At 44.4% G+C, this 288,358-nt stretch overlaps 3 protein-coding genes, 2 non-coding genes and 4 pseudogenes across 12 annotated transcripts; 5 read left to right on the forward strand and 4 right to left on the reverse strand.

The window, feature by feature from the left end:
* Positions 1-22,222: 22,222 nt before the first annotated feature.
* RNF14 (ring finger protein 14) lies at positions 22,223-51,169 on the forward strand. 5 transcript variants are annotated; one of them, XM_066272810.1, is made up of 10 exons: positions 22,384-22,626; positions 27,419-27,594; positions 28,770-28,939; positions 30,268-30,419; positions 33,343-33,870; positions 35,352-35,580; positions 36,950-37,122; positions 39,849-39,979; positions 42,439-42,531; positions 49,219-51,169. In XM_066272810.1, exons 3-9 carry the CDS (start codon positions 28,786-28,788, stop codon positions 42,494-42,496), a joined length of 1,425 nt encoding a protein of 474 aa, XP_066128907.1. In that variant the 5' UTR covers positions 22,384-22,626; positions 27,419-27,594; positions 28,770-28,785; the 3' UTR covers positions 42,497-42,531; positions 49,219-51,169. The 5 variants fall into 5 exon arrangements, with proteins under 5 accessions (XP_066128908.1, XP_066128907.1, XP_066128909.1 ...); XM_066272812.1 differs by lacking the exon at positions 49,219-51,169 and adding an exon at positions 26,130-26,289 and having other exon boundaries at positions 42,439-43,819; XM_066272811.1 differs by lacking the exons at positions 22,384-22,626; positions 49,219-51,169 and adding an exon at positions 22,223-22,375 and having other exon boundaries at positions 42,439-43,819.
* Positions 24,979-27,604, forward strand: LOC136335598 (small ribosomal subunit protein uS2 pseudogene; annotated as a pseudogene).
* Positions 50,911-65,695, reverse strand: GNPDA1 (glucosamine-6-phosphate deaminase 1). 3 transcript variants are annotated; one of them, XM_066272817.1, is made up of 7 exons: positions 65,576-65,695; positions 64,037-64,166; positions 59,880-59,981; positions 56,945-57,127; positions 55,763-55,947; positions 53,358-53,532; positions 50,911-52,390 (listed from the first exon to the last, which is right to left on the reverse strand). In XM_066272817.1, exons 2-7 carry the CDS (start codon positions 64,158-64,160, stop codon positions 52,290-52,292), a joined length of 870 nt encoding a protein of 289 aa, XP_066128914.1. In that variant the 5' UTR covers positions 64,161-64,166; positions 65,576-65,695; the 3' UTR covers positions 50,911-52,289. The 3 variants fall into 3 exon arrangements, with proteins under 3 accessions (XP_066128914.1, XP_066128912.1, XP_066128911.1); XM_066272815.1 differs by lacking the exon at positions 65,576-65,695 and adding an exon at positions 64,931-65,171; XM_066272814.1 differs by lacking the exon at positions 65,576-65,695 and adding an exon at positions 64,980-65,170.
* A 12,662-nt stretch (positions 65,696-78,357) lies between these two features.
* LOC136335979 (large ribosomal subunit protein uL30-like) lies at positions 78,358-84,177 on the reverse strand (annotated as a pseudogene).
* A 178-nt stretch (positions 84,178-84,355) lies between these two features.
* NDFIP1 (Nedd4 family interacting protein 1) lies at positions 84,356-210,857 on the forward strand. Of its 2 annotated transcripts, XM_066272818.1 has the most exons (9): positions 84,356-84,422; positions 134,307-134,482; positions 179,354-179,441; positions 188,450-188,580; positions 193,693-193,780; positions 197,039-197,163; positions 200,132-200,198; positions 205,123-205,228; positions 209,816-210,857. In XM_066272818.1, the coding sequence occupies exons 2-8, from the start codon at positions 134,447-134,449 to the stop codon at positions 205,224-205,226; spliced, it is 639 nt and encodes a 212-aa protein (XP_066128915.1). In that variant the 5' UTR covers positions 84,356-84,422; positions 134,307-134,446; the 3' UTR covers positions 205,227-205,228; positions 209,816-210,857. The 2 variants fall into 2 exon arrangements, with proteins under 2 accessions (XP_066128915.1, XP_066128916.1); XM_066272819.1 differs by lacking the exons at positions 84,356-84,422; positions 134,307-134,482 and adding an exon at positions 157,448-157,730.
* On the forward strand, positions 87,697-87,772 carry TRNAA-UGC (transfer RNA alanine (anticodon UGC)). Its single transcript has one exon. It is a non-coding gene; the product is annotated as a tRNA-Ala (tRNA).
* On the reverse strand, positions 99,728-101,513 carry LOC136334017 (eukaryotic initiation factor 4A-I-like; annotated as a pseudogene).
* Positions 155,885-155,960, forward strand: TRNAV-AAC (transfer RNA valine (anticodon AAC)). The gene has a single exon. It is a non-coding gene; the product is annotated as a tRNA-Val (tRNA).
* A 39,788-nt stretch (positions 210,858-250,645) lies between the features above and the next one.
* Positions 250,646-251,355, reverse strand: LOC136335599 (calponin-2-like; annotated as a pseudogene).
* Positions 251,356-288,358: the final 37,003 nt, after the last annotated feature.

Raw genomic sequence — 288,358 nt, forward strand, 5'->3', positions numbered from 1 at the left:
CAGTTTGGACCCCAGGTCGCTGGCTCAAACAAGGGGTTACTCGGTCTGCTGTAGGCCCGTGGTCAAGGCACTTATGAGAAAGCAATCAATGAACAACTAAGGTATTGCAACAAAAAACTGATGATTAATGCTTCTCATCTCTCCATTCCTGTCTGTCTGTCCCTATCTATCCCTCTCTCTGACTCTCTCTCTGTCCCTGTAAAAAAACAAAACAACAAAAAAGGACAGGAGACTGTTTTTACACCTTGTATTATTTTCCAGGTTTATGTCTCATATGCAAATGATGACAATGGTCTTGCATTTGTCCCTTCACTTGGAAAGCTCATTTCCAGGGCTCCTACTGTTTCAGTGACCTATATGCCACCCTCCCACCCACGCCACTGGGGTGAAGAGCCTGAGCTCAGAGGGTTAGAAAAATTGCCCAGGCCCTGGCCGGTTGGCTCAGCGGTAGAGCATCGGCCTGGCGTGCGGGGCACCCGGGCTCGATTCCCGGCCAGGACACATAGGAGAAGCGCCCATTTGCTTCTCCACCCCCCCACTTCCTCTCTGTCTCTCTCTTCCCCTCCCGCAGCCAAGGCTCCATTGGAGCAAAGATGGCCCGGGCGCTGGGGATGGCTCCTTGGTCTCTGCCCCAGGCGCTAGAGTGGCTCTGGTCCTGGCAGAGTTACACCCCGGAGGGGCAGAGCATCGCCCCCTGGTGGACAGAGCATCGCCCCTGGTGGGTGTGCCGGGTGGATCCCGGTCCGGCGCATGCGGGAGTCTGTCTGACTGTCTCTCCCCTTTTCCAGCTTCAGAAAAATACAACAACAAAAAAATTGCCCAAGATCACATGAATCTGCCCGCCAGAAAGGCCCTTTGGCTGCAGTCTGAAAAATGGAGTGGACAAGAACAGAGAAGAGGGAGGGAGGAGGGCCAGGGGGGAATAAAGCAGGGAAACCTTGGTGCAGAAAGCTCTGGTGCTGAGAATGTTTTCAGAATGCCATCTGGTGGCTAAAAGCAGAGAAAAAGGCACAGAGGCAGAGAGGTGGTTGGCCAGAGGTCACAAATATCCACAACTCCAGATCTGTGCTGCATAAAACACACACACAAGCCAACAATCATTTGTTTCAACAGGAAACCTAATGGGACCCAATTCTTGCAAGAGGATTCACAATTGGAATTCACAATTTCATAGGTGTTAACATTTATATTCTTTTTTTTTTTTTTTTTTTTTTTTTTGTATTTTTCTGAAGCTGGAAACGGGGAGAGACAGTCAGACAGACTCCCGCATGCACCCGACGGGATCCACCCAGCATGCCCACCAGGGGGCGACTCTCTGCCCACCAGGGGGCGATGCTCTGCCCCTCCAGGGCATCGCTCTGTTGCGACCAGAGCCACTCTAGCACCTGGGGCAGTGGCCAAGGAGCCATCCCCAGCGCCCGGGCCATCTTTGCTCCAATGGAGCCTCGGCTGCGGGAGAGGAAGAGAGAGACAGAGAAGAAGGAGAGGGGGAGGGGTGGAGAAGCAGATGGGGGCTTCTCCTGTGTGCCCTGGCCGGGAATCGAACCCGGGACCTCTGCACGCCAGGCCGACGCTCTACCACTGAGCAAACCGGCCAGGGCAACATTTATATTCTTGAAGGGACATTGTGTGTGTGTGTGTGTGTGTGTGTGTGTGTGTGTGTGTGTGTGTGTGTTTTGCCCTCACTGAGACCATGGATGCAAAAAATGGGCTCATGGGTCACAAGAAAGTTTGAATTTGGATTTCACAGGTAGTTTCATTGTTTTGGTTTGTTTTGTTAACATTGGGGGCATGAAACTGAGACAACCCTTTAAGAATCCAAAGCCAGCAAACAGGGGCCCAGACCTTTTTTTGTTTTTTTACAGAGACAGAGAGAGTCAGAGGGCTAGGGAGAGAGATGAGAAACATCAATCACTAGTTTTTCGTTGCGACACCCCAGCCGTTCATTGATTGCTTTCTCATATGTGCCTTGACCGCCGGCCTTCAGCAGACTGAGTGACCCCTTGCTAGTGCCAGCAACCTTGGATCCAAGCTGGTGAGGCTTGCTCAAGCCAGAAGAGCCCACGCTCAAGCTGGAGACCTCAGGGGTCTCAAACCCGGGTCCTCCACATCCCAGTCCAACGTTCTATCTACTGCGCCACTGCCTGGTCAGGTGGGCCCAGACTTTTTAAAGGTGATTTCCTCTGGGAATGGGGTCCCCTTTAGTAATTTTCTCTCTTTGTTTCTGCTACTGGGATCCGTTGATCACTGGCAGCCACGTGCCGGGGTGAATGGAGCTGTCACTGGAGTTTGTCTAGAAAGTTTTCGTCACCCTGAGTTTTGAAAATGGGTTTGAAACAACTGAGCACAGCCTCTCTCAAATCTAATTTTTTGTTAAAAGGGGTAAAATTAGGGCTGGTGCTTGGAGGCTTTGCTCCCCACCAGACTTAGGATTGTTCACACAAGTCCCTTGCCATGGAGGACTGTTGGGGGTGAAATGGGAACGGCAAGGGTCAGAGACTCTTTTCAAAACACCTGGAATCCTAAGGAACCTTGAAGAGTCAGACCAACAGAGTAGGACTCTGACCCTTGGGGGATTCACAGGCCAGCTGGAAGGCTAAGATTATGTTCCACACAGAAATGTCCTGCTGCCTGGCTAACCACCCCAGGGCTCCTCATGAATCTGCCCAGCAGCTGCCACAGTCACCACCACCAGGGCAGCTTTGATGATGATGGGGAGCTTCATCCTCAGGGTCATTCCAACTGGGAAGATGACTGCACCTCCTAAGCTCTGCCTCTTTTTTGGGGGGGGGGGGGGTAAGATCTTGTTGAGGTTAGAGCAGTCTAGCCAGGAATCTTGACTGTGAGATTCAGGTAGATATTCAGGGCCACCTACTGGTGGCATGGCACTTTGTGGTCTTTGTAGGAACAGATGACAGATGTCCACTCCCACACGGTGGCATCTCTTTCTGGGTCCAGTGCAGAAAGAAGAATGCAATGTGCAGAGACATATTTGCCAAGAAATTGGACTTTTTATGAATAAAAAGGCTTTCTGTCTGGCTCAACACAAAAGGAGCCAGATATCAGAATCACTTGGAAAGTGTTGCAAAATACCAGGGACATGGCCAGAAAATGCATACCTTTCCCTTTCCCAACCTGCCAAAGGGAATTTTTTAATTGTCAGCTTCATTTGCTCCCCTTGGAAAAGACTTTATCTTTCAGATGATTTGGGACAGGGTTGGGGAAGGTGGACCTTTTTTCTGGGAATAAAGGTCTAATTGATCTCCCTAACAAAAGGAAAACTAGATGGGGAAGGGGAATGGCTGAAGGTTGAGGAAATCATGGAGGGGGTACACTAGAGAAAAGCAAGGCAGCGAACTGAAGATGAGGACTTTCAAATGAATTGTTGTAAACTAGACATCTCCTTCATGGTTTTCAAGAAAAATGCAAAAAAAAAAAAGTTTTATGACTTATTTTGTTCTTTAGTAACCACAATACAGGCCCCAACCTGGACCACATAAATTCTGAGTTGATAAGAGTTGCACATATATTATATAATACTTCTCTCCCCAACCTGCAGAGGGAAAGTGGGTGATTTCCAGCATGTAGATTTCAATTCTGATATGCTATATAGGTCATTACAACATGCATCTCATCTCCACCCCAACCTCATTGAGAACTACTGATATAGGACTTCTTAGAAGCAACTCTGTAAGAGCCAAACTTTACAGCCATTGGGTTTTTCTTCCTGAGCATCCTCCTGGTCCCCACCACTCCCCTGGGTCTGTGTCACCGCTCAGCGGAAGCTCGTGTGCGCACCTGGGTCTCTAAAGGTTTTTGCAGGCTCTTCCATCTGTTTCTCTGATTCCTCCTTTGGTTTACCTTACTTCTAACTTCCAGGTGTGGGAATGGTCCCGATACTGTCCTCAGCCCTCTCTTCTAAATGGGGTTATTAGCCCAGAAATAGGTTGCCAGATTTAACAAATGAAAATATAGTTGAACTTGAATCAGATAAATAGCCTGACCAGGCAGTGGTGCAATGGATAGAGCGTTGATCCAGATGCTGAGAACCCAGGTTCAAAACCCCGAAGTTGCCGGCTTGAGCATGAGGTTGCTGGCTTGAGCGTGGGATCATAAACATGACCCTATGGTCGCTAGATTGAGTTCAAGGTTTCTGGCTTAAGCAAGGGGTCACTGGTTCAACTGGAGCCCCTTGTCAAGGCCCATATGAGAAGCAATTAATAAACAACTATGGCCCTGGCTGGTTGGCTCAGTGGTAGAGCGTCGGCCTGGCGTGCGGAGGACCCGGGTTCGATTCCCGGCCAGGGCACACAGGAGAAGTGCCCATTTGCTTCTCCACGCCCCCCCCCTCCTTCCTCTCTGTCTCTCTCTTCCCCTCCCGCAGCCAAGGCTCCATTGGAGCAAAGATGGCCCGGGCGCTGGGGATGGCTCCTTGGCCTCTTTCCCAGGCGCTAGAGTGGCTCTGGTCGCGGCAGAGCGACGCCCCTGAGGGGCAGAGCATTGCCCCCTGGTGGGCAGAGCATCGCCCCTGGTGGGCGTGCTGGGTGGATCCCGGTCGGGCGGATCCTGGTCCGGCGCATGCGGGAGTCTGTCTGACTGTCTCTCCCCGTTTCCAGCTTCAGAAAAAAAAATACCAAAAAAAATAAATAAATAAATAAACAACTAAAGTACTGCAACTACAAATTGATGCTTCTTATCTCTCTCCCTTCTGTCTGTCTGGCTCTCCCCCCCCAAAATAAAATTGAATCAGATAAACAATGAATTGGTTTTTTTAAGTATAAGTGATTTTATCTGGCAGGCCTATCTAGAAATAATGTACGCTCTCAACACAAGTTTCTTTTCTGTTTTCTGCATGTGGTTATTCGTTTATTTATTTATTTATTTAGAATTTTGGTTTGCTCAGTGAATTTGAACATCTATCAGTAAACACAAAAATCAAACATATTGACTTGGAGAAGCATCTGTGCATGAATATTCAGAAGCTGACTGTGTCGCTTGGCCTTGTTATATATTCAGCATTTCTGGGTGATCTAGGATCAAACTGTTCTCACAGTGTAAGAACCATTCGGGAGGAAGCCTGGATCACACTCATTCACTAATTTATTCGGCCATCCAGTCACTCATTTATTGGGTGGAATTCAGATGTTCTTCTCTATTTATAAGGTCAATTTTTTTTTTTTTTTGGCAAGGAAAGTAACTGAAGTTGACCCACATTTTTCCTTCCTCTCAACCATTGGTTTGGTTTTCTTTTTTTTACATAGAATCTAATCAGTCTAATTCTCACCTTGCTTCAGAAAGGCTCTTGCAGGAAGGAAATGAGTCTTCCCGTTGTTACGTGAATTCTCATGAGGCTTCCCTTTATAGGTTGATGACAGCCCAGAGTTGAGCCTGGAGCTCCACGAGAAGCCACCTCACACTGATTGATGATGGCAGCTGCTGCTAAATCTCACCCCTCTTTCCTTCTTATGGAGCCATGTTACCTTGGGGTTACAAAGCTCTTTTCACTGTTATTCAGGGGAATAATAATAAAATACCAGGTTGCAAGTATAAACAAGATCATTCTGTGCCTATTATCGTAAATCAAATTCTACTTGCTTCAGAAGCACAGAGAATACATTATGCTGTCTGCCATCACAAGCCTCTTTTGGAGTCTGTTTTAATATAACCCTAGGATGACCCTAAGGGACTGTTTGAGCCGCACTGACCAGGAAAGCTGGTCACTCAGGTGGTCTGATTATTTCTCCTTATGGACCCCACTGTCCACTTTCCTTGAGCAAAGTATTAATTTAAGTGTAGCCTTGGGTTAATAATGTGGGCTCAAGACTCCAATTGCCCGGGTTCAAGGCTTGGCTCCATAGTTTACCATCTGTGTGCCAGTGGCAAGTCACTTAATTTTTCTCTGATCAATCCCCTGTGCTTTAAAATAAGGATGTTGATGATGATAAGTATATATATTATGGGGCTGTCGTGAGATTTAACTTTGTCAATATACAGCATTTTAGAGCAGGGCCTGGGACATGTCTGTTACGGGACTCGCAAGGAATAAGACATATCAGATGAAAGTAGTATAGCAGAGGGCTGAAACTCTTAGGCAGAATCAGCCCCAAGAAATTGCGTCATTGCATATTTATTGAGTTCCATAACTCAATAAATAAAACTAGAAAGCTACAAAAGCCTTTTTTCCCATCCGTTTCATCCCCAGCCCTGCATGTCTACTGTTTCCTTCATGAACAAGGACATGAGAAGAGTCAGAGTCTCAGAGCTTATTAATCATATAGGGCATCTGATCATAAAGGACATCTGGTTCTTGGAGGCATTCCTCCAAGAATCCTGCGCACTTGCATTCAAGTAACCCCAGGCCAGTCTCCTGTTATGGTTAACACACTCCAAGATCTCTTGTCTCCAAGTAACCTCTGCTCTGAAGTTAACTGCCATTAATATTTGTGCAGGGTCTTTTCCAACATATCCCCCTTTTTTGTTTAGTTTGTACTTTATGTAGTATAAGAGATAATATGGCAGATTGCTGTTCTATTTTGCTTTGATGCTGATTTTCTTTTTTTTCTGACTATATATAAGAAAAGAAATATAAAGTAAATGATTAGTATAATGCTTTTTACAGTTCTTTCAAAAATTTTAAATTGTTTTAGAGGATTTAAATTATTGATTCTATTAGAAATAGTAGTTAGTAAATTTTTTCTATTAATTAATTTTAATTGATTTTTAAAAGTTGTGTTAATATGCTTTTGTAAATTTAAAACTTTTATAGTTAAGTTTTTATGATTTAATAAGTGTTTTTTTAATATTTTTAAAGGGAAATGAGTATGATTTCAAGAAATAGGGGTAATAAAAAAGTAGTTATAGTCCAATTATATTTTAGTTTAATTTGTCTTTGCAGACTAACAATCTGATTTTCTAACATAATTATAGTGTTTTAAATTATTAACTTTAGCATTAATGTCATTATTTATATGTTGTTTAGAAGTTTATAGTTGTTCAGAATTTTCATGTCATTTTTGTATAAAGTTTACAGTCTGTATATTTTGATGTAATGCAACTTCAGATACAGCAGCCGCGGTGGTTACAGTTATTAATTCCATAATCATAGCGATGATTAGTCTAACCAGTCTTTTGGTTTGCTTCAAAGACTTAATGTGATGTTGTAACAGTATTATAGAAGGGGACTTTTGTTATATTCGATGCATTTGTATTGGAATTTATACTTTTGTTTTGGCTTTTAAAATATATAGACTTTGTTTTTATTAAAAAGAGTGGAAGAGTTAATACATGTATAAAAAGCACAGTTATTGTAAGTTATAGAATAATTTTTAGTTGTCCATTTGGTTTCATTGATAATAAACATATAAGGCAATTTAATATAAGTAGATATAAAATGTGTCTTATTTTTATTAAAGGTTAACATAGTATGATTAGAAGGATAATTTTTCCAGATTTCTCTTTTCCACACTGACATATGTTTAAGTGCCATAGCTATTTTTCATAAATGATATTGTATAGGACTAAATTTTATATGAAGAGCTTGAAGTGACATCCCTCTTTCATGCCATATGATAGTATCATTATTTTGACTATTAGTTGTAATTGAATTATTGTTCTTATGCCACCTTAAATTAGCACTCTGCCTTTTAACTCAGGCGGAACTATGAAGGCTTTAATTTATGATGTTTCATGTACAGATGTATTATTTTAAAATTTATATTTTTGTAACAAAAACAAACGGTTTTTTTTCCTTTTTTTTACTGTTATTTTTTACAATAGAAAGCCAAGCTTAAGCTTTTATTTTTAAACAATGTGGCTCATATTCTATACATATAGGTAGCCTGACCTGCAGTGGCGCAGTGGGTAAAAGCGTCGACCTGGAACACTGAGGTCGCCGGTTCAAAACCCCAGGCTTTCTTGGTCAAGGCACATATGGGAGTTGATGCTTTCTGCTCCTCCTTCCCTTCTCTCTCTGTCTCCTCTCTCTAAAATGAATAAACAAAATCTAAAAAAAAACTAAAAAAAAAAAACTATACATATAGGTAATTCCTTAACTCTTGTTGTATAATTTTCTAATTGTATTCCCTCTTCCGAAGTTACTAAGGGACCTCTATTATTAAAAGGTCCTAGAAGCCAATTAAAGTCATTAACAAAAATAGGAATGGCACTATTCTTTTAATGAATAGCTTTATTTAATGGAGGATTAGGGATATATGTCTAGTAACTAAAATTTTTAGCCCTACTTACTATAATTGTTATTAAAGCAATTATTGCTAAGAACAGATTAGTAGCATTTTGTTCTTTTTTTTTTAAACATTCTTTTTTAAATTTTTTAATTTTTATTTTTTGTATTTTTCTGAAGCTGGAAACGGGGAGAGACAGTCAGACAGACTCCCGCATGTGCCCGACCGGGATCCACCTGGCACGCCCACCAGGGGCGACGCTCTGCCCACCAGGGGGCGATGCTCTGCCCCTCTGGGGCGTTGCTCTGCCGCCTGGGGCAGAGACCAAGGAGCCATCCCCAGTGCCCGGGCCATCTTTGCTCCAATGGAGCCTAGGCTGCGGGAGGGGAAGAGAGAGACAGAGAGGAAGGAGGGGGTGGGGGTGGAGAAGCAAATGGGCGCTTCTCCTATGTGCCCTGGCCGAGAATTGAACCCGGGTTCCCCGCACGCCAGGCCGACGCTCTACCGCTGAGCCAACCGGCCAGGGCCTTTTTATTTTAAATTTATTTATTCATTTTATTTATTTTTTTTTTTATTTTTTATTTATTTATTTTTAAGATTTTATTTATTCATTATAGAGAGGGGAGAGAGAGAGAGAAAGGGGGAGGAGCTGGAAGCATCAACTCCCATATGTGCCTTGACCAGGCAAGCCCAGGGTTTTGAACCAGTGACCTCAGCGTTTCCAGGTTGACGCCTTATCCACTGCGCCACCACAGGTCAGGCTATTTATTCATTTTAGAGGAGAGAGAGAGAGAGAGAGGAGAGAGAGAGAGAGAGAGAGAGGAGGGAAGGAGGAGCAGGAAGCATCAACTCCTATATGCCTTGACCGGGCAAGCCCAGGGTTTTGAACCGGCGACCTCAGCGTTCCAGGTCGAAGCTTGATCCACTGCGCCACCACAGGTCAGGCGCATTTTGTTCTTTTTTAGTAGCTTGTAGCATTTTTTTACGCTTAAATGTCAGCTTTTTAAATTGACCCCAACTTGGTATTTTAGCTTTTTTAATATCAAGCAGTGGCACCTTTAAGGTTCTTCTTCCGAAGTTCAGTGTTTTCATCTCAGCAATGGAAAGAATCTATTTCTCTTACTCATATTGTTAGTTTAATCCTGCAGGCAGGGATTCAAAGGACTTCACCGGATTCTGAAATGACACAAGCAAACCTTTTTCCCCAATGTTGCACTACACCAGGTATTCATTGATTCAATTCATTTTTATAATGCACAGGTTGATTATTCTTAGAATTATTATTTTTGTGTAATGTCTGTCTGCAGCAGTCAAATTATCCTCTCCTGTATTTAAGAAATTTAAGTAAATAAAGCTTTATATAACATAATTCTAGGGAATAATCTCCTTCCTTCTCTCTCCTTTTGTTTAAGTAACATATTTTTCAGAGTGCGATTACTGCGCTTAATAATTGTCTGTTTTTGTGGATTATATGGAATTCCAGTAGTATGTTTAATATTCCAAAATGCTAAGATTGTTGAACCTTAGCAGAGGTATATGCATGACCATTGTCAGTTTTAATTGTTTTAGGAATGTTCATAATATTAAAAGTTTTAATAAGATGTTGAATGACATAATTAGCCTTTTTTCATGCAAAGGTGTGGTCCATTGAAAGGAAAAATAAGTATTAATAGAACAGTGTATATAGGATAGTTTTTCAAAAGAAGAAATCTGAGTTATATTTATTTGCCACGGGTCATTACTGTGTTGTCTTTTAGGATTTGTTCCTCTTGGTAATGGAGGAGCATTTATAATACTGTATTGAGGACATTTTTTAACAATATTTTGAGCCTCTTGCTTGGTTATTTTAAAATTTTGTATTACATTTTTTTTATTTGTATGAGTCTCTGCATGAAATTTAGTGGCTATTTTTATTGATTTAATGAGTAATTGATTAATTTTATTATTTGTAGTAGACATAGGGCCTGGTAAAGTTGTATGAGAACAAATGTGAGTTAAATAGACAGGTGAATTTTGTTCCTACAATAAAAGTTGTAACTTTTGAAATAATTTGTGTAGTTTAGAACCATTATTTGAAATGTAAATAGTTTCTATAAGTTTAACTGTATGTTTTATATATTGTGAATTAGTAATAATGTTAATAGGGCAAGGAAGATTATTAAGAAGTAATAATATAGCAAATAACTTTGCCTTTTTAATTGATGTATATGCAGTTTTATTATTTTTGTTCCTGGTCCAGTATATTTAGTGATATTTAATTTATTTGCATTAGTATAAAAAGTAGAAGCCTTTTAAATTGGCTGAGTCGATACTTTAGTCAGCAAAATCTATTGTGTTTTTTTTAGAAATTGAATTCTTTTATTTGTAGGATATTGATGGTTTGCAGTACTAAAATAATCAGCTAATGCAATTTGCTAATTAATATTTAACTTCTAGTTGTCTGAAATTTGATTACATGTTAAAGGTATAATAATTTTTTTTTAATGTTCAGAAATTTATGATTATTTATTTATTTATTTATTTTTATTCATTTCAGAGAGACAGAGGAGAGACAGAAGGGGGGGAGGAGCTGGAAGCATCAACTCCCATATGTGCCTTGACCAGGCAAGCCCAGGGTTTCGAACCAGTGATATCAGCATTTCCAGGTCAATGCTTTATCCACTGCGCCACCACAGGTCAGGCCAAAGGTATAATAATTTTATTCAGATTATTTTTAGTTAGTTGTCTTATTCTAAGTCTATTTTTAGTAATTAAAGTATAGAATTTTTTTGTGTGTGACAGTGACAGAGAGAGTCAGAGAGAGGGACCGATAGGGATAGACAGGAAGGGAGAAAGATGAGAAGCATCAATTCTTCATTGCAGCACCTTAATTGTTCATTGATTGCTTTCTCACATATGCCTTGACTGGGGGGCTCTATCAGACCAAGTGATCCCCTGCTCAAGCCAGCGACCTTGAGCTCAAGCTGGTGAGCCTTGCTCAAAGCAGATGAGCCCATGCTCAAGCTGGCAACCTTGGGGTCTCCGCCCTGGGTCCTCCACGTTCCAATTTGATGCTCCATCCACTGCGCCACCACCTGGTCAGGGAAAGTACAGATTTTTTCTAAGTTTGTACATAATTTTTTTTGAGTCTTATGTGGTAGAAATTGTCATTCTAATATCTTGTTTTCTTGTTATATGATGCCAGAAGGAGAATATTCTGAGAGAAAAAATAATTAATTGAATAGGTTGATGTGTATTAATTCTATTTAAATAAGCAGTATGCATAATTTTTTCAATAAGTGATAGTTTTTGTTTTGCCATTTCTTTTTTTGTTTTTTGTTTTGTTTTGTTTTTGTTTTTTGTTTTTTTACAGAGACAGAGAGAGTCAAAGAGAGGGATAGATAGGGACAGACAGACAGGAATGAAGAGAGATGAGAAGCATCAATCATCAGTTTTTTGTTGTGACACCTTAGTTGTTCATTGATTGCTTTCTCATATGTGCCCTGACCGGGGGGCTACAGCAGACCGAGTAACCTCTTGCTCAAGCCAGCGACCTTGGGTCCAAGCTGGTGAGCTTTTGCTCAAACTAGATGAGCCCACACTCAAGCTGGCAACCTCGGGGCCTCGAACCTGGGTTCTCTGCATCCCAGTCCGATGCTCTATCCACTGCGCTACTGCCTGGTCAGGCTGTTTTGCCATTTCTGTTAATTGTCTAGGACTGTTTAAATCAGGATTTCCTTGAAGAATATTAAACAAATTCATTAGTGCATAAGTAGGGATTCTTAGGGAGGGTCTCACCCAATTAATATTACTCAATAATTTTTGAAAGTCATTTAAGGTTTTTAAGGAGTCAGTTTGTAAATTGACCTTTTGAGGAATAATTCCTTGATTTTTAATTATATGCCCTAAATACTTAAAAGGACAAGATGTTTGAATTTTGTCTTTAGCTATGATTAAACCATACTGATTCAAGGTTTTAGAAGCATTTTTAGGGATAACTGAAAGTTCAGTATTATTTTTACAAGCTATCAGTATGTCATTCATGTAATGGATTATTAAAGATTGAGAATATTTTTGACAATTTTTTTAAAAGTTGATTTACATAATTTTGACACAATGTCGGGCTATTCAATATTCTTTGTAGAAGTAATATAAACTTAGTAAGAATAGTTTTGTTTACTGTTATAGACACAACAGCTAATATTGCTAGAAACAGAGTCAAGGATGTTTTTGAAGTCTTAGTCCTAATTAAAACATGTTTTGCCTCCTGAGTAAGTTTTTTTAGTTGCTCCCAAGTAGGCAGTTTAGATTTTGTAGTTGCCTTCATCTTTATTTTTTTAATAACCTTTGGCTCTAGGCTTAGTTTCTCTCTCTCTCTCTCTCTCTCTCTCTCTCTCTTTTTACAGAGACAGAGAGATAGAGAGAGGGATAGACAGACAGGAACAGAGAGAGATGAGAAGCATCAACCATCAGTTTTTCGTTGCATCACCTTAGTTGTTCATTGATTGCTTTCTCATATGTGCCTTGACTGTGGACCTTCAACAGACTGAGTAACCCTGTGCTCAAGCTGGCAACCTCAAGGTCTCTAACGTGGGTCCTCCGCATCCCAGTCCAACGCTCTATCCACTGCGCCCCGCCTGGTCAGGCTAGGCTTAGTTTCTTTATTTCTTCTTCTGAAGACTCAAAGATGTCAAATCTCCCTTTCTTCTATTTCTGACTCATGCCGAGGCTTCAATTTTCTGGAAGGTATTTACTGGTCTCCCGTATTTGTGGAGATAAGAGCAAATCCTTACCCCTGTATTTTGCCTACATTGCTGTTGTAAATTAGCAAACTGTCCCTGTCTAAAAAGTTCATTTTGTGTAATAGTAACAGGAGGGTTAGCCTTAGCATTTTGATTACCTTGAATACGAGTCTGATTTTCCTACTAAGTTATAAATTGTAACTATTCTGCTTTTGAAAGAATAGTCCGAGCTAACATCTCTAAATTTTTTTAGATTAATCGTTCAGAGTCTGTGAAGGAGGATAACAGTCCTGCGTATATGGAGAGTTAGTTCTATACTGGGAGCAAGCCGTTTTTAACTCTAAGAGTTTTGACAGGGATTTGGTCATATTGAGTATAAAAAACCTCCTTGGGGAATTGTGGATTAGGTCCAAGTGGAGTGAGTGTGACAGAAAAAGCTTCTAATGCTGGACTTAGGAATTTTAAATCCCCTTCTTGTCTAGCCTGCATTATTCTTTTCAGAAGAGGTGTAAGAGCCTGACCAGGCGGTGGCGCAGTGGATAGAGCGTCGGACTGGGATGCGGAAGTACCCAGGTTCGAGTCTCCGAGGTCACGCGCGGGCTCATCTGGCTTGAGCCAAGAGCTCGCCAGCTTGGACCCAAGGTCGCTGGCTCCAGCAAGGGGTTACTCGGTCTGCTGAAGGCCCACGGTCAAGGCACATGTGAGAAAGCAATCAATGAACAACTAAGAAGTCGCAATGCGCAACGAGAAACTGATGATTGATGCTTCTCATCTCTCTCTGTTCCTGTCTGTCTGTCCCTGTCTATCTCTGCCTCTGTAAAAAAAAAAAAAAAAAAAAAAAAAAAAAAAAGAAGAGGTGTAAGAATAGGCCCCTTAGCTTGTTTTTCAGGTACAACAATAGATACTGAATTTACAAATGGATTAGCAGAGGGGGCGGAGGCTAATTATCTTGGTCAGTTTTGAAAGGGTTAATAGGGTTAATACTATATCGAACCTCCTTGTTAGAAGGTTTAGACTGTATTTTTAAAAGTTGCTCCTTTAATTGTTTAGAAGATAAATGGTTTTCTTTTCAGAGGCCAAATGACCCTCCTCATTTTTCTACTGTAGAAAAATTTAGAGCTTTGTTAGGGACTTTCCCTTAAGCTGTGCAGCTTAGTGACTACTGCCTAAGTGGGCCAGAAAGAAAACTATTGTTGCTTGGCAATAATAACAGATGTATTAGCTTCTATATTTAAAAGTCTTTTGTACTGTTAAGTCTATTGTAGGTCATTAGAGGAGCCAAATTTCCGCTTTTCTTGGGGCCTCTTTTGCAGAGTATGGCCTGACAAGCAGCTAACTGAAGCAGCTTGAGAAAAATTCTTGAAATGACTTACCAGGGCCCTGCTTAATTTTGCTTAATTCCTTTGTTTTACAGATTTGAGCATATCTTTACACACAAACAAGATAATTTTTAGTACAGAAACACAAGTATAATATATAACTTTGATTAATTCTAATATTTGAATTATTATCTCATTTCAAATTTTGAATACATTTTACAATGCATTAACTAAATTAGCAAGTCTTAAGGATTCATAGGTTAATTTAATTTAAATTTAAATGAGTATTTCTTACAATTTCTAATTTTTAAAACAAAAAATGGATGAAACTATTTTTTTAATATAAGAGTTGACATTTCCCATTGTTGCATGCAAGAACTTAATTCAGGCCTTAAAATTACATATTAGACAACATTAAACAAAAACTAAACAGAGACTAGATTCAGACAAACCAGAGAGAAATCCAGGATTTCAGAGCATAATCAGTCTAGAAAGATGTCTGCCTGGTTTTAGTCAGGGCATTTTATGACAGAGACTAAGGATGGATGAGACTAATCAAAATCTTCCAAGAAGAAAATAAAATGTGGTAGCCACTAAGAGATTTTGTAATCAGATCCATCAGGAGTTCCCCATCCAAGTTTCCAGTCAAAGAATAAGAAACAAAATGATGGTTCAGAGGATTGTAGCCAAAACACCAAAGAAAATCAGTAAGCATTCTCCATTTTTCAGATTTTTTCTTTATTACTAAGACTGGAGAATTTTAAGGACTTTGTGATTCTTCTATATGTCCTAATTCTAATTGAGTTTGTACCAAGTGATGTAATGCTTCAAGGTTCTCTCCTTTTTTTTTTTCTGTATTTCTCTGAAGCCGGAAACGGGGAGAGACAGTCAGACAGACTCCCGCATGTGCCCAACCGGGATCCACCCGGCACATCCACCAGGGGGCAACACTCTGCCCACCAGGGGGCGATGCTCTGCCCCTCCGGGGCGTCGCTCTGTTGAGACCAGAGCCACTCTAGCGCCTGGGGCAGAGGCCAAGGAGCCATCCCCAGCGCCCGGGACATCTTTGCTCCAGTGGAGCCTTGGCTGTGGGAGGGGAAGAGAGAGACAGAGAAGAAGGAGAGGGGGAGGAGTGGAGAAGCAGATGGGCACTTCTCTTGTGTGCCCTGGCCGGGAATCGAACCCGGGACCCCTGCACGCCAGGCCGACGCTCTACCACTGAGCCAACCAGCCAGTGCCAAGGTTCTCTCCTTTCAACAGTTACTACTCAACCTATATTGGTTTTTTACTTAACCATAATTAATATCAGACATTACCTGATGAGCTGGAAGCCATGAGGATTCAGAATCAGACTGTAATGGTTGCAAAGGAAAAGAGATTAAATTATAAGGAGACCAAACAGAAAGAGGAATAGTAATTCCTTGTTGATGAGCACGCCATTTCCATGTTTTCAAAGTTAAAGCAGCCTTTCTTGTGGCTGAAACCAATAACAATGCTTCTTAACATTTTTAAAAAGTAACTTAAAATTCTTATCTTTAACAAATTATACCAGATCCTATTAATAATACTTGTAGTAGTTTCATGTACTGGGTCTTCTCTGATGGGGAATTGGTGTGGGAATTCTCCATTGTTCTGCCTCCCGAAGGTTTCACTTACCTATGGAGCGGTCTTATATCCCCTTCGGTCTGATGATCCCCAGACTGCAACCTCTATCCTTTTCGAGCCCCATGTTGGGTGCCAGATGTTATGGAACTCGCAAAGAAAAAGACATGTCAAATAAAAGTAGTATAGCAGAGGGCTGAAACTCTTAGGCAGAATTAGCCCAGAGAAATTGCACCATTGCATATTTATTGAGTTCCAAAAGCCATAGCTCAGCAGATAAAACTAGAAAGCCTTTTTTCCCATCCGTTTCATCCCCAACCATGCACGTCTACTGTTTCCTTCATGAACAAGGACATGAGAAGAGTCAGTCTCAGAGCTTATCAATCATAAAGGACATCTGATCTCTGGTTCTTGGAGGCATTCCTCCAAGAATCCTGCGCACTTGCATTCAAGTAGCCCCAGGCCAGTCTCCTGTTATGGTTAACACACTCCAAGATCTCTTGTCTCCAAGTAACCTCTGCTCTGAAGTTAACTGCCGTTAATATTTGTGCAGGGTCTTTTCCTACACATGTCTGATTATTAGTCATTTATAATTGTGCTGTTAGTGTAGTTGCTTCCTTTTTTTTCAGATTCTCTTGTAATAACGTTTAAGATCTATAGGGTGAGCAAATACACAATGACAGGAGAGCAGCAGGAAGTCGGGGATATTTCTGTACCAGAGTGGGGCTCACTACTGTCAAGTCCTCTCCCAGAATGGGGGCAGGCTTTCCCTTCCTCCACTGCTGCCCCTCTATGTGTCAAGGCTTGTTCCAGGGTCACCTGTGAGTGATGACCATTGAAAAAGAGGCTGTCCCCTTACTGGGCAGGTGGGATGAACTCAGCAAAGTGTCTGGACATCTATTGGACACCAGCAATGGATGAGAACAAGTGCAGACATTGATGGAGGCCTGCTGACCCCAACAGTCCCTGACACAGTCTGTAGCTCACTCCTTCTCTACCCAATGCCTTGGGTCTTGACCTCTGGACTGGGTCACACACCCCATCCTCTCCTATCCTTCAACTCCATCATCTAGCGTCCCTGAGAACAGAGCACGAGCATGGAGTTGGGTCTTTTCTCCCTGTATTGTCATTCTCATCTATATCATAACCTCTAATTCTAACTTCTCTAGAACCTTGCCCCCCTTTTATTTAAAGATTTTTTATTTTTTGTATTTTTCTGAAGCTGGAAACGGGGAGAGACAGTCAGACAGACTCCCGCATGCGCCCGACCGGGATCCACCCGGCACGCCCACCAGGGGCGATGTTCTGCCGCGACCAGAGCCACTCCAGCGCCTGGGGCAGAGGCCAAGGAGCCATCCCCAGCGCGCGGGCCATCTTTGCTCCAATGGAGACCAGGCTGCAGGAGGGGAAGAGAGAGACAGAGAGGAAGGAGGGGGGGTGGAGAAGCAAATGGGTGCCTCCCCTATGTGCCCTGGCCGGGAATCGAACCCAGGTGCCCCGCACGCCAGGCTGACGCTCCACCGCTGAGCCAACTGGCCAGGGCCTATTTAAAGATTTTATTTATTCATTTTAGAGAAGAAAGAGAGAAAGAGAGGAGAGGGGAGGAGCAGGAAGCATCAACTCCCACATGTGCCTTGACCAGATAAGCCCAGAGTTTCGAACTGGCAAGCTCAGCATTCCAGGTCCAAGCTTTATCCACTGCGCCACCACAGGTCAGGCAGACCTTCCAATCACATCACCCCTTAAATGTCTCAATTTCCTTATCTATAAAATGGGAGGGATGAAATTACCTCAGTCATGGGGTCCTGGGTATGTAAATGAGATAATGCATGTAAATTGCTTAGCACAGTGGAGGGCTGGGCACACAGGGGCAGTTCAATTTAAAAGACTAACCAGGCAGTGGCACAGTGGATAGAGCATTGGACTGGGATATGGAGGACCCAGGTTCAAAATCCCAAGGTCTCCGGCTTGAGTGCGGGCTCACCAGCTTGAGTGAGGGTTGCTGGCTTGAGCGTAGGATCATAGACATGACCCCATGGTCACTGGCTTGAGCCCAAAGGTCACTGGCTTGAGCAAGGGGTCACTCACTCTGCTGCAGCCCCTCGATCAAGGCACATATGAGAAAGCAATCAGTGAACAACTAAAGAGACTAAGGAGCCACAACGAAGAATTGATGTTTCTCATCTCTCTCCCTTTCTGTCTGTCTGTCCCTCTCTCTCTGTCTCTATCATAAAAAATAAAAAAAGAAAAAAAACTAAACTGGCATATGAAACCAAGAAATGAAAGTCTGTTATTTTTATGGAGTCTAAACACAAAATTTATTAGAAAATTCTCTTTATCCGATCCTGACCTCAAAACTGAACTCTAAATGTTTAGTCCACTTTAAACATTCATCCAAATTATTAATACTGCTTTGGAATTCTTTTCTATTTCCTCCATCCAGCAACCTCTGACATGAGGTCATAGTATGATGTCACAATTCACCTCCTGCTTAGATTTTGTGAGAATTTCCTGAGCTGGTTCTTAGGCCCTCTCACTCTTGCATCTGGGAGGTCTCTGACAGGATTCATGGTCTCACCTCTGAGGTAGGATTGCATGTGAATTGTTCTTGGTTTTATTTCCTTTGGTTAAACATGAACAATGACATTAGTGAGTGACTTCAGAGATTCTTACTTTCTTTGCATATTTATTTATTTATTTATTTATTCATTTTAGAAAGGAGGGGGGGAGAGAGAGAGAGGAGAGAGAGAAGGGGGGGAGGAGCAGGAAGCATCAACTCCCATATGTGCCTTGACCAGGCAAACCCAGGGTTTCTAACCGGTGACCTCAGCATTTCCAGGTCGACGCTTTATCCACTGCGCCACCACAGGTCAGACTTTCTTTGCATTTTTAAAGAGTATGTTTCTGCCTGACCAGACAGTGGTGCAGTGGGTAGAGCGTTGGACTGGGATGCAGAGGACCCAGGTTTGAAGCCCTGAGCTCACTGGCTTGAGCGTGGGCTCATCCGACTTGAGGGACTGCTCACCAGCTTGATCGCAGGGTCACTGGCTTAAGCATACAATCATAGACATGACCCCATGGTCACTGGCTTGAGCCCAAGGTCGTTGGTTTGAGGAAGGAGTCACTCTGTTGTAGCCCTCCAGTCAAGGCACATATGAGAAAGCAATCAATGAACAACGAAGGAGCTGCTACAAAGAATTGATGTTTCTCATCTCTCTCCCTTCCTTCCTGTCTGTCCCTCTCTCTATCTCTGTTACACACACACACAGACAGACACACACACAAAAAGAGTGTGTTTCTGCTTTTGGTATTTGTTACAGAGATAGTTAGGTTTCAGTTCTGTGACAGCCAAGACTGACAGTATAGAAAATTAAGAGAGATTATTTGCATTTCAAAACTTTTTTCTTTCTAGCAGCCAGGTTAGCACCTCCAGTGCCCCAATTTACCCACTTGCTTTCTCTTTCCTCCTGGGTACAGGGTGAAGCAACATAATTCGTGGAGCCCAGTGCAAAATGAAAATGCAGAGTTTGTAGAATGTAAGAATTTGAAGATGGTCATAGCAGATCATTCGACCAAAAGCAGGGCCCCCGTAAGCCTGAGGCCCTCTTGAATGCAGGGCCATGTGTATGACTGCACAGGTGGCTCTCCCACGGACTCAGTCCTGCGTGGGAGGCAGTGGTGATTAGTATATTTAGAATTTTGTAGCCTTGGGTCAGAGGCCTAGCTCAGCAGATTGCTTTTCTAGGGGGAGACATATATGATGAGGACACAAGAGCATATTAGATCACTGGCACATTAGTTTTATGATAATCTGGAGCAGGAACCAACATTTCAGCATTTCACTGAAGTGCTGAGAACAGTGCTTTGCTCCTAAATTAGTGAGATATAATTCACATAAAATTCACCCTTTTAAAGTATATAATCCAGTGGTTTCTAGTATACTGCTCACAAAAATTAGGGGATATTTCAAAATGAATATGAAGGGCTAAAATATCCTCAAATTTTTGTGAGCAGTATATATTCCCAAAGTTGTGCAACCATCACCACTATCAAATTCCACAATATTTTCGTCTTCCAAAAGAACCCTCATACAGTCACATCCTCTGTCCTCCTTCCTCAGCCCCTGACAACCACTAACCTACTTCCTGTCTGTAAGGATTTGTCCATTCCAAACTTTTCATATAAATGGAATCATACAATTAGTGACCTTTTGTGTCTGACTTCTTTTAGTTTCTTCCACTTCAAGTTTCATTCATGTTGTATATTTGAGTTGTTTCTACCTTTTGGCCTGTGTGAATACTGCTGCTATAGCATACATATGTGTATACTATGTACAAATATAATTATACATTTGTGTGCAGTTTTTGTGGGAACATATGTTTTAATTCTCTTGGGCATGTACCTAGGAGTAGTCTTATTGTAACTCTATGTTTAACTTTTTGAGGAACTGTCAGACTGTTTTCCAAAGTTGTTACACCATTGTTACATTCCCATCAGCCTGTGTATCAGGGTTCCCATTGTTTCACATACTCATCAACACTTGTTATTACCTGTCTTTGTATTATAGCCATCCTAATGAACATAAAGTGGTTTCTCATTGTGGTTTTGATTTGCATTTTCCTGATGACTAATGATGTTGAGCATCTTTCCTTGTGTTTACTGACCATTTATATATCTTCTCTGGAGAATTTCTAGTCAGATCTTTGCCCATTTTTAAACTGAGTTGTCTTTTTATTGTCTTTGTATTGTGGGAGTTTTAAAAAATATATTCTGGGCCTGACCTGTGGTGGTGCAGTGGATAAAGCGTCGACCTGGAAATGCTGAGGTCACCGGTTCGAAACCCTGGGCTTGCCTGGTCAAGGTACATATGGGAGTTGATGCTTCCAGCTCCTCCTCTCTCCTCTCTCTCCCCCTCTCTCTTCTCTCTAAAAATGAATAAATAAAAAAATAAACTTTAAAAAAACAAACAAAAAAAATAAGAGCATCAAGAAACTAGATAATTATATATAAAAAAATGAGTGTTAGAATATATTTAAAAATATATTCTGGATATTAGACTTCTATCAGATATATGATTTGCAAATATATTCTATTCTGTGTGTTCCCTTTTCACTTTTTTTTTTTTTTTTTTGTATTTTTCTGAAGCTGAAAACGGGGAGAGACAGTCAGACAGACTCCGGCGTGCTCTGACCGGGATCCACCCGGCACGCCCACCAGGGGCTACGCTCTGCCCCCCAGGGGGTGATGCTCTGCCCCTCCGGGGCATCGCTCTGCCGCGACCAGAGCCACTCTAGCGCCTGGGGCAGAGGCCAAGGAGCCATTCCCAGCGCCCGGGCCATCTTTGCACCAGTGGAGCCTTGGCTGCGGGAGGGGAAGAGAAAGACAGAGAGGAAGGGGGGGGGGGGAGTGGAGAAGCAAATGGGCGCTTCTCCTATGTGCCCTGGCCAGGAATCGAACCCGGGTGCCCTGCACGCCAGGCCGACGCTCTACTGCTGAGCCAACCGGCCAGGGCCCCTTTTCACTTTCTTGATAGTTTTTTTAAAGCATAGAAGTTTTTAATTTTGATGAATCTAATTTATCTGTTTTCTTTTGTTGCTTGTGCTTTGGTGTCATATCTAAGAAACTATTGCCTAATCCAACTTCATGAAGATTTACTGTTACATTTTCTTCTAGGAGTTTTATAGTTAGCTTTAATTCTCACGTATATAGGCCTTTTAGTCGTTTTGAGTTAATTTTTTAATATGGCATGAGGTAGGGGAGGAGTAAATTTAATTCCCACTCAGTTTCGTGTGCCTTTTGGTAAGTTCTTGAACCCCCTAAGTTTGTTTCCTCGTTTATAAAGTGGAAATAACAAATAGTACCTAAATCATAAGGTTATAGTGAAGATTCGTAATGTACATAAAGCACTCAGCACAGTGCTTGAAGCAGCCTAATTGCTCAGTGAATGTGGTGGTTATTATTGTTATTAAATGAACAATGAGTGAATTCTTTCATCGTGGAGGTGCCAGAAAGATGGGTGACATTTTTAGGAAGGTGGAATCAGAAGAGGGGAGGGAAGCTTGCTTAAGTCTACCTGGAGGAGCAGGTCTGGGATTGTTACCAGAGTGTCCGTCCCAGATAGACCGCTGCCTCGCGATCACCTCTGGGGTTGGAAAAAATTCTAATTTCCAGGCCCTATCCCAGAACTACTGAAAGGGGCCCGCTGGGCACGGGGTCCCAGATCTGCATTTGTATCAACTTCTTCCCCCCGCTTAGCACAGTACTTTTGTGGGGCGGTGTTGTGACGGCGGTGCCGCCTACAGTGCCGCCTTCTGCCTGCGGGGGGCGGCCGAGAGGCCGGGGCGGACGCGGCGGCTGCGCAGAGCTCTGCACACTCCTCCGGAGCTGCCCCGGCGGAATCCACCTGGCTCAGCTGACAGCTCCGAAGACGGAAGAGGCGGTGCGCTGGTTGAGCCCGGCGTCTCCAGACCCGTCAGGAGAGAAGCGGTGTGCGGACTCAGGATTAGGGCGGAGAGCGGAACTTTCGGGCCCAGTACGGTGGGACGGCCGGAAGGTACGCAGGGGACCGCGCTCCGTGCGCGCAAGACAGAGAAGGGCGGCCGGGCTGGGACTTAGTGGGCTTCGGCACCCCCAAACACCGGACGGGGCGCCCCCAGCCCGGCCCGGCTAAGACCTACCCGGGGCGCTCGGAAAAAGAAGGGCGAGCCCACGCCCTGCTTCTTCGGGACCTCAACTGGTCGCACGGCGTCTCTGTGTCCAGGCGCTGGGGCAGGTAGCGAGGCTTGGGCCTGCCCCCGGTTGTAGGTGAGTCGCACAACTACGACTCTACACGCCGGTTGGTGAGCGGTGGAGGCAGCGGCGGCCGGCGGCGTGCTGACTCCAGCTCTAGAGCCCCCGCGGCGTGGAGGGGACAAGTAGGATTTTCCCAGGCCGCAGGGTAGTGGGTTCGGCTTGCCAAAACTAATAGCTGGAATTCTCTCTTGTCTGATGGCGCCGGCGTTTATTCTGGTTCCTGTGTTACAGGTGAAGAAACAGGGTGGTCTGAATCCAGCTTTAGTTATATATTAGCCGTGTGACCTTGGGCCAGAAAAGGACTTAAAATGTCATTTTTTTCATCTGTGTAATGGAAATGGTGACAGGACTTGCTTCGTGGGTTGTGGGAACCTAACAGGAATTAATGCATTTAAAGGGCTCACACGAAGTAAGAGCTCACCAAGTGTTACTGTTCTTGCTGTTACTCTGACGACCACCTTATCCTGCTTCTAGTGGGATGTGGCAGCACTGTTACTGAACCTTGTGATTCTGCTCCCCGCCTTATTTCAGCACACTACATCTCATTCCAATTTAATTCTCATTTTTTTCCAATGTCCAATTCAAGGCGCTAAGAACAATACACAAGCAAAGACTTGATTCTCGCCCTTAAATAACTTATGCAGCCAGGTAGGAGAGGAAATGTAAATTTCTGTAATGCAAGGTGGGGTATGGCAGTGTCATAGGAAAGTTTCAGTAAAAACGTTTGCTGGACTTTTAAAGACAGGCGTGATGTCTAATTAGAAATTTCTAGGCCCTGGCCGGTTTGCTCAGTGGTAAAGCGTCCACCAGGTGTATGGATGTCCGGGGTTGGATTCCTTCGCAGGTCACACAGGAGAAGCGACCATCTGCTTTTTCGCCCCTCCTCCTCTCCCTTCTCTCTCTTCCGCTCCTTCAGAGGTGTCTGGAAATCGGGTGCATTGGCCCCAGGCGCTAAAAATGGCTGGGTTGCAAGTATGGCCCCAGACGGGGTTGTCGGTTGGATCCTGGTGAGGGGTATGCGGGAATCTGTCTCTATCTCCCTTCCTCTCACTTGGAAGAGAAGAAGAAAAAAATAAGTTAAAAAAAATAAAAATAAATTTCTACATGGAGTAGGGGCTTTGGAGGTGGGTCTGTGTGGGGCAGTTGTATTAGGTGTGCTCACGGGGTTACTAGCTGCCAGCACTTTGCTTGATTAGTGTGTGAGCACATGGCAGAGGCATGTGTGCATAGCCTATATACAGAGGTGGATTAAGGTCCGTTGAGGCCCCAGGCACAGAAGAAAAAAAAAGCAAAAATAAAAATACACGTTAACCATATTTTTAAGTAAATAAAAAATATTATGTACTATTAATGTTAAAATTGCACATATGAAACCAAGCGGTGTCATTAGACAAAAGTGTAAAGTTGGGGTTTTAAGGAGCTCTTCAGAAGTTGGGGCCTAGAGCGTGCACCCCGGTGGGTCCGCAGTTAAATCCAGCTCTGCCTATATAAAGCTGTGGGTGCTTGCGCTCCAGAGAGGAGAGATGGCGGATTGCTTGCTCGCCACTATGAGAGGCCATTTTGCTGTTTGTTTGCCTGAAGGGCGGTTTCCCCTTCCTGTATGCTTGTCTGCCATTGTGAGACTTTATTAAACAGACTGGGCCAACCTTTTCCGGCTCCGCAGTTTTTCTACCATCTGCCCGAACCAATGTGAAACCGCCTGGCCTCGGCCACCGACATTATACGGTGGTTGGCAAACTCATTAGTCAACAGAGCCAAATATCAACAGTACAACGATTGAAATTTCTTTTGAGAGTCAAATTTTTAAAATTTAAACTATATAGGTAGGTACATTCCTTATCGAAGTAGCACCCGCACGTGGTCTTTTGTGGAAGAGCCACACTCAAGGGGCCAAAGAGCCGCACGTGGCTCGTGAGCCGCAATTTGCCTATTAGAATACTGAAGGGATAGAATAAGGGAAAAATGTATTTCAGCAACTTGAATTAAGGGACTGGGACCCTTATGGCAGCTTCAGAAGCTGGCGTCTGGTGTCGGTCATGAGGAACTGTTGTTGAAAGTAGGTCTTATCAGTCCTGGCTACATGTAATAATCATTCGGAGAGCTTGGATAGCTGCTGATACCTGATTTAATTGCTCAGGTGATTCTAATGCGCCGACAATATGGAAACACTAACCTAAAAGCAGAAACTCTCACCCCATTTATAAATGTTTAAAGAAGAAGAAACAAAGCTAAATTATTTTATCATCATGTACTATATCTGGTAAAATTTTTTACAATTAAATAAGGTAATTTGATAGGATCTAGTACAGTACATAATAGGTGCTCAGTAAATGTAAATTGATTCTAAATTTCATTTATAATGTATTTGGGAGTCATACATCTGAAAATCTGGTCTTAAAATTATGGTTCATATATTTTTTTATATAATTTTGGGGTGTTCATAGGAGTGTTCATAACTCATCTGTGGGCCACCCTCCCCTTCCTCCTCACTCCCTGCTCAGAAGCCTGGCTCTAAAGCATTTAAACTGAACTTAGCCTTTCTGCACCGCCCTGAGAGGGGCCCATACAGCCTTGGGAAACTTTCACAATGTCTGGAGCCCTTGATGACCTGAAACAAAGGAGGATGTTCTCAAATTCCTTGCAGCAGGAACTCACTTAGGTGGCACCAACCTTGACTTCCAAGTGGAACTGTCCATCTACAAAAGGAAAAGTGACATCATAAATGGAAGTGGACATTATAAATCTGAAGAGAACCTTCTGCTGGCAGCTCATGCCAATGTTGCCTTTGAAAACCCCGCTGGTGCTGGTGTCATATGGTCCAGGAATACTGGCCAGTGAGCTGTGCTGAAGTTTGCTGCTGCCCCTGGAGCCACTCCTATTGCTGGCTGCTTCACTCCTGCAAGCTTCAGTAACCGCATCTAGGCAGCCTTCTGGAGCCAAGACTTCTTGTGCTTACTGATCCCAGAGCTGACCACCAGCTCTCGCAGAGGCGTCTTGGTAACCGGCTGACCATTACTCTGTGTAATACAGGTTCTCTCCTGCACTCTGTGCACATTGCCATCCCTTGAAACAAAGGAGCTCACTCAGTGGGTGTTGTGATTGTTGCTAACCTGGGAAGTTCTGCGCATGCGTGGCACTATCTCCTGTGAACACCCATGGGAGGTCATGCCTGGTCTACTTCTACAGAGATCCTGAAGAGATTGAAAAGGAAGAGCTGGCTGCTGCTGAAAAGGCTGTGACCAAGAAGGATTTCAGGGTGAAAGGACTGCTCCAGCTCCTGAGGTCACTGCTGCTGCTCAACCTGAGGTCGCAGGTCTGCAGGCGTGCAGGTGGCCTCTGTGCCTGTGCAGCAGTTTCCTGCTGAAGACTGGAGCGCTAGCTTGCTGCTGAAGACTGGTCTGCAGCCCACTGCTCAGGCTACTGAATGGGTGGGAACAACTACTGAGTGGTCTTTTGCTGGTCTTCCCCAAACTCTTTTTTTTTTTTTAAATTTTTTTAAATTTATTCATTTTTAGAGAGGAGAGAGAGAGGCAGAGAGAGAGAGACAGAGAGAGAGAAGGGGGAAGGAGCTGGAAGCATCAACTCCCATATGTGCCTTGACCAGGCAAGCCCAGGGTTTCGAACCGGCGACCTCAGCATTTCCAGGTTGACGCTTTATCCACTGTGCCACCACAGGTCAGGCACTCCCCAAACTCTTAAACAGAATGGAAATAAGTTTGATGGAAAATAAACTTTCTTAAAAATGTTTTCCTGTGTGTGCACATGTGTGAATGCTTTTCTTGTTTTCACTTTGTTTTTAAACATCTTGCTGTTGTGCTTAAATTAACCTAATGTGCAGTGTCCCTGGTAGTATTAATTAGTGAGCAGGTGAGAGGAAAACCTGGAGGGGGATAGGAAATGAAGGAATAGAAGCAGCAGAAGAGGAAAGGAAAAACACAGATCCTAGACGGGTTGGGAACCTTTTTGGCCGAGAGAGCCATGAATGCCACATATTTTAAAATGTAATTCCTATAGGACTCAGAGACATGAACAAGAATGTGATGGCAATGGGGGTGGGGAGGGGAGGGGCACAAAGAAAACCAGATAGAAGGTGACAGAAGACAATTTGACTTTGGGGGAGAGGTATACAGCACAATCAAATGTCAAAATAATCTGGAGATGTTTTCTCTCAACATAGGTACCCTGATTTATCAATGTCACTGCATTAAATTTAATAAAAATATATATATTTAAAAAAATGTAATTCCATGAGAGCCATACAACGACCGGTACATTACGCATTATCCAATAAAAATTTGGTGTTGTCCCAGAGGACAGCTGTGATTGGCTCTAGCCACCCGCAGCCGTGAACATGAGTGCTAAGAAATGAATGGATTGTAATACATGAGAATGTTTTATATTTTTAACATTATTTTTTTTATTAAAGATTTGTCTGCGAGCCAGATGCAGCCATCAAAAGAGCCACATCTGACTCGTGAGCCATATGTTCCCGACCCCTGCCCTAGAACATGTTTGTCAAGGGATGTGGTATGCTATCCTCTCATGACCTTGATGGGCCTCAGCTCCTCCCAGGGCTGAATACGGCAGATAAGACCTCTCTCTTTGCTGGGTACACTTGCTGAGTACATGCAAGTGCGCCTTTGATCAAGTGGCTTGGTTAGGCTGTTCTAGGGAGAGTCATATGCAGCTACAGTTTAGGTTTGACTTTGTGTTAGGATGTGTTTGAGGTAAGAGGGAATAATGGGAATTCAGAATTTAAATTTGAAGTGGGTTCTAACACCATCTTTTGTGTTTTTTTCTGCAGATGGCAGGATTTCTATAGTATATCTAGTATGAGTTCCACATCTTGGCCTCTTATCCGACTTCAGCAGCCTCATCTCCACCGTCTGGAGAATAAATGGGATGTTTGCATGAATTACAGACTCTGAACTGAAATAGACTGCAGTGTTAATATTCTTTTCTTCTGGTTGTTATTAACAGGTATAACTGATCTCAAATGGAGCATGTCACTGTGTCTTTGATAGGGACACAGCTTAAGCAAAACCATTATCTGCTGGAACAAAATTATTTTTTGAAAATGGAATTATTTTAAATAATTCATGTCTAAATTTTGTAGTGTCACCTTTTATAATGTGAAAAACCATGTCTTAACTTTTTAGTTTTGTACATTTCAATTAAAACATTTTTTGGTTGAGAAGGAGCATATTTGCAAATGCATTTATAGTCTCAATATTTTAATTGACAGAATGGTCATTTTTTGTTGTCATTTTACTAGATAATTTTTGTAGTTTCTCATTACATTTTTTTTCACATTTAAATTGTCTGAAATTGTGGTACATCTTTTAGTCGTGATGAAAAAATACTAATTCACACTTTAATTTTGACATATTTGTGTTACCTAAAGTAATGGTAAGTCTTAAAATTGATTTGAAAAAATCTGGTATTATTCCCAAAATTTAATGTTATTTTGCTGCTTCCTCAGTTATCTAACTCTCTTATGTAGTATCTGTGTCTGTAACATTCTCTAGAATGGGGTGTTCTGAACTGGGACTAATTTTGCCCCCTCCTGGGGACATTTGGGTATGTCAGGATAGTTCTGACTGTCACAACTCTCGAGGGAGGGGGATGCTGTTGGCATTTGGTAAGTTGAAGCCACGGACGCTGTTACATATCTTACGACGTACAGGACAGCCCTATACAACAAAGTATTATTTGTTCTAAAATGTCAACAGTCCTGAGTTTGATAAAACCTGCCCTGCAGATTGCTGTGGACTTAAAATATTCATTTACTTTTAAAAATACATCAAGTGTACATTGACACCTTTAGTGGGCAAGGCACATGGTGAGGTTTAGTGGTCAAGTCTAAGTAATTTGTGATTTGTCCTTCCAAAAAATTTTTAATTATACTTTCCCCCCCTAAATCAGTCATTCCTACCTGATAAAGTCAGCAATTAGCACTACAGTCATTGGGGGGGGGGGGGAAGCTGTTACTATTGCAAAGCTACTAGAATATTAGACATATGAGACATGCAGAAAAGTGAAAATATTGATTAATCCTTTGCACTTATTTGTGAAAAACCTTTTTTTTTTAAGTGCTACTAGACTTTTCCAAAGCTGAGTCTTTTCTGTTAACTGATTTAAACGATTATCTTCAGCTCTTCAGAAAATTAAATGTCGTCAGAAGACCGAGAAGCTCAGGAGGATGAATTGCTGGCCCTGGCGAGTATTTATGATGGCGATGAATTTAGAAAAGCAGAGTCTGTCCAAGGTGGAGAAACCAGGATCTATTTGGATTTACCACAAAATTTCAAGATATTTGTGAGCGGTTAGTTAATAATATTCTCATAAGCTGATTTTTCTAAGTAAAGGTTATTCTCCATTTCTTAGTGAAACCTAAGTAATTTTTCAATTACAGTTTATGTTCAGTATTATTCTGTATTAATTTCAGATGTATAGCAGAGTGGTTAGAAAATCGTACTTTTTACAGAGTGGCCCTCCTGCTGCTTCACCTACCCCCCTGGCCCCATACATAGATATGATATTATTGACTGCATTTCCTATGCTATAATCTATATCTCTGTGGCAATTTTGTAACTACCAATTTATACTGTTTAATCCTGTCACCTTTTCACCCAGACCCCCTCTGTAATCTGTCTATATTCTCTGTATCTGTGAATCTGAAACCTAAATTATTTATCATCTTATGTTTATAGGCATTAGTGATAGATGGTATTATTACAGATTTAATGCATCTTTCTGTTTTAAGTGAAAATTGGACTGGGAGGTAAACAGTTTTCAGTTTCAGTCCACCTTTTGATTATTGAATTTGGGTTATTCTGTATATTTCATGCATCCTAATCTTTTAACTAAAAATTTATCAGCCATGAGTCATTGGCTATTAAATACGGATAATAAAAGAGGAAATGAAATAATGTGTGTGAAAACACTTGGAAGCTTTGAAGTACCATGGTAGTGGTTATTATTTAGTTTCCAGAATCATTTAAACTACCATAAACATGTGACATGTGCTATTACTCTGTGACCCTTTGCTTAGGGGGAAAAAGCCTTTATTTGATTCAGACTTTTACAGAAGACTTTGATGCACACTTTCTCAAATGTTTCTACTATAAAGGTGTTGAGAAAAGAAAGTGTGATGATTTAAAATGAAACTTTGTGAAAGTGTTGTGTGCTGTATCTTGCCCTCAAATCTGAGATCATTGTATTGGCACAAATCATCCCAACTATGATTTATGAGTAGTTGAGACATGCTGGTTTAAGATGGTCATGGCTCTTTGATAGAAATAAACATCCTTTTCTCTAGATTGTATCTCTAATCATTACTGTAAAACAACAACAAAAGGAAACATTGTATATTACTTGCTCATTAGTGTTAGGAATTGTACTCAAAAGTATATACAAGATAAATTGTTTATCTTCATTATAAATCTCATGGTGTTTAGCAGATTTTCCAAGGGTTTACAAGATTTATTTTTAAAGGTGGCGGCTACGAAGTTAAATTCAGGAAATAGTGCTTTGGGGGAGGGTTTTTATCCCCTCAACAAAAGCATTGAATCTTTCTTGAGCACTGCTCAGCAGTAATGGACACTCAAGTGTTGACCCACTGATCCTTTCTAATCTTTGTTTTTGGTTCAGGCAATTCAAATGAGTGTCTCCAGAATAGTGGCTTTGAACACACCATTTGCTTTCTGCCTCCACTTGTGCTGAACTTTGAACTGCCACCAGATTATCCATCCTCCTCCCCACCTTCATTCACACTTAGTGGCAAATGGCTGTCACCAACTCAGGTTAGACCCGAAACTTAATTTCTGCTATCCATTTTTAGAAACTTAAAAAAATCATCTTTAATTGAAGACTACCTTGATCTTGACTTCAGTGCATGAAGAACAAATGGCTTTGATGTTGTAATTTTTCCCTTGCCTTCATCAATCCTAATGTTAATGAATTGAAAATGTTTGGTGTTTTAGAAAGGAATGGCAGTAATTAAAATGATTAATCACTTATGAATTGTGGTGGGAGTACTTTCTAATCAAGTATATTGTTTCTTTTCTTGTCTTACTATTTTTCCATTTAATCTGTATTGTGATGAAACTATAAGGTCCTCATTTTCCTTAGATGTTGGAATTACTCTTTTTTTCTTAGTTTCTTATGCATTCCTTAAGAGAAAGATTTAATTATAATTAGGAAGACAAAATTGAGCTAATATAGATAGAATAAACAAACTTCCCAAGTGACTATATAACTGCTTTTCTTTTTTAAAATCTGTATAATAAGAAAAAATACTTGTTGACTTGTCTCTCACATAGATGTAATTACATTCAAATAGAAATGTACACTGCTCACAAAAATGAGGGGATCAGGGAACGTGCAGACACTCCAGTACTTTCAGCCTTTCGTATAGTGCATTTTCACCAATGAAATAAAAGTTGGTTTTGCATCTCATTTGATATTCAAACAACTTTCTTTGACTTGTTTGCTTTTTTGAGGTTCTTGTTTAATTAAAAAATAAACACTTCTTTTTTTTCCTTATTGCTTCATATTCATTTTGAAATATCCCCTAACTTTTCTGAGCAGTATGTATGATTCCTGTAGATAGCTTGTGAAGGTTTGAGACCTTATGAGCCATCATTTCCTTCCAGTTATATTTCTTTCCAAGTAACAAACAACTCTTGACTGAGATGTAAGTATGACTTAAAGCTAATATAAAGTGTTCTGGGATAGATAATGCATTAATAGCAGTTACTTTTCTAGAAGTCATGATAAAGATTGCTCGGTTGATGAATATTAAGACAAAAGTTGTCAGTTACTGACCATAAGGAACAGCTTGTCAGTTTTTCCTTTCTGACCAGGTAGTTTTGAATCCCCCTTTTGTCCCTGCCCCAACAGTCTAATCTTTTAGATGAGAGTGCTTTTATAAAATTGAGGTTTAAGGACAAAATTAAATTTTAATAAAAATATAATACATATAAAATAACTGTGCCAGAGAGAATCCATGCTAGACACTGAGTTATCTGGCCACTTTCCAATAGTAAGTCTGTTTGACATTTAGATCACTGACAGTTGACTGAATTATTTAGATATTTATAGTGCCATTTCTCAAGAGAGCTCTTGATACTTTACATCCATGCATATGTATGCATGCATATACAGTCATGCATGAACAACACAGGACAGATTAATTGGCTGTGTGGTTGTAGTTTCGGATTCCAGCCATATATTGCAATAGAATCTACTTAATGCTGGCTTGGAGTCCATAGGGAGAGTAGAGTTGTTCATTATTTTGGGTTATATAGGTAAAATTACAGTATATAAACTTACATATGTAAAATTACAGTTTCTAAAATTGCAGTAGGGTTTTCTATCAAATAAACATTTTGTGTATATAATTGACTTTTAATTGGCCTCCTATGCTCCTTCTTGGATTGGTTCTTGTTTGTTGCTGGGCCTTGATTCCTTGGCATTATGAATTTCACCTGTTGACAGGGAAGTTGACACAGGGACCTTTCATTGCATTAGGGTTGGTAAATAGCAGAAAAGTAGGTTTAGTTTTCTTGTGTTTTCCATTATTCCTCCACCAATATATATACATAGACAGTCTCTTTCCTCTTCCTCTTTATGTTTCCCCCTTGCATTTATGTGTATCCTAGAGGCCTCTTGAGAAGGGGCTAGAGAAGAAGATGAAGAAAAATAGTTTCTTTATTGGACTTGGTGGCTCAAACAAAGCTCAGAGCTTCTTTTTAATGTTTATTCCATCTTACAGCTTTCAGCAGGTTTCTAAAAAGTGGTTGATCTCATAAGCATATTCATGTAAATATAGGAAAGCATGAGTTGTCTAATCTTTTTTTGCTTTTTCAATTAAGTGAGAAGCAGGGAGGCAGAGACAGACTCCCGCATGCACCCCAACCAGGATCCACCTGGCAACCCACTTGCCAGGTGATGCTCTGCCCATCTGGGGCTGCTGCTTTGTTGCTCAACAACCGAACTATTTTAGCACCTGAGGTGAGGCCATGGAGCCATCCTCAACACCCAGGGCCAGCTTACTGAAACTGTGGGCCATGGCTGTGGGAGGGGGAGAGAAAGAGGGAGGAGTGGAGAAGCAGATGGGCGCTGCTCCTGTGCACTCTGATCAGGATTGAACCAGGAAAGTGAACTTAATTCATGGCAGCCAAACCATGTTGAGGGTTTGTAATCATGTCCAGCTTCAGTATCAGTCTGCCTGCCTCCATTCACCAGGATCTGGTATAAGCCCTAGTTACTCAGTTAAAACCAGCTTGGAAATCTGAGTAACAAGGACTCTGAGGTTGGAGCCTGTTACTGAGTCTTTTCCCATGAGTTGGCTTTTTGATAGAACTGCAATTTAGAATTAATTTTAAAACTTTTAAACTGTTCTCTTTCTAACCACTATTGCAGGTACGTACAGGGCTAGGACTCCACAGAAATAGAAATAGTTCATTTTAGAACTGGATCTTTTTCTCCTACATGAGGTATATAGCAATACTAACATAACAATGAAAGAACAGAAAAAGTCCTCCGTTCGGTGGCACATATGTATACCTAGTTCTACATCTTGTGAAGTTGTACTGTCTCTCTTGTTTTCATGGTACTTCCTTTAGCTTCCTGTAGGAGCCTACCTTAAAGATTTCAAGGGAAATCAGTTGAAGGCATTGTGGTCTTTCAAACTCACCAGCATCCTCATGTGTTTTCTCCTAGCTCTCTGCTCTCTGCAAGCACTTAGACAACCTGTGGGAAGAACACCGTGGCAGTGTGGTCCTGTTTGCTTGGATGCAGTTTCTTAAGGAAGAGACCCTAGGGTACCTGAATATTGTCTCTCCTTTTGAGCTCAAGATTGAGTCTCAGAAAAAAGTTCAGAGAAGGAAGGCTCAAGCCTCTGCCAACACAGAGCTAGATTTTGGAGGAGCTGCTGGATCTGATGTAGACCAAGAGGAAGCTGCGGACGAGAGAGCTGTGCAGGATGTGGAATCATTGTCAAGTCTGATCCAGGAAATCTTGGACTTTGATCAAGCTCAGCAGATAAAATGCTTTAATAGTAAATTGTTCCTGTGCAATATCTGTTTCTGTGAGAAGCTGGGTAGTGAATGCATGTACTTCTTGGAGTGCAGGCATGTGTACTGCAAAGCCTGTCTGAAAGACTACTTTGAAATCCAGATTAGAGATGGCCAAGTTCAATGCCTCAACTGCCCAGAACCCAAGTGCCCTTCTGTGGCCACTCCTGGTCAGGTAACTCTTTATTGACAGCTGCTTTCTAATATTTTTTACAAAGAGAGACCTTCTTTTTTTTTAAATTTTATTTATTCATTTTTAGAGAGGAGAGAGAGAGGGAGAGAGAGAAACAGAGAGAGAGAAGGGGGGGAGGAGCTGGAAGCATCAACTCCCATATATGCCTTGACCAGGCAAGCCCAGGGTTTCGAACCGGCAACCTCAGCATTTCCAGGTCGATGCTCTATCCACTGCGCCACCACAAGTCAGGCAAGAGAGACCTTCTTAGGAACTTCCTTGATAAGGGCTCATCAGTGCATTGTGAGGCCTTGGAGCCAGCCCACAAGTTGTTTCACTGTATTCATCAAGAATGCTGTGGTTTTGCTTTCTCATTTAAGCATACATGAATGCTTCCTTTGGGCCCTGGTCTGTTAGCTCAGTTGGTTAGAATGTTGTCCTGAAACGTCAAGGTTGTGGGTTGGGTCCCCTGTTAGTGCACATACAGGAAGCAACCAGTGAATGCACGACTAAGTGGAACAACAAATGAATGCTTTTCTCTCTCCCCCTCTGTATCCCTCTTTCCCTCTTTTCTTCTTCCCCCTTCTTACCTTGCCCCCTATCTCTGTCTTCTAAAATCAGTCTATCTATAAAATAAGTAAGTAAATAAATAAATGTTTCCTTTGCTCGGAATGGGCAATCTTCCATAGGGACGAACAAACATTGGAAAATATAAAGTAATTCTGGTGACTTAATTTATGTATTTACTAGGATGCCATCAACTTTAGGGAATCATTAGCCTGTTTTTGTGTGAGGTTGGGATTTGAAAGGGATATCCCTCGGATTGTTTAACCAAATCATTTACAGGCTTCAACCCTGCTTGGTGTGATTTTTAAAAAATCAAACTAAATGTACCTATTTAAAGTGTACAGTTTGCTTAGTTTTGATGAATGTATAGATCAAGACAGAGACTTGCCATACTTGGTTTCATTTTTATTTTTCACAAAGAGAAAGATAGGGACAGATAGAAGGGAGAGAGATGAGAAGCATCAATTCTTCATTGCAGCTCCTTAGTTGTTCAGATTGCTTTCTCATATGTGCCTTAACTGGGGGGGGGGGGTGCTAGAGCAAGGGGTCACAGCAGAACGAGTAACCCCTTGCTCAAGCCAGCGATCTTGGGCTCAAGCCATCAACCTTGGGCTTCAAGCCAGCGACCATGGGGTCATGTCTATGATTCCACACTCAAGCCAGTGACCCTGTGCTCAAGCTGGTGAGCCCGTGCTCAAGCCGGCGACCTCAGGGTTTTGAACCTGGGTCCTCTGCATCCTAGTCTGATGCTCTATCCACTGTGCCACCACCTGGTCAGGCTGGTTTAATCTTAAAGTGAGGTGTAGGAAGTTCAATTTATAGGCATCTTAATTTGTACCAGTAGCCCAAGGATATCTCAGGATCAGAAATGGTTGGGAAATTGTCAGACTTATGTGTTTTAAAATATTTTCCTTTAGGTCAAAGAGCTAGTGGAAGCAGAGTTATTTGCTCGTTATGATCGGCTTCTTCTCCAGTCCACTCTGGACCTGATGGCAGACGTGGTGTACTGCCCCCGCCCATGCTGCCAGTTGCCTGTGATGCAGGAGCCTGGCGGCACCATGGGCATCTGCTCCAGCTGCAATTTTGCCTTCTGTACCTTGTGCAGATTGACCTACCATGGCGTCTCTCCATGTAAGCTCACTGCTGGTAAGTGGTAACTGTGAACTCGGTTCCCCTTGCCCCTTTCCCTCCAAAACAAAAAATGAAACAACCCTAAAACTTAATCACTCCAGTTTTCCATTTAGAAGTGTTCATTCAACAGATAGTTTTGTGTTAGTACTGTCCTAGTTTCTGTGGCTATATTAGTGACCAGATGCCCTCATGGGACTTAATGGAGGAGACTGACAACATAAATAAGAATATCAGATGTGAGGAAGTGCTAAGGAGGAAAAAGAAATTAAACAGAGACAGGATATGCAATGTTCTGAAGGGAAAGGGCTTGGGATTTTACTTTGGGAAGTCAGGGAAGGCTCACTGGCAAGGGGATTTGAGTAAAGACTTGAAGGAAAGCAGGAAAGAAGCCACACGGGTATCAGGAGAACAACAGTTCAGGGAAGGAATGCAAGGTACTTTGCATCTATGAACATGTAATAATGGAGATCCTGGTTGGCAGATGTGTAGCTGTCACATCTGTCTGATCCATCATTGAGTGCTTCCTCATTGAGCTCAGGGAGGCCTCTGAATGTTCCTCAACACAGCACTTCAAAAAGCCACCCACTATTGAAATAGGCACAAGAGGTGAAACCTGTTTGCCATTTCTAATCTACATAAGGACTGAGAAATCAAGCCCTTGGTATCAATTTAAGTGGACTTTGGTGACTTAGCCTTTCTCAGACTAACAGCGATGATGATAATAGGGTTATTGCAAGGAAGAAATGTTGTATTGTAGCGCCTTTCAAAGTTGTTCCAGTTGGTATACTGGTCTGTGAGAAGATAAATATAGAATTGAAAGTCAGGATTTGAAACTTTTATAGCACGAATGATGCTGACATAGTGGAAAATCAGTATCTGTTTCAACCTTTGCGTTTTTTAGATAAGTCAAACCTAACTGTTTACTACTAGTTGCACAAATAAGTCAACATGAATAAGTCAGAATTAAAGGAAAAAGATAACCTACCACTTTTAGCAAGTCCAGCTTTTCTAGTTGGAGAATTCCTTTTCATTTTTTGTCATTTGCGCATGTCAAATTTTGACCTAGTTATAACCTAAATATATGTTTCTTTTCTAAATTTTATAATGTATATCTTAATTGAGCTGTAGCCAGCCTAACTGTAAGTTTTTAATAACTGAGTATTATGTCATCAATGGTTCTTTCACACATAATTATTCCCTTGGACATTTAATTGTTTACCATTATTATATGCATTTTCATGTACATAACTACTTCAGATTATTTCCTTATGATAAAGTCCCAGGCATAGCATTATTGAGTAGTCAAAGGTTATGGCCATTTGTAATGGTTTTTAATCAGTATTGCAAAGTTGTATAAAAGTTAATTTTCCATTTCACTTTCTAGAGAAATTAATAGACTTACAAAATGAATACCTGCAAGCAGATGAAGCCAGTAAAAGATTTTTGGAACAGAGGTATGGTAAGAGGGTGATTCAGAAGGCGCTGGAAGAAATGGAAAGTAGGGAGTGGCTAGAAAAGAACTCGAAGAGCTGCCCATGCTGTGGGACTCCCATAGAGGTAAACACACTAGCAGGCATGTTATGATCGTCTCAAGAAGCCTATTAACGGTAATTTTATGAGTAATTAAGAAAACACTCTTGGTATTTGTTAAACTTTCTTACTTGGAAGATGCAAAGCTACTGTTATCAACCTTAAACATATGTAGATGTCCCCCCCCCTTTTTTTTTTTTTTTTTTTGTATATTTCTGAAGCTGGAAACAGAAGAGACAGTCAGACAGACTCCCGCATGCGCCCAACCGGGATCCACCCGGCACACCCACCAGGGGGCGAAGCTCTGCCCACCAGGGGGGATGCTCTGCCCCTCCAAGGCGTCGCTTGTTGCGACCAGAGCCACTCTAGCGCCTGGGGCAGAGGCCAAGGAGCCATCCCCAGCGCCCAGGCCATCTTTGCTCCAATGGAGCCTCAGCTGCGGGAGAGGAAGAGAGAGACAGAGGAAGGAGAGGGGGAGGGGTGGAGAAGCAGATGGGCGCTTCTCCTGTGTGCCCTGGCCGGGAATCGAACCCGGGACTTCCGCACGCCAGGCCGATGCTCTACCACTGAGCCAACCGGCCAGGGCCATAGATGTCCCTTTTTAAAGTGCTTTCATACAGTGACAATTTGTTCTCACATCATATCCGCCTCAAAATTGAATGGGTTATGAGGAGGTCCTAATAGAGCTACAGTCAACTCTTAACTCATCTATGTGATTAAAAGAATAATAATAATAATCACTTGACCAGGCAGTTGCGCAGTGGATAGAGCGTCGAACTGGGATGCGGAGGACCCAGGTTCAAGACCCTGAGGTCGCCAGTTTGAGCGCGGGCTCATCTGGTTTAAGCAAAGCTTACCAACTTGGATCCAAGGTCGCTGCTAGTTTGAGCAAGGGGTTACTTGGTCTGCTGAAGGCCCACAGTCAAGGCACATATGAGAAAGCAATCAATGAACAACTAAGGTGTCACAACGAAAAACTGATGATTGATGCTTCTCATCTCTCTTTGTTTCTGCCTGTCCCTATCTGTCCCTCTCTCTGACTCTCTCTCTGTCTCTGTAAAAAAAACCCAAACAACCCCCCCCCCAAATCAAGCCTACCTGACCAGGTGGTGGCACAGTGGATAGAGCATCAGACTGGGATGCAGAGGACCCAGGTTTGAAGCCCTGAGTGTGCTGGCTTGAGCGTGAGATCATAGACATGACCCCATGGTTGCTGGCTTGAGCAAGGAGTCACTCGCTCTACTGTAGCCCCCCAATCAAGGCACCTATGAGAAAGCAATCAGTGAACAACTAAGGTGCTGCAATGAAGAATTGAAGCTTCTCATCTCTCTGCTTGCCTGTCTGTCCCTATCTGCCCCTCTCTCTCTTTCTGTCTCTGCCACTGTCTCTCACACACACACACTAAGCTTGACTTCTCCTCAGAACTAGTTATCCTGGAATGTAACATGCCTATTAAACAAGTATATGCTTAGGAAATGGAGACATTTTCTCATTAATCTGAGCTAAAATAGATAACATTGCTTCTTGACAAAATCTTAATGTTTTAAAATCGAAACCGGCCCTGGCCGGTTGGCTCAGTGGTAGAGCGTCAGCCTGGCGTGTGGGAGGGGTTCGATTCCCAGCCAAGGCACACAGGAGAGGCGCCCATCTGCTTCTCCACCCTTCCCCCTTCTCCTTCCTCTCTGTCTCTCTCTTCCCCTCCCACAGCCAAGGCTCCATTGGAGCAAGGTTTGCCCGGGCGCTGAGGATGGCTCTGTGGCCTCTGCCTCGGGCGCTGGAGTGGCTCTGGTTGTGGCAGAGCGACGCCCCAAGATGGGCAGAGCATCGCCCCCTGGTGGGCATGCCGGGTGGATCCTGGTCTGACTTCCTCCCCGTTTCCAACTTTGGAAAAATAAAAATAAAAAATTTAAAATCGAAATATATCTTTGTATCTCATTCTACTGTTTCAGTCCATTACAGGAGTCATCCCTTATGTGTACTGTGTTTTTTTCTTCCAATAAAGGGTGGGCAAAAGGAGGTTCACGGTTCATATGGAAAATAATAGTACAATAGCTGATAAATAAATAATAATACAAGAATAAACTGTTCTGTGTACTGTACTCACAACTCTAAACCTCCTTTTGCTCCACTCTGCATGTTTGATTTGTATCTAGAGTTTATCAGAAGAGAACTTGCTAAGTATCTACTTAACACACTTTCTATTTTACTTGTACTGCAAAAAAGTAAGCATTAAGCCTGACCAGGTGGTGGCGCAGTGGATAGAGCGTCGGACTTGGATGCAGAGAACCCAGGTTCGAGACCCCAAGGTCGCCAGCTTGAGCACGGGCCCATCTGGTTTGAGCAAAAAGCCCACCAGCTTGAGCCCAAGGTCACTGGCTCCAGCAAGGGGTTACTTGGTCTGCTGAAGGCCCGTGGTCAAGGCACATATGAGAAAGCAATCAATGAACAACTAAGGTGTTGCAACGTGCAATGAAAAACTAATGATTGATGCTTCTCCTCTCTCTCCATTCCTGTCTGTCTGTCCCTGTCTATCCCTCTCTCTGACTCACTCTCTGTCTCTGTAAAAAATAAAAAAAATTAAAATTAAAAAAAAAAAGTAAGCATTAAATAGTCATCCATGTGTTACCGTGTAACTGAGCCCAGTCTGAGAAGAGGGCTAGGAGAGACTGCCTTACTGAATGAATCCTTTTGGCATGTGCGCTTCTCTTGCTTTCACAGCCTTGATATTTTTCCCTTTCTGTCTTTCCCACCAGAAATTAGATGGATGTAACAAGATGACATGTACTGGCTGTATGCAGTATTTCTGCTGGATCTGCATGGGTTCTCTCTCTAGAGCAAACCCGTATAAACATTTCACTGATCCTGCTTCCCCGTGTTTTAACCGGTACGTACACACAGAATTCCCCAGGTGCCACAGCAGTGTTTGGCCCTGAATGTGCAGACTACAGATCCAATGTTTGACTTGGTGCTTTGCTTATTAGAGAATTCTCTTACACATTTTCTTATATATATGCAGTTTTATACTATTTTCTTGAAAATGAGTTTTATGATGTAAATTTTCTTTTTTTTAATTCTCCTTACCTTTTTATTGTAAAAGTTTTCAAATAGAAATGTTGAAAGGATAGGCCTATGAATAGTAGGGTAATGAAATGTCCACCAAAATTAAAATTGATAGTGTTTTGCCATATTTGTCCTCTAACTTTTTTGCTGAACTCTTCCCTAAGTTGGAGATATGATGCTTCGTCTCTAAATACTTCCACGTTTATGGCCTTAGATAAGAAAATTCTACATAACAATAATACTTTTAAAAATTAATGACAATCAGCCTGACCTGTGGGGGCTCAGTGGATAAAGTATTGACTTGGCATGCTGAGGTCGCCAGTTCGAAACCTTGGGCTTGCCTGGTCAAGGCACATGTGGGAGTTGATGCTTCCTGCCCCTCCCCCTATTCTCTCTCTCTCTCTCTCCTCTAAAATGAATAAATAAAATCTTTTAAAAATTTTAAAAATTAACGACAATCATGTTATCATCTAAAGTTTCCCAATTATCCCTTAAAATATCTTTTAAAGTTGTTTTATGAACCAGGATCTGATTGAGTTCAGTCGTTTTATTTGGTTCTGTCTCCTTAGTTCCTTCATGTAACATTTTGCCTACCTTTTTTAATATATGTTGAGGAGAATTTTGACTTTTTGAAAAGTCTAGACCAGTTCCCTATATAACATCTTACAACATTGTAGAGTTTTGTTTCTCCATGGTATCTTTTAATTTGTTTCTCTGTCCTGTGTTCTATAAACTAAAAGTTAGGTCTAGACAGAAGTTGGATTAGATTTAGAGTCTTTTTTTTTTTCTTAAAGATTTTATTGCCCTGGCCAGATGGCTCAGTTGGTTAAAGCATCATTCCGAAGTGCAAAGGTTGCTGGTTTGATCCTTGGTCAGGGCCCATACAGGAATAGATGTTCCTGTCTCTTTCCTGCTCTCTCCTTTCTCTTCTCTAAAGTCAGTTAAAAAGAGAAATTTAATTATTGGCTTTAGAGGGAGGAGAGAGAGAAAGGTAGGGGGAGGAGGATGAGGAGAAGGAAGCACCAACTCGTCTCTCGTATGTGCCTTGACCAGGCAAGCCCAGGGTTTCAAACTGGTGACCTCAGGTCGACACTTTATCCACTGTGCCACCACAGGTCAGGCCAAAGTAACATTTTTGAAAATAATACTTCTAAGTGATCCATGGGGATTCCTTGGCCCAGTGTGAATATCCTGATCTCCACTCACTCCAAATTCAGCATCAGTTGATTAGATGATCTTTGTTAATAGGCATCTACATAGTACATACTGTCATTGGTGTTATGAGACTGTCAGAGAAATTAAACAACCTTTATACATGAACCATTGGAAGTTTAGTGTTGAAATCTGCTTAAATTTTAGGTGACATAAGGGAAGGAAGGCAAGTTGGCAGCTATAAAAAGTTCTACAAATGGAGAGTACAAGGACCATGAAGAAAGAATGGAGTGATTAGTATGCAATAGTTACTGTCTCTTAAAAGAAATCAACTTCTAGATTGTCTGACTTCCCTAGTTTTGGCTTATTCCACACATTGTATACATTGATTACCGGTTTTGTGTTACTCATCTTCCATTATTGTTTCTCATTGGCCCTAGAGAATTTGTCTGGATCCTAAGAGGACTATTCTTATAAACTTCAAGGTAGCTTGTTCAGAGGGACCCATATTTTAGTCCTCCTCAGTGGAAGATTAAAAGAAAGAAAAAAGATAATGATGTTAATAGAAGAGAACAGAAAGTTGTGTTTTTTTAATGTTTATTTTATTGAATTTAGAGGGAGGGCCTGACCAAGGTGGTGGCACAGTGGATAGAGCGTTGGACTGGGATGCAGAGGACCCAGGTTCAAGACCCCAAGGTTGCCAGCTTGAGTGCAGGCTCATCTGGTATGAGCAAAGCTCACCAGCTTGGACCCAAGGTCGCTGGCTTGAGCAAGGGGTCACTCGGTCTGCTGTAGCCCTCCGGGTCAAGGCATATAAGAGAAAGCAATCAATGAACAACTAAGGTGTCGCAACGAAAAACTAATGATTGAAGCTTCTCATCTCTCTCTGTTCCTGTCTGTCCCTATCTATCCCTCTCTCTGACTCTCTCTCTCTGTGAAAAAAAAAAAAAAAAGAATTTAGAGGGAGGAAAGGAGTGAGCAGGAGAGAGACAGGAGCAACTTCTGTACTTCAGGAAGATGCTCTAATCAAGGGAGGTATCCAGGCAGGGCTACAAAGTATTTTTGAGAAAGGGAAAGAAATCATTTATAGTTTCTTCCAAATTTATAACATTGTACCTTACATTTTTCCAGGTTGTTCCATGCCGTGGATGTTAATGGAGATATTTTGGAAGATGAGATTGAAGACTAGTTAATTCCTACTGCTCAAGATATGGAAGTGAAATGGTTTGCCCTAATCTTTGTTGAGTATATAGAGTAACTTTGCAGGATATTTAGGGTTACTATTCATTCACTATTCCAGTGTAGCAGATAAGAATGAGGTTTATATTTTCATGTGGTACTACTGATTAAGGCATGTTCGTACATTTTTCAGTGTAACATAATTGAGAAAATTATAAGCCAAAGGTTCAGAAAATGAAAACTAGAGAATATTAAATATTACTATGTTCCCAAAGCTCTGAATAATTAAGTTTTAATATTTATTTTCTTCCACAAGCTTGAGGTAAGGAAAGGGGTCGAGAGTTAACTTATGGGCCTTTTTATCTCTGAGAAGCATCCCTGTAAGACATTCTGTGGGAGTCCCCTCAGTACCACTCCTTACAGCTGGGGTGGGGAGGAACCTTATTAAAATTATACCGAGATCCTGATCTCACTCCATGTTACATTCCTTCTAACCTAAATTTCTGCTAAGTTCTCTGTGGAGGGAGCCCTTTATAACTGATTGGATGGCCCAGTGTCATTTTGGTCTATTGCTTTTCGGAATAGAAATTTCTAATTTTAAAAATATTTTTAATACCACAAACACTGTGGGTCGCCTGATATTTGTCAGTGGTATATAGTCCACTGGTTTTGAGCCACATCTATTAGTTGATGACACTGGCTCAGAAGAATTCCAGTCCTGTTTGGCTTTCCTGGGCAGTAGAGCAAAGATTCAAAACAACTTGTCTTTGCTGCCTTTCACCCTACATTCTCCCTTTTTACCCTCTCCCAGCCTTCTGTGGGTAAGGACAATTTTAATATCAACCCCAGAAGCTCTTATTTTTATTTCCTCTGTTGGAATAGGAGAAAGCCTAATAAATTCCCAACCTGAACAGGCTGAGCTTTCTTTAATTATCTGCTCTTTCAACTCCACCCCAAGTTCTTTTTACAGGTCTTCTCTAGTAGCTTCAGGAATTGGGTTCCCCACTCTTCTTGCAACAGCGCTGTTTTGGGGGATAATTTTGGCTTGCCTAGATCCCTATTTCTGGGTTTTGTTGGCTTTTTGAAAAATTGTCTTTCCTTTTGGTTTGGTGAGTGGTTTGGTAGCAAATTAAGATTTATTTTTTTTAAAGGACAGAAGTCATCTGCAGCTGTAAAAATGTTCTTTTTACCAACTTGTCATTGAAAATTGGGAATCACTTTTAACTATTTTATGTGTATATCCAAAGAGTCAGCAGTGACTGTTTCTGGATTGTTAATGAGGATGCTTAATCTTAAAAATAAAAATAATTAAGAAATTGTCTTAAAACTAGAACAGAGTTGCTGATATGTGTTCTGTGGTCAAGGGCTTGTAAAGTCTTTATTTTGAGGCATGAGTTAGCTCATTTTAAGTTTTGGGTAGAGTACTTTTGTCTCTTAGTAAAATGAAAGATTGAGGTAACCCACTGAGTGCCCTAGAAACAAAGGAGTTTGAAGGTCGGTATATCAAGAAAGTAAATAAAGAGTTTTGAATCTAGCTTAATTTCATGAAGGCCATTTTTACAAGTGGGCTGAGACTTGCCATAAATTGACAAGAACCTCTTGAGTCCTTTTGGTGAGTGAGAGCAGAGTCCCAATGCAGACTGCCAGTTCACCGTGCCCAGAGCTAGTTTGAAGAGGCCTTGTCTCTTGGTTTATGTAAAAGGTTTGGATCTAGAACTGATAAATGAAAATAAGTTACTATATAACTTTTTTAAGTAAAAATAGAGGTCTTGTGATGTTTTAAGCTTATGATTAAACTAACTTAAGGGCCTGCCTTGGTCGATCAATTGAGATACATCTTGTGTTATTTAATTTTTAAGTAATTTTTTTTACTTAAAATAAATATACTTAAAATACACATCCCTTCCTCTTGAGAATAATAATGGAGAAAAGAGTTGGCAGACATAGTCCCCGACATGTAACACTAACAGCAAGGTCATATTTTTATGTTAAGGGAGTTAGAGTTAATCAGATAGGATAATCATAAAGCCATTCATGTGGCTGCCTGCTTTGGAAGGGAATTTTTAAATTTTGGCAGGAATTTCTGAGGTTCCACCAAGTAGTAACTTTGTCACCAGCAGGTGGCAGCAGTTTCCATGTTATAAAAACACAGTAAATTGTTAAGACTATTACAGAAGCAGTTTTATTTCTGGGATTTTAATTTTCCTCATTGTGTTTCATTATTGTCTGTTATACACATTGGTAGGTAGAATGGCATCTAATGAGACTGGCAAGGCAGGAACAGAAAAACTGTAAGACCACTTAAAACTGTAATTGAACCATAGTTGACATCTAGCGGTTACATGTAGAAAGGTGTCACTCCTGATAGTAGTACTTGTCTGCTGCCACTGAAGTAAAGAAAATAAGTTTAGCTGAAGTTCCTAAATAGGATAGAGAAATTGTGTCACGGTAGTACCTTTTGGCAGGAGTACCCATGTTGTCTGCTCAGTAAAAATGTCAGCCAGTGTACCAGGCTGAGGGGTTGTAGTCAGACAGCTGGCTTTGAAGATGTTCTTTTTTTTTTTTTGTATTTTTTTTTTTTTTTTTTGTATTTTTCTGAAGCTGGAAACGGGGAGAGACAGTCAGACAGACTCCCGCATGCACCCGACTGGGATCCACCCGGCATGCCCACCAGGGGGCGACACTCTGCCCCTCCGGGGCGTCGCTCTGTTGCGACCAGAGCCACTCTAGCGCCTGGGGCAGAGGCCAAGGAGCCATCCCCAGCACCCAGGCCATCTTTGCTCCAATGGAGCCTCGCTGCGGGAGGGAAAGAGAGAGACAGAGAGGAAGAAGAGGAGGAGGGGTGGAGAAGCAGATGGGCGCTTCTCCTGTGTGCCCTGGCCGGAAATCGAACCCGGGACTTCTGCATGCCAGGGCGACACTCTACCACTGAGCCAACTGGCCAGGGCCTGAAGATGTTCTTAACAAATGTTTGTGATAATTATTAACTTTAAGCACCCACAGCCTAGACTTTGCAGTTACTCAGGCTGCCTGAAGATTTTCCATTACAAGGATCCCCATATTTCTCTGAGCCAGAGGCTGCTTTGGAGCAGACTGTGCACATTGAAGACTTAGTGAAATTCTGCCAAAGTTGCTAAAAGTACAAAGTCAGCACCATTACTTTTTTTCATCTCTTGGCACTCTTTTTTTCCCCTTCATTGAATCAACAAACAAAATTAATATTAATACAACAAATGAATATAAATTTAAAAGGTGATTATGTCTTACTTTCAACCCCATTCCATCTTTTGCAACCTAATACGTTTCCTAGCATTTACTTAATAATTTAACAAGTATTTACTGGAGTACCTCACAATGAGCTTTACTTAGTTTATCTGGGTGCTGAGATTGTTGCAGTGAGTAGAAAAGACAAATCTCCCTGCCCTGTGGAACCGGAATTCTGGAATTCTGGTGGGAGGAGACAGACACTAACCAGATTACATGGCTCATCAGAAGGTGAGCACTATGACGCGAAGTTGGGAGAGGATATAGGAGCTGGGGGAGGCAGTGTGTTGGAATTTTAGAGTGGAGAAGACTTGATCAGCCCTTGAACAAAGGCATGGTGATAGAGGAGTGAATCCTGTGGCCACTGGCGGGAAGAGTCCAGCCAGAGGGAACTGCAAGGCCAAAGGCCCTTGGGATAGGAGCATGTTAGAGGGCTCAGGAACATGATCGCCAGTAAGGGCTGAAGCAGACCAAGGAAGAGAAGAGTAAGAGGTGGGATGGGAATGGTGCTACTGCAGACTACCTAGGTCTTTGAGTGAAATCTGGCTTCTACTTTGAAATAGGAGCCTTTGGAGGGCTTTGAGCAGAAGTGTGATAGGGTCTGATTTATATTTTAGGGTACGGGGGCGAGCAAGGGTTAAAACAGCCAGTTGGGGGATTACTGTAATAACTCAGCTGAGACGTGCAGGTGGCTTTAACAGTGTGCTAGCACTTGGAATCCTGAGAAATGGTCAGATTTTGTACTTACTTTGAAAGTAAAATAAGTAGGACTTGCTGATGGATTGGATGTATAATAATGTGAGAAAGGCATCAGAGTTGATTTCCAGGCCTTTTGTCTGAGTAGTTGAGGTGGAGAAACCTGTTAGCAGCACAGGTCTGCAGGTGAAGATCAGGGACTGGGCTGTGGGAAGATGAGTTTGAGGTGCCTCGTAGTTATCGCAGTGGAGATGTTAGGTAGGTAGCTGGATATTCTAGCCTGGAGTTCAAGGGAGAGACTCAGATGCGGTTGTAAACGTGGAAGTCAATACATACGTGGTATTAAGGCCACGAGACTAGATGGAATTACCAAGGGAGTGAGTTGTACAAAGAAGGTGACTGGAGACTGAGTTTTGGGTCAGTCCACATGCTGAGAGATCAGGGAAATGAGGAGGAACCAGCAAAGGAGGCAGAGAGTGGACAATAAGGTAGGAAAATCAGTAGTGTGACAGCTAGAGGCCATGTCAAGTTTGAAGCGAGGAGTAATCTGTGTCAGATACTGCAAAAAGGATCTCTAAGTATTGACTTAGCGATTAATATAGAGGTCATTGGTGACTTTGATAAGTGCTCTTTCTGTGGAGGGGAGGTGAAAATCTGGAGAGTGTTTGAGAAACAATGTGGCATTCTACAATAAGAAAAAAGCAGAACAAACTGAAAATCAACTTTTTGTAGATCCCCCAGAGAACTGGGGACACAGGGCAGACCCTCACAAAAACTAGAGACAGGAAAATGCAGAAAATACAGATCAGCTCACCTACAGCAAAAGCTGCCAGTGCCATTAATCAGGATTTAAACAAATTGCTGGAGGTTGAGTGTGGACTAGCTGGAGAGTTAGAAACCCTGAGAATTAGTCTTTGGGGCCTCCACACTTTAGTGGGGTTTAACTCCAGAAGTTCCTGCAGGATCTCACTGGAAAAAGGGCAGAAAAATCCCCCTGTAGCCATTTTGAAATACTCGTCACGTGTGAAGTTTCTATGGCAGAAGCTGCTCTCAGGGTAAAGTACTATGCTGGAGCCCTCTCTGACCTAGGGGAAGGGCAATTGGATGGCTTGAGCCCCCACTAGCCTTCCTGTCTCACAAAACAGGGGCAAAAAATGGCTATGAGACTGACAGCCTCACCCCAGGGTCTCTAGCTCACTAAAAACCAAAAACAAGCCCTGGCCGGTTGGCTCAGTGGTAGAGCGTCGGCCTGGCGTGCAGAAGTTCCGGGTTTGATTCCTGGCCAGGGCACACAGGTGAAGCGCCCATCTGCTTCTCCACCCCTCCTCCTCTCCTTCCTCTCTGTCTCTCTCTTCCCCTCCTGCAGCCAAAGCTCCATTGGAGCAAAGATGGCCTGGGCACTGGGGATGGCTCCTTGGCCTCTGCCCCAGGCGCTAGAGTGGCTCTGGTCGCAACAGAGCAACGCCCTGGAGGGCAGAGCATCGCCCCCTGGTGGGCAGAGTGTTGCCCCTGGTGGGCGTGCCGGGTGGATCCCAGTCGGGCGCATGCGGGAGTCTGTCTGTCTCTCCCCGTTTCCAGCTTCAGAAAAATACAAAAAAACCCCAAAACCCACCAAAAACAAAATCCAAAAACAGATTTAATCATAAGATGATTCAGTACTTCTCCCTAATACCATACCATCAATAGGGCTCCAGGATTACTGCAGTGGGTTAGAGCTGTTAAGAGCACTGTAAAACACAGTTTTAACCCATTTATGCCTCATGTTCCATAATTGGAACAGTAGTGACGAGGGAGTTATTTATATCCTACCGCTCAAGGTCATTGCCGAGGTCTGATTTTTCACAAATGTCTGCCTCCTGAGGGTACATGATGTCAGCGTGGTGCACAGAGTCAGTCACTGCTGCAGATACTGGGGTGCTGCGAGCTTGTCAAAAAGTGTTCTGAGTTTTTGGAAAATTTCTGAAGAATTTCAAATTTTTCAACCTCCGGCATAAATGGGTTAAGAAGGAGTTTCTAGGGAAATTCAAAGATAACAGTGGAGACAAAAACAAGGACACTGAAGAAATTAAAGCCTGACACCTGTAGCAGACATTAAACAGTCTAGCTGTTAGCCAGATAAACTAAACGTAAACCCTCACACTAAAGGCCGTTTACCTCAGTTCTTATTACCTAATGTTTCATGTCCAGCTTTCAATAAAGTATTACAAGGATGCTAAGAGGCAGGGAAAAAAGTCTGAAGAGACAAAGCAAGCATCAGAACCAGACTAAGATATGGCAGCGATTTTCAGTTATCAGAGAGGGCATTTAAAATAACTATGATTAATGTGCTAAGGTCTGATGGGAAAAGGACAACATGCAAAATCAGATAAGTAATGTAAGCAAAGGAATCAAAAAGAAATCCTGGGGGTGGGGGGACATTTGTAATATAAAACAGTGACTGCCCTTAATGGGCTCATTATTAGACTGAAAACTAAGGAAAGAATCAGTGTATTTGAAGAAATGTCCATAGAAATGTCCTAAACTGAAACTTCAAGAGAAAAGGGAATGGGGGAAAAGAAGGTACAAAATATCCAAAACTGTTAACAGTTATAAAAGATGTAGCATGTGCATATTGGGACTATCCAGGTAGAGAGAATGGGAGGAAAAGATTACAGTCAGAATATCAGTAATTTCAGAAATTTTGCAATTAAGGAGATCAGAGAATAAGGCTATTACAGGAAGAGGCAGACAGGGTCAAGTTTTATTTTTAAAGCTTGTTTTATATGCTCGTAGGAGTGATCCAGGAAAGGACAATATGATGCTGCAGGTGAGAAAGGAGTCTTGCTGGAGCAGTGCCTTCAAGTAGGTGAGAAGATGGGATCTGGTGCACCAGTGGAGGGACTGGCCAAGGAGCGAGTAACAGGAAGAAGGCAGAGAATGAGGGCAGGGCTGGCAGGTGGGTGTATGTGGTGGTGGGAGCTTGTTCTTTCCTGATTGCTTCTACTTTCAAGGTCATCAGATGCAAAAAAAAAAGCAGGAGGAAGAGGGCTATATGAATTAGTCTTCAAGGAGACTGAATGGACTGGGGGAAATGTGGTGTAATTGCTAGTTTGTGTTCACGGCACCCTTGGGGTCCAAATTTCTGTGTTCTGTTTTACCCACCATTATTACAGAACTGAGCATTCTGTCACAATATATCTTGGAGACTTATGCATGCTTCACTAGCATCTTGTCACAGAAAAGGTTTTGGTTCCTAGGAAAGGCACCAAATTTGCAAATTTAGGTCCTCAGTAGGCCAACTGGCTAATCCATTATCATATAATATGCTCTAACCAACTGAGATACCTGTCCAGGGCTTTGCCTCATTTTCTTAAAGCACCTTTGTTTTCTGGCAATAAGATATTCCGGGCCTACTGTGATCCCTACCTAAAACATGTAATTAGCTTCTGTCCAAGAAGCCCTGTGTAGTATCAGAGGCCCAGGCTGGCCCAGATCCATGTAAGAACTGGTTGTAGCAAGGTGACACCATTGTTGAAGCACCGGGGAAACACAGGCCTGGAAAAGACAGATCTTTTCAAGGTCCCGAGTTCCTATAGACATCTCCAGTTTGGCTGTCGACCTAAATCCTTTCTCATTTCATTCTAATGTGATTTTTTTCTACGACATACCTGCTTTAAAATTTATCATTTTACTGGATAAACAAGATGGCACAGTCATATAATAAAATACTCTCCAGGAATAGAAAGGAGTGGACTACAGCCACACGTTTTGTATGAACTTCAAAAACAAGCTTAGTGGCAGAAGCCAGACCCAAGAGATGCTGTGCTGTCGATTCCATTCATATGGTGTGTCCAGGAAAGATGAGTCGGAGACAGCAGCCCAGTCTTCCCCGGCTGGCGTAGGAGTAGGGAGCATTTGTGGATGGCAACAGACTGTGGTGAGGACTTGCACAACTCCATACTTATAAAAACCACTGAATTTATATTTAAGGTAGATGAATTTATGGGCACATAAATATGTCACTATAACTGGTAAAAATTAAACCCTTCTTCCCACTGCAAGTTGTACTTCAATTGGTTATATTGACCCAAGATACTCCATTATGCTGATTTTTAACTAAAAAGAAAGCCAAACCTATTTTCTATACCATGTATTTTTTTATATCCCTCTTGGTCACAGATCCACCTTATTTTATTTTTTAACAGCCGTATCCTTATTTGGATCCCAAGTATGGTTAGAACATGACAATTTATTGCTCAATTATTTCTTCCTACCATTTTTCACACAGGTGCTTCATTTTTATGAAATATTTTCTTTCTCCCCCAGTAAATGAAAAAGATCAATGTCTATAACTGTGACTTCCTACAGAGCTGCTGTAAGGAATGAATGTAAAGCTTCTTTCACCAGTATTCTCAAAATACTATGAACCCAGACCATCTTCTGACCTTTTGGGTGGGGATGGGGGGAAAGTCCACAAATGACAAATTTGAAAATACTGGATTTAATAGAAAATACCACATTTTAAACAAGCAAGCTCGTTGATCCATTAGATTAAAACAGGATGACAGCACAATCACGTGTAAAAGCTCAAGACCGAATGCTGGTACCGAACAGCACTTCCAGGCCGGAGCCAGGCTCTGAGAGCTTCATAGAGACAGAGGCGGCGGCAGCTTGGAACAGGCACAAAGACAGGGAGGAGGATGAGAGTCAAAGGAAGGCAAAGCAGCAGACTCATCTTGCAACAGATAAAGGGACAAAGGGTTGTGGTTCCTGATGTTCTGGAGACATCAGCATGCCACATGAACCTGACAGGGTTTAGAGGGGCTGGGCACTGTAGGTGGGAAAGGCACCTGTAGAAGCATTTGTACGTCGTCTTGGCACTTAGCTACTAGGGAAGCAGGAGAAGATGTCATTTGTGTTGTGACTGAACTCATTGAGCTGCCTGCCCCAGCCCCCATCACCTTGGCTGAATACCACACTGAAATCATGCCAGTGTCTGTTGCCCCAGTGGACCTTCTACTTATTAATGGGTCTCTAAAAAGGGGGAGCCACAGTGAGACTTGGGAACAAAAACACAGGGCTCTGTCGGGAAAAGGGTTTCCGCCTTCCTCCCAGTGCTGGAGGGTGCCTAAGGGAGAAGAGTTTGACGTTGCTGGGCCCCGTGGGACTCTGAGGTCATCGGCAAAGCCTTCTCTTTAGCCCTTCCGTCCCAAGTTCTCCCTAAGGAATCCTCAGAGTTCACAGAAAAACCAACTGAGAAGGCAAAACAAAAGAACACACAACTGACAAAAAAAGCAAGGGGCAGTTTTCTTCCCATGGCCCCTGTTACTGACCTGAGAGGGTCTGCCGCCTCATGCCGATTTCAGACATTGAGAGTTTGTTCCTTCATCTGAACAGGGATCTCAAGTCAGGGGCAGTCCTGCTCAAAGGGGCTCTCAAGCCTCTCCAAAGAGGTTCTATCCCATACGAGTCCCTGTTCCCCCCACTGAGAATCTGTTCGTAACAACAGAAATCCTGACACATGGCACATTCATATAATGGAATACATATACAGGAGTGTGTTGTACACATGAACAGTGTCAGGCAGAACAAAAAGCTAACAACCCCTCATTTCTGTGGAGCAGACATCAAAATTATGGAGTGATTTTTTTTTTCCTGATTAAGAGCAAGTTACAAACAAGTCATTTCTCCTATAGCTGAACTCCAGGACTAGGCTCCACGCTGCATAGCCAGAACAGTGAGTTCACTCATTTATCTGGAGTAATCATACTGGATTAAAGAAACACAATTCTGTCCTTCTAAAGACAGTTTCCAGAGAAATGTGCCTGTCCCATCAAGGTACGTGACACCAACATTAGCACAGGCTAATCACTGTAGGGTTTCTTAGAAGACTGGCTTTTCTCTGTTTCTTTCTCTTTGATACTGTACAAGGGGTCCACCAACTTGTTATGAACAAGCATTAAACCTACAAGAAAATTTGAAAGAAAAAGTAGTTAATGCAGGTAGAGGCAGAGTTCCACAACTGTCAACAGCAATATCCAGGGGCTCTCACATTTTGTCTTAGAATCGGTACTCATCGTGCTTTCTCTGTGGCTCCAAAGGATAAAACACCCTAAGAATAGGAAAGAATTGGTCTTCTCAATGAATGCTGGAATCCACAGGACTTTATAAATGCAATCTTGAGAAGAGTTGGCCATTAAAAGTTTTATCTTTATAGCAAAGAACACGTGTGTGTGTGTGTGTGTGTGTCAGGGACAGGCAGAACGGGAAAGAGATAAGCATCAATTCTTTATTGCAGTTCCTTAGTTGTTCACTGATTTCTTTCTCATATGTGCCCTGACCAGGGGGCTACAGCAGAGCACGTGACCCCTTGCTCGAGCCAGCGACCATGGGGTCATGTCTATGATCCCACGCTCAAGCCAGGGACCCTGCGCTCAAGCCTGCGACCTCAGTTTTGAACCTGGATCCTCTGCATCCCAGTCCAATGCTCTGTCCACTGTACCACCACCTGGTCAGGCTTTAATCTGCCTACTCAGCAAATTAGGATTTTCACACAAGTTTGCTTAAAGCAGTGTGTCCTTTTTAAGTAGGACACCAGAAGGCCCTCTTGACAGTTCACTGCCTCTTCTAGAGGAGAAAGGCCTGTGTAGGAGCAGGGAAGATACACAACCTGAAACTCAACAGTTGCAGAGGTCACCACAGAGCCCCTGGGCAACCGCTTTTCATTTTGTGTCCCCCTCACAGCAAACACGTCTCCAGAAATGGACGCTCAGTTATGGATAGAAGAGAAATGACTTTTTGAGACATGGTTTGATTTTTATGAAAATCAAAGTTGATGACTAAAATGTCCAGAGCATAAAAGCTAGATCCACCCTCGACTCCTAGCATATCCTGAACCTGGCCACCTACACGCAGCCCCAGCCCTCCCTCACCTCTGAAATACTTGACGGTCTTCACTTTCAGCTCCAGGGTGGCATCTTCATCGCATACAAACACCGTGCGGGGATGCTGCTGGAAGGCAGACACGGTCCACATGTGGTTCACTCCCTCCTCGATGGCTTTGTACAGAGCAAACGCCTTGTGAGCACCTGTGATGAGGATCATGACCTGGGGATCAGAGAACAAGCCTGTGACGGAGGAGGTAGAGCAGCAAAACCAGAACTCCAGGCACCTGAGCTCCAGTGTGGTTGGCCCAAACAGTTGTAAGGACTACTGTTTTTTTTGACAGAGTCAGATAGGGACAGACAGACAGGAAGAGAGAGAGAGATGAGAAGCATCAATTCTTCATTGTGGCTCCTTAGTTATTCATTGATTGCTTTCTCTATGAGCCTTGACCGGGGGCCAGAGCAGAGCAAGTGACTCCTTACTCCAGCCAGTGACCGTGGGGCATGTCTATGATCTGATGCTCAAGCCAGCAACCCTGCGCTCAAGCTGTGAGCCCACACTAAAGCCCGCAACCTTGGGGTTTCAAACCTGGGTCCTCTGTGTCCTAGTTTGACGCTCTCTCCACTGCGTCACTGCTAGGTCAGGCAGGACTACTGTTTTCTATACCAGTGTAAGCCGTTAGCATATACTCTGCTCCAGGCTCCCCATGCACTGTTATACAAGTAGCCAGAGTAGGAGGCACCATTAGCCCCATGTTCTATGATAAGGAATTGGGCTGGGGTTAGGGGCCAGGGTTAAGTAACTTGCCCCAGATCGTTTCTAACCCTAAGTGCATGTTCTTGATGCCACTCCACAGTGCCTCCTGGCACCTTTGATGATGAATCTGCTAGTGCCCCATGAACTGATGTGCCATACCCTGCCTCTTTTCCCAACAGTTCTAACACTGGGTGTAGGAGGTCCTACCTAGGCTGGGTCTTTTCACAATCACAAGAAGATGTCAAGGAGTCTTGGAAGCAATGCTGAGTCTTCTGTCTGGTTAAGGCTGAATCTCAACAAGGCTGCCCCTTAATCTAGTCACTTTCAGTTCCGAGTATTAGACCTACTAATGTGACTTGGGGTAATGCTTTTTGTTTAAATAAAATAAAGGCACAGAGCCTGTCTGGTGGTGGCACAATGGGTAGTGTCAACCTGGGATGCTAAGGTCCCAGGTTCAAAACCCTAAGGTTGCTGGCTTGAGCGTGGGCTCATCCAGCTAGAGCACAGGCTCATCAGTTTGAACATGGTGTCACCAGCTTGAGCATGGGATCATCGACACAATCCCATGGTCGCTGGCTTCAACCCAAAGTTGTTGGCCTGAACAAGAGGTCAGGTGGCTCGGCTGGGGGCCCACAGACAAGGCACATATGAGAAGCAATCAATGAACAACTAAAGTGCCACACTATGAGTTGATGATTCTCCTCTTTCTCCCTTCCTGTCTTCCCCAGTGTGCCCTTAAAAAAAAAGGTAAAGACTCCTATCTGACTGGTGGTAGCACAGTGGATAGAGTACTGACCTGGGACACTTAGGTCCCAGGTTTGAAACCCCAAGGTCGCTAGCTTGAATGTGGGCTCATCTGGCTTAAGCGCAGGCTCACCAGCTTGAGCACAGGATCAACATGATCCCATGGTCCCTGGCTTGAGCCCCCCAGTCAAGGCACATGTGAGAAGCAATCAATGAACAACTATAGTGACGCAACTACAGATTAATGCTTCTCATCTCCTCCCGGTAGAAATCTGGTGCCACGCATATTTCACAGAAGTTTACTTTAGACAGAACATTTTTAACTGACTTAGATGTTTGTTTACAGACTTTGGTAAAGAAATTTAAAGCTAAAATGTCTGTAGCTGCTTCCCACTAAATATACTCCAGGAAGGAAAAAAAAATGCTTCTAAAATTCTAATGAAAGACAGTAGGAAATTGGAACCGCAAAAAATTGAAATATTTCCTAACTTTTCTAAGGAAAAACTTAACTAAATTCAGTGTAGGACATATTTCAATCACCCTTTTCCACTTTATGAAGCCCCGAGCACAGGGCTGTAACAACAAACATCCTGGAGCACCTCCACCACCTGCAGGGAACTAGAGGGTCCCTCTCAGGAGCTGTGCAGGTGCAAATTCATATGGGCATTAGTAGTGCTGGGCTGCTTGGCCTGCAAAGCTAGAAAGGGGACATAAGCGGAGGCCAGGGAGCCTGCAGTCTGAGCAGTCGGTGATCACAGGAGTCACCCCTGGTAACAGTGGCTCCCTCCAAAGAGGGAGGAGGAACAGGGATAAGGTCACTTGGGATTTTATCCTTATTTATATCTTCATTTTTAATACAAATGTACTAAGTTGGTACATGTACGGTTAAAATTTTTTAACAAAAGACCAGTTCAACCCCCCAATGAAGGTCATTGACCCCTTGCGCCCTTACCTCTCTAGCATCCATAACAGTGCCCACACCCACTGTCAGGGCCATGGTGGGCACCTTGGCAAGATCTCCATTGAAGAACCTAGCATTGGCCAGGATGGTGTCCATGGCCAGTGTCTTCACCCGGGTCCTGGACACCAGACTGGAGCCCGGCTCATTGAAGGCAATGTGTCCATCGGGGCCGATGCCTACCCAGGAGAGATAGTTAAGACAGCCCTGATAGTGGCAAGGACCCAACACTACAAGGGTGAACTCCCTCTCCTTCCCCAGAGGGTCTGCAAAACTCCTTGAAAACCATGTCTTTTTTCTCAGTCACCCCCTGAGCAGGTATACTAGGCATCTGATCTTCCCCTCTCCCCACCCCCAGCCCATTCATTCCTGGGGCACACACAGCCATTGTTAACTTGTTACCACCATCAAAAAGCTGAGTGAGGGGTACTCCAAATAGCTTCTGCCTCCTCAGATCATTGAAGTGAAACCTCTCTTTCCTGACAATAGCCAGGGGTCCTGCTACCAGCATAGAGTCCCAGGGAATAAAACATACAGAGGGCCTGGCCAGGGGCTGCCAAGTTGATATAATCTCAGACATGAGTGCTCCTGACCTCTTTCTCCCCATCTTGAAGTAATGTCCAATCTAGAGTGGTAAAAGGCAGTCTAACTTTACCCTCCTGTGGTAACTCCAGAGCCAGGAACAGGTAGAAATGCGGCCAGAGTAGCAAACAAGGGCACAAACCTAAGAGGGGTACCCCACAGGTTCCTGTCTTGTCTCCACTACTATGGCCAGCTGACCTTTAGCAAATCATAAAATTTCCCCGGGGTTCACTTGGCTATTTATAGCATGCAGGGGCTGAGTGTGGGATCTTCTGGAACTACACAAGCCTGTGATTCTAACTTTAGATATGTCCCATGACTGAGCTATAAAACTCCCAGACTGGGAAATAGAATCTCGGAGCCCAGACTCAAACATCCCACTATAGACAGGCAGTGAGGTGCAGAAAGAGGAGCTATCCAAGATCACACAGCTACTGAGCAGTAGAACCAGGGCCAGGATCTAGAGGACCCACTCTCCTGCCCGGCCTCCTCAGAGAGGTAAGTGACTCCCACTGTCACCAGCACAGAGAGAAGACGACATGTGTTCTAACCATGCTGGGTCTGGCATCGTCACCTGCACAGCGTCAGGCTCACCTCCAACAAACAGCTCAATGCCGCCCGCAGCCTTGATCTTCTCTTCAAAGGTTTCACATTCAGCCTGCAGGTCAGCTGCATTCCCATCCAGAATGTGGGTGTTTTCCGGGTGGATGTCAGTGTGCTTGAAGAAGTTGTTCCACATGAAGGAGTGGTAACTCTCTGGGTGGTCTCGAGGAAGACCTGTGGGGCCATGGCTGCACTCAGTCATGCCCAGGCTGAGCCAGAGCCTTCCCCCCAAGGAGGATGCCAGGATATCCCCAGACCCCCGGAGATGCTCTCAGGGGAATGCCAATCAAGGAGCCTTGGGCACCAGACCTCCCACATTCAGCCCCTTAGGACAGTCTGAGCTGATGTCCCTAAGAGTCTACCCACCACCGTCACTTGTGACTACAGGATCAGGCAGAGTAGCTACATACCAGGGACCTGAGGGACTCCCTCATTTTGATCTTTTCGCAAGGGAATGACCACAGGCTGGAGGCCAGGATCACTCTGGGCTTCTGGAAGTGATGCAGGCCCCCGGAGGTGAGGCTGGGTCCTCCCATGAAAGGAAGCAAGCACACCCCTCACCCTGTGCCTCCCAACCTCACCGCTCACCCCCGGTTATACCCTGTTCAGCCTGAACCCCAACTTGACCACCATGTAGTGAGAATTATCTCAGTTTCCCAAAAGAGATTTTAGCCAAGAAGAGAAAGAATGTTTCAAGTGAATAATGTTTAATGTTAAGGATGTTTACAGTAAGCCTTAAAAAGGAAGGAAATTTGATCTCCAGTCAGGGCACACACAGGAAGCAACCAATGAATGCAGGACTGAGTGGAACAACAAATAAATGCTTCCCTTCCTCCTCCCCCCCTCTCCCCCTTCCTCTCTCTGTCTCTAAAAAAAAAAAGAAAAGAAAAGCCCTGGCCAGATAGCTAGGTTGACTGGAGTGTCATTCCACTTGCCAGTTCAATTCCCCGGTCAGGGCACATATAGGAGAGGCTCAATGTTCCTGTCGCTCTCTCCCTGCCTCTTAAATAAATAAGGAAATTCTGGCATATAGGGATGGGTAAAAGTAGGTTTATAGCTCATATGGGAAATAATACAGTAATTAATAAATACAAGAATAGGCCCTGGCCGGTTGGCTCAGTGGTAGAGTGTCGGCCTGGCGTGCAGGAGTCCCGGGTTCAATTCCCAGCCAGGGCACACAGGAGAAGCGCCCATCTGTTTCTCCACCCCTCCCCCTCTCCTTCTTCTCTGTCTCTCTCTTCCCCTCCCGCAGCCAAGGCTCCATTGGAACAAAGTTGTCCCCAGGCGCTGAGGATGGCTCTGTGGCCTCTGCCTCAGGTGCTAGAGTGGCTCTGGTTGCGGCAGAGCAACACCCAGATGAGCAGAGCATTGCCCCCTGGTGGGCGTGCCGGGTGGATCCCGGTCAGGCGCATGCGGGAGTCTGACTGCCTCCCTGTTTCCAACTTCAGAAAAATACCAGAAAAAACAAAAATACAAGAATAAACTCTGGCCTGACGTGATGTCACAGTGGATATGGCATCAACCTAGGATGCTGAGGTCCTGGTTCAAAACCCCAAGGTTGACTGCTTAACTGCGGGCTCAGAGCTTGAGTGCAGGATCACTGAAGTGATCCCAAGGTCACTGGCTTGAGTCCAGAGGTTGCTGGCTTGAGCAAGGGATCACTGTCTCTACTTGAGCCCACCAATCAAGGCACATACGAGAAGCAATCAACAACTAAAGTGAAGCAACTATGAGTTGATGCTTCTCACTCTCTCTTCTCTCTTTCTCTTTAAAAAAAACTCAAAAAGCCTGACCTGTGGTGGCGCAGTGGATAAAGCGTCGACCTGGAAATGCTGAGGTCGCCGGTTCGAAACCCTGGGCTTGCCTGGTCAAGGCACATATGGGAGTTGATGCTTCCAGCTCCTCCCCCCTTCTCTCTCTGTCTCTCTCTCCTCTGTCTCTCTCCTCTCTAAAAAATGAATAAATTTAAAAAAAAAAACAAAAACAACAACAACTCAAAAAAAGGAATAAATTTTGTTTGGTGTACTCACAACTGTAAACCTACTTTTGCCCACCCCTGTATGCTACAACATGGATGAACTTCAAGAATATTATGTTAAAAGAAATAAGCCAGTCACGAAGACAAAAATACTGTATGCTTCCAGTTATATGAGGTATGTAGAGTAGTCAAATACATAAAGTACAATGGTGACTGCCAGAGGCTGGTGGAGTGGGGGGTGAGGAGTTGGTATTTATTGGATATAGAGTTTCAACTTTGCAAAATGAAAAGAGTCATGGGGACTGGCTGCAGAATACGAATGTGCTTAACACAACTGTATGCAACTGTATGTAAAAAAGGTTAAGGGTACGTTTTATGTTATGTGTATTTTACTACAATTTTTAAAAGTTGAAAGTGAAAGAAGCAAATTACAAAATTGTGGGTAGTGGGGTGGGGAGCACGGAAGGAGGTGAGGAAGATGAGTGTAGCTTTTCGGTAGTGGAAAGGATACTAGTCTCAGCTTCCCTCCCAATGTACCTGGCAGAAAGGGGAGCGAGAGGATGAACACTAGAGAGGAAGCCAGACACAGACATGGCCACACCCCAGCCTCGATCCCATTTCCAATCATTTGTTCTAAACAGAAAGGCCCTGGAGTTGGGGGAGGAGGAAAGGAGAAAATATTCAAATATGTTTAAGTGCCTGCTCTAAACAAGAGGCTTCCACATCTGTTCTACCATTTAATGCTTCCAACCTATGAAGTCAGTTTTATTAACCCCATTTTATAGTGGAGTAAAACGCCCAGAAGAGACAGGCATCTGTAATTGAGCTTGTCATTGAATGTCACTGGTTTCCTGAGACATCCAAATTCCAATTCCAGGACAGAGCCTGTGAGGGGGAGGAGTGCTGACTCTCCAGGAATCAGGTAAGGACTGCAAGGGAAAGACTCACCCACATACTCGTCCATGTTGAAGGTCTTCACATATTTGAAGGACAGGTCTCCGTTCTTATAGTACTCAATTAGCTTCTTGTAGCAGCCAAGCGGGGTGCTCCCTACGAGAGAGGCCACAGCCACGAATACCCTTCAGCCCCCAGCTCTTGAAGCCCAGAGGGGGTTCCCAGTAATGAGACAGGAATGTTTCTCAAAAAGAACCTGTCAGATCTGCGAGAAACAAGCCAGATCTGAAGTCCCAAACGCTCCAATCCTGTCATGCATTATTGCCTGTTTACTGCCTATTCCCCCACTGGACTGTGCAGAGGGGCAGAGCTGTGTCTGTTTTGTTCACTGCTAAATCCCCAGTGTGCAGCACACTGAAGGTTGAAATGACTGCGATTAGTACTTGAGTGAACATCAGACCTAATCACTGATGTGACACCCCTGAGCGGTGACTATGTGGGAGGCAGAGTAGCGAGAGGCATAGCAACCCCCCTGGGGGAGCTCACTATCTCAGAGTGGGGACAGGAAGCAGTAATGGCAGCTGAGATAGGGGTAAGCACAAGCTAGCCTGAGGGTTCAGGGAAGACGTCTCTAAGGAGCAACGAACTCCCAGGTGGAGTCTTATTAAAGTCAGTCATAAAACACATAAAAAAGGCTGCAGGACCACTATAGACTAAATGACTAAAGATTAGTATGAAGCCTGACTGGACATTGAATCAATTTTTTTTAACTATAAAAGAAGTGGCCCTGGCCTGTTGGCTCAGTGGTAGAGCGTTGGCCTGGTGTGCAGAAGTCCCAGGTTCAATTCCCGGCCAGGGCACACAGGAGAAGTGCCCATCTGCTTCTCCACCTCTCCCCCTCTCCCTCCTCTCTGTCTGTCTCTTCCCCTCCCGCAGCCAAGGCTCCATTGGAGCAGGGATGGCCCGGGCGCTGGGGATGACTCCATGGCCTCTGCCTCAGGCGCTAGAATGGCTCTGGTTGCAACAGAGCGAGGCCCCAGATGGGCAAAGCGTCGCCCCCTGGTGGGCGTGCCGGGTGGATCCCGGTCGGGCACATGTGGGAGTCTGTCTGGCTGCCTTCCCGTTTCCAGCTTCAGAAAAAAAAAAAAGAAAAAAAAGAAATGTGGACAATTAGGGAAAATATTTTAATATAGTCTATATATTAGATGATATTGTGGAATGAGTTTTAATTTTCTTAGGTATTTAATTTTCTTAGTGGTATTGTGCTTACATATGAGAATGTCCTTAACTGAGGAGATAGGTGCTGAAAATTAGCAGTAATGTCAGGATGTCTAGAACTTACTTTCAAGTAATACAGGAAGAAAATTGTGTGTGTGTGTGTGTGTGTGTGTGTGTGTGTGTGTATAGACAGAACATGAGCCAGAAGAGATGAAAGCAAATGTGACAAAATGTTAATAACTGGTGAATCTAGGTAAGTGGTATAGTGCTCTTCTTTCAGCTTTTCTGAATATTTGAAAAATTTTAAGAGAAAAATATTGAAAGAACCCCACACAATTCAGGTCACTCTTCCTACACTCTAACAGTGACTTCTCATTTTTCTCTGAATAATCAGCCCTAGCAAAGTCTCTATATAACCTGGCCCCTTGCTACCTTTCTCCCCCTTACTCATCCTGCTCAAGCAATTCTACTTCAGGGCCTTTGCACATTCCCTTTGTCAGCAGTGCTCTTCCTTGAGGTATCTGCATGGCTGCCTCACCTCCTTAGGCCTCTACTCAAATTTTTCTCAGATCTCTCCTGCCACCATATCCAACAGTGCAACTCCCACCACCCCCTGCCTAGCCACTCTGTATATCCCCTCCTGGCTTCATTTTCTCTTTCCTTCATATTACCATGTAACATACTCTATACCTTGCTAATTAACTTGTTTATTATGTCTTTCCGGAACACTACAATTTAAGCTTCAGGAAAGCAAAAATTTGTCTTTTTTATTCATTGCTGTATCCTAGCACCTGTAACAGCCTGAGCAACACAGCTTCCCCGTCTGCCCCCTGGGCTAGATCATTTACTATCTAGTCCCTTTTCCAAACCTCTGTCCTTCCCATCAATTCTATAAGCTGCCCAATATCTAGCCAATAAATACCTTTTCTGTTTAGCCTGACCTGTGGTGGCGCAGTGTATAAAGCGTCGACCTGGAAATGCTGAGGTCGCCGGTTCGAAACCCTGGGCTTGCCTGGTCAAGGCACATATGGGAGTTGATGCTTCCAGCTCCTCTCCCCTGTCTCTCTCTCCTCTCTCTGTCCCTCTCTCTTTCCTCTCTAAAATGAATAAATAAAAAAAAATTTTTAAAAATTAAAAGGAATACCTTTTCTGTTTAAGGTAGCCAGAGTTGGTTTCTGAAGTTTCCATCCAGAACCCTGCTCAGTGCTTCACCAAACAGAAAGAATGTTCCAAGGAACTTATATGGAAATGTGCTGGTTCAAGTGTGACTGATAGAAAGAGGCCAGGTGGCCCTGGCCGGTTGGCTCAGCAGTGGAGCGTCGGCCTGGCATGCGGGGGACCCAGGTTCGATTCCCGGCCAGGGCACATAGGAGAAGTGCCCATTTGCTTCTCCATCCCCCCCCCCTCCTTCCTCTCTGTCTCTCTCTTCCCCTTCCGCAGCCAGGGCTCCATTGGAGCGGGGATGGCCCGGGCGCTGGGGATGGCTCCTTGGCCTCTGCCCCAGGCGCTAGAGTGGCTCTGGTTGCGGCGGAGCGATGCCCTGGAGGGGCAGAGCGTCGCCCCTGGTGGGAGTGCCGGGTGGATCCCGGTTGGGCGCATGCGGGAGTCTGTCTGTCTCTCCCCGTTTCCGGCTTCAGAAAAATTAAAAAATAAATTAATTAATTAAAAAAAAAAAAAAAAGAGGCCAGGTGTGGAAGGCCTTGAATGCCACCCTGAAGAGCTTGGATGTTATTCTGCAGATCATGGGGTACTAGGGAGGGTTCCAGCAGAAGTCCAGACTCTACCCAATTAGAAAACAGGATGAAATGCAGCCCCCACGTGGCCTAAGGCAGTGGTTGATTCACAGGTGCTGGCAGACCCTGCTCCCACAAGCCTCCACTGCTGAGGTCCACAAAGTTCAGCCCACAGGCCAAATCTGGTCTGCTGCTGTTTTTTTTTGTTTTTAAATTTTATTTATTCATTTTTTAGAGATCAGAGAGAGAGAGAGAGAGAGGAGAGAGACAGAGAGAGAGAAGGGAGGGAGGAGCTGGAAGCATCAACTCCCATATGTGCCTTGACCAGGCAAGCCCAGGGTTTCGAACCGGCGACCTCAGCATTTCCAGGTCGACGCTTTATCCACTGCACCACCACAGGTCAGGCTGCTGCTGTTTTTGTACAGCTCATGAGCTAAGAATACTCTGAGTATTTAAAAATCAAAAGAATGTTATTTTGTAACGTGAATATTATATAAACTCAAACTTCAGTGCCCATAAGTAGAGTTTTACTGATGTTTGTTCATTTATGTATTGTCTATGGCTGCTTGTGAACTACAAGGGCCCAGTCAAGTAGTTGTAATAGAGGCTCTATGGCCAGTGAAGTGTAAAATATTTACTATTTGGCCACTTACAGAGAAAATTTGAAGACCCTAGTGGATGAGTCTTTGTGACAAATCCATCCCACTTCTGAAAGAAATAATCAGGACATTTGCTTCAAGGAGCTAAGAACAGAGTATCTTCCTATAAAGGCAATATTCTGATTTTTCCCAGAGAAACTGGGCCTGTTTTTCACTTAGGTCCTCTGTTTAATTAAGCCTCACAGAAAATGCTTTGAGTGACTATATTCTCAGTTCTCCCAAGGATGGTGGGCCTAACCCGCAGCTCTCCAAGATGCCAGGAAGAGAAATTCATTCATTAAATATGCTTTAAGGCACTGGGACTTAATCCTGCTAAGGAGCCCATGACTGACAGAGTTGATTTAGCCTATGGCCAAAAATCAAGTTCTTCCTGCTCCAGGAGTCTTCAGGAGTAGGAAGCAACTAAACCAACCCAAAAAGGAAGCCGGGTTCCTCTGTTTTGTATGTCCAGGGACAGGGGACTTGTTCACTCACAGTAGTATTTCCTAAGAACCCTTCTTAAAGTCCCTTGGCTGAGTGAGCCCACCTACCTGGCCCCCTAAAACCTCCTAAAACCTACTCTCCCCCAAACCCATGGCACCCTCGCCATCCCACAACGCACCAGTGGGGAGCCCCAGGGTGAAGTACTTGTCTGGTCCTGGGTTAAACTGGATGATGCGATTCCTGATGTATTTGGCGGCCCACTCGCTGGCCTGAGAATAGTTGTCCAGGATGATGAGCTTCATCTTGTCCTGCAGGGGCAGGTAACAAAAGGACTCAGTGGTAAGGGGCAGGGAGGGGAGAAAGAGATGCAGGTGGTTGAGAAAGGGGAGAAGGCCTCTCCCCCAGCAACACCCTCTCCCGGGGCAGTCTGAGCCAGGAAAAGGAAGGCACTAACTTTCGATTCAGAAGAACTGACAGCTGGGCCCAGTGCCTCCACCACCCACCAGAAGGTGCCGCTGTGGCACAGACCTGGGTTCTAATCTCGAGTCCTTAGTTTACCTACTGCAGGTCTTGGGACCCAAGTTCTCTGAGCCTGTTTTCTCTTATGTGAAAATAGGGTGAAAAGTAGCTACCTACTGTGAATATTAAATGAGGGAATACATGTAACTGGTATTCAATATGTTGACTATAATCTTGTAGTTCGACCTATCCTTCCACCCCCAGCCGCTGGACAGAGGGGCCATAGGTTCATCTCAGGCCACCAGGGCAGGTGGGGTCCGTGGACTTTGCTGGAGAGAGATGTTTTCTCACTAGAAAGGGGGGCTCCCAAAGCACACGGTAATCGCTCCCGAAGGAGCGCATTTGCTCCTTCGCATTGCGCTCGGAGTCGGAAGGCCCGACGCGGAAGTGACCGAATCGGCCGTCGGTGGGGTTCGGGAGTGTTTCCCCTACACCGATGGCGATCCTTTCGCCTCTCCAGCCCCGTCGGGGGAGGGAGTCCGAGCGGATCGCTAGGGTCCCAGCTCCAGGTGTCGAAAGCTAGGGCAACGTCGGGACCCCAGCCCACACCCACCTGTTCCTGCCCGCGAGCAGCGGTTCTAGGCGGCCCGCTCCCCACTTACGCAGACACCTCCCGCTGCGGCTGCAGCACCAGCGCTGGCGGTCCCGCCTGGCGCGGGTCACGTGGTGCGGGTCACGCGTTACCAGGCGCCGCCCACGGAGCAGACCCCTGAGGGCGGACCGTGTGGGGCCACACCCTGAGAGCTGACTACGGGCCCCTGGGGGCCCTCGCTCTCTCCTCACGTGCGGGTCTGGGTCACAGCCCTCCGAAGGCGGGGCTTGGAGGCGTGTTTTGTGCAGGAGGGGGTAGACTTGGAGGCACGTCGCTCCCAGGAATGCTGTGCCCAGGCTGGGGAGCTAGGGCTGAGTTTTAGTGCGTGGACGTTGGCTCAGGGAAGGGAGAGCAGAATCCCTTCCTCAGAGTCTCCTAGGTTTGGGCCTGGCTTTGCCTTCAGTTTTATTTATTTTAATTTTTTTAAGATGTCACTTATTTCAGATATTGTAACTATTGTTTGAAATATAATTGATTGTTTTCTTTTTCTTTCTTTTCTTTTTTAAGATATGAACCCATACTAGAGAGAAAGCTAGATCCCACGTCTCCCCACCCCAAGATAACAGTAGGTTACATTCTAACTTGCTTTTCCTTGAATATACTTACATTATATTTTGCAGAAATGGGAACACACCGCCCATGCTATCCACAGTCAGCTAGGTGGCCACGTTCTCTAGTTCCTGTTACTCTGCTCTGAGTGGACAACCCGGGGGCTCACTCTTCCCCTTGGACCCAGCTGCTGCTGCAGACCGCCTTCATAATGGTCAGTTTAATCTGTTGTGACCCTGATGAGATAGGGAGGTGGAGCTAATCCCTTTACAGTTAAAGGAATTTGTTCTTTGGCCTCAGTGTTGGTATAGTTTGTTTTTAATTCAGTCAGAAATCTCAGCTCAGTTTGAGGATTGCAGATGTTTCACAGTGAGATTCCAACTCCAATCTTCAAACACATCAGATAACAGGCTGGATATGCAGCCGCTGCCTTCAGATCTTTACAGGAAGAGTGACTTCATGTGACTTTAATAGGACCTGGTTTTTATCTGGGGGAACCAGGACAGTGTCTGTGTTAACCCTGGAATCTTTGGAGTTAGCCTGGGAACAGTCAGAAAGACTTGGGTTTGAATTCTGGTGTAGGCAATCTAAATTTTTTCTTTTTTGACATTGATTTGAGAGACAGAGAGAGAGAAAGGCATCAACTCACTGTTCCATTTAGTTGTTCCATTATTTAGTTCATACATGGCCTGACTGGAGATTGAACCTGCGACCGTGGTGCTCTAGGAAGACACTTTATACAGTGAGCCACCCGGCAGGGGACCAATCTCCATTTTTTGAATGAGTGACTCTAGCAAATGACTCAACTTCTCCAGCCCTCAATTTTCTTATCTGGAACATGGGATTTAGTGGAAATCAAGTAAAACTGACCTAATGTGGCTGTTGTATTAAATGAAATGTTAGCATAACTTGGCATTCGTGGCTAGCCATGATCACCCCTTATTTCCTTCTCCTCTCCAGCACGTCCTCTAACCCTGAAATGCTCTCTACCCTGACCTCTAATCCCCCTCACTCTCCTCCCACCCCATGCCTGGGTCTAAACTATTACCCTCACCCATCTTAACATCCTCTTTCTTTTAGAACCAAAGTTGACTGACTCATTCAAAGAATTATGAGTTCATCCGTACAGGGGAACATTCTGTGCCTCTTACGTGGCTGAGTGTTTTTGTACTCTCTAATGCACTCTTGCTTTGAGCAAACATACTGCTTCTTTGCCCCCCAAATCCTGCTTGGTTCATATGTTCATGTGGATTAGATAAACCTGGCCTTGCCAGTCAGAGACCCTCAGCCCCCTTGCCATGATTGGTTCAGGGCTGAGTAGCCATGGAAGATGCCCAACAGCCAGTCACAGCCTCTCTTCTCCCTTGCTTCCAATGTAGAAGCTGGAAAGTCAAATACTCTCCCAGCTTCTCTCTCCTGGGGGACGCCAGGTAACCTATTCTGGTCAGTGAGGTAAAAGGATGGCTTCTGAGAAGATATTTACTTTTTGAGCAAAGTGGAAAAGCCCATGCAGCAAGAAAACTTCTTCCAATAGCCATGTTGAGTCAGCCATCTTGGAAGTGGTTCCTCCAGCTCTAGTCAGAGCCTTCCGATGGCTGCAGGTCTGGTCAGTATCTTAAGCAAAATCTCCTAAGAGACACTGAACCAGAATTGCTCAGTTTAGTTGCTCCTGAATTCCTGACCCACAGAAGCTGTGAGATAAAAAAATATTTGTTTTATTTTAAGCTGCTAACTTATATAATATTTGGTTAGGCAGCAGTAGATATCTAATGCACTCAGAAAAATTCTACAAGTGGAGTGTATGATGGGCAGAGGGTTCAACCCTTCTCTCCCTTGTGCCTGAAGATGCATCATCTGACCCACAAGAGACACTCCACGCCTCACCGTCACTCTCCCATGTTGTGCTGCCCTCCTGTGTTTGTGGAATCTCCTGCCAAGGCTTGCGCTGAGCCTTTCTCTCTCTTGATGTCTTCTACCTTCAAATAATCTGAGGCCATATCTCACCTCCCTGATTGGTAGCTGTATCTCACTGGTCTTTGCATCTCCCGTACCACCTGGCTCAGTGCCTTTTAAGTAGAAGCCAAGACAAGACCCCCATGTTTCAGATCATTGGTTCTGGAGCCCAAGGGGTTCAGATTCTACGTCAACCACTTATTAGCTAGGGCACTTTCTTCACCTCTCTGTTTCTCAGTTTCCTCAACTGTGGAATAGGGGTAATAGTAGCTACTTCATGAGGCTGTTATGATGATTAAATAAGTTGACACTGGTAAAGTATTTGGTAAAGCAGATGCTTGATATGTGGCAATTGCTCCGTATCAGTTATTACATTGAACCATATGACATTGCCAGTTTTTCTGGATCAAATACTTAAATATTGGCAACTTTACATAGTTTAACCTAGTATTTTTTTTTCACCAGCGTTACATTCAAAGAAACAGTCCAGCAAACAAAAACAATTAAAATTGTTATTGATGTCTCTGGAGTAATGCTACAGAGGGTCCAAATCAGAGAAATCAGAGTACTTAAAATCCTTTTTGCCTCCTTCTTCTTACTGCTACTAGGAAATCTTTCTCCACTTTCATTCTAAATTCCTAACTAAAAAAATCTCTTTACCCCAACACCCCGTCCTACATAACCAACCTGAGTTGGTTCCTGCCCTGCCCTTCCTTCAATTTACTTCCATTCTCCTCTTTCTTTCTTTTTTAAATTTATTTATTAAATTTAATGCAGTGACATTGATAAATCAGGGTACATATGTTGAGAGAAAACATCTCTAGATTATTTTGACATTTGATTGTGCTGTATATCCCTCCCCCAAAGTTAAATTGTCTTCTGTCACCTTCTATCTGGTTTTCTTTGTGCCCCTCCCCTCCCCCAACCCCTCTCTCCTTCTTCACCCCTCCCCCTCCCCCCAACCCCCACCTTTGTTGCCATCACATTCTTGTTCATGTCTCTGAGTCTCATTTTTATGTCCCTTCTATGTATGGAATCATATAGTTCTTAGTTTTTTTTCTGATTTACTTATTTCACTCCGTATAATGTTATCAAGGTCCATCCATGTTATTGTAAATGATCCGATGTCATCATTTCTTATGGCTGAGTAGTATTCCATAGTATATATGTACCAAAGCTGTTTAATCCACTCGTCCTCTGACGGACACTTGGGCTGTTCATTCTCCTCTTTCTTATAGTTTATTTCTCTCAGTCCTTGCCAAGCAATGCCTTGGTTTGGCTTCTCAGTGGTTTCATCCCCTCTCTCATCTCAAAAGCTCAGACATGAAACTGCCCAAACCTGGCTTCTCAGAGAGTAAGAGAGAAGGGAGAAGCCGAGAAGTCTAAGGCAAAATTCCTTTTTCTTTTTCACAAAAAATCTTTATTGTCTGACTGGTAGTGGCACAGTGGATAGAGCATCGACCCTGAGCACCGAGATCGCTGGCTCGGGGTTGCCAGTTAGATCTCCAGTCAAGGCATGTATGAGAAGCAATCAACGAGGCACGGCTAAAGTGGAACCACAAGTGGATGTCTCTCACTCTCTCTCTCTCCCCACCTCCCTCCTCACCTTCCACTCTCAAAAAAAAATTTTTGAGACGGACAAGATGGCGCTGGAGTAGGCGAACGTACCAGCATCTACCTCCCAGAACCAATGTGGATTACAAACTAATTTTATGAACTATCAACTGGAAAAACCAACTTTGGACTAAACTAAAAGGACTCTTCAACCCAGGAACGCTGAAGAAGCCACCCAGAGACTGGTAGGAAAAGCGGAAACGCGGAGAGGGCTGCCCAGCTTCTCGGAGCGAACGGCAGCAGGGAGAGACTCGCGTGGTGGGAAGTGAGTTTAGCAGAGGGGAAAGGGCCCTGAGCCCCAGGAACAAAGCCCCAGCCTACAGCCCCAGAGCCCAGAAGAAGCATAAGGACAGTATTTAGCTGGAAACAAGTCAGGATACTGTTTGTGAGTCTGATTTCTCAGACCCAGGATCCTTCTTAAAGGGACCACGCAGAACATCTCTCTCACAAACACTCACCCGGGGCTCCTGGAGACGGAGGGAGAGGGGAGAGAACCACAGTAACAGGAAGAGAGTGCAATCTAGGAGGCATAGGGAGAAACATTTTTGGGAGATAGCCACTCTAACCCCTGGGACGAGTCACTCCCCAAAGCTGAAGTGAATATTTCCCCCGGAAACAGCAGTACCAGCAAAGGGAAGCAGGAGAGCAGCCAAACAAGCTCCCCCGCGGCATCCAGAGCAGAGTCGCATAGAAGGAGGGAGCTTTCGGGTCTACAGTAGTGAGTCTTAGGATCCGAGCTGCAACGCCCCCACCCACACGGCTGAGGGCGCACCGGAGAGCGGGCGGCAGCAGGAGACAAAAGCGCGGTTCTGCTGGCAGGGGCGGAAGCCAGCTGGCCACCAGTGGGCTCAGGTGTGAGCTCAATCTTGCCCGGCTAGGGAGAAGGGGGCGTGCAAAAGCGGCTAAGCTCAGCTGCCGGCAGCCTGTAATCCAGCCTCCGGGAGAAGGGCGGGAAACCCAGAAAGGGTAGAAACCAGCCCCGGAGCAAGGGCAGAGGAGCACATCCCTGCTCCGCCTGTGCAACCCAGGCTTGCCGTCTGACGTGATAGCCAGCTCCTCCCGCGAGGGTGGAGTCAAAAGCCCAGAAGAGGCGGAGTTCCGCTACGAAGCTGAGCTTGGGCACGCAGCCTTTCCTGGTGGTAGAGCCAAGGCTAGCAGCTGTTCCTTGAGTGGGATCATCCTGCAAAGGCAGGGCGAAAGCTCGGAAACAGGCGGAGACCCGCAGCTGAGCAAAGGTGCTCGCCAGTGCCCTCAGGACCGAGCATAACATCACACACGGGGGCGGGGCAAAGGCCAAGGCCACCAACCCTTGTGCACCCGAGCACGTGATCACAGCCACTCTCGTGAAGAGAAAATGCGGAGGCAGAGAAATACAACAAAAATAAACCAAGAGAAATCCCCAGAAAAGGACCTAAGTGAATCAGATATAACCAAATTACCAGATGCAGAGTTTAAAATAACGATTGTTAGGATGCTCAAAGATATTAGAACCACCATAGATGGCCATTACGAAAACCTAAATAAAGAGATAACAAATATAAAAAAGGACATTGAAATAATAAAAAAGAATCAGACAGAAATGACAAATACAATATCTGAAATAAAGAATACAATGGAAGGAATTAAAAGCAGGATGGATGAAGCAGAGAATTGAATCAGTGAGTTAGAGGACACAATAAATAAAGGCATGGAAGCAGAGCAGAAAAAAGAAAAGAGACTCAAAAAGTCTGAGGAAACTCTAAGAGAGCTCTGTGACAACATGAAGAGAAATAACATCCGCATCATAGGGGTTCCTGAAGAAGAAGAGAAAGAACAAGGGATAGAGACTTTGTTCAAACATATTATAGCGGAAAACTTCCCCCAGTTAAGGCAGGAAAATATTTCACATGTTCAGGAAGCACAGAGAACTCCATTAAGGAGAAATCCAAAGAAACCAACACCAAGACACATCATAATTAAATTACCAAAGCTAAATGATAAAGAGAAAATATTAAAAGCTGCTAGAGAAAAAAAGACTATCACCTACAAAGGAGCCCCCATAAGGATGACTTCTGACTTCTCAACAGAAACACTTGAGGCCAGAAGGGAATGGCAAGAAATATTCAAAGTAATGCAGAACAAGAACCTACAACCAAGACTACTTTATCCAGCAAGGCTATCATTTAAAATTGAAGGAGAAATAAAAAGCTTTACAGACAAAAAAAAAACTAAAGGATTTCACTACAACCAAACCAAGGCTGCAAGAAATGCTAAGGGACCTGTTGTAAACAGATCAAAGGAAAAAAAGAATATAGCAAAAGAGAAAAACAGTTTTAAAGAAAAAAAATGGCAATAAACAATTACATATCAGTAATAACCTTAAATGTTAATGGATTAAATGATCCGATCAAGAGACATAGGGTAGCTGCGTGGATAAGAAAACAGGACCCATACATATGCTGTCTACAAGAGACACACCTTAAATCAAAAGATGCACACAGACTGAAGATAAAAGGATGGAAAAAAAATATTTCACGCAAATGGAAATGAAAAAAAAGCTGGGGTAGCAATACTTATATCAGACAAAATGGACTTTAGAACAAAGACCATAGTTAGAGATAAAGAAGGTCACTACATAATGATAAAGGGAGCAATCCAAAAGGAAGATATAACCATTATAAATATCTACGCACCTAATATAGGAGCACCTAAATATATAAAGCAGACTTTGATAGACTTAAAGGGCGAGATCAACAGCAATACTATAATAGTAGGAGATTTCAATACCCCATTAACATCATTAGATAGGTCCTCAAGAAAGAAAATTAACAAAGAAACAGCAGACTTAAAGGACATATTAGATGAACTCGATTTAATAGATATCTTCAGAACCTTTCACCCTAAAACAGCAGAATATACATTCTTTTCAAGCGCTCATGGGACATTCTCTAGAATAGACCACATGTTAGGGCACAAAAGCGGGCTCAACAAATTTAAGAAGATTGAAATCATATCGAACACTTTCTCTGATCACAGTGGCATTAAACTAGAAATCAACCACAATAGAAAAATTGAAAAACATTCAAACACTTGGAAACTAAATAGCACGTTATTAAACAATGAATGGGTTAACATTGAGATCAAAGAAGAAATTAAAAAATTCCTAGAAACAAACGATAATGAGCATACATCAACTCAAAATTTATGGGACACAGCAAAAGCAGTCCTGAGAGGGAAGTTTATAGCATTACAGGCATACCTCAAGAAGCTAGAAAAAGCTCAAATTAACAACTTAACCCTGCATCTAAAAGAACTAGAAAAAGAACAGCAAGTAAAGCCCAGAGCTAGTAGAAGGAAGGAAATAATAAAGATCAGAGCAGAAATAAGTGACATAGAGGCTAAAGAAACAATACAGAGGATCAATGAAACCAGGAGCTGGTTCTTTGAAAAGGTAAACAAGATCGATGAACCTTTAACAAGACTCACCAAGAAAAAAAGAGAGAGGACTCAAATAAATAAAATTAGAAACGAGAGTGGAGAAATAACAACTGACACAACAGAAATACAAAATATTGTAAGAAAATACTATGAAGAACTGTACGCCAAAAAACTAGACAACCTAGATGAAATGGTCAAATTCCTTGAATCATATAATCTTCCAAAAATCAATCTGGAAGAATCAGAAAACCTAAACAGACCAATTACAACAAATGAGATTGAAACAGCTATCAAAAAACTCCCAAAAAAGAAAAGTCCTGGGCCTGATGGCTTCACAAGTGAATTCTACCAAATATTCAAAGAAGAACTAACTCCTATCCTTCTCAAGCTATTTCAAAAAATTCAAGAGGAAGGAAGACTTCCAAACTCCTTTTATGAGGCAAGCATAATTCTGATTCCAAAACCAGGCAAAGACAACACATAAAAAAGAAAATTATAGGCCAATATCCCTGATGAACTTAGGTGCAAAAATCCTCAATAAAATATTAGCGAACCGGATCCAGCAATATATGAAAAAAATCATACACCATGATCAAGTGGGATTTATTCTTGGGAGGCAAGGCTGGTACAATATTCGCAAATCAATCAATGTGATTCATCACATAAACAAAAGAAAGGAGAAAAACCACATGATAATTTCAATAGATGCAGAAAAAGCATTTGATAAAGTCCAGCACCCATTCATGATCAAAACTCTCAGCAAAGTGGGAATACAGGGAACATACCTCAACATGATAAAGGCCATCTATGACAAACCCACAGCCAACATAATACTCAATGGGCAAAAATTAAAAGCTATCCCCTTAAGATCAGGAACAAGGCAGGGTTGCCCCCTTTCACCACTCTTATTCAACATAGTTCTGGAAGTCCTCGCCACAGCAATCAGACAAGAAAAAGAAATAAAAGGCATCCAAATTGGAAAAGAAGAAGTAAAACTATCATTATTTGCAGATGACATGATATTGTATATAGAAAACCCTAAAGTTTCAGTCAAAAAACTACTAGACCTGATAAAAGAATTTGGCAAGGTGGCAGGATATAAAATCAATACTCAGAAATCAGAGGCATTTTTATACACTAATAATGAACTGTCAGAAAGAGAAATCAGGGAATCAATCCCCTTTACCATTGCAACCAAAAAAATAAAGTACCTAGGAATAAATCTAACCAAGGAGATTAAAGACTTGTACTCAGAAAATTATAAAACATTGATAAAAGAAATCAGGTAAGATACGAATAAGTGGAGGCATATACTGTGCTCATGGTTAGGAAAAATAAACATCATTAAAATGTCTATATTACCCAAAGCAATTTATAAATTCAATGCAATACCAATGAAAATACTAATGACTTACTTCAAAGACATAGAACACATATTCCAAAAATTTATATGGAACCAAAAAAGAACACGAATAGCCTCAGCAATCCTGAAAAGGAAGAAAAAAGCGGGAGGTATAACACTTCCAGATATCAAGTTATATTATAAGGCCATTGTACTCAAAACAGCATGGTACTGGCATAAGAACAGGCACATAGATCAATGGAACAGAACAGAGAACTCCGAAATAAACCCACAGCTCTATGGACAACTGATATTTGACAAAGGAGGTAAGACAATACAATGGAGTAAAGACAGCCTCTTCAACAAATGGTGTTGGGAAAACTGGACAGCTACCTGCAAAAAAATGAAACTAGACCACCAACTTATACCACTCACAAAAATAAACTCAAAATGGATAAAAGACTTGAATGTAAGCCATGAAACCATAAGCATTTTAGAAGAAAACATAGGCAGTAAGCTCTCTGACATCTCTCGCAGCAATATATTTGCTGATTTGTCTCCACAGGCAAGTGAAATAAAAGACAGGATAAACAAATGGGACTTTATCAAACTAAAAAGCTTCTGCACAGCTAAAGACAATAAGAACAGAATAAAAAGACAAACTACACAATGGGAGAATATATTTGACATAGCGTCTGATAAGGGGTTAATAACCAAAATTTATAAAGAACTTGTAAAACTTAATACCAGGAAGACAAACAATCCAATCCAAAAATGGGCAAAAGAAATGAATAGACAATTCTCCAAAGAGGACACACAGATGGCCAATAGGCATATGAAAAAATGTTCAACATCATTAATGATTAGAGAAATGCAAATTAAAACCACAATGAGATATCACCTCACACCAGTCAGAATGGCGCTTATCAATAAAACAACACAGAATAAGTGCTGGCGAGGATGTGGAGAAAAGGGAACCCTCCTGCACTGCTGGTGGGAATGCAGACTGGTGCAGCCACTGTGGAAAACAGTATGGAGATACCTCAAGAAATTAAAAATCGAACTGCCTTTTGACCCAGCTATACCACTGTTAGGAATATACCCCAAGAACACCATAGCACTGTTTGAAAAGAAGAAATGCACCCCCATGTTTATGGCAGCATTGTTCACAATAGCAAAGATTTGGAAACAGCCCAAGTGTCCATCAGAGGATGAGTGGATTAAAAAGCTTTGGTATATATATACTATGGAATACTACTCAGCCATAAGAAATGATGACATAGGATCTTTTACAACAACATGGATGGGCCTTGATAACATTATACTGAGTGAAAGAAGTAAATCAGAAAAAACTAAGAACTATATGTTTCCACACATAGGTGGGACATAAAGATGAGACTCAGAGACATGAACAACAGTGTTGGGGTTACAGGGTGGGGGGAGGAGAGGGAGGGGGGTGGGGGAGGGGAGGGGCACAAAGATCATGGCTTTTCAGCATTGGCCATATTCCCCCCTTAATCTATAGACAGACAGCAAATATTTACGTATGGTGTTCCCACTATAAAGACTGCTGTCTTAGGGACAAATGCTGACAAACTATTTCAGCAGTTCCTCCTTCTTCAAAGACTTATATGTAAACATAGAGCTCCATGTTTCATAGGACATACTCAAGCTCACTCCATGCTTCCTGGTGCTTTAGCACAAGGGAATGCCCCCCCCCTTTTTTTTTTGTATTTTTTTTTTGTATTTTTTCTTTTATTTATTTATTTTTTGTATATTTCTGAGGATGGGGATGGGGAGGCAAGCAGACAGACTCCTGCATGTGCCTGACTGGGATCCACCTGGCATGCCTACCGGGGGGAATGCTCTGCCCATCTGGGATGTTGCTCTGTTACAACCGGAGTCATTCTAGCAACTAGGGCGGAGGCCATGGGGCCATCCTTAGTGCCCAGGGTGGATTTGCTCCGGTGGAGCCTTGGCTGTGGGCGGGAGGAGAGAGACCGGGAGGGGGGAAAGGGGGAGGGGTGGAGAGGTAGATGGGCGCTTCTCCTGTGTGCTCTGGCCGGGAATCGAACCCGGGAATCCTGCACACCAGGCCAACGACTCCGACGGGTCTACCATATCATGCTTTTTACTTAAAAAAAAAAAATTTACATTTCTTTTGAAAGCTGATGAACAGGAGACACCAAATCTACCTTCTTTATTAGATCTAGCTAATAACACTGTTCTTTTTTCCAAATAGCTCCAGATATATGGAAAAGATTTATATAGGCGGATGGGGATCCTCAAACCCCTCAGCGAGATCTTCTGAGAGTGGCTTTTAAGATACCTAGAGGCAGAAAAGCCCAATAGAGATCAGGGGGAACTACCAGCTTTTAGGATACACCCTTAAAGGCTCCAGCACCCCAAAGGGGTCTCATAGGATGCCATCTGGGTCCTGCTTCAATAGTGGAAAGGAAGGTCATTGAGCTAAAGCCTGCCAGGCTTACACACCTCTGCTGTGAGGAAACAGGGACACTGGAAGGTGGGCTTCCCCCTCGCTCCTCTAAGGGAGGGTTCAGTCTCTTCCAGGCCTGCTCCAGCCACCTATGACCTAACCTTGCCCAGAATGCTGGGGTTTGCCACTGAAGGCTGAAGGTGCCCAGGGCCGTCGACCCCATCTACGACACTGTGGACGAGCCTAGGGTATTTCTTCCAAGAAGCAGGTAAACTGATCTCATTTGCACAAGGGCCACTTAACTATGTTTTGCCTGAATAGTCAGGTTCTTTATTCTTCCCTCAAAGATCTCTGTTGTGGGTGTTGATAGTCCTATTTTCTGCTGCTTTGCTTAATATATAGTGTTTCCTTTATTCCTCCTACCTCAATGCCCCACTCATATTTCAGGCTGGGACCTACTCTTAATTTAGAGCTCTCTTTTCTCCTTTTGCCAACTTGTATTATGAATTTACCTTTGCCACCCAGCTTAGTGTATCCCAAGGTTCTCTTTACCAGGCCACAGTCACAGAGCTCCAGGGAAAAGCAACCTGGTCTCAACTCTCCAGGCAGAGGAGAACAGAAACTCCATATCCACGCATGCTGCAAATGGCTTTTTCCAGTCTACCTGAATCATTACCAGCTAGAAGCAGCGGTCATTGGGACTTGGACATGAGCTGCAAAGTATAGAATGGTGACAACAATTACAGTGCCATACATACTTTTCCTGTGGGGAACTTTTCTGGACTCCTGCTCCCTGTGACAGCTCCTAACAGACTGAACTGTGGTTGGGTTGCATTTTTCAGGGATTTGGCATGGTGAGGGGGCCAACTTGGACTTGGGGAACATGTTAAGGACACTACTCATTTATGGATTCTTGCCGTATTGGCCAAGAGTTTGCTTAAAGGCTTTTAATCACTGTAAAAAAAATAGAGGACTAGATGAAGAAGATGGGGCACATATACACCATGGTATATTATTCAGCTAGGAGAAATGGTGACATTGGATCACTTATAGCGGAATGGTGGAGTCTTGGTAGCATTGTGCGGAGTGAAATAAGCGAATCAGAAAAAAACAGGAACTGCAGGATTCCATACATTAGTGGGACATAAAAGCGAGACTGAGAGGCATGAACAGGAGTGTGGGGGCTATGGGGGGTGGGGGGAGGGAAGGAGGGAGAGGGGGAGGGGAGGGGGAGGGGTACAGAGAGAACTGGATGGAGGGTGGCAGAGGACGATCTCTCTTTGGGTGATGGGTATGCAACATAACTAAATGACAAGATAACCTGGAAATGTTTTCTTTGAATGTATGTACCCTGATTTATTGATGTCACCCCATTAAAATAAAAATTTATTTATATATATAAAAAAAATTTTTTTTAATTTTTATTTATTTTAGAGAGAGAGGAAGGGAGAGAGACATCAATTTATTGTCCCACTTACTTATGCATTAACTGGTTGACTCTTGTATGTATGTGCCTTGACCGGAGAGCAAACCCACGACCTTGGCATATCAGGACAACGCTTTAACCAACTGAGCTACCTAGCCAGGGCTTTCAAAATTTTTAATTGTGGCCCTGGCCGGTTGGCTCAGTGGTAGAGCGTCGGCCTGGCGTGCAGAAGTCCCGGGTTTGATTCCCAGCCAGGGCACACAGGATAAGCGCCCATCTGCTTCTCCACCCCTCCCCCTCTCCTTCCTCTCTGTCTCTCTCTTCCCCTCCCACAGCCGAGGCTCCACTGGAGCAAAGATGGCCCTGGCGCTGGGGATGACTCCTCGGCCTCTGCCCCAGGCGCTAGAGTGGCTCTGGTCGCAACAGAGCTACGCCCCGGAGGGGCAGAGCATCGCCCCCTGGTGGGCAGAGCATCACCCCTGGTGGGCATGCCAGGTGGATCCCGGTCGGGCGCATGCTGGAGTCTGTCTGACTGTCTCTCCCTGTTTCCGGCTTCAGAAAAATACAGAAAAAAAATTTTAATTGTGGTAAAAAATATAACATAAAGCTTACTGTCTTAACCATTTTTTTTCAACTTTGAAGCTGTCACTTTGCCGTTTATTAAATGACCAGAATACAAAAACAACCATGGTAGATACCTTAGTTCATCCTTCTGATAAGCCTGTTGATCTGGTCTTCCCTGTTACCAGCATCCCCACCTTCTTCATTCTACCACGTGGAGAAGATAATTTGAAAGGCCACAAGAAGTTGTTTGCTTCTTTGAAGCATTTTCCAATGGTATAGATCTCATGAATCAAATCCTCCATGCAGATGATACCATATTTACCAAGAGATCGAGCAATCAATGCGTTATCTGTCAGAGCAATTCGTTTTTTGTTGATTTTGCCATAACTACGCTTGTAGATCAATTCATTTACTGACTTCAAGTTTGGGTACCACCATGCAATATATGGTTCCACGATCCTCAGCATTTAACCGAAGCCTTGTTGAGCTTCACGAAGGTGCCGTTGAAGATCTGGCGCAGGTGCAGCAGCTGCAGAACCTTGCGGACCTTTGGGCTCACACCATTGATAGCTCTGATCCTGATGACAAATGCCAATTTGGGTTCTGCAGGTACATAGAAGTTGCCAGCCTTTCTCGCCATCCTAGCCATTCGAATCTCAGTTCTGTACATCTGCCTGTACTCCTTGTGATAGTGCTAAGCTTTTTCATAGATGAGTTTCCTCCTGGCCTTTCACAGCATCTTTTGAGCTGCGCTTGATCTTTCTCAGGCGCTTGATCTTCAGCTCTGCGAAATTCCTTCGCTTTTTCTTCAGGGTTTCTGGCACAGCAGGAACCTTTTTCTTCTTCTCACTGGCATTGGCATTCTTCTCACTGGTATTGGTATTCTTCTTCTCTCTGACATTAGCATTCTTCTTCTCTTCGGCACCCTCCATGGTTCCAGCCGGAAAAAGAGGTTAAACCATTTTTAAGTGCGCAGTTTAGTAGAGTTAAGTACCTTCATATTGTTGTAAAACCAATCTCCAGAACTTTTGCATCTTGAAAAGCTGAAATTCTATTCCCGTTAAACAACCACTCTACCATTTCCTCCTCCCCCTAGCCCTTGGCAACCACTGTTCTGTTTTCTTTCCTATGAATTTGACTACTCTAGATACCTTACATACGTGGAATCATACAGTAGTTATCTTTTTGTGACTGGCTTATTTCATTTAGCATAGAGTCTTCAAGGTTCATCCACGTTGTAGCATGTGTCGGAATTTCCTTTTAAAGGCTGGAAGACATTCTATTATATGTATACAGCACATTTTGTTTATCTGTTCATCTGTCCATGGATACTTGGGTTGCTTCCACCTCTTGGCTACTGCAGCAGAATTCCTTTTAGAGGGGGGAAATGAGCACAAAATTAGTAATTGTAGGCTCCTTCACAAGGGAAAGATAGGGTAATAAACTGTGCACAACTGTGGTTCAAACATTAAATGGGAAAGCAAATCTAAGACTCTAGAGAGCCACGTAGAACAGAATAGGACAGATGGGGGGGGCCTATGCAGGGATGGATTCCAGAGCCTTACTATCTGGCTTTGAATCCCAGCTCTACCACTTACTGATTGGGTAACCTCTGGGAAGTCACTTAATTTTTTTGTTTTTTTGTTTTGTTTTGTTTTGTTTTAATTCACTTTAGAGAGGAGAGAGAGACAGAGAGAGAGAAGGGGGGAGGAGCTGGAAGCATCAACTCCCATATGTGCCTTGGCCAGGCAAGCCCAGGGTTTCGAACCGGCGACCGCAGCATTTCCAGGTCAACGCTTTATCCACTGCACCGCCACAGGTCAGGCTGTCACTTAATTTTTTTGTGCCCAAATGGCTTCATCCATAGAAAAAGGAAAAATAATATCTTCCTTAAACTATGTACATTATTACCAAGAGTAATTACTATAGGAAGGAATACACGATTTAATACAAGTAAGGCACTCAGAGCAGTGCCTGGCACAGTGAGCCGTTATTAACGGTTGTTTATTTTTTTTATTTTTTTATTTTTTTTCTGAAGTTGGAAACGGGAAGGCAGTCAGACAGACTCCCACGGGGGCCCGACCGGGATCCACCCGGCATGCCCACCAGGGGGCGATGCTCTGCCGCAACCAGAGCCATTCTAGCGCCTGAGGCAGAGGCCACAGAGCCATCCTCAGCGCCCGGGCCAACTTTGCTCCAATGGAGCCTCGGCTGCGGGAGGGGAAGAGAGAGACAGAGAGGAAGGAGAGGGGGAGGGGTGGAGAAGCAGATGGGTGCTTCTCCTGTGTGCCCTGGCCGGGAATCAAACCCGGGACTCCCACACGCCAGGCCGACGCTCTACCACTGAACCAACCGGCCAGGGCCGGTCATTTTTTTAAAAGATTTTATTTACTGATTTTATAGAAAGAGGAGGGGGCAGGGGGAGCAAGAAGTATCATATCATACTTGCTTCACTTTACTTGTTCATTTCTTGTGTGTTATATGTGCCTTGACGAGGCAAGCCCAGGGTTTTGAACCTGTGACCTCAGCATTCCAGGTTGACACTCTATCTACTGCACCACCACAGGTCAGGCATTAGCATTTGTTATTCCTATGCTTTTGAGATGAACCTTAAAAGAGAATTAGGATTTGGTCATTGAAGGGAAAGATGGAGGCATTACAGACAGATGACCAAAGGTATGGAGACACAGATGCTGGGGAAGTAGTGTTAACAGATTTAAGAAATAAAAACACAGGGTACCCAGTTAAATTAAAAGTATTTCTAGCCTGACCAGGCGGTGGCGCAATAGATGGAGAGCATCAGACTGGGACATGGAGGACCCAGGTTTGAGACCCCGAGGTTGCCAGTTTGAGTATGGGCTCATCTGGTTTGAGCAATGCTTGCCAGCTTGAGCCCAAGGTCACTGGCTCAAGCAAGGGGTCACTTGGTCTGCTGTAGCCCCATAGCCCCCCTGGTCAAGGCACATATGAGAAAGCAATCAATGAACAAATAAGGGGCAACAAAGAATTGATGCTTCTCATCTCTTTCCCTTCATCTGTCTGTCCCTATCTGTCTCTCTGTCTGACTCTCTGTCTCTGCCACACACACAAAAAAAGTATTTCTAACTGCCCATGCATACCTACTATGAGATAAAAGAAAAAAAACTGCATGAAAAATACTAACTCTAAAAAAATACTTGCTGTTTATCTGAAATAAATTATAAGTATGTATCTAAATTACAGACCTCTTTCAATATATTTCCCTGGTGATTTGGCTCTTCTGTTGGGTCTGAAAAACTTGGCTTTTAAAATTCCTCCAAGTTATAGTCTATGTTCATTTACATTTTAACATGGTTTCTGCAGTGATTACATCCAACTCGTTTGGTCCTTGGCCATTGAACATTCATTAATGAGAAATTGTGACCAGCATTAGCACTGTGAGCCAGTATATGGGATGTGTACCAGATTGAAGTTAACAACTCGGAGACATACTCTTCAGATTTGATTGGTTGAAGCACATATACCATCTTTCATAGTGTAATTTGCTTTTTCACTCTTCAGGGTTACATTGCATTTAAAAATATATTATTGATTGATTTTAGAGAGAAGGGAGGGTGAGAGAGGGGGAGAGAAACATTGATTTTGGACCTACAACCTTGGTGTGTTGGAACAACTCTAACTCGGGGCTGGGGCCTACATTGCATTTCTTCATCAGCAACTTTTTTAAGTGTCCACTAGCAAAAAGAAGCACTGTGATCAATTTTTCTTCCTTTTTTTCCAGTGCTACACATGATGATTCCACCTGTTCCCATGCTGAAGAAAGACAGTAACATCCATGTAAAATAATCTTTTTCAATGGATGGAATCCATTTAAAAAGAGAGCCATAAAAAGTGGTAATTATCCACTTTGGCCTGTAATTTATTTTCCTGTTTATACATAATGTTGTCTCTTTGAAGAATAGCTTTGCTAATAAAAGGGATAAACTTTTCATTTATTTTTTAACATATTAAACAAGTTCCTTGAAGCACTGGCATCTTCAATAACACTTCTTACTTTTCTTTCATTTTGTATAATTCTATTGCTAAATTGATACTGAAAACTGAACAAGAAGTAAGTTAGACTTCATCCAGTGTGTTATTTCAAAGTCAGTCAGTATTTGGGAGTCCTTTTCTTCAGAACTGAAGTATAATGGTGGTACTTCAGATTAATGGAGGATTCTTTCAGTGACATTTGTTAAAGAGAGTTAATGGTCTTTGCCCTGGCTGGATAGCTTAGTTGGTTACAGTATCGGCCCGAAGTGCAGAGGTTGCCAGTTAGATCCCCAATCAGGGCTCATACAGGAACAGCTCAATGTTCCTGTCTCTCTCTCTCTCCCCCTTCTTCTCTAACTGAAATTTAAAAGAGAGAGAGAGAGAGAGTTAATGGTCTTTGAATGTGAGAGAAATAAAGAATACTGAATGCCAACAAAATCACCAGAATCCTTAAATTGCTCAGTTAGAACAGGGTAAATGCTCAATTAGGAGACCAGTTTCACAACAGTTACTTCAGTCTCAGTAGCAAAGGCATCAGATACTATTGAGCAGCATTATGCAGAATATGGGCAGGACAGGCAACACCTTCCATAATTATCTATGTTTTGTACTCCCATATGTGCCTTGACCAGGCAAGCCCAGGGTTTCGAACCAGCGACCTCAGCATTTCCAGGTCGATGCTTTATCCACTGCGCCGCCACAGGTCAGGCTGCTTCAACTTAAATAAACATTGTTAGTTCTTTTATGCAGACATCCATCAAAAGTTGTATTATCTCCAACTAAGTGGTAAAAAATTTGTCATTCATTTTTTCATATGTACAAAAAACTGCACATATTTAATATGTATAATTTGATCAGTTTGGACATGTGCATACATCTGGGAACCATCATCACAATCAAGGTAGACAAGTCCGTCGCCTCCAAAAACTTACTGTGTCTCTTTGTTTTGGTGCATTTCTACTTATCATAAACAATAAATAACAGCTCCTGCAAAAATTGGCTGCTGTTTCTGAGGTTTCATCTGGAAAGAAGTCTACTTGCAAAAGCCTTAACAGCAAGCATTTTCACAAGAAAAATATTGCACAAAGAGAAGGTTTTATTTCTGCATTACCTGGATTGTGGCTATGCCTTAAAAATGTAAGGCATTCAGATCTTTGATAATCTGTGTAATGCTATTGGAGCTATTACTTTTATTATTATTATTATTGAAGTTGATTTTATCCCAGCATTTGAAAATTTGCTTGCAATTTTGGAGCCAGAAAGCACTTCTGGTAGTAGTCCATTCAAAGTTATTTATACTGAAGGACTGACGATGATATACACTGTGGAAGTTCACTACGTTTCTGCTGCAGTTATTTTATCTTCTTAATCTGGATTTCTCTTAATGAAAAACAAGTGTTAGTTTATCACTTTTCTTAATACTAGTTGAACTCATACATCTCTTATGCTTAACTGTTAACATATGCTGGTTTCTATCTGACTTTCCCCCTTTTCAATGTTAGACGAACAATTGCATACTACAGAAAGCTTCAAGTGGAATTTTCCATTAATTAATGTCTGCTGTTCAGAAAGTTCAGCACAAAATTTATGCTTGCTTTTTAGTACTTGGGGTTCAAATATACACACAAAAATTAGATAATAGAAACCACTGCAAGAATCAAAGAGATCGAACTTGACCACCTCACAGCTGCAACAGGGCATCTGTCACTCACCAGTCTGAATTCATAACTGTTAAAAGGGCTCCAGATTCATGAAATTGAACTTGACATCTGATGCAAAGAAGGTGAACTTCCTGTTTGTCAGAAAGGGAGAGCTGCACTTTTAAGGCAATGTCTCCCACACTTAGAACTGATTTAAGGGGAGGTTTTGAGAACTCTGGCACAGGCGCTGGTGGGCTTTCAGAAGTACTTAGGGATATGAGGTCATTAAGCTGTGTTTGTGTGCCTCCCTAGCAAGGCTGCCTTTGACTCGCTGACTGCGAGAGTGGTCCTGGAGTGAGGCACTTGCTGATTGGCTGTGGTCTAGGAGCTGATTGGCTGACTGTCGGAAACTAGGGTCTGCTGTGGGCTTGCTCACTTTCAGAAGCATAGTTACTGGGGTGAGAGTATTGCTGATTGGCTGATTTTCAGAAGGAAAAATCGTAAGTCATTTCTTATTACCTAAGGGTGGTTACTGCTCATGACTTGGCCAAAGAACAGTGTTTTCCTTTCTTGAATATGAAAATAAGTACCTTTAGTTCCCAGTCTTCCCTTTAGTACTTCCCTTACCTGCAGGAAGCCGTTAGGAATTGTCCAGGTCTTTCATTTTAGAGATATGCTTTTCAGCAAGTGTTGCCATTTAAGTGATTTAAGTACCAATTACTTACGCATTGTTCTTACGCTTTTTTGTAATTTCTTGAAAAAAGCTGAATATAAGCTATTCAGGGTGTCCTGACAGTCAATACAGAATGCAGGAAAAAATATAGGACATAGCCTGTATATACAGGCACCTCTGTGGGGAAAGTGTAAGTGGAAAGCGAGGAAGCCCACCCCTAACAGAAGAAATTCTGATTCTCATTTCCTTCTAGAAGGGCATTCATTGTAGCCTTGCTTGTACAAGGAAAATGTTGGAAGCCTAAATGTTCATCAGTTGTGAACTGGTTTGATAAAGCCTTTTTTTTTTTTTTTTTTTTAACAGAGACAGAGAGAGGGATAGATAGGGACAGACAGACAGGAACGGAGAGAGATGAGAAGCATCAATCATCAGTTTTTTTGTTGCGACACCTTAGTTGTTCATTGATTGCTTTCTCATATGTACCTTGACCGCAGGTCTTCAGCAGACCGAGGACCCCTTGCTCAAGCCAGCGACCTTGGGTCCAAGCTGGTGAGCTTTTTTTTTTTTTTTTTTGCTCAAGCCAGATGAGCCCGTGCTCAAGCTGGCCACCTCGGGGTCTCGAACCTGGGTCCTCCGTGTCCCAGTCTGATGCTCTATCCACTGCGCCACCGCCTGGTCAGGCTGATAAAGTTCTGTGTGCCTATAAAATAGGATACAGTGTGTCTGTTAAAAAGGAGGTGAAGTTCTGTGAATTAATATGAAGACTACCATGATAGGTAGTTTAAAAAAAGCGAGATGCAGAACTCCATATATAATACCATTTGTGCTAAAGTATGCATGGAGTCATGGAAGCAGGAATAAACATATGTTTAGATATGCATGGACTCTCCTGGAAGGACAGTCAGGAAACAGTTGTGATGATCTCTCTGGGGAGGAGAACTGAATGGCTGAAGGCAGGGAGCAGAAGGATTCTTCCTTTTCATGGCATGGATAAGGAAACTGAGCCTTAAAGAGGCTTATACTAGGTGACCAACTTTTTTACAATGAAAAGGAGGACAGAAATAAATTGAAGAAAACAATATCGTAAATAAAAGAAACATTTTATTCATTGCAACAATAATACACTATAATATGATAAATGTGTAATAAAAACATTTTTAATATTTTATATTGTAATTATGCTTACATGCCTATTAATTTTTAATAATTGTAAGAAAAAAGTACTCATTTATCAATAGATGCAAATACATCAAATCACACACAATGAATCGACTCTGCATTGATCGAATACGGACATTTACAGATTAGTCTTCCAATATCAAAAAGGAGGACACTTTTCAAGGGAGGATAGGACTTACAAAAGAAGGACTGGTCACCTTACTTATATGCACATGCTATCAACAGATTCAAAATTGGGCCAGTCTATATCTTCTCTCCACTACATCCTTTGATTTTTTTATCCTTTTTGAATGCATTACCTATATTAAACAAGTTTAATTATTTTAAAATATAATATTCAAAATCAAAGGTGTTACCTGGGCCGGGACAAGGGGCATGGGTTTGATATGTTTGGGGAGGTGGACAGGATGTTTTCTGAGCTTGGTGACCCTTCTGCCCCAGGGTGGACTTCTGAGGCCGGCTGACCAGCTGTGTGGAATGTTTCCCATATCTCAAATTTCCTCCACATCGCAAAGCACACAGAATATCCTGGGGCTGGAAAGGAGAGCCATGTGTAAAGCCAGTAGTCACAGCCACCATCACAGCTGCCTGGCCCGTGCAGGTTCGCATTAGATTCGGACAGACAGTAATGAAACAATGGAGCCTAAGAACTGGTGGGCCATTACCTTTCATCCTAGCTTGCACCTGGCAGGCGAGAAATACACACAGTGGGAAAATACTTCCCTTTCCATTCAGGGCTCCCAAAGCCACTGAATCACCTGAGTATTCCTAGAATCAAAGGCCCCACCAGCCTTATTCACCTCTGTTCCCCATCTCCTTCTTTCTGCACAAACTCTGCACAAACTGGCTTCTCCTTCAGCACTCCGCCATCTTGGCTGCCTCTGCTCTGCAATGCTGATGGCAGGACCTGAGAGAGAGCCCCTGGTCTGCCTTATTTTATAGTGTAGAAATTAAAGCCTTTAAGCCAATATACAAATAAGGAAGTCTCTGAAGCAAAGCCACTTATCTGAGGCATAAATGAGATTCCTCATAAGAGTGCACCACTCTACATCATGCAACAGTCAAGGGTGTGGGGAATGTTGGAATCCATGGGAGTTCGAAAGACCAGAGCAACAGGCTTTATTGAAAGGAAGAAAGGAGCCCTGGCCGGTTGGCTCAGCGGTAGAGCGTCGGCCTAGCGTGCGGAGGACCCGGGTTCGATTCCCGGCCAGGGCACACAGGAGAAGCGCCCATTTGCTTCTCCACCCCTCCACCGCGCTTTCCTCTCTGTCTCTCTCTTCCCCTCCCGCAGCCAAGACTCCATTGGAGCAAAGATGGCCCGGGCGCTGGGGATGGCTCTGTGGCCTCTGCCTCAGGCGCTAGAGTGGCTCTGGTCGCAACATGGCGACGCCCAGGATGGGCAGATTATCGCCCCCTGGTGGGCAGAGCGTCACCGCCCCATGGTGGGCATGCCGGGTGGATCCCGGTCGGGCGCATGCGGGAGTCTGTCTGACTGTCTCTCCCCGTTTCCAGCTTCAGAAAAATGGAAAAAAAAAAAAAAAGAAAAAAAAAAAAGAAAGGAAGAAAGGAACCCTGCCGGGCACTTCTCCCGGAGGAGAAGAGCGCTGGTTACAGACTAGTGGCGAGTTATATAGTGTTTGGGAGAGCCTGAGGAGATACTGAGGCAAAAGTCCTGGTATGTCCGGAATGCTCCTCCTTGGGGGGCTTCGAGCATGTGGGTGTTGAATCAAAAGTCCTGGTATGTCCGGAGCCCCTCCTTGGGGCGGGTTGTCAGCTTTTTGGAATTCCTTTGTCTCAGGGGTGATAGTCCAGTAAGGGGGGCAGTTTGGAATTTACATATCTATCAGGGAAAAGCTTAGTTTTGAGAAGATCTTAGTATTAGAAGGATGTTGAAAAGATCTTACTTAGTATTAAAAGGGGGGGCCCTGGCCGGTTGGCTCAGCGGTAGAGCGTCGGCCTTGCGTGCGGGGGACCCGGGTTCGATTCCCTGCCAGGGCACATAGGAGAAGCTCTCATTTGCTTCTCCACCCCTCCCCCTCTTCTTCCTCTCTGTCTCTCTCTTCCCCTCCCGCAGCCAAGACTCCATTGGAGCAAAGATGGCCCGGGCGCTGGGGATGGCTCCTTGGCCTCTGCCCCAGGCGCTAGAGTGGCTCTGGTCACGGCAGAGCGACACCCCAGAGGGGCAGAGCATCGCCCCCTGGTGGGCAGAGCGTTGCCCCTGGTGGGCGTGCCGGGTGGATCCCGGTCGGGCGCATGCGGGAGTCTGACTGTCTCTCCCCGTTTCCAGCTTAAGAAAAATACAGAAAAAAAAGAAAAATTTTAAAAATTAAAAGGGTGGGAAAGGCTTAGTTTTAAAACGAAGCCTTAAGCTATAAGGACCTTGCCAGGTTACAACCTATCTCCCACACCCAGTACAAACTATAAGCAAGCAAACATATACATCATATTTACAAACTTATTTGACCAACACCATGTCATCCCACATAGCAAATGACTGGGAAACAGAGCTCACAAGAAATGCCCTAAATTGCATAAGCAGCTAATGGAAGAGGAGCTACTCTAAATTATTATGCATTGAGCTCACTTCCTAGGAGCTCTGCTGCTGAAGGAAATAGAAGCCAAGGAGGGTCCTCCAGAATGTCTTGGAATTTCATTGCTGGAGGTCGGCTCCTCATAAGGGAGTCAGTCCACTTTCAGTGTAATAGCGTCTTTCTTGACAAAAACATATCTCTGCAGCACAAAATGTATTTCAGAGAAATAAAATGACGAAAACTTTTCAAAACACAGGGGCTGAGAGCAGTGGAATCCACTATAGCAGATAATCACTGTTATCATAGCAGTGAATACTTACTAAGCATTTATTGTGTTCTAGGGACTATTAAGTGTTTTGAGTACATTGTAATCTCAGTTCTTAGAACAACCCATGAGATGGGCACAGTTATTCCAGTTTTTCTGATGAGAAATCTAGCATACAGAGGTTTAGAAATTTACCCAGGGTCACGACAGTGGCTGATCTGGTGTTTGAACTCAGGCTGTCTGTACTCCTAGCCACTTGATCACATTCCCTCCACAAGAGAGCTTCTCCAGCACAGCCTAAAAACCAATTAAAAGCATCGCATTCATTACATACCTACTGAGTGCCTGGGGCAGGGAGAGGTGTCATGGAAACCATTTGGTGTTTCTGAGTGCTGGCATAGCTCCTGGAATGTGTTTTTTCAAATGGAGGTGAAATTCACATGACAAAACTAATGAACTTTAGTGAAAAATTCAGTGACATTTGGCACACACACAATGTTATATAACACCACTTCTATTTAGTTCCAAAACTTTCACCACTCCATAAGGAAACCCCTACCCAGGAAGCACTTTCTCCACTTCCCCTTCCCACCAACCCCTGATAACCACCAAATCTGTGTTCTGTTTCTCGACTTACCTATTCTGGGTATTTTATGTAAATGGAATCATACAATATGATTCCTGTGTGTTGGGCTTTTTTCACTTAGCATAGTATTTTTGAGGGTTATTCACATTGTAACATGTATCAATACTTTTTTTTTTTTTTATGGCTGAATAACATTCCATTGCTTGCATATACCATGATTTATTTTTCCATTCATTCGCTGGGGGACATTTAGTCAGTTTCCACCTTTTGGCTATTGCAAATAGTGCTGCTGTGAACATGCATATACACCTACTTGTTTGAGTACCTTTTTCCAGTTCATTGATGTATTTTTATCTAGGAGTGGAATTACTGGGTCATATGGTAATTTTGCATTTAACTTTTGAGGACGTGCCAGATTGGAATGTGATTTTTTTTTTGTATTTTTCTGAAGTGAGAAGTGGGGTGGCAGAGAGACAGACTCCCACATGCACCTGACTGGGATCCACCCGGCATGCCCACCACAGGGAGATGCTCTGCCCATCTGGGGTGTTGCTCCATTGCAACGGAAGCCATTTTAGCACCTGAGGTGGAGGCCATGGAGCCATCCTCAGGGCCCAGGCCAACTTTGCTCCAATGAAGCTTTGGCTGTGGGAGGGGAAGAGAGAGACAGAGAGAAAAGAGAGGAGGGGAAAGGTGGAGAGCAAATGAGAGCTTCTCCTATGTGCCCTGGCTGGGAATCGAACCCAGGACTTCACACACTAGGCTGGTGCTCTACCGCTGAGCTAGCCAGCCAGGGCTGGAATGTGATATTTTGACATTAGAATCTTTCCTTGATACCTTGACTTTCTCCTATCCAAGAAAAAGAGAGCTCCTTTCTAAGGCTCACAAAAGAAACACAGTTTGCTATAGTGGAGAGAAGACATAGACTGACCTCTTTAAGGCTCAGTTTTTTATCTGTAAGAATGGGGATGATTGTACCATTCATTTGTTCATTCAGTGAGTCTGTTGAGGGCTTATTGTGGGCCAGGCATTGGGGATAGGGTGAGCCATCATGGAGTTTACAGAATGATGGATTGAGGGAGGAAGGGAGGACCAAGGAGCAAATTACTTTGCAAAGGGAAGAATCCTTTTTGTCTTGAGAATCATCACTCTCCCCCCCTTTTTTAACTTGCACACAAGAGAAACAGTAAAAGATGAGAGATGAGAAGCATCAACTCATAGTTGCAATACTTTAGTTGTTCATTGATTGCTTCTCATATGTGCCTTGACCAGGGGACTCTAGCCAAACCAATGACCCCTTGCTCAAACCAGCAACCTTTGGGCTCAAGCCAGTGACCAGAGGTTCATGTCAATGACCCCACACTCAAGCTGGCAACCTTTGGGATTAGAACCTGGGACCTCAGTGTCCCAGGTTGATGCTCTATCCATTGTGCCACCACCAGTCAGTAGTTAGTGAGTACATTCTTGTGGGCCTATATCTTGTTCCTCTCTGTCCCCAGCAGCCAATATAGGGTCTACAGAAAGGTATGTCATTTAGAGTTCTGGTGTGACAAGCAAAAGAAATTGAGTGGCTTGGTTTAACAAAGATTACTGGAAAAAGATTGACTAGCTCCCAGGATTGAAAGAATAGCTAACTGCCCTAGCTGGTGGTTTAGTGGATAGAGCGTTGGCCTGGCATATGTATAGTTCTGGTTTTGATTTCTAATCAGGGCACACAGGAGAAGCAACCATCTGCTTCTCCTCCCTCTTTCTCCCCCTTACTTCTTCCCCTCCCTCAGCCAGTGACTCGATTGGTTTGAATGTGGCCCTGGGTGCTGAAGATAGCTTTGTTGGAGCACATTGGCCTCAGGCACTAAAAATAGCTCGGTACTCAAGCATTGATCCCTGATGGGGTTGCTGGGTGGATCCTGGTCAGGGCGCATGTGGGAGTCTGCCTCACAATCTCCCCTCCTCTCACCTTAAAAAAAAGAAAGAAAGAAAGAAAGAAAAACAACAAAAAAAGAAAGAATAGCTAACTAATCAGTTCTCTGAGAATCAGGGAAGAAGCCAAGCAGTGACAGGCATCTCCTCACTTTCGTTCTGCCTCCCCTTGGGCTCTGCCTTCAGTGACCTTGCTCTCACCTTTGTCTCCTCCCTGAGAGTTCCCTAATTGCACAGGCTTGGGCATGTGTGGCAGGTTGTTGCCTATAATTGCAGGTTGGGCTTTGTACAACTTCGGGGTGGGGGTGGGGATGGTTCCTCTATGTTGCAGTCAGCAGAGGTTGGAATTCTCATTATGACAATTTTCTAGCAAATAACAGTCAAGTTTGTTGAGGAAGGGTGTCTGTACAAAGTCACAACTGCGGCTAAAAGAGCCAAACCCAGTCTGGGGCTGAAAATGAAAGCTTGCACTACAAAGGAGAAATGCCGTCATGGAGGAGAGAAGATAAAGCCAGATGCAAAGCCAACAGAAACATATGAACAACTATGTAAATGACTTTCTCCCAAAGTCATGCAGCAGCTATGTCATGAGGACCCCTCATTGGGTGACCACTGCCTTCTGGCCCATGACAAAAGCAAAGGCCTGCTCTGCTATTCTCATCTGTCACTGGGGATCACTCACTGCTCAGCTGTCCTCGCCTCATGGCAGCGCTCAGTTCCTAGTTATATCTCTGCCTTTCTCAATCCTGAGTCCAAAAGAGCAATTGGACCAGATGTGGTTCCTGCTTTATTGAGGGTTCCCACTCAGAACCCTGGATCCGGAACCCAAAATTTACAGAAGAGCTGCCCTCCTTCCCCAGGTCCTCTGGAATATCCTTCCTTCTGTCAGAATGCAGGCTTGGTCCTGGTGGCCTCTGGCTAATGAGGCTTTAATGGGACTGTCAGGGGCTGGATTAGGAGTCTGTGATTGGCAGCCCTGCCAGGGTCATGGTATAGAGGGGTGAAGTTCCCCAAAGGAAATAGACTGCTGTCATCAGGAAGAGGTGAAAGTATTGGGCATTCAGACCCAAGAGATGGCCCTTGGAGTGGTGCTCAATTAATGCTAATTATTATTAATGAGGCCATATTTTTAGAGACACTCCAGCAAATATATTATAAAATTATAGATAATAATAATGCCTAGTAATGATTGAATTCTGGCCATGAGCCAGGCACTATTTGTCTGTGACCTTATTTAATTCTTAAAGCTACCTCATACCTGTTTTATAAATCTTTGCAGTTTTTAGGACATACTCTCTGTGCAGGGAGAGGCACCCAGCATGATGAATGCTGGAGGCAGGTTGCTCCCAGCTCTGGATACCACCTCAGCAACTACGCTGGCCTGGAGCTACCTGCCTCCCCCCTCTACTCACCCTATTTCAGGACAGGGAACTCACACTCTACTCTGGCAGTAACCCTGATAATAGCAACAATTAAAGACACTCATTAGCACCTGACCAGGCAGTGACTTAGTGATTGGAGCGTCAGACTGGGACACAGAGGGCCCAGGTTCGAGGTCCCGAGGTCGCTGGCTTGAGCGTGGGATCATAGACATGACCCCATGATCTCTGGTTTGAGCCCAAAGGTTGCTGGCTTGAAGCCCATGTTTGCTGGCTTGAGCCCAAGGTCACTGGCTTGAGCAAGGGGTCATTCGCTCTGCTATAGCGCCCCCCCTATCAAGGCACATATGAGAAAGTAATCAGTGAACAACTAAGGTGCCGCAACAAAGAACTGATGCTTCTCATCTCTCCCCCTTCTTGTCTGTCCCTATCTGTCCCTCTCTGTCTGTCTCTATCACACACACACGTACAACGCCCCACTAATTAGCTGTCTCACTACATGCAGAACTGTGCTAAGTGTTTTGCACGTATCATCTCATGGCATCCACAGAGCAGCCCTGTGAGAGACATGCTTCCTTACTTGACAAATGAAGAAACTGAGGCCCAGGCCACATCATTGATGAATGACAGAGCCAGAACTTGAACTTGAGGCTATCTAGAGCTCAAGTGCTAAACCACAAGGCTGCCCTGCTTGACTGACCTGCAACCATCTGTAAATATGGCCTCTGATTTTATTTTTATTACTTGTTTATTTATGTACTTGTTCATATGTAAATATATTTTTAATAATTTAAGGAGAAAAGCACTCAGCACAGGGCCTGGTTCATGAGACTATGAGTCATTATTATTACAGTTACAAATGGGAGTGTTCTTGGAAAGTATGTAAATCAAATCCTATTCTCTCTGTAACTTTAGCTTCCAATTCTGATTCTCATTTTATCTTCATCGCTCAGTGATGTTCAGTTTGCCAAGGGCTCTAAAATGCTCTCCATCTCTCCCATGAATGCCATCTGCCAAACTTCTCCCACATGCTACTAATGTAGCAAACAAACACATAAAGGCAAGCACCTAAAAAAATAAAAGCATCTCTGAGCAAATTCCTCTGGGAAGGGATGAGTTCTGTTGTCATGGTGTGAATAAGTCACCCTCCCCCAACTTTTCTGTTCATAATCTCAAGACTTTGGGGACAAATCTGGGGAAAGAAAGGAAAACGAAGAAGACTGATGACTGTCCCACAGACTGGGGAAAGCCCAGGGGAGTCTGCCGCTGAGATTAGCTTGTTTGAGGGGCTCAGAGTATGGGCTCCAGCCACTGGCATCACTGGCCTAGTGGGCAGGTGGGTCAAAATGCAGGTTCCTGGCCCCAACCCCTGTCCCACTGAGGCCACATCTCTGGAGACGGTGCCCAGGAACCTGCATTTAGCATGTTTTCTGGTGAAGGACTTTAGTCTTATTCTGATATGGGAAGGAGCCTGGGGCAGGGCTGGAGCCACTGTTAGGGGAGGAAGTCTGTTTAAAAAGTGCCTGTAGGTGGCTGCCTTTTAGGGGGTTCCTGAGTTTGTTTTCCATGTCTTCCCTACACAGCTTTTCATGGTGCATGTACTTGACTTATTAACACCATGCTACTTATTATACTGTTGTGCTAAGAAGCCACCCCTGGAGAGAGTGGTGGGAGCGCAGCCACTGTTCCTGCTTCTCCCCACCCCAGACCCCTTCTGCTCTCAGCGCTGCTTGCACAGTACTGTCTTTCCGGCCTCCCACTCTCTTTATCTCTTCTGGTCTTGGCTGCTGCTGCTCCATTGTGGGAGAAGCAAGGAGGGTGCCCCTAAAATGTGCAAAGACCTAATCCCCTTGTGAAGTTCAGTGATGAAATTCATATGAATCACTTCATATTTGGTGTTGAGGCACTATGATTTTGTAATTTAGTGTGGACTAGATTGAGAGAATTACAGCCTGTTTGTCCTCTTGGTTGACCTTTCCCTCTCTCCTTTCTGTGTTTGTTTATTTCTTGTCTCTAGCTACTGTGGCAGGTTTCATTTATCAGTCTGGTCGGAGTTGGTGATGGGGCGGAGGAGGCAGGGCGTGAGTCGGTGCCTGGCGGGGGAATTAAGACCAGGATCTCAGGGCATTGTAGGAAGAGAGGAATCAATGCATGTAAAACACCTTGTTACAAGTCAACAATAAAAACCACTCAAACTCGCCTGACCAGGTGGTGGCGCAGTGGATAGACTTGGACGCGGAAGGACCCAGGTTCGAGACCCCGAGGTCGCCAGCTTGAGCGCGGGCTCATCTGGCTTGAGCAAAGAGCTCACCAGCTTGGATCCAAGGTCGCTGGCTCCAGCAGGGGGTTACTCGGTCTGCTGAAGGCCCACGGTCAAGGCACATGTGAGAAAGCAATCAATGAACAACTAAGAAGTCGCAACACGCAACGAGAAACTGATGATTGATGCTTCTCATCTCTCTCCGTTCCTGTCTGTCCCTGTCTATCTCTGCCTCTGTAAAAAAAAAAAACAAAAAACAAAAAAACAAAAACACTCAAACTCAAAAACTAACAAAGGTCTTAGATACACATTTTTCCAAGAAAGATATATTGGCATAGTACTGAAACATCAGTTTATGTACCCTGCCCCCTTTCGGGAATGCTGGCCTATATTATGGTGCTCAAAGTAAATTTATGGAGTTGGATTCTCAGGCTTGAGTGAAACAAGGGTCAATGTGGCTGTGAGGACCTTCTTGGCAGTGAGTTGGGCTCTCACCTACCTCTTTTCTGCATGAGTCTCAGAGCATTCTCTGCACTGGGTACAAATGCAGTTAGAAGACACTGTGTTGAAACTTTTAGAATCACTTCTCATTCCTATTAGCACTTGTGTATTTTCTCCAAGTTTCTGTTCTTCCTTCTTTTAGTGGAGCTGGTTGAACCCTGCTCCGCCACGCCCAGGGGCAAGACTCTAGAGTGCAGGCAAATGAGCTAACTTGAGGGGTGACCTTGGGACTTTGAATAGTGTCCTCTGCTCCAGAGAGGGCTGGTCAGCTGAACTGAGAAGCAACAGACTGCTTTTCTTTGCTTGATATGTCTCCTAACTCTCTTTTTAAAAAGGTTTATAAAAAAAAAATTTAATGTCTTTTATTGAGGTATAACTTTTAAAAAATATATTTTTTATTGATTTTACAGATAAGGAGATGGGGGTGGAGTGAGAGTATCAAGTCATAGTTGCTTCACTTTAATTGTTCATTGATTGCTCGTCCTATGTGCCTTCACCAGACAAGCTGGGGGTTTCAAACAGGCAGCCTCAGCATTCCATGTCTATGGTTTATCCATTGCGCCACCACAGGCCAGGCGAGATATAACTTTTATATCTTAAACATGCAGTTTGATGAATTTTTACATGAGTATGCAGCCATGAAGCCACCGCTCAGATCAGGATACAGTCCTGTCCTGCTCAGTACAGTAGCTTCCAGCCACCTTGGGGCAATTGCATGGTGCTATAGGGGTAAAATACACACTTGACAACTCAGTACAAAAATAAAAGGAAACATATGTCACTTAAATAATGATTAAATATCTATATATTTGGGGTATATTGCAGTCAATGAAAACATATCAAAATTCATTTCACCAGTTTATTTCTAGCTACTAGGAAATTTTAAATTATATGTACAGCTCTTACTATATTTCTTTCAGATAATGCTGGTATAGAACCTGAAGCCTCTGCGTAATTTTAAATCTATGAAATCCACCCATGTTCTAGCACATTGTAGTCATTTGTTCTTTTCACTGTTCTGTGGTATTCTGTGGTCACAATGTGTTTTACCCGTTCTGTCAATGATGAACACTGGTGTTTTTCCAGTGTTGGACTCTTGCTTTTGTACATGTACCCTGGTATGTGTACATAAACACTCATTTCTATTGGTATATGTCCAGGAAAGGAGCTGGGTATATACCATTACCCTCGGTCATCGGGTAGAGTATGTTTTGCTTTGGTAATGCTGCCCAACCAATTTTCCAAAGTGATTGTAATAATTTACACTCCCATCTGCCATGGATGAGGGTCCCAGCCAGTTGCTCCATATTCTTCTTATTTCTTTTCGAGTTGGGGAGAGGCAGGGAGAGAAAGACGGAACATCGAGGTGTTCTGTATGTGCCCTGACTGGGGAATTGAACCAGCAACCTCTGCACTCTGGAATAACGCTCCAACTAACTGAGCTATCTAGCCAGGGCTTAATTTTCTTTCTTTCTTTTCTTTTTTCTTTTCTTTTCTTTTCTTTTTTCTTTTCTTTCTTTCCTTCCTTCCTTCCTTCTTTCCTTCCTTCCTTCTTTCTCTCTCTCTCTCTCTCTCTCGCTCCCCCCTCCCTCCCTCCCTCCCTTCCTTCCTCCCTTCCTTCCTTCCTCCCTTTCCTTTTATTTCCTTCCTTCCTTTTTTCTTTCTCTTTCTTTCTTTCTCTCTTTCTCTTTTTCTTCCTTCCTCCCTCCCTCCCTTCCTTTCGTCTTTCTTTTTTCTTCTTTCTTTTTCCTTCCTTCCTCCCTCCCTCCTTCTCTCCCTCCCTCCCTCCCTCCCTCCCTCCCTCCCTTCCTTCTTTTCATCTTTCTTTTTTCCTTCTTTCTTTTTCCTTCCTTCCTCCCTCCCTCCTTCTCTCCCTCCCTCCCTCCCTCCCTCCCTCCCTCCCTCCCTCCCTCCCTTCCTTCCTTCCTTCCTTCCTTCCTTCCTTCTTTTTCTAGAGACAGAGAGAGAAAGGGAAGGGAAGCATTAATTTGTTGTTCCACTCAGTAATTCATTTATTAGTTGCTTCCTGTGTGTGCCCTATCCAGGGATTGTAACCACAACCTTGTTATTTGGGGATGATGCTCTGAACTGACGGAGCTAACCAGCCAGGGCCTAGTTGTTTCATATTCTCACCAACGCTTATATTGTAGTCCTTTTGATTTCAGCCATCTAGTGGGGAGGCAGTCAAATTTTGAATTGAAAATAATTCCTACTGCCTGACCTGTGGTGGCACAGTGGATAAAGCGTCGACCTGGAAATACTGAGGTCGCCGGTTCGAAACCCTGGGCTTGCCTGGTCAAGGCACATATGGGAGTTGATGCTTCCAGCTCCTCCCCCCTTCTCTCTCTCTCTGTCTCGCTCTCCTCTCTGTCTCTCTCTCTCTCTCCTCTCTAAAAATGAATAAAAAAATAATAATTCCTACTGCCTGACCAGGCAGTGGCACAGTGGATAGAGCATTGGAGTGGGACACAGAGGACCCAGGTTCGAAATCCCAAGGTCACCAGCTTGAGTGCGGGCTCATCTGGTTTGAGCACAGCTCACCAGCTTGAGCCCAAGGTTGCTGGCTTGAGCAAGGGGTCACTCAGTCTGCTGTAGCCCCCGGTCAAGGCACATATGAGAAAGCAATCAATGAACAACTAAGGCGCTGCAACAAAAAAATTGATGCTTCTCATTTCTCTCCTTTCTTGTCTGTCTGTCCCTATCTATCCTTCTCTCTGTCTCTCTCTCTGTCTCTGTCACAAAAAGTAAAAACAGAAAATAATTTCTACCATTTTTTCTCTTTAAGGTAATTGATATCCACTTAGCTAATGTGTAGAACATATACATAGACAATAAAGACAGTAAAAATACCCATCATCTCAAGTCAAGTGCTGTTAACATTTGATATGTATATCTCACCGTATCTTTATTAGTGTGTATACTAATGGTATCATACTACAGTCTTTTTTAAGATAATGTTCTGGTCCTGACTGGTGACTTACTGGATAGAGTGTTGGCCTGGCATATGAACATCCTGGGTTTGATTCCAGGTCAGGGCACACAGGAGAAATGACCAGCTGCTTCTCCCCTCCTCCCTCTCCCCTTTCTCTTTCTCTTCTGTCAGTGGCTCGATTGGTTCTAGCATGGCCCTGGGCACTAAAGATGGCTTTGTTGGAGCACATCAGCCTCAGGTGCTAAAAATAACTTGGTACTTGAGCATCAGCCCCAGGCAGGGTTGCTGGGTGGATCCTGCTCAGGGTTTATGAGGGAGTCTGCCTTGCTGTGTCTCTCCTCTTCTTACCTAAAAAAAAAAAAATTACCATGACTATTTCTTTTTTTTTTTTTAAGAAGTTATCCCCCAAATCTGAGAGATTTTTTTTTTTTAGATTTTATTTATTCATTTTAGAGAGAGAGAGACAGAAAGAGAAGGGAGGGAGGAGTAGAAAGGATCAACTCCCATATGTGCCTTGACCAGGGAAGCCCAGGGTTTTGAACCAGCAACCTCAGTGTTCCAGGTCGATGCTTTTACCCACTGTGCCACTACAGGTCAGGCAACTATTTCTATATATCTATGAGTATTCATCTTCAGCATAGTTTTTCAAAGTACGTAATATTCCATTTTATGGATGGGTCATCATTTAATCAATCCTCTTAATCTTGGGCATTCACTAGAAGTTACTAAGTCTAGTTGACACTCAAGGGAAAGGAAATTGGATTCCACCCTTTAAAGGGAAGTGTCATGAATTTATGCACATATTTTAAAACAACAACCAGGTATACATTTCCCATTCTGCACTGCTATAAAACATTACTGGAATGAAGAGAATTACTAGTCAGTTAGTTATTGTGATAACTGATAACCATTTGAAAAAAAAAAAGCAGAAACTTAGATCTCTACCTTACATTGTACACCAACATACATTCCAAATAGTTTATCATTTACGTGTACAGAAGTATTCAAAGAAAATTCAGATGAAAATTTAAGTAGGATGGATGTGGGGGTAATTCTACTTTTTTTTTCAGTTTCCAAGTAATTTTATTCAAAATTTTGAGTTTGTTTTCTGAATCAATAGATACTATACAAAACAATGTAAAAATGGCTACTATTTTTTCTCCTCTACTTCCCCTCCAGTTGGGGACAACCCCTTGGTCCACCTAACTAGGGTTCTTCCTCTAGATTTGGTCAAGTAAATGTGGTTGAGTGACATTATAGCCCCCTTGAATCATTGTCAGGGGACTTCGGCTGCAGCAGGAGAGCCTCTGGGGTTGGGAGGTTGACTAGGGTGAGGAAAGTGGATTAGTGTTTGTGGGAGAAAGAATGGCACCTGGGCCAGATCCCCTCCCAAAGAAACAGGTATCTAAAATGTTCGTTTTCCCCCCCTCAAAAAGTAATATTCATTCAAAGGAAAAGAAAAAGAGAAAAACAAATGACAAGATATCCATCCCTTGTTTCCCTTCCCTCCCCCTTTCTGCTCCTCCTTAGCCCCTCAAGGATTGAACCCTGGCTGGCCGACGTGGCAGGCCAGCCCCTTTCATATGAGTTCAGCAACACTGAGGGGCATCTCTTCAATGGAGGTGTTGTAGGAGGTCTCGATGTCTCGAAGAGTCCTCTTGTCTTTTTCTATCACCATATTAATAGACACACCCTTATGGCTGAAACATCTATCCCAATTGATTCTATAGATATAATATTCCCTATTGGTAAAAAGTTCAGTTGATACTAAAGAAACTTGCTTTGCCTGGCCAGGCGGTGGCGTAATGGATCGAGTGTCGGACTGGGATGCGGAAGGACCCAGGTTCGAGACCCCGAGGTCACCAGCTTGAGAGCAGGCTCATCTGGTTTGAGCAGAGCTCACCAGCTTGGACCTAAGGTCGCTGGCTCAAGCAAGGGGTTACCAGTCTGCTCTAGCCCCCTGGTCAAGGCACATATGAGAAAGCAATCAATGAACAACTAAGGTGTCGCAACAAAAAACTGATGATTGATGCTTCTCATCTCTCCCTGTTCCTGTCTGTCCCTATCTGTCCCTCTGTCCCTCTCTCTGACTCTCTCTCTGTCCCTGTAAAAAAAAAAAAAGAAACTTGCTCCATGTCAATGCCTCTGGCCAGCAGGTCAGTGTTGATCAACACTCAGAGTGAGAATGGAACTCCCTTATGATCACATCTCGTTTCTTTTGGTCCATATCTCCACGCATGGCAGAGGCAGTGATGTCTCGGGTATGCATCTTCTCAGTGAGCCAGTCAACCTTTCTTCCAGCACTGATGATGATGACCACCTGGGTGATGGTGAAGGTTTCATACAAGTCACACAGCATATCCAGCTTCCACTCCCCTCGTTTCACATTGCTGTAGAATTGGCAGATACCCTCCAGAGTCAACTCTTCCTTCTTGTCAAGAATTCGAATAGAGTCCCTCATGAGCTTCTTGGGCACCTCAAGCACATTGGAAGGCATTGTAGCTGACAGCAAAACCACCTGTGTGTTTCTGTTGAGCTTTTGGAATATGTCATAGATCAGGTCCTCAAATCCACAGCTTAACATTTCATCAGCTTCATCCAGTACAAACATCTTGATGTATTTGGGAGACAGGTATCTGTGGTTAAGGATGTGAAACACACGACCTGGGGTGCACATGATGATGGGAAAGCTCCATCTACAGCTTCTGCACCCCAGCATGCACATTGCTATCCTCACTGCAGGTGTGGCAGGAGGCACCCATGCGATCTCCTAAAGCCGTGACTACCTTCTGTATCCTTGATACAGGGAAGAATGGCTCATAGCTGGATGGCAGAGAACTTCTCAAAACTATAGGTGCAGGCCCTGGCCGGTTGGCTCAGTGGTAGAGCATTGGCCTGGCGTGCAGGAGTCCTGGGTTCGATTCCCGGCCAGGGCACACAGGAGAAGCACCTATCTGCTTCACCACCCCTCCCCCTCTCCTTCCTCTCTGTCTCTCTCTTCCCCTCCCGCAGCTGAGGCTCCATTGGAGCAAAGTTGGCCCGGGCGCTGAGGATGGCTCTGTGGCCTCTGCCTCAGGCGCTAGAATGTCTCTGGTCGCAACAGAGCAACACCCCAGATGGGTGGAGTATCGCCCCCTGGTGGGCGTGCCGGGTGGATCCCGGTCGGGTGCATGCAGGAGTCTGTCTGACTGCCTCCCCGTTTCTAACTTCAGAAAAATACAACCCCCCCAAAAAAACCCAAAAAAACTATAGGTGCAGATGCCACAGAGAAGGGACTCCAAGAGGTCCGTGTCATCAGGACTGTCAACAGTCTCATCCCAGTGACTCCCGATGATGTCTTCAGGCTGCATTCCATTCAGGCTCATGTTTCTGGATCTGTTGGCTTGAAGTATGAGTGTGCTGACTGAGGCCCGTTAGAAATCCTAACAGCCAGTTCTCCCTACCAGCCACCGGCCTTGCATGATGCCATCTTCACTCCCTGACCCAACCCCCACCAGTTCCGGGAATCCTGACTCACAGATGTGATTCTTAGAAGCTCTGGGGGCAATTTGTTCTTAATTCTGTCATATTCAAGTTATTGCAGACTCAAGCTTTTAAAGGAAGGTTCATGGTTTTCTAATAAATGATTTTCTCTGGTTAAAAAGAAATTAAAGTAGAGAAGAATATTGAATCATGACACCCAGGCTTAGGCAACACAAAAGAAATAATTGATAGATATGATCACATGAAAATTAAATACTTCAAGGCCCTGGCCAGTTGGCTCAGTGGTAGAGCGTCAGCCTGACGTGTGGAAGTCCTGGGTTTGATTCCCAGGCAGGGCACACAGGAGAAGCGCCCATCTGCTTCTCCACCCCTCCCTCTCTCGCTTCTCTCTCTCTCCTCTCTCTTTAAAATGAATAAAAATTAAAAAAAAATAAATATAAGAAAATTAAATACTTCAGAAGTGATAAACAAGTTGAAAGATAGATTAAAACTGGAAATATTTGCAATTTATAATACATCCAAGAACTAACCTTAGTATAAAATGCTCTTCCCAATTGGTGCAAAAAAAGTAGACTCCAAAGCATGTTCCAGGAGTGCATCTTCTCTCCGGGTCACTGGATTGTAAATGGGCAAGGAGATGATTGTGTCTGAAAAAGCTTTGTACTAACTACCCACAGAACATCACACATTGTCAGTTCTCAGGTCGAGTCTGTTGATTTTAACTGAAATAAAGTTCCAGAAATGTCCGCACCTTTTTCTGTTCCTCACCCGTACTCTCCTCTCGCGCTCAGAAATCTCATTAAAATGCTTCCTGTGCAGTTTGTGACTCACAGCTAGATTACTACGGCACAAACAGTGCTGATTTCAGCAAGAAACCTCCGGAGGCTGGGTTCCTGCAGAGCCCAGGGAGTGAATCAAAACTGGAGAGTGTTTGCATCTGCACAGTTCCTCCTCCTTATGCCCCTACGATGTATATATTTTAATCCAAGTTTGTGCTCAGAAAGGAGAATGCAGATAAGAGGCCGGGTCAAGAAGAAATGGCGTGGGCTGGGAGATCTGGATTTAGTGCCAGCCATGTCACGTCTTATCTGCATGACCAGACAGGGCCCTCCCTGCCAGCTGGGGACCTACACTACTCCCTCAAGTGGGGGGACCACGTGGTCCCACGGGCTCCTCCAGCTCTAATATCTGAGTCTTCAGCTCATTTTCTTTTTTAGACGTGTGGGCTCTAATAGCCGTTTGTTAACCTTTTAGAGAAATTTTGAAAGTCCCTTGAGAGTCCTTTTCAGATTTTAGAACCTACTGAAAGTAAAATAGAAAATGCTTTCAATTACTGAAGTGGTTTCTCCATTTTCTGAAAAAGATTCAGTTCCACTCACTTGGAAAAAGTAAACTGTGCCCAGAGTGAAATGACTAAGGAGGTAGTCATTGGGTTAGGCGATAGGTCTGCCCTTGTCTCCACGTGTGCGGTGGGGATGAGTGTTGCCCTATAATCTGTAAAATGTCTGTTGCTTTTCTAGAGACTTGGTATGTTCTGTTACCCCAGGAAACTGTCCAGAGCAGGGCTGACTCCAGACTCAGACAGAATAAGCTTTGGGGTCGTTTTCAGGTCCCTCCTGGCCCACAGTATGCTATGTGTCTACCGTGATGTTGGAAATCTAATGCTGGAGCTTCCCCTTTGAATTAAGGTCCCTGGCAGGAGTTATTTTCGGTTGCCCAGCATGTCCCTCCCACTCCTTTGCCTTGTAAGTCCATCCCTTTCTTCTGATCTAGCCACAGATGTGGGTACGGGAGCCAGTGTGGGCCAAACGTTGAGCTTCATTTTCCTGGACACATGACTAATCCAGGGATGGGCACAATTTAGCCCAATGCTGGGACAGAGAGGGTTCCTGTTCTGAGATCTAAGCTACTAAGCTGGGAGACTGTCAGTTTTTGTTGTTGTTGTTGTTGTTTTTGTATTTTTCTGAAGCTGGAAACGGGGAGAGACAGTCAGACAGACTCCCGCATGTGCCCGACTGGGATCCACCCGGCACACCCACCAGGGGCGATGCTCTGCCCACCAGGGGGTGATGCTCTGCCCCTCCGGGGTGTCGCTCTGCCGCGACCAGAGCCACTCCAGCGCCTGGGGCAGAGGCCAAGGAGCCATCCCCAGCGCCCGGGCCATCTTTGCTCCAATGGAGCCTTGGCTGCAGAAGGGGAAGAGAGAGACAGAGAGGAAGGAGGGGGGGCGGTAGAGAAGCAAATGGGCGCTCCTCCTATGTGCCCTGGCCGGGAATCGAACCTGGGTCCCCCGCACGCCAGGCCGATGCTCTACTGCTGAGCCAACCGACCAGGGCCGAGACTGTCAGTTTGAGCTGCTGGCAGCCATTTTCTTGCACTTGGCAAGAACCTGGCATGGAGTGAGGCCAAGCAGAGACTATGGAGAAGAGAGATGCTGGGGGTATCATGGATAGAGGACACAAAGAAACAAGAAAGAAGAGGGAGATTTGGGAAAGTGGGGGTAGTGAGAGTGAGAGGGCAAGAGATTCACCTTGAAGCCTCAGTTCCCGTAACCCCTCCTTAGAGCTGTAAACTTCCCCACTCTCTTTCCAGCTGCCTACTTAAATAAATCCTGTTTTTTCCTTCAGACAGTTTGAATTTGAAAGTGCTCTGAATAATATATTAGTGTATCTCCAGGAAGCTCCTCTTAAATTGTGACTGTTATCCAGAGGGATGACACATGAATCCAGTAATGTAGATTAGCTGTGAAAAGTACCTAGAGCAGATAAATTTTGGCAAGATAAAGCAAAGGTGTATCACCAGAGAAAGGAGCTGTTGCTAGTAAAGGCAGAGCCCTGGTACACTGCTGGTGGAAAGGTGAGATGGTGCAGCCACTACAGAAAAGTTTGACACTTTGTTGTAAAGTACTGTACCTTAATCCACAGGTTACATAGAGACACTAAGTCCAAATGATTTTTTTTTTTTTTCACTTTTTCAAAGCTGGAAACAGGGAGGCAGTCAGACTCCCGCATGCGCCCGACTGGGATCCACCCGGCATGCCCACCAGGGGATGATGCTCTGCCCCTCTGGGGCTTTGCTCTGTTGCATCCAGAGCCACTCTAGTGCCTGAGGCAGAGGCCACAGAGCCATCCCCAGTGCCCGGGCTATCTTTGCTCCAATGGAGCCCTGGCTGCGGGAGGGGAAGAGAGAGACAGAGAGGAAGGAGAGGGGGAGGGGTGGAGAAGCAGATGGGCGCCCCTCCTGTGTGCCCTGGCCGGGAATCAAACCCGGGACTCCTGCATGCCAGGCCGACGCTCTACCGCTGAGCTAACCGGCCAGGGCCCCAAATGAATTTTTGAGGATTTATTAATTAGCCGGCTAGCTACCTGGGGCACAATCCCAAATTATGTAGGCCCTCTTACCGTTCTAGACCTTCTATTATACAAAATCAAGTACTGGTTGAGGTGGGTAAGGAGGGAGCATGGTACAATAGTCAATTACTAACAAGCTTACAACATCTATCTATAGGATCTGATAAAAGGAAAAAGCATTCTTACACATCAAGACCACGAAATAACACAGTAGTGATAATTGTTTTACATACCTGGCAAAGACATTCCCAAATCTTCTAGTGTCTACCCCCCATCCCTGTCGTCAAAGCGAAATGGTTAACTTAGGATAAGGAGAGAGGCCAAATGAAAACACCTTTGCTAAAAGTGTTGGGCTAGTTTAGTGTACAAGTTTTTATACATATAAAGGATTTCAAGAAGGATGATTATTAGAAAGCATATAAAATGTTACAGAATGCAGGTTTTTCAAGCAAGGGGAGTGGGCTGTGATCCCTTTGTTCTAGAGGTATATGTCACTCTCAGGACTCCAGGAGGGGAGGAGAGTTAGAATCAGTGTTGGAATTTTAATTAAGATATGTAAACATTGTCTCCTAAAGGATCTTAAAGATGGGGAAGAGGAAGTTTTCAGATAAGTTTTATCCTTCCAGAGAACTATAATTAGTTACTTACTAACTTTTGCCCCTTTAATCTCTTTCTTTGGGTTTTTTTTTTTTTCTTTTCAGAGAGGAGGAGTAGGGGGCCTGACTCTTCCTTTTAAAATACTAATGTTAACAATTTTTGCAATTCCTTGGCACCTTATCACAACTTCCTCAAAAAAATTGAACAGAGTTACCATATGACCCAGCAATTCCACTCCTAGGCATATATCTTAGAGAACTGAAAACATATGTCCACATAAAACCTATATATGAATGTTCATAGCAGTGTTATTCATAATAGCCAAAAAAAGGAAATATGCCCTGGCTGGATAGCTCAATTGGTTAGCAGTGGTAGTCAACCTGGTCCCTACCGCCCACTAGAGGGCGTTCCAGCTTTCATGGTGGGCGGTAGCAGAGCAACCAAAGTATAAATAAAAAGATAGATTTAACTAGGTAAGTTGTTTTATAAAGATTTATTCTGCCAAATTTAGCAAAAATCCGACATAAAGTACTTGGTAAGTCATTATTATTATATGCTTTAACTTGCTGTAACTCTGCTTTATAAATTTTATAAAGTAAAGTTACTTCCCTACTTTATAAATCACCATTACTGTGGAACCGGTGGGCGGTTAGAAAATTTTACTACTAACAGAGATACAGAAGTGGGTGGTAGGTATAAAAAGGTTGACTACCCCTGGGTTAGAGGGTTGTCCTATAGCGGACTGGAACATCTAAAGTACCAAGCGACACTCAGAGTTGTATAACCAGTTTATTATGCTGCCGGGCTCAGAGGATTTAATTTTCCAAAGTCTGAGCCCCGACTGGTGGACTTTGGGGCCTTTTATAGCCCTAGCTGATGCAAGAAGCCAGCAAGGTTACAAAAGCGAAACTAGAACCAGCAAACAGAGCAGAACAGTTACAGGTGAAGCATTTTGCTTTGTCATCATGAAGTCATAGCCACATCATCCCAAAGCACAGAAGTTGCCGATTTGATCCCTGGTCAGGGCACATACAGGAGCAGATCAATATTCCTGTCTCTCTCCCTCTCTCCTTTACTCTCTCTCTGTAAAATCAATACAATAAACATTAAAAAAAAATAAAAACAAAACATAAAAGGGAAACAGCCCAATTTTCACTAACTGATAAATGAAATTAGCAAAATGTGGTATATCCACACAATGAAATATTATTCAACAATAGAAAGGAATGCAGTTCTCATTCACGCTACAATATGGATGAACTTTGAAAATATATTGCTAAGTGAACGGAGCCAGTCACAAAAGGCCACATATTGTGTGATTCCATTTTATGAAATGCCCTTAAAAAGCAAACAGCAGTAGATTAATATTTGCCAGGAACTGGGATAAAATTACCTGTATATAATAAAAATGATGATTTTTTGGTATATAGATCACACCTCAATTAAAAAAAAAAAAAAGGCCTGACCAGGCGGTGGCACAGTGGATAAAGCATCAGACTGGGATGTGGAAGACCCAGGTTCGAAACCCTGAGGTTGCCAGCTTGAGCGTGGGCTCACCTGGTTTGAGCAAAAAGCCCACCAGCTTGAACCCAAGGTCGCTGGCTCCAGCAAGGGGTTACTCGGTCTGCTGAAGGCCCGCGGTCAAGGCACATATGAGAAAGCAATCAATGAACAACTAAGGTGTTGCAATGCACAATGAAAAACTAATGATTGATGCTTCTCGTCTCTCTCCATTCCTGTCTGTCCTTGTCTGTCCCTCTCTCTGACTCACTCTCTGTCTCTGTAAAAAATAAAAATAAGAAAAAAATTAAAAAAAAAAGACTATTCTTACTATCCTGGTAATTTGTATCTTTATATTGTACCATTCAAAGTACCCTCCTGTAACCCAGAATCCTGCACGATACTTAAACCACTGGGCATGGCCTGGTATGGCTAGGAATTGGGACTGACCTCCCTTTCCAAGGAGCTAGACCCTTTTCTTCCTTGCTCAGTTATATTTCTGGAGGAAAGGATCAGACTTATCAACTCAAAGAGGATAGGCAGCAGCGGACTGAAACTAATTCACAATTTTGTTTAAATTTACTTGTCAAGGGCAGAAATATTCAATTTCATGCATACTCCCAACTCTCTGCACTGGGAGCAGATTTCCAGGAAGCAATTATGTAGAACAAAATGTAATGGGTAACAGGGGTGCCTTGTGAATTATTCATAATCCGATAATGATTTTAACCCATTTTTAACATGACTTGCTATTGGTGTTAGCTCCTGGAAGATTCCCAAAGTAAGCAACAGAGGCTTTCTTTAGTTATGCTTATATAACCATAAACTTCCTGCCTTTCCCCAAACCACCTGAATAATTAAAATCTAAAGAGGCCTGGGATCCTATTTCCTCCCCAAGTCTACAAAGCAAAGGTAATGCTGCCTCACAGACTTCAGCTCCCTCTCCCATCACTCCTCCTCATTCTTCCAGGGACCTGGTGTGGCATAGCGCCCAGCAGAGGGCTGGCTCCTAGAAGAAGCACAATTTTTTTTTTTTTTCTGAAGCTGGAAACGGGGAGAGACGGTCAGACAGACTCCTGCATGCGCCCGACCAGGATCCACCCGGCACACCCACCAGGGGGCGACGCTCTGCCCTTCCGGGGCATCGCTCTGTTGTGACCAGAGCCACTCTAGCACCTGGGGCAGAGGCCAAGGAGCCATCCCCAGCGCCCGGGCCATCTTTGCTCCAATGGAGCCTCGGCTGCGGGAGGGGAAGAGAGAGACAGAGAGGAAGGAGAGGGGGAGGGGTGGAGAAGCAGATGGGCGCCTCTCCTGTGTGCCCTGGCCGGGAATCGAACCCGGGACTTCTGCACGCCAGGCCAACGCTCTACCACTGAGCCAACCAGCCAGGGCCAAGAAGCACAATTCTTATTTGTTTCTGATTGTTTGAATGAATGAATGAATGAATGAATGAATGAATGAACGAATGAACGGTGAAAAGACTGAGGTAATTGTAGCAAGGGAGACTTGGGCTAAGGACTTTTGCTACTTCCCAGCTGTCTGATTTGGGCAAGTATCTTGCTCTCAGTTTTTTGGGTTTTTTAAATCTGTAAAACGGTGAAAATAATACCTGCTTCACTGTGTTATTGGAAGAATTTGAGAACAGAATAAGTGTTCAATATGCAATCGCTGTTATGTGGTCTTTCTTTCCAGTTGCAGCCCTGTAAACTCACATCTGGTAAATGATGAGAGAGTCAGCCAAAGGTCTTGGGAGCCCAGGGTTCCCCAACCTGGCTGTGGGTCAGAAGCATTGGGGCACTTTATTAAAACACAAAATTTGAGGTTCTACCAATAGAAGATCTTTTTTTTTTTTTAAATATATTGATTGATTTTAGAAAGAGAGGAAGAGAGAGACAGACAGATAGAAACATCAATCGGTTCCTGTTAGTGCCTTGACTGGGAATCGAACCCACAACCTTTGAGCATCAAGATGATATTTTAAGCAACTAAGCTATCCGGCTGGGGCTGGAGAGTCTGATTTAGTAGTAATGGGATGGGAGCAGAGGATATATTTTTTAGTTTTGTCTTTTAAATTTAGGTAAATTTTATATACAGCGCAATACACAGATCTTCAGAGTTTAATTGGGTGAATTTTCTCAAATATATAGATATAGAATGTTTCCATGGCCTCAGAAAGTTACATCAATTTCCATCCGGTGTAAACAACCTCTGTTCTGATTTCTATCACCATAGAAGAACTGTGCCTGTTCTTGAATGTTGTATCAGTGGAATCACACAGTATGTACTTTTTTTTTGTGTCTGGTTTCTTTTGCTTCTTCTAATGTTTTTTTTTTTTTCATCCATGTTGTTGCATGTATCATATAATAGCTCACTCCTTTTTTATTACTGAGTAGTATTCTATTCAATATATTGCTATACCTCTGTTTGTTTCTTCACCTACTGTGGGGCCTTTTAGAGTTGTTTTGGCTATTGTGAATATACTTGATTATAGATATTGTTTTCATTTATCTGGGGAAAATATCAAGGGGTGGAATTGTTGCATAATAGGGTAGGGATGTTTCTAAGTTTATTTATAAGGTCTACCGGAAAGTTCTGTCCGTTTCTATCACAAGTTTCGACATGTAAGCACGTTTATTTGGCACATGTGTGCCTCTCTATTTTTATCACTTAATGTATACATACTGACGTAACAAATTAACTAAAACAAAGTCAATTCAAGTTAGTCTTATGTGTGAAGCGATAGTGTACCCATGGCTACTGATAAAGTTCATTTACGCCACTGTACTTTTTACAAATTTCAATAAGGAAGAAATGCTACAGAAGTATGTAGAAATTTATTGAAAGTGTTTAGTGAAGGTACAGTTTCTGATAGGACATGCAGATGATGGTTCGAAAAATTCGAAACAGGTGATTTTGACCTTTCTGATAAGCCACGTTCTGGGCGACCATCTTTGATCGATGACGATGTTGTTAAGACCATGTTGGGTCTGGCCTGTGGTGGCGCAGTGGATAAAGCGTCGACCTGGAAATGCTGAGGTCGCCGGTTCGAAACCCTGGGCTTGTCTGGTCAAGGCACATATGGGAGTTGATGCTTCCAGCTCCTCCCCTTTCTCTCTCTCTGTCTCTCTCTCCTCTCTAAAAATGAATAAAAAAAAAAAAAAAAAAAAGACCATGTTGGAGCAAGATCCTTTTCTGACAACATCGGAGATCGCAGAAAGGCTTAATTCAGCTCAGCAAACCATTTCGGACCATATTCGGAAGATAGGATTGGTGTGGAAATATATTATTTAATAAAGTTTATTGACGGTAAGAAAAATTTGTATTTTGTTTTATTCCAAAAACGGACAGAACTTTCCGGTAGACCTTATATTTATTGAATTTATTGGGGTGACATTGGTTAATAACATAATAAGAGCTTCAAGTGTACAATTCTACAATATAACTTCTGTATATTGCATTGTATGCTCACCACCCAAAGTCTAGCTCCCTTTCGTTACCATATACTTGACCCCCTTTACCCTCTTCATCTTTTCTCCTCTGGTAACCACTGTGCTGTTATCCATGTCTATGAATTTGTTTGTTTGTTTTGTTCTGTTTCTTCACTTGTTGCTTTCTGCTTTCTCTCCCACATATGAGTGAAATCATATGGTTCTTATTCTTTTCCATCTGACTTATTTTGTTTAGCAGGATACTCTCAACATCCATCCATGTTGTCACAAATGGCAGTATTTCATCCATTCTTATGGCTGAATAGTATTCTATTGTATATATGTGCCACATGTTTGAATTTCTTTCTAAAAACCCTTCAAATAATTCTGATGCTCAGCCAGTTTTGAGAATCCCTGGGGTAGCAAAAGACCAACCCAGATGACTCAACTGGAGCTTTATTTGGGTTCTGTTTCATTGTGCAGCTGCCCCTCTCTCACCAGGGACACTCTTCTGTTTCCCGGCTCCCAGCTGGGGCGCCCAACTCTCCTCTCTCTTGCTTGCCAATTTCTTTTTTTTTTTTTTTTTTCATTTTTTCATTTTTTAATTTTTCTGAAGCTGGAAACGGGGAGAGACAGTCAGACAGACTCCCGCATGCGCCCGACCGGGATCCACCCGGCACGCCCACCAGGGGCGACGCTCTGCCCACCAGGGGGCGATGCTCTGCCCATCCTGGGTGTCGCCATATTGCGACCAGAGCCACTCTAGCGCCTGAGGCAGAGGCCACAGAGCCATCCCCAGCGCCCGGGCCATCTCTGCTCCAATGGAGCCTTGGCTGCGGGAGGGGAAGAGAGAGACAGAGAGGAAAGCGCGGCGGAGGGGTGGAGAAGCAAATGGGCGCTTCTCCTGTGTGCCCTGGCCGGGAATCGAACCCCGGTCCTCCGCACGCTAGGCCGACGCTCTACCGCTGAGCCAACCGGCCAGGGCCTGCTTGCCAATTTCTTACCAGAGAAAAGAGTTCCCAGCCAAGGAGCCCATGAGTTTCTTGGATTGTGCCATCCAATAGTTCCAGGAAGCAGTGGGGGGAAGAGAAGCAGAGCTGCCAACCTGACAAAGACTTGCTCTAGCTTTGGGATTGCTTGCTTAGGATGAAACACCAACCCTCCAGTCATTTGGAGGTGGGAGGGGCTAGTGCTTTCCTACTGGGCCACAACAATCCCCCCACCTGGGGTAGTTTGGGGACTAAGGGCTTCAGTAGACCACGTGGAACTCTGAGGTGGTTCTGAGGGAGGGACAGTGGTCAGGGCCGGTAAACTCCAGGCTCAAGAAATTGGAGTTAGAGTTGGGTCTGGAAACTGTGATGGGAGAGGAAAATTCAAAATGCAACCATTTTGAGCCTGGGCTGGGTGGCTCAGTTAATAGCGTGTCATCCCTATGGGTCAAGCTCGCAGATTTGATCTCTAGTCAGGGCATATACAAGAAGCCACCAATGATCCCTGGCCGGTTGGCTCAGTGGTAGAGTGTTGGCCTGGCGTGCAGAAGTCCCGGGTTCGATTCCCGGCCAGGGTACATAGGGGAAGTGCCCATCTGCTTCTCCACCCCTCCCCCTCTCCTTCCTCTCTGTCTCTCTCTTCCCCTCCCACAGCCGAGGTTCCATTGGAGCAAAGATGGCCCGGGCGCTGGGGATGGCTCCTTGGCCTCTGCCCCAGGTGCTAGAGTGGCTCTGGTCGCGGCAGAGCGACGCCCCGGAGGGCAGAGCATCGCCCCCTGGTGGGTGTGCTGGGTGGATCCCGGCGGGCACATGCGGGAGTCTGTCTGACTGTCTCTCCCCGTTTCTAGCTTCAGAAAAATACAAAAAAAAAAAAAAAAAAAAAAAAAAGAAGCCACCAATGAGTGCTCAACTAAATGTAACAATTAAGTGGAACAACAAGTTGATGTTTCTCTCTCTCTCCCCAACCCTGCCTCAAATCAATGGAAAAATTAAACACAAAACAAACAAACAAAAAACACAACCATTTTGTTTTAAGGGTCATGCTGGCTGTTGGCTCAGGAAATTATACATATAAATATATATATGTATACACACACACACATGCATGTATTTATCTAAAATTGCTTTCCCTTTTTGGGATTATTAGAATTCCACAATAGGGGTGAAGACATATTTGGGAGCCAAAGTGATGCTCTAATTCTGCTTCCCAAAGGGTGGTACATGTATATGGTACTCAGGATGGTTTCAGGAGTTATACAGATGAGTATGATTAAAAATAAGTATTTGTTGCCTGACTGGTCGTGGTGCAGTGGGTAGAGAGTTGACCTGGGACACTGAGGTCCCAGGTTTGAAACTCAAGGTCACTGGCTTAAGCAAGGCATCACTGGCTCAGCTGGACCCCCCCCCCCCCCCAGTCAAGGCAATCTGAGAAGCAATTAATGAAAAACTAAGGTGACTCAACTACGAGTTGATGCTTCTTATCTCTCCCTTTCTGTCTCTCTTGATCTCTCTTGCTAAAAAAAGAAAAGAAAATATTTGTTTTAGTGAATGGTAGGAAAAAAATAAAAAGACTATATTAAATATGTGATTTCATGGATATATTGCTTAGCATAAAGCCAAGTTAAAAAGGCAAGTCAATTAAAAAAAACTATTATGGAATCATACAGGGGGTACACAGTTGTGACAAAATACATGGTAGAGATGAGTGAAGGGCTAGGAAACTGCACTTGTCAAACATGCATTTAACAGACAAGAAAAGCAAGGCCCTGAGATGTGAGTGACGTGCTCAGAGTCAGACTTCCTCCGACCTAGGGCTGGATCTCCAGAGTCACCTGGTTCCTGGCCCATTCTCAGGCTACTACAATGGTTATTTCCCTCTTGTAGAAGGGGAAGGGATCTCAATGACTGGGTAGCCTAGCCCCTAGATTCAAAGTCAAATGCATTTGCAGAAACAGCCTGCAGTTTGCTCAGATCACAAAGTCTGAAGGAGTTCATCAGTAAGTCCATCCAGACTCTAGTTAATGAGAAGGAACCAGACTTCTAAGGAATGAGCACTAAGATTTTGTTAATTCTCCTCACATAAAATCTTTAGGTGGGGGAAAAGATAGAAGCAGAATGGACAGCTGGGTCTCTCCCACCCCTGCCTTCCATCCTTCCAGAAAATTTAAAATTTAAGATGCTAGAGCTGTGCAGGAGCGCCCTGTGTGGACAGTCTAGCCCTGCACAGGGTTCACCGGGCCTCAGGGAGGGCTCTGATTGTCCACAGAAACAGCGCCAGGCAGCGGAAACGCGTCAGGATACAGCTTCCCAGACGACTGTCATCCTTGGATCTTCACAACCCAATAGGGGGATTTAGAGAAGACAGTTCAGAATTCAAGCATTTGCTGACCCCCCACAGAACTAAGAGTGAAAAGGGCAGGCATTGAAATGCAAGCTCGAACTTGAACTTCTTCAACTGGGAAATATAACTGAAGTGGGTTGGGCTAATCTAAAATATCCTCGGGCCTGACCTGCGGTGGCGCAGTGGGATAAAGCGTCGACCTGGAACACTGAGGTCGCCGGTTCGAAACCTTGGGCTTGCCTGGTCAAGGCACATATGGGAGTTGATGCTTCCTGCTCCTCCCCCTTCTCTCTCTCTCTCTGTCTCTCTCTCTCACTCCTCTCTCTCTCTAAAAAAAAAAAATATATATATATATATATATATATATATATATATATATATATCTATCTCCTCGGACTTCCTTGTGTATATTTCCCGTCACCCTTGCAAGAGCTCAGCATTGAGACAGTAGCATTTTAAGCTGGGGCCAAACCGGACCCTGTGCATGAACCCCTTTACCCCCACTTCGTGCCCTTGTTCTGGTTGGTGCAAAGGAAAGTCCTAAGAATTTGATAGTGGGTAAGTTAAACCAGTAACTTCAATTCCAAAGCTTCTCCTATCCTTTGTAGGGTCAGGTTGAAGAGTCTTTGGTTCAGGAAAGCACCTTAATATGTTTTTAGGATGTGCCAGGGTGGGCTCAGGAATCTGACTTGAGTGGAGGCAGAAAGCTGAATACCTCTTCATTGAAAAGAAACAGGAATTACAGAGTGTCTGCTGCGAGTTCTGGACGAGAGGTCAAGGAGGGAAGGAAACAATGTGATATCTTTAGTCTGAACGCTAAGGATAGGAGATAGTGAGAATGATTCTGTGGGTGAAGTCAAGTTAGTTCTGTTCCCTGTCACCCCCAAACCTTCAGAAAAACCTGCTGTACATAACAGCCAGTGTTGGTGGTGACTTGGGGGCATGCATGGAGCAGGTAGGATGCCACGTGAGGTGACACAGGTGAGGCAGGAAAAGAAGACTCTAGAGCAGAAAGTGACCTTAAGAACTGGGACTGAACTGGGGCACTGGCCACAAAGCTGCCACTCAGGAATGGAATGGAGACCATAAAAGTGGAAAGCAGGGCCTGACCTGTGGTGGTGCAGTGGATAAAGTGTCGACCTGGAATGCTGATGTTGCCGGTTTGAATCCCTGGGCTTGCCTGGTTAAGGCATATATGGAAGGTGATGCTTCCTGTTCTTCCCCCCTTCTCTCTCTCTTTCTTTCTTCCCCTCGCCTCTCTAAAATAAAATAATCAATTAAAAAAATTTTTTTAAGATTTTATTTATTCATTTTGGAGAAGGGGGGAGAGAGAGGAGGGGGAGGAGCAGGAAGCATCAACTCCCATATGTGCCTTGACCAGGCTAGCCCAGGGTTTTGAACTGGCGACATCAGCGTTCCAGGTCGACGCTTTATCCACTGCGCCTCCACAGGTCAGGCTAAAAAAAATATATATATTTTAAAGTGGAAAACAGAAGTCAGGGTAGGGTGAGGGTGAGGAAGTGAGGGGGCACACACCTGAGTATGTCCCGTTTTATAGGGGTGGTCTGGACCCTGGGATACCTGCATTCCCAACCTTGGGGAGCTAACTGGAGCTAGGGAGCCCCTCTTGTTAGAGCTCTGATCCCTCCTTAGCCTTCACTCATTAGTCCAGGCCTGGGAACCTGCGATCTGGGCCGACGTGTCTCTTCCCTTGGAGTTTTGGTCTTGGAATGGAGGAATGCTTGAGTTCAGGCATCTTCCATGACTGAGGCTGTGGAAAGTAAAACTCATAGTGTCAGTCAGCAGCCACACTTCCCGACTTGTGGGAAAAGCCACAGCAAGGAGAAGCAAGGAAGTGAGCAGCCCGAGAGAGGGAGGAGATGGTGATGGAGTCCTGATGACTTCCGGCCCTCAGACCTCCAGCTGCATTGCTGCCTAAAGAACCCTTTCCCCTAAGTTTAGTCTCCTCCATTTGCACCTAGGAGTGCCCCCTGGACCCCACCCTGTCATCTGTGCAGCCCTCGCTCTGGAAGTGGGGGTTTAGATGGGGACAGAGGAAAAGTCCATCTTGTGATTTGGAGCTTCTCAGCTCCTCCATCTTCATACTTCCACTGCCCAGAATTATATGTATTTGTGTGTTGAACTGTTTACTTTTATCAGGGAAAATGTCAAGTTCCATTCCCTCGTTTACTGTGGTCTCCCTAGACCCTGGAACATAGCAGATCAGTGAATGAATACGTGAATGAATGAAGAAATCAGGCTTGAAATCAGGGTACTGTAGACCTCCTGCAAGGTCACAATTTCAGCAGAAAGATCGCAGTGCCAGGCACAAAGTCCAGGATGTTTGAAATTTGTGTGCCCCAGCTATCTGCCTATCAGGGTGCACAAGTATACTGGGGACAAGCCTAGACACACAATCAGTGCTTCAGAAACTACAGATAAAGAGCCAGGGGCCCTGGTGTGACAAATGGGCTGTTGGGAGGAGAAGTTCAATGCAAATTACAAAGGTTTCGGGCAGGACCAGGGAATTGAAAAGCAGCTGTAATTAGAAAGCATAGGCATTCAAAGCTGCCTGGAGGTCAGAGGGACGGGGCTGGCAGGCTGGAGCACTTAGGCAGGAAATGGAGACAGAGCCACTGCGGTCGGTCTGTGCTGACATAATTGGACAGAGATCGGCAGCCAGTTGCCATGGTAGCAGCCAATCCGAGGGGCTGCTTATGCAGCGAAGAGTCAAGGTTTCTAAAGAAGGGGCTAAAAGAGATGCCTTTGTTCCCTCTCTGAGCGAGCTCCTGTCAGATCCCTGTGGGGGTGATGCGGCATGGGGCCAGAGACAACTGCTGGTCCCCATGGCCGGGAAGGGGCCACGTGGGGACCCACGGGGCTGGCTTGGGCTGGGGAAGCTAAACGTGTCATTCCCTGTAGCTGTTTGTGCCTCCCAATGCAGAGCAGTGGCCATGGCTTGTGTTCCAAGTCTGAGAGTGCAGCGTTCAGATGGTGGCGTGGCCTCTCAGCAGCTCTGTGACCCCAGGAACGATGGAACCTGTTTCCTTACATGTAAAAAGGGACTAGAAATACCTTTCTCCAGGCGGTGGAAAGGCTTGTGAGAAGTGATGCCCGCTGCACATTCACTTAGTGAGTGCTAGATACTGTTTTCATTGTTTAGACAAATAACACAATCTCTTTCATAGCAGCTTCCTCTAAGGGCACTAGCTTCTGGGGAGTAAAAGCCATGGTTTGCTAAATTTAGGGGAACCTAAAAGGCAGCCAACAGAGACTTAAAAACTCCAGGAGGTGACCAGTTAGACTAACAAAATGGTATTTAGAAAGAAAACATTCGTAAGGCAGACTTGAAAGCTGTGAGCCATCGGAGAATCCTTCTTCTTTGTTCTTCTGGCCAATCTGTGAGCCTGGACAGGATACAAAGATGAGGCCATGCCCCTCCTTCCACAGCAGAAGAGAGGAAACAGAAGAGAGTGCTTCTCCCTCAGATGCTCAGTGAGGGGTGGAGGAACCAAGGAGTGTGCTCTGCTTAGAGAGAGAACAAGCCAGCGGCCGACAGAGCAGGGACACAACTATGGGCCAGCCCCCCTCCTGCCCTTTGCCCTCCCCAGAGTGCTGGGAGATACAAACATCCCTATTTGGACTCTGGTGCAGTCCTCTGTTGCTATGGCAACTCAGTGGGCTCTCCGGTGGAAGAAAGAAGGCAGAGGCTATGTGGAAATCAGCATTGCAAGCAACATGTCTGCCCTTAAGCTGTGGTGGTAAAGCTTTTTTTTTTTTTTAGCAGGGCGGGAAGAGAGAGAGAGACAGACAGGCTGGAAGGGAGAGAAATGAGAAGCATCAATTCTTCATTGTGGCACCTTAGTTGTTCAATGATTGCTTTCTCATATGTGCCTTGACCGGAGAGCTGCAGCAGAGTGAGTGACCCCTTGCTCATGCCAGCAACCTTGGACTTAAGCCAGCGACCTTTGGGCTCAAGGCAGCAACCACGGGGCCATGTCTATGATCCTGCACTCAAGCCAGCGACCCTGCACTCAAGCTGGTGAGCCTGCAACTTCGAGGTTTTGAACCTGGGTCCTCAGCATCCCAGTCTGACACTCTATCCACTGTGCCGCCACCTGGTCAGGCATGAAGGCATTTCTGAGTGATGGGGAGACCTTCCCTCTGCCATCTCAGGAGGCCACAGGGAAGCCCTGGGACGTCAGGGCTGTCACACCTGGCTCCAGTCTGACTCTGTCTCACCATGAAGAACTGGACTCCTTTGTGGAGAGGTAGCTCCCTCAGGACCCCATCTCTTGCAGTGTCTCCTTCGATCACAAGTTCTTCTGAGGGATTCCTCTTCATTTTTCTTGTTGATGTATTTATTTGTTTGTTTGTTCATTTGACAAGTATATACTATGTGCCTACTGCGCACGGTGCTGGTGGCGGGGGGGGGGTGTCGAGGTGGTGGCGGGGGGGGGGGGGGGGTCGAGGTGGTGGTGGCAGGGAACAAGACAGACAAAGCACCTGCCTGCATGGAGCTCACTGTATTGTGGGGAGCAGACAGTAAACCTATGAATAGAGAGACTGAGAAGGTAATAAACAGGGCAGTTAAATCTAGAGAAATTGGAATGGGTGTGCCGATTAGTGAGAGGCAGGGAAGTTCTTTCTGTGCTGAAAATGTCAGGCTGAGAAGAAGCCACTGGAATGAGAACTGTTCCAGGGAAGAGCCAGTGCAAAGGCTCAGGCGCATGGGGCATGGTATTTAGAGGAGGAGAAGGGAGGTGACTTGCAAAGGCAGCAGAGGATAGAGCTGAGAAGCAGCAGGGGGATCAGACAGAACCCTGTTGGCCTTGCCATGGAGCCTGGATGTTACTCTGGAGGCAAAAGGAGGCACTGATGGGTTTTAAGCCAGAGAGGGAAGTGACCTGATTTCTGTTTTTACATGACTCTGCCAGGCACTGGGTGGGAGCTGATGGTGTCTGGGCCTGGGGATGTGATGATGAAGATAGACAATTTGGGGTAAACCCAAAAGGGCTTGCTGGGGACTTAGGATGGGAGAAAAGGGGAAGGATGACTTCCGAGTGTCTGATTTGAACCCCTGGGTGGAGGTGCCATCCGTGCAGGGTGCCAAGGGGGGCGATTGTGCAGAACCCCAGCTCTGTGGTGTGGGTGCAGCTCACTCGCGTTGTCTCAGAGCCTCTTGTCATGCTTATCATGAACCCCCTGAGAACTAAAGCAGTCAGTAAGCAATGTTTCTGAGAAGTTGAGCTGAAAGGAAGCTTTCTTACAACACACTCATGGGGAAGAAAAGAATTATTTTAAAAGCCAACTACTGGGTCTCCTAGGGTGGTAGCAGAACTTGCTTAGGGCAATAACTACTCTTTTTTTTTAATAAATAAATTTTTATTAATTTTAATGGGGTGACATCAATAAATCAGGGTACATATATTCAAAGAAAAACATGTCCAGGTTATCTTGTCATTCAATTATGTTGCATACCCATCACTCAAAGACAGATTGTCCTCCGTCACCTTCTATCTAGTTTTCTTTGTGCCCCTCCCCCTCCCCTTCCCCCTCTCCCTCCTTCCCTCCCCCCCCCAACCACCACACTCTTGTCCATGACTCTTAGTCTCGTTTTTTATGTCCCACCAATGTGTGGAATCCTGCAGTTCTTGTTTTTTTCTGACTTACTTATTTCACTCCGTATAATGTTATCAAGATCCCACCATTTTGTTGTAAGTGATCCGACGTCATCATTTTTTATGACTAAATAGTATACCATGGTGTATATGTGCCACATCTTCTTTATCCAGTATCCTATTTTTTTTATAGTGATTAAAGCCTTTAAGCAAATAACTACTATTTTGAGGGGTGAACATGTTGAAGGGTCATTTACCAGCATGAGAGATGATATCCTCATGGACATGATAGGAGCTAATGTACCAGGTGCTGTGCTAAATGCTTTAAACACGTTCTAAGGTACCCCTCCTACATATTAAGAAGCTGGAGCGGCCCTGGCCGGTTGGCTCAGTGGTAGAGCGTCGGCCTGGCATGCGGAAGTCCCGGGTTCGATTCCTGGCCAGGGCACACAGGAGAGGCGCCCATCTGCTTCTCCACCCCTCCTCCTCTCCTTCCTCTCTGTCTCTCTCTTCCCCTCCCACAGCCAAGGCTCCATTGGAGCAAAAGATGGCCTGGATGCTGGGGATGGCTCCTTGGCATCTGCCCCAGGCGCTAGAGTGGCTCTGGTCGAGACAGAGCGACACCCCGGATGGGCAGAGCATCGCCCCCTGGTGGGCGTGCCGGGTGGATCCCGGTCGGGCACATGCGGGAGTCTGTCTGACTGCCTCCCCATTTCCACCTTCAGAAAAAAGAAAAGAAAAAGAAAAAAAAAGAAGCTGGAGCATGACCAGGCAGTGGCGCAGTGGATAGAGCGTCGGACTGGGATGCGGAGGACCCAGGTTCGAGACCCCGAGGTTGCCAGCTTGAGTGCAGGCTCATCTGGTTTGAGCAAAGCTCACCAGCTTGGACCCAAGGTCACTGGCTTGAGCAAGGGGTTACTCAGTTTGCTGAAGGCCCGCTGTCAAGGCACATATGAGAAAGCAATCAATGAACAACTAAGGTGTTGCAACAAAAACTAATGATTGATGCTTCTCATTTCTCTTCATTGTTGTCTGTCTGTCCCTATCTCTCTCTCTCTCTCTCTCTCTCTCTCTGTAAAAAAAAAAGAAGAAGCTGGAGTTCAGAGAGGCTAAGTAACTTGCCAAAGATCACACAGGAAGCATGTAGCAGAGCCCAGATTTGAACAGATGAACTCTGTTAACCACTCCACAAGACCATGAGAGTTAAATTGCTGGCACAAATAAGAATAAAGCAATAGGAATTGAGGAGCTGTTCCCTGAACAGTGGAATTGGAAGAGATCTGGGGAAATGGCAGAGGGTCCTTGGGAGACAAGAGGTGACCTGGCAAGTTGCCATGAGAAGTTCAGCCAGCGGCCCCTGCCAGGATACAGTGGGCAAGGAGTCTTTTAGAAGAGTATCACCTATTATTCGTTGTGTTTTCCATTCTGCACTGTGCTGTGACCCCTCTTCTTTACTCACAACCCTCAGTAAAATTGTTGGTGTTCGGGAGAATGAAGAAGGAATTGCAGTGATGAGGAGCATGGGCAGAGAGGTGAGAACAGAGAGGCCAACAGCCCATTCAAGAAAAGGACAGGGATCCTGACTAGGTGGTGGCGCAGTGGACAGAGCATTGGACTGGAACATGGAGGACCCAAGTTCGAAACCCCGAGGTCGCCGGCTTGAACGCAGGCTCATCTGGTTTGAGCAAGGCTCACCAGTTTGAACCCAAGGCCGCTGGCTTGAGCAACGGGTTACTCGCTCTGCTGTAGCCCCCCAGTCAAGGCACATATGAGAAAGCAATCAATGAACAACTAAGATGGCACAACGAAGAATTGATGCTTCTCATCTCTCCCTGTCTATCTGTCTCTCCCTATCTGTTCCTCTCTCTGTCTCTCTCTGTCTCAAAAAGAACAGGACAAGAAGTGATCGGGAGAATATAAGCAGCTCTGACATCTGCAGAAATCCTAGGGAGGGAGCTGGCCTGACTATAGTTGTGAAATGGGGGAAGAAGCCATTTTATTTGGATGTTGAAGGAAAGGGTAATGCATGTAGGCTGGAGAACTTGAGGACATCAGGATACTCATGATTTCGTTACATCACAATCTGAGCAGCAGAGCATCTGCAGAAAGAGTCCCGGTGCAATGAAAAATTCTGTTCGGGTCAGTGTAGTTAGCCATCAGCAGTTTGCTCAAAGAGTCTGCTGGTGGCAGCCTCCTGAATCTGTGTCAGAGCAAACACTCATTTTGCTCTGCACCACTCCGTCTGAAGCCCTGTCTCTCTTCCTTCCATATTTCTGTATTGCTTTATTAAACCAGAGAGTAGGAGGGGAGGGGAGAGGGGCCTGGAGGAGGAAAGAGTAAGGAGGGGGCTGCTTTCTCAATCTTCCCCACAGAACGAAGGCTCAAAACACACAAAATACCAATGGACTGCAGTGGATACTTCTGGGTAGAGCAGATGTGGGTTTGGGGAGTCAAATGGGTTTTTCTTTTTTTTTTTTTCTTTTTTTTTAATTTTTTTTAATTTTTATTTTATTTATTCATTTTAGAGAGGAGAGAGAGAGGGAGAGAGAGACAGAGACGGGAGGAGGAGCTGGAAGCATCAACTCCCGTATGTGCCTTGACCAGGCAAGCCCAGGGTTTCGAACCGGCGACCTCAGCATTTCCAGGTCGACGCTTTATCCACTGCGCCACCGCAGGCCAGGCTCAAATGGGTTTTTCTTTAACTGTATTGTTTGATCTTTTCTTTTCCAGCAGGAGTATATTCCTATCTTTCCTTTGTCATTAAAAATTATTTAAAAGCTCTAAAAATAAATGTGTCCCTGAGTGATGTACAGAGGGAGGCTTGAGCTGCCTGTCGGGCCCCAGGTCAGCCTGCCCTGCCCTGTTAGCCCCAGAGCTGCCCTCCCCCAGGTGACAAACTCCACAGTCAGCCTGAACAAATCTGGGCCCAGCCCCCCAGCCCAGGTTTCAGTTCAGTTGTAACCAAGTCTCATGTGCCCACAAAGAGTCATGAGCACACAGTCCCATGACAGTTCCCGATGGTCACACAGAATGAAGCTGGGGCTCAAGAGAAACCACTGACTGGAAAAGCAAGGTGGTGGTGGTGGGGGGAGGACAAGGCACAGGACACTGTGCATAGAATTCCACTATTTGAATGAAAATAAAAATGGTGAACAAGCAGATTTATGTACGTATGAACTATTTCTAGAAACTAATGGCAGTGATTGCTTCTGGAGAGGGCCACAGCGTGGCTGAAAGAGAAGGATGGGAAGGAGCCTTTATTATAGGCACTCTGTTCCTTTGAAATTTTGAAATGAAGGTATTGCCTAATTTAATATAAGTACTGTGTGGCCCTGGCTGGTTGGCTCAGAGGTAGTGTTGACCCAGCATGTGGATGTTGTAGGTTTGATTCCAGTCAGGGCACACAGGAGAAGTGACTATTTGCTTCTCCACCCCCTCCCCAACCCTCTCTTTTTCTCTCCCGAAGCCATGGCTCAATTGGTTTGAGCACATTGGCCCACATTGGCCCCGGGGGCTGAGGATGGCTCCGTGGAACCTCTGCCTCATGCACTGAAAACAGCTCAGTTGCAAAGCATGGCCCCAGACGGGCAGAGCATCAGCCCCAGACAGGGGTTGCCAGGTGGATCCAGTCAGGGCACATGCGGGTGTCTGTCTCTCCATCTCCTCTCCTCTCACTTGGAAAAGGAGAAAATAAAAATTAAAAAGTACTGGTTTTAAATTAAAAATAGAATTAGGACCCTAGCCCGGCAGCTCAGTTGGTTAGAGCATTGTCCTGATATGCCAAGGTTGCAGGTTTGATCCCTGTACATACAAGAATCAACAATGAATGTATAAATAAATGGAACAACAAATCAATGTTTCTCTCTTGCTCTCTCACTCTCTTCCTCTCTCTCTAAAATCAATAAATTAAAAATAAAATAAAATTGACTCACAAAGGAAAAACTATGAGAAAGGGCCCTTTTCTAAATCCTAACAACATGGTTGGGCAAATTTCCTTTGACTCCGGGACCTGGGCCTCAATGCTACAGTGATACTGACACACAAGCTACTGTCTTAGGCGATGACTCAGTTGCCCATAAGGCACCTCAGAATGCCCTTCCGTGATCCAGAGGTCATCCTGATGCTGCGACAGAGCACCCCTGCAGGCATCTCATGCCTTACTTTCCTTTTGGGGCTTTTAGGGTAATAAAACACACATTTATTATTATTTTATACTGTTGTTGGTGGACTGAAGTTACCAGAATGTAGCTGAGAAGACTTCCTGCTGTTGCCTTCCCAGGAAACATTATACACAGCCATTCCAATTCCTTTGTGGAGTGAGGCAGAACCTGAATAATAAATAAATATGCCTTCTGTGCATCAAATAGAGCCTGTGCTGCATCATGTGCGGTTTGAATATCACGAACCCTCCTTTGCGTGAGGATACATGCGTAAACATATCCCCCTTTTCTCACAAGTGCTGTTCCCGTGGGTACAAAGGACAACGGGAGGCTGTTGACGGTTTTCTGCAGAGGAGCTACCTGATCGGATTTGCATTATTAAAAGATCTCTGCCTGCAGTGTGGAAAATGGAAGGGTCGTGGTGAGGCCGGAGCGGACGAGGGGAGAAGGGGTGGGAGCGGAGGCGGCCGCTGTGGTTCAGGCTAGAAGTGGTGGCGGTGACGATGAGCGTGGTGGGCTTGGGGGACAATAGATGCGCTTTGTAATTTGTAAGTTCCTTTCATGGGGACTCACTGTGATCACCCTGTGTCAGCCTGTGAAGTGCCCCCCTCCTTCCCCGCCGGCTTCAGTCCCTGCGGAGACGACAGGCTGCCCTTAGCATAGCTGAGGAAGAGGAGCTGGGGCCATGCTCCGGTTGCCACAGCTGATGAAGAAAGAAACCTGAGTCGGTGCAGGAGTCCCGAGCTGCTCAGGACCGCAGGCCTCTAATGTGTCACTCGCAAAGGGGCTTGTGGAAATATGTCGGTGAAGGCAGTGAGGCAGAGTTTCAGACAGAGAGAGGACTCTGCCCTTTTTCCTTGAGTTTATTTCAGCTCACCTCGGCTCTGTCTTTGTAAATCCCCGGTGTTCAGTGCCTGACAAGCTCTGGTGGAGCTGCAGAGTTAGAGACCTGTGGCACCCAAGTAGGAGGGAGGAGGCTGGCATCTGGTTCTTAACTTCATCACAGACCTTTGTTCTGAACCTGGGGCTCAGCCCTTCATTAACTTCTCTGGACCTCAGCTTCTGCATCCGTACAATGCTGCTTATCATCCCTCTTGTGGAATTTAATATGAACAAATTATTAAATGCTGTTATTTCTGTAACGTAGAAAGCCACAATCTCAAAGCAGTGATGAGTGAGAAAGGGGCGTGTGAGTGGAATGCTAGAACTCACACTTCCCTGTCTCAACAAAGACAGCTCCACCTTTAAAAATTTGGAAAGTTAAGATTTCATTGGCCCAAAGGGTTCCACTGCTAAAACTGTGTTAAAATCTCCATGACAGAGCATTCCTCACCCTCCAATTCATAGATACCTGACCTGAACGCTGGAATGGCAAATAAATCAACCATCACCCGTGAACCCTGTGCATGTGGCAGACATCACTAATAGTCCTTGGTCCTTTCCTACTGAACCTTAATACAGCCTCAGAATTATTTGCAGCACAATGCTTCCAACAATCAGTTTCACAGTGGGCATGTGAAATGAAATGAATTTTCCACTCTTGACTTTTCATTATAAGTTGACCTTGAGTATTCAGTTGAATTGAGGAGGATAGCTGCTCTAAAACTTCATTTAGCTAAAAAGAAGTTTCAAAGCAAGTTGAAGTCTTTGCTTTTGTCTGAGGCTGTTTGGGTTACATACATAACAAGATCACACAAACTGGGTGGCTTAAACAATAAATCCTTCCTTCCTTCCTTCCTTCCTTCCTTCCTTCCTTCCTTCCTTCCTTCCTTCCTTCCTTTTTTTTCTTTTTCTTTTTTTGAGAGAGATAGGGCAGAGAGACAGACAGGGAGAGAGAGGTGAGAAGCATCAATTCGTAGTTGCTTCACCTTAGTTAATTGATTACTTCCCATACGTGCCTTGACCAGAGGGCTCAAGCTGAGCCAGTGACCCCTTGCTCAAGCCAGTGACCTTAGGCTCAAGCCAGTGACCTTTGGGCTCAAGCTAGCTACCCCTCGCTCAAGCTGGTGAGCCTGAGCTCAAGCCAGTTAAGCCCACACTCAAGCCTGTGACCTTGGGGTTTTGAACCTGGGACCTCAGTATCACAGGTCGATACTCTATCCACTGTACCACCATTGGTCAGGGTACAAACATTTATTTCTTACAGTTCTGGAAGTTGCAAGTCCATGATCAGGACTGGTGAGAGCCCTTTTCTTGATTTATAGAAAATGTCTTCTTGCTGTAGCCTCACATAGTGGAGAGACAAATCTCTCTCAGGACCCTTATAAGGGCACCAATCTCAATATGAAGGCTCCACCCTCTTGACCTATTATTTCCCGAAGGCCCTACTTCCAAATACTACCTCACTGGGGATTAAAGCTTCACCATATGAATTTTAGGAAGACACAGTCCTCAGCAGCTTTTATAACCTTGTTTTACCTTTTACCAACATGTCTTTTAGAAAATAAAATCAGTTACTTTGGTCAGTTACAGACTGTCCATCATCCTAGTATGCCCTGGCCTCCATTCTTTTTACATATGCAAATCATACTCAGTCCTTTAAATCTTAATTCAAATGCCACCTGGTAACATTCTCCATGAAGCTGAACTTTCACAACCTTCTATTTGCCTTGCTCATGGCATTTAATGTCTTGCAGTACTTTTTTTTTCTCTAAATGCTTTGTTTCCAGCTAGGCAGTGAGCTCCATGAAAGCATGACCCCGTCTTTGCACACATTTGTATCCAGAGTGGCCCCGTAGTTACTCAGTAAATATTTGCTGAGAGAATGAATCAACACAGGAAAATCTGAGTACTAGCCCAAAAGGCTATTTCATTTTGTTATACCACAAGCTGAAGTACTTGGATTCTATTGGTGAATTGAAAGTAGTTGATAAAATGTCAATTCTACAATGACAGGTGATCTTTGGGTCATGCATCACTGATGCCTAGAATAGTGCCTGGCATGCAGCAGATCCTGAATTTATTTTAGTTGAGTAAATAAAGGAATGAATGAATAAATATGGTTTGAGAACATACTGTAGTCTACCAATGACTTCTCTTGTGTTTATCTCGCATGAGGTAAGGCATTCAACGATCAATAGGGTCTCACAACTTTTGAAACCAGCTGGGCAATTGCTTGGTTATTTCTCTTGAAATGGGCACATTTCACATTTTTCCAGACAGTTAAGAGTTGGGGGACAGGGGGTGTTATGTGATTGAAGTGTGATTTTCATCTCTAAACAATAACACTGGGGAACAAAATTTTTGTTGCATCCACAAAAACACTTGTTCTTACCTAATTCGAGTGTGCTGATCTCAAATCTGACATCAGTTTTTCTCTGTAAGCTACAGGGTTTTTTTGCAATTCAAGATTTTAGGTTTTCATATTATTGTAAAATTTTCAATATTTAGTTTAACATAATGAAGTAGAATGTCTTCTTGGGCATCATCTTGGTGAAAATATAATAATTCATATAATGCAGTAAATATACTAATATACTAAAAGATATGATTGCATCAGAATTTGTCTACAATTTCGAAATAGAACATATTAAAACACTTATTTTAATCATAAAATTTGCGCAAAACTTATTTAAATTCTATTCAGGCAAAAATTTGCATTTGTAGCTCTTGCGTTTGTGTACTTGTTGAGGACAATCTCGTTTGATGCTCCAGCAGTAGTCTGCTCATCACTAACAACTCCAAGATTTTCGGGAAACTTATCAAGGTGACTGTTCAGGAAGTGAATCTTAACGCTCATGTTACATCCAAAGTCGTGGAAAGCCAACAGCATCCTTTGAACCAGAAGTTCATAGTTTTCTGCTTTTTTGTTGCCAAGGAAGTTCTTTGTAACTGCCACAAAAGACTGCCATGCTGCTTTCTCCTCCTTATTCATCTTCTTGGCAAATTCTTTGTCACGTATGAGGGTTTGAACTTGAGGTCCATTGAATACACCTGCTTTTATCTTCTCAAAAGACAAAGCAGGAAAAGCAGAAATAATATGTTGAAAGCATTCACTTTCTCTATTCAACGCCTGAACAAACTGCTTCATTAAGCCAAGTTTGATGTGAAGTGGGGGAAAAATGATCCTGTCTCGATTAACTACAGCTTCATTCACAATATTTTGTATCCCTACTTCCAGAGCTTCACGTTTGGCCACTCCTTCTGTGTCCAGTGTTTCTCCTGAGTTCAGCTGTCCCACAAACACAGAAAGCAAGGATACTTCATGAAACCTCTCTGTTGTCCTAGCAGGAAATTTACCATTTTAAGATCCACACAAATGATCCAGTTATGCTCCTCATACTTCAGAAAGTTGAGGACAATTTTTATGTCATTCTTACTAAGTCATTCAATTCAGGTTGGCTAAACTGCTGAGGGGTTAATGACTGCTTGGCATCAGAAGAAGACCCTTCAGATTGTACAACCATTTCCTCATGTATCTTATCAAAATACATTTGGTCACCATGTTCACTTTCTTCATCCTTAGAAGAAATAAAACCATTGAAAACTGGAACCAGGAGTGTCTCAGAGTGTGAGATAGGTCGTATTGCTGAAGGGATATTGCTGAAGGATATGTGATCATATGCCGTTTTTTCTTGCCAATGCCCTTTGTATGGATCAGACAGAAATAACAGTCACTGCTATGGTCCTTAGGTTCATGCCAAACCATGGGAATACCAAAAGGCATTCCTTTGTGTTTTCCTTTTTTTTTTTTTTTTTTTTTTTTTTTGTATTCTTCTGAAGCTGGAAACGGGGAGAGACAGTCAGACAGACTCCCGCATGTGCCCGACCAGGATCCACCCGGCACGCCCACCAGGGGCGATGCTCTGCCCACCAGGGGGCGATGCTCTGCCCCTCTGGGGCGTCGCTCTGCCGTGACCAGAGCCACTCTAGCGCCTGGGGCAGAGGCCAAGGAGCCATCCCCAGCGCCCGGGCCATCCTTGCTCCAATGGAGCCTCGGCTGCGGGGGGGGGGGAAGAGAGAGACAGAGAGGAAGGAGGCGGGGGGGGGGGGGTGGAGAAGCAAATGGGCGCCTCTCCTATGTGCCCTGGCCGGGAATCGAACCCGGGACTTCTGCACGCCAGGCCGACGCTCTACCGCTGAGCCAACCTGCCAGGGCCTGTGTTTTCCTTTTGTCCAGTCACGAAGCATTTCCTCACAATTATGACACACAATATGAGGAGCCCAATTCTTGTCTTGATCACCAAGGGGTACTTGAAAATAGGCAATATATTCACGTGTCACAAATGATGAAATATTGCGCCTTTGATGTTGAAGTGTGTAACAGCCACATATATAACAGGAGGTGTCAAGACTATTCTTACATTCATGCCTACTCGAAGAAGCCATGATTCAATCTTAAAACAAAATAAGAGGGTGTTTTTTTTATCAGATAATAATTTTTTACACTTAAAAACAACTACAATTATGTAAAAGTGGTGTTTGTAAAACATTAATTGCCTTGTGGTTTTGTTCCATCCAAGAGTCGTTGCCCTTTAACTCCAATTTAAAAACCAATGCATGATATTAACTGTAACAAAAAGAAATTAAAATTGCACAAAAACTAGAACATGCACCAAAAAAATGGATTTTAGATTTGGAATCAGCGATGCAGAAATATTGATATATAGAAACCGTTCTAAAACCTCATGCAACAGAAAATGGGGGAAAAAAATTGTTCCCCAGTGTAATTTACTTACTCTTGCCTTTTGGAAGTCAGACTATATGTGATCTTTTAAAGCAGTGATTTTCAACCACTGGTCTGCAGGCTGCCCCAATCCACCAGAAATTTTGTGCCGGTCTGTGGCAGAGTTAACCACCTTGATTTAGGATGAAAGTACTCTGCATATTTTTGTATTTGTTATCAGAATAGCTCCTGGAAATTCTGTTATTTATGCTGTGCTTGGCCACGCTGCAAGATAGCTGCTGTCGGGTTTTTAATTTCTCCTTGCTAGGAGAAATTGTTGGATGGCTTGCTATCAAACAGGACTGGTCATAAGTTTGCTTTACTGCTAGTTGTGCGCTCATTGATGGAGAAATCTACATTCAGAGTGATGTGGAAACATTCCCAATCTCCAGGCAAAATATTGACCTTAGACAGGTGGCTTTTTAAAGCCTGATATCTGTAATCCAATGTCTGGCACATGGTAGGTAGTTGAATAAATGCTAAATTCTTGCATTTAGTCATTCAGCAAATGTTTATCCAATGCCTGTCTTCCACCTGAGATTACCAACACTAAATTCAGATTCTAAGAACCTTACTGGTATTGTCTCTCAGAGTCAAGCTGGCTAATTAAAGTGGGTATGCTATTATTTTCTTGTCTGGCCTACTACTGCCAAAAGGCTCAATTAAAGCAATTAAACTGAAGAGGGCTTGATCTTCCTTTAACATTTATCATCAACAGGGGCTCACTTCTGTGCTAAAAAGGCCCTGGTAGAGATTTTATTGGGCCCTTTGCCTACTCAAACTACTATATAACCATTAACTAGTTAATCCAAATAGGTCCTCAGGGAGGCCTGGCAGAGTCATTATCTTTACATCACTGAGAGCCAAGTGACTTATTCAAGACCGCTAAGTAAGGTCAGAGCTGGTTCACAGTGTAGTGGACTGAAGGCCGGCCCTTCTTTGCCAGACTGGACAGCCACCACCGCCCCCCCTCCAGGTGTTTGCACATCTGTCTTTATTTTTCCCATGTCAGAGGAGCTCCATTTTGCCACCATCTAGTTCTGTCCACACGCGACCCTGTTCTGACTATCTTTTCTTCTTGGAAACCCTGCTCCAAGCCCTCTGGTGAAAGTGAGACTCGATGACCTTCTATTTCAGAAACTATGCCAAATTGCTGTGCAGACATCAACAACTAAAGCTTTGGAGTAAGGCAATTTGGGTTCAAATCTTGGTTTTGTTGCTTAGTGGCCATATGACTTTAGGCAAGTCATTTAGCATTTCTCAAACCTCAGCTTCCTCCTCTATAAAATGGGCATGTTAATAATAGTACTTACCTATGGTACTGTTGCAAAAATTAAATGACACAAAGTCTGTATGCACTTAGCACATTGCCTGGCACATAATAAGTGCTTGATGTACAGTAACTATCAAATTATTTGGCAACCATTACACACTGCCTCCAGACAGAAAAATAAGAGACTTCTAAACCGGTCATATCTGATCTTTCCAATAAAACTCACCTGAAAAATCTATAGATAGAATAGAAACCAGGCTTTCAAAGTGAGATGGAGCAAATCTGACCTATATACATCTGTGTCGGGTAAAACTTGGGAGGAAATGTACATGGAATGAAAAAGGAGTATGCCCTATAGAACTTACTTACCTGGCTGCGGCAATTGCAGAGAAAGCAGACACACTTTGGAGAGGTGCATTTATTACCTCTGGGAGGCTGGCCTGAAGTACAGCTGAGCAACCAGGATTTTGACATTTATCTGTTTTCCTGATGCTTTATAGGCTCTATATAAAACCAGTCTAATGACCTTCCTACCAAGGCTGAATGATTTGCTGATAGAGCTGCAGGTTTCTGTGGGCCTTTTGTGTGTGTGAGAGCAAGTGGCTTTAATTTCATTTCTGGAATAAAGGAAGCGCAAAGACATTACCTCTGAATCCATCAAAGAAAGAACTCTGTAATTGCAATTTGGCAGCAAACGTGCTTGGGCTGTGTGCACTCTGAAAGCCAGTGATGATTAATCCTGCATGGTTATCTGAACCCAAGAGCTGATGCGCAATTGCATCAGGCAAGAGAACGTCGTGTCTGATCACTGCAGACTTGGGCCTCTGTGACGTACATGAGTAGGACAAGATCAATCAGATCTCAGCCCAGAAATCTAGACCTGCGTGTCCACTATAGTAGCCAGTAGGCCCATGTGGCTTTTGAGCACTTGAACTGTGGCTAGTCCAATCTGAGATGCGCTGTAAGTGTGAAACATACACAGGATTTCAAAGATTTCTTATATAAAAGAGAATGCATCTTTGTATGGAGTACATGTTAATCATATTTTGTATATATTGGGCAAAGTGAAATATATTATTAAAATCAATCTCATCTGTTTCTTTGAACTTATTTACTGTGTCTGCTAGAAAATTTTAAGTGACATGTGGCTCACATTTGTGTCTCACATTACGTTTCTGTTGAGCAGTCAGGGACTCACAGGCAAAGCAGACATCTCTTGAGTTTGTTTCCTGGCTCGTAATGATTCCTTTTTTGGGGGTGACTGCCTTTGTTCTGATCTCAGGGTCGAGTGGCCTCCTAGTTGCTATGGTGCTGGGTTTTTTTTTTGTTTTTTGTTTTTTGTTTTTGCCCCAAGGATGGACACCTGACTCAAGTCTGTCAATCAAAGAGCTTCCTTGGGAAGTTGGATTGGGAACTGATGGCTGGAGCTGTATCATGTAAAGTAGAGTGCTCTGGATAGCCAGGGCGTTCTGCTCAGTGGGTCAGAAAAGCAGATGCAGCTGATCTTCAAAGAAGAAGAACAAAGCACATGTGTAGGTTTAGAGAGGAAGAGATGAAACACGGACAGTCCTGCTGATGATTGAGTTTCTGGTTGGAATACATATTTGGCCCGGCTGGATTCTCGTCCTTAGGTCCTGTGAGATGTCCTGAATCCTTATCATAAATGTCAACTTTTTTCACTTCATGTCACTCAAATGAGTCTCTGGCTACCAGAGTCTGAGTAATTCATATTGCAAGCCTACTTTTCTTTATCACCTCGGGTCTAGACAGAAATAAATTTTCTATGATGTTTATGACGCTAAGCTTCAGAGCCTCTCTCTTGCAAAGTCCCCTTCCAAAACTTTATTTTTTTTATTTTTTTTCAAAACTTTATTTTTATATGTACTTTTGTATTGTTTTTCTTAAAGAGTGATGCTCAAATTGTGTTACTCTCAGGTCACATAAAATGTGGATTTGCCCTGCATATGCACTTCTTTCTGTGGTTGCAAATGCAAATGCAAACCTTTGGTGGTTCCAGAAAGACTATTCCTCCACAACATGAAATGCAGTCCTACCTCAGGGCTTTTGACCAGCTTCCCTCTGCCTACACTGTTCTTCCCTCAGACCAATGCAGGGTTGGCTCCTTCTTAGGAGTAAGGTCTTACCTTCAATGTCACCACCTCCAAGAGACCTTTCCCGAATTCCCCACCCGAGGAGCTCTGGTGTCTCTATTACACCATTCTCTTTTATTTTCATGACAATTTCTTGTTTATTTGTCTGTTTGCTTATGGTTCATCATCTCCTGCTCTTTCTAAAATGAAAGTACCACCTGACCTGTGGTGGCGCAGTGGATAAAGCATCGACCTGGAAATGCTGAGGTCACCGGTTCAAAACCCTGGGCTTGCCTGGTCAAGGCACATATGGGAGTTGATGCTTCCAGCTCCTCCCCCCTTCTCTCTCTCTCTGTCTCTCCTCTCTCTCTTTCTCTCTCTGTCTCTCCCTCTCCTCTCTAAAATGAATAAATAAATAAAAATTTAAAAATTAAAAAAAAAATTAAAAAAAAAAAAAGAGGAGGGTACCCTTAAAATGAAAGTACCATAAGAGCACAAATACTACCTTGTTCATTGCTATATTCCCAATATCTAGAACAGTGCCTGGCATATTGTAGGCATTCAATAAACATTTGTTAGGCTTCTACCTATTTCTCAGATGTTTATAAAGAATTTTATAAATGAGTGAATAAATGAAGTTTATAACTTTCTATTATAGCCCTTGCTCTGTGACAGATTTTTATTTTATTTATTTATTTATTTATTTTTCTGAAGTTGGAAACGGGGAGGCAGTCAGACAGACTCCCGCATGCGCCCGACCGGGATCCACCCAGCATGCCCACCAGGGGGCAATGCTCTGCCCCTCTGGGGGGTCGCTCTGCCACAATCAGAGCCATTCTAGCACCTGAGGCAGAGGCCACAGAGCCATCCTCAGCGCCTGGGCCAACTTTGCTCCCGTGGAGCCTTGGCTGTGGGAGGGGAAGAGAGAGACAGAGAGAAAGGAGAGGGGGAGGGGTGGAGAAGCAGATGGGCGCTTCTCCTGTGTGTCCTGGCCGGGAATTGAACCCGGGACTCCTGCACGCCAGGCCGACACTCTACCACTGAGCCAACCGGCCAGGGCCTGTGACAGATTTTTAATTCCTAATCTTTATTACTAGGAAAATAATTGGATCTCATTAACAAATATGTATTAAGTCATGCCTGTGTCTCAAGCACTGGGCTAAGTGCTTGACAAACATTATCTTATTTTAACCCTCACAGCAACCCTATAAGGTAGTGTCTTCACTTGGGATTGCTTTGGCTGCATGTAACTGAATCCTAACAACAGCAGCTTAACCCACTAAAGTTTTATTTTTCTTATGTAACATGAAGTCTAGGGTGTGTGGTCCAGTATTTTACAGCACCTCCATGAAGTCATCAAGAACCTGGCTTCTTCTGCTTTTCTTTCTTTTTCTTTTTTTTTTTTTAGATTTTTAGTTATTCATTTTACAGAGGAGAGAGAGAGATAAAGTGGGGAGGAGCAGGAAGCATCAACTCCCATACGTGCCTTGACCAGGCAAGCCCAGGGTTTCAAACTAGCAACCTCAGCATTCTAAGTTGACGCTTTATCCACTGCGCCACCACAGGTCAGGCTCTTCTGCTTTTCTGTCATTACTAATGTGTGGCTTTTATAGTTGATAAGATGGCTAACTAACACTCTAAATGTCATTTCCTTGCTTCAGGCAGGAACACGAGCAAGAGTCAAGGGCAAAGAATTATGTCAGCTGAATCTTTCCTTTTTTGAGAAGAAAGAACAGTCTTCTTGGAAGCCCTTGTAATAGATAAGAACACTACTTACATCTCATTGGTCAAACTGGATCACATGGCCACTCCTAACTACAACGAAGTCTGGTGGGGGGTGAGTATTTTTAATAGGGCACATTGCTGCCCTGCATAAAAACTTCTGTTGGTGTTGGTAAAGAGGAGAAGAATAGAACTGTGTAGCGAATTAGCTGTATTGGCCATGACATGTTTTGTAGTTGTATTTGCCAGATGTTGTATGTTATTGTACTATGATTGTATACAGTGTCCTAACGAGTGATAAAGTCGCAAGTACTCTATGAATTCATTGTGTTCAGGGTAGCTGGAAACACCAAAAGATCCGAAGCTTGTATAGATTTGGGCAATCAGATGAAGGGAAAAGCATTTTATTTTACAGATGGAGGCACCAAGGCTATTAAGTGGTGGAATGTTTTGCTCACAATGTAGCATCTAAAATGAAAGGGGAAAAAGATATAGAGCTAGAGCTGGAATTTAAACCCAGGACCGTCTAATTCCAAAGCCCATATTCTTAAGGACTTGGCTTTGTGGTTCTTTATAGTTAAATGGTGACTTGCTGGGATCCAACAAGCCATCTTTTCATTATAGCTTTTCACAGTAATAACATCTACCATTGACTAAGCACTTATTATGCATGATTTTCTTTTTGTGCATTATTTGATTTTGAAAATTGCTTTACCCTGTTTCTAAAAATTATCCCTAATTATTATAAAATGTTTTTAAATCCCCAAAACGAACCTAAGAAGTGTGTGTGGGGGGGTAAAAGCACCTAAGAAAAATAAAATCTCTAGAAATTCCACCCCCAGAGAAAATCAACATTAACATTTTGGTAAACATCTTCCCAGACATTTCTGTTTGCAGATTAATATATTAGATACGTGTTTAAATACACAAGTGGGAGCATACCATATGTTTTCCTGTAGACGTAAATTGTCCCAGCTGATTATCCTAACAACCATATGGGGTTGGCATCATTTTATAGGCTTAGAATGGTTAGGTGGCCCTGGCCGGTTGGCTCAGCGGTAAAGCGTCAGCCTGGTGTGTGGGGGACCCGGGTTCGATTCCCGGCCAGGGCACATAGGAGAAGCGCCCATTTGCTTCTCCACCCCCTCCCCCTCCTTCCTCTCTGTCTCTCTCTTCCCCTCCCGCAGCCAAGGCTCCATTGGAGCAAAGATGGCCCAGGTGCTGGGGATGGCTCCTTGGCCTCTGCCCCAGGTGCTAGAGTGGCTCTGGTCGCGGCAGAGCGACCCCCCGGAGGGGCAGAGCATCGCCCCCTGGTGGGCAGAGCGTCGCCCCTGGTGGGCATGCCAGGTGGATCCCAGTTGGGTGCATGCGGGAGTCTGTCTGACTGTCTCTCCCCGTTTCCAGCTTCAGAAAAATACAAAAAATAAAAATAAATAAAAAAAAAAATAAAATAAATTAAATAAAATAAAAAATTATAGAATGGTTAGGTGACATGAGTAAGGACACAGTTAACAAGTGGTTAGCCTTGGCTGAGTAGCTCAGTTGGTTAGAGCATCAACCCAGTACGCTAAGGTTATGGGTTTGATCTGCAGTCAAGACACATACAAGAATGAACCAATGATGGCATTAATAAGCGGAACAGTGAATCTATATTTTGCTCACTCTGTTTCCATCGCTCTCCTTTTCTCTGTCTCTAAAAATCAATAAATAAAAATGAAAAACAAACAAACAGCCTTAGTTGTTGTGGTTCAGTGGATGGAGCGTCGACCTGGAGTGCTGAGGTTGCTGGTTCGGGGCCCCAGCTTGCCCGATCAAGGCACATGTGGGAGTTGATGCTTTCTGCTCCTCCCCTCCTCCTTCTTCCTCTCTCCTTTCTATAAAATGAACAAATAAAAAATCTTTAAAACAAAACAAGCGGTTAAATGAGACTAGTTTTAATTTTGCCTGACCTGATTACCCTAATTCCCTGGAAGAATTAGAATTGGACAAAGCAAATGTCTCTTTCTCTGGAGAATTTTTTAAAAATTGTAAGATGGTCCTGCTCCCAAGGCACCTTGGTGATAAGAAAGCATGGCTGATTTAGTGGACTCAGCAGCTGTCATGAATATATTCATTATGACAAAATAAAGCATTTTCAGTGCTGTAAGCCGTCTGAGATACTGTTACTCTGAAGTCTCTATTTGGAGGAATGCTGCGCTGACATCACCCAGGGCGATACCACCTGGCCCCATCATGTGACTGAGTCTTGGCAAACTGTCAGTGTTTCCTGCTTGTGATCATTGCGAGTGATCTCCATTCTGGTGCATTGAAAATGACTTTTTGTTCCACATCCTGCCCCCAGCTCTGCAGATGCTTGCTTTGTACTTGTATTTTCCAGATGTTGTGGACCTAGAAGACTAATCTTTGCAGCTGCTGGATTTTGAATGAATGAATGAACTAGGGGTCCCTCCTCTCTTATGGGTGAATAGCACATCAAGGTGTACACTGAAGTCTTTAAAGGACGTTTTGCCATTAATAGGGTACCGGTTACATAAATTATGACACATGCATGTGTTAGAAAACCATGTGTGGATAAAGTGAATAGGTGGATCAGGAAGGGAAGCCAAGATGTATTATTTAGTAAGGAAAAAGCAAGGTGTGTAACATAATATAGAGCACAATCCCTCTCCCTATTTTGTTGGTAACTTTAAAGAGAATATATGTATTTACATACACACACACATATATATGTATAAATGTGTAAATATATATACGTATATCAATATATACTTTTCTGAAAGGACCCATAACAAACTATTACTAATTAATTATTGTTACCTTTAGGAGGGGCAGGAACAGAAGTTACCACTTGTTAGTTTAACATTTCAAGACTTTTACCTGCATTTTATTTATTTATTTTAATTTTTTTAAATTAATTTTTAGAGAGGAGAGAGAATGAGAGAGAGAGAGAGAGAGAGAAGGAGGAGGGAGGAGCAGGAAGCATCAACTCACTCCCATATGTGCCTTGACCAGGCAAGCCCAGGGTTTTGAACTGGCGACCTCAGCATTTCCAGGTCGACACTTTATCAACTGCGCCCCCACAGGTCAGGCACTTACCTGCATTTTAAAATATAGATACATATTAAGAGGTGCCTACTCCAAAGGCACCTGGGTGATAGGAAGGCATGGCTGCTTCACTGGGCTCACTAACTGTAGTGACTGTTAGACTTAATATCACAATTATTATCTAATATTAACAGGAGTGATCTGGGCAATGAGAACATGAGTCATTAAATGTCTTCTCCTCTGTCCTTCACCATGCTTAAAAAACGTCAAGACTTACTATTTGTTAAAATTTTTATTTACCCATTTTAGCCGGAGAGGCAGAGAGAGAGAGAGAGAGAGAGAGAGAGAGAGAGAGAGAGGAACATCAATCCGTTCCTGTATGTGCCCTGACTGAAAATCGAACTGGCAACCTCTGCCCTTCCTGCCAATGCTCTAGCCAATGGAGCTATCTGGCCAAGGCAAGACTTATTTTTAAAAAATATTTTCAGAGATCTTGAAAGGAACAATTACAGTCTCACCTTACAGACTTCAGATGTTGGGAAAATTCATAAAATGGTACTATATGTACAGGGAATGCAATCTGAGCAACAGTGTCAAACTGAATCCAGTTCGGGGGACAGATTTCTTTTTTCTTTTTTCAATTATTGTACCAAATCAAGCAGGACTGCCAAATAGTGCCCATTAAGTTCAGTTGGTGGCAGCTGCCTGGAGTGCTGTTGAAAGGAACCCAGAGGCCATTTCCAGGCTTAGCTGTGATTGGTGAGCCATGGCTGCCCTGGGCGTGCAGGTGGGGAGTCGGGGAGCAAGTTTCATGCGGGTGGGTGTCGCCAAGAGACAAGTTCTCCCCAAGTTCCTTGTGGCCTCCCCTGCCGTCCAGCATGCCAGCACATCACAATGTGCTCCCCACAGTGTTCCCACACCCCAGAGGGGAAACAAGGTCTAATGGAAACATGAGAGAACAGGAGAGCTGATGGTGCATGAAATTAACAATGAACTCGAGACTGCTGTGTGTGTTCTGGGACAGGGAGAAAAAACCCACATAAGAGCTAACACCAGAGAAAAACTGAGTGCCAACTAATGAAAAGGACCACAACCATCCTTGCAGATGGTGGCCTTGTCGCCCCTCACCCTTGCAGAGCCTCTGTGACTAAGAGGGAGGCAAGACTAAGGCTCTGGGCTGGCTGAGATTGACAGCAATTTCATCTTTTGGGTCTCGGGGGCTTGGTGAAGCGCCAGGGCAGCTCCCTCTGAGGAGGAGACAGTTGAATTGATTACCGGGTCCAAAGTATGAAAGGAGCCAGCCACTTGCCCATTCAAAACCACTGCTGTCTTGTCAAGGCTGAGTCTTCCATGAGATTTTTCAGGTTGCCTGTGGCCTGGCCTGTCTGCCAAGGTTCAACAAGGAGCAAAGAAGCCTTTTCCCCAAGAGGGTTTTTTTGGAGCTTCCTGTAGTTTGTCTTCGGTAGGTCTGGGAATTACTATGTACACGACTGTGTGGTCCGTGAAGGTGCTTCCAGCACACAGCCCGGTGTCTGCTGCCAGCATCCACTAACCAGACTCTGTGCTTAAAATAGCAGCAGCAGCCTGACCAGGCGGCACAGTGGGTAGAGCGCCGGACTGGGATGCGGAGGACCCAGGTTCGAAACCCTGAGGTCGCCAGCTTGAGTGCGGGCTCATCTGGTTTGAGCAGGGCTCACCAGCTTGAGCCCAAGGTCACTGGCTCAAGCAAAGGGTCACTCGGTCTGCTGTAGCGCCCCGGTCAAGGCACATATGAGAAATCAATCAATGAACAACTAAGGAACTGCAACAAAGAATTGATGTTTCTCATCTCTCTCCCTTCTGTCTGCCTGTCCCTATCTGTCCCTCTCTCTGACTCTCTCTGTCTCTGCCCCCTCCCCCCCAAATAGCAGCTGCAAACTGTTGGCATACTCTGCTTCACCCAGAGCTGCAGTGATATGACACTAAGGGGTCAGGGTGCTTGGGGAGGAGAGGGAGGAGTTTACGGTGCTGCGTCTGTTCACCCCCCTCACCACCTCTGGGGATTGGTCAGGTCAATTTGATTTAGTATTTAAACTCTTTGTTTTTGTTTTCTGGTATAAACTCCAAACTATGAAGAAATTACTTCTCTTTCACAAATAGCAGATGAAGGACATGACTGATTGGGATCATGTGATTTTCTGTTGTTGATGCTACCCACTCCTGTCTCCAAAACACTAAAGACAACCTTTCAATTACACCTGCCTCGGATAGGTGTAATTGAGAATCTACCCGTCTTGCCCTTAGAACTGGTGAGGCTGGTGTCTGTGGGGAAACATAAACAACGGGATGGGAGGGAGTGGATGGGGCAATGGCTAGATTTTTTTTTTTTTAATTTAACAAATACACTACATGTATAGTCTGCTTACCACAAACAAGATCCAATCCTTGTTCTCAAGAACTTACAGTCTGGTGGGGGAGGTAGAAGAAGGTAAAGAGGGGATAAATGGTGAAAGAACAAGACTTGACTTGAGGTGGTGAACATACAATACAACATACACATGATATATTAGAGAATTGTATACTTGAAACCTATATAATTTTATTTATTTATTTACTTTAAGATTTTATGTATTGATTTTACAGAGAAGGATGGGGTGGGGGAAGAGGAATGAGAAGTATCAACTCATAGTTGTTCCACTTTAGTTGTTCATTGGTTGCTTGTTGTATATGCTTTGACCAGGCAAGCCCAGGGTTTTGAACTGGTGACCTCGGCATTCCAGGGTGATGCTCCATGCACTGCACCACCACAGGCCAGGTGAAACCTATATAATTTTATTAACTAATGTCACCCCAATAAATGCAATGAAAATTAAAAAAATAAATAAACTGAGAGTCTAGTGAAGGAGCTGGGTCTGTTAAAAAACTATGTCTTTGTTTTGCTTTTTTGATTTCTTTCACTGATACTTGTCTGTGGCAATCCGGTTAATGGCAGGATTCCCCCCCCCCCCCAAGGCTTAGTTGGTTTTTTGTTGTTGTTGTTGTTGTTATTGTTTTTTACAGAGACAGAGAGTGAGTCAGAGAGAGGGATAGACAGGGACAGACAGGCCCTGGCCGGTTGGCTCAGTGGTAGAGCGTCAGCCTGGCGTGCAGAAGTCCCGGGTTCGATTCCCGGCCAGGGCACACAGGAGAAACGCCCATCTGCTTCTCCACCCCTCCCCCTCTCCTTCCTCTCTGTCTCTCTCTTCCCCTCCCACAGCCGAGGCTCCGTTGGAGCAAAGATGGCCCGGGCCCTGGGGATGGCTCCTTGGCCTCTGCCCCAGGTGCTAGAGTGGCTCTGGTCGCAATAGAGCCACGCCCCAGAGGGGCAGAGCATCGCCCCCTGGTGGGCAGAGCGTCGCCCCCTGGTGGGCATGCTGGGTGGATCCCGGTCGGGTGCATGCGGGAGTCTGTCTGACTGTCTCTCCCTGTTCCCAGCTTCAGAAAAATACAAAAAAAAAAAAGAAAAAGAAAAGAAAAAAAAATAGACAGGGACAGACAGACAGGAACGGAGAGAGATGAGAAGCATCAATCATTAATTTTTCATTGCGCGTTGCAACACCTTAGTTGTTCATTGATTGCTTTCTCATATGTGCCTTGACTGCGGGCCTTCAGCAGACTGAGTAACCCCTTGCTGGAGCCAGCGACCTTGGGTTCACGCTGGTGGGCTTTTGGCTCAAACCAGATGAGCCTGTGCTCAAGCTGGTGACCTCGGGATCTTGAACCTGGGTCTTCCACATCCCAGTCCGATGCTCTATCCACTGCGCCACCACCTGGTCAGGCTAATGGCAGGATTAATAGGCAAAACCTATTATATGTTTAAGCTGTAAGGTCGGTGAATAATGGGGGATGGTCATGTGGGGAACCCAGACCCACGAACTTTGGCTAGGCCACCCACAACCAAGTGCGCCAAAAGAAGCTTCGCAGGAAACCTTTGGAAAAAAGTGACCGTCTGTCAGCCAGTGAGATTTCACCATGTCATATTAGCTTGACTTCCCTAGAGGGACCCTTTAAATATCTCCATGTGGTGTCATCCTTGCGACTTCCCTGGCCTCCATCTCCTCCATCTTTCTTTTTTCAGGGCCAGGGAACCTTGCCAGGCGAGATGCGCTGTACTCAATAAAGCCTTTTGTTATTCCACAGTTGGTGGCTCTGGCCCCTTCATTCCTTCTCAGTGGGGAAAAATATCTTACATAAGCTAGTGTAAAAATGGAAACTCTAGGCCATAAACAAGTGGGTGAAATGATTAGGACCCTATTCTTGCAAAGAAAAGAACTTAAAAAGCGTAATTAGACTTTGGAAAACATTAGACTTTACCACCACCTCAGCCAATATCACTGGATCCTTTTGAATACCTACCTACTCACGACCTTCGCCACACTGCAGTTTTTCTTTTTCTTTTTTTTTTCTCCATTTTTCCGAAGCTGGAAACCAGGAGGCAGTCAGACAGACTCCCGCATGCGCCCGACCGGGATCCACCCGGCACGCCCACCAGGGGGCGATGTTCTGCCCCTCTGGGGCGTCACTCTGTTGAATCCAGAGCCATTCTAGCACCTGGGGCAGAGGCCACGGAGCCATCCCCAGCGCCCGGGCCATCTTTGCTCCAATGGAGCCTCAGCTGCGGGAGGGGAAGAGAGAGACAGAGAGGAAGAAGAGGGGGAGGGGTGGAGAAGCAGATGGGCGCTTCTCCTGTGTGCCCTGGTCGGGAATCGAACCCGGGACTTCTGCACGCCAGGCTGACGCTCTACCGCTGAGCCAACCGGCCAGGGCCACTGCAGTTTTTCTTAATTAATTTTTTCATTTCTTATTTGACTCTATTTAGTAGTAGTTCAAATTAGCATAGATTGATAGGATTAAGGCCTTTACAATAAAATGACATTTGGCTTTAAAGAAACAAGGCTATGAGCAAATAAACTGTAGTCATTCTAAAAAAGATGGGCCATAGGACTGGTGCAAAATGTGTACATGAATGTTTATAGCAGCGTTATTCATAATGGCCAGAAATTTGAAATGACTAAACTTTCAATCAACTGAAGAATGGATATACACAGTGTGGTATATCCATACCACAGACTATTCAACAATAAAAAGAAATAAAGTATGGATACATGAATGAACTTCAAAAACATTATGCTTAAGTGAAAGAAGCCAGACACAAGAGGTCACGGTCACATGGTTTATGATTCTGTGAAATGTTCAGAACAGGCAAATCCACAGAGACACAGCATTGATTAGTGGTTGCCAGGGACCCAGGTTGAGGGGAAAATAGAGAGTGATGGCTTAATGGGTACTTTTGGGGAGGTGAAAATGTTTTAGAACTAGATAGAGGTAAAGGTTGCGCAACATAATGAAAGTACTAAATGCCACCGAATTCTACACATTTAAATTGTTAATTGCATGTTACATGAATCTTACCTCAATTTTAAAAAATAAAGAAGTACAGATGCACGTTAAATTATGGATGAACTGAAAAGATTATGCTAAGTGAAAGAAGCCAGAAACAAAAGGCCATGTACTATATGATTTCATTTATATGAAATGTCCAGAATAGGCAAATCTATACAGACAAAAAGTAGATTAGCGGTTGCCTCAGGCTGGATGGTGTTGGGAGGAAATGGGAAGTGACTGCTAATAAATTTGGGGTTTCTTTTAGGAGTGATGCAGATCTCCTAAAATTGTAGTGAAAGTTATACATTGCAAATATATGAAAAAGTACTGAATTGTACATTTTAAATCAATGAATTACGTGGCATGGGAATTAAATGCTAAAAAGCTGTATTTAAAAAGATATGTATAAATGTAAGCTTTTCAAAAAATTGATTCACTTCAGGGATTATTAGGGCAGCTTGCTATCTGCAGCATAAAGAATGCAATCTTTTTAGTTTATCTAATTTGTATGTTGAGATTTTTGTGAACTGAGTTTTCTAAAAAGGACTCCCTTCCATGGTTGGTTAGCTCAGTCAGTTAAAAGCGTCATCCCAAAGAGATAAATAAGGTTGCAAGTTCCATCCTCAGTCAGGGCACACACAGGAAGTAACCAATGAATGCATTACTAAGTGGAACAACAAATGAATGCTTTCCTTCCCTCTCCTCTCTTTCTCACTTCCTCTTTCTGTCTCTTTAAAAAAAAAAAAAGGCCTGACCTGTGGCGGCGCAGTGGATAAAGCGTCAACCTGGAAACACTGAAGTTGCCGGTTCAAAACCCTGGCTTGCCTGGTCAAGGCACATATGGGAGTTGATGCTTCCTGCTCCTCCCCCTTCTCTCTCTCTCTCTCTCTCTCTCTCTCTCTCTCTCTCTCTCTCTCTCCCCCTCCTCTCTAAAAAGAATAAATAAAAAAACACTTAAAAAAAATTAAGCCCTGGCCTGATAGCTCCACTGGAGCATCATCCTGGAGTGCAGAGGTTGCCTGTTCGATTCCCTTGTCAGGGCACATACAGAAATAGCTAGATGTTCTTGTCTCTCTAGATAGATAGATAGATAGATAGATAGATAGGACTCCCAGTAAATACATATGAATGGAGGAATAAAGAAGAATAAGCGATCTAGAAATAAGCGCAAGCATATATGAAGATTTTTGTACCTCATAAAGGAGACGTTGTAAATGATTATTCAACGAATGGTATGAGATCTAGCTAGCCAATTAAAACAAGAAGAAACTGGACTCCTGACATATTTTTTACCCCCAAATAAATTGTAACTTGATCAAATATATTCATGTATAAAAGATAACTATAAAAATATTAGTAGAGCCCTGGCTGGTTGGCTCAGTGGTAGAGCGTCGGCCTGGTGTGCAGAAGTCCCAGGTTCGATTCCCAGCCAGGGCACACAGGAGAAGTGCCCATCTGCTTCTCCACCCCTCCCCCTCTCCTTCCTCTCTGTCTCTCCGCCTCCCGCAGCCAAGGCTCCATTGGAGCAAAGATGGCCGGGGCGCTGGGGATGGCTCCTTGGCCTCTGCCCCAGGCGCTAGAGTGGCTCTGGTCGTGGCAGAGCGACCCCCCGGAGGGGCAGAGCATTGCCCCCTGGTGGGCAGAGCGTCGCCCCCCTGGTGGGCGTGCCGGGTGGATCCCTGTCCGGCGCATGTGGGAGTCTGTCTGCCTCTCCCCGTTTCTAGCTTTGGAAAAATACAAAATATATATATATATATATTAGTAGAAATTATAGGCGAGTGTTTTTTTAAGATCTTGGGGATGCGTCGGGCTAGCGTGTGGAGGACCGGGGTTCGATTCCCGGCCAGGGCACACAGGAGAAGTGCCCATTTGCTTCTCCACCCCTCTGCCGCGCCTTCCTCTCTGTCTCTCTCTTCCCCTCCCACAGCTAAGGCTCCATTGGAGCAAAGATGGCCCAGGCGCTGGGGATGGCTCTGTGGCCTCTGCCTCAGGCGCTAGAGTGGCTCTGGTGGCAACATGGCGAAGCCCCGGAGGGGCAGAGCATCGCCCCCTGGTGGGCAGAGCGTCGCCCCCTGGTGGGCATGCTGGGTGGATCCCGGTCGGGCGCATGCGGGAGTCTGTCTGACTGTCTCTCCCTGTTTCCAGCTTCAGAAAAATGCAAAAAAAAAAAAAAAAAAAAAAAAAAAAAGATCTTGGGGATGAGGGAGACCTCCTTAAATGAAAGCCAAGAAGTCATTTAAAAAAGAGAGAAAATAGGTACAGAGAAAATAAAGTAGGTAGATTTGACTACCTGTTTTAAAAATGAAAAAGCTTCATTATAGCTAATACTATTATTCTTCTTCTCTCCTCTTCTCTAGTTACCAGCTCTACCTAAATTTGATTGATCCTTCTGGATGCCACTAAAATTACCCTCCCCTGTGGCATCTTTCCCAACTCCTCTAGTGCAAATGGGCAATTCTTCCTTTTCTGAACTGTTGAACTTGGTTGGAAAGAAGAAATGGTTGGATTGTGTTTTACCTGCCAACTCTAGACAACTAACAGTGAATGCTCAGAGCATTATATTGAGAAGGGTTCTTAGGAGCATCTGCTCTCGGTGGGAGTGCTGTGATCGATTATTGCTGTCTTTCCTGGGCACTGATAGATAGGGTGATTCATATGCATGTTTCCTGTCTTTGGGCTTTGACTATTTCACATATTCCCCCTCACTTGACACTGTTATTGTAAGTACCTAAAACCCAGGCAGGCACATCCTGCAGTTCTTGTTCTTCTTAATGACGTGTGCTTGTGTTATTGTTATTGTTATTGCTTTTTTTTTTTTTTTTTTTTTTTTTCATTTTTCTGAAGCTGGAAACAGGGAGAGACAGTCAGACAGACTCCCGCATGCGCCCGACCGGGATCCACCCGGCATGCCCACCAGGGGCGAGGCTCTGCCCTCCAGGGGGCGATGCTCTGCCCCTCCGGGGCGTCGCCATGTTGCGACCAGAGCCACTCTAGCGCCTGGGGCAGAGGCCACAGAGCCATCCCCAGCGCCTGGGCCATCTTTGCTCCAATGGAGCCTTGGCTGTGGGAGGGGAAGAGAGAGACAGAGAGGAAAGCACGGCGGAGGGGTGGAGAAGCAAATGGGCGCCTCTCCTGTGTGCCCTGGCCGGGAATCGAACCCGGGTCCTCCGCACGCTAGGCCGACGCTCTACCGCTGAGCCAACCGGCCAGGGCCGCTATTGCTTTTATATTCCCTCAGAATCGCTCATGGAGCTAGGCAGTAGAGTGCCCAATAAGTACCGTAATAATATTGTAAAGAGAATACAATGGCATTGTGAAAACAGTGCTTTCCAGGAGCACAGTGGTTCCCAGGAATAGGAAATATCCCAGAAGTGCCCTCTAGTTCATGGTGAAGGTCAAGGACTGTGGCAGGGAGTGGATGCAGTAGAAAGAGGCTCATCTTTGCTTCTTGTTATTTAAACAAAACCTGTTTACCTTCAAGCTATACTCACAGAGTGTAGGCTTTATATGTGGGCAGAAAACAGAGGAGGAATTCTTTTAAACAGAGTAAGTCTGCCCATGGAATAAGAATTAAATATCTATTTAATGAATGAACGAATGCAGAAATAAAATAAAATAACTGGAAACACCTCTAACGTGATGAAGTGTTCCATGGAGCTCAAGCATCACATGCCCCTGGCAGGAAACCAGGAAACCTGTCTTCATGTTGAGAACAACTCCACCTTAACGCAGTGGCAGAGACTTGGTTGGAGGTCCTCCCATGCCTGACAAAGGCTCTCTCCCTGTCTTCTCAATTTGTTGGCTGATTGAAACTCACTCTGACTCATTCTAACGTCTGCATTCCATTTTAGCCAGCATGAGCCCAGCTTCAGAACTGCTTTTTTGCAGTGGTCCTAATCTTATCTCAGCACACAAGGAGTTGCCCATGGAAAGCCCAGGCCAGGAAAATTCTCTGGGTTTCTGTGGCTGGAAAATCTGTGTTACCGGAGATATCACAAGAAAAGTCATCTCTCTGCTCGCTGCTATCTTGGAGATGCAGGAACACGTGCAGAGGCTCGTGATAGTTCCTGATATTTGCAATTTACAAAGCCCTTTTACATACATTGTCCATATAGTTAATCTTCAGGAGGTAAGAGACTAGGTCAGAGACCTACATGTTCTTCCTTGAAGTCAGTTGACTTTAGAAGAGCAATTTTTGCCAAAGTTCATAAGAAAGGTTTTTCTTTTCTGCCCTCATGAGATACTTCTCTTGCTTTCCCAAGAAAGAAGTCTAGTCTCCAGGTGGGAGGAAGACTTCTTTTTAGGCAGCTGCTGAGTTGGGAAGAAAGGGCTTCACTCCAGGAAGTGATGGCTGTGTTTGGAATGGAGAAGGGAGTGACATTTTTAGGCTGCAAACCTCTTCTGGGGGAGCTGGGGACAGATCTATTTTTACATGTGTTCTCTGCCACCCACGAAAAACTCAAAAGGTAACCAGGCACCTGGCAGGTTTCCTGTGGGGAAAGTTGTAAGGGCCAGAGAGCTTCTGCGTGTTCTGAGTCATGGAGGTTGCTGTCATCATCAGTGATTCAGAGAGAGCAGGATGCGCCCGCCCCCCTTCGAATCATAGTTTGGTTGTATGATGGCCGTGACTTGGGGATAGTACATCCTCAAATCATAAACAACTGAACCACAGACTCAGAGACCAGAAGGTCAGGGTGGTGTGTGTATAACTCAAAGTGGTGAATTATACTGTTCAAGGATGAAATGAACCTTGTGTTAAATATCAGCTCTGCTTCTTCCTGGCTGTGTGATCACGGGCATGTGACTTAACCCCTCTGAGTTCAGCTTCCTTATCTATAAGGTGAATAATCATCAAATGATTTCTAAAGCCCTTGTAGCCCTAATTTTCTATGAGATAAGGACACAGGCAAGATAATTAGCCTCCATGTGACTTGTCTCCTCATCCATAGAATAGAGATAGAAATAGATTCGACTTCATATGTTGATTGCAAGTGATAATAAAGATGGTAAGTGTAAATTGCTTGGCACAGTCCCTGGCATAAAGTAAGTACTCAATACACGTGAGTTATTCAAGTCCTGTTCTTGGGGCCAGTCATATCAAAGTATCTTTGTTAAGGCAGTGAACAATAACAAATGTGCCTGAAAGCATTTTATGGTGAAAAACATCAGTGGGAATTTAAAATAGTGTTCTGGGTATTTGGCAGACTAGTATATTGACCAAGATTGCTTATGGAATGACACTGGCTTAACAGGAAATGGAAAGACAAGTCAAGAGAAGATATTTGGTGTTTCAGAGCCCAGATCAACTTCCATTCAGCCACTTAGGAGGTGGCCTATTATACTATTTAAAATGGAAATCTGTGTTTTTGTGACCTTCTTTATCACACTCGGCTCTGGAAAGGCTTTGTTCCTGGGGCACCATCCCACCTGGCATCACTCCCCAATTATACACAGCTGGCAGACTCCAGGGGAGGAATGTGGCAGAGAAGCGGGCACATCTTCCCATCTATGTGCGCTTCAGTTGCTGACATGCTGAGGGAAAGCGCCACACCGGATGATGTTAGAGAGGAGTTCTTGAATAATTTGGCCAGGATTTCTGCTTAAAAACGAAGGTATTATTTATTTCCTGGTCCTCTTGCAGCACTTGGAACTGGAGATTCTCTCTATAAGTTGCCCAAGGCTTGTTTGCTCTTAGTCACCCCACCAGTTCCCCGAAGACCTACAGGAACCAGCCTTCACGCCCTCAAGCTGCTTTGGAATTGAAGCCAACATCAGCTTCTTCCAGCAGGGTCCCCGGGCAGGTTGTCTCTCTTCTGTGTCATAATTAGCGCACATTGTTTCTCCCTTGGCACCCCACTGCTGCGCAGAGCTCCCCACTTTAGTCTTGCCCTTGTGTAATTGTGTTTCTTCTGAGACTCCCTAAACAGCGTCAGAAAACTATCCTGGGAAATGTGAGAAACCCTTTTCTTACCGCACCGTTCAGCCTTGAGGATTTGAGAGGTAAGACCTTTCCCTACTCACCTTGTTTTTTCCAAGACACTCAGTCATCTCAATTGGTACATTCATTATGTCCAAAGATGAGGATCAGACACTTGATTTCCTGGTGGACACGTAGCTGTTCCTCATTCCTTTGCCACCCACAACACTCCTAAATATACTGCTCACAAAGATTGGGGGATATTTTTAAATGAATATGAAGCTATAAAATATCCCCTAATTTTTGTGAGCAGTATATATTGTGAGTGATTCGTCAGGGGAGGAACCACTTGAAGATTTTATAGGGTCACCTCCTATAGTTGCACAGGCTGCATACTGACAACATGTGGGGTGGGGTGTCATTTGTAGGGACTGTAATGGGATGACTCTCCCTGGAGTACGCCAGCTCACAATTGCACAGTCAAATGCAGCAGTCAATACATGGACCAGCTGTAGCATCACTCTTGGCTTGGAGGTCCCCAAACCTTAAAGCATATATCCTGCTTAGGACATAAGGTTCAGTGTAGCATCTTTGTAATTAAATGTTAGTGAGGATCCTTGAAAGAAATGTCTTCATTGGTTTAGCTATCTTCTCCTGTTTTATTTAGCTCAGGGTTACTATCAACTGTATAACCAATCAGGTCCCCACTTTAATTGTACATCGAATTTATGGGGCACTTGTAACATGTAGAACTCCATTTTGGAGTTAACCTCATTCCCGATGTTATTTCAATCCTACAAGGATCTACTGTGTGCCAGGCTCTGTTCACTTGGAGACAAAAGAGGACAAGAAGGGAAAGTCGTGTTTCAAGTGTTGCTCTTTTTTTTTTTTTTTTGTATTTTTCTGAAGCTGGAAACGGGGAGAGACAGTCAGACAGACTCCCGCATGCGCCCGACCGGGATCCACCGGCACGCCCACCAGGGGTGATGCTCTGCCCACCAGGGGGCGATGCTCTGCCCCTCCGGGGCGTCGCTGTGTTGTGACCAGAGCCACTCTAGCGCCTGAGGCAGAGGCCACAGAGCCATCCCCAGCGCCCGGGCCATCTTTGCTCCAATGGAGCCTTAGCTGTGGGAGGGGAAGAGAGAGACAGAGAGGAAGGAGAGGGGGAGGGGTGGAGAAGCAGATGGGCGCCTCTCCTGTGTGCCCTGGCTGGGAATCGAACCCGGGACTTCTGCACTCCAGGCCGACGTTCTACCACTGAGCCAACCGGCCAGGGCTCAAGTGTTGCTCTTGTTTTGCTTTTTCTTTCTCATCTACTTCTAATCTGATTTCTTGCTATCCTGTAACCACGTAAATGATATTTGGATCAAGACAATATATAAAATAAGTAAATACTATAAACATACATGTACCTAACAACAGAGCATTAAAATATATGAAGCAAAACTGACCCAATTGAAGGGAGAAACAGACAATTCAACAATAATAATTGAAGATTTTGACAATCTACTCAATCCACTTTTATTTATTTTTATCAAGCGAGAGGCAGGAGAAACAGACTCCTGCATGTGCCCCAGTTGGAATCCACCTGGCAACCCAGGCAACAGAACTGTTTTAGAGCCTGAGGTAAGGCCATGGAGTCATCCTCAGCGACAGGGGCCAACTTGCTTATTCGAGCCATGGCTGCAGGAGGATAAGAGAGAGGGAGGGGAGGGCTGGAGAAGGAGATGCTTGTTTCTCCATTGTGCCCTGACCGGAACTCGAACCTGGGACTTCCACATGCTGGGCTGATGCTCTTCTGCTGAGTCAACCAGCCAAGGCTAATCCACTTTCAATAATGGCTAGAACTAGGCACAAGATCGACAAGAAAATAGAAGGCTTGAATTATACTATAAGTCAATTAAACCTAACATATACCTATAGAACATTCTACCCAGTTATAGCAAAATATACATGCTTCTGTAATGGATCTGAAGATTCTCCAGGATAGACCACATGCTAGGTCAGTCGTGGCCAACAGTTTTTGCCCCCAGGGCCAGATTCGAAAGAAAACATTTTTCACGGGCCGGACAAAATATTAAAATTAAAAACTGTTAAATACAAAAATGATTTGTTTAAGTAAACAAAATTTTATTATGTAATTTGTTTATGAATAAATGTAAGTAATTTAGTACAACAAATTAAAAAAACTAATGTGACGTATTGAGGCGCTTTGCATCGCCTATTATTTTTTTAATATCTGGCTCTATTCTTGTAGTAGCTATTCTTTTTTTTTTTTTTTTTTTGTATTTTTCTGAAGTTGGAAACGGGGAGGCAGTCAGACAGACTCCCACATGCGCCAGACCGGGATCCACCCGGCACGCCCACCAGGGGGCGATGCTCTGCCCATCTGGGGCGTTGCTCTGTTGCAACCAGAGCCATTCTAGCGCCTGAGGCAGAGGCCATGGAGCCATCCTCAGTGCCTGGGCCAACTTTGCTCCAATGGAGCCTTGGCTGTGGGAAGGGAAGAGAGAGACAGAGAGGAAGGAGAGGGGGAGGGGTGGAGAAGCAGATGGGTGCTTCTCCTGTGTGCCCTGGCCGGGAATCGAACCCGGGACTTCTGCACGCCGCCAGGCCGATGCTCTACCACTGAGCCGACTGGCCAGGGCCGTAGTAGCTATTCTTAACACAGCCTCCAAATGTAAATCATTCAATCTTGATCTTGTTGTACTTTTATTTAGATTCATTAAAGAAAAATTTTGTTCACAAATATAAGTTGAGCTGAAGATTACTGAAGATATCGTAGTTTATGTATAACGATTTAAGAGTACCACTTATTTCATTTCCACAGTGCATCGTGTGGAGAATATTAAAAATTTAATTGCAGGCCGCATAAACTCGTTACGCTGGCTGGATCCGGCTCGTGGGCCGTATGTTGGCCATGCCTGTGCTAGGGCATAAAAAAAACCTCAATAAATTTAAAAGGTTTAAAATAATATAAAGTATGTTTTTCCACCATAATAAAGTAAAATTAGAAATCAATAACTAAAAAATTTGGGAAATGCAAAGATATGTGGGAATTAAACCACATACGGCTAAATTACCAGTCAAAGAAGAAATCATATGGGAAATTAGAAAATACTTTGAGATGAATGAAAATAAAGACATAGCATACCAAAACATGTGATATGCAACTAAAATAAGTAAATAACCATCCCTAGCATTTCTTAATTTAATTTTGGAGAGTAAATGAGAAACGACTCAATATTTTTTTATAATTTCAGCTTCTAGACAAAAATCCACAGTGTTTGTCTATATTGTTGCTAAATTAGTATTTGTTGAATGAATGAATGAACGAATGAATGGTGTTCCAGTGGCAAGAAGTTAAACCAAGGAATCAGGAGTCCATGTTGAATTTCTACTCAGCTAATCCTTATCATCTCACTTACATTTTTGCACAAGCCGTTTAAGATCTTTTATAAATTCTCATCTTCTCTTTTTTTCCTTCCCTTTCCATTAGACCTTCTGCATTACTCTGTGGTTTAAATTTCTTAGCAGATAAAACTTTTTTCTGTCCTGCTACTAAGCCAAGGGGTTGGCAGACTACTCTGCTGGGAGCTACATCCAGCCCATTGCCTGTTTTTGTATGATCTGAGAGTTAAGAATGGTTTTTATTTTTCCAAATAGTTAAAAAAAATCAAAAGAAAAATAATATTTCATGGCACGAGAAAATAATAGGAAATTCAAATTTCAATTCCTGTAAATAAAGCTTTATTGGAACACAGCCAGGCCAATTTGTTTGGTATTGTCTTTAGCCATGTTTATGATACAATGACAAAGTAGAGTAATTATAACAGAAAGCTTGTGGCTTATTTACTATTTCTCCTTTTACATGAAAGTTTGCTGACCCTTGCTCTGAGTTTTTGTACAAGCCTACTCAAGGCTTGGCATGTCTTCCCTTTTCTCCATCACAACAAAACCTTCATCTCATTCAAAACCCTTTCTCCTCAATTCTTACCTAATTATCCCTCCAGGTCACATAATTCTCTACACCATCTCTTAGCTGTAGTTAATTTACATCAACACAGCTGTAATTAACTTGAAATTTTCATATTAAAAATGCCTTGAATATATGTTTACTTTTTTCTCTATTTCACCAAGAAGACCCCCAAGGGTGAACCTGGTCCTTTTATGTCCTATATTTCCCACCACACCCAGAGTGGTGCTCAAGATTTGTAGTCAAACATATCTGAGTTTGAAGTGTAGTTCGACTACTCATCTGAGCAAAGGATATACATTTCTTTAGTCTGTTCATATGCAGAATGGATTTGTCATGAGGATAAAGGATATGATGCATTACAGGGTATGCTCCAAGCATCAGTGGACAATTTCTTTATTAGTAATGTGAAAATATCACCTTTCTTCCCTTAATGAAACTTATAGTAATGTAGAGAAAATGAAAAAAAGTTGTAAGTGAGTAGAAATGGAACTCTATGGTTCAGTTGGAGCCCTGTAGAGATTAGGTGGAGACATTTAAGTCCTGAAATGAGATATTAGGCCAATGAGGCTTCGTTTAAAATTTAACAAACCCTTCTTGGTTTCTCATTGAGCTCAGTGCTGCATAAGACTCAGGTGGACATAAAAGATGGAAGACCTCAGCTATCCAGGAGGAAGCTTTTATCTAAACTGGGAGAATAAAGAAAAACAGACATGAGCTGTGCTCTTACTTGTCCATAATATTTCTCTTCTTTCTCAGGATGGATGATTCAGAGTCAGCAATTCACATAAAAAGGACTGCACATGGAAATTATTACTGTTATTCTGTGGGGAAATAAGTTTCTAAGTGCAGCAATCTGAAATTAATAACTTTCTCTGTGGAAACTCTCTTGACAGCATCTCAAGATGAAGCCAAAGAGTGCAGTTTTTAGAGCCTTGGATCATCTTCTCTGTCTGCTTGGCTCGCAGCAGGCATGGATCCATGAGTCAGAGATTCGGAGTTTTCCCCTTCTCTGTACGATTTGCTTGCCAACTGGGGATCTTACACAGCAGAGACTCAATTTCTCAATCCTCCAATATATCCATCCATTGAATCAACACAAATCATCCCAATTTATTTTTTAAAAGCTGTGGGGGAAACTCAGAGGGGAAAAAAAAGACCTTGTCTTTACTTTTAACACAAAACAGTTGGATTCAAGACATCTGAAAAGGAGTAGGAAAGGGGGATTGGAAACTGGAGCTCAACTTTTTTTTCTTTTGAGAGGAAATATTCCTGTAGAAATCCCAGCATTTATATTGTGATACATATTTATGTCCATATGCAGGGAGTGTATAGCTATTGAGGAAGAAAGTAGTCTAGGAAAGAAGAAGATGGGAAGGGTAGCACCTTTTCCCCAAAAGCCACAGTGCTGCAGCTGTGCATAAGGGTGGCTGCTATTGTTCCAACAGCCATATGCAGAGCACAGACATCTCCATTTTTATTCCTTCTTACATGTCAGTTTAGAAGATCTGAGCAAAGAAGTCTGGATTTCTACTTTCTATTAATGATATATTTTTAAAATTTTCAAATTAGATGTTTTTTTTTTCCCTCTTATATAACACAACAAGATAGAACATTATGTTTGGATGATTCACTGTACCTTATTACATTCAAAGCATTTTGTTTTTCTAGATTAAAAACAACTGAGGGACAGAGTAAAGACCATACCACTTCAAGACTCAGATTGGCATGTTGCTGGAAATACGGACAGACATGTAGGAGTTTGGATCCTACCAGAGAACTCAAAGTGAGGAAGATAAATAGCTAGAATTTTTATTGATTATAATTGACTCCTACATACAGAAACCTCAGGGTGGTTTCAGAACACAGCTATGTTTTGAAATATGTAGTGAACTAAACTTGAAAATTACCAGCTGCCTGACCTGTGGTGGTGCAGTGGATAAAGCGTCGACCTGGAAATGCTGAGGTCGCCGGTTCGAAACCCTGGGCTTGCCTGGTCAAGGCACATATGGGAGTTGATGCTTCCAGCTCCTCCCTCCCTTCTCTCTCTCTGTCTCTCTCTCCTCTTTCTCTCTCCTCTCTAAAATGAATAAATAAAATAAAATTTAAATGTGAATTTCTTTAAAAAAAAAAAAAAAAAAAAAAGAAAATTACCAGCTAAACCGATAATTGTACCAATGCCAACCTGAGACTACCAACGTGGAAGGACAATTGGGAAGAAATTACAAGCTTCAAAGATCAAGTTTTCTTCTGTGTTGGACATGTGGGTAGGAGCAATCCCAGATGGCTGGATGTGATAGAAACAAGACACTTCAAATGCCTACTAGACAAGCTCTTTGCCCACAAAGTTTATAATTTAACTGCATGATAATGTTTTTTTAAAATTGATTGGTGAGAGAGAGAAGAAAACATTAATTTGTTGTTCCAGTTATTTATGCATTCATTGGATAATTTTTTTTTTTTTGTATTTTTCTGAAGCTGGAAACTGGGAGAGACAGACAGACTCCCGCATATGCCCGACCGGGATCCACCCGGCACGCCCACCAGGGGGCGACGCTCTGCCCACCAGGGGGCGATGCTCTGCCCCTCTGGGGCGTCGCTCTGTTGCGACCAGAGCCACTCTAGCGCCTGGGGCAGAGGCCAAGGAGCCATCCCCAGCGCCCGGGCCATCTTTGCTCCAATGGATCCTCGCTGTGGGAGGGGAAGAGAGAGACAGAGAGAAAGGAGAGGGGGAGGGGTGGAGGAGCAGATGGGCGCTTCTCCTGTGTGCCCTGGTCAGGAATCAAACCCGGGACTTCTGCACGCCAGGCCGACGCTCCACCACTGAGCCGACCGGCCAGGGCCTCATTGGATGATTTTTAAAAAAGATTTTATTTATTGATTTTAGGGACTGAAGAGAGAGAAGGTGGAGGGGGAGAGGAGTGGGAACTATTAAGTAATAGTTGCTTTCTCGAATGTGCCTTGAATGTGCAAGCCTGGGGTTTCAAACTGGTGACTTTGGCATTCCAGGTCAATACTTTATCCACTGTGCCACCACAGGTCAGGCCATTAAATGATTCTTGTATGTGCCCTGACCAGGGATCAAACCTGCAACCTTGGCTTATCCACAAAACGTTCTAACCAACTGTGTGCTACCTGGCCAGGGCTGCATGATAACTGTTTAAAAAGCTGGCTTAGCCCTGGCCGGTTGGCTCAGCGGTAGAGTGTCGGCCTAACGTGCGGAGGACCCGGGTTCGATTCCCAGCCAGGGCACATAGGAGAAGCGCCCATTTGCTTCTCCACCCCTCCACCGCGCCTTCCTCTCTGTCTCTCTCTTCCCCTCCCGCAGCCAAGGCTCCATTGGAGCAAAGATGGCCCGGGCGCTGGGGATGGCTCTGTGGCCTCTGCCTCAGGCACTAGAGTGGCTCTGGTCGCAACATGGCGACGCCCCGGAGGGGCAGAGCATCGCCCCCTGGTGGGCAGAGCATCGCCCCATGGTGGGCATGCCGGGTGGATCCCGGTCGGGCACATGCGGGAGTCTGACTGTCTCTCCCTGTTTCCAGCTTCAGAAAAATGCAAAAAAAAAAAAAAAAGCTGGCTTAATAGGTTTACATTCTGGCTTTACCCCTTACTAGCTATGTGTTATTATGTCAAATATTTAATCTCTTTTGGCATAATTTCCTCATCTGTGAAACAGTGATAATTATTTCCTATATGGCAGGTGCCAGCCTCCTTTTAGCTCTTCCACAAGGCAAGTTCTCATCACCTTTGCAGGTATTCCTGCTACCTTGAAAGTTAGCATGGCTCACTCTTTGAAGTCCTGCCTTTTCATGGCTGCTTCTTAGAGAGCTTTGGGTTAGAAAAGAGCCATGGTGTCTATACCCAGGGAGGAGACTGTTAAAACACTTAAAGGAGCCTGACCTGTGGTGACGCAGTGGGATAAAGCGTCGACCTGGAACACTGAGGTTGCCGGTTTGAAACCTTGGGCTTGCCTGGTCAAGGCACATATGGGAGTTGATGCTTCCTGCTCCTCCCCTTCTCTCTCTCTCTCTCCCCTCTCTCTAAAAATTAATAAATAAAATATAAAAAAAATTAAAAAAAAAACACTTAAAGGACTGTACAAATGAGGATACTATTATCATCACCCGCCCTAAATAGGCTTTGAGATAAAAGTTTCCGAGGATTTAGGATCAGCAAAACCTTTTCTATAAAGGGTCCAATAGCAAGTAATTTCGGGTTTGTAGGTCATACTAAACAAATGGGAACGGCTGTGTTCTGATAAACCTTAATTTATGGACACTGAAATTTGAATTTCATATATCATACTTCCCACCGTCCCTGGGCTGGATTTTGCCTGTTCCCTGGAGTTGACTGACCCCTGATCTAGAAGGATGCAGCAGATAGATACCAGGGATCAGGTCGCTGCTGTATAAGACTGTCAACCTCCCTGAGGGTCCAGGGCCTCTGTCTTATGGGGCTGTGGCCCCTGAGTGTGACAGCGGCTAGTGAGAACACGTAGGGGCAGCTCAGTGCTGGGTCCGAAGTGCTCATCACCAGCATCGCCATCTCGGTGGTGGCCTGTGAGCAATTCGTTTTCAGCGAACTCGAATCCGACGCTTCAGCCTGGGGAGCGCGAGAGAGGAGGCGGACCCCACCCGGACCGCGGCCCCGCAGGCGAGGGCGGCCGGGAGCCCGGAGCGGGGAGCCGAGGCCGGGCCGGGCCCGGCTGCGCGAGTCGGGGGCGGGGCGGCGTCGCGGCGTCGCCGTCGTCCCCGCCTCCTCCCCAGGGGCCGTGTCGGAGCCTCAGCGGCGGCGGCGCTCACAGCCCGAGGAGAGCGGCTTGCCTAGAAGCGGCGGCGGCCATCGGTACCCACCCGAGGCGCGACCCCTCGGCCTCCCAGCGCTGCCCGGCCGCGGCGCTCGCACCCCTCCAGCTCGCCCGTTCCCCCGTCCGCCCTCATCCCTCCGGCCGGCTGCGCCATGGCGTTGGCGTTGGCGGCTCTGACTGCGGTGGAGCCGGCTTGCGGCAGCCGGTACCAGCAGGTGAGCAACGCCGAGTGCCGCCCCTGGCCCGAGACCCCGGCCCTGCCCTCCCCACCGGCCGCTTCAGGCCTCTCCAGGCCGGCCTGTGGTCAACTTGACGCCGCAGCTTGGCAGGCCGCGCTGGGCCTGGGCGGGCCGGGCGGGCCCCGGGCCGGGATTCGAGGCGGCCCCGGGCCGGGCCCGTCTGTCCGCGACCTCAGGCGGGAGTCGCGCGGTGGGAAAACCTCTGCCCCGCCGCCTTGCCTGCATTTCCCTCGGCGGGCGGGTCCCCGCGTCAGAACCCGCGGCGGTCCGGGGCCATCGACCTGGGGACATTTCCACCTTTGGTTTGATGTCACTGGGAAGGAAAAAAAAGCAAAAAAAAAAAAAAAAAGCATGAAGTGGAAAAGGAAACTACGCGGAGAGAAAAGATTAAAATCGCTGCTGTTGCCGCAGACAGCTCCCTGCAGCGAGATGCGATTACTCAGGGTTTCAGAGCCGCGCCTGTGTCGGAACCCATCCCCCTCGCCCCCGTTTTAAGAGCAAAATAAAAAATGGGGCGAGAGGCAAGCCCGCATTTTGCAGTAAATTTGGAAGAGGCGGTGTTTAACTTTGATGATGTCCCAAGATGTCGAGCTGCGTCGAAGGCTGCAGGGCGTGTGCCTGGGTGTGTGTTTTAATAGCTTGGAAATGAAGTTCAACGGGGTTTAATAGCATAGCTGGGGAGGAAATGTACGGGGGATGATTGGATTATTATCTAGGGTATGATTTATAAATTGAGGCCCTAGGGGGAGAGAGCTGCTTGTTTCTCTCGCCGCTCTCTGTAGCCGATTTTCCCTCGGAAATTCAGAGACCTTCCGCCGGGGTTTTTAGAGGTATTTAGTCCAGCCCGTCGTGACTGTGGGAATTGAGCCAGGTAGTAACTGATGTTGAGACTGCAGATAACTACTTGCAGTTTTGTCGTCTTTCAAACGCTTTCCGGTTTAATTTGCATAAAATGTCCATCACACTTCTGTGAAACGAAATGTTCTATCTATATTTTAGAAATAAGGGAAAGCAATACGATGAATACGTTCGAATTAACCCTGGTGTGGCCAGTTACTGGTTTGTTTTGCTGTCATCAGCTTGTGTTGCAATTTCCTCTTTCCTCCAGCCGATCTCCTGAAATGACTGGTTACGAATTTAGCTTCTTGGTTTCATAAACACGCCCAAATTGTGGCAAAACAGTATAGTTCTTAGAGCTCTCACAGCCTGGGGTCTGGCACATGCTTCTTTGTATGACCTTGGGCAAGGCTCTGGGTTCCTTTCTGCTTTAATAAAATATGAATGGCAGGTGTCACTTAACTGTCACCAAGGTGTTTGCAAATCACCTGTACCTCATAGTGTGATTTAATTCATTCTTTTCATCTTGCCTTAAATAAGGCAAACAAGCAAAATGCTGGCTTTTTTTCGTACTGCCATCTTCTTGAGCTATTAGGTAGTGCTCACATACTGCTAGAATACAAAAAAATGGTGGAGTATCAAAATTATGCATTCTTTGTTGTAGTATTTAATAGTTTTAAATACACAGAATTGAGGTATGACAGGGAGAGCCCATCATTATTTTGAAGAAATAAACTTTAAAAGAGAGTGCAGAAGAGAAATAATCTTCCTAGATAAATTGGAAAATATGAAAGCCAAAAAACCCATAAAAATCCCCGCAACAAAAACCTGTCATCTGTAGATAACAATAGATTAGCGTTTTGATGTGTATCTCTGGATTTACAACTATGTAAATATACATATACACAGGTATAGATCAGTGTATATGTGTGCAGATAAGGAAAGCTAATATTGATTTACTGTGCGCCAACCACGGTACTAAGTGCTTTACACCCATTATTTCACTTAATCCCCACAAAACCCCTATGAAGCAGTGTTTAATAATGTATACATGACAGTGAAGACTCCAAGAGGCTCAGTAACTTGCTCAAGGTCACAGCTTCTAAGTAGTGATTACAAGGATAAATACACACTCACCTACTTAAAACACAGGCTCCTGGTCCAGATATAGGCATGTGCATTAACAGATACATATGCCCCATACAAACAGGCACATCTTTGTACACACTGGTGCAATTCCATAAACCCCTGATTATACTTTATTTAAAAATTATTTTATTTTATTTTTTTAGAGAGGAAGGGAGAGAGAGAGAGAGAGAGAGAGAGAGAAACATCAATTTGTTGTTCCACTTATTTATGCATTCATTGATTGATTCTTGTATGTGCCCTGATAAGGGATCAAACCCAGAACCTTGGCTTATCAGATGATACTCAAACCCCTTGGACTACTCGGTGAGGGCACCCCTGATTATACTTTATATATACTTTGTATATATGTGCACATGTGTATGTTTATATGTGTACCTGCATGTGCCTGTATGTATCATGTTCACAGGCATGTGCATTCACAAATTTGCATGTATATTCATGCACATGTATGTACAGAGGCACACGATATAGCTGTATAATAAAATGGATTTACATTTTTATTTCTGTATAGCATGTAATTGTTTGGCTGTACTGTAATTTAACCAATTGCCCACTGTTGGTTACTAAGGATGTTTAAAATTTTTCATTCACTGAAGTTTCTTTTACGTACATCTTCATCTACTTCCTTAATGTAAATTTCTAGATGTGGAAATGCTTGGTCAGAGAATATACATATTTAAAAGGCTTTTGAATTATAGAATGTTGGTGAATTATCCAGGCAACTTGATAGGAACATGGTACTCTTTGGTTGTTAAAAAAGGCCATTCTGACTTTTATTGGATCTGTTTAGTCAAATTGAGCTTGTCTTTTATTGAAGTAAATGCAAAGAGAACTGTATGATTCATTCATAACTGCAAACACAGTTTTGCCCTTAAAGGTCTTTTTATTGGTTGTATGTACACAACTTGAATTTAGCCTCGTGACAGACTACACAGAAGGGCGGGGCTCATAGCTTCCTTGCAGCTTTATTTACCCGCCTTTTTGTGTTTTGAAACTAAGATTGTGTGTCCATACATTCTGAAGCAATGTTGGAGAAAAGTCTACTTAGGCCCGTTGTTAAGTGGCCTGTTAAGATACCTGTTAAGTGTTGCATTTATTCCTGTTCATCCATTCCATGCTCTCTGTCTTACTGGAGTAGATTTTTGCCTATATCATTAATTTTGCCAAATACTTTCTGAACTGGTTTGAGATATTTGGATTTGAATCCTGTATAAGCTGGCAATTATGACATTGCCATATAGGTTTAAAAATAGACTGCAGAATGTTTAGTTTTAGACTTGACTCATTGCCTGCAAAAGAAGGTGCCCGCTTGTGGGCATCACTAATATATTTTGTATTGTAGTTTGATGACTGTGGAGCAGCTTTGGAAATGTCTTTTTGGATAAGGTCTCTCAGGATTGTGGAGGAAGGGAAAGAATTTCACCTCTGGTAGGTTAAAACCATAATTTATGTTCAGATAAAGATAGGATCTTGGAGGAAAGACCAAAGAATGCCCATGTGGTTTAATTTTTTTAGTTTCAAAAATTATTATATATCATGAAATGCCCCTTAGAATTTTATATCAAGTTTTAAAGGTTATTTTGGTGTATTTGTGACCTATATGGCCAATGAGCAAAGAAAACTTTTATAAAAATGTTGAGAACTATATAGAATTTTTTTTTTTTGTATTTTTCTGAAGCTGGAAACGGGGAGAGACAGTCAGACAGACTCCCGCATGTGTCCGACCAGGATCCACCCGGCACGCCCACCAGGGGCGATGCTCTGTCCACCAGGGGGCGATGCTCTGCCCCTCCCGGGCGTCGCTCTGGCGCCTGGGGCAGAGGCCAAGCAGCCATCCCCAGCGCCTGGGCCATCTTTGCTCCAATGGAGCCTTGGCTGCGGGAGGGGAAGAGAGAGAGAGAGAGGCCAGGCCGACGCTCTATCGCTGAGCCAACCGGCCAGGGCCTATATAGAATTATTAAAAAATTTTTAAGTTGTAGCAAATGTATGTATATAAAATTTACCATTTTAACCATTTTAAAGTGTATATTCTGTTTAGTGGCATTAAAAATATTCACATTGGTGGCATTGGTGGGCAGCTATCACTGCCGTCCATTTCCAGAACTTTATCATCTTCCCCAACTGAAACTTCATACCCATTAAATACTAACTTCCCATTTCCTTCTCCAGCTCCTTACAACCATCATTCTACTTTCTGTTTATGAGTAATCAAATCATAGGACTTATACGAGTCCTTTTGTGACTGGCTTATTTCATTTAGCATAATGTCCTCAAGGTTGATCCATATTGTAGCATGTCAGAATTTTCTTTCGTGTCTTTTTAAAATTTATTAATTTTAGAAAGAAAGGAAGGGGGAGAGAGACAGATAGAGGTAGGAACATCGATCTGTTCCTGTATGTGTACTGACCAGGAATCGAACCAGCAAGTTGTGTTCTTTGAGACCAAGCTTTAACCAACTGAGCTATCTGGCCAGGGCTCCTTCTGTTTTAAGGCTGAATAATGTTAAATTGTATGTATGTCATATTTTATTTATTCTTCAGAGGATAGACATGTGGGGTGCTTTTACCTTTTGATCATTGTAAATAATGCTCTGCTTTAAATTCTTTTGGATATATGCTCAGAAGTGGAATTGGTTGTTTATATGTTAATGCTGTTTAAAATTTTCTTTTTTTAAGTGAAAGCAGGGGAGATAGACAAACTCCCACATGGGCCCTAACCGGGATCCACCCAGCAACTCTGTCTGGGGCTGAGGCTCAGGCTCAAATCACCCAGCTCAGTGTCTGAGGCCAAAGCTCAGACCAGCCAAGCTATCCTCAGCGCCTGAGGTTGACAGACCAACAGAGCCACTGGCTGGGAGAGGGCAAGAGAGAGGGGATGAGGGAAGAGAAGCAGACGGTTGCTTCTCATGTGTGTCCTGACCTGAACCAGGGATGTCCTCATGCCAGGCTGATGGTCTGTCAACTGAGTCAGCTGGCCAGGGCCAATTTTTAATTTTTGAGGAACAACCATACTGTTTTCTATAGTAATGCACTATTTTTTTTATTCCCACCAACAGTGCCAAAGGGCTTCATGTTTTTCGCATACTCATCATTACTCGTTACTTTCTGTTTTCCTTTCTGATAAAGTCTTCCTAATGGGTGTGAATTGTTACCTTATTATGGTTTTGATTTGTATTTCCCCAGTGATTAGTGATATTGAGTGTCTTTTTAATGTGCTTGTTGGCCATTTGTGTATCTTCTTTGGAGAAATGTGTATTTAACTCTTCTGCCCATTTTTGAATTGGGTGGTTTGCTTTTTTGTTATTGAGTTGTAGTAATTTCCCAACATTTATTTGCATTTTCAACTTTATGAAAATTTCAAATATATACAAAAGTATAGTATAATAAACCTTATGCATCCATCACTTATGTTCAGCAGTTATCAACAAATGACTAAGCTTGTTTCATTTATACTTTCCACCATTTTGAAGCAAATCCTAGAAATGATAACATTTGAGCTATAAATATTTCTGTGTGTAACTATAAAAGTAATGGTATGATGTTTTAAGCAGATATTGTCACCTGAGAAATATACCACGAGAAGACTGTTAAAGTCTGTTACGAATAGAGAAACAGGATTTGTGGGCGGCAGGAGCTGCGAATCTAACGATCCTTTTGTATTTCTCTCACTCTTGATAAGCTGTGTATGCTTTGTGTTGATTTTGTAGCAATGATGGATTGCTTGATCTGTTCTTATTTTCTTGTCTGGTCCTATTAGTTGACTGCTTGTTAGGAGAGATTTAATTGGTTTAATCATTCTATCTCTGCACTGGAAACAGCAAACTCCCTGGTTTGGGTAGAAATCAAGGCCCAGTTGAGGTACTCTAGGAAATCCTGGCATCTGATGCCACCCACTAGTTTGCCTGTAATAACTTTATCGTAGACACCAATTATATTACATTACTTTACATTAAATTATATTATAAAATCCTACCACGATAGTGATTTTTTATTAATTTTAATAATTTATTAATAAAACAGGATAGCTTGAAGAGATTCAAGTGACACCCTCTGATTTATTTGTTCTTAGGGCTTTAAAATAATTACTTTGGTTTCTTTTTTTTTTTTGTATTTTTCTGAAGTTGAAAACGGGGAGGCAGTCAGACAGACTTCCGCATGCGCCTGACCAGGATCCGCCCGGCATGTCCACCAGGGGGCGATGCTCTGGGGTGTTGCTCTGCCGCAACCAGAGCCATTCTAGGGCCTGAGGCAGAGGCCACAGAGCCATCCTCAGCGCCCGGGCCAACTTTGCTCCAGTGGAGCCCTGGCTGCAGGAGGGGAAGAGAGAGACAGAGAGGAAGGAGAGGGGGAGGGGTGGAGAAGCAGATGGGCACTTATCCTGTGTGCCCTGGCCGGGAATCAAACCCAGGACTCCCGCATGCCAGGCCGATGCTCTACCACTGAGCCAACCGGCCAGGGCCTACTTTGGTTTCTTAATGACTTATTCTTATGTTATCTTGGAACAAGTACAGTGTTTAGTGGAGCTGTATTTTTGTAGTAATAGTGGATGATGTTCCTTTAGATAAAGCAGCTTTTAACACTTTAATTAGAGATTAATGCTGTAAATCCGCTTGATAGTCTTATCTTTATTCTCAAGTCATTTTTACCAATATGCTAGGCAATTGGTAAATATATATCAAATTTATATTCTCCAGTTGTAATTTCTTTTTACATACTCCAGCTATATAATTGCTTCCAGTGGCTGTCTAGATAGAAGTACAGTATGATTATTGCTTTAACCAAGTGAGTGTTACCAGACATCACTTAGCACGTCCTGCTGTTATAATTAGGCTGACTTGTTTTTTCTGAATAACACAATTTATATTAAAAGTTTCTAAAACTAGCTCTAAATACAGATCAAATTTAAGAATGTTTCTAGGCCCTGGCTGGTTACCTCAGTCAGTGAAAGTCCTTTAAAGGACAAGGTTGCAGGTTCGATCCCTGATCAGGGCACAAATGGGAAGCAACTAATGAATGCACGACGGAATGGACCAACAAATGAGTGTTTCCCATCCCCCTCCTCCTCTCTCCTTTCCTCTCTCTATCTCTCTAAAAAAAATAGTAAAAAATTAAGCCCTGACTGAATAGCTTGGTTGGTTTGGAGCGTCATCCAGAAGTGCACAGGTTGCTGGTTCGATCCCAGAATAGGGCACATACAGGAACAGCTTGATGTTCCTGCCTCTCCCTGCCTCTCCCTCTCTTTGTAAAAAAAAAAAAAAATATATATATATATATATAGATAGATAGATAGATATAGATATAGATATAATTTCTAATGGAATATTTCCTTACTGATTAAAGAAGTTTCACCAGTATATTTATGTCTACCACCCCCAAGCAATTTAGTACAATCTTTGATAGTTTTCCTTCTAAGTTCATGTATTTCAGTAATACTAGTTTTTAGTTGATTAGAGGCTTGAATTGATACGGAGATCTTTCTGGTGATAGGATAGTTTATTAATAGAAAAACAGGGTTTAGGGGGTGGGTTCTGTTTAATAACAATTTCATTTTCATCAGTCAGCACTTAAAGCTGGCATTTAAAATTAAAAATTTCTTGTTGTACACAGATACATTCTTCATAGACTAGAGTCAAACAGTAACTTTGTAAAGGAAAACTTGATTTCCCTTACCTCAAGTTTGGTATGAATTCTTTGGGCTTTTTTTCTTTGCTTCAAAAATATTTTTTTAATTTTAATTTTTAAAAAGAAACTTACTTTTTGGCCCTGGCCGGTTGGCTCAGTGGTAGAGCGTCGGCCTGGCGTGCAGAAGTCCTGGGTTCGATTCCAGGCCAGGGCACACAGGAGAGGCGCCCATCTGCTTCTCCACCCCTCCCCCTCTCCTTCCTCTCTGTCTCTCTCTTCCCCTCCCGCAGCCGAGGCTCCATTGGAGCAAAGATGGCCTGAGCTGGGGATGGCTCCTTGGCCTCTGCCCCAGGCGCTAGAGTGGCTCTGGTGGCAACAGAGCGACCCCTGGAGGGGCTGAGCATTCGCCCCCTGGTGGGCGTGCCGGATGGATCCCGGTCGGGCACATGCGGGAGTCTGTCTGACTGTCTCTCCCCGCTTCCAGCTTCAGAAAAAAAAAAAGAAACTACTTTTTGTAATGTTTTTAGAATTTTAGAAGCATTGAGAAGGTAGTAAAGTTTTGATATATTGCCGACCAAGTTTCCCCTATTAACATTTCATGTTTGTATGGTATATTTATGACAATTAATGAGCCAGTATTGATACATTAGTGTTAACTAAAGTGCATACTTTATTTAGATTTTCAGTTTTTATCTAACCTCCTGTTTCTGGTCGAGGATCCCATACAGGTTACCACATTAGGTTTAGTCATCATCTCTTTTTAGGCTCCTCTTGGCTGTGCTAGTTTCTCAAATTTTCCTTGTTTTTGGTGACTGACAGTTTACAGGAGTATTGGCCATGTCCTTGTAGAATGTCCCTCAATAGGGAATTATCTGATGCTTTTCTCATGATCAGACTGGGGTTGTGGGTTTTTGGATAAGAAGACCGTAGAAATAAATTGCTGTTTTCATTACACCATATCAAGAATGCATACCGTCAGTGTGTCTTATCACTGTTGATGCTGACCTAGATCACCTGATTAAAAAAGTAGTGTTTGTCAGGTTTCTCTACTGTAAAATGATTGTCCCCACACTTTTTCATACTGGACTCTTTGAAAGGAACTCACTGTACACAATCCACACACTTTTTAGTCAATGATATCAGTATGGACTCATTTATTTTATTCTTTGGATTACAATCCAATACTATATTTTGTTGCTCAAATTGTTCCAGCTTTGGTCATTGGCAACTCTTTTAATTGGCACATCTGTCCTTTTGAAATAGCTCCATTGTGTGTGTGTGTTTTTTTTAAAGCACTTCCTTACTTTTTGGCACCAGGTTCATTGTGTATATTTCCTGCGCCTCCCAGAATCAGCCATTTCTCCAAGGAGCCTTGGTTCCTTTTATTATAGAATGATATTAGAAACCAAGGTCTAACCTCATTGCTACCAGGATGTCATTGCTTCTAGGCATTCTAAAGCTGACAGAGTAAAGAAATATGTGTGTATATATGTATCTCTAAAATTTTTCTGTATATAACCATCTATATTAAACTTACCAACTTTAATCTATTACTACATGGATCACTCTAGCCTCCTTCCTTCGCTTATCTGTAAACTCCCACTCCAGCAGTGAGAAATCTGGCTCCTACCACCTAGTACCCACTTACCTAATTTTTCAGTTCTAAAGCACATGTGTAGCGGTGTCAGATTGTTAACCCCACACCTCTGTGGGAAACAAGGGACTGGGTATATGTACAGTTTCTTTTGCTTTTAGCCATACAGACTTTACTCATTTCCAAAGTTACTTAGGTATTTAGGTCAGCACCTTTTCCCCCACCCTCTTCAGTGGAGTCGTTTCATACATTTATAATACAGTTAGATTGTTTTGTCACATTCAACCTACCAAACTGGAAACAACCCAACAACCTAAATTTTTTAATTTTGCATCTGTTAAAGTTCACTCTTTGTGCTGTAAATATCTATATGTTTTGACAAATGCATAGTGTCATTGTTTTCTGTTTGCGTTTTATTTATTTATTTATTTTACAGAGACAGAGAGAGGTACAGACAAAAATGGAGAGAGATGAGAAGCATCAATCATAATTTTTCATCGCGACACCTTAGTTGTTCATTGATTGCTTTCTCATATGTACCTTTACTGTGGGCCTTCAGCAGACCGAGTAACCCCTTGCTCAAGCCAGCGACCTTGGGTCCAAGCTGGTGAGCTTTTGCTCAAACCAGATGAGCCCATGCTCAAGCTGGTGACCTCGGGGTATCGAACCTGGGTCCTCCGCATCCCAGTCCGACGCTCTATCCACTGCGCCACCGCTTGGTCAGGCACATTTTATTTATTTTTATTTTTTCATTTTTTCCAAATAAGAGGAGGAGGGATAGAGAAAACAGACTCCTGCATGCACCCCTATTGGGACCCACTCTGCAATGCCCATCAGGGGTTGATGCTCTGCCCATCTGGGGCCACTGCTTCTTGCTCAGCAACTAAGCTATTTTTAGTGCCTGAGGTGGAGGCTCCAGGGAACCATCCTCAGTGCCCAGGGCTGATGTGCTCAAACCAATCTAGCCATAGCTGTAGGAGGGGAAGAGAGAGCAAGAGAGAAAAGGGGGAAGGGGAAGGGTGGAGAAGCAGATGGTCACTTCTGTGTACCAGAATCAAACCCAGAACATCCATATGCCAGGCCAATGCTCTACCACTGAGCTAACTGGCCAGGGCTTCTTTTTGCATTTTAAACATATATATATATATATTTTTAGAGACAGAGAGTCAGAAAGAGGGATAGATAAGGATATACAGACAGGAACAGAGAGAGATGAGAAGCATCAGTCATTAGTTTTTCGTTGCACATTGCGACACCTTAGTTGTTCATTGATTGCTTTCTCGTATGTGCCTTGACCGCGGGCCTTCAGCAGACTGAGTAACCCCTTGCTGGAGCCAGCGACCTTGGGTTCAAACTGGTGGGCTTTTTGCTCTAACCAGATGAGCCCCCGCTCAAGCTGGCGACCTCAGGGTCTCGAACCTGGTTCCTCTGCATCCCAGTCTGACGCTCCATCCACTGTGCCACTGCCTGGTCAGGCTCTTCTTTTTTTTAAATAGCACCCAGTCCTTGTTTTATGGTTCTAATTTTTTTCTCTTGTTTCTCTGAGAGTATAGAAAGTTGTTTCTCTTTCTTTTTTAAGTTTTCATCTTCAGCGTAATTGTTTCCTCTGCATTGCATTTACTGTCTGCTTTGGCCTTTATGACTTTTTATGTTAGAAGCTTTCTTTTGGTGCACAGTGCCCTTTGCCTGCTTGGTTTTGGTGCACGGTGCCCTTTGCCTGCTTGGTTTCGGTGCATGGTGGGTGCCCTTTGCCTGCTTGGTTAGGAGTGCACGGTGTCCTTCGCCTGCCTGGTTTTGGTGCCCGGTACCTTTTGCCTGCTTGGTTGGGAGTGCATGATCTGCTTGGTTGGGAAGCTACTCAGGATGCTTAATGGAGTATCTCACTGAGGCTCGTATGGAGTGTGACTTGATTAGGCTTTTTCTTTGAGTGACACTGTCTTTAGGTCTTTACTCGGGCTGGTCAGTTTCCCCAGAGAACAAGCCTGGTTGCCAGTATTCTGGGAGCCGAATGGGAGAAGCAGGCTGGGAAATCTCAACATTTAGTATATAAATCTCTGTTTCTTTTTCCTGATATTCTATCCTTCTCCTAAAACTGTTCTCTAGCCTGTCCAGCCCAGAAATCTGCTTTACCCTCTCCAGAGAATAAACCTCTAGTCTTCTAATGGGGATTCTGGTAGCCGTATGTATCTCAACGTTTCTTTCTGCTTTTGAGTCTCACTTTCACTCCTGCTTCCAGTCCGTGGTGCCACCACGTACTGAGTGTCTGCAAGACAGGTTGTTTTTCTGCTTTGAGTCGGGGTTTCATTTTCTTGGGTCTCCTGTGTTTGTTACCAGCTGTTATCCTGCTTCTAACTTTCAGGATTTTATTGCTGCTTCCTCTTCTTCCTATTGTCTTTATAGTCTGTTGCCTTAAAATTAACAAAACTTTACTAACATTTACATTTAAGAGCATTTTGGAAAGGATAAGAGGCAAATGTATTTAATCTTTAACTGGAACATTATAAATGTAATTATTTTTGATTATCCTTTTTTGTTTAATTACAGACTTAATGAGGTCAAAAGCACCAGTTATGTATACTGTTGTGTCCTCAGACCCCATGCCAGTTACGGCCTGACATGATCATTGAGTGGTACGAAATTAATCTAACAGTTAAACACTTGCATAATGGAACATGCTGTGATGATGGGGTAGCAGGAGCGATATGAAATGTCTAATCACTCTTGGCTTTCCTTTCTTGCAGGAGAAGGGGACCTCATGACTAGGCCTAAATTAAGGCAGGCTCACTTGAGTAGAATACCTTGTTCCACCATAATTTCTGCCCTGGCAATGCTCTACACCAGGTGGTGTTGTTGTCATCCTCATCGTCATAGTTGTAGTTGTCATCATCATTGTAAGCAAGCATAGCTTTGGAACTTCTCAGCCCGACAGTGAGCTCTGGTAGCGGATGGGCTAGCAAAGCCAAGCAGGCTGCATGCAGTCAGCACATGTACCATGGTTGTAGGTATGTCCCTGTCACTTTCAGTGTCTGTACATTTGACTTCACTGTCCTTTTAGTGTAGAATATCCCATTTTTTGGATATGCTAGTTGGTTGTTTTTAATAAATATGAACTAGGTTAAAATAGCATTAGGAGTCCTTGCTGGGTAGCTCAGTTGGTTAGAGTGCCATCCTGATATGCCAAGGTAGTAAGCTTGATCCTCGGTCAGGGCACATTCAAGAAGCAGCCAATGAATGCATAGATAAGTCCACGTCCGGCTGTAGTCAACATGTTCTAATAAGGTATCCATGATGTGCCGCTCACTGTTAAGTGCTGGGTGAATACAGCCGTGAGCCATACAGAGGTCCCAGGTGCAGAGAACTCACAGTCTACATCACGAACCCTCTGACAGACTCCCTGTTATTCCCCCTTCCTGAACTGAAGTGAAGTGGAATTGAAGTGAAATACTGTTTAAATACAGAAACATACACAGATTATAAATGTACATCTCAGTAAATTCTCACAAGTGGAAGACACATTTAACTAGTACCCAGATCAAGAAGCAGCATTGCCAGACTCAGGCTCCCTTCAGGTGCCCTTCTGGTCGCTCCCTCTTCAGGGTAACCACTCACTGGCATGGTAGGATTTCCTGGGTGATCGTTCTATAATCTAAGTACCTAAGAAACTACTTCCTTTAGCATTTTAGTGCAAGGGTATATAGGAATAGTGCTTCTGTCAGTAGAGTTAATAAAAAAATTATTTGTCTTTGTTGACAGATGTTGAGCCTAATAATTGTACATAAAGCAGCATTTAACAAATCTCATCAAATTACATTTTTAATGTCCAAAATTAGCAGCCTAAATAGTACTCTTATGGCTTAAAATAACAACCAGTCTTTTTAGTAAATTAATGAAAAAAAGAAAAGGAAGTGTCCTTTCAGAAACATTAAGGGAAAATAGTCACACATTAGTGTGATCCTGGCATATAGTGCTTAGGAAAATTTCACTGAATGAAATATTTAGGCCCTGACTGGTTGGCTCAGCAGTAGAGCATCAGCCTGGCATGTGGAAGTCCTGGGTTCGATTCCTAGTCGGGTCACACAGGAGAAACAACCTCTGCTTTTCCAACCCTCCCTTTCTCTCTCTCTCTCTTCCTCTCTCTCTCACTCTTCTCCTCCCACAGCCATGGTTCGAATGGTGAATGGTTCAAGCAAGTTGGTCCAGGCACTGAGGATGGCTCCATGGCCTCTCCTCAGGCACTGAAATAGCTCGGTTGCTGAGCAGTGGCCCCAGATGGGCAGAGCATCACCTGGTAGGGGGCTTGCTGGGTGGATCCCGATCAGGGTGCATGCAGGAGTCTATCTCTCTGCCTCTCATTTAATTTAAAAAAGTAAGTAAATGTCTGACTATCCACGAGGAAGGTTGTTGAGAGCTATGACAGAAGAAAGGCAGTGGCGAGAGTGGAAAGCTTGAATCACAACGTAGTATTCAACATTTCATGTAGCAGTCACTCTTCTTTCTTCCCTTACTCAGCCCCGGCAAACATGGATCTACTTTCTGTCTTCATTGCAGGCTTTTCTGGACATTTTATATAAATAGGATCTTACAATAACATGTGGTTTCTGTAACTGGCTTCTCTTAGCATAATGTTTTAAGTTTCACCTATGTTGTATCATGTGTCAGTCCTTCATCCTTTTCAAATAGGATGGATTATTCCTATCCATCCTTTTGTATGGATATACATTATTCTGTTTATCCATTCATCAGTTGATGAACATTCAATGTATGTGCTTTTCTGTGAAAATAGGTTTTCAGTTCTCTTAGGTATACAGAGTAGAAGTGCTGGATCTGTTTGTAACCCTATGTTTAACGTTTTTGGAGGGACTGCCAAACTTTTTTACAGTGGTTGCATCACTTTCCATTCCCACCCGATGTTTATAAGGGTTCTACTTTCTCCACATATTCAACAGTGCTTGTTCTTTAAAAAAAATTTTTTTTGGCCATATTAGTTGAGTATGAAGTGGTAGCTCATATTTTTGATTTGTATTTCTCTGATGACTAATGGTGTTGAGAATCTTGTGTAGGAATCGTGTTGGCCACTTATATATCTTCTATTATATTTTTTACTCTTTAAAAATTAGATTGTGCCCTGGCCGGGAGCGTCGGCCTAGCGTGCAGAGGACCCGGGTTCGATTCCCGGCCAGGGCACACAGGAGAAGCGCCCATTTGCTTCTCTACCCCCCCCCCTCCTTCCTCTCTGTCTCTCTCTTCCCCTCCCGCAGCGAAGGCTCCATTGGAGCAAAGATGGCCCGGGCGCTGGGGATGGCTCTGTGGCCTCTGCCTCAGGCGCTAGAGTGGCTCTGGTCGCAACATGGCGACTCCCAGGATGGGCAGAGCATCGCCCCCTGGTGGGCAGAGTGTTGCCCCTGGTGGGCGTGCCGGGTGGATCCCGGTCGGGCGCATGCGGGAGTCTGTCTGGCTGTCTCTCCCTGTTTCCAGCTTCAGAAAAATGAAAAAAATAAAATAAATAAATAAATAAAAATTAGATTGTCAGCTTGACTGGGGGTGGGCCCCCCAAGGTCACTGGCTTGAGTGCTCATTTGGCTTAAGCATAGGATCACCAGCTTGAACATGGGTACACTGGTTTGAGTGTGGAATCATTGAAATGATCCCCTGGTCACTCTCTTGAAACCAAAGGTCTCTGACTTGAGCGAGGGGTCACTAGCTTGGTTGGAGCCCCCCTCTCCCGCCCGTCAAGGCCTGTATGAGAAAGCAGTCGGTGAACAACTAAGGTGCCACAACTATGAGTTGATGCTTCTCATCTCCCTTCCTGTCTTTCTCTCCAAAAAACCCCAAAACTCCCCCAAAACTCAAAACACCACAGTTCATAGTCAAGATACAATTAACAATATATAGTCTATATGTAATAGAAGGTTCATAGTCCTCACAAACTTTGTTTCTGAACAACGGTAAAATAGCGTACTCAGTTATTATGGAGTAGCAGAGCCAGGGCTAAAGAAATGTGCTTGTTTACTTCCTGGTAATTATACTGTCTCAGTGGGTAGGATTTAAACAATATGCAGAAGTAGTGGGTTGGTAATGAGAGGTTTAAAAAATAGCATTTTAAGGTGAAAGTTTTATAAATTAACTCTAAAATTGGAACTGGTAAATAACATTCAAATCTAGAGTTTAGGCCCTGGCCAGAAAGCTCTGTTGATTAGAACATTGTCCTGAAGCACAGAGGTTCCGGTCAAGGCACATGCAGGAACAGATCAATGTTCCTGTCTGTCTGTCTGTCTCTCTATCTCTTTTTCCCTCCCTCTCCCTCTCCCCCTCTCCCTGCCCCCTTTTCTTCTCTCTCTAAAATCAATAAGTAAATATTAAAAATTTCACAAAATTAAAGCTAGAGTTTAGGCCAGTGGTTCTCAAAGTTTGTGCCAGGGCGCACTAGTGCACCATAGAAGATTTCCAGGTGTGCCCTGTGGTATTCCAGAGAAATGTGTGCCTGTTGGGGACCAAAAAACCAACATAGTTTTTGGAGTTTAGATTTTTGGGAGAGAGAGGTGTGGGGAATTGGTTGTAAACTGACAGTCTGCCCAACCCCCCACCTCACTTGCCTGATTAGGTTGCATAAGGCTGTTAAGCTGTGGTGCTGGATTGTTTACACTACCTTCCATGTTCCCCAGAAAGACTGGAGGCAAGTTTCTTCTATCCTTTGTTTGGTGTAAAGTTAAGATGATATGTATGGTGGGAGTTTTCTGCACTCAACACAATTAAGAGTAAAAAGAGAGGAACTCTTCAGTATATTGACGAGGAAATGAGAGTTTACCTTTCAAATATATGCCCAAACATTGAAGAAATCGCTAGGATACATCAAGCTCACGTTTCTCATAAACACAAGAATGAAAAAACTTAACACATTCACACCAGGACCTGCCAAATTTACTAATCTTACTAAGAATGTATCTAGATATATAAAAAGATAACTTTTTTGTCGTTTATTTTTAACCCCTTTTTTACGAATTCTAAAAAGCATAACAAAAATGTTTTTTAATGTCAGAATAAATTTAATTTTGTCGTATTTATTTCGTTTAATTACCATAAAAGCACGCTTGGACTTTATATTTTTTCTTTAATATTTGACTTAATTATATATTATAACATATTTCTCAGAAATTTGTATATAGTGCGCCTACAATATTTGTAGGATTTTAAATTATTTTATTTTATTGTTTTTTTACAGGGACAGAAAGAGAGTCAGAGAGAGGTATAGACAGACAGGAACGGAGAGAGATGAGAAGCATCAATCATCATTTTTTTGTTGCAACACCTTAGTTGCTCATCGATTGCTCTCTCACATGTGCCCCAACCGGGGGCCTTCAGCAGACCGAGTAACCCCTTGCTTCAGCCAGCGACCTTGGGTCCAAGCTGGTGAGCTTTTTGCTCAAGCCAGATGAGCCCGCGCTCAAGCTGGCGACCTCGGGATCTTGAACCTGGGTCCTCCGCATCCCAGTCCGACGCTCCATCCTCTGCACCACCTCCTGGTCAGGCTATTCGTAGGATTTTAAATGCCCCCTAACTTCAAAAAGTTTGAGAACCACTGGTTTAGGCACTGGTCCAGGATTTTCTGAGATTTATGAATAATCACTTAAAGAAGGGATTAAAACTTGAGAATTTTGTATGTTTTAAACCTGTACAGTTTATTAACCAATGTCATCCCAATACAGTAAAAAGTAGAACTGAAAAAAAAAAAACTTAGAATTTTCTTGCTGATTAAATAGGACTCAATCAAGAAAAACAGTAGTGAGTGGTGTACAGGCACTTGAGCTCCATGGACTTTGGGCGGAATCAGCATTATTTGTCATATGCTGGTTGTGTTCATATGAATTATGTGGTATATTTTGATACCTCTCTTATGCATAAGGATTTAACGGTGTTTTCCTTCTGTTGTTTAGAAGGGTTTTGTGTCCCGTTCTTAGGAAATAGAATTCAGTGAAGACTTCTAAGTGCCTTTAGTACTGCCATTGGTACAATTATAAATGTTGCTCCTTACTTTTTAGGCCTAATCCTAGCCCTAGCTATGCTATTGCTTAAAAATAGCTCTTTTCTAAATTGAAAATTATCTTTAGAGCTACTTAGGGGAGGGTAGTGAGGAAGTCTTCTTGCTGGGATGGGAACTCAAGTAAGAATTTAAACCTGTAAGATATGTCTTTAAATTTGTGAAATTTAAGTTTGCTTCTATCAGTAACTAGAGCTATGAGTGATTTCTGTATAGAAGATTCTTTGTCGTTTAGCTAAAACATCATATATTTATCCCTAATAGCAATAGTACAGATAGGCTACAGAGGAATATAGTAAAAAGGAAAACATCCTTTATTTTAGATGTGCTGTATTTCATAGGCAAAACTAAAGGGCAAAACATTATTAACACCTATTTGTAGGTAAATATTAAACAATGAATCGGGGTAATCAAGGCTAAGAGGTGTGACAGCAGATTGTGATAAATCTAAAGTGAAAACGTGGTCATGTTTTAGGGTTCTGGGAGCCACGACAGAGTCTGTTCAGCATTAAGGGGTGAGGGAGGCAGTCTGGGCTGTGGTAAGGAGAAAGCCATCTGAATATTCAGATTGTTGGGTTATCCTATCTTAGTGATGAAGATAAGGTAATTATAGGTAGTTTTGTATTAAACTTAGTACTTTATATAACATGCATATAAAAGTACTAAGTTATATAATTCTTTTTGGAAAAAGAGCCATTTTTACTTATTTAGAATTAAGTAAAAATGATCAAAATTGTTAGACAAAAATACATGACAGGAAAGAATCCAGCCCCCAACAGGTATTTATTATCTGCCACAGTTATACAATATAAGGATCCCCCCACCCAATAGCCAGAGCAGGGAGAGAGAGCAGACCATCCCCCCACTTTTCAAACCTGCCTCTCACAGTATCCCCCCCCCCCTCTACAACCAGGATTCCATGACAGGTTGTACTCAGACTCACACTGACCCAGTTGATAGAAGAGACTGGGCATCTCGCCAACACTAGCCCCAAAGTGGCAGTGACACTTATTTTCTGAGAGAGCCTCAGGGGAGAGCCTGAAGATCCCTGAGCCCCGGGAATATGGCAGGGAGGACTACACAGGAATGATTCTCAGGGACAGAAAAGGAGACCCTTAAAATACATTTTGGAACCAAATAACCAATTTTGTAGCCTTAGAGATGAGCCCCACTCCAGTTCCAGTGCACATGCACCCTCCCCATTGTTAGTGTACCTGACTTGTTTGGCTGGTAGAGTCAGAATCATGGCCATAGATGTCCCTAAAATGTAAAAAGAGATATACTTAGGGATTCATTTGTTTAGCAAGTTATTATTTACGCAGATGGTGGTCACTAAATACTTAAAAAAAAACTTTACCCATTGACAGAGAGAGAGAGAGAAGCATCAACTCGTCCCATTCAGTTCCATTTAGATTGCTTCTTGTACATACCCTAACTGGGGGTCAAACCCACAACCTCAGCGTACCAAAACCACGCTTTATCCACTGAGCCAACTGGCCAGGACTACTAAATACTTTGTGAAGGTGAATGCCTCTTTTCCTCCCACATTGTGATATTTTCTTTTAGATACCATTCTTTACAGAGCCTAAACTTACCGCCAGTGAAACAGAAAGCAAGCCTGTATAGTTATGTCCTGGTGTCTTCCCCATACAGGGAGCCTCTGTAGTCAGAGTGGGTATTTTTTGTTCTTTTTGTTTTCAGTTGGAAATAATATTAATATATGATTCTGAAGTGAATTTTAATGGAGCAAAAAACACCACTTGTAAATGTTTCTTTTTTGCTCACCAAAGAGAAAATGGGGGTTTCTAAGAGGATTGGAATTTCTTTGCTGTGTTATCTTTTACCCTGATGTGGGATGATCAAATTTCTCATTTCCAGGTTGCTAGGAAACAGCCATCCTATCTTGTAGATAATGGCATTTTAGACCTCTTTATTCTCTGGTCCTCTGTATTTCTTAGAATTGTCATGCTTCTTTTCTAAAACTTAAATTATGCAGAAGCAACATGATGATATGACCAAACTCAGGAAATATAAAACAGGTCAAAGATATCAAGCTGGGTTTAAAAAACACTGCAGGATTTAAAGAACATTACCAGCTATTAAGGCAACATTCTTGAAAAGTCCTTATTTGCCTGATTTTCCAGCAGGTTCTCGCTTCTTTTCGTGATAGTCCCAGGACACAAAAGTGGTGAGGTGGGAGTAGACTGAGAATGCCCTCTCTAGAGCTTCAGATCATGTTAAATGTATTACAGGCCCTGGTTGTCTGGCTCAGTGTAGAGCATCAGCCTGGCGTATGGACGTCCTGGGTTCAATTCCTATTCAGGGCACACATGAGAAGCAACCATCTGCCTCTCCCCCCCCCCTTTCTTTTCCTTCTCTCCCTTCCCCCTCCTGCAGCCAGTGTCCCAGTTGGTTTGAGTGTCCACCCTGGGTGCTGAGGGTGCTGAGGATAGCTCGGTTGGTCCCAGTGTCAGCCACAGGTGCTGAGGATAGCTTGGTTGCTTCGAGTATCAGCCCCAAGCAGGGGTTCCTGGGTAAATCCTGTGCGAGTCACATGCAGGAGTCTGACTCACTATCTCCCTTCCTCTCACTTAAAAAATTCAAGTGAACTGTAGCTTTGGGAACACTAAATAATTTACAAATTTGGTGACCTAGGAACATTGGCTTTATTATAGCTATTTTGTCCATATGTCTTCATTTTAAAAAGAAAATCCATCTTAAGTTATAATACAGTTATTTTGGGAATGTTTTCAAGTTTAACATTAGATTACAAGGGTTTAAAAAATGTGATCAGATGGTAGATGTTAATGGAAATTTGACACAGGGATTCATTTGAAATTGAATGCTTTGTAGTATTAATCAGAAAAGTTTTGTTAGCTTCTGATTTTGAATAGCATAGGGATTGGAGACTGAAATGGTTGGTTAAAATGTAATGAATTAGGGAGCTCTACTTCATGTCATGACAGGTCAGGCTCTCTGTTTTTCTCTCTCAATTCAAGATAGAGGGTGTATTTTACAATTGGTTTAGTTGGCTGTATGTATTATGATGATATACAGCTGGGACTCAGACTCCCTATGAATACCCTGTTATTGCTTTACAGATTGATTCTCATTCTCATCCAGTTTATCTTTTAAATGAGCTGTAGTCTATTGTCCTTGGGAAAATGAAATCAAATGCCTTTGTTCTGTGAGGAGTTGGGTAGGCTAGCCATATTGACAATAGCAGGAAGACATACTTTCAGTGTGAGTTAAAGTAACTGGAACTGTAGATTTGATTAGCAAGAAAGTTGCTGAGATATATTGACAGAGGTAATAAGTAGAATTAGGTAGAATTTTATGTTTTTGTAAATGTCTCAATTTAAGATCTCATTTTTATGCGCATACTGAATATAATGGTAAACCTTGGTTTGCTGTGATTTGTCTTTGTCTTAACAAACTATTATTATTATTATTAAATTATTTTTGTAACTTAAAAAATTATATAAGTCGTCCTGGCCGGATAGCTTGGTTGGTTAGAGCATCATCCTAATATGCAAAGGTTGTACGTTTGATCCCTGGTCAGGGCACACACAGGAACAGACTGCTGTTTCTGTCTGTCTCTCTACCTTCCTGTCTAAAATCAATCAATTTTAAAAATTATACAAGTGATAACTTTTCATTACAAAAAATTAGAACATATGTATAAATAACAACAAAAAAAGAATCCCTTATGATCACATCACCTTAGATAAACAGTATAAACTATAGAAGTCTATCATTTTAAACCTTCTTTCTTTTAAAACCAAATTTTATGATGCATACTGTTTGGTAAATTTAGCTTTCTTTTCCATGTGACAGTATATAGCATGAATATCTGTTCAAGTCATCAGATTTTCTTCATTTTCATTTTTATGGCTGTTTAATAAGCTTTTGTGAGGGAACTGTCATGAGAGGAAGAAAGAGAGAGAAGCATCAACTCATTGCTCCACTCAGTTGTGCATTGATTGTTTTTCATGTGCCTTGACCTGGAGATTGAACTGAAAACCTCAGGATCAAGCCGGGGACCCCAGGCTCGAACTGGCAACCTCCATGTTCTGGGTTGATGTTCTGTCTACTGTGTCACCACTGGTCAGGCGAGATGAACTTTATTTAATGTTTCCCATGAGTGGGATTTAGGTTGTTTCTAATTTTTGCTGCAACGGCATTTATTATAGTCATCTTTTTGCCTCTGATTATTTCCTTAGAGTAAATTCCTGGGCATAGGATACTTTGCAAAGGATTTGCACATTGCCAAGTAGCTTTTCAGGAAGACTATTTCAATTTTCAGGTTTTTCTCTATCTTACTGGTTTTATACTTGCATTAAAACATGAAATTTTTATTTAGTTGCAGAATGAGGAAGAGCCTGGAGAGCCGGTACAGGTTGTAGGAGACGCACCTCCTCCCTACAGCAGCATCTCACCAGAGAGCGCAGGTAGGTACCGGGCCGGCGACCACTGAGCGTGGAACGCACTCAGCCACAGCCTTTTGTCTAGCGCAGGGGTCCCCAAACTTTTTACACAGGGGGCCAGTTCACTATCCCTCAGACCATTGGAGGGCCGGACTAGAAAAAAAAACTATGGCCCTGGCCGGTTGGCTCAGCGGTAGAGCGTCGGCCTAGTGTGCGGAGGACCCGGGTTCGATTCCCAGCCAGGGCACACAGGAGAAGCGCCCATTTGCTTCTCCACCCCTCTGCCGCGCCTTCCTCTCTGTCTCTCTCTTCCCCTCCCGCAGCCAATGCTCCATTGGAGCAAAGATGGCCCGGGCGCTGGGGATGGCTCTGTGGCCTCTGCCTCAGGCGCTAGAGAGTGGCTCTGGTCGCAACATGGCGATGCCCAGGATGGGCAGAGCATCGCCCCCTGGTGGGCAGAGCTTCGCCTCCTGGTGGGCGTGCCGGGTGGATCCCGGTCGGGCGCATGCGGGAGTCTGTCTGACTGTCTCTCCCCATTTCCAGCTTCAGAAAAATGAAAAAAAAAAAACAACAAAGAAAAACAAAACAAAACTATGAACAAATCCCTATGCACACTGCACATATCTTATTTTAAAGTAAAAAAACAAAACGGGAACAAATATAATATTTAAAATAAAAAACAAGTAAATTTAAATCAAGAAACTAACCAGTATTTCAGTGGGAACTATGGGCCTGCTTTTGGCTAATGAGATGGTCAATGTGCTCCTTTCATTGACCACCAATGAAAGAGGTGCCCCTTCCGAAAGTGCAGCGGGGGCCGGATAAACGGGCTCAGGGGGCCGCACGTGGCCTGCGGGCCGTAGTTTGGGGACCCTTGGTCTAGCGTGTGTTCCCTGGTATTTGCCTTTGCCTCGGCGTTCCTTTAGGTAGTCATTGACATTATAGTCATTTTGTGACCTGAGATGGAGAAAACTCATCTTACTGTTCTGGAAAACAGGCCAGACACCATTTCATTGTGGCTTTTTTATGGAACTCAATTTCATTCCAACAGACTTAAGATAAAAGAAGTAGAAATTCAGGATCTAGGTGATTACCTGATTTTTGCCCTTTTTGTAGTTTCCTCATTAGCTGTTTTGCTCTTTGTGACTCTAGTACCTATGATGTAGAATATAGTATGTAACGTTTCTTTTATGGTAGTAAATTCTTTTTTTTTTCTTTTGTATTTTTCCGAAGCCAGAAATGGGGAGGCAGTCAGACAGACTCCCGCATGCACCCGACCAGGATCCACCCAGCACGCCCACCAGGGGGCGATGCTCTGCCCGTTCCGGGGCGTCGCTCTGTTGCGACCAGAGCCACTCTAGCGCCTGAGGCAGAGGCCACAGAGCCATCCTCAGCGCCCGGGCCAACTTTGCTCCAATGGAGCCTTGGCTGCGGGAGGGGAAGAGAGAAACAGGGAGGAAGGAGAGGGGGAGGGGTGGAGAAGCAGATGGGTGCTTCTCCTGTGTGCCCTGGCCGGAAATCGAACCTGGGACTCCTGCACGCCAGGCCAACGCTCTACCACTGAGCCAACCAGCCAGGGCCTATGGTAGTAAAGTCTTTTTTTTATTTTTTTATTTTTTATTTATTCATTTTATTTATTCATTTTAGAGAGGAGAGGGAGAGGGAGGGAGGGGGGGAGAGAGAGAGAGAGAGAGAGAGAGAGAGAGAGAGAGAGAGAGAAATAGAGAGAGAGAGAAGGGGGAAGGAGCTGGAAGCATCAACTCCTATTTGTGCCTTGACCAGGCAAGCCCAGGGTTTCGAACCGGCGACCTCAGCATTCCAGGTCGACGCTTTATCCACTGCGCCACCACAGGTCAGCCAGTAAATTCTTATTTAAAAGAAACAACTAGAAGTCTCCTCTTCATTCTCTTTTTTGTAGGTTGAATGTACCTCTCATAGTTGAAACCCTCCTTAATTACCTTTTGTCTTCCTATATTCCTGTATATCAGATTATCTTTTTAATTTTCACATATATGTGCTAGAAAGGATGGGGACGAAGAAAAAATCTCAATAATTGAGGACTTTTGGTAACCATAACTTCCTGATAACCAGTTCTGCTTTAATTGCGGAAAGTTTGCCAGTTTTAGTGAAACCTCTTCCATATTCTCTAAAACAGAACTGAGGCAGAGTGGCAAGTACATGGCCCATGGTGCCACAAACAGCTGAACCCAACCCACTCCTGAAGACAGGCAAGCTGAAGACAGCTTCATACGAGACAGCCTCAGAATCATGTTCAGTATAACAAACACTTCAGGCAGCTCTCATCAGTTGATGTGAGGTTCAGTCTATTGGTAGTGTCTGTGGCCCCAAAGCTGCCATTATAATTCAGAGGAACAGAGAAAATTTCTCACCTCTACTCTGGCCTCAAATTCTGAACCTTGTCTTCTTGTATTAATTAAGGTACTTTTATTTACAAGTATTTAAAACTAACAGTGCTAACTGAAGGTTTTGGAAGAATTCTAGGGTGTCTCATGGAATCAAATGAAGATGACAGAACAAGACTTGGGAAAGAATTGCAGTGCTATTCCCTGCTCACTCATCTCTGCCTAGTCTATCAATGCTGGTCTTCCATTATTTACATTCAGTGGAAATTCCAACTGATTAGTAAGAAATTGAATTCCTGTTTTATTAATAATGATCAAAGTTCTTTGTATTTATAGGAGGTAATTTTTCCTATCTTAGGTTCTACTTTTTGTAAAAACTTATAACCATTTTAGTTAGATAAAAATATTTGTCAAACACTTCTTTCCCTTATTCACTGTTATCTCATATTCTTTGTTTAAGATTTTCTTTATGATTTAGAGTTTACAACAGACACAATCTCTGGAAGGTATTCTGTTCTGTTCTATAGTGATGCCTTTTTTCATTGAGATTTGTCTAACTTTTTGACTCAAGAACCAACCCCCCTTGCTGTCAGATGACACATCCCTTTGTTGTCAGCTTGAGGTCCTTTACCTCTTTCTCTTGTTTTTATCAGTCTTCCTCTGGGTCTCAATAGTAAATGCCAAAACTTCTTGAGATTGGATATAAAGGAAAGGTAAACTATAGAATAAAGCCGAAGAGCTCTCTTGATTAAAGTCTTCAGGTTTTGTGACATTTTATCTGACTACACAGGGGACTTAGAAAACAAAACAATAAACCCACCTAACTTCCTAGGTCTGTATGAGCTCTTTTTTAGTTCCAGGTCAGGGAAACAGGTTTGTAGAGATTACAAGTTACTCAAGACCATTACTTTTTTGTATTATGTATGAACTAGGATTTTCCATTTTTACTTTTTTTTTTTTTTTTTGTATTTTTCTGAAGCTGGAAACCGGGAGAGACAGTCAGACAGACTCCCGCATGTGCCCGACCGGGATCCACCCGGCACGCCCACCAGGGGCGAAGCTCTGCCCACCAGGGGGTGACGCTCTGCCCACCAGGGGGCGACGCTCTGCCCACCAGGGGACGACGCTCTGCCCCTCTGGGGCATCGCTCTGCCTCGACCAGAGCCACTCTAGCGCCTGGGGCAGAGGCCAAGGAGCCATCCCCAGCGCCCAGGCCATCTTTGCTCCAATGGAGCCTTGGCTGTGGGAGGGGAAGAGAGAGACAGAGAGGAAGGAGAGGGGGAGGGGTGGAGAAGCAGATGGGCGCTTCTCCTGTGTGCCCTGGCCGGGAATTGAACCTGGGACTTCTGCATACCAGGCCGACGCTCTACCACTGAGCCAACTGGCCAGGGCCTTACCTTTTTTTTTTTTTTTAAAGGAATTTTATTTATTTTTAGAGCAAGAGAGTGAGAGACAGGAAGAGAGAGAGAGAGGGTGAGAAGCACCACCTTGTAGTTGTTTTCACTTTAGTTGCTTATAGATTGCTTCTAATATGTGCCTTGACCAGGGCCATGTCAGTGACCCCTTGCTCAGGCCAGCAGTCTTGGGCTTTTCATGCCAGCGACCTTTGGGCTCAAGGTGGAGAGTTTGGGGATGGTGTGAACGATTTCCTGTTCAAGCCAATGACCCTGTGCTGATGACTCCGCTCTCAGAGCCAGTGATCTTGGGGCGACCTCAGTGTTCTGGGTTGATGCTTTATGCACTGTCACCTCTGGTCAGGCCCATTTTTACTTTTTATTTTTTTCAAAGGAAACCTCTAAAATGGCATAAATGGCCTTCACTCTCCCTTTGTTAAATTAACAAGGTTTATTTATTTATTTTAAATAAGAGGAGGAGAGATAGAGAGACAGACTCCCGCATGCGCCCTGACCGGGATCTACCCGGCAACCCCCGTGTGAGACCTTTGCTCGAATCAGCCGAGCCGTCCTCAGCATGCTCAGCACCACAGCACCCAGGGCAGCTAGCTGCTCTGTCCACTGAGCAATCTGGCCAGGGCAACATGACTTATTTTTTTTAGATAAATGTTAATAAATTACTCTGTATATTTATTAGTCTATTTATGAGGAAAACAGAAACAGAATGCAGCATACATGTTGGTGAGGGAAAGAATCACTAACCATTGTTTTGTATATTCACTTTACCTATTTTAAATTGTAATATATGAGTTTGAACAGTCTAACAAATACTGGGTTTTTTGTTTTGAATGTACTAAAGAAACTTGAAAAGATTGTCATTAAACTTTTCATGGAAGCTTGAAATCTTATGCACTCTATATGGAAGGATTCCATTTTTAAAAATCTTTTGAAATAGAGAAATAAAAATGTCCTTGTTTTTCCTCAGCTTTAGGTAATAGATGTTGGTTTCATTCATGTATTAAAAATTACTGTGGCAGTTGGCTAATTCAAATTGTACATTTCTGATTTGATTAAAAGAAAAAATTTTATAGGAGGTTATATATGGAATATTTTATAATATATTATAAATGTGTCTATATGTATACATGCATATATATGTATGTGTGTGTATGTATGTTGGTTATTTTATTTTTAGTTATAGCATGAGAAAAAATTTTTTTTTGTCACAGAGACAGAGAGAGGGACAGATAGGGACAGATTGACAGGAAGGGAGAGAGATGAAAAGCATCAATTCTTCATGGCACCTTAGCTGTTCACTGATTGCTTTCTCATATATGCCTTGACCAGGAGGCTGCAGCAGACTGAGTGACCCCTTGCTCAAGCCAGCGACCTTGTTCTCAAGTTGGTGAGCCTTGTTCAAACCAGATGAACCCGTGCTTAAGCCAGTGACCTTGGGGTTTCGAACCCGGGTTCTCCGTGTCCCATTCTGACGCTCTATCCACTGTGCCACTGCCTGGTCAGACATGAGAAAGTTTCTTAAATTGAATTAGGTGGTAGCTTTAGTTTTAATAACACATTTCCCTGTATTTTCTTCTTGAAAGCTTTGATATTTTATTTTTCCCATTTAGATCTGCATTCCATCTGGAGTTGTTTTTTCTGTGTAGTGTGAGGTAGCAGTTAAGATTAAGTTGTTTTTCCAAATAGATATCCAGTTTGTCTAGTGCCATTACTCAAAAAAAAAAAATCTTTTCTCCATTATTCTACAGTGTCATTAAAATAGGGGACCACGTATGTGGGGATCTGTTTCTGAACTCAGTCTTCTGTTCTTTAGTCTATTTATCTTTGTGCCTGTGCCCTACTGTCTTTTTTTTTTTTTGCATTTTTCTGAAGCTGGAAACAGGGAGAGACAGTCAGACAGACTCCCGCATGTGCCCGACCGGGATCCACCCGGCACGCCCACCAGGGGGCTACGCTCTGCCCACCAGGGGGCGATGCTCTGCCCATCCTGGGCGTCGCCATGTTGCGACCAGAGCCACTCTAGTGCCTGGGGCAGAGACCACAGAGCCATCCCCAGCGCCCGGGCCATCTCTGCTCCAATGGAGCCTTGGCTGCGGGAGGGGAAGAGAGAGACAGAGAGGAAGGCGTGGCGGAGGGGTGGAGAAGCAAATGGGCGCTTCTCCTATGTGCCCTGGCCGGGAATCGAACCTGGGTCCTCCGCACGCTAGGCCGACGCTCTACCGCTGAGCCAACCGGCCAGGGCCTGCCCTACTGTCTTAATTGGGGAACATTATAATCTTGTTTTTTTTCTTCATAGACAGAGAGAGAGTCAGAGAGAGGGATAGACAGGGACAGACAGACAGGAACAGAGAGATGAGAAGCATCAATCATCAGTTTTTCATTGCAACCCCTTAGTTCATTGATTGCTTTCTCATATGTGCCTTGACTGCAGGCCTTCAGCAGACCGAATAACTCCTTGCTCGAGCCAGCGACCTTGGGCTCAAGCTGGTGAGCTTTTGCTCAAACCAGATGAGCCCGCGCTCAAGCTAGCGAGCTCGGGGTCTTGAACCTGGGTCTTCCACATCCCAGTCCGATGCTCTATCCACTGCACCACTGCCTGGTCAGGCATAATCTTGATATCTAGTAATGTATATCCTTCGCCCTTTTTGTTCTTCAAGATTGCTTTGGTTCTGCTTGGCCATTTGCATTTCCATGTACATTGTAGAATTGTGTTGTCAGTTTTATAATGTGGAACAAAACAAAACCCTACAATTGTAGTTGGAATTACATTTAATGCTTGGATCAGTTTGAAGAGAATTGACATCTTTATAGTATTACATCTCTAGTCTGGAATCATGATATACCCCTCCATTTATTAAGATCTCTTTTAATTTCTCTCAGTAATATTTTGTAAGTTTTAATATAGAGATCTTGCATATTTTTTGTTATATTTATTCCTAGGTATTCAGAATATTTTGGTGCTATTACAAATGGTCCATACATAATTTTATTTTCTATTTGTTGTTGGTATCTGGAAATACAAGTAATGGTTTATATTAATTATGGATTCAGAGCCTTTGCTAACTTCATATAATTTCAGTAGTTTGTAGATACTCTTGGGTTTTCTATATATATAAGGTCTACTGGAAAGTTCTGTCTGTTTTTGGAATAAAACAAAATACAAATTTTTCTTACCGTCAATAAACTTTATTAAATAATATATTTCCACACCAATCCTATCTTCCGAATATGGTCCAAAATGGTTTGCTGAGCTGAATTAAGCCTTTCTGCGATCTCCGATGTTGTCAGAAAAGGATCTTGCTCCAACATGGTCTTAACAACATCGTCATCGATCAAAGATGATCGCCCAGAACGTGGCTTATCAGAAAGGTCAAAATCACCTGTTTCGAATTTTTCGAACCATCATCTGCATGTCCTATCAGAAACTGTACCTTCACCAAACACTTTCAATAAATTTCTACATGCTTCTGTAGCATTTCTTCCTTGTTGAAATTCGTAAAAATTACAGTGGCGTAAATGAACTTTATCAGTAGCCATGGGTACACTATCGCTTCACGCATAAGACTAACGTGAATCAACTTTGTTTTAGTTAATTTGCAACGTCAGTATGTATACATTAGGTGATAAAAATAGAGAGGCACACATGTGCCAAATAAACATGTGCTTACGTGTCAAAACTTGTGATAGAAACGGACAGAACTTTCCGGTAGACCTTATATAATCATGTCATCCATGATTATTGACAATTATTTCTTCCTTCCCAATTCTTACGTTTTATATTTCCTTTCTTGCCACATTGCATCAACTAGTAGGACTTCTGAGATAATATTTGATCTTTAATCATACTTTATGGTGATAGTATAGTGGGCATTTTTGTCTAATTCTGTTATCTTAGGGAAGAAGGCTTTTAATAATTTACCATTAATTGACATTTACCCTAAGTTTTTTAGAAATTTGTGATCCAATTAAGTAAGTTTTCTTTTATTCCTTTTTGCTGTTTTGTTATTAACAGGTATTGAATTTTATCAAATGCTTTCCTGTCCATGTGAAGACAATAGATTTTTTCCTTTTTTTGTTAATGAGGTGCATTGTATTGATTGATCATTTTAATGATTATCAAATAATTAATAATTTGATATAAAATTACAGTAAAGTCGGAAGTTAATTACAACTAACCAAAAGAAGAAAAAAAATGGTAATCTTCATAAACTATAGGATTTTTAAAAAATTGTTGCTTTTTCAAAAATTGTACAGAAGTTTAATCCATTTGTAAATAGATTTTTTCCTGTGCTCGCTTCGGCAGCACATATACTAAATAGATTTTTTCCTAATAATAAATACTGAATCTTTTATAGTAGAATTCAATGAGAATGAAGATAGAGCATGAAGGAGAGGAAAGGAAAGCTTTAATGCGGATAAATAATGGTTCTATAATTGATGAGAGACCTTAGGCACACCCAGAAAACAGTCCCTGGGGAAAAGAAAGTGCCAGAACAGCCCCGGCAGAAAGGAGTTTTCACTTCCTTTTAAGTTGATGTCCATGTTTATAAGTGGGAGGAAACCGTGGGACAGGTTTACAAACACACACAGGTGAAGCATTTTTAGTTTAAATGTTTTTCTTATGCCATTATTAATATTAAATGCCTTTGTGAACGTACCACATAACAATTGAAAAAAGTGTTGCCTGACCAGGTGGTGGCACAGTGGATAGAGCATCTGACTGGGATGTGGAGGACCCAGGTTTGAGACTCCAAGGTCGTCAGCTTGAGCACAGGCTCATCTGGTTTGAGCAAAGCTCACCAGCTTGAGCCCAAGGTCACTGGCTCGAGCAAGGGGTTATTCAGTCTGCTGCAGCCCCACAGTCAAGGCACATATGAGAAAGCAATCAATGAACAACAAGGTGTCGCAACAAGAAACTGATGATTGATGCTTCTCATCTCTCTCTGTCCCTGTCTGTCCCTCTCTCTGACTCTCTCTCTGTCTCTGTAAAAAAAAAAAAAAAAAAAAAAATTGAAAAAAGTGTTCAAAGTGTTTAGGAGAGCAAAGTGAGTCTGGAATTTAAATGATTGAAAATATTATAGATAAAATTAAATACCATTTGCACTTTCATAGTCATCTATAAATATCTTTTAATCCAATTACTTTATATATGCTATTAGAGGAGTGCCTGGTTTTTGTTCATTAGAGTCTGTGGAAATCTTTTTTCCCCTCAATCCAGCTATCATCAGGTAATTGTAACTTCCTTTTTATTCTGCAGTGTATTTTGAGTACAAAGATGAGTCTGGATTTCCAAAGCCCCCATCCTACAATGTGGCTACAACACTGCCGACTTATGATGAAGCCGAGAGGACCAAGGCTGAAGCTACTATTCCTTTGGTTCCTGGAAGAGTAAGTCCATGGGAATCAAGTTACAGTATTTTCATTGTCCATTTTGATTTATGATTTTATTGATTAGGAAAAGTACAAATAATGTTTTAAAACAAGCACATTTTATTTACTCTCACTTTGGGAGAGTAAACTCTTACCTCTTTTTGAAAATGGTGAGGAAAAGGTACAAATGAACAGAAAATCACTAGTCAAGGCAGCTCCCTTTCCCTGTATCTTCATTGCTACCACTGCTTTGCCAGGTCTCCTGACATGGCTGACGTGTCTTAGAGCAGGAGCTGATTTAGGAAAACACTGACTTCGCCTTGATTCTGCACACGTAAATTTTTGGTGTTAGGTAGATAGCTGCTAGCAAGATTTATAGAGATAATAAATAACTAAGTGCAACTTTATGGAATTAAATTCAAAAAGATCCTAACTCATCTAAGATGACCCTTGTGCCAGTGCCAGTCCTGATTACTCCCTCTATGGGGGCGCAGTGATTTCAGATCCCGTCTGGTCTGGTGTTAATTCCTGGGAGTGTGGGGTGTGGTGAAAGCCAGCGGGAGATTTGGGGGCAGTTTTGTTTCTTGATGTCAGCCCTGTAAGTGATGTAGAGATGGTTTAAATATTCATCCAGGTTGAAGCTGGTACAGGTAGGGCCTTGGGCCAGATCTTGGGAGAATGGGGAGCAGGATCCAGTCCCCAGGAATGTGGGATGATCAGAGTGCCAGACTCTAGTGGCAGGAAACTAGACTGAAAGACAAGAAAGAGTGGCCCTGGCACAGGCTCCAGAAGTGCAGGCCTTAGGGTAGCGAACTGTGTACAGACCACACCTGTAGGGGTGGGTCTTCTAAACCACTGTGTGGCAGTCTAGGTTAGGCTGATTGTGCGCGGTGATTTGCATTCAGTTCTTGTAGGTGCAACGGAGCAACTAAGAACCCTTTTGGAGCTTCTTGTCTGAGGACAAAACAGTCTTGATGTAACTACCATGTATTGGAAATAAACGTGATTGGTTATACTTGGTGCTTTTATATAGTACCTTATATATTGTTTTCAGTCTTCACAGTAACCTCACAGGGTAGGGATTATATTGTTCCCCCTTTTTTTTTTTTTTTGTATTTTTCTGAAGCTGGAAATGGGGAGAGACAGACAGACTCCCGCATGCACCTGACTGGGATCCACCCGGCACGCCCACCAGGGGCAACGCTCTGCCCACCAGGGGGCGATGCTCTGCCCCTCCGGGGCGTCGCTCTGTTGCAACCAGAGCCACTCTAGCGCCTGGGGCAGAGGCCAAGGAGCCATCCCCAGCGCCCGGGCCATCTTTGCTCCAACGGAGCCTCGGCTGCGGGGGAGGGGAAGAGAGAGACAGAGAGGAAGGAGAGGGGGAGGGGTGGAGAAGCAAATGGGCGCTTCTCCTGTGTGCCCTGGCCTGGAATCGAACCCGGGACTTCTGCACTCCAGGCTGACGCTCTACAACTGAGCCAGCCGGCCAGGGCCCCTTTTTTTTTTTTAACGATGCAAAAACTGAGTCCCAGAGAGATTAAGTAGTTTGCCCAAAGCATGTAGCTAATGCGTAACATAGATGAGAGCCACACCCAGGCATTGTAGACTCCAAAGTCCTTGTGTGTACTCTGTAGATCTGTTGGAATATATGACAACTGTCCTATGGAAATAGACCAGGAGAACTCTTTTTTTTTTTTTTTTAATTTTATTTTATTTTTCTGAAGTTGGAAATGGGGAGGCAGTCAGACAGACTCCCACATGTGCCCAACCGGGATCCACCCGACATGCCCACCGGAGGGCGATGCTCTGCCCATCTGGGGCGTCGCTCTGTTGCAACCAGAGCCATTCTAGCGCCTGAGGCAGAGGCCACAGAGCCATCCTCAGCGGCCGGGCCAACTTTGCTCCCATGGAGTCTTGGCTGCGGGAGGGGAAGAGAGAGACAGAGAGGAAGGAGAGGGGGAGGGGTGGAGAAGCAAATGGGCTCTTCTCCTGTGTGCCCTGGCTGGGAATCGAACCTGGGACTCCTGCACGCCAGGCCGACACTCTACCACTGAGCCAACTGGCCAGGGCTACCCAGGAGAACTCTTTAGAATACTTTTATTTCTCAAGTGTATGTACAGGGGTGGGAAAAATTAGATTCACAGTTATACAACAAATAAAAAACTGTTATATGTACTCAAAATTGTAAGCCTACTTTTGCCCATACCTGTATTTAGGAACATCTTAAAGGGTTATGTTATTTAGCAAACCTATATGGAGCACTTTTTTTTTTTTTTTTTTTCATTTTTCTGAAGCTGGAAACAGGGAGAGACAGTCAGACAGACTCCCGCATGCGCCCGACCGGGATCCACCCGGCACGCCCACCAGGGGCGACGCTCTGCCCACCAGGGGGCGATGCTCTGCCCATCCTGGGCGTCGCCATGTTGCGACCAGAGCCACTCTAGCGCCTGGGGCAGAGGCCACAGAGCCATCCCCAGCGCCCGGGCCATCTTTGCTCCAATGGAGCCTTGGCTGCAGGAGGGGATGAGAGAAACAGAGAGGGAAAGCGCGGCGGAGGGGTGGAGAAGCAAATGGGCGCTTCTCCTGTGTGCCCTGGCCAGAAATCGAACCCGGGTCCTCCGCACGCTAGGCCGACGCTCTACCGCTGAGCCAACCGGCCAGGGCCTGGAGCACTTTTTATACAGTGTACAGGCTATGTATGATATTTTGTAGTGAGTAGATAGAAAGGTCATATAAGGCAGGGGTCTCAAACTCGGCCCGCCGAACAATTTTGTGCGGCCCGCAGACTAATCCACGGGCTTACTTAATTTTATCCAAAATATTTTGAACTTCGTGGATTAGTCTTTGGGCCGCACAAAATTGTTCAGCGGGCCGCGAGTTTGAGACTCCTGATATAAGGCAATGTTCCTGCCACACAAGAGCTTAGATCCAGCTGAGGAAAAGGCCCACAAACACCCATATCTAAGCAGCAGTGAGGGAGTGGTGAGCAGTAGGAACTGTGACTTTATTGTGTGATTGTAGGGAAGATGGAATTTAAAATATGCCCTGAGTTCTAATGAGTCAGAACATTCCAGAGGGCAAAGCCCAGAAAGCAGGTGTAAATTCAGCCAAGTATAGGGCAGGGTCTGTGGAAGTCGTAACTGGTTTTGCTTGAGCCAAGAGTTTGTGAACAGACCTGCAGGTGGTAGAATCTCCAGAATGCTAAGCCGAGGTATTTAAACTTATGTGTAGATCACACAGAATCCTTCCAAGTTTTTGAGCAGTGTTATGATAACTATGTTGTTCAAGAAACATTAACCTGGCAACAGTTGGTAGGAGGTATTTGCAGTATTACAGATGCTTCTCAACTTGGGTATAGTTACGTCTCAGTAAACCCATTGAAGGTTGAACATATTAAAAATATTGTAAGTTGAAAATATATTTAATACACTTAATCTACAAACATCATAGCTGAGCCTAGCCAGTTTCTATTAAGGCACATCACTTTTACACTACCGTAGAGTTGAAAATTGAAAGCCAAGCCATCATAAGTTGGGAACCATCTATATTAGTAATAACTTCTATGTGTTTTTATAGTATATCTTTGAGTGTTTATGCAAAAAACAGTTTCCAATTTGTAAAAACCTTATTTTTCTGGCTAATATAAAGTCAGACTACTAGGTATTTAGTGTTTTAAAAAATACAAAACACATAAGTGTAAATAATTTTAAACAATAAAGGAAACATGTTAAGTTAGAAGTGGAACCTGCCACTGACCCTTAGCTTTTCTCTAGTTCCCACTCCCCAAGGGAAGCAGTCATCAACTTGCGGATTTCCAACCCCCTTTTTCTGTGTAGGACAAGTTTTGAGAAACCCTCTTTGGATTGGATACAAGTCTACCACTTTTACGTTTTTGTTTTTGTTTTTTTTTTGTATTTTTCTGAAGCTAGAAACGGGGAGAGACAGTCAGACAGACTCCCGCATGCGCCCGACCGGGATCCACCCGGCACACCCACCAGGGGGTGATCGCTCAGCCCACCAGGGGGCGATGCTCTGCCCCTCCGGCGCGTCGCTTTGTTGCGACCAGAGCCACTCTGGCGCCTGGGGCAGAGGCCAAGGAGCCATCCCCAGCGCCGGGCCATCTTTGCTCCAATGGAGCCTCGGCTGTGGGAGGGGAAGAGAGAGACAGAGAGGAAGGAGAGGGGGAGGGGTGGAGAAGCAGATGGGTGCTTCTCCTGTGTGCACTGGCCGGGAATCGAACCGGGACATCTGCACACCAGGCCGACGCTCTACCACTGAGCCAACTGGCCAGGGCCCACTTTTACTTTTAAGAGTATATTTATTTATTTCTTAATATCTCAACACATACCTATGTCAGTTGCAAAGGTAGGCTACAAAATAATACATTAGTTTAGTGTTGATCAAGATTCTTTTCCTTGTAGACCTGCAACAATGTTTTCAAGTTAGGATGGAAGAGATCTTATCTGTCAATAAAAGTGAGAGTGAGGTGGTTTCAGACCTGTAACCAATATAAACAAGTGAGTAAGGAGCTGAGCAGTGGACAGTCCTATGGACTGTACATGTATGATCATGCTGTCCTTTTTCCCCTCTACATCAGTCTCATAAAACACTTGAGCTATTCAATTGTATTCCCTTAATAGGCCCTGGATTACTATGATTCTGGGCCCTAAGCAGGGCCTGGATTACTGACGTTCTAGAATTGAAGCCAAATGTATAATTTTTTCCCTTTTTTTAAGGTTATATATAAAAAAGGAAGTTTGTGAATTAAAAAGAATTTTTTAAAGCATTGTTGAAGAACTTGGGTTATAACAGGAAAATGTTTTTTATTTGGAAAACGAGATAGAAGAATTTGGTTTTTTCCCTCTAATATTTTAGGCCAAATTTTAGGTCTTTTTAAAAAATTTATTTTTTATTGAGGTAACATCAAGTTTATAACATTATATAAGTTATAGGTGCAAAATGAAAATTTAAAAACATACTGAGTGTTAATGCTCCTAGCTTTGAATTGAGACAAAGCAGTAAATTTTCTCCTTGCTACTACTTTAGTGATTCTCTCTTTTCCCGGATGTTTCCCCTTTGGCTAGAGATAACTCACTGTGAATTGACCTTATTCTTTTTCTTTTCCTGTAGGATGAGGATTTTGTGGGTCGGGACGATTTTGATGATGCTGACCAGCTGAGGATAGGAAATGATGGGATTTTCATGTTAACCTTTTTCAGTAAGTACATACACACAGCAGAGCCACTGCCCATAGTCCAGAGTGCTTTGGATTATGAGAGAATCTGACTGAATGGAAATAACGAGTTGAACTAATATTTTAATACATTATATTTATTTGGTGCCTTTAATGGAAATGTCAGTGCTTAATACAATTTTATCTTAATATTCTTTCTCTTCATCTTCCACTTCTATAACTATCTATGGAAAATACTAGAATAAATAAAAGCAGTTATGGGGATGGTGAATTTTTGCATGAGCTTAGCCTCATCTCAGGTCTGCAGGGCCCCTTACTTAGCCTTGCTCCTGCTCATACCTGTTGTATAAAACAGGAATTAAGTGCTTTTGTCTGATGAATTTTGTTTTGTAAGCCTCTAACAGATCAAAGTTGGCATGATATTTCCCCTTGTTATTTTGCATTTATCTTTCCATGTGCCTCACATAAAAGTGAGAAACTTTATTTTTTTTATTTGTTATATTAAAAATTCATGAAGGAGGCCTGACCTGTGGTGGTGCAGTGGATAAAGTGTCGACCTGGAACACTGAGGTCGCTGGTTCAAAACCCTGGGCTTGCCCGGTCAAGGCACGTATGGGAGTTGATACTTGCTGCTCCTCCCCCCTTCTCTCTCTGTCTCTGTTTCTCTCTCCGTCTCTCTTCTCTAAAATGAATAAATAAATAAAAATAATTCAAAAAAATAAATAAGAAAAATTAAAAAAAAGATGAGAAAAAAATTTTAAAAAAAATACATGAAGGAGGCCGGTTGGCTCAGTGGTAGAGCATCAGCCTGGCGTGCGGAAGTCCCAGGTTTGATTCCCAGCCAGGGCACACAGGAGAGCGCCCATCTGCTTCTCCACCCCTCCCCCTCTCCTTCCTCTCTGTCTCTCTCTTCCCCTCCCACAGCGAGGCTCCATTGGAGCAAAGATGGCCCGGGCGCTGGGGATTGCTCCTTGGCCTCTGCCCCAAGCGCTAGAGTGGCTCTGGTCGCAATAGAGCGACGCCCTGGAGGGGCAGAGCATCGCCCCCTGGTGGGCAGAGCGTCGCCCCCTGGTGGGCGTGCCGGGTGGATCCTGGTCGGGCGCATGCAGGAGTCTGTCTGACTGTCTCTCCCCGTTTCTAGCTTCAGAAAAATACAAAAAAAAAAAACCCGAAAAAAAAAAATACATGAAGGAAATGCAATACGGGAATGTTATATAAATCAAATTTTATAGAAGCAGGAGGATGAATGACTCGAATCAGATTATTTGGGATCACTAATTTAATGTTTAAGGCATTTATTTTATAAGGTCTACCAGAAAGTTCTGTCCGTTTTTATCACAACAAGTTTCAACACGTAAGCATGTTTATTTGGCACATGTGTCCCTCTCTATTTTTATTACTTAATGTATACATACTGACGTAGCAAATTAACTAAAACAAAGTCGATTCACGTTAGTCTTCTGTGTGAAGCAATAGTGTACCCATGGCTACTGATAAAGTTCATTTACACCACTGTAATTTTTATGAGTTCCAACAAGGAAGAAATGCTACAGAAGCATGTCTGTGGCATCCACCATATTTCCCGGACTTAGCACCCTCCGACTATCACTTGTTTTTGTCCTTACAAAATTTTTTGAAGGGCAAAAAATTCAAAAATGAAGATGTCAAACAAGCACTGGTTCAATTTTTTGCATCAAAAGATAAAACATTTTTCAAAAATGGGATATACAAATTGCCCTCACACTAGCAAGAAATCGTTAATAATAATGGCAATTGCCTGACCTGTGGTGGCGCAGTGGATAAAGTGTCGACCTGGAAATGCTGAGGTCGCCGGTTCGAAACCCTGGGCTTGCCTGGTCAAGGCACATATGGGAGTTGATGCTTCCAGCTCCTCCCCCCTTCTCTCTCTCTGTCTCTCTCTCCTCTCTCTCCCTCTCTCCCTCTCTAAAATGAATAAATAAAAAAAAAATTTAAAAAAATAATGGCAATTATATTATTTAATAAAGTTTATTGACGGCAAGAAAAATTTGTATTTTGTTTTATTCCAAAAATGGACAGTACTTTCCGGTAGACCTTATATTTACTGAAGTACAATAGAGTAAGGTCATAGTATACAGTTTGGTCAATGTTAAGGCATTTTGAAAGTGAATAGCACCCTGGCTGGGTAGCTCAGTTGGCTACAGCATCATCCTGATACACCAATGTTGTGGGTTCAATCCCCAGTCAGGGTCATACAAGAATCAACCAATGAGCCTGACCAGGTGGTGGCGCAGTAGATAGAGAACCGGCCTGGGATGCTGACAACCCAGGTTCAAAACCCCGAGGTCACTGGCTTGAGCATGGGTTCATCGGCTTGATCTTCGGGGTCACAGCCTTGAGCACAGGATCATAGACATGACCCCATGTTTGCTGGCTTGAAGCCCAAGATCACTGGCTTGAGCAAGGGGTCACTGGTTCAGTTGGAGCCCTGCCCCCACCCCACCCCTCACACCCCACCCCTTGGTCAAGGCACATATGAGAAAGCAGTCAGTGCCACAGTTAAGGTGCCACAACTTTATTTATTTTTGCAGGGACAGAGAGAGTCAGAGAGAGGGATAGATAGGGACAGACAAACAGGAACGCAGAGAGATGAGAAGCATCAATTATCAGTTTTTCATTGCGACACCTTAGTTGTTTATTGATTGCTTTCTCATATGTGCCCTGACCGCAGGCCTTCAGCAGACCGAGTAACCCCTTGCTCGAGCCAGCGACCTTGGGTCCAAGCTGGTGAGCTTTTTGCTCAAGCCAGATGAGCCCACACTCAAGCTGGCGACCTCGGGGTCTTGAACCTGGGTGTTCTACATCCCAGTCCGACGTTCTATCCACTGTGCCACTTTTAATTTGATGCTTCTCATCTTTCTCCCTTTCTGTTTGCCTCTGTCTGTCCCTCTTTCTCTCTCTTTCTCGCTTAAAAAACAAAAAGAATAAGAATCAACCAATTAATACATAAATAAGTGGAACAACAAAATCAATGTTTTTCTTTCCCTTCTCTGTCTCTAAAATCAATGAATAAAAATTAAAAAAATAAAAAGTGAACAGCAGCAGACATATGGTATATCAACTGATACTCAAAGAGGTTGTTTTCTTGTTTGCTTTAGGGAAGTGTGGGGTAAGGTTGTGGAGGGCTGGTTGACTGTCTTTCCCCCTGAGAAAGTCATTAAGCAGAAGCAGGTCAGAGGGGCACTCTTGCTCCTTGGGTAATAGGACACGTCTGATATCTTTTTTACCCCTCTGCTTTTACAGTGGCATTCCTCTTTAACTGGATTGGGTTTTTCCTGTCTTTTTGCCTGACCACTTCAGCAGCAGGAAGGTATGGGGCCATTTCAGGATTTGGTCTCTCTCTAATTAAGTGGATCCTGATTGTCAGGGTAAGTTGTACACCAGAAAAGATAGACTTTGTAGAGAAACAATAAGTAGAATAACTGAATATCTGATTTTTTTTATTTGCTTTTTCTGCATTATTTCAAATGAATTTTGGTTTTTCTTTGTTCTGGTTTAATAAAGTTGAAACTAATTCAGTTGCAATTGGTTCATGCATACAAGTTTTGTAGTCAAATCTAGTGAATTAATTAGGGGTCCAAGGCATCTATTGTATAGGTTTTCCACCACCTACTTTCTGTTTTTAATGTTTATAATATTTGTTCTGAAATTACTATTTTTATAATAAAAGGAAGCTATCACCTTTTTGGTGTCTTGTCAAAGCTGGCATTTCTCTCATTACTTCTACTGAAGTTTTAGTGCAGGGGTCCCCAAACTTTTTACACAGGGGGCCAGTTCACTGTCCCTCAGACTATTGGAGGGCCGGACTATAAAAAAAACTATGAACAAATTCCTATGCACACTGCACATATCTTATTTTAAAGTAAAAAAACAAAACGGGAACAAATACAATATTTAAAATAAAGAACAAGTAAATTTAAATCAACAAACTGACCAATATTTCAATGGGAACTATGCTCTTCTCACTGACCACCAATGAAAGAGGTACCCTTCCAGAAGTGCGGCGGGGGCCGGATAAATGGCCTAAGGGGGCCACATGTGGCCCGCGGGCCGTAGTTTGGGGACCCCTGTTTTAGTGTATCTTTCTTTTCCCCCCTTTCCTTTTTTCCTCCCTGATTCCTTCCTCTCTTCTTTGCTGTCTTCCTTACTCTTGTCCAGGATTGGCTATCGGAAGCATCATTGGTTATGCCAAAATGTTTGAAGAGTCAGGACTGTTCAACAAGTGGTACTCTATTAGGGGGTCTTATCTATAAAGTAAATTAGAGGGATCTTCAATGATTTGGAAGTTAGCAGTTAGAATTACATGAAATATTTCTGGCCAGATAGCTCAGTTGTTTAAAGCATCGTCCAGATGCTCAAAGGTTGCTGGTTCAATCTCCAGTCATGGCACATACAGGAACAAATTGATGTTTCTGTCTCTCTTCCTTCCTCCCTCTAAAATCATTCAATAAATTAAAGTGTGTGTGTGTGCGTGTGTGTATCTCTTTAAAAGTAATTGCATAAAGTTATAAAAGATCTAGTCTCTTAAAGTATCCTCTGATTTCAAACAAATTTATTGTTATTGACAACTTTATAGATAAAACCAGTGTATTCATAAATTGGCATTATTAACTAATTAATGGGTGTTATATGGCCACTGGAATTTTTCAAACTTGTTTATTCTAAAAAAGTTAATATTTTTTAGGATTCTGAGTTCCTTTGAGAATCTGTTAAAAGTTAGGGCTTGCCTGACCAGGCGGTGGCACAGTGGATAGAGTATCGGATTGGGATGCCGAGGACCCAGGTTCGAGACCCCGAGGCTGTCAGCTTGAGCACAGGCTCATCTGGTTTGAGCAAAAGCTCACCAGCTTGGACCCAAAGTCGCTGGCTCAAGCAAGGGGTTACTCGGTCTGCTGAAGGCCCGCGGTCAAGGCACATATGAGAAAGCAATCAGTGAACAACTAAGGTGTCGCAATGTGCAATGAAAAACTGATGATTGATGCTTCTCATCTCTCCATTCCTGTCTGTCTGTCCCTGTCTCTGTCTCTGTAAATAATAATAATAATAATAATAATAATAATAATAAAAGGGGCTTTTCCCCCAGACAGTTAATATATACTCATCTAAAATGTGGGCTTTAGGTTAAAAACCCAAGCCCTAAAGAGGTTTTTTATTCTTTAAATCTTAATTGTTTTATTAAGAAATAAAATAATATATTTTAATGCTCAAACTCTGTAAATCCTGAACACCAAAATCCCCAATAGAAAACAGACATAAAATTAGTCACCAGTCTTTTTTTTTTTTTTACTAAATTTTTAACTAAATTGACTGAATTTTAAAACTGAATTTAATGATTCCATTTGTGTCAGTGAGGACGGCTTTGACTGCAGGTAACAGAAAACTTAGTTCAAAATGGGTTGGAAACAATGGAAAGAATTTATTACCTATGAAAACAAAGCCAATCCGTGTTTTATTGGCATCGGGGCAGCTGGTGTTTCTGTTGAGCATGTTGGGATAGCTGCTCCTCCCTGAAGGCTCAGGCATGGCATCAGAGACAGCAGTGCTCAACAGAAGAAAGGAAGGAGACAGTTGCTTCTTTTCCTTTTCTCTTGAAGAGCAAGGAAACCTTGTCAGGAGCCTTTGGTTCCTACTGACCAGAATAGCATCCTGTGCCATTCATTCTCGGCAAAGAATTGAGATGATCATGATGTACATGAGAAGGCTTTTGGGGTCAAGGCATGGCCAGAGGAGTAGGAGTAAAATCAGGGCTCATTAGAAAGGAAGCCAGATAGTTTGTTTTGGCATTGGGGTGAGCCAAGTGAAAGTGTCATTAAACCATTGTTAGAAGGATCAGTATTATGTGGGAAAAGATTGAAAAATGAAACAACATTCTCCCTCTGGGGAGCATGCCCACGCCTTCCCCCCCCCCCCAGGTACATACCGTTACCCTTCTCTTCCCTGAGCTCCAGGGGCCCCTTCTTTTGCCCCTGTAACCTGTTTCCTAAACCCATTCTTCTACCACTCACTTCTTCTACCTCTGTGGCTTTATTTAATTTTTCTTTATAGTTTGAATAAGTAAATAAATAACCAACCAAACTGAATTGAGCACTTTCAAAACAAGGAGTCTAAAGCTGAAAGCTATCATATTTCAAGATTGCTTTTCCAAGAAAGTAAATATATTTGTTTATCATAAGCTTTTCAAACCAGCAATATGTAAAATACTTACATTTATTTTTAAGAGCTAGATAACAGCATTCGTGTATAAAATAAAGTCTTATGTTTTGTGTGCCATGGGTTAAAATGTGAACTTGTATCTGCTAAGCTGCTATGAAATGTTTTGCTTTTTTTTTTCTCCAGTTTTCCACTTATTTCCCTGGATATTTTGATGGTCAGTATTGGCTCTGGTGGGTGTTCCTGGTTTTAGGTAAGTGTTTTTAACATAGACAGAGGAGAGAAAAGATTGTTAAATTTCAGAAATAAGGTTACTTCTAGTAAACCCTCATCTTGCTTACTATACAGTAATATATTAGTCAGCCGTAATAAGTATCATTTTAAAAATATCTCTTAAAGAGTAGGCTGTTGTCATCATCATAATAGCATGCACTTAATAACATGTCTCTTAGTGGTTGTAGGCTTTCCCTAACCCAGTGGTTGGCAAACTATGGCTTGCGAGCCACATGTGGCTCTTTGGCCCCTAGAGTGTGGCTCTTCCACAAAATACCATGTGCTGGCAAACACCAGCTTAGGAGTACCCTAATTAAGTTAATAACAATGTATCTACCTATATAGTTTAAGTTTAAAAAATTTGGCTCTCAATAGAAATTTCAATGGTTGTACTGTTGATATTTGGCTCTGTTGACTAATGAGTTTGCTGACCACTGCCCTAACCTATTCATATTCATTTCTAAGGTTCCCTATGTGACTGGTGGTACTCTGATAAGATGACTTTATAGCCTGTGGAGTTTTTCTCCTTGTGAATTATTGCCCTGAAGGGTTCACAGACTTAACCCTCAATTGCTTATAAGCATATTATAACCAATTGAACTACACGAGTATAAATGTTGAATCTGTCAGTAGAAAACAAACTATATAGCTCTGCTAGGCATAACTTCTAGAAGAACCTAGTTTATCATTAGTGAGAATAAGAATTACTTTGTGATAGGCAGAAGGCTTCTTTTTTTTTCTTTGATACCAGGCACTTCAGGTTTTTGGTCTTAAGATCTTTTTACTCTAAATATTTATTTTTAAATCTTTTTTCCCCCCAAGATATTTTAAAGCAAAGAAATGTACATTGAGGGTGAATACTGTTGGCTTCTTTATTCTTTGTAGAGAAAATATTTTTGATAACAGACCACCTTCATTTATTTTTATTTTTATTTTTTTACAGAAACAGAGAGTCAGAGAGAGGGATAGATAAGGACAGACAGACAGGAACGGAGAGAGATGAGAAGCATCAATCATTGGTTTTTTGTTGCGACACCCTAGTTGTTCATTGCTTTCTCATATGTGCCTTGACCGTGGGGCTACAGCAGACCGAGTAACCCCTTGCTCGAGCCAGCGACCTTGGGTCCAAGCTGGTGAGCTTTGCTCAAACCAGATGAGCCCGCGCTCAAGTTGGAAACCTCGGGGTCTTGAACCTGGGTCCTCTACATCCCAGTCTGACACTCTATCCACTGTGCCACCGCCTGGTCAGGCCCACCTTCATTTTTATAAAACAGTAGCAGGGCCAGCTTGTAGCTAATAAAGATGGTATAATTGCCTTGTTATGCTTTTATGCTTCTGTGACGTCACTTTCTCCTATTTCCTGTTTTGGGCTATTTGTTGCTCCTTAATTAAGATCCCTGATGGCAGGGCTGCTGATGGATCTGACTAGCACAGTATAGCACTGTATCCAACACGTGCTTCATACACTCAGGACCTGCCTCCTTGGCCTAGGGTGACAGCCATGCCTTGCTGACCCTAAATTTAATTTAGAAAATACAAGTCAGCCTGATCTATGCTGCGCAATGGATAAAGCATTGACCTGGAACGCTGAGGTCACCAGTTCAAATCCCTGGGCTTGCCCAGTCAGGGTACATACAGGAAGCAACTACTATGAGTAGATACTGCCCTCTTTCCTCCCTTCTTTTTTTCTCCCCCCCCCTTCAAAAATCAATACATAATAAAAAAAAATTTTAAAAGAGGAAAAGAAAATACAAGTCGTCTGTCATGCCATCTCTCACCTCCCCAGTAGCATCATTGAATTCCAAGGAAAGAGAAATAGCAGCCCCCCCGCCATGATTATTGAGAAGCTTAATAATAAAAACGACCTACAGGAGAGTAACTTAGAAGGAATAGTTCCTTGGCTTGCCTATTCTCTAGAAAACCACTGCTCTTAACTGTATCTTTAAGAGAAGGGCTGACTCCCTGTTCTCCCTTAAGCCAAAGTCTAAGCAAATCCTGAATGAACTAGAGAAGAGCCATTAGTGTATTTTCAAGTTGATTGTTGACAACACAGATAATTTAAAGAAATTTAATGGACTGATTTCCTTCTTACATTAAAGTTTCATGGGAGATAAATTGATAATATTTTATAATTGATCATTCTTGCCATCTTACTGCTTACTAGTAAGCAAAAAATGGTGAGACTTGAGATGTGTACTTAATGCATTTGGACCCAATGTTTGCGTCATTTTTGGAACTTCTCTTGTGGAGAGAACCAAGTTTTTGGTTTTTCCTATAAGGACCAGGTCTACACAGAATTCTTAAGGGGTATTTTTCTGAATTGAGAAGCAGGGAGGCAGAGAGACAGACTCCTGCATGAGCCTGACTGGGATCCACCCAGCATGCTCACTAGGGGGCGATGCTCTGCTCATCTGGAGCACTGCTCCATCGCAACCAGAACCATTCTAGCGCCTGAGGCGGAGGCCATGGAACCATCCTCAGTGCCTGGGCCAACTTTGCTCCAATGGAGCCTTGGCTTGCGGGAGGGGAAGACAGAGACAGAGAGGAAGGAGAGAAAGAAGGGTGGAGAAGCAGATGGGCGCTTCTCCTGTGTGCCCTGGCTGGGAATCAAACCCAGGACATCCACATGCCAGGCCGATGCTCTACCACTGAGCCAACTGGCCATGGCCAGAAACTTTTTAAATTGGTTGCCACCATTTAAAAATCAAAGAGTTTTTACATAAAACATCTGATTTTTTTTTTTTACTTAAAAAAAATTGGAATATCTAGCAAAACTGGCCTAATTCCCACAGGGTACCCACTCTTTCAGGAGCTCAATTGTAGCTGTCCCCTCTATGGGTTGGTGCTCTTCAGTTCACAAGGATCCCCAGCCAGCATTTGAGGGGAAGCACTGCTCTGTAGTGTTGTTTTTTGCACCAAACAGAATGGTGTTCACTGAGCTCAGTGTCAAACATCAGTTTTATCTGAGTACAAAGTGTTTTCTACCACTGAGTATATTTTAAAATGTATCCAAAAGAAGTAGTTGCCTAGAGCTGGGGAGAGGGAAGGGAGCAGGCAAATAGGGTGTGACTGCTAATGGTACAGATATTTTAGGAGTGATAAAAAACTTTCTAAATTTATATTATGCATCCCAAAGCGCAGAGGTTGCCATTTCAATCCCGAGTCAAGCACATACAGGAGCAGATAAATATTCCTCTCTCCCTCTTTCCCTTTCTTCCTCTCTCCCTTCCTTCTTTCTAAAATCAATACAAGAAACATTTTAAAATTGTATTATGGCCCTGGCCGGTTGGCTCAGCGGTAGAGCGTCGGCCTAGCGTGCGGAGGACCCGGGTTCGATTCCCGGCCAGGGCACACAGGAGAAGCGCCCATTTGCTTCTCCACCCCTCCGCCGCGCTTTCCTCTCTGTCTCTCTCTTCCCCTCCCGCAGCCAAGGCTCCATTGGAGCAAAGATGGCCCGGGCGCTGGGGATGGCTCTGTGGCCTCTGCCTCAGGCGCTAGAGTGGCTCTGGTCGCAATATGGTGACGCCCAGGATGGGCAGAGCATCGCCCCCTGGTGGGCAGAGCGTGGCCCCTGGTGGGTGTGCCGGGTGGATCCCGGTCGGGCACATGCGAGAGTCTGACTGTCTCTCCCTGTTTCCAGCTTCAGGAAAATGGAAAGAAAAAAAAAAAAGAAATAAAATTGTATTATGATTTTGGTTTTACAACTCCGTAACTATACTAAAAGTCAGTGAATTATACACCTTAAATGGGGGAACTTTTTTTTTAAGTGAGAAGAGGGGAGACAGTGGGACAGAATCCCACATGAATCCCAACCAGTATCCACCCTAGTTTATGGCCAATGCTCCAATCAGCCGAGCTATTTTTAGTGCCTGGGGTTGATCTTTGAACCAGTTGAGCCACTGCCTGTGAGAGGGGAAGAGAGAGAAAAGGGAGAGAAGGAGGGGGAGAGAAAGCAGAAGGTCGCATTTCTTGTGTGTCCTGACTGGGAATCGAACCCAGAAGGTTCATACATCGGGCTGATGCTCTAGCCACTGAGCCCCTGGCCAGTGCCAATGGGGGAACTTTATGGTATGTAAACTGTATCTCCATAAAGGTGTTTAAAAATGTGTCTAAGACTCAGGCCATCTCTGAAGTAGAAGGCCTGGAGTGTCTGAGCTACCATTGGAGGGCACCTTGCCTTCCAACTGACCCTGCCGAGAGGTGCAAACGTCTGTGAGAGTGTAGATTCTGGTGTAGCTATACAAAATCAGTCATAATCTTTTACCTGCCTGGTAACTAAATGGCACTATTTATACGTATTTTCCAAGAATAAAGAAATAGCCCTGGTTATATAGCTTAGTTGGTTAGTGTTGTCCCAACATTTATTCAGAGGTTGTGGGTTCAGTTCCTGTTCAGGGTACATACAAGAACAGATTGATGTTTCTTGTCTGTCTCTCTCTCTCCCTCTCTCTCTAAAATCAATCAAAATTAAAAATAGTAAAGAATACTATAAGGATTGCTGTAATAGGTAAGGGGATCCTGACACCTAGTGGTCAACGTTATGTACTGTTGACAGGGAAAAGAAGTCCCATGACAAGAAAAGATGAAACTTGTTTTTTGCTTGAGAAAATCAACTTATAACCTCTCATAATTTAGAGTTAATTACCATAAAATGCTTTTTTGGAACTCAGACGGTAGGTTTTGGTAATGCTTCTCATTGAGGTTTTCAAATGTAAATGTCAGTGTTTTCTCACTGAGAAGTGGAAAATTTGTTGTAGAAATCCTTTAGAAACTTTGGAGAAAATTGCTTGTGTTTTGATAGCATTTAGCAGAAACATGATGAAATAGTGCTATCAAGAGGGACATTTCTGAGAAAGGGATTTAATCTGGAAATTATAAATTTATTGATTTTTCTTTTTTATTAGGCTTTCTTCTGTTCCTCAGAGGATTTATCAATTATGCGAAGGTTCGGAAGATGCCAGAAACTTTCTCAAATCTCCCCAGGACCAGAGTTCTCTTTATTTATTGAAGGTATTAAAGGACTCATAAAGAGTCATTAAGAATACCATTATATTTATGATTTTTTTTTTTTAAAGAAAAGTTGTTTTGTTGCGTGTTTAAGTGTGTGGCATGTCCTGAATTTTAATTAGTTGACAAAGTCTGGACACAAGTGGAACATTGACACCACTAGCTTGTGATGGGTCTTTCTTTGTTTCTAGGACATTTTAACTTAAAAGGCTTATCAGATGTTCTGTGTAGTTCTGTGCAGTTATCATTGTCATCTTTTCCCCTTTCTCTCTGTCTTATATTTTATAGTCACTGTGAGACTTAGGTTTAATTCTTACCCACCAAAGATTCATATGTTAATTCCTTGGGGCACTGAAACTGCCTACAGATTTGAGTTTTCTCTAATCCAAAATCTACTGAGGGGATAGATTTTTTTTTTTTTTTAATAATATTTTCTCTAGGTCTAGTCAGAGGTAGCTTTGAATTTCTAACTGGATGGAACTCAGCCCTCCGCTGTCTCTCCATTCTTCTTTGGGAGACACTCTGGTCTGTGTCAGGGACTGTGCACCTTCTGCCCTCCAGCACATAACACCTGACTAGGCGCACAGAAAGACCGCACTCTCCATTTCCCTGAATTGTTAAGGATTTTGTTTAGGGTTTTATACATTTGTTGATGATGTTTTGCTTTGATTTTCTGAAATCTCGGAAAAGTTTTATGGGAGTATTCTAAGTGTCAAATAAAGCATCTTTAGGGTTATGCCTTGAAATTGACAGTGCTTGGTAACAGTGCTGGTGGGGCTATGAGGGAGGTTCTAAGCCTGCTGTCCCTGTATTTTGGAGTCAGAGGTGTTACATGCCTTAGGAGTTCTCAGAAACTCAGAGGACTGAACATCCCACAGTGGAAGGCAGAGCAGGATTTCTTTGCTTTTCCATCTCCCTTTGCTGTTCTAGTTGATTTGAAATCATTTCTGACCTGCCCACAGGATTCAGGCTCTAAATTAAGGGTTTGGGGACTTAGGGCAGCATTTAGAATTCTAATGACTTCCTTTCTAATTTTTAGTGTCCCCAGAGGGCATAAGCCATAATATCCCCTGAGACTGAATTTCTTTTGTCCATTGACAGGGATAAGAACAATCGGCCCAGATTGAAATATAGAATTTTTTTTTCTAGTTCAGAAGATATTTAGTTTAATTAAGTTTAAAGATGTGTTAGAAAACCATCATGTAAAGAATAAGATTTTATTTTCTTTCATTGAGACTTCTTTCTTTAATGGAGTTGTCACTAGGTAAAAGCTAGCTGGAGGCTTGCTTTTTGCCAGAAAGACACAGGTAGGGAATTTTAAAAATAATTTTGCTATACAAAAATAGTAACTTAATTTCCATGCTGTACTAAGGTCTAGCATTTTACTGGAAAAAATGTATAAGAATATTGACTTTTCTGTTCAGTCTACCCAAAAGAATACGTAGGTACCTACGTACACACACACACACACACACACACACACACACACACACGCATGCACACACCTTGAAATGCCCCCAGGCCAAAGTAGATGTTACAGGAACTGAACCCTGAAGCTTAAGTGCTACTGTCTTAGGGGCAGCTCTCAGGGTCCCTTTTGAAGCCCATTTAAGGTTAAAAAAGGAAATCTGGTTTCCTGCCCGCAAGGAGAAGTGTGACTGAGGAAGCAGAAAAAACTAAATGTTCCTTCTGTGTTGTAAACAAAGAAACAGATACCTCACAGAAACATCTTCATCTGAAGTGCTAAAAAATATAAGGTTTTCATATTTTCTCATTTCCCAGCTGACTGGAAGGTAAATTTTTATGGATTATCACTTCCTCTGGTGCTGCCAGCTAATTGAGGGCTATTTAAGTAGCTGTTAGATGGTAACAGTTAACTGATATCTAAGCGCTATTCTGAAAGCACTTGTACATATAAAGCATAATAGGTTTTACATTCTGTTATTTTAACAACATCTGAGATAGGAAGAAAGAATTTGTCAGCTCTGGCATTAATGAGATAATAGGGCCCTTTGTAATTAGATAGTGATTGCTGTGACCTGCTAGGCATCACATATTTTAACTTTTTCCATATGATGATTTAACTTTTTCCAAATGCTTTCATTTCTCCTTTCTTTAACATTCCCATCCTCCTCAATACCTCTCTTACTAAAGAAAACTCACCTCAAGTTAAAGTTTGATACATTGGACTGTGTTATAAAGTAGTAAGAGTGGGAGTGTTTCCAGTTCAATTTTTGCTTTAAAAAACTCAATGTCCAAAAAAAAAAAAAAAAAAAGCCTCAGTGTCCAAGAAGAAATGGTTGTCTTCCTCTTAAAATTAAATAATCCATAGGCTGTTCAATTCTTTTTGTTTTTGAAGCATTATCTATAGTTTGATAATGATGTCCTCCAGTTCCTGTTCCACCGTTGTTTCCGTAAGGGCAGTGAGTCAGGTTGATCTGAACAGGCCTCCAGGTCTCAGAGAGCAGTGAGTTCCTATTTAAGCAGTCTGTCTCATTTGGAGTTTGGGGGTTAAGATCACCTATAGTAACCCCTCTAGGTCCTCTTAGTGGGTTTTTAATGTTTGTTGTGTGACTCTGGCATTGAGGGAGTTATTAAAGCCAGTTAACTTGTGGAAGCAGCAGGAACTAAGGAGAGGGGCCAGGTAGTCACCTGTACTGTATTGCATGTTCTTGCACACTCTAGTGTTTTGGCCTAATAATTATTAATTAGTTTTTTTATCTATTTATGGAAACTGATAAAACTGAAGTTACTTAGGTTGGTATTGAGTCTAGGCTTAATTGAAAAACCCTCTTTGGGCATCAGTTTACCAGTTTTCTTTTTGCTTCTGCATGGCTCTTGGAATTCTTTCAATTCTTGTGTCTTTGTGCTTGTACGTTTTGAGGTCTCCCAATCCAAATAAAAGTTGCACTCATGCTAGTGTCATTGGTTTACTTCAAATCAAAACACCAATTGAATTTGGAGTTTGGGAAAATATTAACATCTTAAATAGAATATGTTGATTTCCTCCAGTGTTGTAGCTTCTGTGCATTTTGTCAGCCTTTTAAAGATTTACACAGAAAAGAAATAAAAGGGCTGCTTGTGGCTTTTACAGTAATTTGGAAATATGAAAAATTAAGCTAAGGGTCTGCCTCTATATGAGCCCCTCCAACTCTTATTTGGTGTGGAGTAGCACAAAGTACTTTCTCAATAAATATTTGTTAAGTAGTTAATTTAACTTTTTAGTATTTCTTTTAGTATTACTACAAGGAGTTACTTGTACTTTTCCCCATTATTTCCACACGAAGCAATTTATTATGCTAATACAGAAATGCCTCCATACCTTAAAAAAATGTATGGACATCATTTTTGAGAGCTTTTATTATTTCAGTCATGTACATTCTGTTTTAAAAAGTAGTCTGGGAGGCTCTGGCCAGTTGGCTCACCGGTAGAGCGTTGGCTCAGCATGTGGAAGTCCCAGGTTCGATTCCCGGCTAGGGTGCACAGGAGAAGCGCTCATCTGCTTCTCCACCCTTCTCCCTCTCCTCTCTCTCCGTCTCTCTCTTCCCCTCCCCCAGCCAAGGCTCCATTGGAGCAAAGTTGGTCTGGGCGCTGAGGATGTCTCTATGGCCTCCCCCTCAGGTGTTAGAATGGCTCTGGTTGCAGTGGAGCAATGCCCCAGATGGGCCAAGCATCGCCCCCTAGTGGGCATGCTGGGTGGATCCCAGTCAGGCGCATGCGGGTGTCTTTCTGTGCCCCCCCACTTCTCTCTCTTTCTCTCTCTCTCTCTCTCTCTCTCTCTCTCTCTCTATCCTCCTGCAGCCATGGCTCGCTTAGAGGGAGTTGGCCCTGGGCACTGAGGATGGCTTCATGGCCTTCTCTTCAGGCACTAAGAAGAGCTTGGTTACTGAGCAATGGAGCAAAGCCCCAGATGGCCAGAGCATAGCCCCCTTGTGGGCTTCCTGGGTGGATTCTAGTTGGGGCACATGTGGGAGTCTGTCTCTGCCTCCCCTTCTCTCACTGAATAAAAAAAAAGAGAGATACATGTGTAGAAATACATGGGCATTTTTTCTGATTGATTCTTTTAAAAGTACTTATGATACCTGTGAGTTTATAAGTTGGTTTTTAACTTTGCCATGCTCTGAGACAACATGACATCATTAGCCTCCCTCTTGGAAATCTTCCTTGTGTGATATTGGCAGAATTGACAGGGTAAACAGTAGTTTTAGGTGTATTAGGAAAATGACCTGTGGATCCTACTGTTTCTTTGTCCCCAAGTTTCCATCATTGCTGTTGAGGTTAAGTGTGCAATGAAGGAATTGCTACTTGCATTTCATTCTTTTGTTAGGAAGTTTGGAGAGCAAGACCTCTGACTTCATGGGTTTTAAAGAAAGCATTTAAGTTCTTTCTAGTTCTAAAATCCTTGATAACTTGAAGAACTGAAAATGTAATGGTTACTGAATGCTCTGATGTTAGTGTGTAGTAATCTTAAAGGTATGTTAAATGTGCTTGTGTCTCTAAACATCCTGCCTTCTTTTGTGACCACATCCTTCTCTCAGCCAAAATAATAAGCTAACTAGAGTTTCAATATTCAATATCCTTCTCTGGCAGATGTTTTCTGGCAAAGGCCTTCCTGCGTTTATGAATTCTCTCTCAAGAAGCAAGAGAACACCTGCAGGAAGTGAATCAAGATGCAGAACACAGAAGAATAATCACCTGCTTTAAAAAAAAAAGTACTGTTGAAAAAGTTAATTTCTCTCTATTTGTTCTAGGTGTAAAATTTTAATAGTTAATGCAGAATTCTGTAATCATGGAATCATTAGTGGTTAATGTTTGCAAAAGCTCTCGCAATCAAGTCTGTGATGTATTAATAACGCCTTATCTATTGTTTGTAGTTATTTTAAATAGCATGAGCCTTGTCCCTGTAGTCAGTAGGGGGCAGTCTTATTTTATTCATCCTCCATCTCAAAATGACTTTGGAATTAAATATTTTAGAGTAAGATATGTGTAATGCTGGCCATTTTAAAGGGGTTTTCTCAAAAGCTAAACCTTTCGTTATGACTGCATTTCTGCACATAATTCATATTCGCTGTTAAAATTAATCTAGAAATTTGTTCAGTTGTACTGTGAACACCTGGAATCAAAACCATAGTGCAAAATACACTTAAGGTATGGTCAAGAATATGTTCTTAATTGGTAAATAGTAAGCATTAATTTTTTTATAGTCTGTATTCTAAATTTTGCAGTACCTATTGCTCTTTGTTGTGTACTTAAGGGATTGTAAATGTGTTGTCACTGTATAAAATAGGAAGGACAGGGACAAATACAGCTCAATTACTAAAATGCAATTTTTGACACTTCCTGTATGATTACTGAGTCCCTATCCCTTTTTTCTTTATCTCCTGATGATTAGGCCAAGGGCTGGGAGTAGGGGAGGGGATTAGCTACTAGGAGCAAGCAAAGAAAGAATTAGCTTGGAACTTTGAGATGATCCCTTACTATATGTACTACTTGCTTTTACAATGTGTTAGCAGAAACTGATGCATTATAAATGTAGAATGATGTGCTTTCTGCCAAGTGGTTATTCACCTTGGTTTGCTATGTTAAAACTGTAAATACAACAAAACATTAATAAATGTCTCTTGTGTAGCAATTTCTGCTGTACATTAGTGTTTAATTTCTTGGTTTGCATTTGTTGATTGCTAAGGCAGTTTTTTCTAATCTTTATTCATATAGATTCCTATAGAATCATTTCATAAAGCTTTGTCCCGGTAGCTCAGTTGATTAGAGCGTTGTCCAGATACGCCAAGGTTGTAGGTTCAGTCCCATCCGGGCACATGCAGGAATCAACCAATGGATGCAAAAATAAGTGCAACAGCAAATCAGCATTTCTCTCTCTCTCTTTCTCCCCCTCTCCTCCTCTCCCCCTCTCCCTCCCTCTTTCCCTCCCACATCCCCCCAAATCAATAAAGTGTGTGTGTGTGTGTGTGTGTGTTGGACAGAGACAGAGAGAAGGATAGATAGGGGCAGACAGGAAGGGAGAGAGATGAGAAGCATCAGTTCTTTGTTGCGGCACCTTAGTTGTTCATTGACTGCTTTCTAATATGTGCCTTGACTTGAGGACTACAGCAGAGTGAGTGACTCCTTGCTCAAGCCAGTGACCTTTGGGCTCAATCCAGTGACCATGGGGTCATGTCTATGATCCCAGGCTCAAGACAGCGATCCCGCACTCAAGCTGGTGAGCCCATGCTCAAGCCAGATGAGACTGCACTCAAGCCGGTGACCTCAGGGTTTCAAACCTAGGTCCTGGCCCTGGCCGGTTGGCTCAGCGGTAGAGCGTCGGCCTGGCGTGCGAGGAACCCGGGTTTGATTCCCGGCCAGGGCACATAGGAGAAGCGCCCATTTGCTTCTCCACCCCCCCCCCCTCCTTCCTCTCTGTCTCTCTCTTCCCCTCCCGCAGCCAAGGCTCCATTGGAGCAAAGATGGCCCGGGCGCTGGGGGTGGCTCCTTGGCCTCTGCCGCAGGCGCTAGAGTGGCTCTGGTCGAGGCAGAGCAATGCCTGGGAGGGGCAGAGCATCGCCCCCTGGTGGGCAGAGCATCGCCCCTGGTGGGCGTGCCGGGTGGATCCCGGTCTGGCGCATGCGGGAATCTATCTGACTGTCTCTCCCCGTTTCCAGCTTCAGAAAAATACAAAAAAAAACAAACCTAGGTCCTCTGCATCCCAGTCCAATACTCTATCCACTGTGCCACCACCTGGTGAGGCAATAGATTAAAAACTTTAAAGAAAGAATCGTTTAGTAAATATTTTTAAAGTTTTGTCTTGGCTTCAGGAACTAGTGTACAGACCAAGGTGTAAATAAACAGTTTGCTTTTAAAATTAAAAAAATTAAAAAAAAAAATTTGTCTTGGGCCCAGGAAATTTCTTTCTTATATGCAATATATTTCTAAAAATATATCTGAAGATGAGTATTACAAAAGATAATGCACTAAATAGAGAAGAATTATAGAGATCTTAAACCATCCTGAAATTCCCAATTATGCTTCACTTCTTAGGCATAATTTTAAATAATTTACTTTCAATATTTTTTTCATGTTCCCTGCATTTGCCTTTTTTTCCTCCATTGAGCACAGTCAACTGGTTTTAAGTCCTACGAGCACCCAGTTGAGGCAAAAGATTTTCTCTTTCCTCCTGATTTCTATTCTTATCTCAGTTTGTTGAATTTAGAGACCAGCGGTTCTTATAATGTCAACCATTTGATTTTTTTCCTTCTTCCACTTATTCAAATAAAATTTTTTAAAATGCAGCAAAATGGTCAAAATAACTGCACAAACCAGCACTTGCATGGTGTGATGGCTGCACATGTCCACTTCCCTGCTGCAGGTGAGCTTCCGGGGTCAGCACAGGAAGTCCGTTCAGGGGTCTCAGTGTGTGATGCACAGCTGTGTAGGTTGTTTGGAATCCAAACAGGGAAATTGATAGCCTCCTGGATTAAGGTGACAATGATCATTCTAACAAATTTATTGATAATTATAAGTAATAGGTTCTTGTTCAAAATTATTTTTTACTACAATAGATAAGCAGGGGCTTCATGAGAGTCTCTTTGAAGATTCTTTTATTTTGAATTAGATTACATTAGCAATAATTTGGAAGAATATATAGCCTATAATGTTCTGAGTTTCAGAATGAATATATCTCTTAATGATCTGAATAAATGTGGGCATGTGCAACAAAAAGAACTATTCAAATTATCTTATAGGACAAAATGAAAGGGCCCTAAGTAAGTCACAGTAGCTCAAACATTGTGGACTCACTTTGTTTTTATTATTTAGGTCCTTGTACCTTATTTGGTTCTATGTATTCAGAAAACTGAAATATTTGTACCGATTTGATGATTTTGTAAGACTTTGTCGATGCAAATCTACAATTTGATATACTTTAAAAGTACTTAGGAGGATTTCTTTCTTTTCTTTTTCAGATGCATAAAGTTGATACCGTATATGTCACCTATAGCTTTTAGTATTTGGGGTAAAAATGTTTATACTGCACACTTTCCATTTCTTCTTTCTCATTCTTTTCTTTTTGGTAGGCTTATTACTAAGAATATGTTTCAGGGCCCTGGTCAGTTTGCTCAGTGGTAGAGCGTCAGCCCAGTGTGTGGAAGTCCTGGGTTTGATTCCTGGTCAGGGCACACAGGAGAAGTGACTATCTGCTTCCCCACCCCTCATCTTTTCCTTCTCTCTTTTTCTCTCTCTTTACCTCTCCCCCTCTTCCTCTCTCTTCCCCCCCTGCAGCCATGACTAGATTGGTTTGAGCAAGATGGCTCCATGGCCTCTCCTCAGATGCTAAAAATAGCTTGGTTGCCAAGCAATGAAGCAATAGCCCCAGATGGGCAGAGCATCCCCCGATAGTGGTCTTGTCAGGTGGATTCCAGTTGAGGCACATGCAGGAGTCTGTCTCTCTGCCTCTCCACCTCTCACTTAATTTAAAATATAATAATAATAATAACTTTCAGAAAAAGGGTAGGTCTTTGAAATAAATTGTTTGAAAGGGGATATTAGGGAACCACTATTATTCACCCACGGCTATGAAATAAACTGGCTTTGACCCTGGACTACGGGACAACCAGGATTCACCCATGACCATAGAGGTCCCTCATATTTCTTACTTGTTACCATTACTTGTTACACAAACTATGTGTAAAGGATTCTGCATAGACATTTCTCTTTTTTTTTTCCAGAAAATCAGATTGCTTTGTGTGAGAATAAAAGGTATTACTATAATTTACTTGTTAAAAAAAATAAGACTGAATAACTTTACTAACGGGATAAATTTTGTTCAGAATTTTAAAGAAGCAACATGGTTTTTAGTTTGGCGTTCTTGGTAAGTGTTATCTGATTTGGGCTGTGGTCCATCATAAGTCATTACTAGCACAGATGAAATTTGGCCTTATCCATATTATTATATTAGGATATACTCCACTTAGCTGTAAATTGTTTATTTTTAAATGAGGAAATAACTAATGAAAGAGAGTTTCAGGACCAATAGAAGTGATCATTTAAGTAGTTGCTGGGTGCCAAGATTCTCAGGTAAGCATTAACACAAACACACACCATGAATAGAATGCTGGCCTTGGCTCTGAATCCAGTGGCCACCTTTTCTTGATGTCTGACCTTCTTAAGGGTTGTCATGGTAGATACTGAAAAATCACTTGGCTCTGATTCTAGTAAATACTAGTAATCCACTTTTAAAGCATGCCGAGATTCACCCTGGCCAGATGGCTCAATTGGTTGGAGCGTTGTCCTGATGATGTGCAAAGATTGCTGGTTTAGTCCTGAGTCAGAGCACATACAGGAACAGACTGGTGTTTCTATCTGTCTCTCCCTTCCTCTCTCTCTAAAGTCAAATTAAAAAAATTTTTTTTGACATGCTGATAATAGAACTGTACATTTCTATAAAGTGAGGAGTGTTTTATGAAAAATAATTATGTCCCCTATTACCTACCCAAATCTTGTTCTTGGAGATACCTCAATGATGCATCCAGGTAAGTCATGTACAAAATGGAGCCTAACGATTTTCAGATTCTGCTGGTGTTTTTCAGCTATTAAGATTTTCACTTTTCAGGTTTAATGAAGATGATTTGAGGGATGATGAGGGATGTAACAAAATGCAAAATATGTTTCCATAGATGTTTTGTGCATTGTTAAAATTTTATTTTGTGGCCCTGGCCAGTTGGCTCAGTGGTAGAGTGTTGGCTTGGCATGTAGATGTTTTGGGTTCAATTCCTAGTCATGGCACACAGGAGAAGTGACCATCTGCTTCTTCACCCCTCCCCCTTCTTTCTGTCTCTGTTTCTCTCTCTCTCTCTCTCTCTCTCTCTCTTCCCCTCCCGCAGCCATGGCTCAACTGGTTTGAGTGCATTGGCCCCAGGCACTGAGGATGGCTCCATGGAGACTCTATCTCAGGTGCTAAAAATAGCTTGGTTGCTTATTAGCATGGCCCCAGATGAGCAGAGCATCAGCCTCAGACAAGGGTTGCCGGGAATCCTGGTTGGGGTGCATGTGGGAGTCTGTGTCTCTTATCTCCCCTCCTCTTGGCTGGAAAAGAAGAAAAAATTTTGTTTTGCATATTTGAAAGCCTAAATTGTATTTATAGTCTTTAAGGTAGATAAGGTATACTGAATGGGAGCATTTGTTAAATCCTAACTAAAGAGCTCTTGGTTTTCACTTCCCTTTAGCATATACCTATATGCTTATGTATATGTGTATAGTTGTACTTGTTGAGAGCACCCTCAAAAAGTGCTCTTTGACAGGTAGCCGCTAAACACTGGTTCTTTGTAGGCTCGGCTATAAAGTAGAGGACATGTCAAAGGAAGAGTCCAGGAATTCCCCAAAGGGAGCATAAGTTTAGGTTGAGAGTAAAAAGTTTTCAGGAGGAAAAGACAGTGACAGAAACTGGTTTTGTGTCATCCTCATTCTTAAAAGAGGCTGTTTTATAACCCAGCTTATTGTATCACCTACAGCTTTATGGCCCATGGAAAGGCCTACTCTTACATAAAACTGATAAGTGGAGAACTCTTAAGGACAGTTTTCATGTCTATAAAATTTGAAATGTTCCATCTACTGCATGGCATGTTGATCCCCTCAGCACTCTAGTTATCCTCAGAACTTGTCACTTTCAGACTAGAGATATTACTTAAGTTTTTGTGTAATATCTGTTTTTACTTAAATATCTTTTTTTCTCTACCAAAAAGCATGTTTCCTAATTTTGAGTTTTAATTCTTCAGTTGGTTAATTAGTGAGATGTAAACCTAAATGCAAAGCTCTTAAACCTGACTAGAGAATATATAAAACACAGAGACTTCTCTTGCGTTTATGCAGGATTTGACCCAGGTCAGAAACAGATGCAGGTCTGTGAAATAGACATCTCCCAACCCCACTTTGTATGTTGTCCATCCTGCACCAAAAGGGATTGTTTTTCTCATTTACGTTGGAAATTAAATGCTTCACAAACTTTCCTCCATCCAGATGTGATTGCAGGTTTACAGACAGGCCAGGACTGATGGTTTCCTTGAAATCTTACAAAGATTAGTACTAGAGATATGAAGACAGTATTCATTGTTAATGTAAGGTCGGTGGATAATGGGGGATGGTCACGTGGGGAACTCAGACCCGCAAACTTTGGCTACACAGATGTTCCTCCTGACACCCCTCAAAGCCACCATCTTCTGATCTCCCCCTCCCCACGACGCCCCTATTCAGCAGGAAGTAGCCAGACGAATAAACGGCGCCCCTTTTTCTATTTAACACAACGGTGGATAATGGGGGATGGTCACATAGGACCGCCCACAACCAAGTGCGCCAAAAGGAGGCTTCACAGGAACCGTTTGGAAAAAAGCCATTGTCTGCCAGCCAGTGGGATTTCACCACGTCATGTTAGCTCCACTTCCCTAGAGGGACCCTTTAAATATCTCCCACGTGGTTTAATCTTCGCAACTTCCCTAGCTTCCATCTCCTCCATCTTTCTTCAGGGCCAGGGAACCTTGCCAGGCGGGATGCGTGCTCTGTACTCAATAAAGCCATTTGCTATTCCACACTTTGTGGCTCTGGCCTCTTCCTTCCTTCTCGGCGGGGAAAAATACCTTACATTTTGGTGCTGAAAACCCGGAAGGAGTTAGAAGGACCTCTCCTTTCCCCTCCCCTCCGAGAAAGAACCAGGATTTCCGACCTTCCACCCACTTCAGCGCACGGTGCGGTAAGTCCCCTGCCTCCAGCCTTCCTCTTAGTTCTTTCTGAGACTCCCTGTCCGAAACCGTAGCTACGTCAGGGAACTCTTTTCCGTCCGAGTGAGCGTGTGCTTTGGAGACGTCCGGAGCACATCCACTTTACCTTTTCCGACCGTGGCCAGACCTTGAGTTTTAGGACGCTAATACTCAAATATGACCACTCCAAGGACTGAGGGCGGCTGTTGGGGCACAGGAATCTCCCTCCCTAAAGAAGAAGAAACTGTTCTTCTCTGCTGTGGCCAGGCCACAGAACCCACTGAACTAGCCTCCTGAAGGGACTTTCGGTTTTAACACCCTCACCAATTTATTGCCAAAAAAGCTGGGAACTGATTGGAGATCTCTTACATACACGGCTTCTAATTATTTGTGCACCTGTCCTTAATCTCTGTGCCGCCTGTTCCACCGCGCAGGCCTTTTCCTGGCCAGAGAAACCTCACCTAAAACCTCCACTCCTAATCTTTCCTTCTCTGCGGACTCCCAACTCTCTCTCCCTCCTGTCTGACCCTCGTGGGTGCCCCTCTCTCTCAGGACTTTTCTTTGGTCCCTCTGTGGACCCTCTTTTGTGCTCAGGTCTCTTCCCTCTGAAAGCCCCCTCCCCTCCCTTCTCAAAAACCTGTTTCTTATTCACCACTACCATCTCTTTCTCCTCCCCTGCTGGCCAGGGGCCCCTCCCTTCACTGTGTTCTTAAGTCCCTCCTCCATCAGGCCATTCTCAGCCTGGCATTGGCTCTTATACCGGTTTTCAGGACATCCAACCCCAATTTTCTTGCAGGAAGTTCCTTCCCTGTCCAGCGTTTCCTGCAGGATCTGGATGCTGGGCTCTGCATGAGCCTCCTCCTCTTATTCCCAAACCCCCAAACCCCTATCCGGAACCCGTGAAAACGGCATTTAAAGTTTTTAACGGTCCCAACTAGTAAAAACAGGCCAAGGCTGTTCCGCCAGGCCCCCATGCAGCAGAAAGTAACGCTTCAAACCCAAACTCTTGTGGCAACCCTGAGACCAGCAGAGCCACCAGCAGCTTACTTTAAGTGTGGCAAGCAGGACCACCGGTCCTGGCAGGATCCCTGCCGGCAGCTGGCCACTGAGCCCTGCCCTGACTGCAAGCAGCCCGGTCACTGGTGGAATGATTGCCCCTTTGGGCAACAGGTTTTTCCTCAGCGCCTCTACGTGGAGGACAAGCCGCCCAAATGGGAAGGCCAATCCAGCCAGGTAGGTGCATCGCTCGAACTCCTAGGACACGGCCTGGACTCAGAGAACCCAGGGTATGCTGCAACTAGTGGGTAAGTCCATCTCATTTCTGTGGACACGGGGGCTGCCTTCTCTGTTTTGCCTTCATACTCTGGACCTCTAGTTCCCTCACAGGTTTCAGTTATGGGAATGGATGGGACCCTCTTCCTTTCCCCTTTTCCCCTGCATGCCACTCTTGACATGCAGTTTTGCCTCAAGCTTGCCTCCTTACAGGACCACTGGCAGTCGGAACCACTGCACTCCATCCATCTCCAGCTCACCAAAAGGCTGGACCCTGCAAATTCCCCTATTACTCCTCTCTTTTTTAAAATCCTTACAGGACCACATCCGCGAAGTTTCTCCTATCAAGGCTACACAGATGTTCCCCCTGACACCCCTCAAAGCCACCATCTTCTGATCCCCCCCTCCCCACAACGCCCCTATTCAGCAGGAAGTAGCCAGACGAATAAACGGCGCCCCTTTTTCTATTTAACACAAAAGGTCAGAATGTAAGGTCGGTGGATAATGGGGGATGGTCACGTGGGGAACTCAGACCCACGAACTTTGGCTAGGACCGCCCACAACCAAGTGCGCCAAAAGGAGGCTTCACAGGAACCGTTTGGAAAAAAGCCATCGTCTGCCAGCCAGTGGGATTTCACCACGTCATGTTAGCTCCACTTCCCTAGAGGGACCCTTTAAATATCTCCCACGTGGCTTAATCTTTGCAACTTCCCTGGCCTCCATCTCCTCCATCTTTCTTTCTTCAGGGCCAGGGAACCTTGCCAGGCGGGATGCGCGCTCTGTACTCAATAAAGCCGTTTGCTATTCCACACTTTGTGGCTCTGGCCTCTTCCTTCCTCCTCAGCAGGGGAAAAATACCTTACAGTTAATTCTTTAGTTGTCTGGAAGGTTCACGAGGGGTATACACAGTCTGGGAAACAAGAAATCGGGTTACAAACCTAGAAGAAAGGTCTCAAATAGAGAAGGAGGTTCCTTGACACAAAGCATTATCGGCTAAACTGGAGAACTAAGGAAGTATGCTGCCTCCTGACAGTGAAAGCAGCCTGACTTTGGGGAGTCATCCTGAGCTGCCCTGATTTTTCACCTTTGCACATCAAGGTTTGCATTCGTGTCCCCTGCTGAGAGCTGCTTCCCCTACCGAAGCCAGTGACTTCCTGAGCCAAGCAGAGCGCCTGGGAGCAACCTATTATCATAACTTGGCTAGAGTTACTCTTGATGAAACATCCTTCTTTTCATTTGCACAACAGTCAGAAATGCCTGAAATGTTCCCCTTAAATGAGGTTTTAGAAAGAATTTTCCCATCTGCTTCCTGATTCCATGTCTTTATTTTGACAGAACATTTCACGGACTCTATTTGTCAGTCACTGGGCTTAGATGTCATTTTCGTATGTTTTTTTTCCCCCCTCTGGTAATCGACCCTGAAGATGTTTACATCCGTGATTTATTTCCAGTTTACATTTTAACTGGGATTAGAGGTAAATTAGTAAGCGAGCCCTTGGGTAGATCAATATTTTCACCAGCCTTCATTAGTAGCAGCATTTGGTGCTATATAGATATACACAACTTTTAAAAAACAAACTGGGCACTGGTGGCTTGAAGTTGTTTTGTCTATGTCTACTCTGCCTCAGGCCTTGGATCTGCGGAGCCATGGTCACAGGTATGAGAAAAGCTTTGGGGTTGTTACATAGGTTGTTCCTGAGGCTCTCAGCTATGCTAGGTGTCCTTCTTGTTTGGAGCCTCAAGCCCTTCTGTGATTTAGTAGCTCCCTGGATTTAGGTATTAAAATCAAACTTTTTTTTTTAAACCAAGCTTTTTTTAACACCTATCCTGTAGAGAATTATAAATAGATTTGATTCCTGCAGTGGTTCCACGGTGCTTCCAAGTAAGGGTAGTGAGTGAGGACTCATTTCAAATCATCACACTCCATAGATGGGGGTTGAATAGAAGACACTTACCAATGCTAAAACTGTGAGATTTCACTGGAATATTTGCAGGGCATTGATTGTTGGGTAAAATTAAGAATGATTCTGCCTTCATGGAAGTCTTCACAATGCTCATGACTACAGTATCATCCTCTCCTTTACCCTAGGACCATGAGAAGGAATGTGTCTGCTGAGCAGTGAGGAAAGGCCATGGGGACATTAATTTCTAAATATTTGCCTAAGAGTGATTGTGGACTCTTCCTTGGAGGCCTTTAAAAACAGGGTTGATCCTCCTTGTTTGGAATGGTTTAAGGGTAAAGGAAAGGGTTGGATTAGCAGGCCCCTTGAAATTCCCAACAGCTCTAGAGGTTTATATGTGGCCCATGTCAGTGACAGATGGGACAGTAAGTTCGACAGATGTCACGTCTGTTGTTCCCAGGCTGCACTCCCTTTAATGTGGTGACTTTCTGGGAGCACTGTCCTAAATAGTCTGCAAGAGAGGAAGGAATATGTCTAAACTTTGTAAACTAAACTTGGGTGGCTTATTACCTACTGCGGCATTTTTTTATTTTTTATTTTAAGATCCAATGATCAAAAAACATTGCACTTTGCTCAGAATTCCAAAACGAGAAAACAAAAAACCCACTCTCTAGTTTCTGAAGCCATTTCCAAGCCTTTGTATATTTTAAGGGATTTTGTTTGGGTGGCACTTCTAATACTATCTTTAAGAATCCCCCTTCTGGGGGACCATGGGTGGAAGGGAGGCAAGAAGATGGGGTGGAAATGAAGTCTGATTTGTTCACAAAGGCAGCCCGAGGCGGCCTGGAGCAATGGGGCCTTTTGTTCTCGGCTCCTGCTCTAATCCTTCAGACTCAGGACAACATCCCCAGCTAATTGCTAGGAGCCCCATAAAAAGATTGACCTAAATTAAAGAATACATTTAAACAGTGACTAAGGATTTTTTTTTTCAAATTCCTCCTTTATGCTGGTCACTTTTCTTTTCCTATGATGATGTCTCCAAGAAGTGCTTGGATACCCTTTCAGAGGCTTTCTTTACAGAGAGAGAAAAATCCCTGAAATTCCAAAGACTTTCACCCTCCACTGTAGCATTTATGTAAGAGTGTGGTCAACCAAATTCACTAGACTAGTTTATACTTTTTTAAAAAAAGGACTTAATATGTTTTATGGTGGCATTTCTATACAAGCGGCTCATTGGTGGAAGTACAGGGACCATTTTAAGGTGCAGCCTGATGTCGTGGGGTGGGGGGAGACAGCATGTTTAAATTCTCTGAGTACAGACGGTGTGCTCAGGGCGAATTATTTCGCTTGTACCTTAGCACCAGTCTCAGCCGTGTCCACGTTGGGTGCTTATTTTCAAGTCATACTTGATCCATCCAAAAACAGTAGACTAAAAATTGTCGTTAAAAACATGTCAAGTTTTAATAGCCAGCCGTGGATAGTTTTACTGCCTTTTATTTACGGCCGGGTGTATTTTATTAGAAGAAAAGGTAAAAATGTGTTTTGCAGAAAATATGTCATGTAAGCCAGCTCCGGTAGCACTTAGGTTATTATTTATTTATTTATTTATTCATTTTAGAGAGGAGAGAGAAAGGGAGAGAGAGAGACAGAGAGGGAGAGAGAGAGGAGAGAGAGACAGAGAGAGAAGGTAGGGAGGAGCTGAAAGCATCAACTCCCATATGTGCCTTGACCAGGCAAGCCCAGCGTTTCGAACCAGCGACCTCAGCATTTCCAGGTCAACGCTTTATCCACTGCGCCACCACAGGTCAGGCAGGTTATTATTTTTTAACTAGATGGTGGAGCATTTACACACTTAGTTTATTAGTGACCTTCCCATAAAATTTTTAGGAACACAGGGCCAAGCAGAGGTCATAAGTTTATCCAAGCTGGCCCCTGCACACACAGCCTTGGTGACATCAGAACGCTGAAGAGGAGCCCAGAGACCTTCCCTACAGCTTCAGACTCCAAGCTGCCTCAGCTTTGCCTCCACTGATGGTGTTTTATTCCCCTCGAAAAGACTTACAGATGAAACTTGGAAAGTCACTGGTGTTAGGGGTGATGAATGTTTGTGTTTGTACAATCTAGTTTCTATATGTTAGAAATGCTCTGGCTTCTTTTTCCTTTTATTTTATTTATTTTATTTTTATTTATTTTTTTGTATTTTTTTCTGAAATTGGAAACGGGGAGGCAGTCAGACAGACTCCCGCATGTGCCCGACCAGGATCCACCTGGCACGCCCACCAGGGGGCGATGCTCTGCCCATCTGGGGCATTGCTCTGCTGCAACCAGAGCCATTCTAAGCACCTGAGGCAGAGGCCACAGAGCCATCCCCGGTGCCTAGGCCAACTTTATTCCAATGAAGCCTTGGCTGCAGGAAGGGAAGAGAGAGACAGAGAGGAAGGAAAAGGGGAGGGGTGGAGAAGCAGATGGGCGCTCCTCCTGTGTGCCCTGGCCGGGAATTGAACCCGGGACTCCTGCACGCCAGGCCGATGCTCTACCTCTGAGCCAACTGGCCAGGGCCTGTTTTTCTTTTTTTAAACATTTATTTTAAAATCTCTTTTTTTGAGATATGAATATGCCAAAAGGTGTACATATTTAGCGTATACAACCTTATGAATTTGGAGGTAAATAGGCATCTGTGAAAAATCATCACCACAAGCTATATCATAAACATATCCATAACCTCTAAAAGTTTCTTCTATCCTCATTATTATTATTATTATTATTATTATTATTATTATTGTCTTTTTCGGTGATAAGAACACTCAACATAGGCTCCACCCTCTTCACAAATCCTTAAGCATCCAGTCCAGCACTGTCAACTGTGGGTGCTATGCTAACAGCAAGATCCATGACTGCAGTGCTCTGGCCTCTGGCCTAGAGTTCTTTTAGGCCTTCATTTAATAAACTCTCATTTTTATCAGCTGATTATGATGTACATGACCTTGTGCTGGCTGGAGTGTCTGCAGGATTTGTACAAGACAGCCCCTAGCCACAAGGAGGTTCTGGTCTAGGGAGAGGGTTAGGCAGACAGAAGACAACGTGCTTTCCTGTCCACGAAGTCTTAATATGTCATAATTTCATTGCCTTCTTTGTGTTGTGGCAGAAGAAGCCTTTTATACTTTTCAAGTTATGATTATCTGCCTGTAGTTTTTACCAGCAGGGCACTGAGGATCATAAAACCTAATTACCCCCACCAAGGAAGGAAAGATGACTGCCATTGGGGGGGCAGCCACTCCTGAGGGGCCCAGGAGGGTGAAGAGCAGAGCATCTCGGTGCTGCGAGTCTGGGACCTGGAAAACCAGCTGCGAGGGAGAAGTGAGTGTGAGTCAACTAGGCTGGGCTTGCACACTCGCCCCGGCCCTTACTAGCTGTATAATCTTGGGTCATTGGCTTGCCCAATCCAAGCCCTGCTTTCCTAACCTGTGTACCAAAATATCTTTTCCCAGGGCTGTCTTTTAGTTCTAAACAGGATAATGTAGGTAAAGTCCCCGGCACACAGAACAGTTCTCCAACCAGCTCCTGGGTTGGAGCCAAGGGCAGGACATGAAAAGCCACAACATGTAATTCAAGCCAAGGACATTCATTTTATTCTCAGGACCATGTAACTTTCCTAAAGTCTGCCTTTCCCCATTCCTTCTTCCCTAAAGGCTGTCATTAGACCATCCCCGATAAATCAGACCACTTGTCCTCCTAAATTTCTGCAGCCCAGATGAGAATACGGCTTCCTCTTGCTCTCGTAATACCACCATGTGTTTATAAAGGGCCTTATATTTATATCCTTGTTTGTTTGATCCTCACCGATTACTGTAAAAGGGATTATTACACACTCTTTACCAGCAAGCAACCAAAACCTCCCTCCCCTGGCAAGTAATTTTTCAACACTCATCAGATCAAAACTCTATAAATCCAATCAACTGAACTCATTTCCTTTCCTGAGTTCTACAGGCTAAAATTTTGGCCTCTTTTTTTCTTGGGCCATTTGTGTTCTATTACAGAATCTGCCATGCACTAGCTTTGTGTGGAGTTAGGTCTTCAAAGCATCCTTTGAACTTCTCATCCTTTGCCTTGTTTCTTTCTGCACTTGCCTTGTGTTCTTTGCTACTTCTTCATCCAACCCCTTTGCCAGCCTCTGCACCTCCCGACAAGGTTTCCTGTAATTCTTAGACACTGTGTGCTTTCCCTTTTCCTGTCCTAAATTCTGACATATCTTTTCTACTCTTTTCTACAACTGCAGAGAGGGGCATGTTCTCAGCGGCCACCTCTCCCTTTTCTCTCTCTGCGTTTTGCCTGGGCCATGTCAACCCTCAATACTTCTGCCTGACCTCACCCTCCCACTAAGCCCCACCCACCAAGAAAATCACACTTTCTTCTCCTGCCTGTAGTCCTGGGGTTCTCATTCCTGAATGCTCCTGGCTAGATATGCCTCCACTCCCACAGAGCCAAGCCTGCCCAAGTCTGACGTGCCTGTTTTCTCTGTTCATTTGGGATCTGGGAGCTTTTCACAGATGTGGCCTTTGTCACAGTGTCCTGGGGCTCGCCACTTCTCCATGCCCCTCTCTGTCAGTCTAGGGTGCTCATTAAACAGAAGACATTGGGGTGTCCCCCCTGTTCTTCCCCACTTGACACGAACACAAAGGACTTGTGCGTGAATCCATGTCAAGCCTGGGGTCTATGTGGAAAAGCACCCAGCAGTTGGCTAGCCCCGATTTTCATAGTTCTCCCAAAACTGTATTTCTGAACTACTATACCTTCCGAGAAACAGGATTCTGTAAGCTTCTAATTGGGATTTTCTCTTCTAAAAATATCTTCAACCAAAACCATAACAAAATGTCTTTATTCAAATGTATAGTCAACCTATGAAGTTATCTGTGCTCTCATTTACAGATCTAAGTGGAGCAAGGATTAACACTGAATGTATAAAGGAATTTACTCATTTCAAGCAGCATTTTATCTGCTTTGTATTATTTACAACAACAACAGAACGTTCTGCTGTTAAAGGGCTGGAAACCACTGCCCTGTGTGTGAACACCCAGCTCCTTTCTCACTGTGCCTGAAATCACTGGGCCATCGTACATTATTTTCCCCTTGATATTCTAGGAGTTTATAAAAATACTCCAATTTTGCAAAGATAACCAACTAATCTAAAAGTCACTTTTAATCCCACTACCCACCAAAATCAACTGTTCATTCTTTTTCAGCCTTGTTTTTGTGAATTTATCCTACAGTAAATATGTGTGTGATTATTGTGGCGCAGAGGCTCATTATAGTAGAGAGCAGTGGGCACCACTGATGGGGAGCCTTTGTTATGTACTAAGCACCCTGCTTCATATTTTTTAAGCGAGAAAGAGAGAGAGATGAGAAGCATCAACTCATAGTTACATCATTTTAGTTGTTCAGTGATTGCTTCTCATATGTGCCTTAATGGGGAGGGGATGCTCCAGCCAAGCCAGTGACCCCTTGCTCAAGCCAGTGACCTTTGGGCTCAAGCCAGCGACCGTGGGATCATATCAACAATCCCATGCTCAAGCTGGCAAGCCCACACTCAAGCCAGTGAGCCCATGCTCAAGCCAGCAATCTCAGGGTTTTGAACCTGGGTCCTCAACATCCCAGGTCTACTATCCACTGTGCCACCACCTGTCAGGACCCTGCTTTATTCTTTACAAATATGGCCTCATTTAATTACCCCAAATCTTTGAGGTGTGAGTACTAATATCCTGATTTTATATTTAAAAAGAAAGGAGGTGCCCTTTACAGCTCTTGAGTTGTGAGGCCAAGACTTATTTGGGTTGTGTTGTCAGAGCATGAACTCGTAGCCGTGATGACACGGCTTCTGTGTGTGCACCTGCTTATGTTCCCTCTTTTAATTCTGCCCTTTCTTTTTTTTTTATTTTATTTTATTTTATTCATTCATTTTAGAGAGGAGAGAGGGAGAGAGAGAGAGAGAGAGGAGAGAGAGAAGGGGGGAGGAGCTGGAAGCATCAACTCCCATATGTGCCTTGACCAGGCAAGCCCAGGGTTTCGAACCGGCGACCTCAGCATTTCCAGGTCGACGCTTTATCCACTGCGCCACCACAGGTCAGGCTAATTCTGCCCTTTCTTGATTCATATTTAACATATTCCTTTCTCTCCCCTTCCCCCAGCCTGCTAAAACCTCTTCCCTGGAGATAAGAATGGGGAATTTGGCCAAGAAGCCCGGAATATTCACCCTAACACATCCGCCTGGAATGTCCTCTGGTCCCCGCATGCTCTGCATGAAGTGGGCTCATGCACCCCTCTCATCACTGTTCTGCCCTCACTTGGCCTTGACCTTGGCCTTAGCCTCCTCAACTTGTACTTTGGGGGTTTTATTTCCCCTCTAAGCCAATGAGGCTGGCCTAACTGAAGACAGGAATCTTTCTAGCTAGCACTTGAAGTGATTTCTGCAGGCTCTCAGAGCCAGCACTAGAAAGAGAGGGCAAGATCTCGGTGTCTTCACTCTCAAATTGCACGGAATGACACTTGGAGACAGTATTCAATACCATTTTTTAAAATTAATAGCGTATATTTATTCAGCACTTATTGTGTCCAAATGCTATTATAGTGCTTTTCATGTATAATATCATTTAATCTCATAATAATTCAACAGCAAAAGTGCCATTATCCCCATCTTATACTGAGGGAACTGACCAGGAGAAGTCCAATAACTTGGATAAGGTCACATAGTAGATAGAGCAAGGGTCAAAATCCTAACCACTGATTGATACTTCCTCTTCATCCTCCCCTTTATTCCAGAGGTAATCCCTGTTGATTATGGAAACATTTCAACTCTGATTTTTGAAAAATCTGCCTTTGTCAATAATGCTAAATTTGGAGTACTTCTTTAACCTCTTAAAATGCCACTAATTCTAATGTGTATAGCTGTGAACCTTAATGGGTAGAGCATGTAGAAGTCTCTGGACTTCTAAGGATAAAACCATTTTCATTGTCAGAAAAGGGTGTTTGAAGCTGCTCAACTTATGTCATATATATTGAACTATTCACGAGAAATATTTCTCATGATTACTGAAAAGAGAATTTGTTATATCAAGAGGTCTATTATTAGTTTCATTCTTTTAAATTGACTTTATTCTTTTTTTTTCTTTTTTTTTCTGAAGTGAGAAACGGGGAGGCAGACAGACAGACTCCCATATGACCCAACCGGGATCCACCCGGCATGCCCACCAGGGGGTGATACTCTGCCCATCTGGGTCATTGCTCCACTGTGACGGGAGCCATCCTCAGCACCTGAGGCGGAGCCCATGGAACCATCCTCAGCACCCGGGCCAACTTTGCTCTAATGGAGCCTTGGCTGCAGGAGGGGAAGAGAGAGATAGAGAGGAAGGAGGGGGTGGGGGTGGAGAAGCAGATGGGCGCTTCTCCCGTGTGCCCTGGCCTGGAATCGAAACCAGGACTTCCACACACTGGGCCAATGCTCTACTGCTGAGCCAACCAGCCAGGGCCTTGACTTTATTCTTTTATCATCAATATTTAGGTTAAGATCTGTTGCAAACCTGACAGGAAACCATCCATGATATTTTATTATTCTTTAATAGACCTTCTCAGGAGCTTTGTAAATACTCTAACCAGTGCTTCCCAAACCATAATGTATGTAAGGGAATTTTGTTCAAATGCAGATCCCAGTTTAGGAGGTCTAGTCAGGGGTTCAAGATTCTGCATTTGTAACAAAGCTCCCAGGCGATGCCCAAACTCTAAATCCACTTTGTATTCAAGAAAGAAATTCACATTCAAAACTCTTACTTGAGGAATGCTGTTTACTGCATAAGCCTAAATAAACTCAAATGGTTAAGATAAACAAAGCTGTCCTCCGGCTTCATAGCAGTCAGAGATTCTTGCAGTTCTTTGGGTTGACTCTTTTCGGTTTACACACGCAGGTAAACTCACCAGCTTCCTCTCTGCGCTCCTTTGTGAGCTGAGTCATTCATCTCTTACTTGCTAATGTGATGTGGGTGGGTCATGGCCTGAACTAGCCCCTACGTCCTGCTTCCAGGACCTGCCATGAATTTTCCTGGCAAACATTGTCTCAATCTCCATTGTTACAAGATCTGTGAGGTGGGGCAGAGACAAAGATTCAGAGTCCCAGGATTGAAGATCAGCTTGGTCCTGCCTGTGTGCGTTTATCTGATAAGGTACAAGAAAAGTTTGCCTCTCTCCCACCCTGACTTTGCCTACCCTGAGCCTTGGCCTTGTCTAGAATGGACTCCGGATGGCAGTTGTGGATGCTCAGAGCACAAAAGGTTTCTTGTTTGCCTGAGGGTCTATCAGTGTTTAAATAGAACCGGCGGAAGCACGGGCACACGGTATCAGCAGCTTATCGGGGTACATGCTTTTCCAGGTACATTGCTAGTCCCTTGAATTTACCCAGCTCCATCAGCACCGAGTTAAAGAATTGCAGAGCCAGGCTGTACGGCACCGAGATAGGGCAGTTACTGAGGGCAGGGGCGTGTGTGTCCTCGAGATCTTATTTGCATTCTGCCCATGTAGAAAATAAAACTGTGGTGACCTGTGTGTTAAGAGGCATCTGGAGAGAACCAAAGTCTGGTTTAGGAATGCATCCAGAAAGTGGGCTGAGTCCAGACCTTTCTGGGGAGGAAGTAAGTGGAGATACCTCTTGGTACCCTGGCTCTCCATCTTAGTTTACCAGGTCTGTAGTCAGCCCAGGAAGTGGTTAAAGGAGGTGTCAACTGTAAACACCTTAAAACTGTATGCAATTTTGGCTTTTGCAAGCGTGTCTGCACACATATTTCTCTGGGAGTGGATCCAGGACCCACAGGGCTAACTGCTTCTGTACTCTTTGGGCTGCATCTTCTTGGAGGGGAATTTTCAGGACAAGTAAATGGGCAGCCTGCTTTAAAATGAGTCCTTTCTGTTCGTAATTGTTACTCCTACTGTCTAAAGCAGTCGCTCTATGCCAGGGGCTGGGTGAAGTGCTTTAAGACTATTGCTTCATTTAATTCTTAGAACAATCTTATGAAATAGGAATTTTTATTTCTATTTTACAGATGAAGAAACTGAGGTTTAAAGTGCAGTGATATTTCCAAAGTCACAGAGCTAACATCCAAACCTGCGTTTTCTGATTCCATAGCTCATAACACTGTGGGAGGTTTGTCTCTAACATTTTAACATACTTGTTCAAGCTTCTCATTTACATTGGTTAATCTGTTTAACTGGCACAGAATTGTCCCAAACGTTAGCCATTTAAAATTTGGCTTAAAAATAAATAAATAAATAAATAAATAAATAAATAAATAAATAAATAAAATAAAATAAAATAAAATAAAATTTGGCTTCAGGGGCCCTGGCCGGTTGGCTCAGTGGTAGAGCGTCGGCCTGGCGTGCGGAAGTCCCGGGTTCGATTCCCGGCCAGGGCACACAGGAGAAGCGCCCACCTGCTTCTCCACCCCTCCCCCTCTCCTTCCTCTCTGTCTCTCTCTTCCCCTCCCGCAGCCGAGGCTCCATTGGAGCAAAAGATGGCCCAGGAGCTGGGGATGGCTCCTTGGCCTCTGCCCCAGGCGCTAGAGTGGCTCTGGTCGCAGCAAAGCGACGCCCCAGAGGGGCAGAGCATCGCCCCCTGGTGGGCAGAGTGTCGCCCCCTGGTGGGCGTGCCGGGTGGATCCTGGTCGGGTGCATGCGGGAGTCTGTCTCTCCCCGTTTCCAGCTTCAGAAAAAAATACAAAAAAAAAAAAATTTGGCTTCAGGGCCCTGGCCAGTTGGCTCAGTGGTAGAGCGTTGGCCTGGCGTGTGGAGGTCCAGGGTTTGATTCCCGTCCAGGGCACACAGGAGAAGCTCCCATCTCCTTCTCCACCCCTCCCCCTCTCCTTCTTCTCTGTCTCTCTCTTCCCCTCCTGCAGCCAAGGCTCCATTGGAGCAAAGATGGCCCGGGCGCTGGGGATGGCTCCTTGGCCTCTGCCTCAGGCTCTAGACTGGCTCTGGTCGCAACAGAGCGATGCCCCAGATGGGCAGAGCGTCGCCCCTGGTGGGCATGCCAGGTGGACCCCGGTTGGGCGCATGCAGTAGTCTGTCTGACTGCCTCCCCGTTTCCAGCTTCAGAAAAATGAAAAAAAAAAAATTGGCTTCAGGGATTTTGCCCTATTTATATACTGCCTATATTATTATTATTATTATTATTATTTTATTTTATTTTTTTACAGAGATAGAGAAAGAGTCAGAGAGAGGCATAGACAGGGACAGACAGGAATGGAGAGATGAAAAGCATCAATTATTAGTTTTTTGTTGTGCATTGCAACATTTTAGTTGTTCATTGATTGCTTTCTTTTCTTTTTTTTTTTTGTATTTTTCTGAAGCTGGAAACGGGGAGAGACAGTCAGACAGACTCCCGCATGCACCGGACCGGGATCCACCCGGCACGCCCACCAGGGGCGACGCTCTGCCCCCCAGGGGGTGATGCTCTGCCCCTCCGGGGCATCGCTGTGTTGCGACCAGAGCCACTCTAGCGCCTGGGGCAGAGGCCAAGGAGCCATCCCCAGCGCCCGGGCCATCTTTTGCTCCAATGTAGCCTTGGCTGCGGGAGGGGAAGAGAGAGACAGAGAGGAAGGAGGGGGTGGGGGGTGGAGAAGCAAATGGGTGCTTCTCCTATTTGCCCTGGCCGGGAATCGAACCCCGGTCCCTCGCACGCCAGGCCGACGCTCTACCGCTGAGCCAACCGGCCAGGGCCTTGATTGCTTTCTTATATGTGCCTTGACTGCGGGCCTTCAGCAGACCAAGTAACCCCTTGCTCGAGCCAGCAACCTTGGGTCTAAGCTGGTGAGCTTTTGCTCAAACCAGATGAGTCCGTGCTCAAGCTGGCAACCTCGAGGTCTCGAACCTGGGTCTTCGGCATCCCAGTCCGACGCTCTATCCACTGCGCCACCGCCTGGTCAGGCTATACTGCCTATATTATTAAATTACTATTTCATTAAACTTATTATTATTAAATGTTATTAAATTTGTTATTACGGTCCTTAGCCTTTCCTAAATATCCATGAAATAACCATTGATGTTCTGGTTTCATGTTTCTTGAATTCACACTGAAAGAACTGTATATCCCTTCAAATGAAAATGTTATGTCCCACCTAACATCATTGACGATACTGTCAGCGCATGGGGACCGCACTTGGGGGAATTCTGATGAAAGACGTGAAGGCTGTGTGTCCATGTTGCGGCAGAGCTCTGGATGAACCACAATAGCCTTTACACCCCGTACCCCAGGCAGCTTTCCCGCCACCTTAGAGAGTGTGAGATGAGGACCCCGGGGGGTGCCTGGTGGCCTCCAGAGAAGGCTCTGGGGGGGAGACCATGCCTGGCTCACTGCTCTGAGACAGTTTTTGCTGAGAAGAACATGACTTAGCTTGCTTTCGGGTGGTGAGAGGATTCCGGGGACTAGGGCAAGAACCTGTACTCGGTCGCTGTGTGCTCCTGCGGAGAACTGCTGGGGTGCTAGAAGAGACAGCCTTGCGGGGGCAGAGCCTGGCTGGTAGGGCGGCCCTGCCCAGGCTGACGGAGGCCTCCGACTGAACTCCATTTGCTCCCATTTCTATTCTGGCCAAATTTTCCTCCTTAGATTCTGTCCCCTGAGACAGAAATTAAAGGGAAAGTCTTATGGTCTGAAATTGTGTGTGCATCTGACCTACATCGCAGTGTCTTACAAGCAGCTAAAAGAATTCTTAATTTCCTGACTTCGCTGTTACACCAAAACTGTGCTAAGACCCTCAGTAACCAGCAACCCCAATCAAGTTGCATTTTACATGTTAAATGTCCCAGTCTTGTAATTGAACAGTCCCGCCAGCAGGCAAGTGAGACAGAGGATGGCAGCGTACCTGTGGGAAGGGGAAGGAGGAAGGAGGTTCCCAGAATTTATCCTTTCTCAGCAGCCTGGAGTGATCGGCATGTGAGAAAGGCTCTTTTTGAGGACCAGCTGGTTCTGGGCTCTCTGACGAGGCCCACCTGGAGGAGAAAAGTGTTATTTGTCTCCCCTCCCTGCCCGCTGAGCTGGGATCTTGATCGTCTCAAATGCAGTGGTGACCTGTCCGTGGTGAATCCGCGTGACCATGTCAGTACAGCACGCTTCCTTTCATTGCACGTCACTTTATTGCACTTCACAGGTGTTGCATGTTTCAAAAATGGAAAACAACACCATACCCTACACCAGCAAAAAGACTGACTGCTTTACTGCAAATCTTGCTTTATACCAGGGCCTTGTTTTACGGCAGTGGTCAGGCAAGACCCTGCCGTGTCTCTGAGGAATGCCTGTACCAAGATGTGAAAAAAATTCTGCCAAAAAAAGAAAAAAAGAAAGACGTCTGCTCTTGGATTGGGCTGGGCACGGCTCATTCTGACCATCCTCATCCTTGTGGGTCAGCAGTAGCTGGCCCGGAGACTCCTCTGGAAACTGCAGAAGTTCTGGTCCCAAAGACTGAAATCTAGGTCTCGGGAGTGTGGTTCCTAGTTTTCCTCCACTGTTTGTTCCCCAAAGTGGAAAGTGGCCCGGCGTGACCAAGGACTCACAGGTACGGCACTTTTAAGAATGTCTGTGGCCAGCTTCCAATTTCATATTCCAGCCCCCAGCACCGCCCCTCTCGCCAGGAGCCAAGGTTTGAGTTTACAAAAACACCAGTCACAGATGGAGTGCTGCCAGGCGCGGGAGATTCTGAGAGATAAAAAGCACATCTTTGACCACTTCTTTACCAAACAGGCCCGAGGTGTGTAATTAAAGGCCCGGGGACTCTGCTGGAAATAGGTTTAAACTTGAGGTAATCCCTTCTGGCACTTCCTCTTCCTAATAACCATCAACAGAAATCAAACAAATCCACCTGGCTCCAGCCAGTGAGTCTGTAACCAGCAAAGGTCACAGAGGAGCGATAAGGGAAGAGAGCGGCCACAAACGGCGTTACTGGAAACACATGTCGGGACGTGTTAGAAAGTGACTCCTGCCAGGACCATCCTGGCCCTGAGCTGGGCCCACTCTGCGCAGCAGGGACCTCATTCTCTCCCACGGAGAGGAAAGGTCAGTGGAGCCGAGTCTGGTGCTACTGGTACCCTGTACCTCTGTCTCCTCGCTGTCAGGTGTGACTCAGCCAGAAAGACTAGAGGGGAGGCCATTCTTAACGTACTTTTGAAGTTATTTTTTACCCTCTTTCCAAAAGTAAAGCATGGCCATTATTGAAAATACTACTGATGAGCTAAACAAAGGATGAAATAGTTACCGCCACAGGGTGACTGCCCCTGTGATCTTTTTGGTTCACCTTCCAATCTGTTTTTGCTTATCTGTACAGGTGTAACATTTATACACACATATGCACAAGAAAGTTTGTTTTTTTAACTTCCAACTGCATTACACTCTGAACTACTTTTAGCCTGCGTTTTGTTTCCGTCTGTCTTGAGCATCTTTTGTCTTAGTCAGGCGTCACACCATTTTAAGTGGCTGAGTCGTATTCCATCACTCAACTGTATCAGAGTTGATTTTAATAATCTCCTGTTATTGCATATTTAGCTTGTGCCCCAATTCCCATTCCTCCTTTCCCCTCCACTCCCCACCCCCATTAAGCTGTGTTGTGGAAACATTGTGACTATTGGGTTTTGGGTTGAAAGAGCAGGTGTCAGCTGGTTTGAGCCTGCCCAGGTGAGCTCAGCAGGAGGAAGGGGAGGGGAAGCTGGCTTTCTCAGAAATGGCCGGATCCCACTGGGTGAGCTTGTGCCTCGTGTATCTTGAGGACAACCAGAGAGCAACCCCAAGGGTAAGGCCCAAGCAGGTCCCTCCCTGGTGCTGAGGTTAATCCAAGATGACTTGGCTTTGGGCGGGGGAGGTTGCTGGGGGTGTAAAACTGCACGAGAGCTTTAAAGAACAGGGAGTCTGCACTCTCTTCCCAGGCGTCTGCGGTCCTCTGGGCGCAAGTGGTGGGTCCATACTAGACTGAGGGTCATGATGCTAAAATATAGTTGGGTCACTGGCGAACGTGGCCCCCAAGGTTGCAGACTGCTTACCTGTGTGTTCCCCCCGTGTGTTCTCCATCTGTGACATTTGCAGCGGGGAATTGCAATGAGGGGAAAAGTGCAAAGTCAGGACAGAGAGAACAAAACGGGCAGTGAGCAGGTGTGGAGCACCCACTGCGAGTCAGGTTGGTGCATGTTATGGTCCCCGTATTCTAGGACAGGGTCCCCAAACTTTTTACACAGGGGGCCAGTTCACTGTCCCTCAGACCGCTGGAGGGCTGGACTATAAAAATAACTATGAACAAATTCCTATGCACACTGCACAGATCTTATTTTAAAGTAAAAAAACAAAATGGGAACAAATACAATATTTAAAATAAAGAACAAGTAAATTTAAATCAACAAACTGACCAGTATTTCAATTGGAACTATGCTCCTCTCACTGACCACCAATGAAAGAGGTGCCCCTTCCAGAAGTGTGGTGGGGGCCAGATAAATGGCCTCAGGGGGCCGCATGCAGTCCGCGGCCCGGCCTGTAGTTTGGGGACCCCTGCTCTAGGAGAACCATATGCGTAGAAATGTGGAGCCACCGGCCCTCCAGCTAGGGAGGGGGAGCTGGGATTTCATCCCAGGCCTGACCTCAGAACCTAACCCAAACCATGGCACCACACGGCCTCATCATGAAGCATTTATAAAAGCGTTCTACCCAGGCAGGTTTATATACATAACTTCATTACAGGTAACAGGACAAAATAAGGCCATTATAAAAAAAAAAATGCCTTTTTTTTTCTTTCTATTTTTGGTATTTAGACAACTAGCTTCACAAAAAGCTGGGGTCTGGTGTCAGGTGCAGAGGGCTGGTCCTGAAGCACCCTGTCAGAATGGTTTTGTATGAATTTGTCAGAGGAAGTAGGACGGATGCGCAACATTGTTTGTACCTTGAGTGTTTGATACCCCGTCAAGAGCTTACTATTTAGAACTGAATTTCTCAGTTCGAATATCTTGCATGAATATAATAAGTAGGTAACCTCAGAATTCTTCAACCTAAAATTTGAGTATGCATTCCAGAAGTTGGAGTATAGCTTGCAAAACAACCAGGGACAGCATTCCGGTTTTGTGCTTTTCAAAATTGTCTTTGGCCTTCAATTTTGGCCTGTCATGCTAATGATTTTGACCTGATTGACCAAGTGAAAAAAAAGGCCTCGAAGGGCAAGAGCGTCCTCAGCAGTATGGGCGTGTTGTAGGACCTAAAAGCGGGGTCGGTGAACAGCGCGCAGTGAAGAAAACTGGGGAGTCGTGACAGCAGCGTGGAAGCCTGGAAATTCTGCATCTTCTGTGCTACCTCCGGGAAGGAAGGAGCAGGCGTGGCACTGAGCCACCTGCCCACTGAGGCACAGACATTGGGAGAGAGAGATTTCCTGGGGTGTGACTGCTGTTGCTGACTTTCCAGTTTGGTCAACCACCCCCTTGGTCAGAAAGACAGTTGCACCAGGTCTGGGTGGTGTTATTTGCCTAATAGGGACACTTTGGAAACCCATGTCCTTGGAGCCTGAGTGCCAAGAAACCATGACACAGCTGTGTGTCCTGTTGTTGTCCGGCCAGAGCCCAGAGGTCTTGCTGAGGGAGTAGGCCTGACTGGGGAAACAGTCTTAGCAGCATCTCTGCACACACACGGGGCTTTATCTTGATTTCAGGGACCCTCTGTGTGTTCTCTGTCCCCTTGCCCAGGTCTCAGGACTAGATGGGAGGCAATGGATCCCATCTGCCTAGTGAGTCCCCATTACCCAGGGAGAAAACTCAGATGGCCTAGAAGCCAGGGGCTGGGGGAAATGGAGACTAGCGCTGGCAAGGTGCCCATACTCCTGGGGGTGGCCCTGGGGGAGCCTTCGGTTCCAGCAGGTCTCTGAGCATCAGTGTGTGAGGCTCTGTCAGAAGTAACAGTACCCCCCACAGCTGGGGAGGAGGTCAAGGGATCACCAGGCCTCCTGTAGCACTCCGGATTGGTTAGGGTGTATGGAAGGCAGTGAGGGGATTTGCACAATAGTGCGGTTGGTTCCCAGGACCCATCTGGGTCGATAACGTTGGGGAACTGGATGATCTTGCACACCTAGTCACTCTCTTCATTCCATATGGGTCACGCCCTGTCTGTGCAGGCAGCATGGTAGCCTAAGATAGCCGTAGTCACCACACAGCAGGGGTGGAGAACCGTCTTCAACATGCTGTCATTACAGTGCAGTGTGACAGGCACAGTAGAAGGAGGAACTAGGTGCAAAAGGTAGTGTTAGTGTCGGTGCTGTCCCGTCCAGTACGTTATGCCTTCTAGTCACCCTCATGTCTTCACAAATGGACTGCATGTGCTTTTAGGCTAGAGACCAGTCTCGCCTCTGGTTCCTACATGAGCCTCACTCAGTTCAGAGTTCTTGGTAAGTGGTGGTCACTGCTTTTATTTATTTATTTATTTTAAATTTTATTTATTTATTTATTTTTTACAGAGATAGAGAGAGAGAGAGTCAGAGAGAGGGATAGACAGGGACAGATAGGAACGGAGAGAGATGAGAAGCATCAATCATTAGTTTTTCGTTGCGCGTTGCAACACCTTAGTTGTTCATTGATTGCTTTCTCATACGTGCCTTGACCACGGGCCTTCAGCAGACCGAGTAACCCTTTGCTGGAGCCAGCGATCTTGGGCTCAAGCTGGTGAGCTTTTGCTCAAACCAGATGAGCCTGCGCTCAAGCTGGCAACCTTGGAGTCTCGAACCTGGGTCTTCCACATCTCAGTCCGTCGCTCTATCCACTGTGCCACCGCCTGGTCGGGCATGGTCAGTGCTTTTAAATTGAATAGCCATCCTTGAACCCTGTGGCAGGAGTGGGGTGGGGCTGATATGTTTGAAGAATACAGCCCCACAGTCTTTTTAGAGCCCAGGAGAGCTTCCAGGGCTGGTTAACTCTGAACTGCCTGTTTAAAATCTGTCGCACATCCACTGAGCTGCTTTGGACAAGTCACTTAACTTCTCCGAGGCTGCTGCCATCACCATGAGAATGGAAGACAGTGTCCTCCCAGTCTGGAGAGCTGCCGTACAACTGGGCCTGGCTGGAGTATGCTCTCAGGACAGGTGTGTCTTCCCAGGACTCTAAGGTCAGCGTCTCTTTATCTTGTTTCATCGGGAATTGGCTCTTTCCAGAACCAATCTTCTCCATTCTGCCCTGAGCCAGACTCGGTAGAAGTCCAGAAAGGTTTACTTTTAAGAAAAAAAGAGGATTAAAAAAAATGCTTTGGCCTCCTATTAGCTTTTTGAAAGACTTCAAATGTGATTAGAAGAAGTAAAAAGACCAGGTGATAGTATGTGACCAGATGGTTGTCTTTTTTAAAAAAAATTTAAAAACATTGATTGATTGATTTCACAGAGAGAGGAAAGGGGGGAGGGGGAAGAAGCACTGATTTGTTGTTTCACTTATTTATGCATCATTGGTTGATTCTTGTATGTGTCCCGACCGGGGATCGAATCTGCAACCGTGGTGTCCTGGGATGACGTTCCAACCAAGCGAGGTACCTGGCCAGAGCTATTTTTTTTTTTTTTTCTGAAGCTGGAAACGGGGAGAGACAGTCAGACAGACTCCCGCATGCGCCTGACCGAGATCCACCCGGCACGCCCACCAGGGGGCGACGCTCTGCCCACCAGGGGGCGATGCTCTGCCCCTCCGGGGTGTCGCTCTGTCACGACCAGAGCCACTCTAGCACCTGGGGCAGAGGCCAAGGAGCCATCCCCAGTGCCCGGGCCATCCCTGCTCCAATGGAGCCTCGGCTGCAGGAGGGGAAGAGAGAGACAGAGAGGAAGGAGAGGGGAGGGGTGGAGAAGCAGATGGGCTCTTCTCCTGTGTGCCCTGGCCGGGAATTGAACCCAGGACCTCTGCACGCCAGGCCGACGCTCTACCACTGAGCCAACCGGCCAGGGCCAGAGAGCTATTTGTTTTTAAAAAATGATTTATTATGACAAGATTTAAACTAACAGAAAAGTAGAAAGAATAGTAATAGTATAATGGGCACCCACCACCTAAGTTCTTTTTATTTTATTTTATTGAGGTAATGTATATATATTACAAAATTGATTATTTTATTTTATTTATTTATTATATATTTTGTATTTTTCTGAAGCTGGAAACGGGGAGGCAGTCAGACAGACTCCTGCATGCGCCCGACCGGGATCTACCCGGCACGCCCACCAGGGGGCGTCGCTCTGTCGCGACCAGAGCCACTCTAGCACCTGGGGCAGAGGCCAAGGAGCCATCCCCAGCGCCCGGGGCCATCTTTGCTCCAACGGAGCTTCAGCTGCGGGAGAGGAAGAGAGAGACAGAGAGGAAGGAGAGAGGGAGGGGTGGAGAAGCAGATGGGTGCCTCTCCTGTGTGCCCTGGCTGGGAATCGAACCCGGGACTTCCACACGCCAGGCTGACGCTCCACCACTGAGCCAACCGGCCAGGGAAAATTGATTATTTTAATCATTTGTTAAGTAAACAGCTCAGTGGCATTAAGTACGTTCACACTGTTGTGAACACTTCCTGGGGAAGTGGGGGAGGAGAAGGGTGTAGAAAGCAGTAAGGTTCACTTTTAGTTCCTGTGTTGGTTTCATTTTTGGAGTGAGCTGGGAGGGCCTTTGGAGGGGAGTAGTGTCATTTTTCTTCTCGGGGTTTCCATCCTGTCTCTCTCCTTGTAGGAGGTTATAGACTTCACTAGCTTTTTCCCGAATAGCTACATGTTTCTAGTCTTCATTTTTGCCCTTCTTCATATGATTAATAATGGTATCATTCCATCATTCATGTAATTTTTATGAAACATCATCTGTGAGTGTTGTCCACAGGCTAACTCCAGAGGATGCTCCCTGTCTAGTTTGGAGGAAAGATATAGATACAAGAAATGAAATAGAGGACAACATAATCTCACCACCTTAATTTAATAAATCCTTTTATTTTTATATATGTTCTTCCAATCTTTGCCCAGCGTCAACCTAAAGAGACTTGTAGAAATAAGCTCCAATAGCTTGTCTAGACCGGTGGCAATCTTTATTTAACACTTATTGTATACTGGGCACTTATCTTTAAAAATCCCTGGAAGATAGGTAGATATTATCATCCTATATTTCAGATGGGGAAAGCAAAGCTCAGAGAGGTTACATAACCTACCCAAGGCCACACAGCTCTTAAGTCTAGCTCTCTCTGTCTCAAAGCCCAGCTCATTTACCACACCATAGTGTTCCGTTACCGGATGTTAAAACAACACAGGAATTTAGAGAAGGTGGGAAACTAACTACAATTATCCACAAGATAGTTGTTATTTTGAAACTTAAAATGTTCCCTTTTACATATAATTTCAAAATAATATTGTGCTAGCAATGTAATTAAATATATTATGGCAGTAAAGAAAATTTTCATAAGAAAAAATATGCTCATAATCTCACCACCTTAATTTAATAAATCCTTCTATTTTTATATATATTCTTCCAATCTTTGCCCAAGGACATTGGTATTCCTACATAATGCATTATTTCATGTTTTCTTGTTTGGTTTTATATACATTTTAAACATTTTTATTAAATCTTTATAATTTTAAAGACTGGATAATGTTCCACTGAGGGGATAAAGGATAATTTACTTAACCAATCCACTCTTTATTTTTTTTTAAGATTTTATTTATTGATTTTACAGAGGAAAGAGGTGGGGAAACAAGAAGTAGTTGCTTCACTCAAGCTGTTCATTGATTGCTTGTCATGGGCCTTGACCAGGCAAGCCTCGGGTTTCGAACCGCTGACCACACAGCTCTATTCACTGCGTCACCATAGGTCAGGCCCAGTCTACTCTTTTGGATCTCATTGGATAGTTTCTAGTTTTTATATTTAAAAAAGCTGAAGTGAGATTCTCTGCATTTTTCTTTTTATTGTCTTGTGAATTATTTCCTTAGGAAAATTCCCAGGAGTTGGTTACCTGGCTCAAAGGTCTGCACATTTTTGGGCACTTGACCCGTTTTGCTGAATTGCTCTCTAGAAGGATCATACACTATGCACTGCTACCAGCTGTGGACGAAGTGCCACTTTCTCCCAGCCTTGCCATGTGTGTGACTCTGCTAATTTAAAAGATGGCTGCACCTGACCAGGCGGTACACAGTGGATAGAGCATCGGACTGGAACGCGGAGGACCCAGGTTCAAAACCCTGAGGTCACCAGCTTGAGCACAAGGTCACTGGCTTGAGCAAGGGGTCACTCGCTCTGCTATAGCCCCCCGGTCCAGGCACATATGAGAAAGCAATCAATGAGCAACTAAGGTGCTGCAATGAAGAGTTGATGCTTCTCATCTTTCTCCCTTCCTGTCTTTCTGTTCCTATCTGTCCTTCTCTCTCTTTTTCCATCTCTGTCACAAAAAACAAAAACAAAAACAACAAACAAACAAACAAACAAAAACGGTGGTTCCTTGGAGTTTGTAATGTGCACAGCTTTTTGATGACTAGGTAGCTTCAATACTTTCCACCATTTGTTTACTATTTCGTCTTTTTTCCACATGAATTACATGTTCCTAAGCTTCATTCCTTCACTTCTTGGGGCGTGTGTAATAGTATTTATGTACATGGCACACTCAGCTGGGCAGTTACAGAGAGCCGGACAAAGGAACACGTTATAACCCTGTGGGCGGTTTGGGGAGCCGACAGGGAGGGAGCAGCCCTCTGGGTGAACTGCCTACCTGATCACTCTAACACCTAAGAAGCAAAGAGGAAGCAGGTACCAGTACCAGTACCAGTACCAATACCGGTACCATGTGGAGAGGGCTCCTTGACAGGAATGTAGCTGTGACAAAGGGGTCTGGCCAGCCCCAAATGACTCTACAGGGGGCAAGCCAGAGGAATAGACAACCACCGCCATTTTGTTCTCTTCCCACTCTCCTCCTGCTGGGACCCTGAGCTCCAAGCACCCCCAAACCTGCACTTCCCAAATTGTGAGTTGATTTTAGGAGATTTATGGACAAAGATATTTTAAAGTTTAATAGTCATGTATTAAAATATACACACACATTAAATACTTGTGTTTATTTATATAATATAAAATTCATTATTTCACAGATGGTTTTTTGGAGGTATAAGGCTAAATTATATACTTAAGTTTAAAAATGGAATTGATTTGGTGAACTCCAGAGAATAAAGAAAGACAGGTGGCCTGGAGGCGTGGCAAATGGACTAACATTTGGGGAAGTGGGTCCCCCTACAGGGAGTTCCCCATAGCATTGACCCTTTGACTTCCTGTAACCCCCCCCCCAAGATAATTATCCTGGGATATCAAGGACTCTTGGTCACCACTGCTCACCAGTTTCTGCTTTCCCAAGGTTACAGAGGGCATGCAGGAACTCAACGGGAGGTTGCTGAGGCCCCATCCCAGATTCTCCCTCATCTTTCTAATAGGGGAGTCAGGAGAGGAGCCCTGTGTCTGCTTGGGCCCCTCTAGTAATGGCCCACATGCTGGTGGGCGACCACTGAGTCCCCGTTGCCCTGAAACCAAGCCCTGGGCTGAGGTGCCCCCTACGGTGGGGCCAGAGGGAAGGGAGGAAGAGGAGCTGGGCCCACATTCTGCTCTGGAAGGAGGACGAGACATACTATCGCCTTACTCCATCTCCCACCTCCTTGGCTGGTGGGGGAACCCCGAAGGATGCTACACAGCTCTCTTTGGTGATCAGCAGCTAGACACTCTCTCCTTTCCCACCTGGGAAAGTGGACTGAAGGCCTTGCCTCCCCTACCAACGCCCCAATCCCCTCCACCCCCTAGAAGAAGCGGCACTGACGGGAACCCTGCAGCAGAACAGGCCACTTAGTGCTATCGCATCCTCTCCTCTGGGAGCGTCTGCCCCTCAGAGCAGGCGCAGGCGTGGCCTCTGCAGAGCATCTGCGGGAGAAGCCAGAGCCTGTTAGGCAAAAGACAGACTGCATTATGATTTATTATATTACTTAGAGGAGTGGTTTGCCGAAATCTCTTCGGTAAGTGACCGTATCCTTTGGAAAATTTTGAACAGGTTGTGGGTTTGGAGCTGTACAGACTTGAACTTCGGGGAAGCTTCCCTGTCCTCAACCCCATAGGTAGAAAGACTGGACCTCCTGGTTTGCCTGGAGTGGGCCAAGTTCATGCTTGTCTGACCCCTTTCATTTTGAAGAGTATCTTGGTTTGGGTGATAAATTCTGGTCACCCTACTTGTGGGGACATGTGACCAGTCTCTAGAAAGAACATAGAATTTGGGGACTGGAAGGGATTTCTAGAAGACTTTTAGTTCATTATGTTGCTGGAAAGCAACAAGTAGAACCCCCCCACCCACCCCTAACCCCCATCCCCAAACCCTGCCCTTGCCTCTCTCAGCACTCTGGGCCCAGCCCTTTACAGGTGTCTCAGTGGGAAGATGTTTCTTTCCTCTCCTCCTTCTGCTCAAAATCCTCTGATGAGAGATAAGAAAGCTAAGAAGAGCAGGGACTTCTGGGGGAATGGCGTCCTGTTCTGATGGAGAGAAACTAACTCACTGGGCTTGAATACAAACAAGCCTAGGAGGCAGCTTATTCTCCTGGTTCCCTTGTGACAAAGGGAGTGAGATCGTGGAGAACCTGAAGACTGAAGTAGACCAGGGAGTGTGGGGCCTGGAAGTCAGGGCTGCACCCATCCAGAGCCCAGATGGCCTTTAACCATCTCAGCCGGACTGGCACCTTGCCCGTCGCAGTGCCTGCTAAGGAAGGGTGGGGAGGCCACTGCCAGCTCTTTCTGAGCCTGGACCACTGCCCAGGGCTGTTTGGGGAGTCTCAGACTAATTCTTGTTTTCTTCTGTCCCTCACCCCCCACCCCATTGGTCAGGCACTTCCTGGGGAGCAGATAGGGGACCAGAATGGGCATGTCCCAGAATGGGTTGGGCCACTTAGCGACCCGGGATATTTGTCCTGAAAAATGCATCGTTAGGCAGTTTCATTATTGTGTGAACATCACGGAGTGCACTTACACAAACCTAGGTGACGTGGCCTGCTAGAACCTTGACTATGTGGTCCAGCCTGCTGCTCCTAGGCTACGAGCCTATACAGCACACCACTGTACTGAATAACACAATGTAAATGTTTTTGTATCTCAACCTATCTAAACCTAGAAAAGATACAGTAAAAAATGGTACACCTCTACAGGACATTTACCGTGAATGGAGCTCGCAGGATGGGAAGCTATTCTAGGTGAGTCAGTGAGTGAATGTGAGGGCTAGGACATTCCTGTCCACTACTGTAGACTTTATACACACTGTGCACTTAGGCTACTCTGCATTTATAAAGCAGCGTGAGATTAAACCAAACACCAGAGAAAATGACGCTATCAGGAGACACAATAAACATGAGATGTGCGAGGCTGCCGCCAGCGTAAGGGCAAGCAAGTAAATTTTACAGCAAACTTTCTTTCTCTTTCTTTCTTTCTTTCTTTCTTTCTTTCTTTCTTTCTTTCTTTCTTTCTTTCTTTCTTTCTTTCTTTCTTTCTTTCTTTCTTTCTTTCAAAGATTTTGTAAAGGAGACAGAAGAGTGGGGAGGAGCAGGAAGCATCAACTCCCATATGTGCCTTGACCAGACAAGTGCAGGGTTTTGAACGAGCGACTTCAGTGTTCCAGTTAACACTTTATCCACTGTGCCATCACAGGTCAGGCCAAACTTTTCTTTCTTTTTTTTTTTTTTTACAGAGACAGAGAGAGAGTCAGAGAGAAGGATAGTTAGGGACAGACAGACAGGAACGGAGAGAGATGAGAAGCATCAATCATCAGTTTTTTGTTGCGACACCTTAGCTGTTCATTGATTGCTTTCTCATATGTGCCTTGACCGCGGACCTTCAGCAGACCGAGTAACCCCTTGCCCAAGCCAGCGACCTTGGGTCCAAGCTGGTGAGCTTTGCTCAAACCAGATGAGCCCGTGCTCAAGCTGGTGACCTCGGGGTCTTGAAACTGGGTCCTCCGTATCCCAGTCCGAAGTTCTATCCACTGCGCCACCGCCTGGTCAGGCTAAACTTTTCTTTTTAATAAGTAGGAAGAGTACACTCTAAAATAATGATGAAATGTAGTAAATACATAAATCAGAAACAGTTGTTTATTAACATTACCAAGCGTTACGTGCTGCACGTAAAGTAGGTGTGTACGTGTATACGACTGGCAGGGCTGGAGGTTTGCTTACACCAGCATCGCCACAAACTCACAAGTAATGCATCGTGCTACCATGTTGTGATGGTGAAGAGGTCACTAGGCAAGAGGAATATTTCTTCTTCCTTCTAATCTTGTAGGACCACCATTGTATATATGTGTCCCGTTGTTGACCAAATGGCGTTATATGGCGTGTGACCACATGAGGGGCTGGAAGGACAACGGCACTGAGTCCTGACCGTCTCGTGTGGGCAGTGGGTTTGTGCACAGTGTTCTAAGCTGAGGACACAGAGAAGAGGTGGCTGTTCCGCCTTCGGGAAAGGGGGGGGGACTGCAGGAAGGAGCAGCATGTGAGCACAGTCTTGAGGTCGAAGCAGCCTTTCCATGGCCGGCCGGATGGGAAGGGCTTTCTAGGCCAAGGAAAGTGCTTGCACGTGCGCCCGAGGTGTTTGAGAATTGGATACAGTTCTGTGGGCTTGGGAGCGGGTGCAGTGGGAGAGGCAGTGCTGTGAGGCGGGCACGAAAGCCCTCTGGAGTCTCAGACAGGCTGAGCGAGCCTGGCATGTTACTTCACTTCTCTCAGCCATGGTTTATTTATCTGTATAATGGGGATAACGTGACCCATGTCATAGGGTTCGTGAGAATTAAAGGATATACTAGATGTAAACCAGTCAGCATGGTGTCTGGCAAAGACATGCTAACAAAATGTAAATTACTGGCACAATTTCTACTACTACTAATAAAGGTGGGCTGTTCTTTTCTAAAATATATGGCTTGAGTCACAGGAGTGAGCTGGCAGTGGTCCACTCCCAAAGCAGATCTGGCCTCTTGATTTCATTTAGGTACATGCTCTCTGGTACAGGATGCGAATGGAAGGAAACGCATCTGGCTGGCGTGCTCGGGGACCTGCTGCTGTCTGTCTCTGACAGTTCCATCAGGTCAGCAGTGTGCATCTTGACATCAGTAAATGCATTTATGAATTACTTTTTATTCCACAGATTTTTATTGCGGACCTGCTCTGTGTCAGGTCCTGCGTCCAATGTCTTAGTCAGAATATGTGGGTAAAGGTGATAGAGAGGCAGAGAGAGGAGAGGAAAAACTCAGTTCTTTCAAAGACTGATTTTTATAAAATCAGAAGAAGTATATGTGGAGGCCATAATTTAGCCGCTTTTTGTTACCCTGTACTGGAAACTTGGAGAGGGGGAACAAGATGCCTTTCTATGTGTCTCTTTCATTGACATGTGAGTGTCTCAGGAGTAACCACTGTGGGGATCAGATCACATGGGTCATTTGGTGGCAGATATTTATTGAGCACCTACTATGTGCCAAGCACCCTTCTATGCACTAGCTGTTTAAATGGTCTTTGAGATATAAAGAGCTCTTTCCCTGTCAAATAGACTATGAAAGAGAAAGGTAGAAAACCCTGGGACCGTGATGGAATCAAATGCTAACCTGGAGTGATGGGTGGGGAAAGGCTCTGTGTGTGTGTGTCTGTGTGTCTGTCTGCTCCTGTTTGTCAATGCTGTCTCTCTGGGACTTGACTCTCCCTTCCAGGATATCACATTTCACCGTGGGGTGGGTGGGTGGGTGGGAGGTGTTTCATTCTGTGTGTGGAAGGAGCATCTACTTACTCTTCCTTTACTCTTCCTTTACTCTTCCTTTACATACTTAAAATCAATCTCTATTGAGGCAGTTTATCCCCGTGTATTTCACTGGAGGAAATGGCTGCTTCAACATGTTGAGGAGACTAAAGAGTAATGAAATTAATTTAATAGTGGCCAAAGCCATCATGTTTGAGTACTTACAATGTTCTAGCGAACAAGTGCTTTTCATACATCATCTCAACTAATCCTCGCAACAACCCTGTCGGATCTGTACTACCATCCCCATTTCATAGACAAGAAAAGCTGAGACCAAGAGAATGGGTGAGTGACCAAGCCTTGGTCACATAGCCAGTAAGTAGGAGAGCTGGGAGTTGAACCCATCTCTCAGGCTTCAGGTGCCTTCACCCATACACTATCCTGGTGAAGAGGTGAACTTGACCTTCTCCTTGACCTTCTTCTTCCATTCTTTTCCTTTCCCTTCCTTCACTCTCCTTTCCTCCCTTTTTCTCTTTCTCAATGACTGTTCCATTAACCAAAACAGGATTAGAAAACCCAGATGCGCTTTCTCTAGCAGTGGGGCTTTTTGTAGCAAGGCATCGCCCCTGGAGCTGCAAGGGTTAACTCTGGCCTGGTGCTTGGGGATGGATGCCTTGGCCTTGGGAGGCGGCTATTAGTCCTCCTTTCTAATTAAAAATCACCACCACTGGCTTTCATCCCCTGCTAACTAGAAGAGTGTGTGTGTGTGTGTGTGTGTGTGTGTGTGTGCGCGCGCGCGCGCGCGCGCGCACAGCTCTTTATCTTCATTTCCTGTTTCATATTTAATTCGGCGTTTTTTCCAGTTTGTGGATGTGGACCACGTGTAAGTTTGGGATGTGGTCTGTTAGTAATCATTCCTGCATTTTGGAGCTGCCTTGCTCCCATGGAGCCCCACCAAAGGCTTGTGAATCCTAATCTTCCTGCCTCATACAAGTTGCTTTGTCCCGATCACCCTGGTTTCTGAAGGGACTGCCTTTGGGGCACTGGTTTTGCCTTGCAGGTTGCTTTCTGCGAGGTCTGGGATGGTTCTTGTAGGGAGAGGGGGTAGCACAGAACCTGGGCTAGGGGTTCATGTAGAGACTGAAGGCCCCGGGAAAGGTAACCCTCATCCATGGTCAGCTGGGTTGGGGGGAGGGACTGGGCTCCGGACCTTTGTTCTTCATCAGGGCTGGAGAGAGTCATGGTGAATATTATATATACATTCACTTTCTGACCTTTTGCTGAGGTCTGGGGCCCAAACCAACTGGGCTGGACTCTCAGGCAGCTCAGCAGAGTAGGCTCCCCGAACCCTATCATGGAATGTGGAGCTGAGGCCATGGGAGAGAATGATGGCCCTGGGGACTAGGGAAGCGCCTCCTTCTCATCACTTCCTCCTCATCCGAGCAGTGGGTCCGATGAGACGGGTGGAAACTCCAATGAACTTGAAGAGTCCTTGGTACCCCTCTGCATGCCTTGGGTGAGAGTGGGGTTCAGAGCTGCCGCCCAGGGCCTGCCCAGCAAACACCCTGTTCTCCCTGGTGGGAACAGATCTCATCCTGCTGACTTGAGCTTCAACACTCTCCTGGCGGTTTCTGAGCCACTGAAATGTTTTGTTATTAGACTCTGATTGCTAAGGATTATCTCATGTATAGAATAAAAATAAATAAATTGTAGAATAAAAGCCGGAAGGAAAGCTTACTAGTCAGTCTAGTCTGAGAGGGACAGGACCTGGGGTCCTTTGAGACTTAGAATGTGCTTGTGGCCCTGGCTGGTTGACTCAGTGGTAGAGCGTCGGCCTGGTGTGCAGAAGTCCCGGGTTCGATTCCCAGCCAGGGCACACAGGAGAAGCGCATCTGCTTCTCCACCCCTCCCCCTCTCCTTCCCCTCTGTCTCTCTCTCCCCCTCCCGCAGCGAGGCTCCATTGGAGCAAAGATGGCCCGGGTGCTGGGGATGGCTCCTTGGCCTCTGCCCCAAGCGCTAGAGTGGCTCTGGTCGCAACAGAGCGACGCCCTGGAGGGGCAGAGCATTGCCCCCTGGTGGGCAGAGCATCGCCCCTGGTGGGCATGCTGGGTGGATCCCGGTCGGGGGCATGCGGGAGTCTGTCTGACTGTCTCTCCCTGTTTCCAGCTTCAGAAAAGTACAAAAAAAAAAAAAAAAAAAAAGAATGTGCTTGGGGTGGGGGGCGGAAGAGAGAGTCTTGGACCCCTGACGCTACACAGTGCATACATGCATTTTGTATGGTGTGCATACATACATTTTGTAGGGAGAGGGTCCATGGCTTTCGTGAAATTCCCAAAGAGTTTGGGACTTCCAGATTTCAGAAATATTGCTCTAATCACCTTACCAAAAAATTCTGTAGAAAAAGTCCCAGCAGAATTTAGTAGGGGGTGGGAGTCAGAGGGCACAGAGGGCACTGGGCAGGTCTAAGCACTTCTAGATCTCATACTTTTTAGTTAACTTTTGGTGTTGGGAGGGGGACGCTCTTAGAAGCGTGGAAATAAGTAGTTTATATTTCTTTTCAGACAAGAGTAATCCGTTTTTATTATTTGCTCTTAGCTTTGAGGATATACAGTGAGGAGTCTCAAGTATAAAGAATTATAGCCAGCCCAGACGCCTGACTTTGAACAATTCATTATAAGAGTACAGTTCCTTTTATCACAATATTCTTATCTTCTGTTTGTTTCTGAGCTGAACAGAAATGCCCTAAGCTACACCCCAGCTGTAGAGTTTCTAGACCAAAGGCTACTGTTTTCTTCCTGCAGGAACCATGGGGTGTTTGGGGGTTAAAAGGCCTGGGCCAGCCATGTGTGTTTAAAAAACAAGGCTGATTCCGCAGCCAGTGGCTCCAGCCTGACTCCATCCTGCTGTTAATGGAGGACAGAGGACCACTTATAGCTTCCTCTTCACCCCATAACAAATAACCCCGTGGTCCCCGAGGCCTTCCTGAGCCCCCACCCCTACCGCCCTCCCTGTGGTGGCAGCAGCAGGCCTGTTCTGAGTCTGGTTTCTCAGCAGGGCCCTGAGGTCAGCCCCACAAAGTGTCAGCCTAGCTCCTCCCTGTGATGAGGCCCTAACTAACTAGGTTAGCAGGGTGGCGAGCAGGTTTGCCTTGCCTCTGTCTTGTCTTCAGCCACTCCAGAGCCTCCTGGGCAGGGTGGAGCCCTGTCCTGCCAACAAACCTTGGTTCAGCTTTGAGCATAGGCTCCTATGCCACCTCTTCTGGGAAGTCTTCCATGACTGCTCTAGCCCAAGTGTGTTGCCTCTTTGTTGCATTCATTTAACACATCTTTGTCATCTAGCCTTTTCAAAAATCCTTCATCACAATGGACATACACAATGGAGTGCAGTTGTTGCATCCAGCAGTGCCTCTTACTTAAACTGTGTGAATTCTTTTCTCCTTGGGCAGGGCCTGGTCTCACCTGAAAGGGCTTCTGGGCTTTGGAGTGGGACCCAGCTGAGTTCAAACATTGGTCCTGTCAGTCAGTGGGTGACATTTGTAAAGCTGCCTATCTATTCTGGACCGGAGTGTCTACATTATGAAATAGGAAAAATAATGCCCATCTGCTCAGGTTGTTGTGAAAATTAGAAGTACCACGGGCATTGTCTGGTTTATCATAGGTACTCAGCGAAATGACATAAAATGAGACTGGACTCATCCCAAATTCCCAGGAAGTCAGTGGACTGGGTTGAAAAGCCTTAGAAATCCATTTGTTGTCTTTTATTAGATTATCAAACTAATACATGAATATATGCTTATTACAAAAAAAAAAATCGAACAATGCAGAAATAAAAAACTAGAAGTTTCTGCATCCTTCTTTGCTCCCTAAATCATCTTTCTCCTAGAAGAGAGTACTATTAATGGTTTGGTGTGTATGTATTTATCTAAGTAATATATGTATTTTACATAAAATTATACTGGGCGTATTGTTCTGAAATTTGCTTTCATTAATGTATCCTGTCACTGCTTTCGGATTTACTTTAATCTTTATTTTTCTTTAAAAAGGTTTTTATTGCCTTCAGTCCACAGTTGGTATGTCACATTTTCTGTTGGTCCCAGCTCTCCTGGGTGGGGCTGGTCGCAGGGAGGGCCTCCTGGGGGGTGGTCATTGTGCAGTACTTGAGGGGGTCTGGCTTTGCCTCAATCACTCAGAACTCCATTATCCTGTCTGGGCCTCAGTTTCCTCACTGGGCCCCTGGGAGGGTCCTGGGGAAATCCAGGGTCTCATGATGCCTAAAATATCTGGGGACTGTGGCCGGGCCCTCTTCCAGGGGACTTCCTTCTGAGCACCCCCTCCACCATCCCTACCCTGCTTGCCCCTCCAAAAAATTACTTTTGTTAAAACTGCCTGAAACTTCTGTTAGTACAGAAACCACAAACTGATCAGGAGAGAAAAGGGAAGAGGAGCAGAAGTAACCAGAAGCCATTTGGGGCCAGTTTGTCTTCCTGTACTGGTTTCTCCCCCACACCCAAAGCTTGGCCTACAGCCTGCTGGGAAATCTGCCGCCTGAATGTGCCCTGGCAGGGACCCCCACCCCACATATATCTGGATCTGGCCTTCACAGACCCTGAGCTGGAAGCGCTTGAACACAAGATGAAAACACAGAAAACCCCCAAATCCCAGAAGGGGAGATGAGGGAGGGGGCACCCCACAAGGGTAGCCTCAGTAACCTGCCTACTCTTGGTAGGTCTCTGGGGCCCTCCCTGGGCTTGGGCAGTCTCAGGCTGACCCTGGAGCCCCATCAGCCACTGGGCTCTGTGGGCAGTACTTGGGGTTTATCTGGTGGCCCAGGCCAAAGACTTGTTGCTCCGGTTGGCATCCTTGTATGTAGCCCATCTGCAGAGACATGGAGGAATTGTCACATTTCTAAGTTAAGCCCCCAGCTTGGTGTCATAGATGTGCTGCCTGGTCCCGGAAGCTGTCATACCCACCTGGCTGGCACACTTGTTGGTGCCCATCTGGAGCCCTGTGACACTCTGACCCACCTTCATGGTGGCATCATCCAAGTTCTGCTCCTGCTTCTCTGAGTACGTGGTACTGATGTCCACGCCACTTGGCAGCCCCGCTGTCTCGGCCTTCCCTGCCGGAGCCGGAGGGGCCCTGCACCTGGGTCACCTTCCCACTCTCCAGTGGGTTACTGGCCTCGAGCAGGCCTACAGAGTTCATGCCGTGGCTGACCATGGCCTTGATGAAGTTGGAGAGGTTTTCTAGCTGGTGCCAATTTTGCATGGAGTGGTTGATCTTTGAGACCGAGCCTGGCTGCAGCTTATTCATGAGTGTACACAGGATAATTCTGTCCTTCAGACCCTTTTGGAGGTTGGGATTAATAGATGGCCTGTGGGTCTCTCGACCCAGCTGGACAGGAGTCAGTCCCTGACCTTGGCCGAAAGCCCGTATGAGGGCCCCTTGTTGAACTGTGTGGAGCTCATGCAGTGGAGGCGGTGCCCGCAGGACGGCCGGCCTGGCAGGTGCGTGGCAGGGGACCTCCAGTTTACTTCAGTCTTCTCAATAGCTGCACAGCATTCTTGCAATGGCTGGACCATAATTTAGGTAACCATTCTCCTAGTGATGGCCTTTTGTTTCCAGTTTTTCTCTATTTTGTACAACAGGGCAGTGTATCCATTTGTTTTTGTTATCGATTGCTCAGGAACAAAGCCCTCAAAACTTAGTGGCTTACGATGATGTATCGTTGTTTCTTATGTTTCTGAGGATTGCCTTAGGGCAGTGATTTTCAACCCTTTTCATCTCACGGCACACATAAACTAATTACTAAAATTCTGCGACACATCAAAATATATATTTTTTGCTGATATAACAAAAATAAAAAAGGTATAATTTTGATTCATTTACACTGGCCAGTTATTGTTGTGTTGGTTATTGTCATTGCTTTTTTTATGGCAATCTAAAGCAAAAGAGGTTCGTGCCCCTGATTAAATAGTCAGGTGTTGCACATTTTAAAAATTACTGGGGCACAGCAGTGAAAACCGCTGCCTTAGTGGTTCTTTTGCCCACAGTGTTGGGCATCATCAGTTGCTTTCATCTTTGTCAATTTGATGGGTGAAAAAACGGTGTCTTATTTTTACTCTTGGTGGTATTGAACATCTTGATACTTTTTCATCCTTCTTTATACTTGAGAGATAAATTTGGGGACACGCCCCTGAATTTTCTCTACCTCTGGCACCATCAAAGAAACAGGGAGGTTGTTTGGGGTCTTGGGGGTGGGGAGAGACTGCACGTGAGGAGTCTGAACAAGGCTTTGTCAGGCTGCTCCACTGCTTGCCATCTGCCTGTGAGAGGGTTTCATAATGTTGACGAGCAAATTATTAACCTTATATTATCTTCAGGCTCATTACTTACTTGGAAATCTTTTTCAGAGGCCCTGTCATTCCCAGTAAAAGAATGTTCTGCACTTCACTGGAGTTGTGAGACCAGCTCTGTGCTCTGAGGCTAGGAGCAGGGCTACAAAAGCCTGGTTAGGAATGAGGAGGAGTGGGCTACAAGTAGTGAGATCAAGGGGTTAAAAGTTCCAATTAATGCCCTTCTGTTAACAAAGTTTCAGGCTTTTTCCTTCTTCTATCCTCCCCCCCCCCCCCCACACACACACACAAAAGGCGAGAGGATACAGGCAACAATGATTTTGGTAGACTAGTCCATGGTTTAATTCAAAGACACTCACTGGTCAAGGTTGGTCCTGCTACTTTTCCTGTTTTAGATCCAAGACTCAGTCTCCCAGACTTTGCACATTAGCGTGTCAGACAGTTTGGTTATAAGAGACAGAAAAGCCAACCCACACTCTGGCTTAAGCAGGAATAAACAGAAGGTGTTTATTGGATCCTATACCAGGTTAGTGGACATGGGAATGGATTGGATTCAGGCCTCAAAATGACACTCAGCATCCCTGGACTTTCTCTTGAATCTCTAGTCCTCACCTTAGACTCCCTGTAAGCAAGATGGTGGTGATATGTGGTCCCTTATCCTTGGGGGTTTAAGGCCAGGCTGGGAGAGGACCTGTCTCTGCATTCCCAGCTAAAGTCTCTGTGGCTTGTGGGGCCTCCGCTTTCCCAGGGCTGCTGTTCCAGCCTGCTGTAAGCCCTTGGCCCTGGGAGTCTGGCACAGTGATTGGCTTAGGCTGGGACATGTGTTTCTCCCTGAAGCCTGAGTTTTGGTACCTTGACTTGAGCTTGGGAGGGATATAACCCAAACATGCTCTGGGAACTGTTTCCTGAAAGCAGAAGGAAGGATGCTGGGGATGTCAAGATCAAAAGTCCTTGGTTCCTCCACAGTGCACCTCACACGCCATTCACTTAGGATATAAATCTACAATGGGGGGTTGGGGGTTGGGGATCCAACCAACTCTCAGATAAAGCTCATCGATTTCATGCCAGGACCACCAGCAGCCAACCAGGAACTGCAGATAGTCCGAGAGCAATCGCCAATGCTCCCAAAGTCTGGCTTTATTCTGGGGTGGTAGTCTGTATGTCTACCTTTGCTGAGGGAGTGAGTGAAGAAGAGACCAGATGTCACCTCTCTGGCCCTCTGGCCCCAAGGGAAGGTGTCTGAGCAGTGAAAAGACCAAGAAAGTAGAGAGGGCAAGAGATGGAAGACACTGAGGGCTTCCTTTCAAAAGCCAATTACAGGATTTGTGGGTTTCTTAATTTTTTAATTAATTAATTTTATTTATTTATTTTTTCAGAGAAAGAGGAACAGACAAGACATCAACTTGTAGTTGAGGCACCTTAGTTATTCATTGATTGCCTCTCATACATGCCTTGACCGGTGGGCTCCAGCTGAGCCAGCGATGATGGGGTCATGCTTATGATCCCGTGCTCAAGCCAGTGACCCTGCGCTCAAGCCAGTGACCTTGGGCTCTCAAATCTGGGTCCTCAGTGTCCCAGGTCTACACTCTATCCACTGCACCACCACCTGGTCAGGCTACAGAATTCATATTTATAAAATTGATTATCTTTATTACAAATGATCTGTGCAGGTTTTGGTCAAGGGGAGATATATTTTCTTCAACTACAGGGTTTTTTTGTTTTTGTTTTTGTTTTCTTTTTTGTATTTCTCTGAAGTTGGAAATGGGGAGGCAATCAGACAGACTCCTGCATGTGCCCGACCGGGATCCACCCGGCATGCCCACCAGGGGGTGATGCTCTGCCCATCTGGGGTGTCGCTCTGCTACAATCAGAGCCATTCTGCACCTGAGGCAGAGGCCACAGAGCCATCCTCAGCACCCGGGCAAACTTTGCTCCAATGGAGCCTTGGCTGCGGGAGGGGAAGAGAGAGAGAGAGAGGAGGGAGAGGGGGAGGGGTGGAGAAGCAGATGGGCGCTTCTCCTGTGTGCCCTGGCCGGGAATCAAACCCGGGACTCCTGCACACCAGGCTGACACTCTACCACTGAGCCAACTGGTTAGGGCTTTCTTCAACTACAGACCTCAATAGTTGGGAGAAGCAAAATGCCCTTCTTTGCTAGGCTGGGCGAACAGCCCTGGGATGTGCTCACAGGCCCCCCGGGATCATTAGCCTCCTGTTAAACCTTTTATTTGTTTTTGTGTTTTAGAGAAAACTTGTTTTTGTGTTTTAGAAAAAACTCAGGTTAAATATTTATTGTAGAGGAAAGGAATGCTGCCGCTTCCTCCTTCCCTCCTTGTTGCTGTTAGCTGTTTAATAGGCAGTAGCATGCAAATAGTGTAAAAAGCTAATAGGTACAAAATGCTCTATGGAAAACGTCTGTTGACCCTGGAAACTCTGCCCCCGCCACCAGCCCGGGGTCAGTCCCCATGGCCAGTTTCCATTGTATCCTTCCTGAGAGAGTCCATACACTATTTCTTTTTCATAGAAAAATGGACCACAAACACGCTACTGAATGATGACTTGTTCTTTTGTTCTTTAAAATAAGACAGAATTTTCCACCACAATGGCTTTGAAGCCTCTGAGTTAAGGCCACAGAGCTAAACAAATCAGGCCTTACCTTCCTTCAAATAACCTGCTGGCCTCTAGAGAATGCTCACTGTTTCCAGAGGTTTATACACATTGCGGGTTCCCTTCCCACTCCCCACGCCCCAGCTCACAGGCCTGCACCTTGCGCTGCTTCCTAGCATGTTTGACCAAAAATGGTTTCACTCAGCATAATTTGACAAACTCCCCCTTGCCTTATTGGCTCTCTGGGCTCCCAGTGCCCCCAGTTTCCCAAAATAAAGCCCTTCCTCAAAGTTTAAGACTTGTCACCGCAGAGGGTGTACCAAAGCTGCTGGCTCAGACCCTGAAGGCTTCTCTGAAAGAAGAGGCCAAAAACTTTCCAGAAGCTCCCCTGGAGAGCATGATGTCGCCTTCTGTGTTCCTGGCCTTGTGCTGGGTCCTGGGGACAGAGTGATGAATAAGCACTGTCCTTCTTGATAGCTTGGTGCAGCCCTGGGGGAACTGGCCTGAGTGTTCTGACATAATTACTCAGTGCCCCTCATGTGGGTCTCAGTCCTGTGGAGATGTCTGTGAATGGACGACATTCATTTTAGATGTAAAAGTTTTGCTGTGTTTGTTTAAAAAAAAAATCGTTCTCCGGTTTCTTACAATGCAGCAGACAGAGGGATGTGGAGATAATACCAGGAATAACCTTCACTTACTGAGGAGCAGAAATAATAACTGCTGTGCACAGGGATCAGGCCTCATCCCAAGTCCTTCTAAGCTTTACTTCAAAAGAGCCCTGGGAGGGGGCTGAGTGTCATGCTTTTTCACAGGCGAGCACTTGGCCTCAGAGAGAGGATGTTACCAGCTCGAGGTCACAGAGTTCCGGCTCAGTGGAAACAGCATTCGCCCATGACTCCAGTGCCCACACCTTAGGCCCCGAGCAAGCCATTGCCCACCTGGCACCGGGAAGCCACCAACACAGTCTTGGGCAATTTGTTATGAAATAAAAGTACTTTTTGAAGTGAGCAATGAACTATTTCTAGAATAAATTCTTGATTTCCAGTAGATAGGTTCTTACTACTGAGCTGGATGTGCAGGATTCCAGCAGGAGGTAACGTCACTATTTAATGGAAAGAAATGTTTGTTAGTTTGTAGTCGGGCCATAAATTTTGTTCATGCCACTTTTAGATGTGCAGAGAAAGTATATCTTTTTTAAATTTAATTATTTATTTACAGAGACAGAGAGAGAGTCAGTGAGAGGGATAGACGGGGACAGACAGACAGGAACGGAGAGATGAGAAGCATCAATCATTAGTTTTTCGTTGCGCATTGCGACACTTTAGTTGTTCATTGATTGCTTTCTCATATATGCCTTGACCGTGGGGCTACAGCAGACTGAGTAACCCCTTGCTCGAGCCAGCGACCTTGGGTCCAAGGTGGTGAGGGTTTTTTTTTTAGCTCTAATCAGATAAGCCTGCGCTCAAGTTGGCAACCTCGGGTCTCAAACCCGGGTCCTCCGCATCCCAGTCCGACACTCTATCCACTGCGCCACTGCCTGGTCAGGCGAAAGTATATCTTTATTTAAGTCTGTAACTGGTAGAAGCCCCACCCTATCTCTCTGTCCTGGGGTGTGGTGGGGGGCAGGAAATAAAAAGGCAACTTATGATGGAGTCTGATTTTTTAAAGTCTCTTGAGGTTTCACTCGGTCTCTTCCTGACGTAAGAGGGTGTGTGGGGAGGGTGTGGGTGAATTCAGTCTGGGGCACGAGTCCCTCTGTCTTTGTTCTTGTCCTTGGGTGTGAGCTGGCTAGTTTCAAAGAGGATTGTTGCCTAGTCCTGACCCTGGGCCATCCTGATGTCTGCTGTTCATCTGAGTCCATTCTTTCTCTGGGCAGACAGTGCCTGCTAGGACATCCTTGCTGACTTGTTTACTCCTGGGTGAATTCTCCCATGTCTCTGCCTGGTCCTCCATCTTGGTCCCTGGCAGGAGTTTCACCCTCGGCTTTTGGCTCTTAACTCAGTCTGCCCACCACCCAGGAACTGAAGAAGTCTCCGCCGGCAGCCCAGATTCTCTCCTTGGGGCCATACTGTTTGGTATGTTTTACTCAGCCTTGTGCTGTGATCCTTCCAGAGGTCACATCAGGAGTGGGCAAGACCCCTCTCCGCTCATCATATTCTTCTCACCTGATCTATCCCCGAGCCCCTCTCTGAAAGAAAATTGGGGCTTACACGCCTGCATGTCAATGTCTTGATTCTTCTGTTTACCATCTTTCCCCCATACTCCTCTGGGTGAGAAGGGTGGGTTTCTCTTTTCCTCCCACTGCATTCTCCTTGTTTTCCCCACCCCAACCTCATGGCTAAATCTTAATGGCCAATGGCATTAGAGATGCCTCCTCACACCAGTAATTTTCTTCAGAGAAATGATTATTTCAAATTGCTTCAGTCTTTTTTCTTTGATGCCCTTAAAAAAGATGTTTGCCAGGGGCTGTGAAGTCATTTTTCACAAACCCCCTTTTAAGTCCCACATTGATGGGCCAGGGCCCCCGTTTCAGCACATTGGAATGCTTGACATCAATGGTTTTGTCCTTGGCCATGGGAACCTCAGAGAAAACCAAGACTTAAGAGTCATCTCTAACATCCGGGTTCTCAGGAATTGCAGTATACTGAGAAGGTAGGTATAGAGACACCATCCTGAGCCTCTGAACAGGCCAGCAGGGTGGACAGATAAACTGAAGTTTAAAGAACTTAAGTTATTGAATAGATAGATCAGAGTGAGCTGGGCTGATAAAAGAAGGTCATGGTAGACATTGAATTGGAGAGAATTTTTCAAGGTTTAGATATTTTTCTTTCACAGATTTACCCCATGTTTGTTTGATGTTGTTTGCCTTGTTGAGTTCGCTTTTGATAGGTAGGCTTATGTTGATTTAAAACATTTGAAAAAACCATTTAATCTTTCAAGTACTTATGCATGTATCCTTTTTGAGATGTGGAGGCCACATTCATATGAGAGGGCACTATTTTTCAGGAGCAAAATAGTCCTGGTTCATAGATGGAACTAAAGATGTCAATGTTTTATAGTGTCCTGTGTCATAGATCCCAAATTCAACACCACCTGGACAAGTTGGGCAGGAGCGCCATTCTCCAAAATGTGTCCTTAGAGCTGTTACTAAAGAAGAAGCAATGGCAAGTGGTGTGTGTGTCCCATGGTCAACTAGGCTTGGGGAACAAAGTCAACCGGGCTTTTGAACTACTGGACTTCTCCTCCCTCCACCTCCACCTCCACCCCCACTCACAGTACACACCACTGCATTAATCTCAAGATGGGACTATTATAGATAGTATTACCCAAACTTATTTTTTTTATTATTTATTCATTTTTAGAGAGGAGAGAGAGACAGAGAGGGAGAGAGAGGAGAGAGAGGCAGAGAGAGAGAAGGGAGGAGGAGCTGGAAGCATCAACTCCTATATGTGCCTTAACCAGGCAAGCCCAGGGTTTTGAACCAGCGACCTCAGCATTTCCAGGTCGACGCTTTATCCACTGCACCACCACAGGTCAGGCCTCAAACTTATTTTTTGATCAGCATTGGACCAATGTTGCATGGAATCCTCTCTGGAAAGTGCTGATCTAGGAGGAACCATGTAGAGAAAAACAGGGAACTTCTATTTTAGAATTTCCCTGTGAACAAAATCTGAGCTCCCCAAGTCAAAGAGAGAGCCTGCAGAGTGGAACAGTTTCCATGGTTGGCAGAGAGCCCAGGGCCACAGTGCTTTATTGCTCTGGTCCAACAAGTCCCCTCTCACAAAGGAACCAGCACTGGCTTCCTCATGCCTCTGGCAGAAACAAATCGTTCCTGAGGAAGGGACAGGGTAGTGGAGCTTGGCTGGACATGGGGGAGGGTCTGTTTAACCCCAAGAAATAAATATCCTTCCACCCCTCTTCATCTGTCCCTACATCAAACACTACAGCTCTCCTCCAACCAAACACCACTCCAAAATGAAGAGGTGGGGGAAAATGAACAGGAATTTTAAGAATTTGCCTCTGTCGCCTTAGCCCCATATTGCTTCAGACTGCAAATATGATTCTAGCCATGTAAGATTTGAATGACACTGCAGTTAGTTTTAACAGGATTTCACCTCTGTTTTGTTGTTATGTAGCCCCATGAACTGAGGCCTTCAAGATGATAGAATTAACTAGAGCAGGTGGGTATTAGCAAGTTGAATGGACTCTCCAAGCCTATGGGTTAATAGCAATTGGGTTGCTCAGTGAACATTTAAGGGCTTCTGGAGGAAGCTAGGGTCCATCTCTGAACTATACTAGAACTGTAGATTGGATTGGCTCTCCCAATGAATAAAGACAGCCTGAATGCAAGTGTCAACGTGTGTGTGTGTGTGTGTGTGTGTGTGTGTGTGTGTTGGGGGTGGGGGAGTCAGGTTAAAAGGACTCTGAAAGACTCTATAGATAAGAACAAACTCTTGCCCACCTGGGAAAGACCTCCTGGGCTATATACCACTCTCTAACAGATTTATATGTCTGAGGTATAAAGCCAGCTCTTAGAGAAGCAATCCTATAAAAACAAAGCCACAGAGGATATGAATTTGCTGACTACACAAGCCATAAATCAGTGGTGAGGGGTCCAGGGCCCTGTGGGGGCCCACTAACTGCAGAATCAGAGGACAGCATGGCTCCCCAGGCCTCTGCTGAGCCTGTTGTGTGTACGGTAGTAGAATCAAAGATCCCCCTACCCCCGCTCCAGCCTCTGTCCTGGGAACTGAGATGCTGCTGATTAGAACCTGGTGGTCCTAAAGCTATTAGGTGAGACAAAGCAAGGTTGGCACTTGGTGTACTTGGGGAGAGCTGCCGTGGTTCAGGATGAGGTTGGAGCCTGAATGGGGTAAGGAGGGCGTTTATGCAGAAAGACTTCCTGACATGGCGCAGGCTCCAAATAGATGAGAAGGCATCCAAGGAAAAGGGATGCCAGAGCCTCTGAAGGGTAGAGGTGTCCAAGGTGGCATAGGGGGCACCATTGTGAGTAAATATGGGAAGACAGAACCTGGATCAGAGAGGAGCATGGCCATTGGGGTATCAGAATCCACATAGAGTAAGGAAGGTATCTACACAGAGGAGGGGCCTGGCATGGAAGGCCAGAGTCTAAGCAGAGTGAGGAACATGCCCATATGAATGGGGGTTTTCCTGGCACAGGATTCAGAGGGTAAGAAGGGTATCTAAGGGAAAGGATGGTGTCAGCAGATTGGTGACATCAGGGAGAATGATCAAGTAAGTAAATCTATCAGGACTAATGAGAACCAGGTTCCTCACTGTCAGAGAAGGGAGTTACAATTATGGAAAAAAGTAAATCTTAAATGAACCCTGCAGTGTAGGATTGACATCGGAGATTCCAGAACCCATGGCTTTTAACACATGAGTAGGTAGATGTAAGTGTCCACTCTCTTTGCCACTGAGAAGCCAGGAATCAGTGACACCTCAGTAGCAATGAATACACCTAGAACACCTTCCTTGGAGAAGTGGCTGATTCTAGTCTAGGGCATGGAAAGTACCAGAAAATCCTAGAACATCTTGTGCCAGAAAGCAAGGATATGCTCCAAAAATAATGGGAAAATGTCAGATGGAAACAGAAGCCAGCTTAAAGGGACTTCTATTGGCCAAATTTGGGACAACTTGAACATCAAAATAAACAGTGATAGTGATGGATTATAACTTAGTGACTACATTAGAAAATCATTACTCCATATTGATATAAATTAATGAATATTAATATAGTTTCAAATATTCTCTCTATAATATGTTTTTAATTTCAAAGAGGAAAAAAGTAGCTTTATAGTGAAGTCTGGCAGCCATCACATTAATGAAATGATCAAAGTGAATATCATCAGCAAGGGGACAAATTAAAATCCTGTACCACTGATGGGATGCACTAAGAACACAGCCTTCCATTCTTGCCAAAGATGCTTAACCAGAATCTAGTCATAAAGACTGAATTGAAAGACATCCTATCAAATAACTGACTTGTAATCTTCAAGTGTCCAGGTTGAGAAAGCTCCAGACATGGTCCAAATGGAAAGAGACAAGAGAGACACAGTGCCACATGTGACTCTGAACTATGTCTGGCCACAGGCCTTCAGCCGATTGGCTAGGCTCTGTTGGTCTTGGCTGTAGACTTTGAGTGGAGTCTAGGTCTGTACCACATGTCTTTCATCCTCTCTGGATCAGCAGATATGTGAGGCACACTCTTTTCATGACCAAAAAGCAAGTCAAGCCCAATTACACAATCCTATTTCAAGTTTCTGCTCACCTCACACCTGAAATGTCTGACAAATGCACGTCACAGGGCCAAAGGGTGGAAAGGCACATTCTTCCCTCCATAAAACCATGGGCAAGGTATGGTTGTGTGCTCCTGCTACTGTGGGCCAGTAAGACTTTGAGTCCAATAATCCAATCTACCATACATACTATGTGCGTTAAACCTTTTCTAGGCACACTGCATGGTCTGGAAATTTCCATGTTGCATACATATTAGTACCAACCATACTGTGAACTCCAGGAAGGTGCTCATCCTGACTGATCAAGTTTTTCTTTTTTTGTTGGGGAAGAGACTAAAACTACCATGTCAGTGTTCCCTGCCTGTGTTGGATCCAGGCATCGGTAGCCTTCCTGCAATCTGGACCTACCTGCTAAAATGGGAAATGTGCCAACCTTTGGAGTTATCAGTTTTATTTCTCTGGCCTGGAGAAATAATCACAGATGTGATAAAAGAAAAAGGAAAAAAAAAACCCACAGAAACAAGAGTGCTCCTTATAGCATGGTTTATGGGCATGACAAGGGGCAACTTCCTAAGGGTTCTTCAATATGGGAAGAGCTAAAAAACGCTGGCATTTCCATGGGAGTTAAAAGGACTGGAGATGGAAGTGTAGTTTTGTGTTCCTATCAGCTCAGAGAAGAGGAACAACTAGGAGGGATAACGTGCGCGCATGCTCATATGTGTGCGTGTGTTGGACAGTCTGTCTAATAAGGCTGTTGTCATCTCATCTGATGCAGAGCTTGAAGTCCGCAGGGCAGGCAGATGGGGAAGAGTGGGTTGGCCAGGCATTTGACAGGCACGTATTGTAGCTTGTGTTTTCCCTCTGCCCAGTTCTCTGCTGCCTCCTTCCTTTTTCAGAAGTTGGTCCCTAATAAACATCTCTTGGACCCCCCAACTCCATGTCAGCATCTGCTTCTGGAAACCCCAACCTGTGACAACTGGTACAGGGAATGGTCCAAGAAGGCAGGTGTTGAGGTGTGGTTTGGAGCTTATCCCAACCAGGAGTGGGGGTGGAGCATAGGCAGCCCCTGGGGTGAGGTGGTGGCCCAGCTTCTAATTCACCAGGTGGAGAGGTGGGGGATGCATGAGTAGGCATGGGAGGTGTCTGAGAGCAGAGGAGATCCTAGAGCTGGGTGCATAAAGGGATTGGATGTCTCATGCTAAGCCCCTTTGATGCTCTTCGGGGAGATAATAGACAGCTGAGGGCCAGGAACAGGCACCTGAAAGGCAGGTGTGAAAGCCAGAGGGCCTTTTTGTTGCTTGCAAAGACTTTCTAATCCCCTTCAGCAGAGGGCAAAGACCCAAATCTGGATTTAATGGACCCAGCCACTGAACTTCAAAGAAAGTAAAATGCCCAGCTAAACAGTTCTATTACGCCAAGGTTGAGACCCTGGGACCCTGACAAATGAGATGGAGCCAGTTGCTGGACCTCAGCCGGTGGTGAGCTCCCAGACTCTGCTGGATCTTCTGAGCAGGCAGAAGTGGCCCAGCCTGCTTACTAAGAGCGAGCACTCTCCCTGGACTGACCAGTACTGTAGGGACCTCTCCTCTAAGACAACAGTACCTCTAAGATCTGCCTTCATTTTCTCTTCGCCTCTAGGCCTAAAATTAAGGTTAAATCACAGCACAACCCAGCTGGGGATGTCATGGGCCTGATGTGGCAGGAAAGGGACCATCCCTGGTGTGTGTGTCGTCAGTGGCCACAGCAGCCAGGGAAGTTGGCTTAAGCCTGGATCTGAGGGTGTCACTCAAAAGACCAGATAATAACATCCAATAGGAAAGAGTTTGACTTTGGTGTCAAACTCTCCTGAGATGCAGGGTCCTGGCAAGTGGCACTAACTCACTACTAGGATGCTCCTAGAGATATGAAAAAAGTGACTACCCCATGCTGAGCAAAGTTGAAAGGCCAGAATTGCCATGGCAGATGGTCGAGAAAGGTTCAGAGTGGTGGATGTGCTGAAGTGGATAGAGTGTGCGGCCAGAACACCTGCCTGGTCATGTTCCATGGGAGGGCTCAGAGGACACACTAGATACCAGTGGGGTTAGGACATGTTGGGGAGAGGTGCTGAGCATACTAAAAAGTTCAGTGATTGCTCTCCTTTGTAGGTCAGTGCTGAATGGCTGTTATAGACTTTGTTTTCCCCATAGTGATGGTCCTGATCAGACCTGCAAATAATAATAGGTTAGGGGCAGGGTTGTAATCTCCAGGAGCCAGTGGACCACAATGATCATAATGGTGGGCAACATCGAAGTGGTCGCCAAGGATGCCTGACAGAAATTTGTGGAGATGGTTAATATAGCAGTGTCTCTAGGGTCAGATACCTGAATAGTTCATTGCGGTACTACTATTCAACTTGTACTAGCAGAAGAAATCAAGGAGCGATGAATAGAAAATTGGGATCCAATAAAAGGTACAATTCATTGCCCAGGTTCCAGATCCAAGCAAGTTTTTAGACCTGGAAGCCACAGACTGCAGAGCTGGCTGGGTCTTCAAAAAGAAGAACCCTGGCCTGACCTGCGGTGGTGCAGTGGAGAAAGCATTTACCTGGAATGCTGAGGTTGCTAGTTCAAAACCCCGGGCTTGCCTGGTCAAGGCACATACGGGAATTGATGCTTCCTGCTCCTCCTCCCTCTTCTCTCTCTCTCTCCTCTCTCTAAAATGAATAAAGTCTTTAAAATTTTTTTTAAAAAGAAGAAGAACCCTATAATATTGTGGCATGTAATATCCCTGTCCTTCCTTCAATTGGACCTGTGGCCATTTATTCAGATCATTCTTCCATGGGGAACTAGGAATACATAGATATTGGAGACAGGCCTGAGTTGACATTGATATCTGAAGACCAGAAGCGTCATCATAGTTCTCCAGTTAGAAGATGGCATTGAGGTCCATGGAATAAATAGAGTTCTGGCCTAGATCCTGCTTACAGTGGGTCTACTGGTCCCACCACTAACAGCGTGCATTTTTTCCCACCCCCCACCCCACCTCTCTACCTTCTTGATTCAAAGCTTTTTGAGACTAGGACCAGTGTCTTTGAATCCCCCTCATTGCCTAGCATGATGCCCACCTTGCATCAATGGGTAGGTACTTAATAGATACAAGTTTACTTGAAGCTTTTCTTGACTGTTCCTAGCTGGATGGGAGCCCTATCTCTTCTGGATGCCTATCACGTCTAACATTTATTATACACATATTTGGAGCTTTAACCCATACTGCATTTATTATTATTATTTTTTTTTACTTTTTATTTTGAAAGAATTAGAAACTTCAAGTAGTTGCAAAAATAACACAAGGTGTCCGTCCTTGTCCCTTCTCCCAGCTTCCCCAGTGGTAGCATCTTTCATAAATGTAGTTCATTAATAAGCCAGGAAATTGACAGTGCAGTACCATTAATAAGACTACAGATCTTGTTTGGAATTTAACAGGTTTTTTTTATATGTTCTGTATGTGTGCACGTAGTCATATTAAATTTTTATACCTGTAGAGAGACTTGTGTAAAAAAAAGATGTAAAACTCCCATCACCACAAAGGGATACCCTCCTGCTACCCTGTTATAATAGTCGTAGCCTGTTCCTACCCCTAATCCCTGACAACCACTGATTTGTTCTCCAATTCTATAATCATGTCATTTTGAGAATGTTATATAAATGGAATCATATAGCATGTTACATATCAGGCTTTTAAAATTCAGCATAATGCCCTTGAGTTGTGCCCCAGTTATTACTTCTGTTCATTTTCATTGCTGAGTGGTATTCCACTGTATGGATATACCACAGGCTTCTTATCTACTTACCAATTGAAGGACATTTGGGTTGTTGCTGCTTTTTGACAATTACAAATAATACTGTTTTGAACATTCACAGATATATCTTTGTGTGAACATAGTTTTCATTTCTCTAGGATAGTCACCAAGGAGTGTGATTGCTGGGTCACATGGTAAGTGTGCTTAATTTTATAAGAAACTGCTAAACCATTGTCTAGAGTGGCTGGACCGTTATACATTTCCACCACTCATGTATGAGAGCTCTGCATCCTCTCCAGCACTTGGTAGAGTCAGCATTTGGTTTTTAGCTGTTTTAATATGTGTGCGGTGGTTGTCACTGTGGTTTTAATTGGCATTTTTCAATTGGCTAATGACGTTGAACATATTCCCATACGCTTATTTCCATCCGCATACCCTCTTATTTATTTATTTATTTTAGATTTTATTTATTCATTTTAGAGAGAGGAGACAGAGAGAGAGAGAGAGAAAGACATAGAGAGAGAAGGGGGGAGGAGCAGAAAGCATCAACTCCCATATGTGCCTTGACCAGGCAAGCCCAGGGTTTCAAACTGGCAAACTCAGCATGCCAGGTCGATGCCTTACCCACTGTGCCACCACAGGTCAGGCCACATACCCTCTTTGGTGAAGTGTATACTCAAGGCTTTGCCTATTTTCTAATTGGATTGTTTATATTATTACTGTTGAGGGGTTTTTTTTGTTTTTGTTTTTGTTTTTTGTATTTTTCTGAAGTTGGAAACAGGGAGGCAGTCAGACCGACTCCCACATGCGCCTGACTGGGATCCACCCGGCATGCCCACCAGGGGGTGATGTTCTGCCCATCTGGGGCATTGCTCTGTTGCAACCAGAGCCATTCTAGCACCTGAGGCAGAGGCCATAGAGCCCTCCCCAGCGCCCGAGCCAACTTTGCTCCAATGGAGCCTTGGCTGCAGGAGGGGAAGAGAGAGACAGAGAGGAAGGAGAGGGGAAGGGGTGGAGAAGCAGATGGGCGCTTCTCCTGTGTGCCCTGGCTGAGAATCGAACCTGGGACTCCTGCACACCAGGCCGACGCTCTACTACTGAGCCAACTGGCCAGGGCTTACTGTTGAGTTTTAAAAGTTCTTTTTGTATTCTGGATACAAGCCCTTTGTTAGAAATGTGATTTGCACATATTTTCTCCCAATCTGTGGCTTGTCTTCTCATCTCTTTTTTTTTTTAGATTTATTTATTTCATTTTAGAGAGAGAAGAGAGAGAAGGGGAGAGGAGCAGGAAGCATCAACTCCCACATGTGCCCTGACCAAGCAAGCCCAGGGTTTTGAACCAGCAACCTCAGCGTTCCATGTCAGCACCCCATCCTCTGCGCCACCACAGGTCAGGCTCTTCTCATCTTCTAATAGAGTCTTTCACAGAACAAAAATGTTAAGTTTTGATGAAGTCAAATTATTCAATTGTTTTCTTTTATGGATGTGGTTTTGGTGTTAGGTCCAAGAACTTTTCACCTAAAAATTTTCATGAAGGTTTTTCTCCTGTGTTTTCCTAAAAGCATTATATTTTACATTTAGGTTGATGATCCATTTTGAATTAGATTTTTATAAGGTGTGAGATTTAGCTTTAGTAATTTTTTGCTTATGAATGCCTTAAATAATTATTCTAAGACTTTGTTGGATGCTCTCATTTATTGATTACTTTTCTTTTTTAAACACAATCACCTTTTTCACTATCTAAACTGTCTAAAAGTAGGGAGCAGAGCTCCCTACTTGGCATCTCCCTCTGAACCTAGTAATCACTCATTCATTCATTCAACAAATAGTGATTGAATACTCCTTATGCGCCAGAATTATGCTAGGTGCTTAGAATACATCTGTTTTTGTTTGTTTGTTTGTTTTTGTTTTGTTTTGTTTTTTGTATTTTTCTGAAGCTGGAAACGGGGAGAGACAGTCAGACAGACTCCCGCATGCGCCTGACCGGGATCCACCCGGCACACCCACCAGGGGCGACGCTCTGCCCACCAGGGGGGGATGCTCTGCTGCCGCGACCAGAGCCACTCTAGTGCCTGGGGCAGAGGCCAAGGAACCATTCCCAGCGCCCGGGCCATCTTTGCTCCAATGGAGCCTTGGCTGCGGGAGGGTAAGAGAGAGACAGAGAGGAAGGAGGGGAGGGGGTGGAGAAGCAAATGGGCGCTTCTCCTATGTGCCCTGGCCGGGAATCGAACCCGGGTCCCCCGCATGCCAGGCCGACACTCTACCGCTGAGCCAACCGGCCAGAGCCAGAATACTGTTTTTATGGAGCTAATAACCTAGTATAGGAGAAAGACAATAAACAATAAAAAACCAGATACATTTTGATGAGATGCTCATAAGAAAAAGAAAACTATGCAGATAAAGACCAGTGGCCAAGGAGGACCACCCACATGGTTAGGGAGGTGCACTCAGAAGGTTATGCCTAAACTAAGATCTTAAGATCTGTGATGTCATTGTGACTATCGTTAAGCGGAGAGAAGGGGAGAAGCCCTAACTCTGTATTGGTCCAGTCATCTGCCCATCTCTGTACTTTTCAACTCTCACAGCTAAAAAAGGCACTTGAAAATATTTATCATTTTACACTGTAAAATAAAATACATGTATACAGTACAATATATCTCCCGATACAGAAAAACATCCTTAACCTATGGTTCAGTGAAGAAAAAAAGTTTCAGAAAGAAAACTGTCCTCTTTCCCTCTGCCGCTCCCATGCCACCCTTCAGCGACTCGGGTTCCCCAACCCCCTGGTTTCTTCCTCTTGGTCAGAAGTTGTAACCGGCAGTTGATAAGGCTCCAGACACTTGGGAAGGTTCCGAGTAGTCTCTATGAGTTACTGACCCTCTGAGCTATGTCATGCGCCCCGCCCCACTCCCCAGGCTCACATCCACCTGGGGAGAAATCAGGTGTTCTCAGCTCACAGAGCCAAACAGCTAGTCTGGGAGGCGGTGGAGCCTAGTGGGCCAGGCAGCTCCCAGCAGGAGCCCAGCCTAGAAGGAGGCTTCAGGGGCATCCCCAGTGTCTATAGCCCAGTGTGGTTTTGTGGTTCCCCTTGGATTCTGGATGTTCATAAAACAGGCTGCCAGCTGCCTGCCTGCCACGTGGGTGAGGCTCTGCAGGACGAGTGCCTTGCGGAAAGCTAAGTGGATTGACAGGCCGAGCACAGTGGCCTCTGAGCCTCCCCTGGTCTGCTACCTCAAGTGCTTTGCTGGGTCACAGGGGGAGACCCAGACTGTCAACCAGGGGCTTCTGGTAGCTGAATATTAGACAGGCAGGGTTCCACAGGGTGTCTAGCAGGGTTCTCAAAGGCCTCCAAGCTTCTCATCCTTCACTTGCTCTCCTCTTGGTGGTACTTTTCTCTGGGCTTACCCTTCAGCACCCAGATCTGCAGAAGCCTGGTGGCACTCAGGATGTGCCTGCACAGAGGGGGAGCCTCTGCCTTCCCAGGGCACTTTCAGTGTTTATATGTTTGGGAGGCACAGAAGTGTGGGGAGTGAGGATTGAGCAGGGTTTTTTCTCCTATGGACACTGCCAGTCAGTAAGCACTTCCAAGCAGAGACAAATCACTGCCTTGAATATCCGAGGGCAGTCTGACCTGTGCTAGAGGACCTGGCAGGGCCTCCTATGGCTGGAGGGCAGAGAGCAGTGGAGGCCAGGCGCCTTGGGCCTGGCACTCTGAGAGTGTGGCCTGCCAGCTCTGGGGCTGGGGGTCCCATTCCAGCCCTGTGGCCACTGGATGACTTACCCGGAAGTTGCCTTGGTTATGCAAGCTGAATGTCAGTGAGCCCAGTTACTCATTACCTCTCCCTGGGCTTGGCCTGACATGAGTAGGCAGCCTTGCCCCCTGGCATTTGGTCTGCCCACCCAGACTCCTCTGGGGGTGTGTTCCCAACTTCTGTCCACAGCCAGCGGGAGAAAAGGCCACGTGGGCTGGGATGGTGCTCAGTCTCTTCCTGCACTTGACACTGCCCGCAGACTTGGCATTTGTTTCCTAGTACCTCGCTATCTTGTCTGGCTCGGAAGTCAGGCCTTTCTCTTTTTCCTTGGAAACCAGAGACACCAGGACCCTTGAGAATGGCCAGGGGCAGGCTTCCCCAAACTACGGCCCGCGGCCACATGCGGCCCCCTGAGGCCATTTATCCGCCCCCCCACACACACACACTTCCAGAAGGGGCACCTCTTTCGTTGGTGGTCAGTGAGAGGAGCACTGTATGTGGCGGCCCTCCAATGGTCTGAGGGACAGTGAACTGGTCCCCTGTGTAAAAAGTTTGGGGACCCCTGTGTGTAGCCTACAGGTCACTCATTGTGTTCATGACACATCATCTACCTCACTGCAGAGACTCTCATCACCAGGGTCCTGCACTGGTGTGCCTCCTGGAGACTTAGGTAAAGCCCTAAGACTCAAATAAGTTCAGCAGAACTGGCCACAGTGCCAGACTGCCTGGGTTCAAATCCTGATGCCATTACTTATATGATCTTAGGCAAATCACAGGCCTGTGCTGAGGCCTTGTCTCCTCTTCTACCTAATGGGGATAATAACACATCACCACCTCAGAGGACTTTCATGGAGATTAGAGAAGATAATGTACGTAAAATGCTTAGCACATTGCCTAGTTAGTGCTTATTACATGGTAGTCATTGTTTTTGTTATCCTTTTCAAAATTTACCCATCTTGTGTTGTATTACTTAGGATTGCTCTTCTTGCTTAGTGACAGTGACTAGTAGAGAATGAGCATATTTCCCCATGTATAAGATGCTCCCATGTATAAGATGCACCTTAATTTGGGGCCCTGAAATTTGGAAAAAATGTGTTACATAAAGTTACTGAACTCAAATTTTATTCATCATAAAATTCATACAACTCCTCATCACTGTCAAAACTCCCATCCATGAGCTTGTCCTCATCTGTGTCTGATGACCAATCACTGTCTTCAACAATGAGCACAAAAACAAGCACGAAAAAGCGAGAAATGCAAGTAAAAAAATCTACAACCACTTTATAAGATGTACCCAGTTTTTAGATCTCAAATTTTTTGAAAAAATGTGCTTCTTATACAGGGGGAAATATGGTAACTTAATTAGTTGATTAACATATTAATAACAGTAAATCGTTATGTAGTACTTTTCTTGTGGCTGGCACTGTTCTAAACACTTTATATATGTTATTATTATTTAGTGAGAGACAAAGAGAGAGAGAGAGAGAGAGAGAGACAGGAAGGGAGAAAGATGAGAAGAATCAATTTATAGTTGCATCACTTTAGTTGTTCATTGATTGCTTCTCATATGTGCCTTGACCCAGGGGGCTCAAGCTGAGCCAATGACCTTAGGCTCAAGCCAGTGACCTTGGGCTTCAAGTCAGTAAACATAGGGTCATATTGATGATCCCATGCTCCAGCTGGCGACCCTCCACTCAAGCCGGATGATCCTGCATTCAAGCCTATGACCTCAGAGTTTCGAACCTGGGACCTCAGTGTCTCAGGTTGACACTTTATCCACTGCACCATTACCAGTCAGGCAATATGTATTATTTACTTAATCCTCCTAACATATCTCTCAGATAGGTATTGTTATTATACCCACTTAAAATGAGGAAATTGAGGCACAGGAAGGTCATGTGAATTGAATGAGGATACACAGCTAATGAGTAGCAGAACCAGGATTTGAACCCAAGGAGTCCAACTCCAGAATCTATACCCTTAACCCTCACATACCTGATGTGCTTCCCTCAGAAAACCCAGGGCAGTAAGAGTGTGCCTCAGACACGCATGGAGTGATGGTCTGGCTGGACTTTTAGTGTTCTTCCTGTCACCCCAGGCAGGAAGCCACCATCTCTGCTTACTGCCTGGTGTGCCTGCAGCATCTACTGTTGCAAAGTATTAAGGATTTGCCAGGTGTTTTTCACACACCTGCAATTTATCTGCCCCTTCCAGCATTCAGGTGGGGCAGGCAGAAGAGAGTAATTGTTATTTCTATCTTACTGAGGCTCAAAGAGGTGAAGCAACTTGCCCAAGGTCACCCAGAGAGAACCAAATTATAGGTCTTCCTTCTCTAGATGTAAATTGTTTCTCCTATATTATCCGGCCTTCGGTTGATGTCAAGGGTGATTTCCTAGACCTGAAAACCATAATGTAATAACAAAATCCCAAAACTAAAGGTCCTTTGGAGCCACGCATTTTGTACGACTATGCTTGAACACCTTCAGCAATGGAGAACTCACGACCTATAAGAGTCAGCTGAAGAGTGCATTCTGATGGTATGCAGGGGCACAGCCGGCCCTGTAGATGTCTGCCCTATGTGTGCAACTGTGAGACTGAGCCTTATGAGGGACATCCCCAAAGCCCGGCCCACAAGGTCTCCCTCTCGGTCCTGCCCCGGAACCCTCTCTAAAACCGCAGTCCCTCCCTCGGAAGGGAGCCCTCTCTGCACAGACTGGTTAAGGTTTATTAGCCCTTCAAATTCCTCTGAGATGAGTTGGTATTTATTTCTCTCCAAAGCTTATGTAACCATAAGAGGATGCTGGGGCTGCCAGAGCTGTCTGTGGTTTGGATGGCGCTTGCAGCGGTTTCTTCTGGGAGCTAAATATTATAATGAATGATCTCATACTATCATTTTCTTTGGAACCAAGTCATACTTGTCCCAGTGGCACCCGGAGCTACCTCCCAGGCCCCTGCTGTTTTGACTCAGGCGGGTACCCATGGGTAGGGCTAAGGGGACAGGGAGAGCAAAAAATTAGTCCCTTTAGGCAACTTGGCTACTCAGCTTCTTCGAGGAGGCTCAGATCGGGTCTTCTTCAGCCAGGGCTGAGGCTCTGGGTGGCCCTCAGTGATTGGGCTGCTGGGGAGATTACGGGGAAGGCCAGCTTTGCAGCCGCCGTCTGTTCGAGCTTTTGTAAGGAGGCAGACTGGGGACTTGGAATAGAAACGGGTCTTGGGGCTTTGACTGCTAGGAGATCACAGGCCAATCCTGAAAGCTGTTAGAGCTGAGACCACCTTGTACTGGGAGCCTGCAGCTGTTGGATTAGAGGTACCATTTACCATTGACCCAGCACTCCCTACATACCAGCAACCAAGCTAAGCACTTTGCCGGCATTCACAGGGGAGGTGCAGAAGGCAATGGGTTGGAGGGTAGACTGTAGTGAGCCTGGCTGGCTCTGCCTCCCAGCCCTCACTTGCTGGCTAGGTAACATTGTCTGCCCTCATCTCTAAAACGAGGGGGTGATAACAGCCCCTCCATATGGGGTTGTGGGGAAGATTAAATTTGATAATGAGGACAAAGCCCTTAGCATAGTGTCTGGCACCAGTAAAGAGCTCAAAAAATGTTAGCAATTATCATCATCATCATCTAATCTAATCCTCATAACAACTCTGTGGGGTGAAGACTCTTGATCTTGTTTTGTGGGGGGAAAATGAGGCTTAGCTAGGTCATGTGCTCAAGGTCACGTGGTTAAGGAGCCACAGGGCCAGGATATGGAAGCTTCATTCCTAGTGTCCCCTAGGCCTGGAGTCGGGGCGGTGGGGTTTACTGCATGCTTCCCTCCCTGGGAAACGTGAAAGCTGCCACATGCAGCGCTGGGGAAGAGGATGAGCTGGACTCCCTGCCATGGAGGTCTGCCCTGCGGTGAGTAGTTCTTGGAAAGGACTTTGAGGAGCTATCGTGAAGGTTGTTCTTTTAATGTTTATTTTATTGATTTAGAGAGAAAGAAAGGGAGAGAGAGAGAGAGAGAGAGAGAGAGAGATGGGAACATCAATCTGATCCTGTCTGTGCCCTGACCGGGGATCAAACCGGCAACCTCTGTGCTTCAGGACGATGCTCTAGCCAGCTGAGCTATCTGGTCAGGGCTTTGAGGAGCTAACTAGATCCTGAGGCCCAAGAGGGCTCAGGGACAATGTTGGCCTTGTCCACTGTGTCCCAGCTCTGAGCACCATGCCTGGCATATGGCCAGCACTCAGAGTCCTTGTTTGGATAACTTATACCTGCAACAATCCTTCGGGCACCATCATTTTAACAAGTGCCGACTGGCTTCTTTTTCTGTTGTCAGTAACCTGCTTGACCTCAGTGACAGGATGCACGTGGCAGCTCCTGGGCTGATTAGTCCCCAGGGAATAAAAACACCAGGGGCAGGTGGGGGAAAGGAGAAATTTCTGCTGGGAACAGACCTTGGTGGGGGCAGTCAGAACTCTGGGGCCTGAGGGAGACCCCCAGAGGAAAGGCTTGTTGGGAGCTTTCAGAGACCTGGTCAAGTGTCTTGAATTTAGTGGGCAAATATTTACAAATCACCTCCCAGGTGCCTAGAGTGTGCTTGGGGGCTGCAGATGTGTTCCCTGCCCTCATGGAGGGCCCAGCCTGGTGGGGAAAGATGGCAGCTGGTAATCAAAGAGTCGTTAATTATAAATGGTGATAATCATTATGAATGAAAAGAGCCCCAGGTTAGTGCCATGTAAAAAAAAAAAAAAAAAAAAAAAAAAAGGCAAAAAAAGATGCCCTGGATCCAGAGATGGCAAATAAAGGAGGCTGAGTTCCCATCTTAGTGCAGTCAGGGTAGGCCTTGTGGAGGAGGGGGCATTTTAGCTCCTTTGGAAACAGGATATGGCCTCAAATGGGACTCAGTCTTCCCTCCTGAGGGTCATGGGGGAATTTGAAGTTCTGATTCCGCTGGCGCCAAAGCCGAAGTGAAGCCATCCTAAGGCATTTCTGAGACGGCCCTGGGCCAGAATTCGAGAATCAAGGCCCTGTCCCACCCATGAGGCTGGAAATAATTAACAGTAAAAGGGCTTAGAGAGGTGCTTAATTAAAGAAAGAAGTGATGGCTCTACCCAATAGGGTAAGAGGCGCCATACATCCCTATTCCCGAGGGCATACATGATATTTGTTTTCAAAAGTTTTTCCATGTTTATCTGCTAGGTTTGTGATCTTCTTAAAGTTTCTAAGTGCCCCCAGCAAGAAGAAAACTCTAGAGTTTTGCTTTATTCCTTTGCAAAGCATTTTCAACCTCTGGTGTTCTCGCTTTGGTCGTCCCCACCCAACGGTCGGTTCTACCTCCAAAGTAACTCAAATTCCAACCCGTCCTGTCCCTGTAGCTCCATCACTCCTTCCACCCCATCCAGGTTTTTTTTTTTTTTTTTTTTAATTTTTTATTTATTCATTTTAGAGAGGAGAGAGAGAGGGAGAGAGAGAGAGAGAGAGAGAGACGGGGGGTGGTGGTGGAGCTGGAAGCATCAACTCCCATATGTGCCTTGACCAGGCAAGCCCAGGGTTTCGAACTGGCGACCTCAGCATTTCCAGGTCGATGCTTTATCCACTGCACCACCACAGGTCAGGCCCATCTGGGTTCTTATTGACACCAGACCACTTCTACTTACAGCCAGGGGTGCTTTTAAAGATGTTGGCCTTTCAATGTTTTCTTGTTGACATTTGGAACCAAATAATAAAAACCCTTTTCCAAGGCCTAGGAGACCCTGTGATCTGACCCTGTCTCCTCTCCCAACTTATATTGTCTTCAACTTATACCCTGTCCTCCCCCAACACATCCACATACTGCTCTTCACTCACATTTAGAGCCTGCACCTAGACTGCTTCCCTCACCCCAGGATTTTGTCTATTTGCATGAGGTCTGACCTCCACGTCTCAGCTTGAAGCATGCAGCAGAGACAATGATTGACATCTAGGCTTCAGTGCACAGAAACAGGAGGCAAAGTACAGTGTGTCCGTAAAGTCATGGTGCACTTTTGTCCTGTCACAGGAAAGCAACAAAAGACGATAGGAATGTGAAATCTGCACCAAATAAAAGGAAAACTCTCCCAGTTTCATACCTATTCAGTGCAGTTCAATGTGGGCTCAGGCACAGATTTTTTAGGGCTCCTTAGGTAGCTATCCCGTATAGCCTCTACAGACGCGTCACTGACTGATGGCCTACCAGAACGGGGTTTCTCCACCAAACTGCTGGTTTCCGTCAACTGCTTATCCCACCGAGTAATGTTATTCCTATGTGGTGGCACTTCGTTATAAATCCACCGTGTTGGGCAGATAAAATGTATTATGCTCACTTTGTTAAAGATAACACGAGGAAGCCGTCGCCCAGGTGATATTAATGTGTGTTGGGGTGGGCTAAAGGCAGGCGGAATCCTTGTAGCCTGGGGCTTGGTTTTGGGATTAAGCCTTTCCTACCCTTTTTGATGTGGGGTGGTGCAATCCAATCATGCCTCAGAAGGTGACTTTGGGTTGGAGACTTCCCTACTTTGTATATTGGATTAGAGGTTGTGAAGCTACAGTATAAAGTGGGGGCAAAACGGGATTTTGCGCTCTTGGTTCCTGAGATTATCATTAGAAGAGAGAGCAGAGGAGAGCAGAGAAAGGCCATGTGGAGGAGGCCAGGAGAAGCAGCCAAGATGGCGGAGTGTTGAGTGAGATGCCAGTTTGTGTAGAGTTTGTATCTGGGATAAGGAAGGAGATGGGGAACTGAGGAGAATAAGGCTGGTGAGCTAGAAACCTTTGATTCTAGGAAACTCGGATAAATCAGTAGCTTTGTGAGCACTGAATGTGATTGGGTTTTGGAGCCCAGTGTGTATTTTTACTTGCCCGCCGGGTGCAAGCTAGGATTAAAAACTATGGCCCACCAGTTTGTGGCTCCGTTGTTTCTTTACCGACTGTCCGAATCCAATGCGAACCTGCATGGGTCGGGCTGCTGTGATAGTGGCCCTGGCCCTGGCTCCTGGCTCTACACACCGATATTCACGTTGCACTTTGGTCACGGATTCGAATTTAGCGAACCACAGAACACACTGGACTTTCCTCTGTACCATCCACATCTCAACTGGCATGGCCGTGGACTGCTCTGCTGTATACACGGTGTTACGTCATCATCTGCGCATGCGCACATGCTGCCACATCATCCTACAGAAACTGGGAGGGTTTTCCTTTTATTTGGTGCAGATTTCACATTTCTATTGTCTTTTGTTGCTTTCCTGTGACCGGTCAAAAGTGCACCATGACTTTACGGACACACTGTACTTTGTGAGCCTCCATTTCCTATAGATGTGGAGCATAGGAAACCATACCTCTGACAGTAAATGTTAGTAAATATTACTAATCTTTTCCTCACCTATGCTGAAACAAGACTATGTCCCTTAGGCTCTAACCAGGGGCTCAGTGGCTCAGTGGATGAAGCGTCCTCCCAGAACACCGAGGTCACAGGTTTGATCCCCGGTCAGGTCATATATGAGAAGCAATCAATGAGCACATGATAAATGGAACAACTAAGTGGGACAGCATTGGTGCTTCTCTCTCTCTCTCAATCAGTCAATGAAAAAATTAAAAGAAAAACATTAACTTATCCCTTAGAGTACTTTATACTTTATACTTATCAGGGCATTTTCCATTCATTCATTACCTTACTTAAAGCTGTTGAAATCACCAGGCAGGGTGAATATCTGTGATCTCCTTATCAGCCAGGAAGTAGCCTCAGAGAAGTTAAAGCGCTGCTTGAGGTCACACAAGGGATGGACAGTGAAACTGGGACTGTGATGACAGCTGCACTTGACCTTCTCCTGAAGGCGATGATGTGGAGGGACCAAATGAAGACATTGAGGCCCAAAGTCAGCTGGCAGCTAGAGGCAGAGGCGGGGTAGGGGGGAGCTCTGCTTCTGGGCCAGCCCCACCCAGCTGCATGCCACAGGGAAATGCTTGGAGCCTGACACCCCTGCAGCCCGAAGCTGGGGCTCGTAGGCCCAATTTTCACAACTCTCACTCTCTCTCTGACCTTCACCAGGCCGCTTCCGCTGACACTAAACTTGACTTCCCCACCCTCCCCGTCCCAGTATACCAACCTGGGCTAGGGCTCAAGTAACTCCCACCCATGGACAGTGTGGGCGGTGGGATTTGGCTGTGAGTTGCGTAGCAGTCACCAGCAGCTTAAGTTTCTTCGAATAGCTTTTCCACAGCCTCCACATTCCCAGGATCAGGGATGCATTTCCTAAGAGGAGCCCAGTTCAATTCCTAAATCCTTCCAGGTGGGGAGCCAGAGGGAAAAAGCCTTAAGGTCTTTAACTTCCGGAATTTGCAATCTTGGAACCAGAACCCTGCCCAGCTGTGACAAGACACTATCAACTATGGAGGGGGTAGCAGCAGGAAGAAGAGATTTTGCTCTGGGCTGTGGTTTTAATGCTGCTCCAGCTGGTTAGATGGGTGCTTGCTTCTTGGGGCTAGGGTGGGTGGCTATGGTGAGAAGGTGGTGGGGGTGCGTGGATGGAGGGAAGGGAAGCTCCTCAAAACAAGTCATAAAGGCTGTGTCGTGTAGCTACATGGAGGAAGATGTCTGAACCCAGCGCTGCCACTTACCGGCTGGCTGCTTGACCTTGTGTTTTTTATTTTTTAATTCCGTGAGAGGAGGGGAGGCAGAGAGACAGACTTTTGCATATGCCCTGACTGGGATCCACCTAGCAAGCCCACTAGAGGGCAATGATCTGCTCATCTGGGGCGTTGCTCCATTGTTCAGCAACCAAACTCTTCTTGGTGTCTGAAGCAAGGCCATGGAGCCATCCTCAGCGCCTGGGGCCAACATGCTCCAATTGAGCCATGGCTGCAGGAGGAGAAGAGAGAGACAGAGAGAGAGAAGCAAGAGGGGTAGAGAAGCAGATGGGCGCTTCTCCTGTGTGCTCTGATGGGGAATCAAACCTGAGATATCCATGCTGGGCCAATGCTCTACCACTGAGCCAACTGGCTAGGGCCCTATTTGATTTTTTTTTTTTTCTGGAGCTGGAAACGGGGAGAGACAGTCAGACAGACTCCCGCATGTGCCCGACTGGGATCCACCTGGCATGCCCACCAGGGGCGACGCTCTGCCCACCAGGGGGCAATGCTCTGCCCCTCCGGGGTGTCGCTTTGCCGCGACCAGAGCCACTCTAGCGCCTGGGGCAGAGGCCAAGAAGCCATCCCCAGCGCCAGGGCCATCCTTGCTCCAATGGAGCCTTGGCTGCGGGAGGGGAAGAGAGAGACAGAGAGGAAGGAGGGGGTGTGGGGGGTGGAGAAGCAAATGGGCGCTTCTCCTATGTGCCCTGGCCGGGAATCGAACCTGGGTCCCCCGCACGCCAGGCAGACGCTCTACCCCTGAGCCAACCGGCCAGGGCCCCCTATTTGATTTTGTTAGGTGGCTTAACTTCTCTCAACCTCAATTTTCTCCTCTACATAAAAGAAGGGATCATACTTCCTTTATTAAGCAAATATCTTCTATCTGCCTACTGTGTGCTTGACCCAATGCAGTAAACAAGACAAAATAGAAGCCAGGGTTTCAGGTCTCCTGGAGCTTGGGGGAAGAAAAGAACACACAAGAAATACATCAGTGATAAACAAACAAGATAGTTGTGGGTAATTTGAAGTGTTAGGTCAAAAGCCAAAAGAGATCAGGAAAGGTGGGGCAAGGAGAGCAGGCCTCTCTGAAGAGGGAATGGTTGACCTGAGATCTGGAGTCGAGAAGTCAGTTCTACCCAGAAATGAGGGGAAAGCATTCAGGCAGAGGGAACAGCAAGTACAAAGGCTTTGAGGTGGGAATGATCTTGATCTGTTTGAAGAACCGGCTGAGGCCACAAAAATGTAAATACAGTGAGGCACATGGGAGAGTGGTGTGAGTGGAGGTGGGAGAGGACGCTGGGCTCTTGAAGCCATCAGAAAGAGTTTGGAATAGGGGTCCCCAAACTTTTTACACAGGGGGCCAGTTCACTGTCCCTCAGACCGTTGGAGGGCCGGACTATAAAAAAAACTATGAACAAATCCCTATGCACACTGCACATATCTTATTTTAAAGTAAAAAAACAAAACAGGAACAAATACAAATTTTAAACAAGTAAATTTACAATAAAGAACAAGTAAATTTAAATCAAGAAACTGACCAGTATTTCAATGGGAACTATGGGCCTGCTTTTGGCTAATGAGATGGTCAATGTGCTCCTCTCACTGACCACCAATGAAAGAGGTGCCCCTTCTGGAAGTGCAGCGGGGACCAGATAAATGGCCTCAGGGGGCTGCATGCCGTAGTTTGGGGACCCCTGGTTTGGAAGCTGTGGGTGGGTATTAAGTTGAACAGGGAAATGACATGATTGGATTTGTATTTGAAAAGATCACCTCATAAAACTTTCAAACTTTCTTAGCTTCATTTCCTGCCCCTGCCCCATCGGTTAAAATGGACATGACGAAACATATCACAGGATTCCTGAGGGGAAATGAAAGACATGAAAGCAACAAGAAAATTCATTAACATTTTTTAAATGCACAACAAATGTTCGGGCCAGCATGTAAAGACACTGCAGGAGATTTGAAGCTCTCCACTTGGGAATGGGGTGGACCCCTAAAGAGTTAATCAATCCTGTCTTGGGAACAGCAATCCCGTTCTGTTAATATAATGGTAAGGGATGCAATTCAGGCTGTTTACTTTTTAGAGATTTGGTCCTCCTATTAAGCAATCACCCTGTTTATGTCACTGCTAATTGAAGTAAATTGCTTTCTGCAATCAAATCGGGAAGTTCCCCTTTCCGATCATGAAGGGATGTAGACTCCAGTTCCTGATATTCAGTATTTAGTCTGCCTTGAGATTTGCCCTTTAATTAATTGCATACATTCCACTGATTTCCTTAACTGTGCAGTTGGCTTGCAGTTGGGCCGGCAATACGTTGATTTTGAAATTGCCCTCGGGATGGGAAGTGTTCCCTCTCCTTCTCCCCTCCCCATCCATCCCCTCCCCAGTCAAAGCAGACTTGCCAGTGGTGGGGAGAGGCCATCCAACAGATGTGAGAGGTGGAGGTGAGCAGCAGGTGTGACTGCTGCTGCATCCAGTCCTGGTGCCACAGGCTTCTACTCATCCATCTCCTGCTCTACCTCTGTTCTTCCAACAGGAGGAAAGTAGAAGGGAGGCTGGCAGAGAGTAGACACCCCAGTGAACCCTGATTCCTCTGGCTGCTCTGCCAACACACACACACACACACACATACACACACACACACACACACACACACACGCATGCATCAGCTTTTTGTCATGCACATGGCCTGGCTAGAATAGAACTCCTGGGGACAGAGGGAGGCATGGGGGACTTCACCAGAAGACAGTAACTGGGACAGAGCCTGGGCCTGGGGCGTGGAGGATGGGGCACTGATGGAATATCATAAGGGTGGAGCAGTGATTTCTAAGGCCTGTGGCTCAGCCCCATGGAGGGGCGTCCCAGTGCCTGTTCCTAGTCCTGGTGGTCAGGGGCAGAGAGTGAGAACGAGGTATTTGATGCTGGATAGAGCTGTCAGGTTGATACCCTTGGAAATACTTCCAACTTTTGCTGGATGATGGAGAAAGTAGGCAGAAAGTGCCCCATTGTTCTTCCTCAGGGCCAAAAGGAAAAAAAAGGCCTTGGGATTCAGTCCAAGGTGAAGTATTTTGGAAGCTCTGCCTTGAGGTATGGAGAATATGTTCTTATGGATCAAACCTGTGCCCCTACAGAAGGCAGCCCTGAGTCCAGCTCAAGCGCTGCTACCTCCAGGAAGTCCTGCCTGATGTACTCAGCTGCAACCTCTGCCTCTCTTGATCCCTGGGCACTGCGTGCCTCTGGCACAGTGCTGTGCTCCTTGTGCCCTGTACTTGGGCCTGTGTTCAAGTTTCTGAGACTGCTAGGTCTGGGGATAAAGACACAAATCAGACACAGTCCCTGCCTTCAAGGATCTCAAGGTGTGGTAGAAAAGCTAGTCAAACAATCAGGAGCTAAAATCACCAGCTATCAGAAGCAGCATTTTTTGAGTGAATCAGGAGCTAGGCCTTTTGCTTAACATGCACTGACTCATTCAGACCTCACATGTGAGGTAGGGACTCAATACATATATTAAGTTTGAAGATGATAAAATCTGGGTTGAGCCACTTTGGAAAATAGTGTAGCAGTTTCTGAAAGAGTTAGACATCAGGCCCTGGCCAGTTGGCTCAATGGATAGAACATCAGCCTGGCGTGTGGACGTCTCAGGTTCAGTCAGTCAGGGCACACAGGTGAAGTGTGTGCTTCTCTCCTCCTCCCTCTCCCCCTTTGCTCTCTCTTTCTCTCCCACGGCCAGTGGCTCAACTGGTTCAAGTATCAGCCCTGGGCACTGGAGATAGCTCAGTTGGTCTGAGTGTCAGCCCCAGATGGTTGTGGCTGAGTGGATCTTAGTCAGGCAGATGTGGGAGTCTGTCTCACTATTTCCCCTCCTCTCACTTAAAAAAAAAAGATATCAATTTACCATCCTACTCCCAGTATATACCCAAGAGAATTGCAAACGTATATCCACACAAAAGCTTAGACACAAATATTCATAGCATCACTGTTTATAATAGCCCCAAACAGAAACAACTCAAATGTCTGAAAACTGAGGAAGGGATAAAAAAGATATATATGGAATATATATGTTCCATACAATAAAATATATTTTTTCATACAATAAAATATTATTCAGCAATAAAAAGGAACAAAGTTCTAATACATTCTACAATGTGGATAAATCTCAAAAACTTTATGCAGAGTAAAGGAAGCCAGGCACAAAAGCCACCATTGTGTGATTCCATGTATATTAAACGTACAGAAAAGGCAAATCTCTAGAGACAGAAGGTAGATTAGTGGTCACCCGGGGCTGAGAGTAAGAATGAGGATTAACTGTAGATGGGCACATGGGATCTCACAGGGTCACAGAAATATTCTAAAACTGGATTACGGTGATAGTTGTACAACTCAGTAAATTTACTAAAAAGTATTATTACATTGTACACATAAAACGGGTAAATTTTATGATATGTAAATTATATTTCAATAAAATTGTTTTTACTTTTTTTTTTTTTTTTTTGTATTTTTCTGAAGCTGGAAACGGGGGAGAGACAGTCAGACAGACTCCCGCATGCGCCCGACTGGGATCCACCCGGCACGCCCACCAGGGGCGATGCTCTGCCCACCAGGGGGCGATGCTCTGCCCCTCCCGGGCGTCGCTCTGCCGCGACCAGAGCCACTCTATCGCCTGGGGCAGAGGCCAAGGAGCCATCTTTGCTCCAATGGAGCCTTGGCTGCGGGAGGGGAAGAGAGAGACAGAGAGGAAGGAGGGGGGGGGGTGGAGAAGCAAATGGGCGCTTCTCCTGTGTGCCCTGGCTGGGAATCAAACCCGGGTCCCCCGCACGCCAGGCCGACACTCTACTGCTGAACCAACCGGCCAGTGCCTGTTTTTACTTATTTTTTAATTATTCATTTTTAGAGAGAGGGAAGAGAGATAAAGCACGGAGGAGCAGGAAGCATCAACTTGTAGCAATTGCTTCCCATATGTACCTTGACTGGGCAAGCCCAGGGTTTCAAACCAGTGGCCTCAGGGCCCAAGTTGATGTTATATCTAATGTGCCACCACAGGCCAGGTTAAAGTTGTTTTTTAAAAAAATGGAGGCCCTGGCCGGTTGGCTCAGTGGTAGAGCATCGGCCTGGCGTGCAGGAGTCCCGGGTTCGATTCCCGGCCAGGGCACACAGGAGAAGCGCCCATCTGCTTCTCCACCCCTCCCCCTCTCCTTCCTCTCTGTCTTTCTCTTCCCCTCCCGCAGCCAAGGCTCCATTGGAGCAAAGTTGGCCTGGGCGCTGGGGATGGCTCCATGGCCTCTGCCTCAGGCGCTAGAATGGCTCTGGTTGCGACAGAGTGACACCCCCTGGTGGGCATGCTGGGTGGATCCCGATCAGGTGCATGCGGGAGTCTGTCTGACTGTCTCCCCGTTTCCAACCTCAGAAAAATAAAAAAATAAAAAAAAAAAAAGAAGAAGAAGGCTAAGATCACATTACCAGCCTGCAGTGAATGGCTATTAAGTAGTGAAGGCAGAATTCAAACCCAGGCAGCCGCGCATTCTTAACTGTTACTGCACCTCACAGGGGAAGCTCACACCGGCCTGGGGGAGGCAGTAGTGCTTGGAATGTTTCTGGAAAAGACACAACACTTGGGTTGTGTCTTGAGGTCTTGTGTGTGAGTTTGCCTTCTCCTCCAGAAGCCCTCTGAGCTCCCATCTTTGCCCCTCACTCTCTCTGAAGAGCTGGGTCTCACTGAGTTAACAGGAGAGGGAGTATTCACTCTCTGAGGAAGAGGATGGCACCAGCCACCGTCCTTACACGGGGAACATGCTTAATTGGTGACTAATGTGGCTTCTCGCTGGCAGGAGGGAAGACGTCAGGCCCCTTGGGAGTTCTTTCTGGGGGCTCCTTTCAGAAGCCTGTTGGAATTAGGGCTAAACAGGCAGGGGGAAATAAAGGCTTTAAAAAACATTTTCAAAGCTCTTCCGATTGGTCCCCACTGACTTAGTCGTGGTGGTTTCCCAAGAGCAATGTGCCCATCCAGGTGCAGACACATGGCAGAGAATGAAAAGTCAAGAATTAAACTAACCTAGCCTGACCAGGCAGTGGCGCAGTGGATAGAGTGTCGGACTGGGATGCAGAGGACCCAGGTTCAAGACCCCGAGGTCGCCAGCTTGAGCACAGGCTCATCTGGTTTGAGCAAAGCTCACCAGCTTGGACCCAAGGTCATTGGCTTGAGCAAGGGGTTACTCAATCTCCTGAAGGTCCATGGTCAAGGCACATAAAAGAAAGCAATCAATGAACAACTAAGGTGTCGCAATGAAAAACTGATGATTGATGCTTCTCATCTCTCTCTGTTCCTGTCTGTCTGTCCCTGTTTATCCCTCTCTCTGACTCTCTGTCCCTGTTAAAAAAAATAAAAAATTAAACCAAGCTAAGGACTGCTTGCCCTACACCAGTAGTTCTAAACGTGTTTGAGATCAAATATTCCTCAAACACGGGCAGACTGCTCCTCTTCCCTGCCCTCCTATGCTACTGTCTGGTTAAGTATTGGCAGGTTACACAGACTCATAACAAACTGGCTGAAGACAAAAAGTAAATGTATTATGCAGATCTGGGGTCTCTCTTTTCTCCGGGACCCTGTGATTCACCTCTGGCTCTGCTGTGCGTTGGCCTCCCTGCTGTCCCCTCTCTGGCTTTCTCAGCTTCATGGAGTGACATGTCCTCAAATCCAGGAGCTGGCAGAGACTGACCTGCCTCTGTTAGGTTCAATTCCAAATTCCTGGGAGGTAGAATCTAATTGGAGCAGGGCAGATCAGGTCACCAGTGCTAATCCAATGGCCAGAGGAGGACATCCTGAAAAGTAGGGCTGTCAAGACCCACGGGGGGCTGTGCACTGAGATACCCCCAAATGCGTCCTGTATTTCTCTGGGCATAGTTTGAGAGGAGCCGGACAGTTCTTGGTTAGGGATCCCCGTGAGTCTCTTCTTTATATTCCTATTTCCTTAGGATATATATTTTTTCACTTAAGTAATCTGGAGTGGATTATTATTTCTTACAATAGGACAATCCTTGACCAAAAAAAGAACATAACTTGATGGGCAAAAGTTTGGCCACATAAGAAAGGCTAACACCCTTGGTTGTGAATAGCGGCTTGTTGGGCTTCGGAGGGTGGGGGTGGGGGGACAGTGCCTCTGAGTGAGGCACAGATCTGTGTTGGTGCTTCACAGTGGGGAGTTGTCCTTCTTAGAATCGTCATAAAATGAGATGTGTTGTAATGTTGGTCATCTGTCCCTCTCCCCTCTGCCCTATTCTTTTCCATTCCCCCATCCAGACAACTCTCAGTAAGGAATTCCTCGGTCTGGGTTTTTATAAGAGTCAGCAAGCTCCTCTCCAGCCCGTCCCCCTCTCTTCCTCCCTGTCTGGGATCAGGCCCCTGATTGGCAGGTGAGGAGCAGGCCCCAAGGCCCTCTTGGTGTCAGAGGTCTCCTAGGGAGATGCAGCAGAGGGACCAGCATCACCTGGAAAGCATTCTTACTGCAAATGTGTATCCTGAATCCAGTCCAGCTTCTACTGCCAGTTCACAGAAATAAGAGGAATACAGGAATAATTTAAATGACACTGTGAAGCAACAATGAGACAAATCTAGAATACAGAGTGTTCAGTAAGTAAACAGGTCTAGGCCCTTCACAAAGCCAGTCCCGTTTAATAAAAAGTTGGGAGCCTGACCAGGCGGTGATGCAGTGGATAGGGCATTGGACTGGGATGTGGAGGACCCAGGTTCGAGACCCCAAGGTCGCCAGCTTGAGCGTGGGCTCATCTGGCTTGAGCAAAGCTCACCAGCTTGGACCAAGGTCACTGGCTTGAGCAACGGGGTTACTAGGTCTGCTGAAGGCCCACGGTCAAGGCACATATGAGAAAGCAATCAATGAACAACTAAGGTGTTGCAATGAAAAACTGATGATTGATGCTTGTCATCTCTCTCCATTCCTGTCTGTCTGTCCCTATCTATCCCACTCTCTCTCTGTCTCTGTAAAAAAAAAAAGTTGAGGGGGGGGGGAGGGACAATTCTAAATTACAAGTGGCTAAAAATACATGTAGTATGCAAACTTTAATTGGTTCCTGGTTCAAATAAATAAATAGATGTTTTAGGAAATACTAAGAAATTTTACTCTAAACAAGTTTGCTTGATGTTAGGAAATTGGTGCCAACATTCTTAGGTATGATTGTTGTAGGCTGATTGTGAGGAAAATATTATTTTGGAAGTTGCATGAGGGAATATTTGCTTCTTATTTTCCATTTTCTTCTGAATAAAAATCTACATATTTATGTAAAGCTATATAGAAAGAACAGATATGACAAAATATTTACAATTGTTAAATCTAGGTGGTTGTTCATTGTTTTGTTTTTTTCAACTTTGTTTACCTTTACGATTTTCACAGTGAAAAGCTGGAAAGTGAAAATAAATAAGTCAGATTAGACTTGAATCTGAACTCTCCCATGTACTCAGTGTGGGCCTTGAACCAGTTACCGTTTCCCCATGTGTAAGACGCTCCCAGGTATAAGACACACCTTAATTTTGGGGCCTGAAATTTGAAGAAAAAAAAGTATTACATAAAGTTATTAAACTCAAGTTTTATTCATCATAAAATTTATACAACTCCTCATCACTGTCAAAATTTCCATCCATTAGCTTGTCCTCATCTGTGTCTGATGATGAATCACTGTCTTCATATATTGCCTCGTCCTCAGTTCCATCTATGGCATTTGAAATGCCACAACCACCGTATAAGACTCATCCAGTTGTTAGACTTCAAGTTTTTTTGAAAAAGGGTGCATCTTGTATGTGGGAAATACGGTACATAAACATTTTGCAACTCAGTTGTCTTCCCCGTAAAGTGGGGATGAGGATAGTGCTTACCTTGTAGGCACATTGTGAACATGAAATAAGATCTCATATGTAATGCCTTTAATACAATGCGTGGTCCACAAGCACTTTAGTGAGTTGACTTCATCCACAAGCAGCAATAAGACAGAGGAGCACCATGTGGCTTCCTTCCCTATTAGCTTCCTCCTTGGTCAGAGACTGGCTTCTCGGTCAGCAAATCCTCATGAAGGGCGGCTGCCTTCTGTTTGCCCCTCCAGATCCAACCTCTCCCTTGTCTACACTGCTCTGTGCCCTGAGTGGCTGAGAGGGTGGGGTGCAGTGCAGCTTAGGCTCATTTCTCTCCAGTTCTGATTGGGTTTGGCGAATGGGAAGCACCGACAGGGGACTGAAGGGAGAAAGGAAAGTGAGGTAGGTTGTCTTGGGTGGGTACCATTTTCTCCCTTCAGGAGTGTGAAGCTCCCCCCCCCCACACACACACACGTGCACACACTCTGTGGCTGTGGGACACTGCACTGCCTCAGTGGCTTTCCCACAAGTTAGCAGTAGAACCTTTGTTAACTGTTCATTGATCCAGTGGAGTGTCCCACTACTATACTGACCGGCACAGGATCTACAATGTGTTCATCATTTTGCCAGGCCCCGAGGGATATTATCATTTGTAAACAGAGCCCTATTCCTTCTAGAGCCTGTCCCCTTGGGGGTTTCTGAGCTGAGACTGGGTTCCCCATTCTAGCGGACTAGTGTACACGAAAGGACAAGCCGCTACCCCTTCCCTGCCTCCACCGACACACAGACGAAGAAGTCCAACTTACATCCTCGGGTATCTTGGTACACAAATCTCTAGATCAGCCAACAGAGAGAAATGTCATCTGTGCCCCCTTTCTCTCTTGTTTGTCTAGGGGCCTAGGAGCTCAGTGGAACCTTATTAACTGACACCAGGCAAACAAATGTGCTAACATTTAGCAGGATGTTGTGTGCAGTGAGTCTTTATTCAATCAAGTTCATGGTGAGAACTCAGAAAGCACATTTGTCTAAAACAATAGGATTAGATTATGTTCTTCTCAGATGTTTCCTTGAATAAATGACCCCCAAATGAGACTAGGACTTAACATCTTTGGGGAAGCTGGGCTTGTGAACTCAGGGCCTTGTTTTATATCTCCTCTGAGAATGGTTTTTCCCACTTCCACGGCAAACACGAAGAGATGGACGTCGTTTGTGGTCAAGTGTACTTTGCAGTAATGTGGTACACATGCCCTACCCTGGTCATGTCCCTGCTGTGTTCATTGAATGACTTCACACCTCTCTCCTCCTGGTTGAGAAGGCCCTCATCATGGGACCTGCCTTTTTGTCCAAACACCAAGGAGAGAAGCTGAGACTTGAACCATCTTCTGGTTTGGTGGCTCTTAAAGGGTCCTCTCAGAGGGGGCAGTTTTCTGTCGTGTAGCCCAGTGACATAATTGTGTGTGTGTGTGTGTGTGTGTGTGTGTGTGAGAGAGAGAGAGAGAGAGAGACAGACAGACAGACAGACAGAGACAGAGAGACAGAGACAGAGAGAGGGACAGATAGGGACAGACAGGAAGGGAGAGAGATGAGAAACATCAATTCTTCATTGTGGCACCTTAGTTGTTCATTGATTGCTTTCTCATATGTGCCTTGGCCAGGGGACTACAGCAGAGTGAGTGATCCCTTGCTCAAGCCAGCGACCTTGAGCTCAAGCCAGCGACGTTGGGCTTCAAGCCAGTGACCTTTGGGCTCAAGTCAGTGACCACGAAGTCATGTCTATGATCCCACGCTCAAGCCAGTGACCTCATGCTCAAGTCAGCAACCTCGGTGCCTCGAGCCTGGACCCTCTGGATCTCAGTCCAACGCTCTATTCACTGCGCCACCACCTGGTCAGGCTAATGATATAATTAAAAACCTTCCTGGGTTGTGCTTCTCAAGGACCCCAGAAAGCTGAACCATATGGAGAATGTGTTTGCATTTGGTTCCCATCCCCTGGCTCCATGCGTTGGCTGCAAGATTGCAATTTTAGCTCCTCAGTATAAGTCTCACCCAGGGGCTTTTCCAAGGCTGTGGTGAGCATCTGGACAAATGGAAAACAAGGGCTTTCTAGCATGCGTACCGGTTCACGATAAGATGTTGCAGAAAACAGAGCAGGTAGCGCAGCTCGAAGTTTTGCCAGGACAGTCCATGGTAAACCAGAGCAGAGATTCCTTCCTGCAGACAGCGTTCCCCTGCAGAAGTG

Source organism: Saccopteryx bilineata, chromosome 4 (genome assembly GCF_036850765.1).
Source record: "Saccopteryx bilineata isolate mSacBil1 chromosome 4, mSacBil1_pri_phased_curated, whole genome shotgun sequence".
NCBI lineage: Eukaryota > Metazoa > Chordata > Mammalia > Chiroptera > Emballonuridae > Saccopteryx > Saccopteryx bilineata.

Bases quoted from the DNA above. Each gene is read 5' to 3' on its own strand.
- GNPDA1 (XM_066272817.1), bottom strand. From the start codon at position 64,160: ATGAAGCTCATCATCCTGGACAACTATTCTCAGGCCAGCGAGTGGGCC. The intron at 59,982-64,036 runs GTGCGTTGTGGG...CCTCTCTCGTAG, and splicing joins CACCCTGGGGCTCCCCACTG to GGAGCACCCCGCTTGGCTGC. The intron at 53,533-55,762 runs GTAAGGGCGCAA...TCTGATCCCCAG, and splicing joins CTGTTATGGATGCTAGAGAG to GTCATGATCCTCATCACAGG.
- RNF14 (XM_066272811.1), top strand. From the start codon at position 28,786: ATGTCGTCAGAAGACCGAGAAGCTCAGGAGGATGAATTGCTGGCCCTG. The intron at 30,420-33,342 runs GTTAGACCCGAA...GTTTTCTCCTAG, and splicing joins AATGGCTGTCACCAACTCAG to CTCTCTGCTCTCTGCAAGCA. The intron at 35,581-36,949 runs GTAAGTGGTAAC...TTCACTTTCTAG, and splicing joins TCCATGTAAGCTCACTGCTG to AGAAATTAATAGACTTACAA.
- NDFIP1 (XM_066272819.1), top strand. From the start codon at position 157,668: ATGGCGTTGGCGTTGGCGGCTCTGACTGCGGTGGAGCCGGCTTGCGGC. The intron at 179,442-188,449 runs GTAGGTACCGGG...TTTATTCTGCAG, and splicing joins CATCTCACCAGAGAGCGCAG to TGTATTTTGAGTACAAAGAT. The intron at 200,199-205,122 runs GTAAGTGTTTTT...CTTTTTTATTAG, and splicing joins GTGGGTGTTCCTGGTTTTAG to GCTTTCTTCTGTTCCTCAGA.